This window comes from Ictalurus punctatus, chromosome 29, assembly GCF_001660625.3.
Source record: "Ictalurus punctatus breed USDA103 chromosome 29, Coco_2.0, whole genome shotgun sequence".
Lineage (NCBI taxonomy): Eukaryota > Metazoa > Chordata > Actinopteri > Siluriformes > Ictaluridae > Ictalurus > Ictalurus punctatus.
In genome coordinates, this window is record NC_030444.2 from 7,525,079 (window position 1) to 7,813,436 (window position 288,358).

A 288,358-nucleotide genomic window follows, 5' to 3' on the forward strand; every position below is an offset into this window, starting at 1 on the left:
GTAACTCAAATAACAATTCTTTGCATGTTTGGTGAGCAGTGGCGGTGTAATGGTGTGGAGCACTTTATTCCAATAAAGCATAGTTGTTATGTTGTTAATAAAGCATATTATAACGGCTACTTCCAGCAGGATAATGTCAAAAACCTGACTCAAACTGGCTCCATGAATACAGTTGCAATCAAAATTATTCTAACCTGTTTGTACTGTTGTGAGGGATCCTATTCAGGGGGTTGAATAAGTTTGAAACTGGAGAAGTCATTATAAGTTGCATTTTCAGTTGAATTTGGGGATACCACTTGAAGCATTTGTTGAACTATTTCAATCGCTTTCGTTTGATTTGTTCGTTGCAAACAGCTGAAAGTCTGTAAATTTTGACAATAAACCTGATTTGCAATGGGGGTTGAATAATTTTGATTGCAACTGTATCCCTCTACTGCATGAATGATTACATTTACATAAAAATGTTTTAGGAATATTTATTGCTTGAATTAGTTCAGGTAATTAAAAAAAATACAAACAAATTTGAAATGTGTTTTTGGGTGGGTCTGCATAGTCTGCATTTTCCAGTTGTTGTTTTTTTGCCACTTAGTAACATCTAAAAGTTCTATCGTCTAGAAATTAATTACAGTTTTAAACAGTATGTGGATGGATTTACTCACTTAAAATACATTTACTCACTTAAAATAATTTAGATCCAAACAGGTTTTGGTGACGTATCTTTTTAATTCTTTCTTCTGAAATATAAAATTTAGAACATATGGTGCAACTGCAAAATTTTATTACAAATTACAACAGTTTTTCTTACTTGGAATGTGAAAAAATGTAAATATACTATTAGAGAAGCCTAGCGTCTTTTTTGCTATGTAGGCCTGCTTCAATTCATGAATGCACATACCATAGTTCCATTATCGCATATTGTTGCCATATGGCAACAATTACATTTGACCATTTAACAAAATTCTCAAAATATATAACTTACTTAAATGACAAAAAAATTAATGTTAGCTTATCTCAGATAGTGTTTCAGTTTATTCCTTTAAGTAGTTTTGCCTAAATATTGAAAAATTAATCATATTTTGAGAGCCCTCTGAGGATGACCTTCACCATGTAATGTGATTGCAGAAAAGGAAGTGCAAACAGCATGTCCTGGTCATCCAACATGGAATTTATTTGTTATGTCAAATTTAAAGCCCCTCCTTTCCAAGTTACATACCATAGAAAAATAGTAGTTTTTGTCTTATTGCCTGTCAAAAAAAAAATCTAAATAACTTGATTGTTGCCATATGGCAACACTATGCAGTAAAGGGCTATAGCAGTGAGTTCAGTGTACTTCAAAGGCCTCCCAGTGACCAGATCTGAATCAAATAGAACACCTTTAGGATGTGGAAAATGAGAGATTCACAGCATGAATGTGCAACAGATTAATCTGCAGCAATGCGATGTGATGCAATCGGCTCAACATGGACCAAAATCTCAAAGGAATGTTTCTAACACCTTGTGGGATTCATGCCACAAAGAATTGAATCTGTTCTGGAAGAAAAAGGAGGTCCACCCCACCCTTTTTACATCTTTAAATATTTCTTCACAGCAAAGTGCGTCTGAGGCTGTAGGAGGTGAAACAGTGTGATATTTGAAATGGTTGATGATAGTTGTTGACATGACATTCAGTCCATGTAGTTCCAAAGTTCTGAACATTTTAAAGTATGTTGCCTAAATTCATTCCTGCCATAGCAACAGCTGGCAATGCAAAGATAGATGTCACTGATGTTATGTCTACCGCTGTTAAAGTGTCTTACCACTAGAAACGACAAATCCTTCATTTGTAGTCTAAAAAATGCTCAGCTAATCTTCTTATGGTTTCTCTGATGTAGAGCTGATTGTATCTGTTGCAGGAAAATAAACAACTCCTGCAGTGATGCATGAGGAGTGATGAGTGATAAAAGCTGATTCGTTAAGACCTGTGAGTTCAGTGTAAACTAGTTCTTCCACCCCCCTTTGGCTTGGCTTGATTCAAATGCCACTGGTGTAAGTGCCAGGCACTTAGTGTTCATTATCTGGCTCATTTTCATCTGCTATTTTATGTACAGTGTAACCAGTATGTCAAGCTAGCAAATTAATATGGTGTCAGTTCGCAAGGGAGTACAAACTGGCAACTGACACAACACGGTTTGATCAATGGTCCCTTTACCTCATTTAGAGTTGGCAGATTTCAGTGTGTGTGTGTGTGTGTATATGTGGTTGGTTGAGTGGGTTTCTCTGTGTGCCACTTGTGAACGCAGTCTCCGCCAAAAGCTAAGTGTGACCTCATCTAATTTTCTTTTCCGGTTTCTGATACCGTCCAATAAGGCTCCAGATTTTTACCTTTCTCCTGGGATTTGCTTGGCTAACTCTAGAAATATGTTCTGAGTTCATTCATAAGTTCACAAATATAATGTTTTGGGTTGTTTTATTTCAAATGCCAGTGTCCGAATATATGTACTTGATTATTTGTAGGCAGTAGGGAGATATGAATATGAGGTGCACTATTAAATCTCTTTCTATGAAAGGTTCACAGGGCATTGTGGCTGGAGGTGTGCACTGGGATTAGGTGGGATGCAACAAAAAAAGTCGCACAAGCATTTTAAATAACATTAGCGATCAGCATTTATTCATTCATCATTAGTAACTGCCTGGTCAGGGTTATGGTGGTTTAAATTAGGGTATTATTTTCTTTATATTTTGGAAAATAGAACTAACTAAATTTAAAAGTATTGCAGGAAGGTACAAAAAAAATGCAGCAGGGTTCATACAAAAGAAACACATGTATCTGTTAGTACTCCAAATATCCATCTCTGCATGTATATCCGGAATTAAATCCAAAGAGTGTTTGGTCTAAACCTTTTCTTTCTTTTGGAGATACTGTATAGATAGTGGTGGTGTGACTGTTACAACCCTAGTAAGCAATAGGTCAGATAAAATTTAAGCTTAAAATAGCTCAGAACTACAGATCTGTGATGTGAGTATTGGTTTGTAGATGCTTGATTAAATGGACACTGTTAATGTTATGTTTGTACCGTTTAAAAATGCTGTTACTGCTTTAGTAGAGCTGTAGTAAAGATGTGTTAATATATTGCTGTAGATGGTTACACTGGTAAAGTATAAATAATAGCTTCTTTTTCTCTTCTTTTTTTTAAACGTTGATCTGCAATTGAGCCAATGTGAGAAGCTGATCCAGTATTAAATGATTGCATATAAAATCAATAAAATTAAATGCTATATACTGTCTGCACAAAAAACTAATAATAATAATATTTTATTGATCACATACAATGAAATTCTTTTCTTTGCATACCTCAGCATGTCAGGAAGTTGGGGTCAGCCATGATATAGTGCTGCTGGAGCAAAGAGGGTTAAGGGCCTTGCTCAAGGGCCGAACAGTGGCAGCTTGAACCCCCGACCTTCCGATCAGTAACCCAAGAGCCTTAACCGCCAAGCCAATACTGCCCCACCACTGCAATGCCAATGCCAATAAATCATACCTTCCATACAAAGCTACATTTTACAAAAAAAGAAAAACTTAATTAAAGAAAGATTCAATCCAAATTAACATGGTAAAAGATCAAACTGTAACTTTGCTGCACTTATCTTAAGCTGATTATGCAAATAAATTGGAAAGGTTTCATATATTATTATTCCCTACTATTGTTCATTCCTTCTTAAACCATCTTTTCAAAAATTTTAAATGATTTCAAGAAAGGAATTATTTACTTAATTAATTGATTAATTTGTAGCATCTACTGTATATGAAAGAATGTGAGCAGCTGGCCTGCTGGCTCATCTTATCCCACTATTTTTGACAAATTTGCATTACACATCAGATAAGGCTAATTCTATGTTTTTCTTCAGCTCGCACATCATATCTTATGAGAGAACCAATTAAATCTGAAAATGCCTCTACTTCATCGTAATCCTGCACATCAACAGAATGTACTTGGAAAGAGAAAAGTCAAATTTTTGGATATAAATCACTTTCCACATTATCCTTGTGGTCTTCTCACCACAGACTGAATAAAACTTGTTATTTCTTCCTGGAGATACTTTCAAAAGATCTTTTTATGCTTGCTTAAATACTTTTGGTGATTCATCTTACCCCAACCTCTGTTAACTGGGTTTGATTTGTCACTCTAGGACATATGTAGGAACCGAGAACAGAAGAGGATCTACGTTTAACGTTTAACCATCTAAAGAACCCTTTGAAAAAACAGTCTTTTTTTAAACATATGTTTCATTTTTGTTTCATAAAACCTTAACCCTTGCTATGTATTTCTGTAAATCTGAAGACAATCATGTGATAATATCTATTTTCTCTTTTCAGGTTTCATGTAGTCCTTCAGAATGGATGTAGAAATGGAGGGTGAAATTTACCAAATACAATCCAGTTACAAATCAGTTGTTGGAGGTATGAGTTGACTTCATGATGTCCTTTGCCTGGATGGTGAAGTCTGCTTCCAGCCTATCACTAATTCCTTTGCTTAAACCAACCATTCACTCACACCCGTAATTTATGGTCATGAGAGTCTGACCTATGTTGGATAAATAAAGACAGGTAGGAGGTGATTCAGAAGAAGGAACTCTTCCTCTCTCCTGCAAACCCAGTGTAGCAGAAGGCAAGTCTCAGGAGAACCAGAGAACGCTTGGACAGCAGAACCAGAGAATAGAACTGAGATGACAGTGACTGATCACATCTCGAAAAACACAAGAGAGATGTCAACCATGGCCTGCATGACTGAGTGCAAGCTGGCTCAGTTTAACTGTGAAATGGTGTCCTTAGGAGATGCACCCAACTGAGATTGGCCCTTTCTGATATTCTTTTCTTTGCCATGACTATGAGTAAGATTGCATGGACCCAACAGATGTCCATGAGCTGAGATATTTATCATCCTGACATTGAACAGTGACATATTTATCATCAAAAACCTGACCAAAATCTGTTTCACATCAACAAACCATGTGTGTGTTAACTTGCACTTGGTGTCACACAAGTGGATAATGGTTACGGTGGTGCACTAGTTGAAGAACTCTTGCTTCAGTTCTATTAAAGATTAGGACGATATTGTGCTAATGTTTACCATGAACGATATATTAACAATTAGCTAACATTAGCTATCAACTATCAAATGCCACGTATTCCTAGTAAATGAAATGGTGATATGGGTGCCATGGGAATGCCATCAAGACGAAATAAAAGGAAGTTTCATCCTCTATATATATATTCCAGATTTTGCTCACTTATGGAAGAGACTAGTACTACTACTGTTATGTCTGAATCTAAGATTACATGCTGAAAGATTAGTTTGGTCAAAAAATAATGTTGAATAAACTTTCTAGTGTATAAAATTTAAATATCCACACCGATTTTATGACTTTTATTTTCTAAAGATTTTTTCTATTATATGGCATTAATAGCCACAGAGGTGGATAGAGGGAATTTTATTTGTTCTTCCACTTTTCTCATGGGGAACACGGTGCAAGCACAATGTGACCATAGGTGCAGGTGATAACCTGTTGGGGTTACAAATTATTTAAAATAATAATAATAATACATTATCAAGACGTGAGGTGACACAGTCTTTTTTTTCTCCAAACCATAAAAGTAGCAATTGAGTGCAAACAGACTATGGCTTGTGCCCACCAACATTGGCAACATGTCAGCATTGTAATCACAAATGATCCTTATGCCTGCATAAGAAAAGAGTTCCAAGTGTATGTGGTAAATTATTTTCCATGCAGAGTGTGAAGTCAGCTTAAGAGTGGGCTATGTCATACAATCCACTATCACTCAAGCTACACCTTTTATAATGAGTCAACATGAAATTAGATTTGTTCTGCAGCCAGTTCACAGATGGGAAATGGTGACTAACACTGCTAGCCTCCAACATCTAAACCCTAAGGATCAACAAAAAAGGCTGTTTATTACTTGAAGATGGTTGCCAGAATAATACATAGTGTAAATTTCCCAAAATCTTTCTTTGGTGATCCATCCATCCATCTCTATCCTGTATATCTCTATCTATATGGCTAAAAACTCTCCTGAAGTACCTTCATTTTTGCTTGTAGATGGAAAGTCATGCCAGTGCAATATCATGCCAAAACATGTTTTCAGGAGTCTTGTAAGGCATTAACGGTTCAAGCACGCTACTCTGTTATGACAAATCGTTTTTGATTATTTCACAAATCCTTCCAATGCTAAAAATAAGTAAGAAATAAAACATCTGGGGGTGTGTGTTGTTATAGGAAATTAATCACCAACAGGGTGGTGTGATGCGACTTGATCCGATGATGAGTTAATGTCACCATCACATTGTTGATTATTTTCCAATATCAGCATGCCATGAAGTGTTTTAATCCTCTCACACCACAGCAATCTACCAATTATTAAATTTTTAATGTATTAATCAATGACACATGGTACTTTTAAACCGTTATAAATACAGTACATATAAAGTTGTTAATAATACAAAAAAAAAAAATAATAAAAAACCCTGACCATTATAAAGCACTGACACTGGAGATTCCTCCCATAAAATTAAATAAAAGTGCACAGAACCATTAGATTCCATCATATCTTTATATGATTCATATATTTTTCTTAAATAACACCTTTTAAAACTACATTTATTGTTAGACTAATATTAGAGCCCTATCATACAGAGCTTCTGTTGTTTAATTCATCACCAAAATTCTGACCAATCCAATTTGAGAATTGTACAGTTCTTTGGTATAAATGAATATAGCAGACAATAAAAGCAATGATAGAATAAAAAACCCCAAAAAGAATACTCAGTATGAATCTTAAATATAACCTTTATTTCTTAAAACAATTATCTTCCTCTTCAGAGTACAAAAAAAAAAAAAAAACATTCATGATTATGTATGAAATCAGTTTTAAATAAAGATTCCCGACTGCATAGAGCTTTTTTTAAAGTGTGAATGGCACTGAATATACAAATATACTTGGCTATTGCAGTTATTACTGTATTCATATATAAGGCACTGCATGTTAGACTTTGGAGATTGAAGTACATCTTCTACAAGGGTTACAATTAAAGACAAAATACCTTAAGGCTTGACATACGTAACCTGAAGTAGGTTATTCCCACTTCATCAGTGCTGCATGTACAATGGGTGGTAACATGACTACAAGAAAACAACCTTCGTGCTTTTGCATGGATCATGACTACATACTGCATTCATCCATACAAATCTTCAAAGTACACACAATATTTGGCTGATTGATAGCTTGGACTGGGAACAGAGATTTTCTCCCCCAGGGTAACCTTACTGGAACTAATATAGATGGCCAAGTGCTTTCCACTGCATTAGTCCATTTAATCCCTTTGTGGGAAACACTCAAAAGCCCTGCCATACTGTGGCATTGCCATCATTTCCTGGCTATTTATTGTTCAAGGGCCATGTTGCCACTGAGACTAGCTACAAAGCAACACTCATAAATGAAAAGGAAATGAATCTAGATTTATTAAAGTGGCATCATCCAACCACATAAACAGTGCCTAACTCTCTCATCAACAGATGCTGCAAACACTCAAGTGCTGTTCAAAATACACTAGAACGTAATGTTTTGTCCCCAAAATTGAAAATGATTTCACATCATTAATTGTGTTGTCCGAGAACATTTTAGTCAATATTGGGACAGAGCCACTGGACAGGGTTCAAGAAAGAAAGAAAAAAATTGCTGAGTTTAATTTGTGTCCGACTCACATTGGATAGCAAGGTCACACACTCACCACTTGGTGCTTATATTTAAATAAGAATTAACTGGCGATCTGGGTCATGAACAAAATGGGCATCCACCCAATATGACATAAATTCTAATGATAAAGAAGACATTATACTGTTATACTGCGATACCTTTTATCACTAGCACCTAGCATCAATCCCTGTCTCACTGGAACTTCCTTTGTCTCAATGTCACAATATATCCTGTCAAACAAACACTTTCATTGTCAATACAAGTCTGTGGTTAGGTAAAGCCACATATGTCTTGGAAACTAACTGCTAGTGGACCCCTTTTATATCAATTCATTATTAATATCAGATGTTCCAAAAGAACAAATGTACAGAACATAAAGAATAAAAAGAAAGACTCAATTTGCACAATTCATAGATTCTTGGCACTGTGATGGTAGGGAGCTAGAATGTAGCATATTGGATATGTTTAAACATGTGAAGAGGCAGTACAGCAGCCATTAGAAGGAGAACGGTCCCACGATGATGGTAAGCCGTAATAAGGAGCTGGTGCGATAGTTTGTGACAGTGTGGTGGGTGATCATCTCTAGATCGACGATTACCTCAAGAGGGCCCTCTAGGGACTTGGTCAACACCAACATTGCACTGACATTGTTGGAACGCTGTGAACAGGGAAATGTGGTCAGTTGCTTTATGATATTACATATTACCCATGCACTGAAGGAAAATGTACAAACAGTTTTTTAGGGATATGACCAAATACAAATACCTTATTTGGATTGAACAGATAATGTGTTCTAAACTGATACAAATACAGATATGAATATTTGTTGTTTTCTATTAGAAATATATAATTGAGACTAGAGATAAACATGAGGATTGGGATCTCATAGGGTACAACAAAAAAGTAATGCATACAGGAGGGTTTTACTTTCAGGCGGGCGAGCGGGCAAATATGAAGCTTGCAGGACAAATAAAGACCAGACTCATTCATGTGAATGATGCACTTACAGTGATGCATTTACATCATACATCCTTAGTAACTGCCTGGTCAGGGTTGTATTGGTTTAAACTGTGCTGCTAGTTTGTTTATATTTTGGGAAACAGACAGAACTGAATTTGTTGTGCAGCAAGCAGGATTAAATCAAAAAACAAACATTTTTGTTAAAAAAAAAAGGTGTAGGTCACGCCTGTTTCAGGTTCAAAGCCGATTACAGATACAGATACAGATATGTGGATATTTAGAGTACTAAACAGATCCAGATAATGGCATTGTGTTACTCACCCTCAGGAAGAATTCTCCTCCCTCATTGCCAGCTCTGATCCTGAAGGTGTTGTGTGTATTACTATAGATGTTGGTGGCTTGGATCTGGAAAATGTCTGCTGGTACGGTACGGTCAGAGTGAATGTTCATGTACTTGTAAACAATGGACTGTGGCAGGCCCCGGCAGGCACTCGTGGATGAACATACACACCGACTGGAAAGAAAAAGAAAACTCTTTCACAGAGAGAAAATAGCTGTGCTATCCACCAAACGTCCAGAACTTTCCAAGGTATGATATAAGTAGAATCAGAGAATTGTATAGTACAGTGCTGTGCAAAGGTATTTGGATGGGGCATCCTGATGTCTTCTGGTTTTGTGTATATCTCATGCAAAATTGGTTCAGAAATTAAAACAAAATATAAGATAAAACAAAGACAACCTGAGTAAACACAAAATACAGTTTTTTTTAAATGATAATGCTATTTATTGAAGCAAAAATGTTATTCAATACCAACTCGTACCTTCTATTAAAAATATGATTTAAACTCCATAAGATGTTTTATCCGGTTACTTATACAACACTTATGTATTATAGAAATTGCCTTTATTTCCTCCTCTTGATATTTTCACAGAGCAGAGTTTGCAGTGTGGCTTGCTTTGATTGCATCAATAATGAGGAAAAAATCCAGTCATTTTGTGTTAGATTAGACTTGTGATAATTAGTATCATGTGGTATCAGATGATGGTATTGGAAAATTTTTATGAGTGTGAGTATGTATATATATATATATATATATATATATATATATATATATATATATATATATATATATACAATTTGCACAATATATAATAATTCACAGCAAACATACAATCATTTAGAGTAAACATCAACAGTTGGTATACGTAACTGCCGTGCAGTTGGCTGTTATATTCAAGTGTTAAATGTTAACTCATCCTACGAAGAATCTATATAGTACACTATATGGTCTAAAGTATGTGGACACCTGACCATAACACCCATATGTGGGTTTTCCGGAAGAGTTAGAAGCACATAATTGTATAGAATGTCTTTGTATGTTGAACAGATCTGTGGTGAATTGGAACAACAACTTCTCCCTAGACCATCTCACCACACATCAGTGCTTAACCTCAGCGGGCAAATCCTCACATAGCTACATTCCAAAATGTAGTGTAAAGCCTTCCTGGAAGAGTGGAGGCTGTTATAACAGCAAACGGGGAACAACTCAACTCATTAATGCCCATGATTTTGGTATGGGATGTTCAGAATTCAGATCTCCACATACTATTATATAATAATAATATAGTGTAATTCCAGTCTGTTAGAGCAGCTTGTCCACCACACAAAATCTTGGCCTTTACAAATGCATCTGGACGTAAGAATGTTGCCAGATGAACTTACTTTTCTGAAGTGCGCACATAAGGCTCTTGACAGGGGTTTTTCGGGTAACACCGGAAGCCTCCGTAGTAGTTCCAGCATATCTCATCCTCACTGCATTTGTGGTCTGTTTCACACTCATTAATGTCTGAGATGAAACGGAGAGGAAAAATATCCATATATCACAGAAATTACACAAACTCTTTTATTCCTCTAGTTAAAGCCTTTGCATAGCGGACTTACTGTTACTACCCAGAAGTTGACTATTTTCCAATAACAGCAATTTGCCAATAATTACAATTTTTAATGTATTAATTTATTAAACAGACATCTCTTTACAGAAAGCTCCACCATATCAATGATTATATGTTTTTCTTTAACAATTGGTTTTCATTCATATTTAGCCTTAGAGTGTTGGCCATAAAAGTAGCGGTGAATATTAGCTGTTGCTATAGAAACAATAAGGTATCAGAATGAACAAATGAATATAAACCTGTGATTTGTCTCGCATCCAGCACTATCGTCTGACTTATGCTGTTATAGAAAATAATCTTCTGAATAATCACATTTGAGAATTCACTTTGGTATAAATATAACTGTAGCACCAGCAGGTAAAAATCCCAAACTATTGTTTAATAAATTTGTGCGTTTCCCAGGGTTTTTACTTTTATTGTGTGTGTGTGTCTCCTTTAAATCAAGGCTCAGGCTTAATCTCTGCCTGGCACATCAGCCCATAGAGTCTTACTTACTAAACCCTTAGTCTCGCTTTACAGTAAAGAGGGATATTGGAAAACATGGGCTATCCCTAACCTTACAGCTCAGGCAAACATGGAGTTTATTCAGGTACACGCACACACACACACACACACACACACACACACACACACACACACACACACACACACACACACACACACACACACACTCACAGAGAGAGATCAAACAGCTCTGCTCCATCAAAGTACCCTCAGAACCGAAAGGAACTATTTCTGACACAGCAGCAGAGATTCATCAAGAGACTCTTACTCACTCTCCAACCTATTCACCTAACCCATGGGAGAGGAAAAAATAACACTGTTCCTCATTTGAAAAAAATACCCCACAGACATAAATCTCCCTTTTGGGGGCTGAAACACTAACGCCTTGTATGTGCGCACCCCAAGCTTTCGCATTCTTTCCATGACAGTCTGGTTGAGAATACCGAGCCCATATTCCGTTATATATCTCCTTCGGCACTGACATGTCCAATTTTGATATGGATCCGAAATGGGCATGGAGGTTGGAGAGATAATCATATTTCACTCCCAAAGAGAAGCAGGGGCCAAGTACCTTGACACGTTCTTGTTCCCTGGAGCTCATATCCATCAGGGCAAGTGCAGGAATATTCTCCAGGGCTGTTAACACAGGCATATTGGCACATGTAGCGGGAGAAGGCACACTCGTCAATGTCTGGAAACAAAACGAGAAAAGGAAGCCGTTTAGAACAGGCACAGCTACATAAAGTATAACCTTATTACATCACGCTGGATATATAAATATAAGGGCAGCAAAGATTCAAGCAGCAGCATCATTAAGATGTCAGGTAGACAGTATCCATCTACTGTACTACAACCCTAATTCCAGAAAAGTTGTGACAGTTTGGAAAATGCAAAAAAAATAAAATAAAAAATAATTTGAAAGTTCAGTTCACCCCGTACTATATCCAAAACACATTATTAACACATTATTTAATGTTTTACTTTGTGAATTAAATTTATTTTTGAAAATATACAGTCATTTCAAATCTGATGACTGCAACACACTCCAAAAAAGTTGGGACAGTCGACTGTTTACCATTGTGTAACATCACCTTTTCTTTTAATAACATTTATTAAGCATTTGGGTGCTGAAAACACCAGTTGGTTAAGTTTAGCAAACGGAATTTTCCCCCATTCATCTATTATGCATTTCTTCAGCTGCGCAACAGTACAAGGCCTTCGTTGCCTTAGTTTGCACTTCATAATGTGCCACACATTCTCAATCGGAGACAGGTCAGTACTCCAGGAAGGCCATGCTAGCACCCGCACTCTCTGTAATCAAAAAGTGGTTTGGTGTTGTCATGCTCTGGATGGCAGCATATGTTGCTCCAAAATGTGTACCTATCTTTCTGCATTAATGGTGCTCTCACAGATGTGCAAGTTACCCATGCCATGGGCCCTGACACACCCCCATACCATGACAGACGCTGGCTTTTGGAATTGACACTGATAACAGCTTGGATGGTCCATTTCCTCTTCGGCCCTGAGAACACGAAAACACGCAGGACCACAAAACACGATTCCACTGTGCTACTGTCCACTGCGCTTCTGGACAGTGTTGATATATAGCTTCTGCTTAGCAAGCCTTAACTTGCATCTGTGGATGCAGCGGCGAATGGTGTTGATAGACAAAGGTTTACCAAAGTATTCATATGGATATGAATCTCTGAAGTAGAATTTCCCTTAGCTATTGACTTGAGCTTCTGCAAAGCATTCATAAATGATCCTCTGGGATGGCAGGATGATTTCCATCACCCCACCAATGACTGTAGTCCATTTTTACCCATTATACAGTACTAGGCATCCTATCAACATGCATTTCAAGTTTTCCTAAACAATTAGTTAACTATACAGAGCCAACATGAATAAGACATTTTAATTCTTAAATAAATTAAAATCTGATTGCAAAGAAGATGTTTAACTATGGTGCCACTGAGCGTCCTGCCGTGGCTATATCTCTCAATTATATGCTCAGCAATCAGAAGGTTTTTTTTTATTCTTATTTGAATTTAATTATAATTGTTATAAAATGCAAAATACAAAGCAAGTATGATAGCAGCCCATCATACTTGCTTTGCACCCCCTATTACTTAGGTATGGCAGAAAAATTTATGAAGATCCATGTACATCAAATTCCTTACTTACAATCCTTACTTTCAATGTTTAATTATTAATTATTAGGTTATGGCAAAAAAAAAAGAGAGACAATTTGAGGTGTGTATGTTTTGTTTTATAGTGGTGCTTCACTTTACCATATGAAGTGACTAGTGCCATGTATTCTGAACAATTTTGATACAGTTCTGAACAGAATAATAAAGCATAATTCTTTGTCCTGTTGTATATAAATATTCAGTTTTCACTGTAAACAAACAAAGTCATCCGGTTGTTAATCAGATAAGGGCATAAATAGAAGATAAAATAAAATGTAAAAACACCATGCTTTTTGATCTAATATCTCTAGATCGTCCTGTAGCTTGTCTCTGGTCTGATTAGCTTCACTGAACTATGGCATGCTACTATACTGAAGTACAATATTATATGATAGGAGACATGATATTATATATTACAACAAAGGCGATATTATATGATAGATCGTCAGACTACTCTCCAAACATGGACCCAGTTTTCTGATTGATATATATATATATATATATATATATATATATATATATATATATATATATATATATATATATATATCAAACAGTTCTAACAACAGTGTGTGAAAACACTAGCAGCTAGGAGCTGATAGTATAACTAGTAGTTATTTAGTAGTATAACTAGTAGTTAGTATACATTATTGAAGATTGTCAAATAATAGATGCTAGCCAGGCAGTTTGTCCTGGCGGTTAGTCTGGCTTTGGTAGCATGAAGATGAAATACTAAGCATGGGATCGCGTTGAGCCAATGATATTGACAGCTAGAGGTCAGACCCACCTACACAGGAAACGGAGTCTGGTGCCAGCTCATAGCCCTGGCGACAGTGGCAGATAAAGGAGCCCATTAGGTTGTAGCACTGATGATCACACGGCTGACTCACTTGACACTCGTTCACATCTGAAACAAATATCATATCAGGTGGTCTTCAAACTGACATAATGCTGAGAGAAAGACAAATTAATATGAATATGAAAAATGCTGTGCAAACATGATGAGGCCCCAAAATCACAGTGTCTTTTTGCATGCACTGTATTGTATTCTAATATAATATTTTATTTTCAAGCATGAAACTGTCTTGTTTGCTTGAAATTATAAACAATGTCTAAAAATATTCTTCATGATACTTCCATGATAAGAAATATTTATAAACCAACCTAGAAATAAGCCCAGAACCAAAACACAACGTATTGTATGCCCCTTCCAAAGATACACCCATCGTGACTATCACTGTAATACAAAACATTGCTGGTGTAATATTACTACAAATAAATATAATTAGAATGGGTAGACTAATACCCTGATGCACAATATAATACAGTGATAAAGTATACAGTATTCTAGTATGAATTATTCCATGTAAAATTTGTTTTTTATGAAGATTTTTGAGTCACTTTGGTACATAAATGCATATATGCATCCATCCATCCATCCCTACCTATCTACCTACATACATACATACATACATACATACATACATACATACATACGTACATACATACATACATACATACATACATACATACATACATACATACATATTTAATTATCAAATTATCATGAATGTGGCATTTTTCAGCAATATTAAACCGACTATAATAAAGCACACATAGTGCGTGGAACCAAATGCAACAGCACAACAACAGCATGATTTTAAGAGAAAAAAAATGACAATGCTATGAAGAAGCAAGGCTGGGGCCGATTTCTTTCTAGTCCAGACTGTAGATACATGCACCCTATCAGTGACAGCTGTAACACATCATGAGCCATGATTAAGAAGGAGCATGTGAAATACAATTGCAGCGGTAATGAACACGAGCAATGTGGATTATTCACTCTATCATTCTTTTATTCAAAATGCCTTTGGAGCAGAAACTCAAACAGATACATTGTGTGGGATTTTCCATCAAAAGTATTGTGGTCACGGATTTAAAAACGATAAGCATTAATCAAACATTTAAAAACACATGTAAAAATATATTGTATAAAACTGAAAAATAAATGCAAAGTTATCAGAATAGCAAACAATGTGGACATGGATAAAAAAAAATCATAAGTATGAATAAAATTTTTTTAAACGCATTTACAATTATATTGCACAAAATTGAAAAATGAATTCACAGTTTTCTAAATCGCACACAAAATCATGTTTACTTGGTTATATTACATTGTTTTTGTGCTCTCTGACATTTTCTGCTCATGTTTTCTTTTTTTGAACTCATATGCTGTTTTTCCCTTCACGCTGGTTTCCACATTCTCTGCTTGCTTTTCCAAATGTTGCAGTTCGAGTTTCATGTAAATCAGGGTGGGCTTTAGCATCGTCATTGGTCCACTACAGCTCCTCCTCTAACCAGTCAATCGAAGAGGGGAGTTTATGTCACTCCACTGCAACTCATGGCTGTTGTGTTCATAGACATACATAGATGCAGCGTTAGCCGCTGGATCATAGGTCAGTGTAGGGGCCATACTGGTCTGGGCAACAGTAATAAGTCTCAGCTTATATTATAGTTTATATTACAAACTAAATTGCAGATAATCGAGATTTTCATCTATACTGCTGTTTTTCTGCAAACCGACTTTTATAACATGCTCTTCGTTTCGGCTGAGCGACTGACATATTGTGAATCTTACTGTAGTTAGTTGGCTGGCTAACTTTTCTGACCTGGAGCACAAGAAAAGCTAAATGATGGGGTTGAAGACAGAAAAAGACATTTCCACAAGGAAAAAATCTTTATGCACATTTCACGTACATTAAATTTGTCACGATTTCCTCTTGAGTCAGCGCTGCACTATTGCAGTGTGTTCGGAAAACCGAAGCGCATGCGTGTGCACGAGCCAGGTGTGCGAGCACTTAGCGAAAGCTTTTCGGTCTTTTATGACAGTGACTTTGTTTACATTGGATACTTGCTTTTGTTATGTTTATGTTCTGACTCCACCCCTGTTTTGTCATTGTTTGTTTCCCGAGTGTGTGGAATTATTGTTTTCAGCTGCCCGTGTTTAACCCATAATTATGTTTGTCATTTAAACCCCTCGAGTCTCTGTTCAAATTGCATAGTATTGAGTTGATCTCCTTACCAAGTGGTTCTTTGTTTCTAGTTTCTCGTTTCAATTCTTGTCATTGACCTTATTTCTCGTTTGGATTCTAGCCTCACCCCATGTATGCCTGTTTGTAGATCACCTGACCTTTTGCATGTTATTTGACTACGCTTTGGATTACTGTTTTGAATTTGTCTGCCCATCTCTCTAATAAAGTCTTTTACTGCAATTGCATCCTTCCTCAACTCCCTTACGTTCTGGAACGTGACATAATACTTACGCCTTAACATGGATGCAGCAGGAAGACTGAGGACACGTCACGCTAAGCAAACCATCTCCACCTTGGATTCAATCCAGTTTCCGCAATGGACTTTCGTAGATCTCCCAGGTTTGATGGGTTTTTGGGTTTTTGAATATTTTCTGGTTGACTGCCAGATTTATTTCTCGAGCCTAATGGACCCCAAGCCCAGCGTGAAGCAATGGATAAGGTTCACTGTGTCACGGTTTTTTGGCTCACCCCGCCAGTGGACACATCATCTAGCAGCCATGGGATCCAGGGGACTGGAGAATGTAACTCAGTTTGCAGAACTGTTCTTGAAGGAGTTTAGGCATCCAGGGCAGAGCAACAACCTGGATCAACTTTTGAGGGGAGTCAGTGTGACAAACAAGGCTGACCTGCTATTTCACACCTATTATGAGTGGATTGACAGGGCAGCCTCCACAGCTCAGCTTCAGGCCCCGGCTGATAGGGCAGTGGTGGAGGTGACACCGACCTGCAAGACTGAGGGCTGCAGTAATGAGGCCCAGCTACAGTGTCCCACATGCAGGAAACTTGGGATCCATGGATCATATTTCTGCTCTCGGGGATGTTTCAAGACCTGCTGGCGTCCTCACAAATGCCTCCATAAGAGAGCACCTGCTGAACTCCAGCCGGGGGTCAACATGGCGACCTCGGCTCCAGAGCTTCAACCTGAGTCCCACGAGGAGGTCTCATCTGCCGAGTTCCTGTCAGAGGTCAACGTGGAGACCTCTACTTCAGAGCTCCAGCTCGAGACCTATGAGATGGTCTCACCTGCCGAGCTCCAGCCGGAAGTCAGCGTGGCAACCTCGGTCCTTGAACTCCAGTTCGTGACATATGAGGTGGTCTCACCTGCAGAGCTCCAACCAGAGGTTAATGTAATGGCCTCATCTCCAGAGCTCCAAACTTAGACCCACAAAGTGGTCTCACCTGCAGAGCTCCAGCCGGAGGTCAACATGGCGACCTCACCTCCAGAGCTCCAACCTGAGACCCAGGAGGTAGGCTCACCTGCAGAAGTGCAGCATGAGATCCACGAGGCAGTCTCATCTTGAGAGCTCCAGCAGAAAGTCAGGTTCCAGTCTGAGGTCAAAGACCCGACCTTCCAAGCCATTTTCCTGTCTGAGGTCAATGAGGTGACCGCCCAAGCCATGTTCCTGTCTGACGTCGAAGAGGCGACCTCTCAAGCCAAGTTCCTGTCAGAGGTCGAAGAGACGACTTCTCAACCCAAGTTCATGTCAGAGGTCGAAGAGGCGACCTCTCAAGCTCAGTTCCTGTCTGAGGTCAAAGAGTCGATCTCTCAAGCCAAGTTCATGTCAGAGGTCAAAGAGACGACCTCTCACGCCCAGTTCCTGTCAGAGGTCGAAGAAACGACCTTTCCATCCAAGTTCATGTCTGAGGTCGAAGAAGAGACCTCTCAAGCAAAGTTCCTGTCAGAGGTCAAAGAGATGACCTCTCAAGCCAAGTTCATGTCAGAGGTCAAAGAGACGACTTCTCATGCCCAGTTCCTGTCAGAGGTCAAAGAGGCGACCTCTCAAGCCCAGTTCCTGTCCGAGGTCGAAGAGGCGACCTCTGAAACCGAATCGTATGCGCGTGAACGAACCAGGTGCGTGAGCACTTAGCGAGCACATGCTTTTCGATCTTTTATGACAGTGACTTTGATGACATTGTACACATGCTTTTGTTATGGTTATGTTCTTACTCCACCCCATTTTGTCATTGGTTGTTTCCAAAGTGTGTGGCATTATTTTTATCAGCTGCCCGTTTTTAACCCATGATTACGTTTGTCATTTAAATCCCTTGTGTCTCTGTGCAAATTGCGTAGTATTGAATTTATCTCCTTACGAAGCGTTTCTTTGTTTCTCGTTTCTCGTTTCGATTCTTGTTATAGACCTTGTTTCTTGTTTCTCGTTTGGATTCTAGACTTGCCATATGTATGCCTGTTGATCACCTGACCTCTTGCATGTTATTCGACTATGCTTTGGATTACTGTTTTGAATTTGTCTGCCTATCTCTCTAATAAAGTATTTTACTAGAATTGCACCCATCCTCAACTCCCTTACATTTTGGAACGTGACAAAATTATATTACATTAGGGACGTCTCAGCTTTTATTAACCAGGAAAAATAAGTAAATCTAAGCTTGACAAGCATTTATGACAATTAATAATTTTCCAAGACTAACTTTCAAGATTCTAAGTAACTGGAGACAACTTTTTTTTGTACTCCACATAGATCATAAACCATTGAAATCATTTGGGAAATGTACACGTTATTGTTCTTTTTATCCAGAAAAACTGCAGCTCCCCTGTTTACTTCTATTTGTTAATAGGGCAGTCTTGCCTGGATCAATATGGCGGCAGCGTTGACCTATCGTAGCAACGGGCCAGTGTGGCGTCTATGTATGTCTACGAACACAACAGCCATGAGTCGCAGAGGAGATTGATTGGTTAGAGGAGGAGCTGTAGTGGACCAATGGTGATGCTAAAGCCCACCCTGATTTACATGAAACTCGAACTGCAACATTTGGAAAAGCAAGCAGAGAATGTGGAAACCAGCGTGAAGGGAAAAACAGCAGTCAAAGCATTCAAAAAAAGAAAACATTAGCAGAAAATGTCAGAGAGCACAAAAACAGAGTAATATAACCAAGTAAACATGATTTTGTCTTCGTTTCAGAAAACTGTGAATTCATGTTTCAGATTTGTGCAATATAATTGTAAATGCATTTTTAAAAAAAAATTATTTACGCATATGATTTTTCAATCCATGACCACATTGTTTGCTATTCTGATAACTTTGCATTTATTTTTCAGTTTTATACAATATATTTTTACATGTGTTTTTAAATGTTTGATTCACACTAATCATTTCTAAACCCGTGACCGCAATACTTTTGACGGAAAATTAATCCCATAACATTGAGCATGCATTGTACAACCAGAGTACAAAGTACAAAATCAAAATTCTTTTTTTTTTTCAAAATTTCTTTTTTTTTTTTTGAAGAGGTTACTTTTCTGTTTGCATTTATCAGCACTAATAATTTAATTGTAAGTCTCCTATCTAATATAATGACCAGCTGTCACTGTCACTAAGCAGTGTACTCTTTTTTTTCCTGTGTGGTCCAGCTGAGATGTTTAAAGTTGTTATTAGTGTGTTGGTGGAACCTGATTAGTAAAACCACTCTACAAAGTCTCTCTCTCTCTCTCTCTCTCTCTCTCTCTCTCTCTCTCTCTCTCCCTGAGCATAATCACTATTTAACACCTCTGTTTTGCTTCTTTCCATCTCTAGTGTGCTAGAGAAAAAGTTTTTTTGTTTGTTTGTTTGTTTTTTTAAAGTTGGCCAAAAGTTACTAACAGATGTCCTAAGAGTGTAAACAAATGGCATTTCACATTTGGCTGAAATTCTAAATATTAGAGAAGTGCTTTTTGTTCTTTATTTATATGTACATTTTATACCTAAATCGTTGTCTCTTCTTGGGGTCTTTGGATAATGAATAAAATTTTGAGACGTATCTCTACCTCTCTTTTTCCTCTCACACATTTTTACAAGGTGACCCTAGCTTAACACACAGTTTGTGTACAGAATCAGATTCACTGGATTGGATCACTCACCCACACAGCTGTGGTTGTTGCTGGCAAGCTGGTAGCCACTGTTACACTCGCAGTAGTAGGATCCTGGGACATTTACACATCTGTGCATGCAGTAGTGTGACATGAGGCACTCATCTCTATCTGTGGATACACACACAAACATGTTGTGTTGACAGTGTTCCCCACTGTCAACACAACTCTGCCTAGTTTTGCCTGTTTGCTCAGCACCTGATCCTGTGCCTGTTTTTTGATTACGTTTTTGCCTATTGATTTGGATTTGTCCACCTTTGTCTTTAATAAAAGCTTTAACTGCACTTGCATCCATCTCCAACCCACGTTACATGACAGAACACCTTGCGTACAACATGGATGCAGTAGGAGAAAAAGGAATGGCATGCCCTAGTGGCTGAACCTGCATGTTCCAGCTCCCGCTGAGGGCGTTGAAAGCCCACTGAAGAGATTTTTCCTCCAGTGGCAATTTTATTTTGAGAGCCTGGTGAACTCCAAGTCCAACGAGGGACAGTAGCTATTGTTCAAGTTATCCAAGTTATCAGTCTGGCTCACCAATGGCCTCATGAGTGTGATCTATGGGAAGGGAATATAATTTAGAAATTTTTTTGGGGAGGGCCAGCCTGACAGACAAACATGCGAGGCCGTTCACGACCTACTATAAGAAGGCCGACAGGGTGGCCTCCACATCTCCAGAGCTCCAACTTGAAACCCACGAGGTGGTTTCTCCTTCAGAGCTCCAGCCGGAGATCAATATGGTGACCTCATCTCCAGAGCTCCAGCCTGAGACCCACAAAGTGGTCTCCCCTGCAGAGCTCCAGGCAGAGGTCAATGCCACGACCTCATCTCTAGAGCTCCAGTGTGAGATCGATGAAGTGGTCTATCCAGCCATGATCCTGATAGAGGTCTATGAGGTGACCTCTCAGGTTCAGTTCCATTTAGAGGTTGACAGCACAGCCTGCGAAGTCCTGTTCATGCCAGAGACCAAGATGGACTAACAAGTCCTGTACTGTACCTGCTAGAGGCCAACAAGACAGCCCACCAAGCCATGCTCCAGTCAGAGGCCGACGAGTCAGCTCACCAAGCCATGTTTCAGTCAGAGGCAGACGAGAAGACCCACCAAGCTTTGCTCACGCCTGAGACCGATGAGATGGCCCGCCAAGCCAGGTTCCCACCTAAGAACTATGGCAATCATGTCTCAACCCAGCCATCTGACCCCGGTGAGCCTGTTGCCGACTCATTGCCTGCTTTCCATTTGTATGCCCCATTATTAAGACAGTGTCTGCCTCGGGACTATAAGTTCAGTGTGGACATTTTGCCCAGAGGGCCAGGACTGCCAGGAGAGAGAGGGGGGGACTCTGTTACGGATTTCCTGCCTGAGGTACAACAGCACGAGCTTCCAGGTTTGCACTGACTGTGTTTATTTCTGACACGTGTTTTGTTTTGGTTTCTGTCCTGTCTCCGCCCCTATTATGCCATTGGTTGTTGCTTTTGTCATCAGCTGTTCTAGTTTCCCTTATTAATTACGTTGCATATTAAAACCCCTCGTGTGTCTTTGTTCAAGGTGAAGTATCATGTTTTGCCATGAGGGCCATACCAAGCCTCTGTTCGTTGTCCTCGTTTCCCAGTGTTTTGATCCTGCTCTCGTCCTCATTTCCTTATTTCTCATCTCTGCCTAGTTTTGCACATTTGCTCATCGTTTGACCCTGTGAATGTTTTTTGATTAGGATTTTGCCTATCGATTTGGATTTGTCTTTAACTGCCTTGTATCCGTCTCCAGCCCACGTTACATGACAACCACAGCACTGTAGATGTTGATTAACTTTCCATAAGAGCATCTCTTACAATAGTGTTGGCTGTAATTCAAATGACAGGTTTATATTAATCCAACTGTTCACATACCTTATCATTTCTATAGTAATAGCTAACTCACTGGGATTTGCATAGTGGATGATCACATAATCTAATGCTAATCTGCTGTTATTTAAGCAATTATAAACCTATAATTGTTGATATGTTGAAGCTTTCTATAAAGAGACGTTTATTTCGCATTTATGAAAGGAGTCTCTAGAGTCAGACTTCGTAACAGTTTCCTACCATGGTAAAGTCTTTAAATTCTTTGAAATTCTGATCTAGCGTCTAATATTCATCTTTTGATCTCAAGCCCAAAATCTTCATTGTATAACAAAAATAAAAAAATGAGCCTTGGTTTTCCAATACTTTCATAGGGGACTGTACCTTTCCTAGTAATTTCACTGTAGTTACTGGTATAATTGATAGTATGTAGTATGCTATAGAACTACTAATAAGCCAAGAGTTAAAAGAAAAGGATTTGGAGAAATATGTTATTGCAAGCAACTCGAAGATGTACATTGCCTAATATTGTGGGCAAACATCCCTTGTGTAAATTAATTACGGTGCATTATTAATTATTATTGTTGTCTGACCAAGTGTTCATGACTCTGTTAGCATAATTATCTGCCACCATTACAAAAATCTCATAATGACTCTCACAGTTATCTAGAATTATGTAAAAGAGTTTACAGTGTCATATTTAACACAAACTTGCAAGCTAGGTTGCCCAAACAGCACAAAGCACTGACATTAGCAGTCTAGCAAGCTAACATATGCTCACTAGTTAAAACATTTGATCACTTTTACTGTGTGTATTTTTATTACCCTATCTGGTAATAGTTGGTGTAACATGTACTTAGCATTGAGTTTAGTAGGGCAATACCAAAACTCATTAACAAAGTCTATTGCAGGTGTCAAACAGGGCAAAACAAGCAAGAGTGTTTCATGTTTATGAAACACAAAATTAGAAATAACACTGGAAAACATAACTAGGGAATAAGGTTCAGAATTGATGCTAAATAACATTAAAATTTCAGAATCACATGGCAGGAATTACCAATCTATTCAAGGAGAAACAAAGAGCAGGTGAACACATCATGGAAACAGATCAGTGTCAGTAAGTGGGTGGAGAAAGAGCCAAAACAGAAACCATCTAAAGGCAATTTACAAAAGCAGGATTCTCACCCACACACTGGTCACCATTCTTCTGGTAACCTGGTGGACACTGGCACAGGAAAGATCCTCGGGTGTTATAACAGGTCTGACCCGCACTGCATGTGTGCCTTCCTGTATTACACTCATCTATGTCTGTGCATGCGCGCACACACACAGACACACACACACACAGACACACACACACACACACACAAAACAATATATGTTAAATAATATTTAGCCATTCACCATGGCTATTCATTCATGGTGTATTTACTAGGCATCACATTGGCGCCGGGGGAGGCATTGTCGGGAACAGCTCCGAGGCCCTGAGCTCAGGTGCAGATTTTTATATACAGTGTAATCTTAGACGGACTATGGTAAGAATTTCTTCAACTCATACTTTATGTTGTATGGTGTACCTCTTTTAAGTCCATACAAGATGGGAAATGCTAGCTTAATTCTTGGTTCTTAGATCTCAGTACATTCTATACAGATTCTGTAATATATTAACAACATATTGCAATAGATTCCATTTTCATATGGATAGCAGATAAACGTTTTCCAGCCCATAGAGGGGTGTGGTGGGACGTTCGATGAGGCTGATCATATTTCTCCCTAGTGGTTGCTTGACTGTGTGCGGAGGCTTCTGAGGTTATCCGTCATGCTTCAATGAAGATTAATATCATTTTCTATGAAGCTGGCCAAGATACAAGTCCACGCACATGTTCTTACATGCATACAGTATAGATACATATACATTTTAAAAAAAGGGTTACACGCAAACACACAAATCAACTTTCAGTGTTTCATCAAAAAAATGGAAATGGAAACACCAGAAATTTCCAACTGAGGCAAAAACGTAAGATTATGTATGTAACCATTGTTCCGACCATAACCTTCCAAAATTATCAAAGGTCCCCCCATGTCAAGTTGTCAAAGTTTTTCCTCTGGCCCTTCTCATAGAGCCAAGTCACCAAAGTGTCTTGGTAGTCCTCTGCTTATTTGGAGAACCTTGTTCACATAAGGAACCTTCTGTTTTAGAACTGGTGGAGACGGCATATCACAATCATAGGCTGCTACCCCCTGAAAATACTAAAAAATGCTCAAAAATAGTACTAGTACAATCAAGAATTGAGATTGAGATAGGAATTGCTGATACTGCTCTCTATTGAGCATGAGAATTCCTCAACTCACCACAGAGCATACAAGTTGCAATACAGCAACATACAGTGTGTAAAATCTGGTCAAGGTGAGATGGTGAGACATGGTGACACTTCACTTACTGCCACCCAGGAGGTAGCCATAGTACACATCAAATAACATTTAATGGAAGAAGGTTCCTCTTTACCTCTGTTCAGGTAAGTATATGCAATCACATCCTTTACTCAGTAAGCTAACCTGTCTTTAGACTGCAGAGCGCCTTTATGGTGTTCTCTAAACACACAAATATCTGGTCAGTGGTAATCATCTGGTAATCATCCCGAAATACCTCTTGAGAGCTCTCATTGGAACTAGGGTTTGGGGACCTGGGCACATTTTTATCTATCACCAGATTGATACTATCATTTTATTCATGTGCTGAGATGTCAGTATCTTTGTCAGGAAAGGTGAGTGCAGCCTCTGTGTTTGAACTCTGGCCTCAAACGCTGACACTGTATAAGGGCGATGTGTGGCCACTTGGAATTTCATGACCTCATCCGTAATTGAGATGACTCTGTCTTCTTCCATGCAAAAGACATTTACATTTCTTAGCTGTAAGAATGAGGTTGATTCCACCTCCCTTTTTTTGGAATTTATATCTTAAAAAGAACCAGCCATTTTAACCATTTAACAGTTTAACCTAAAGCTAGATGGCATGGGTCTCACACCTTTGTGGGGTGGACCCCCATGTTTAGTGGTAAATTGTAGGCACTGGTCTGATGTTTTCAAGTTCCAGCATTTTAGTTGCAGAGGCTAGCCACTCATCAACCACATATTTTTGTATATGATTTTGGTGAATTGTGCCTTGCAAATGCATCCATGCTCTGATTTGGCAGAATCATTTTAGAGTTCTCGGCTGGCTCAGAGGTAACAATGTGACACCAATGTGGCCCTGCACAGTTTTATCCAATCACTGGTGCTGTTTCTGAAACCCAACTTTGAGAGAATAGTGTGATAAGAGTGCCTAAAGGTAACCTGCTGCCTCAAATGTCTGGTTCATGTTTTCAGCAGAAGAATGGTGATGAATTGGTTCCTCTTGAGCTTGTCCACAAAAACCTGTCCAGGTTGTAGTAGCAGGTGGGAGAGTGTGTCATCAGGCACCAGCAACTGTTTTTGAGCCAACCAAATTTGCCTTGTTACCTACAGTAACAAGCTACCATACTCTGCTGCTGTGGCTCCCATTGCATGGAGTGCTGACTTCAATGGTGGTGATTCTGTACCCATACCAGACACACAGTATACTCTTACTTTCATGTACAGAGCAGGACTAATTAAACATTCTGTGGGAGTGGGTGGGATTTATCAAGAGTGTCTGTGGGAATAGGAGGGATTGGTCAGAATTAATTTAGAAGTGGGTGGGAATGGAATTAAATATAGTCCCACATACACCTCTAGCTTCAAATGCACTAAAGTGTGCTGTAGCAAAATCAAGTTTAGTATACTTCAGTGAACAAGATTTTCACTTTCGGGAAAGAGTATGAGTATAAATAATAAGTCAAACACTACCATTACCATCACCCAAGTTGTGTATCAACACACTCACATTTGACAGTGCAGCTTTACAAACAACAAATAGACTTATTGGACAAAAACAAGGGATTAAGGTGTTTTGAACTGAATTAAATCAACTTCCTCAACAGGGAAGCAAACAGATGTTTCACATAAAAATGACGTACAACGTGTGTATCCTTGACAATCTGCATTTGTCGGAATGTCTTTTTATTAGTCTTTTTATTAGTCCATCAAAATACATTTTCACAGTCTGCAGAACATTTGAATAGAAACATAGCTGATGCATAGTGAGTGCATTTTCACTCGGCACAGGAAGTGGGATCTAATCCTGCAAAGCCTTTTCCATGTACACTTTGCAAAGGTCATCAGAAATCTGCAAACCTAGAAAGCTCAAGCCAGTAACTGTTTCCATTTAGACGTCACGTACTTTCTGAAGTCAACAATGAGACCCTTATTGTAATGAGATGTCAGTGAATGGAGCAAGTGCCATCATGTGATGATATGTTATATTTGCTTATGTAGTCAAAACAAGACCTGTAGGAGAAAAAAATGAACGAAGATGAAAAATGTTCTGCTTAAATACAAAATAACTGTGGTGTTGAAAATTATACGGCATTAGTATAAAAGAAGATGTAATTCCAAATGTATAAACATGCTATTTTAGACCTAGTTAGATTTATATTACCAGCATAACTAACATATAGAAACTGGAATATAAAATAGCCAGACTTCTACAAAAGTAAATATATGCTCTTCCTAAGTACAAATAATGATGAAAAGACTGTACAGCAAAAGTTCACACTTAATCGATATCACTAGGATGAATACCAGTATGTAAACTGAACTCGTGTTTTTTATTCCTGCACACTCACCTGCTTCATTCCTTGGCCTGAGTTCAAAGTGCAATGAAAACTGCTCATGTTACACTGGAGCTTCTAAAACTCTCAAGATCTCAGACCAAACACTCTGGATAAATTGCTGATATACTTGTTGAGACGAGTGAAAAAATGCATTCCAATGTCAACATAAAAAGTTACTTTGAGATTAAATAGAAAAAAAAGGGATTGCGGTGTTGGTAGCCTACATTAAGAAGGATGAACTGCAAAAGATTAAAGGTGACTTTGTCGTCTTCCATAATGTTAGTGTTCAGATATTACAGAATAGTAACCAAGATAACTTACGCAATGAACGTGCAAGATTAACCTGAAAAACCTCCTGAACATAATTTAAAACCTCATTTACCCTACCCTAACCTAACCTTACTTTACCTTGCCTAAGGCAACCTAAACTAATGTAGGCTATGGAAACCTAATATAGCATAATCTAGTACCACAACCCAGACTTTCATTAAGCAGTCTTGTACTTTTGATCTTCAAACATGGCTAAAAACCTACTGCCTTTACAGAAAGAGGTCATCTTACATTACACACAGTAAACACTCATATTTACTTTCCACTAACATTTTCAAACAAAATAGTACTAAGTTTTAAAGACATGATGAAACTGGTGTATGGATGTCTTTCTGTGTAATTGTAATGTAATTTGGTCATTTATTGGACAATGTGTATCTAGCCTATTTAATTTTAGTTTCTCCAAAGGCATGTTGGGTTGTTGATAGTACAATCAAATGAAACTATTGGATCCATAACACTGAAATCACTGGAGACTTTGGTTTAACCATGTTTCATTTACTTATATGGTCTTTCAATCTGGCTCTTGTTTCTCTGTCTTTCTTTTATGATGTGAGATGCTTCTATAAGTAACTGTATCAGGTCCTCAATCAAAGAAATTGTCACAGTGCTATCCATGCTCTCATATGTTCAACAAGATCTTGGGTGATCTACAGTTACCCACCCTTTGTAGCAAAGACCTAACAAATGGGCTAATTGTTTTCTAAACACTATACTAGCTGTACTTCATTAGACTGGAAATATATCAGACAAGATGGAGTCACTTCTACAGCAAACTACACATCATGTAAAACTATATTAGGAGAATATTTATTTTGTTTTAATAGAAGATTATCAATGTTATTTATTTTGTTTTAATAGAAGATTATCACTTATATGGTACAGTGTTCAGTGTTTCAAAGGGTCGGATCCTGCACAAATTAGCCTAAAATTAACAACGTAAAACTAATATATTTTTTTTTGTTTTAGCTACAGAAAAGATGACTAGTTGATTATCTTTTGAATGACCAGTTGACTAGTTAAAGTTAATATGTTAAAAGGTAATATCCCCTACATGGCACATGTTACAACATACACAGAAATTAAAATGGTTTATTAGAATGCATGTGGCTGTGTCTGAAATCAGCTATATCAGCTATATCATTAAACAGTGGCAAGGGGCACAGCAGCATGGCAAACACACACACACACACACACAGTGTGTGAGAGTGATGTCATATTTTTGGCCACTGGCCCCACCTGGAGTCTTAAGTCTGAGTAAACAGAACTCAAAGCCCCACTTGGTCCTCGTTCCATTTGCGCCTCCCAAAAGCTCCCAAACCTGGGCTGACCTCCCACTCGGCCACCAGGAGAGAGGAGGAAAAGAGAGGAGGGAAGTGCTCGGATAGCGTGAGCAAGCCCTGTGAATGTTTGTGGAAAAAGTGAAGAGTATTCTCTCTCCCCCAATTTGTTCCTTTCCCTTTTTTTCTAGACCTAATGTTTAATTTAATCAATTCAGTTGTTTAAATGACATGGATAAATTCTACTCTTTCTTACATTGTCTCAGCCATTAAGCTATTAATATAATGTCCTTTTTAAAAAGAATTGTTAAAACATATGCCACTTTATTAGGAACATCATACTAATACTAGGTTGCACCCCCCCTCCATTTGCTCTTAGTACAGCCTCAACTCTTCATGGCATGAATTCAACAACGTGTTGGAAACATTCCTTTAAGATTTTTGGTCCTTGTTGACATGATTGCATAACATTTGTCAGCTGCACATTCATGCTGTGAATCTTCCGTTCTACCACATCCCAAAGGCACTGTATTGCATTCTATTGCATTCAGTATGAAGTAGCCATTATAAGATGGGTAAATTGTGGCCATAAAGGGATGCACATGGCCAGCAACAAAACACAAATAAACTGTGGCATTCACTCCATGCTCGATTAGTATTGAGGGGCCCAGTGTTTGCCAAGAAAACAGTTAACACAAGGCAGGTTGGATCAATGTATTCATGCTGTTGACACCAAATTCTGACCCAAAAGTCTTCAATAAATATACAACTGTCTAGTTTCATTAAGCCTGTGTCCATTGTGTTCTCTGTTTCCTGTTCTTGGCTGACAGGAGTGGAACCTGATGTGTTTGTAGCCCAACCACCTCAAGATTCAATGTGCTTTGCATTCTGAAATGCTTTTCTGCTCACTATGGTTGTAACGAGTGGTTATTTGAGTTACCTCCTCGGACCACTCTCATCAAAAGGCATTTCCACCTGCAGAACTGCTGCTCACTGGATGTTTCTTGCACAATTCTAGACATTGTTTTGCATGAAAATCCCAGGCAATCAGCAGTTTCTAAAATACTCATTCTAGCCCTTCCGGCACCATCAACCTTGCCATGGTCAAAGTCACTGAGATTTTTTCCCCCATTCTGATGTTTGATGTGAACATTAACTGAAGCTCTTGACCTGTCTCTGAATGATTTTATGCATTGCATTCCTGCCACATAATGGGCTTATTAGATAGGAGCAGGTGTGTATGTGTTCCTATTAAAGTAGCCAGTGAGAATATAGTACTGTTCAGTTAAATGTATTGTCTGTAATGTAGTTGACAGCAACTAAGCAAAAAGAAGCCAACCTACGGCCAACAACCTGCATGCTACAATATTTAAAATAGTAAAATCAGTAGCTCTGATGAAGGTAGTTTAAATGTATTTACTGATGATCCTAGTGTGGTGAGTCATAAGTAACTTCCTCTGCAGTACAACTGTCAATCTGCACTTTGACACTCCCAGTTGCCCTATGGTTTTAAACACATCCGTTTACACTGTAATGGAATTCAGAGGATATCCAGCTGCCCTGTGTCCTTTTCTCCATGAAACCTCAAACCTCATGCCAATTGTTTTTTTGGCTACAACACCCATGTAATGTTCTTTTTTTCCCACCAGATATGCACTGACATGAAAGAACTAGCTGTATTCGCCGCACTGGGGGGCATTTGGTTTGTGTTTTCACTGAACTATTGCAATGGAAAAAGGGATATTGTCCAAAAAATGACTTGAGTCATCTTATTTACACAATTTCTTCAATAGCGCAACTATTCCCTGGAAAAATGAGCAGGGGCGAAATATCTGAAGTTAACAACATTTCACATCACTTTACATGCCGGTCATGTATTAGCCTTAAGGGGATACTTTTACGAGAACCTTAAACACCTTTAAAAGTGTTAGCACTCTACATGACAAAGCAGATACAACTCCTAAAGGGGTATTAACAGGATATTTTATGGCACGTGCTGAGCTGCTACACATGATTAGGGGAAACAAAACTTTTGTGTTGCATCATGAAACCATTTGCCTTCTTTCCTACTCCCAGAGATCTGATCTTCAGATTTTCAATTCTTTTATTTGGCTTTCAGTGACAGATAAGGCTTCCTCACTATGGCCTTTACTAAGCAACAGTGAAGATCAATTTCAAAGTGAAAACAGAAATCTTTCCCTGGCGCCACTACAGAAATGCTTCTTTCCAGTTCATGACCTAAAATAAAATCAGGTCCAGAGCATCTCAGATGGACAAGAAGAATTAACATTCCGAATGATCCACGGTCTGTTGACCTTTTCCTGGCCAGTGGAATTTTTGGGATGCTTTGATGCTTCACTGATCTACATGAGCAGTTCATATACAAATGCCTTCTATCAACCAGATGAAACTGACTTCAATTTGCGTCTTGGGAAAAACAGATAGCCATCATATTGGAGACCCATATGAGAACAATTAGCGAACACATTCATGTCAAGTGATTGGTGATGATTTTATTGGCACAATTTTCAAAAGATCTTCAAAGTCTTGTTTCTGTTATATCATATTTAGTAGAAAATATATTTATGTGACAAATCTGTTGCCATTTATATACAAGTGGAGACCAGAGTGTAACCTTCATACATAGATGGATGAATGTCATACCAAACCTTAAGTCATCACAGAGGTCAGCATCATCTTAACCACACCACAGGCTTGCATTAAGGCCCAGGTCACACTGAGAAACTCAAGGAGGAATCCAGACTCGACAGATATCAGAAACTGTCAAAACATTCAGAGAAAGGTTAGGAAAAGCACCAGGGACATCACTGCTGTTTTGAGTATAAAAGAAATGCTCTGTTCTTGACATAATTAATATTTAGGCTTGATTATGGCAGAACAGATATCCAATTAAATTGGATGTAGATTTAATGATAATGAGCCTTTATTAATCACATATACACTACAGCAAAATTCTTTTCTTTGCATACCCCAGTATATCAGGTAGCCAGAGTCAGTCATGATACAATGCCAATGGCACAGAGAGAGTTAAGGGCCTTGCTCAAGGGCACAACCGTAGCAGCTTGGCAGTGCTGGGGCTTGAACCCCTGACATTCCAATTAGTTACCCAGAGCCTTAATCACCAAGCCACCACTGCCCCTTTAGGGAGTTAGGGCCCTAATGAGCAAGGCAGTGGCCAACAGCGGCATGGAAAAACTCCCTGAAACAACATGACGTAGAAACCTTCAAAGGAACCAGACTCTAAAGGAAACCCATCTCCTGTGTGACACTGTGCTTGTGATTATAAAAGATATAAAAGATATATTTATAATGCTGTATTCACAAAGTGTTTCAGAACACAATTCAGCTGTTTATGGGATAGTGTGGTTTTTAACTTGTGACCTTAAGAAAAATGGGAGGACTAAACCATAGCATTTCTACTTAATGTAACACTAACATTTCATGTAATCACAGGTACTAATACTACTATCCATAATGGTGGTTCTTTCCTTCCATCCTCTTACAAATACTTGTGTTGCAATACCTTCAAAACTGAATTAGATCGTAACACAGGCCAACAGCCAGTAAACATGCTAACAGCAGGTGGGTGGTGGTGTCAAGAATGAACAATACATCCAGCACAGTTAACTATAAAGTTCTTGGACCCTTTGACTCCAAACCATGCAACATAGAAGCTCTTCTTGAAAGAGGAGGGCATAATGCACGGTTCTTTTGACCCAATGCCAGATTTGTTGGTTTGGTTGGCCAGATGACTCTGGCACAGCACTGAGGAAGAGAAAGATCAACAATTTCTCACATGCAGGGGCAGGAAACAGCTGGATTCCGGCAAACACAGCCCAATAATAACAACAACACTGAACACTTACACGCAGAATCCTATTCTACTCATAGGGAGTTTCTTTCCATCATTATTAGAAATCATTATTATTATCATGTCATGGAACATGAAAATATGCAATACAACATTGTAGTTAGCCAAAGAACACAGACAGAATAGAGACAATAGAGACAACTGTTTAAAGAGGATATTCAAGACATTCCGAATAAAAAAAATAAAATAAATAAAAACAGATACAGAGAGGGCTCACTTGAAAACTTGGTTTGTTTATTTCTGGAAATAGCTTTGATATAATATTGCTACATTTGGCCATTTGTTGCAATATGAATAATTATGCTTGTCACTATTGTTTGATATTTCATATTTGCTGATGGCTAACTATTAGGCTAAACTAACATCTGAGGTGAGCTGTCATGCTCCTTCAAAATCGTTAACTATTTTGATCATTTTGAAACCACAGTTGAACAGGTTAAGGAAAAATAGAAAATAGGGCGTAGTGTTTTGTCTTGCTACACTACTTGTCACTGGAAAAGCTACATTATTTTGAAAATAGCTGAGCTACTGACATACTTAATATATATAATAATTGCATGTGATCATTATATGATATTCATCTCTGCAGGGGAAGTGTTAAATTAGCTTTTTTTTCTATCATTATTTTCTTTTCAGTAAATAATTTTGTACCTTCAAAGCAAACATTTCTGAAAAATAAACAATGATGACACCTGATCTCATGGAATTTCTTCAGACAGTTAGCTTCCTCTTTTGGAAATTGAGTCACTCCACCACATGGTCTGAAAGTGCTAATGAATCAAAGTAGTAATTGTCTGCCAAGGGAAAAATTGCCTTTTTGTTTATCTAGAGCTGACCTAGTTAAATCATAACCATAAGCACTATAGGAGATACAGCAAAACCAATGCCAGAGCAGAGAGACACCAAATATTTACCCACCAAATCTGTTTCTGGTCATGACCTCAACATTCTTTGAGATTATAAATTGATGTGATAGTTATCTTTGTGATGACTCATTTCTTCCGTGCTTTTGTGCAAATGGGGAAAAAAAATTCCATAACCTGTTGCTCATAAGCCTCTCTTAAAAGCTCAGTGTGGTAGTCTGTGCTAAAAGAAAAAAGAGCTAATTTGCATTTGTCATGGCAGTAACACAACAGCAAATTCAAAGATCTTAAAGATCACTTGGCTTCAGAAGTGACAAATGTTAAACAAGTCACAAATATTATATCAATATTCTGCTACTGTACAATCTAGAACTCTTAAGGGTTCTTTATTTGTCTTGGTGGACAAAACCCCTACTGCAGTGTGTTTATTCATGCCAGACTTGTTTAAAAAGAAGGTTATCGGGTATTCATTGGGCAAATGCTTTTATCCAAGGGGCTTTCGGACTTAGTCCAAATTCAGGTATCGAGGGCTGGATAAGGGTCAAGGGTCCATAAGTGGTTATCAGTTCCCAGTCTTGGTTTTTGAATTCACAACCTTCCTGTCACTAGCACTGCACAAGACTAACTCATATTTCCACATGGTTACAGAACATAGATGGCACAAATAGTGTTTAGTTAATTTCCAGTACCTCTCGTCACAGAACAGATGACTATGTTGTGTTAATAGAAGAACTAAAAAAATAATAATGAAAAGTTTAATTGTTATTATTGGTGTTGACTGGTTTAAGTTGTTTTTTTTGTTTGTTTGTTTGTTTTTAATGTTTTTTGGACCAGACTGACATCACCCTGGAAGAAAAAAAGACACTGACCTCATAAGTAGTACAAGGCTTTGTTTTTTGGGTCTGCAGCACATGGAAGTGGATCCCAGTCCATTCACACCAAAACTTGTGGAATTACAGGCAGTATGAGGCAGTCTTTTTTCACGTCATTCATTGCTGACTGCATAAAAGGCAGTCCTCTTGTCCATCACATCAAACTTAGCGACACCAAGCCCTCCGGTTTTCTCCCCAATTTGGTTATTTGCTAATACATGACAGATAACAACTGGGAAGGGTGTGGGTTAGCAAGACAGGTGAAGCCTGCGAGCCACATATTATCAAGCTGCTGCATCAGAGGGCAGTGTAACACATTCAGAGTAAAGCTCTATCTGTCGTCTTCTGCATATGAGCTCACAGACTAATGTGATTAACTAATGTCACTGTGATTCACACAGGAGAGGAGAGAGTATACTATCTCTCTCACCTATAGAACATGGACAATTTTGCTCCTTTGGGATTTGAACATTCAACTTGAAAGTGCTTAATATAATAGGAAGGCAACTAGTGACTAAGCATCACCCCACATGCTAACCTGCAAGAAAAGTGGTAGCCTGGGCTGTGTGCAGTCCTGACAAAGCTAATGCTTTATATGATGTACAGTTGATTTAACAATGACGTTAACTACTATTGCAACGTAGAGGTTTATGAAGTAGGGAAGCTTTCAGGTGCTTAAAAAAAAGCACAGATTTACTAGATCCTTCTTGGTGTCCATAGATGCTTCCCGCAGTGGGCTTGGTGCTCTGCATCCTCAAGTGTCAGAAGGACATGATATTGCAATCACAGTAGCTTTTGATAGTAAATCATTAAACTATGCACTATCCAGGTACCCAGATCAGACTATTTTTTTAGGACCCAAATGGGCAACCTGCGTTAAGTTTAATCACTGGTTGGAGACAACAACATGTTGACTTACATTCTCAGCAAGCCTAATATTAATCCAATAGGTAATGGTGCCCCCCTTAACCCATTGGGTTAATATGGGGTTGGGTACAATTTATGACCTCCAGCAAGTTGAAGCTTCCAACTTAGCATTCAACTGAACACTGGGAAACATGATTTGTGCCCTGCCACCAAAAACCAAGCAGAGATTAACATAATTTTACAGTCTCTTACTTAAAGCCAAATCTCACAGGCTATGCCCCGTTTAAGCTGATGTTTGGCAGAACTCCCAAACAGGTGTGTCCTTCAGCATGTTGTGTATTATGATGTTTACAAACTGTTCCTAATGAGTGACCTGGCAGAGGCCATGAAGGTCACAAAAATAGCCATAAATCAGAAACAGAGACAAGCAAACCTCAATGATAAGAAGCTGAAAGGAGCAGCATGTGAATGTTTCAGATCAAGATGAAATATATGGTAGACAACTTTGATTGGTCTAACAAAAGACAAAATGTGCATCTCTCAATGGCTTTTGATGTCAGGACACACAAATTTACTATAACTCACAAGTCCGGGATCCCGGGTTCAATCCTGGCATCAGATGACTGTCTATGTGAAGGTTCACGTTCTTGCCGTTTTCACTCCAGTAGGTGGATTGGCTATGATAAATCGCTCCTAGTATAAAGAGGTTGCTGAAAGGGAGCGAGGGAGTGAGCTGTTTTATTCTCAACAGAGCTTTACTGTATAAACAAAACAGAATTCCAAAATTGACTTAATCGGTTCTTTAAGCTTTACTTAGTGGATTTAAGTATACATACCAAAGAATAAGTTAAGTACACTCATATCTTTATGTACGCTATACTAAAAGCAATTCATTTTTAAACTTAACTGGTTCAAGGTAGTCAGTTTCCTTAACTCATTTGAGTAAACTTAATGTTTCAGGTTTTACAGCGCATGGCTGATAATCATAAAACATAAGCAGGCTCCTATAACCTCAAGCAATCAGTCATGGGTGCATATTCATGTGTGTGTGATTAACGCTGACCTGAATCAGGTCCTGGCCTGGATTTCCACCCAAAAATGATGAGTAAGCATGGCATAAGCATTATTCGATATCCAGAGGTTTTCTTTATTAAGAAATTTATGAAGACAGACTAAGTGGGTGTCTGTTCCACAGACACACCAAGCACAATATAAAGCTTGTTGAGCACTAATAGCACACAAGAAAGCTTTCCAAAAGAAACACACCTCTGATTAAGACAAATTCTCTGAGAAATCAAAGACGAGGCTCTGTGATTCTGTAATGACTCACTAAGACACAAGCCATTTCAGCAAAAAGGTGGGTTTTTTTTATTCCAGATGTAATGGCTTTACAAAATACTGTTCACCAAAATATCACCAGAATATCAAATGCTCTGTAGATTCATGTAACGACACAGCCAAACAATGGTAATTTAGTACATTAATATAAACCCAATTACAATGGTTAACCTTATAGTAAAACTATGTTGACTGCCTACATTAAATGGAGAACAGAATTAAATGTGACAGGTAATGTTGGAAAACAAGTTCTCAACACAGCTGAAAGTGTAGTGACCTTATTAGCCAACTAACAATTTTTTTTATGTTCTTCTTTCCAAGGAGGCTCACATTGCTTGCCAAAGAGCACAAAAACATTTATTGATTTTCTCCTATAATTAGGTCATGTGGCCCCATGTAGTTGGTCTACCTACGATACATTCCTGTTTTACAATGTCTATAAACCAGAATGGGAGAAATAAACTGCACCTAACTCAGATTTTCTCCATGACTGTATACTCATCAAGCCATCACTCAAATGTGTATAAGTCATGGGTAAAGACTAATTTTAAAAGCAGTTTAATGCTTTGTAAAATCTTCTTAAATCTAATGACTTCTCATTAACTGTACAACACACTGTGCCACAATATGTGTTCTTCGTGTCAGATTATACAGTATGAGGAAGATCCTATAACGATAGACCTGTGATTCAGAAAATGAATACAGTCTGCTTACATCATCAATCAGCGCTATGCAGGCTTGTTCAGGTAATGTGCTCACATTAGCAGAAACATTATTCAGAGTGAACTTGAGTTCATATGGATATACCGTCCATTAGTATGTTTTGTTTATGTTTACCACTACCATATTTGTAGCTGTGAGTTTTGCGTAATCCCATGCCATCCCTCTATTGGTGGCTTTTAGAAGAGCGTCGTAGCAGCAGTCACACTCAGAGGTTTTAATCGGAAATTTGTGACACTGCCACAAGTGTCTCCATAATTCCACCGCCCACATTTCTTTTTTTACCTTTTTGACTAATAAACAGTCCTGATAACATTTTGATGGGCTTCCTTCATTGTAAGTCATTGTTTGAGTGATGAAGTGAGAGGCAGGAGCTGCCTTTATGCTGTCTTTTTGATGTGGTAAAATGGGGTATAATAAAGGTAGCAGACAAAGGGAGCTTGCTGACTGCTTCAATCATACCATTAGACCAACAGATGTGCTTGCCCACGTGCCTGGCTTTGCGGTTGGCACTCAAAAGCCGTTTGTTTACCTACCATGATGCCAGACTCTCCCTCAGAAGGACACAAATCACACATACACACAGCCTCTGCACCTTTTTAACCCCATTACCATGAGCAATGCTACCGAACCATTATGATCTAAAGCTTCTTCATCTGTATGTAATTAAAGTGAACCTTGATGCCCGGTGAGGTGCTGACTTATGACTAAAATAAACCGTTGAAGCATAAATGGGTGACCACAGACCACAGCAGGAAAAAGAGTATGCCAGCTGCATCATCCATCACAGCTCTCATTTGAGCTGCACTGCTATCGACTTTGTAATTTGCCATAGTTGTGGCGGAATTGTTCAGAGCAAATCAAGCGCTGTATGATTCAGCATCCGCAGGATGTTTGATGCCTTCATTATTTTCCAAGAACACACGGTAGATGTTGAACATGCATCATTCCCATCAAAGGATATTGAATGGAAGCCAAACATATTAGACCCGAGGCAGTCAATAGAAGAGATCCTTGGTGTCAAATGGGAAAATAGGGTAAATTGGCCTGCTTTTATCCCCAAATTCTTTTGTGTTTTTCTTTTCATTTAGATGTGCTATCTTCCATTTCATACTGCAAAAGCAAGCTGTTGAGCTTCAAAGGTGTTTCTCATGTTTTATTTGTTTTAAGGAAGACTGAATGGGGTTCTTTATGTGAAGCTGTAAAGTAATTACCTCACCCCGACTACCATTAATATGGCTATATTTTTCACAGGCCCAACGCATCCAGAGACATGGCCCAAAATAGTTACCTCATAGCTGAAGATCAAGCACATACAGCCTCTTCCTTTTAGATTACAATTCTATGTTACAGCAGATCCTGGAGATCTACCTTCCTGAAGACTTCAGGTCCAACCATAATTGTGCCCATCTGACCATCAAATCATTGCCTTAAGAAGTTCTTCATCAACTCAAACAGGTGTGACAGATTCTGGTTAGAGATGAAACCTGTAGGAAGGTAGATCTCAAGGAAGAGAGTTGGTGACCTTTGACCTACAATGTATCTACTCTAACTTGGCATTTTATCAGTACACCTACATGTTAGTGCACTCAATATTCATAATTACTGACTGTAGTCTATTTGCTGTTGGAAATTGTTAGTCCTCTCGTCCCTGTCCATTAGTGGAAAGAGACCACTATAGAACCACCGCTGGGCTTGGTATGAGTATATATGTGTGCATAGCATAATTATGTATTGCAAATGTGTCTAATGAAGTAGTCAGTAAGAGCACAGTGTTTTAAAAATAAATAAATAATAGGAACAATGTTGAACCTAATACATATCAGTGCCACAAACACTTGACAGTGTCACTGTTGTGCTGATGGTAATTTCCCACCTACTGTAAATAACATCTGGTCAGTAGTGGCCCTATGGGGGTTCCCGTATATAGAGGGATAAAGTAAAGAGGAGCTGACAAATTAACACATGGACTACATGTGTACCTACAAAAATCTATATCTATATTGTACACCACTTGCAATAATAAAGATTTCCAGCAAGAGCACACATAACAGATAATACTGTACTGCGTGAATACAGGTTACACTACTGACCATAGGTTATAGTACTGACATGCTGCAATACTGACCAAAGGTTTTAATACTAACTGTAAGTTCCAATACTCATTACAAGTTGTAGATGGTGTTTACTGGTTACATATTATACATACTAATAATAACTACAAATTACACCAGCCACTTTATTAGGTACACCATTCTAATACTGGAGCGGACTCCGTAATTGCTCTCAGAGCAGCCTCAAATTTTCATGTCATGGATTCCACAAGATTATGGAAACATTCCTTTGAGATTCTTGTCCATGGTGATATGATTGCATCACATAATTGTTGCATATTTGTCTGCTGCACATTTATGCTGTGACTCTCCAATTCTACCACATCCCAGAGGTGCAAAAATGAAGCTAGATCTGGTGACGGGAAAGCCACTGAAGTACTGGATTCATTGCCACATTGTACAGTTAGTATTATGGTGCGCAATTTGTGCCAACAAAGCATTCCCCATACCATTACACCACCACCTGCAGCCTGAACTATTGACACAAGGGAGGTTGGGTCCATGGATTCATGCTTTTGATGACAAATTCTGACCCTGGGATCTGCATGGTGCATCAGAAATCGAGATTCATTATACCAGTAGTCTGCTCTTATGCTTTTGTATAACCTTCAGTCATATGCAACACTTCAAAGCCTGATATGTTGTGCATTCTGAGGTACTTTTCAGTACACCCGAGTTGTAAAGAGTCTCTCATCAACAAGGCATATCTACCCACAGAACTGCAGTTTAATTCTAGAGACAGTTGCACATGAACATTAACTGAAGCTCATTAACTTGTATTTGCATGATTTTGTGCATTGTGCTACTGCCACGTGATTGGCTGATTGAATAATTGCAAGCATGAGCAGGTGTACATGTGTTCCTAATAAAGTGGCCAGTGATTGTATAGCACTCAGATAATCTAGGCTCAGATTTAGATGACAGGTTGTAACACTGACTACAGGTCATAGTAATGATTCTAATTTATATTACACATGTTTCAATGCTCACTGCAGACTATCAGTGACCCTGGATAGCATATCTCGAATGCAAATACAATTTTTATGGCTTTCATGGTTTTTTAGAGAAATTTAAAAATTTCATGTTGGATTATTTTTGGTTATTTCACATTTCAGATCCTAACATTCACTTAAGAGTGGCAGCTTGGATGCTGGAAAAGCAATCCTACCTCTGCAGTAATTTTGCTCATCCAAGGTGAAACCAGGTGTGCAGGGCCTGTATGGACCAGACGGTCGACGCTCGGGCAGGCTTACTGGTTGAGAGTTCACGTTTGGAGGGACCGGAGGGTTGGGGGGACTCGGTTCAGTCGGCTGCACCGTCTCATCCCCTCTGCTTACAAAGATTTGTGCATTCTGTGGCAGACAGAGGTATCCACCAAAGTGGTTATAACACTTCATACCCCCTTTGCAGGCATCGGGAACGATGGCACACTCATTGATGTCTGTTGAAAAAGGGAAGAGGCAGTATAGGGCTATGAGTGTTTGGAAATGTTGACGGTGTCTATGTAGGTACGATGGGTTTCGATCATTTCGAAATGTTTAATAGGAAGTCACAGTGACTGTTGTTGCCCATCTGGGTCACGTTATGCATATTGCCCATACACACACACACACACACACACACACACACACACACACACATACACAAAGACACACACAACCTGCAAAACGTAAGCAGCTGTAACCCATACTGAAACTGAATCTCAGTTTAATGCAATATTTAATATTGCTTAGACATTTAGGGAGTCTTTTTACGTTTCTTTTTTGTTCATGAACAAAATTCATATGAGAAAATGTCTGTAATTTGTCACAAAATTTTGCACTGGACATTTAAGCTTTTATTGTAAAAATGCAGCAGACCAAACTATATTACTAAACCTTTACTAAACTACACAACTAAATGATCCTGGACTGCTGATCTCATCTCCTCCAGGTATGGGGCATCCTCCCTGGTTGTCTGCCAGTGATGATGGGACCATCCTAGGCTGCTTTTTTCTTTTTTTCCTTTCTAGGCCTAGATTGCACTGCAAGTCATTAACATACTACTATTAAATAAATTGACTGCCCCAAATGTAAGAGCTCATACCTTTGCACACTTGTCTGACAGGATCATACTCATAGCCATCTGTGCACTGTAAGAGAAGAAGAAAATACTATTACTTGGCAAGTTGTAACCTGTTTTGAATCCCTTGTCCACAAATAAGGTGTAATAATAATTCTGAGGCAAATAACATGTTAATTTTTCCCTTGGAGTTTACTGCACTATGATTACAGTGCTCAAAACAGGAAAGCAGTGATTTCCGTAATAGGTCTAGTCAAGAAGTTTGACTTTATTAAAAAAAAAAAACTTGCTGTGTAAGTGACGGGTTCCTCTGGTTCTTGGGCGAAGATATGGGCCAACATGGCCATCATCATGTAGATTCCAGGCATCATCGTGGCTCTGTGGTGGTGGGGGGGGGGTGGGGGGGGGGGGGGGTAGGAAAGGCACATAAATAGGCATGCCGGTCTACGGGCCATGTAATAGCCGTTATTACACCTCTCTGAGAGATGGTGAACGAGTAGCGACATGTCCTAAATCTACTCAAGTTCAGTAGCTGCTGTAAACCTCCCTCATCTTTCCTCTATGAATCACACTTCCCGCTATATGTTTATCACAAAACTCTGCTCAATGACAGATAAATTTATATATATATATATATATATATATATATATATATATATATATATATATATATATATATATATATTAACATGTAACAAGTTCATTTACATGCACCCTTTATACCAGGACCTTCTACTTTCTATAGACTAAACTAAACAAGCCCACAGTATAGACATAATGTTATCATGTCTGAACATCACCTGCACTGGACCATGCGTTATTTTGGTACTGAAGTTGAAGCAGTCCTACCTGGGATTACCTGCAGCCGGTGCCTTAAGTGAGTGACTCCGATGTGCTGCACGATGCGGATGCTGCTTGTCCTAACAGCCCGGCGATTTGGAAACGTGTGAGTGTGAGGAGTTGGTGTAATCACAGCGCACACGCGGAATGCGGGGAGGTGGAGGGAGAGGGAGAGGGGGAGGGAGAGGGAGAGGGGGAGGTGGAGGTGGAGGTGGGGGGAGAGGGAGAGGAAGAGGGAGAGGGGGTGGCACGGACAGGTTCTACTGTAAGCTATCACTGGGCTTTATAGGAATTACTGTCGCGCACGTGCGTGTGTGTGTGTGTGTGTGTGTCTGTGTGTCTGTGTGTGTGTGTGGTTTTTAAAAAGCGAGATTGTGGCTCCCTCTACTGCTTATTTATAATCCTTGAATATATTCCTAGAACAGCTGGGTCTAACTCAGACACTGCAGAGATTTAGGCTGTTTTCCATTTCTAACAAAATCATATTGGTGGTGGGATGAATTAAAAGAGACAGAAGCTAATCTCAATATTGTGGCCCACCAGGAAGGATTTAAAGCTGCTGTAAGTAATTTTAAATAACTGAACTCTAGGGTTTATACAGTATTCTGACAGTTATCACACAAACACACCCTTCTGCCAAGACAGGGACTCCCATCCCCCCCCCCCCCCCCCCCCTCTTATCCGGAAAGGGCTGGAGTGGATGCAGGTTTTCATTCCAGTCAATCAGGAGTCACACCTGAGTCTGGCTTCTGCTTGGTTGGAAAGAAAACCTGCATCCACTCCGGCACTTTCTGGATAAGATTGGACACTCGTGTCTCGGGGGGGGGATCTATGTTATGGCAGAAGGTGGCATCCCCAAACCAACACCCCACACCCGACCCCCAAATTGAATCTGGCTATTCTTCACCCTTGCTTTTTCCAGTAAATTACAGTATGCTGCAAGTTGTAGAACTGACCCTATATGACTACCTGCATATTTGCACATATGAGGATATAATTCTAAAATTGCATACATTATGGTATTCAGAGATGAGGTGTAATTATGGACTTAAGTATTACTTAGAAGTTATGAACATTGGAAGAGTTGGTATAACAGAGGTATGTCTCAGTTGCACCCGATTCTGAACTTCTTGCACAATATTATCTCAATAAGTCTAAGAATGTGGCCACAATTTGTCCTGCTGAAATGTATTTTGGGCTGTAAATACACTCAAAACACCTGTGGAATGCCATTCAAGGCCAATATTAAATACAGAAATGCAACATTATTAATTAATTAGTAGTATCATATCTTTAAAGTCTACAAAAAAAATTTCCCCACAAGGCAGACATCATCTTAATAGAAGATATTGCATGTCCTGAGGACTGCTTTTATATAGATAAAATTATGAACAAAATTCATAGCTAAAAACTTCATAGAGCTCTAAGCATAGCAGAAAAACAACTTACTCTGGCACTTACACCTCTACTCTGCACACTTTGCTTCTTCTAGACCTCAAGTAATGGATCTTGTATGGTAGCACTACTTGTATTGTTCTCTGCTTGATATATCGCTTTGCTTGTATTCTCTCATTTGTAAGTCGCTTTGGATAAAAGCATCTGCTAAATGAATAAATGTAAATGTAGATGAGTGCTTGATCAGCTTATCCTTCAAACCCTGGGCATGGTTTGTTTATAGAAGCATGCAACCGATAAAAAAAAAGGGTTAATAGTTTTAAACTTTTACAACTATTAATTTATTAATTTTACATTGTTAACTTATTTGATTAATTTGACAATTCAAATTAAAAACATGAAAAAGTATCGTACATCCCACATACGATATGGCTTCCAATCCAGCAGCCTAAAAACTTGCACTTGATCCAGGAGATCATATTACTTTACATTTTATTTTCTTGCTATTGTCTGCAGACAGCTAATTTTGTGTACATATTAATGTTGCTCAATTGAATCAGCGTTGCAGTGCTTAAAGTAATCATTGCAAAGGACAATTCATTTCAAAATGTAGCCACAAAAAAATTGCTGCACAAAAATTGTCTAGGATGTGTTTGTATGCTGATGCATTACAGTTTCCCTTCACTGGAACTAAGAGGCCCAAACCTGTTCCAGAATGACAATGCCCTTGTGCACAATGCGCTGATTTATAAAGACATCGTTTTCCAATGTTGGTATGGAAGAACTTGAATGGCCTGCACAGAGGCCTGACCTCAATCCCCTTGCTGACTGCATGCCCGATTTCCCTAATGCTCATAGGGCTGAAAGGGCAAATCCCCACATGTTCCAAAGCCTTCCCAGAAGAGCGGAGGTTATTTTAACAGGAAAAGGGCACCAAACGTGATGTGATGGTCAGGTCTACAAACTTTTGGCAATATAGTTTAGGTGTTTAATCTATCTTCACCTTCTGGAGCACAGTTGGTTCAGCCCGTAGTGTTGATACTGTAGCAGAAGCTAATTATTGTCCAAACCTGACTACAGTGTGCTAGGACTTGTTTCTCCTAGCCTATGATGTCAGTTAACTGCTAAATATTTGATTTCTGATTAGATTAGAATTAGAGCCGTACTTCTCTTGGTTTATAGCCATTCCCATTCTGTATCCTCCACGGCCACCTACAGCAGAGCAGCTTATAGTGAGACACCAGTGATTTGCTTGTTTGTACTCTAACCACTAGACAGGCCATGGCAGACACATTAGAACCTGTGTTTGTCCTTGTCTTCTGTTTTGCCTCACATTCCTGGATATTATGTCTGATCTTTCTCACCTTCCCCACCCCCTGAATTTTTATGTCACTTATAGATGATATGTTGCATTTATTAGGGAAGGCATTTCACCAACACATATAACAGGCTGGGCATGGGAGTCAATCAGTATTCAGATGCACAAAGTCAGTGGGCTCTATTTGCCATGCTCATTCCCTATTGTGAGTGCTTCATTTATCTGAGCTGTATGCCTACATAGACCAAGCAGGTCCAATGAAGAATTGACTCCATTTAGGAGAATATGTACTGCATTTAGTAGTTAATCTGGTTATTTTGACATGGCTCTGATAGATATGTTTGCTAGTACAGAACTGCTGCCTTTCTGGTTTTCCTAAAGTCCTGGATGTATTGCATCCAAGTATGGCTGTACCACCATCATTTAAGCCTATCCAGAACACTATAGAATCAGTATGTCTTTCTGGTAGTCGCCTGATTGATTAGGATGGATCGCTGCATGCTTTCCATTGCTGATGTTTTTCTGAGAAGCTTACCAGTCCATTTGGATACTTCAAAAACAAGTGGACATTGTGACAGTCTGGAAAACTGTTATGAAGTCAATGTGATTGCCTTGTCTTTGGAAGATGATCTATTACATGATTAGTTAATTTGTTGATTAATGTGAGGACCCAGTATTGAGTACTTTGTGGTGCTATGCTTCCTACAGGGCCTGCTGGGAAAAGGATATTCCCTACTCGCCCTTAAAGTACACATGACTGCTATTTCAGTGTGTAAATGATTCAACCATAGCTTTTATATATTCTCATATTTCAGTGTCTTCTTCAAGACTGATAGAGTTCTTCCTTGGGATCTGTGCTTGGTCAGATTGGGAAAGCTACGCGCATTGTCTTTGCAACTCTGATTAGCTCTGTTGTCATTAAGGTTCAGTGTCTCCTCACTTTAAAGATACTCCCTATAAGTATATCTATATCGTGAAACTTGGTGTTCCCATTCCTACTGTGTCAATGTGGCCTCTCTGGACTGGCTTTGTTACAATTATGTCACTCCCAGATTTTTGTTAACATACAGTAATTTCTCAATTTGTAAGCAGGCACACAAGGGATAACAGTTGTTCTTCACATTGCTTCTGGTAGTCATGCAGAATTCTTTGAAGTCCATTCAAACGTGTTTTCTTCTCGTACATGTCTACGTGACTGAATGCAGCATGTGCTATTTAAGTTCTAACCAAGCATACAATTGTAAGCTAATCACTGAATCTGCGATCATGAAACATGTTTAATGCTCCAAAAGCCTATCATTATTCATAAAATAAATGATCCATTTTTACAACAAAATGCAGTTTGATATCTACTTTACTGAGGACGTACTGCTTGCCAGATGTTAAACCCTCTTAAACCTCATAGTGTTTACAAGATGGTTTTTATTTTATGAACATCTGCTGAACTTGGCTTAGTGCCTGGTTAAAGGAATGCATATGGCAGCAGTTTGTAGTCATGTGTGGGTACAGGAGTATGCTTGCCACATTACTTTGACTTCTTACCCTATGCATCTTCTTTGCAGCTGCAATTAAGCCCATAGAGGTATCTTTACCAAAAGTGAGTGCACCACTAATAATAGCTTAAGGTTGTAACTTTTCAATAATGCAAATGTATACAAGTACAATTGGGGAAAGTGCCCGTTAAAGAAACAAGACTAGACAAGCCTATTTTGGCTGGACTGCCACTGACTGCATAACATTTATCATGCAAATGTCAGCAGTGTGGGATCTCTGACAAGATGTTAGAATGTGATTGCTCTTCTGCATCTTACCGCTGAGAAAAATGCTGCACTGCTTAAACGCCTGCTAGCTTGCCAGATATTCTACTGCACTCATGTGAAAAATGTGAGTACACTTTTTTATGTAACTTAATATATCTCTTATGTATGTATGTATTTTAATCATGTAAGTCGTGAAAAGGTCATTACTGAAAGTCTGGTAACCATTCAATTTTTAGTCAGCATAAGTAATGGAACAGATAGTCTTATAGTAAATTAGCATAAATAACACATAATATTTGGTTGCTTATCCCTTGCTTGCAATAACTGCATAACGGTGACCCACTGACATCACCAAACTGTTGCATTTTTAGTTTGTGATACTTTCCCAAGCTTGTACTGCAGCTTCTTTCAGTTGTGGTTTGCTTTGGGGGTTTCTCCCTTAAGTTTCCTCTTCAGGAGGTGAAATGCTGCTGAACTGGGTTAAGGTCTGGTGATTGATTTGGCCAGTCTAAAACCTACCACTTTTCCCTTTGATTAAGTGTTTTGTTGAGTTGGCAGTGTGTTTTGGATCATTGCCTTGCTGCATAATGAAGTTCCTTCCAAATAGATGCATTTATCTGTAAATTGGAAGACAGATTCTGTAAACTTCTGAATTCATTGTGCTGCTACCATCATGAGATAAATGATCAATAAAGATTAGTGAGTCTGTTCCAGAAGCAGCCATGCAAGCCCAAGCCATGACACTTCCTCCACCATGCTTGATTGATGAACTTATATGTTTTAGAACATGAGCAGATCCTTTTTTTCTCCACACTTGGCCTTTCCATCACTTTGGTACTTGTTAATCTTGGTTCCAGAACTTTTGTTGCTAATCTCTGTATTTCTTTGCAAACTCCAATCTTTCTTATTCATACTGTTCATGAGTGGTTTGCATCTTGTGGTATGGTCTCTATATTTCTGCACTTCAACTCTTCTTCAAATAGTGGATTATGATACCGTCACCCCTGCACTGTGGAGATTGTTGGTTATGTTACTAACTGATGTTTTTGGGTTTTTCTTCACAGCTCTCACAATGTTTCCGTCATCAGCTGCTGTTGTTTTCCTTGGTCGACCTGATCCATGTCTGGTTGTTAGTACATCAGTGGTTTCTTTCTTTTTCAAGACATTCAAAATTGTTGTACTGGGTATGCTTGTGCAATGTCTCTGATAGGTCTTTCACTCTTTTTTCAGCTTTGAAATGGCTTGCTTTTCTCCAGTGGACAGCTCTGTGGTCTTCATGTTGGTTTATCCTTTTTAACAACAAATGCGGTAGACATTCAGAGCAATTAATACTTTAAACAATCAGTTTTAACAGGGCTCAGCTGGACAACAAGAAACACCTATCAGTCATTACTAAATGACTGACTAAAAGTAATTAATTTCACACAATTTTTTCAATCTTCCAGATTGTTTAAAGAGACAGTCAACTTGGTGTATGTAAACTTTTGACAAACTGGAATTTTGATATAGTGAATTAAACTGAAAAAAAAAATTGATTCTAATCGATTGTTTTAAAATGACCTTTGATGTGAACAAAGTAGATCCATCCATCCATCCATCTTCAACCGCTTACTCCTTTTCAGGGTCGCAGGGGAACCTGGAGCCTATCCCAGGAAGCATTGGGCACAAGGCGGAGTACACCCTGGACAGGGTGCCAGTCGAACAAAGTAGATGCCCTAATTGAATTCCCAAAGAAATATAATATGAAATGTGTGGATATATACACTTTGTACACAGTGTAGCGTTACCCATGCTATTTAAGTTACTCGCAATTGTCAATTAGACACCAGCACCAATGACAACATGATCAAAATCAACCTACTTTATTGGCTTAGTGTTAAAAAATGAGTGTGGTTATGATCTTGTAGGAGGTTAATCCATTCAAGTACACAGTAATGAGTGAAGAATAAAAGTCGTTATTAAGTCCCTACTTATATCTGTGTAAAAGTGTCATACCTCAGGTGAACATTTTAACAATATGCATATTTCACTACAGCGCTGTTGAATTCTCAAATTCGATTGGTCAGAAGTTATTAATTAATATTCAATAACAGCATCTTTGACTCTAGTCCTGACTGTAATTCAAGGTTTATATTAATGCACTTGTTCTAATTTATTATCACCTCTATAGTAACAATCATTCATTTTCATGGAAGGAGTCTGTAGTGTCAGCTTTTTCTAATGGTCAGTAGTGTTAAGTTAGGGTTATGGTTAGACAGCATTTTCTGTTTTCTCATCAAGCTCCAATTTTTCTGTCAACTAATAGGAACTAACTTAAACATAATATACAAACAGATAAAAAGTACAATGTCTTCCAACCATACATTTTCCATATTACTTATCCTACACAGGGTCATGGTGGAGCCTATCCTAGGGAAGTTGGGGCACAAGACTACTCTGGACAGGGTGTCAACCTGGACAGGGGACACTCTGGACAGGGTGTCAACCCATTACAGGGCACAATCGCACAATCATTCACACACTACAGACAATTTGGAAATGCCAATCAGCCAACAACACATATCTTTGGCCTGGTGGAGGAAACCAAAGTACCCAGCGGAAACCCCCAAACCACGGGGAGAACATGCAAACTCATGGGGGGGCATGGGGGGCAGTGGTGGCTCAAGGCTCTGTGTTACTGATTGGAAGGCCGGGGTTCAAGCCCCTGTGCTGCTAAGGTGCCGCTGTTGGGCCGTTGAACAAGGCTCTTAACCCTCTCTGCTCCAGGTGCACTGTATCATGGCTGACCCCAACTGCACTCTGCACTCTGACCCCAACTTCCTGACATGCTGAGGTATGTGAAGAAAAGAATTTCACTGTGCTGTAATGTATATGTCACCAATAAAGACTCATTACACACAGAGTGGGAGTTTTGAGGTGCAAGGCGTCCATGCTAACCACTAAGCCACCATGTCCCCTAGTACAATGTCTTCTTCGTCAATAAATAAAAATTTTAATTATTGACAATCGCGTATTTGATAAGATAAGAAGCAGAAACAATCAACTGGTCACAGTTTAACAACTCAAAGTTTTCTAAACATAAACCATATTGGCTTCTTTCACAGATCCTCTGTTGTGGCTTATCTGACATGAATTTATGTAAATGATTTAGTCGATGGCAAAAACAGAATGTTACGACATGAACAGAAAAATAAGTATGCATTTATTCTACATGTGTCTCATCTGTTCAGAGTTTAAGGTACTATACATCTCATTGGCTGACTTCCAGATACACACACCGATTGAAATGTTATAATTACTGATTGAAGTTCTGCTATTGACAAATTGTTGTGGTATAATGGGAATAAAGCACGTCTTGACATCAACTTCACGATAGTAACAGTAACTCCATTTCACATCAGGCCACATCACATCACCTCATCATTCCTTACTTGTATTATAACCTGTATTAGGGTTTAGGTTCAAATTGTTTTCAGAAGGTTCTGGAAAAAAATACAAAAGGGTTTCAAATTGTCTGAACTTATATAAAATATAAACTTATATAAATTATATCCTGTAATTTGGGTTAACCTATATTGTTTCCAAATGTATTCTTCATATTGTACATTAAACCACTCATTCAACTTCAATAAATGCTTTTTATCCTGGCCTGGTCAAGGTAGATCTGGAGGTTGTTCTTTTACACACTTCATTATTACTTAACGTGCTAATAATTAGTTAATGTATTGATTCATTATTATAAAAACATTACTTAAGTATTAATACTATATGCTTATTTGTGGATCATATAGAAAAGTCTAAGAAATAGACTAGAGTACTCCTTGTGTTGTTAGGGTTTGTTTGTTTTTTGTATTTTTTGCTTATCCCATTTTGGATGGCTGGTGTAACCCAGGGGTCGTCACCTGGATGTGCATATGGACCCAGCAAAGTAATTCAGTATTATTGTTGCAGAACAATCAACTTATGAAAAAAGAAACTGGTCTTACCTCAACAACTTTAGTTTTCTAAACATGAACCATCTTGGCTTTTGTAGCACATCTCCTATTAAGTCTTATCCAATCACATGCTTTTATGCAAATTAATTAGCTGAAATCTGCTGACTGGACCAGAGATTATTATAGGGCTATAGGTATTAAGAAAGGAGAAGGTATTCTTCATGTGTCTCATCTCATTATTCCATGTCCATGGCGCTAGTCAAAAGTGAACAGGAAACACTATTATGAAACAAAACATAACCTTCTTTTGTTTGATTTACAGTCATAAACTAATCATTAACAGATAAAGATTAAAAGAGCCACAAATTGTAATACAATACCCCTGGTCTAGCCATTCCACAGCCTCCATGGAGCACATGAACAGCTAATGAACGTGTTTTGAGTTATATTGAGGTTTGAGGTACCCCGAGATTTGAGGTATATGGTAATAAATTAATAATGTAGTTAATAATGCAATGACTAAAATTGTGCTAGCAACAGTGATTGCCTTCCATAACCACTCTAGAATCAGCAGTCAGGCCATGTGCCATGATTTATGTGCTGGTCTAAGCTACTGCTGTAAAAAAAAAAAAAAAAAAAAAAAGTAAAATCCTGAATGTTGAATTGCGTAGTGTTTGTTTTCATTCCGCCTTAAGTGCTATTTCAATGTTGTAGGCACAAATTAAGCATTAAGAACTTTATTCCATTGTTGCTGTTGAGATTCAACCAAGAGATATCAGGCAGTACATGTTAATTCATGTATGTGGTGGCTGTTCTTGTTTTGAAAAAAGAACCCACACAATTTCCATATCATTATTTTATTTTCAAGCCAGATCCTTATGAATAGCTTACAACCAGTCAAGGGTGTACAGAAAGGACTGCAGCCTAAATGTGCCCTTAAGGTCCGGATGGCGTCTCTTTCGATGCTGAAGGCAATGCATCAAGGACTGATGGTCTCTCTGCAACATCCAATCAGTTCCTGATGCAGTATCATCAGCATCTGAAAGCTCTTGTCTCTCTACTTTTTCAATCATAGATTCTTCCATGCTAACTTTAAAAAAAAATTTAAAAAAAAGTAGGAAAAATGGTAATTAAATGCTCTTTGAATGGGAAGACCCTTGAAACAGCATGTTTTTGTAGTCATAGTGACATCTACTTTAAATGGTTTGGCTTTACACCGCTGACAAGTGACCATGTTTAGCCCAATCCCAGTGCCCATTGTGAGAGATATTTAAAGAAAGACTCACAATTGCCGACTGAGATTTGGCAAGGGCACACTAATATTCATAGATCCCTCTGAGAGTAGTCAAGGTGCACGTAGCCTCTTCATGGAGTGCAAAAGGGCTTCAACATGAAACAGAGTTAGAATGATTGAAATAGAACCAGTCATTCAGAAAACTTGACACCATGAAGCATCACAAAGAAGAGTTGCTAGTCACAAGATGGTGCTAATACAATATATGGCCAAAATTATGTGGACACCTGACCATAACACCAATGTGGTTCTTCCCCAAATTGTTGCCACAAAGTTGGAAGCACACAATTTTCTAGAATGTCTTTGTATGCTGTAGCATTAATGTTTCATTTCACTGGAAGTAAGTCTAGACCTGTTCCAGCATGACAATGCCCCTGTGCACAAAGCAAGGTCCATTAAGACATGGTTTGCCAAGGTTGGTGTGGACGAACTCAAGTGGCCTGACTCAGGCCTCCTCACCCAACATCATGGCTGAATGATCCCACACAGACATTGCCACAATCTAGTTGAAACCCTTCCCAGAAGAGTGTAGATTATTTCAACAGCAAAGATGGACTAAACATGGAATGGGATGCTCAAAAAGCACATATGGGGATGATTGGTCAGGTGTCTGCATACTTTTGGAATTATATAGTGTAGCTTACCAACTATTAGGCTATTTTGTCTATATCAAGACAACTAAACCTGAAAGGGCAGAGAGATCCAGGGTCCCTTATGGACACAATAAAGATTTGCATTTCACAAAATCATTTTATACCCAAGACTCAACCTTCAGTGGAAAATCTCACCTGGATACTGTAGATTCGGTCCTAGAAACTGTCCTGTGATCATAAAGACTTTGCTTTTTCATCCCAGGACTCTTATTTACAATATGCTAATACTGAAAATCCATTCAAAACATTTAGCACTGATTGACTTTATTGTATACAGTATATGTGGATAAGTAATGATCTATAATCACACATCTGGACATCTGGTATTACCCAAAAGATTCCCTTTTGAGTCTGGTTTCTCACAGGGTTTCTTCCTTGTGTCCTCTCAGGGAGTTTTTTTCCACTGCCACCTCTGGCTTGCTCATTAGGGCTCTAAGTATACATCTGGATTTGTGCTATTTTGTGATAATATCTATTGCTAAAAGTGCTATACAAATAAAATTTAATTAAACAAATTTAACCGCTAGCTATAAGTAGCAGACAGTGTAGCTATCTTTAAAAAATAATTTTACAGATTCAGATTCAGCTAAATAGCTAACTGTATGCATGAACAAGGAAAACAGTAGGGTTCCAAGTGGTCCAAGGTGTTTAAGGGTTTGACCCTGCCATTGACAGATTGTGAATTTAAATTGCCATCTGTGGGTAGAAGTTTTCAAGATTGTGGGTGGCCTTTCTCTCTTCCCTGTCATTCAGATAAACTCTAGTTAATCACTCATTCAGAGTCCTTGTGAGGTTTCATGAGAAGATGTTGTGGCTGCGTGTTAACCCACACCCTCTCAGGCTAGTAACAGTGCACTAGGACAATGCAGACTGCACAATCTCTCCAGGTGAATGTGCGACACGACATCACGATCACAGTTGCCTGCAGAGATTATGCAGTCTGTCCCTAATGCAAATGCTAAACTAGGTGTTCTCTCTCTCTCTCTCTCTCTCTCTCTCTCTTTCTCTTTCTCTAATATGATCACATCTTGACCTCCAATCCTGAACTCACATGATGCCAATGGTTAATAATGGCACTCACTGTCCTACCAGCTAGTAATAGGTCATGTCAGAATTAGGGTAATAACAACATCAATGCCAAAATGGTTACAAGATGACTTTTATAGCTAGTACTTAGCAAAACCATGTTTTAGCATCTTCACATGTCTTGTTTTAAGTTTGTTTAAGTCACCTCAATTCTAAAAGCTTAAAGCTACAATACATTAGATGCTTTGTAAACAAGTGTAAGCTGAAGACATTTCCAAGGCTGCCAAGTAATCAGGAAATCTAAGGGAGCTCCAGTGAAACACAGTTTGTTGGGGTAGGAAGTATGTGGCATTAACCTATCAGGGGGCTTGATTACACTATGCTATTTAATAGTCATATAACAACAGAGAAATAGTTTACGTTTGTCTAGAAAATGCAACAACTGGGCTCAACAGCACTGACACCAACTCATCACGCTAGTCAGGGTGTTTCTTGGACAAATAGTGTGTTCTCAAAAAACACTCTTTGCAGAATACAGAACACAGAAGACATTGAATCTTGAGGTGGTGGGAGTGTCATGGTCTGGGGCTGCATGAGTGCTGCCGGCACTGCGGAGCTACAGTTGATTGAGGGAACCATGAATGTCAACATGTACTGTGACATACAGAAGCAGAGCATGATCCCAACATGTATTCCAGCATGATAACGACCCCAAACACACCTCCATGACAACCACTGCCTTGCTAAAGAAGCTGAGGGTGAAGGTGATGGACTAAACCCTATTGAGCAGCTGTGGGGCATCCTCAAATGGAAGGTGGAGGAACAGAAGGTCTCTAACATCCACCACCTCTGTGATGTCGTCATGGAGGAGTGGAAGAGGACTCCAGTGGCAGCCTGTGAAGCTCTGGTGAACTCCATGCCCAAGAGGGTTTAGGCAGTGCTGGAAAATAATGGTGGCCACACAAAATATTGACACTTTGGACACAATTTGGACATTTTCACTTAGGGGTGTACTCACTTTTGTTGCCAGAAGTTTAGACATTAATGGCTGTGTGTTGAGTTATTTTGAGGGGACAGCAAATTTGCACTGTTACACAAGCTGTACACTCACTACTTTACATCAATGTTTCTTTCCATAATAAAAGCTAGTCATAAAATTTCTTGGACACCCAGTGTATGTGTTTCTACACATTATAAAGTACTGTCTTCTTAGTTATTCATTTTTGTTGTGTAATTAAATATACCATAAGCGAAAAAGAAATAAACTAAAAATAAACACTGACAACAAATTATCTGGAGTTCATAATGAATCTAACAGGTGACAATCTACATAAAAACGTTCCTTTTTAAATTTTAAAAATAAAACAACATTAATTGTCCCTTGACTATACTATACTACTTATTTTAATGTTATTACTAATGACTGTATATATGTATACAGTGTTGTGAAAAAGTATTTGCCCCATCCTGATTTCTTCCGTTTCATCTCTTATTAAATTGTTTCACAAATGAAAACAAAATCTACGATAAAACAAAGGCTACCAGAGTAAACACAAAATATAGTTTTTAAATGATAATGTTATTTATTGAAGCAAAAATTTTATTTATAACCAACTGGGCCATGTGAAAATGTATTTTCCCCCATAGTTACTAATTTCCCAATGAAATCTATGAAACTGCATTCATAATGGGGTTCAGTTGGACCAGATGCAACCTGATTACTGCAAGCCCTGTTCAATCAAATCAACACTTTTTCAACAGCATGAAGTTGGTTAAAAGGTCTTAACCAGTAACACACTGTGTCAAAATTGAAATAAATTCCAGAAATTATGAGGAAAAAGGTGATTGACATACATCAGTCTGGGAAGGGTTACAAAGCTATTTCAAAGGCTCTGGAACTCCAAACAACCACAGTGAGAGCCATTATCTCCAAATGGAAAAACTCAGCACAGTAGTGAACCTTCCCAGAAGTGGCCGACCTTCCAAAATTCCTCCAACAGCACAGCAGCTACACATCCAGGAAGACACAAAAGAGCCAAGGACAACATCAAAGGACCTACAGGCCTGTCTTGCATTAATAAAGGTTACTGTTCATGACTGCACTATCAGAAAGACCACTGCCTGGGAAACTTGCAATAATTGAGGGAAACATGAATTCTGCTCTCTACCAGAAAATCCTAAAGCAGAATGTCTAGTCTTCAGTCTGTAAATTGAAACTCAAGTGCAGCTGGATTATGCAGCAAGACAATGATCCAAAGCATAGGAGTAAATCCTAGTCCTAGAAGTGAAAGACTGATCTCCAGTTATCAGAAGTGTTTGGTTGCAGTTATTGATGCTAAAGGTGGCACAAACAGGTTTTAAATTCAAGGGGGCAATTAGTTTTTCACATGGGTGATAGGTGTTAGATAACTTCTTTTTTTTTTGCTTCACTTAAAAGAAAACAACATTTTAAATAAAAACTGTAGTGTGTTTACTCAGATTGCCTTTGTTTCATGTTGTATTCTGTTTGAAGACCTAAAAGTGTTGACTACTGACTATATGATATACACAAAAACAGAAGAAATCAGAAATAAATCAAATAATTTTTCACAGCACTGTAATATGCAGCATGTCCCAAAAGTCTCCATACATAGGAGAAATTAACACTGTTTACCAAAATGTAACGTTATTTACAAAACATCCTCTACATGACTGCTATTTCTTTGTAAACATATGGAGTCATCTCACCCACTAAGGATGAACTCATGTTAACACATCTGGTGTTATGAATGTAAGTGCATGTCCATCACAACCTTGCGACAGCTTCCTGTTCCAGCCATGGGAATGATTTCAATATGTTCTTTTTTTGTCAAAGGCATTCTTTAAGGCTATCTATCTATCTATCTATCTATCTATCTATCTATCTATATATATATATATATATATATATATATATATATATATATATATATATATATATATATATATATATATATAAACTAAGTATGATAAATATTGGAAGACATTGTGCTGAAAAGTGTTTATTTCTCCTATGTATGGACTTTTGGGGACACCCTGTAGAATGTAACAAGTAATATATGAAAGAAGTGTAAACAGTTCTAGGGTTAGGTAAGTTCAGGGCTAATATCATACTCCTAACTGCATTTATCTGTGTAAACCACTGCCATTTGAAATAAAATATTTATAGCATAGCATCATAACTATCAAGTCTGAGTTTCACAACCTTCAGATTCCAAGTTTCAAGCTATTAATTAAGTTTGAAGAAGACATGACTGTTTCCTACAAAATCAGAAACTTATAATTACTGTAATTTCAACATGACATGAACGCCTACAGCAGAAGTGCCTCTCCAGGACAAATATATATTACATTATATTATCCAGCCCTACCATGAAAGACCTGCTCAGCATTATTGCCTAAAAATCATGAATACAAATGATATGCTTATAAGGTCTTCAGTTTGCAATGGAGGTATTGAGTGGTGACCAAGTGCCTCATTGTTGGAGCATGTCCTCAAGCTTGACCCAGGCACCAAAGGTCATGTTGCCTTTTCTTATGAGCTGTGACCTTCTCACCAAGCCAATCAATCTGCAATAGATTAAAGGAAAAAGCAGAAAGGGTTAAGAACCAAATGGGGGATTAAATGATATATGCACTATGCAGAACTCCTGTTTACACAGATCTGGTTTAATAACTGCAAGAATAGTCTAAATATTATGAAATATTGGCCTAAACCATGGCTCCCTCTTGTGGCTACTTTGGGAATAATGTCAGTAAAATGTATACAGTTGGTTGGTTCCACACTATTATAAGAGAAAAATTTATTTGCTGACCTAATAAATATAATAAAGCAAGAATTATAGAGTTCTGTAAAAATCGTGTCAATGTCAATGTCAAGAGACAACAATAAGGAACACTGTGTGCTAGACGCATATCTGTGATGCGTCTCATCTTCATCATCCTGGTGGATGGCAGCAGATTCTTCTCAAGCATCTCCTGGTAAAGGGCTCCATTCATCGTTCCTTCAATTATATGAAGTCTGCCAGTACCATGTGATGAAAAACAGCCCCACACCATGATGCTTCCACCTCCAAACTTCACTGCTGGTATAGTGTTTTAAGGGTGATGTGCAGTACCATTTCTTCTCTAAACATGGTGTGTAGTATGACAGCCAAAAAGTTCAACTTTGCTCTCATCTGACCATTACAGTCTTTTTGACTGACCAGCACAGTGTCCACTCTCCCAGTATTTCATAGGCTTGTCCAAATGAGTTGTAGCAAACTTTAAATTAACTTTGACATGCCTTTTCTTAAGTAATGGAGTCTTGCGGGGTGAGCATGAGCAGTGGAGTGCATTGCCTATTGTTTTCTCTGTGACCATGGCACCTGCTGCCTCCAAGTGTTTCTGGAGCTCTTTCTGAGTGGTCCTTGGCTCTTGATCTACTCTTCTGACTCCTCTTCTGACTCCCTGGTCAGAAATCTTGCGAGGAGCTCCAGTGTGTGGCTGGTTGATGACGGAGTGATGTTGCTTCTACTTGAGGATAATGACCCCAATGCTACTTACTGGAAGATTCAGAAGTTTTGAAATACGTCTGTATCCGATTACATCAATATGTTTTGACACCTTGGTAACGAAAAGCATTTTTATAGACCATCAATTTACTAACCCAGCTGATATTAATTTGCACAGGTAGGGGGTATAATTACTTATGGATTTAAGTTGGTTCTTTGCCTTACCTTGCCTCGGAGAACTGCTTTTTCTTAGTGTGTTCAATACTTTTTTCCTGTGTCATTCCACTTCATTACACATAACTTTATTTATATATTTATATTATATTTATAGTTTAATGTTGTGAATTCTTTATATTTCCGGATTTCTTGAGTTAATACTTATTTCTGGTGAAAATTTCATGTGAATAGCCTCATTGGAAATATATTTACTGAAAAAAAACGTTGACGCGTTCAATACTTATTTCCCCCACTGTAGATAGATAGATAATGTTTTTTGAAATTTGCCAATTGCTACATCAGAAACTCAGACCACTTGCCCACAGTACACCTACAGACATGCTTATATTAAAATGTAAACTGTATTTATTTAATTATTTTATTTTTTTAAATGAATTTATTTATTTATTTATTTAATGCTTTATATTTGACATGAGTTATATATAACTCTATCCACCAACCCAATGAATGACAAGAAGGATCATTTACATTAATTTTGCAGCTGTCCAAGCAAAATGGTTAAAAAAAATAATAATAAAAAAAACAAAAAAAACAAATACGTTGATGAAAAGGAGCAGCCTGGCAGTGTGCACTTTGTTATTCACTCTATGCGCAGAGTCTTTTTGACAGCTCTAACCTCTTAAGCTTCAGGTCCCGCTGAGCCCAGCATGGCACAAACGGTAAATGCCATCTGTCGAAATCATCAGATTCCTCTCAGACTGCTGGTCATTAGAAAAACACAACTCTGTCATTTATTAATAGTCATGTAACAACAGAGTGATTGGTTCTATTTAGGCTTAGCAACTCCAGCACTAGCTACTGGTCACGCCAGTCAGCACGTTTTTTGGACAGTTACACGTTTTCATGGACATGTGTATGTATATGGATACCAGATTCCACTCGAGCTGTGAACTGCTGGTCAACAGACCTAAACGTAGCAATATATTCTGGTCAAGCTGGAATTATAGAGAATGTGACCTTCAGTATTTCCTATAGTGATTCTGATTCATTATAGCGGACAAAAAAATTCAAGAAATTCCTTTTTCACAAGCAAAGATAGTCATAAGGTTCTTATCATAAGGACCTTACAAATCTATGTCAGTGGTTCGGTTCTTCTATTCAGTTTTTGTAAATTATTTGTAAATTATTTTGTTATAGCAGTGGAAATCGCAACCCATCATTAAGCGGTTAAATTATGACTGATTGATACATTATTATAGTTATCAGCTTGTTTGACTGGTCACTTGAATTGAAAGGGGTTAAGCGAAACCTCAATAAATCAAAAACAAGTAAATAATGTCAACTTGGACTTAATGTCTTCTGTCGGTGGGAAATTCAGTAATAAAAGCTCTATGGCTCTAATAAACAGCCAAAATATTTATTGTACACATTTATATAATGAGCTTAATGTTTGAATAGTTAGATAATGTTTATAAAATCATGTGATATAATAAAAGAATAATATAAACTAAATCTGTAATAAAAAGCTCTATTTAAATACAATGTAAACAGAAATGCAACCAAAAATGAAAAAAAATATTTGAAAATGGAATTAAATCAGTCCAGGAGAACACATTAGTTGCATTACTTGTATGAAATCTTAGACACTAACATAAACTATCTTAAAGCTAGTTCCTTTATGGTTTATGGTATAATTTGTTATTACATTTAATTTATTGTTAATACATTTTTAGTCATTCTGATAAAACCAGAAAATATAGATTTAATCTTAAGTGTTTAGCATTTTGTATAGGTTAGTTTTGTTATAGTGAGTCCAAATCAGTCTAAACACTTAAGACATGAACAAGTTTTTGGATAATGAGCAAGTGATAAGGAAGTCTTTATCTGCACCCTGTATATACTCTATACATTTCATTTTGCTTAATGATCTTGTCTTGTGTTTAAATACACATCACTGATAATGAACACAATTAGCAATTTATTCTAATCCTGACTGAAACCTGTTTCAGTGTTAACTACAGTACTGTGTAAAAGTCTTAGGCACATGCTAGGAAATGCTATAGAGCAAAGATGCCTTCAAAACTAATGAAATTAAATGTTTCTACATACTATACATACTATAAAGAGCAGTAAACAGTAATAAATGAAATAAAGTCGATATTTGGTGTGACGACCAGTTGCTTAAAAAAAATAGTCTCAGGTGGAATTTGTGCCATTTTGTAAGCTTTATTGAGCGTCTTGCAGAACCAGTCACGGTTCTTCTGGAGACTTTAACTGTCACACTTGCTTCTTATTTTTGTAGCAAAATCAAGACAATCAGGGTACCTAAAACTTTTGCATCGTATCTTATGCATTTGGACTTTATAATGGAGCTAAGTGGCAAAAATGATACTAGATATCATCTTTAGATTATAGATAGAAATACTCTCCTGGGGGGAAAAAATGGGCCAAGGCCAAAATAGCTAAATAGCTAAATATTACATTTTTAATGGTCTTAACAATAGATAATTTGTCAGGAAATTAGCAATAATTAAATAAATAGGTAAAGTAACGTAGAATGGGATAGCTTTTCACTTTGATTTCTTTAAATGTTTAAGCCTTGTGGGCAAACTTGCAGACAGCTTTTTATTTGTTTGTTTGTTTGTTTGTTTTACTTTATTTTAATTTTGTACACCCGGACATGTGTTAATTTGAATCTGAAATCAAACATTTTAATCATTATCATGATTTTATATTTGAGTTCAAGAAGAAATTATACAGTGGGGGAAATAAGTACTGAACGCATCAACATTTTTTCAATAAATATATTTCCAATGAGGTAATTTACATGAAATTTTCACCAGACATCAGTATTAACTCAAGAAATCTGGAAATATAAAGAATTCACAACATTAAAGTCCATAAATAAAGTTATATGTAATAAAGTGGAATGAGACTGGAAAAAAGTATTGAACATGCAAGGCAAGGTAAGGCAAGGAACCAACTGAAATCTGTAAGTAATTATACCCCCTATCTGTGCAAATTAATATCAGCTGGGTTAGTAAATTGAAGGTCAATAAAAAGGCTTTTCGTTTCCAAGGTGTCACAAGAAACATGATGGGTAAAAGCAAAGGGCTCTCCCAAGACCTTCACAACCTTATTGTTGCAAAACATATTGATGGAATCGGATACAGATGTATTTCAAAACTTCTGAATCCTCCAGTAAGCACCATTGGGGTCATTATCCGCAAGTGGAAGCAACATCACTCCGTCATCAACCGGATATTCCTCACAATATTTCTGACCAGGGAGTCAGAAGAGTAGTCAGAAGAGTAGCCCAAGAGTCAAGGACCACTCGGAAAGAGCTCCACTTGGAGGCAGCAGGTGCCATCGTCACAGAGAAAACAATAGGCAATGCACTCCACTGCTCACGCTCACTTAACAAGACTCCATTACTAAAGAAAAAGCATGTCGAAGCTCGTTTGAAGTTTACTACAACTCATTTGGACAAGCCTATGAAATACTGGGAGAGTGTAGTCCGGTCAGACGCGAGCAAAATTTTACTTTTTGGCCATCATACTACACACCATGTTTGGAGAAGAAATGGCACTGCCTATCACCCTTAAAACACTATACCAACAGTGAAGTGTGGAGGTGGAGTTTTTTCATCACATGGTACTGGCAGACTTCATATAATTGAAGGAGGGATGAATGGAGCCTTTACCAGGAGATTCTTGAGAAGAATCTGCGGCCATTCACCAGTATGATGAAGATGAGATGTGGGTGGAGCTTCCAGCAGGACAACGATCCAAAGCATAAAGCAAAGGAAACTCTCAGTTGGTTTCAGAGAAAAAAAATCAAGGTGTTAGAATGGCCCAGTCAATCACCTGACTTGAATCCAATTGAACAAGATTTAAAGACAATATGTTTAGAAGAATGAGCCAAAATCACATCTGAATACTGCGGCCGATTAATGTCTTCACACAGGAAGCATCTTGAAGCTGTCATTACAAACAAAAGTTTCTCCACTAAGTATTAAATAAATTTCAGTTAGCGTGTTCAATACTTTTTTCTGTGTCATTCCTCTTTATTACACATACACATACAAACTTCATTTATGGACTTTAATGTTTGGATTTCTTTATATGTGTCGAGTTCTTGAGTTAATACCGAAGTCTGGTTAAAATTTCATGTGAGTATCCTCATTGGAAATATGTTTACTGAAAAAAATATTGACATGTCCAATACTTATTTCCCCCACTGTAAGTGAATTTCCCTGTTTCTAGCTTTTCCCCAAACAGTTCACTGCAGCAAAAGTAAACATGCAAATGGTGGCACAGGAGGTCTCATTTGTTTAATTCTCGCTAATTTTCTGACCATTGATTTGTTGGTAACACCATCAAAAGCTTAATATTTTTGCCATTTTGGTCTTGGCCCATTTTTTTTACAGAGGAGTGTAGAAATTAAAGTTCTATTTTTACTGGATTATTTTTGAAGTTGTACTTTGTGCTTCTACAATAATGTCTACAATGACTATTTTATTAGCAGAAAATCAAAACCCAATTGAAGCCTTAGATGTTATTCTTTATGATTCACTTAATACTGAATATGACCGGACAAAAATATACAAAATTGTAAAAGCTAATATACATTTTTAAAGCTAACTTTCTAAAATGAATAGTGTAATGTATATGTTGCTCAGTAAGTAGCTCAGAGTGGTCGGTGTTGGTGTGTATGCGGAGCAAGTTCCAGCCATCAAGAGAGACCCGATTAATATACTGAGTCAGCGAGGAGAAAAGGGCCGTTGGAGCTGTGCAGATGTTCCAAAAGTCTGTTGCAAAAGAGCTATTGTTTACTGGACCAATAGATAAATCTCCCAAAATCCTCCCTAAATTCTATTGTGCCACATCAGCAGTGCTGTCACTTTGTGTAGTCCTTAAATGAACCACAGATTTTTTTCACACATGAGGTACATGAAAGACAATAATTATTTTTAAGGCTATGGTGCCCAACTATTTTAGAAAAAAAAAAAGATTGTTTTTCAGGCGACTGTGTCTAGGTCTCTCAAGTAAAAATAACATGATTTGTCAGTTGAACTGCATTTTTCAAAAAAGTACAGTGACAAAAGACCCGCCATCTTGAGTTATGAAATGGTCAGGACCTCGTGGGGTGGTGTATTGTACTTGTACTTGATTGGTATGAGATGGAAATTGGGAATAAAAGGAGATATGAAGGGTGCTGGACTGAAAAATAGTAGTTTAGTGGGTTTGGGAAAATAGCGAAGAAACTGAAATCTTGATAGATAGAGGGGGGGTAGAGGTGGAGTGTTTGCCTAGATTCTAAGCATTAATGGGAAAAAAAGGAATAAAACTTAATAGCTCAGTGACAATTTATATACATCTTCATATATTATTATTGTTGTTGTTGTTGTTATTATTATTTATTGTTGTTGTTATTATTATTATTATTATTATTATTATTATTATTATTATTATTTGAGCAGTTGCTGTAGATAAGTAGATAAATTCAGACCCACACCGTCACAAAATGAATTCCCTTTCCTTTTCCTTGTATCTTGTACTTATAAAAGATGTGAATAAAAGATGTCCAACTCTGATGACCTTGGGTCAGTATTTTAATTTCAAGAAAATGATCTGTTACCTTTAAGTAAGGTGTTCCTGATTAAGAAGTACTACTGTGTACTAATTTTCATTATTGACCAACTGTACAAGCCATATGTAAAAAAAATAATTAAAAAAAAACATATTCCTATGCAAACACTTTATTGCATGTTCATTGACATTTTTAAGCTGTTGAGATCTCAGTTTGTGTTAACATTTGCACTTAATCGACAACTGGAACTCATTCCACTTCCACGGTAGAACCCGGTATTAATCTCTATTCCACTTTACTGCACACAATTTAGAGAAATTATTTGGCAGAGCTAAAATATTTCACCCAGGCAATTTGCCATCAGTTAAATAGGAATTTATAGTCGGTACAAATGAAAGGCTAATTCTGAAATCCTGACCTTTTCCTCTGTTTGATGATCCATGCTTGTCATATAGTGGGTCATTGCTATGACATTGTAACCGGAGTCTCTAGATGTTTGGATTTATTAATAGTGAGAAATAGAATAATAATTATTAAAATTATTGATAGAGTGAGACAATTTTAGGTATATGTTGCATAAAGAAGAAGCTTCAAATCTCACCCAATTAAGTCATTAAAGCAGAGAGAACACAGGCTCGGATAGTTAAGCATATGTCTTAATCAACCAGCTGACCTTTAGCTGAACATTTCAACTGACAGGTTCATAACATCTTAGTTTCTCTGTCTGTATTTAATTCTGTTCTAGAATTAAATATAAAAGTACTCTGTAATATTCAGTTGCGCATGTTGACTTTTTACAAATAAGCAAATTGTATTTTAATCACACATTAGACAACTGATTATAATTACACAAGAATGTATTATAATATATTTAAAATCCACAAGCAAGGCAATCTCTAGATTAAATATTATTTGTCAGTGTTGCACATTTTGTTGTTTAAGAAATAACCAATATGATATTAAATGAATATTACTATGTTAAGATGATAATATGTGGTTTAGCATTTAATGTCTAGTGAAAGATCCACATTATTAAAATCTAGAGCAGAAATTTAGAGCTGATATTGATGCGCAAATACTGAATTACAGGATTAGCCTGTGTCACTTATTCTTATTTGCAAAATATTCAATACACTAAAGTGCAGTTAACACCAAACAGGAATAAAAATGAAGTACACTGTAAAACCGGATAGTTCATTTAACTCAAAAAATTTGAGGAAACTAATTACTTCAAAATATTTAAGCTGATAAATCAATTACTTTAAGCCAAATACACTTAAATAAAACAAAAAATTAACTAAAACTTAAAAAAAAAATTAAAATTGTAATTTTAAATACATTTTTGTTATATTTAAGTGTATTTGGCTTAAAGAAATTGATTTATCAACTTAAATTGTCTCACTCTATCAATAATTTTAATAATTATTATTCTATTTCTCACTAATAATAAATCCAAACATCTAGAGACTCTGAGGTAATTAGTTTCCTCAAATTTAAATGAGAGTAAATTTCCTCAGAGTTAAATGAACTATCCGTTTTTACAGTGTACTCGGTCTGATTTGCGAGCTATTTTGAGTGTTGTGTCACTGCCAAATTGTCCTTGGAGTATTTTTGGGTACTGTTTGGGCATTTTTTGTAACACTTTCCTAGGCCTGTTAATATAAATCTGATTATTATAGTCACTTCATATTTACTTAACTATATATAGCAAGAGATCATGGTTTATGAGATTGGACCAGTTTTGAATATTGTCCAATCAGCAATGCAAGAAAACTGCAAGAAAATATGGTTTTTAGTACTTTATATATAAATTAGCATTGTGACCTAGATTGTTGATTGTAGCTCCAAAATGATATGTAAGGAATAAAAGACTTGAGAGAGTGCTGTTATAGAAAAGTAATCAGTAATATCACAGCAATTTGCCAAGAGTTACAATTTTAGTTAGAACTCACATTATAAAGCAGATCTAAGCAGTTGCTCTCTTATCAGGCTCTCTCTTTTTTTTTCTTTATCTTGAAGTTAATATGCAAATTATTCTGTCCTGACTTTGCCATGGTGGAAAGCCTACTGACTATTAAAGACACTGACACCTGAGAATCCTTCCGTAAAAATTATATTGTCTCCTTACAAAAAAAGTAACTTCCTCATATTAAAGATGATACTTATTTCTTTGTTAAATAACGTTTTTCATCCGTTTCTTATTAGCCGTTGATTATGTGGAGCATGCGGCCGTACAAGTCCCTGTGCATGAGTTGTTACTATATAAACAATAACATATTAGAAAGAATGCTTTCACATAAACCTATCATTTGAATGACAGCCAGCCGTACTGTTAGAGCTGCTGTTATGAAATATAACATAATATTAGTTATATTATATACAACATAATATAATATTGCTTTATCATCGCCGGCTGTACCTTTCACTGTGCTTCACTCCCTGTGATGTGCCTCAAGCCAGGGTCTGCTACACCACATTTCACTCTCTCTCTCTCTCTCTCTCTCTCTCTCTCTCTCTCACACACACACACACACACACACACACACACACACACACACACACACACACACACACACACACACACACACAGGCTTTTCCCTTCACCTTTGTTCGGAAGCCAGAAAAAGATACACAAATGTTACACACTGAACAGACTTGCATGTTTTGTGTTTATACACTACCGGTCAAAAGTTTAGGGACACTTGACTGAAATGTTTTTCATGATTTTAAAAACCTTTTGATCTGAAGGTGTATGATTAAATGTCTGAAATCGTTGCTGTAGAAAAAAAATATAATTGTGCCAACATATTCATTTATTTCATTAGAAAATACAAAAAAGATCGATATATATATATATATATATATATATATATATATATATATATATATATATATATATATGTATGTATATATATATATATATATATATATATATATATATATATATATATATATATATATATATTCTTTTTTTTGTAAATATGGTCTGTTACACCATGTTATGCTCTGAAGTTGTACATGTACTAACTGAGAAAAAGATGTAAAATAAATAAATGTGTAAGAAAATCAGATGCGAAATGTAAACTACATTTACTTCATGCGATTTTTTTAATTAAACTAACAAAAATCAAACAAGCAAAAACATTTTAATGAATGACACCAACACACACACACACACGCACGCACGCACACACACGCACACACACACACACACACACACACACACACACACACACACTAATACACACAAAATATCATGGCTTATCAAGTCTAAACTAATTGTCTAAATTACTGCTAATTCATTTTTTGCTATTTAATTTAATATGTAATAAAGAATATATAGAAAATTATAAATATGCACATTACATCTATGTCTATCTTTATTCCAGCTTTTATTCATAGCCTACAGATTAATAGGCTATTCAGAAGCTCCACCATTTAGCAGTCAGTTCAGGTTTTAGATTAGATAGATTAGAATACATTATATTACTTTTTAAGCTAGGTTTAACTAGAGTCCTCGATAACTGTTTTGTCATGTCTAGTCTATATTATCTCACAAAGAGTCATTTTAACCTGATTTAATATTATCCTGAGAAATCTCTATCTATATCAAGCAAATGCCACACCCACCTCCAAATTCATAACCTAACCTATTTATGGAAAAATACCATTAGTGACACTGTATCACAGATTATAAATTTAGAATGTAAAATGAGTGCTTACGGTGATCATAAGCATTCGCATTATTGTCAGAAGTCTTCGCAGAAGTAGGACTTCAGGGAAATACTGTATCAGTCGCAACATTTGTCGAACATGAGCCTCATCACTCTCATGTCTGTTTGCTCTTAAATCAGTGCTGAAACAATGTCTGATTTACTGAGAGAATTTTGTCCTGTTGGCAACATTTTCCATTTTTTAAATTTGACTACATCCAGAACAGACAGTGAATGTAGTAAAAGTTCAGCTTTGTACACAAAGTTTCCAGAAAAACAGGACATTACGGACACATGTACATTATCAGCTGTGCATTGTTACTTTGCTTGCACAGTTTTAGAGAGGTCAGAGGAGATGGCCAGACTGGTTCAGGCTGACAGGAAGGCTACGGTAATTAAAATAACCACTCTTTAGAACCTCGGTGAGCAGAAAAGCATCTCAGAAATCACAACATGTCAAACCTTGAGGTAGATGGGCTACAACAGCAGAAGACCACATTCGAGTTCAAGTCCTGTCAGCCAAGAACACAAATCCGAGGCTACAGCTGGCACAGGCTCACCCAAACTAGACCAGATAACCTTTTTCAAATCCTACACTCATAATAATGCTGTGTTTGTGTTGCCATGTAATTAGAAATTTGCAAGTCATAATAACATCCTTTCCAACCTCAGCACATTCAACATGCAAACTGGGGAAAAAACATGGAAGCTTCCACAAAAGTGTGTAATTTGTTTGTTTTGTCAGAGCACATAAAGCTCATAAAAAGCTTCTTTAACCATACGTTTAAATTCACAGGCCTGAGTAACTATTGGTACATCAACATTTTGAGCTGAAATTGCAGCATAGCAACAATAGCGGGTAGTACTAGCAACTAACGTTAAGGATAAGTCTAATGTTGATGATTTCCTTTTCAAAATAGAGATGAGCATGGTCAATGTTATGAATTTAACCACATTCTGTGTATATATTATCTGATCTAAAGCCAATACTTTACATTTTGGCAGATGCCCGTATCCAGAGCGACCTACATTTATCTCATTCATACACCTGAGCAACTGAGGTTTAAGAGCCTTGCCCAAGGGCCCAGCAATGATAGCTTGGCAGGGATTTGAACTCATGTCCTTACAATTAGTAGTCCAATATCTTAACCACTGAGCTACCACTGCTATAAAATTATTTAAAAGTAGAAAAGAGGGACTTTACTCTGTTCACAGTGTGCACAACAGTGTTAGTTTGATGTCACTCTGTAAACAGGGAAGGAACCGGTAGTTGAGAAGACTACCCCAAGTTGACAAGTTGGAATTTCAAGCTGAGAGGGTGTTTTGGTGGTTTTTACTGGTTGTAGGTGGGGACTTACAAGTTGCGACTAAGCATACAAGTAACAAGTAGGTCACAAAAAGATGCTGGAAGATATAATGTATTTCTACTGTTATTCCTACTCATAGGACCCTTTTTAAAAATGCTTTACAAGCTCTGTGAATAGCAGCAACAGTAATTACATTTCACAGCATAACATGAATGCAATTTTTTTTTATATCATACAGAAAATGTAAGGCAGTCTGGGAAAACTTTATGTCACTGTGGTTAAATTCCAGCAAACAGTCTGCAACATTCTTTGATGTCTCAACTTTAAGAAACCCTAGATACAGCATATTTCACCAAGATGACAGGAAAATATATTTTTATGTTGACTTTTTAATCTTGCCTTGGCTCTCTTCCTGCAAAGATCATGCTGGGTAAGATGTCACTTTAACAAATGCAAATGTAAAAACAGTCCGTCTGCTTAAAGATTAGCCTTAAACCTTGCTAGTTAACTGTTCCTCCCACAGTGAATTTCATGCTTTTGATCAAATTGTTGGATTGACATTTACATTGGCATCTATGAGAGTAACAGATTTACTTGAGCTTTTATTGATTCATTCATCCTTAGTAACTGCCTGATCAGGGTTTATATTTTGGGAAATAGTACCAATTTGGGGGCATGGTGGCTTAGCGGTTAGCACATTTGCTTCGCACCTCCGAAGTTGGGGGTTTGATTCCTACATCTGCCCTGTGGACATGTAGGTTGCATGTTATCCCTGTGTTTCCGGGGTTTCCTCTGGGTATTCTTGTTTCCTCCCCCAGTCCAAACACATGCATTGGCATGACTGGCATTTCCGAATTGTGCCCTGCGATGCGTGTGTCCCCTGCCTTGTTCCCCGAGTTAGGCTGTGTGACCCTGTGTAGGATAAGCAGTCTGGAAAATGGATGGATGGAGAACCAATCCAGTGGGATTAAAAAAATCTTCAGTTGAGACTGATTACGAAATGGAATGATGGAGCTGTGGTCGAGGAACTGTCAAAACCAGGATTCACACAGCATGCTGACATCGCTTGCTTTTCTACCTGTGTTTTAGGCCATGCCACTTTGGGTTTCAATCCAAATACAGATAAGGATATTTGCAGCACTAAACAGATACAGACACAGATAGTGCCATTGCATTGCATCCCTAATGCACACATAATGAAGTGGCTTATTAATTTCTAAAATGTGTTCCTCACTAATAATATAATAATAGCACAACATAACAGCTTATATCTGAGTGATTTTCGTACACTGTGCGAATTTCTTTCGTTATGCCTTGGCACTGGAAGCCATGCAGCAGCCCGACTGCAAGCAAGGTGCTGTGTAATTCTGCCTCCTGGCCCAACCCGAGGGATTTGAGTAAGATGGGGAAAGAAGACAACAGAACAGAATGACCCTTTGTGATTGATGGTTTCTGCCCGTGTAATAGCTGACTGAGCAACATGTACATTTCTCACACCGTCATTACACACTGCTGCACCACAGCACAGTGCTTAGCCTTTCTTTGCCTGTCTGTTTTTCTCCCTGTCTGCTGTTTGTCTTCACTAAGGCCCTGCCAAAGTCCTTCTCCTTACTGCCACTCACAGTGTCCTGACTCTGCTGACACACACCACACCAGCAGCCACACCAGCAGTGAGAGGGCGGAGGCAGAGAAAACACTAGAACTGAGCACGGAAAACTGCAAGAGCCGAAATGTGTGAAATAGAGTTATTACTATTAGTATAATGGTTTCAGGTGAAATTTCAGAGAAGATATCATAATTGTGCATTTCTTCTGATTTTTAAATCATAACGTATTGTTCAACATTATTTACAACAACAATGCATCTTTTCAGACCCAATACCAATAAGCTATTTCAAGTAGTTGTTTGTAGCAAGTGCAATTTTAGCAGATGTTACTTAGTAGATAATTGTATACTTTAAATTGATCTTGGCTCTCTTTCATGTCTAAAATGGTCTGAGCTTTAGAAATGTCTTTATCTGAACCATGCTATGTCCAAGGCCCTAAAGTCTTTGCTTGGGTTTAAAACACATTTTCTCTCTAGACTATTTGTTTGTTTTTTTTTATCACTTTTATCGCAAAGCACTGATCCTGACCTCTGTTATAAATGACTCTAATTACAATGGCCAAGAGCAATTTTGTTCAATTTATGCAGTGTTTTAAGAAACACTGTTTTCTTTTTAAATCCAAATTGACTCATATAATTTTTAAGAATTATTGATAATAATATAATATAATATATTATATAATTATAATTATATAATAATAATGATCGGTCTACCACTGTCAGCGTGTTTCAAAAAGGAAATGCCCACTACCATAACAAGTTTCAGTTCCATCTGTTCGCGAGCAGCCGATAAAGACCAGAGTCGGGGCTTTTTGCTACAAACCTACGTAGGTTAGTACAGGAAGTAAAGTCTGGAATTACTAACGACTAGTTTCAGCTGTTCAGAATCGATTGCTTCTTTTGGGAGTCAGTAACTCAGTTTTGTCGTGCTCTTTGATTTTTACTTTTTTCATTCACAAACAGCTACATAAATAACTACACTACATGAAAGGTGATATTTGAAAAAACATAATAGGTGCACTTTAAAGGTACAAATATACAAATGATAAGTAATAACTAAAATTGAATATACTTTTCGTCTCAGTTTTATGAAGAGCTGTTTTTTTTTTTTATCTGGAACAAATATGGAGTAAGAAAACATTTGAGCACAATTTTATATTTCCCATTTAATGAAAAAAGCAAGCTATAGCAATAATGTACTCTCAGGAATTATAATAATTACATTTAGCTACGCATATGAAGGGGAACAGGAGTTAGCGTGCCCCTGTCACGCATGTAGACTTGTAGTGTTTAACTGATGTGAGATGTGCTCTCAGGTTAAAGTTATTAACCTCTGACCTTGTTGGCCTTTGGTGGGAGTGAATTTTAATTTAGCCACAAGACCTCATTGGTCTTTGACCACACAAGCTCTCTGTGAGTATACGTTTACTGGCCGGGACTGAGGCTTGTTTTCACGACACATTCTGTGGATAACACTGTGAGGTGGTCAATACACTGATGCAGAATCTGGAGGCAGTTAGACTTTGACAGATGACTTACTAGTACACGGTGTGTTATTGAGATGTGTGTGTACACACAGTAGATGAGCTACGTCCAGGAAATAAGCTCACTATAGTAGTGAGGACATCTTACACTGTCTTTGCCTCTAGGAAAGTCACACGATCATCACGATTAATGTGTAAGTTATTTGATTTCACACAAACAATTTCAATGCACGTTCACATGGGATTTTTTTTTTTCAGGATTTTAGAAAATCATTTCACATGCGATCATCAGGGTTTTTTGTTTTTTTTACATGTGATGATTTGAGTAATAAATGAATCAAATCACATGTGAAATGATTCGCTAAACTCTTCTTTTTCTGAAATGAAAGCAGTATTAAATAGGTTTAGTAGTACACCAAGGCAACAGGATCTGTGTTAATGCGGCTTTTGGAAGGATGAGTAATCTTTTCAAAATGACTGAAAATGTTCTTCGAGTTCCTTGAATATGTTACATTTAAGCACATGTCAGTTTAACACTTGTGTATGCAGTAAAATTGGACTCTTTCTTCTTTTGATTTGAATAATAAGTTATTCTCAGTATTCTCAGCTCAGTAGTACTAAACTTAATTTTATATTATATAGGTTATATCATTTTAGAGATACCATTTTGCACACTAATTTTCCTTTGAAAATAACATTTATTGGAACTTGACGAATTATTGAAAAATGTCTCGAGAGCTAAGATCGTGAATCAAATCGCGAATCAGATGAATCAGTAAATACTTTATAATGAATGACTAATCATTCCAAGCTGAATCACAATAGTAAGTATTAAATTTGCATAGCAAAACAAGGCGAGTAAACATGTAGATACCAGACTAGCATTAGTAGCACTGATAGATGATGTAAATAATATTAATGTTGGACATAAGACTTACAAACATGAAGGCCAGGCAAGCCGAAAGCATACTGTAGCTCTGCCTCTCAGCATTATCCATAAACACATCACAGAAAAATTTGAATTTACAGTTTCCGTCTACTCACTGCTCACTCACACCATAATTATTAAAATCTTCCAAGACTACATAAAACCTCACACCACATATCAACCATCTGCATCAAGCTCTAGATTTAACTGTATCACTCTACAGTCAAATAGCATGACTGTCCTTATCCAAGTAAGCAGAACAGGGGTGTAAACACAGCTGTGAATAAACTCAGAGCCTCGTCCTGCTGAAGGAAGGGACAGAGAGGAGAGAGAAGGAATGACAGAGAGAAATTGAGAATAGAGAAAAGTGAAATACCTTGTTGGAGCATCTTTCCTGGAACAGGCTGGGTGTGTAGGTGTGTGAGTGTGCGTGTGTGTGTGTGTGTGTGTGTGTGTGTGTGTGTGTGTGTGTGTGTGTGTGTGTGTGTGTGTGTGTGTGTGTGTGTGTCCTGTTGCTGCTGCTGTCCTGTCTGGACAGAGGATCAGTGAGAGAGACTGAAACGCCCCCTTCGGACAGGGCGGAGAGGTGGGGTATTTGAAAGAGAAAAAAAAAGAAAAAAGAAAAACTGCCTGGTTAATCCTCCAATCCATTGCTCTTACTTGCTCCATGCACACACACTGACTCCACCCACTTCTCCCCACTACTCTATGTTAATGTTAATACAGTGCCATTAATCTGCTGGAGAGACAGACATATGTTGGAGTGTCTCTGCTTTCAGGCTCCTAGTGTGTGTGTGTGTGTGTGTGTGTGTGTGTGTGTGTGTGTGTGTGTGTGTGTGTGTGTGTGTGTGTGTGTGTGTGTGTGTGTTTTGTGTGTTATTGGTCCATGCACTGTTTCTTCGCTGTTTTATGTCTCACAGGGCTTAAGTCACAAGTCACAGCAATGAACAGAGACAGAGAGAGAGAGACACAGAGAGAGAGAGACACAGAGAGAGAGAGCGCAGGAATAACAGCTGCATTTTCATCTCTCTGGTTCCATACCTGCAGTCCTTCCACCCTTTCAATCTGTAGAAAGAATCCCAGCTCGGACAGGGGCGTGTATAAATCAGCATGCTGTCATTGCGAGTATTGATTTTTTTTTTCTCGTTGTCTTTGCTGAGAAACTGTAGGATGATATAATGCACAGAAATGTAATGAGATTGGAAATGAATAAAAGTAAAATACTGAATTTGTGCTTGTTACTGAAACAGAATAGATGCTGAATGAACTCTCAGGGATTTTAGTCCTACTGCTTTTGTTTTTTATAAACCTTTTATTTAGTGAGACCAGTCATTAAAAACAAATTGTTGTTTACAGTGGCAGCCTGGCAAGAAGCAAAGGCACTTGAAGGGGATAAAAACATAAAGTAGAAGAGGAGAAGGGGGGAAACTACAGCAAGTTTTAATGAGCAATTCACTATACCTATAAATCTTTTTGATTTTTTAAAATTGTACAGACGTGTATAAAATTGTAATCATGCACATGGATATGTTCACATTACCAAGTTGAAGTGACACAAATCTGATCTTCTTTCATAATATGACATAGTCATGATGTTTTTAAGGATTGTGTGGACACAAAAATCAAATTAGGCCCAAGCCACTTTCGTATGTGGTGCTAGATCGAGAATACAGTCCCCTCCAAAACTATTTAAACAGCAAGGCCAAATCAATATTTTTGCTGTAGACTAAAGACATTTGGGTTTGAGATCAAAATATGGATATGAGAAAAGAATTTCAGCTTTTATTTCCTGGTATTTATATGTAGATGTGTTAAACAACATGGAGCATAGCACATTTTGTATCAGGCCAACCAATTTGTAGGTGAGCAAAAATATTGGAACATGTGACTGAAAGGTGTTTCTTGTTACCCAGGTGTGTACTGTTATATTGTTTGTTTAAACAATAAATAGCTCCGAACATCTACTCTTGGTTTAAGCCTTCAGTTTCACCTGTGAAGACTACATTTGTTGTTAAAAAAGATAAGCCAACATGAATACCAGAGAGCTGTCTATGGGAGAAAAGCAAGCCATTTTGAAGCTGCGAAAAGAGGGATAATCTATCAGCGCCATTGCACAAATATTCGCCATAGCCAATACAACAATTTTGAATGTCCTTAAAAGGAAAGAAAGCACTGATGTACTAACAACCAGACATGGATCAGGTCGGCCAAGGAAAACAACAACAGCTGATGACAGAACCGTTGTGAGAGCTGTGACGAAAAACCCCAAAACAATAGTCAAAGTCATCATCAACAACCTCCACAGAGCAGGGTTGAAGGTATCACAATCCACCATCAAGAGCAGAAATATAGCGGCCATACCACAAGATGTAAATCACTCATCAACAGTGAGAATCAGTAAGGCCAGATTGGAATTCACAAAGAAACACAGACAGGAGACACAAAAGTTCTGGAAACAAGATTAACCGCTACCAAAGTGATGAAAAGGAAAAAGTGTGGAGAAAGAAAGGATCTGCTCATGATCCAAAACATACGAGTTCATCTGTGAAACATGGTGGAGGTAGTGTCACTGCTTGGGTTGGCATGCTCACTAATCTTTATTGATGACGTAAGTCATGATGCAGCAGCAGAATGAATTCAGAAGTTGACAGGAACATTTTGTCTGCCAGTTTACAGAGAAATGCATCCAAAATAATCAGGAGGAACTTCATCATACAGCAAGATCACGATCCAAAACACACAGCCAACATGACAAAAGAGGAAAAAGTGGAAGATTTTAGACTGGCAAAGTCAAACATCAGACCCTAACCCAACTGAGCAGGTAAAAATTTCCTCATTTGTAAGTTGCTTTGGATAAAAGCATCTGCTAAATGAGTAAATGTAAAAGTAAAATAAATGAAACAAACAACAACTGAAAGAGTCTGTGGTAAAATCCTGGAAAATCATCACAAAATAAGACACCAACAGTTTGGTGATGTCACTGAGTCACAGGTTTGATGCAGTTACTGCAAAAATGGATGTGCAACCAAATATTAAGTGTTCTTTACTTTAATTTACTTCAAGACTTATGTGTTCCTATACTTTTGCTCACCTAATAATTGTGTGTTCTGATACAAAAGGTTCTATGTTTTATGTTGTTTAACACGTCTAGATGTAACTACCAGGAAATAAAAGCTGAAATCCTAAACTCTCGTCTCATTTCCATCTTTTGATCTCAAACCCAAATGTCTTTGGTGTATAATACAAACAAATAAGTTGCCTTGTTGTTCCAAAAGTTTCAGAGGGGGCTGTATATCTGATACATGGCCATGTGACTGTAGTCCTCATCATCCAGTGTCAGCAGCATGAACCTTGTCTCAAGCCATACAGCCATGACCTGTTACACTAACAAACAAACAAAAAACAATCACGCACAGACATATCTCTATTCCGGCACAAGCTAAACCATGTCCTCACTTTGGTAAACAGCACCAGCAGAAAGGGTGGGAGGCAGAGGGGACGGGGGGGACGGGGGGGGGTGTCAGGCATGTATACAGTAAGTGAGGGCAGGGAGTAAGACAAGCGGAAGATGGTGTGGCTTGTGACATTTGATGGAACACATTTTGGGTCTTGAGTAGAGCCATTAGGACACCTGACTGCACTCTGCTATGGCACAGGACAGAGACAGACACAGACAATCCAGCCATCTGTTGCCCGGATTAGAAATACAGACTGTGTGCAGTGAGTGATGAAAACGATATGACGTTTTTTTTTAAAGGCTAAATTAGCAAAGAGTGTTTTTTTATTCCACCAATGACATAAAAAATAAATGGCAAATGTGGCTGCTTTCTCTGAAATGCCAGTCAAAAGCAATTGAACCTTGGAGAATTTCTGTCAAATTTCCTCCTCTGAAAGCAAAAATTTATAAACATTCCAACACCTGGGCCATTGAATTTTAATTAAGGTGTTAGAATATTATAGAATAGAATGTACCTCAAATTGAACACATTCAGTATTGTGCAAATCCTATGGGTTACATTACAAACTTTCAACCGTTTCAAAATGCGACTATTTACTTTCTTTACATCTATGCTTTTATTTTTCTTCCCTAAATGACATTCTCATTTATCAAATTTAGATTAAGGTGGATAATACATAGATAATTAGAAATACATAAGTCATTTCATATTGAACATTGGAAGGAATGAGCATTAATATTAAACACATGGAGAACTAAACACCATCACACCTTTATTTCAAGAGCTTTTCCTTCAGTCCTGGTGTGAAATGAAGCAGGTGAAATTCCACTAATGTACGCAGTGGTCTAATCTCAACTAACCTTCATGTGGACATGTTTGTGTTACATGCTAGTCTGCAAACACAGTTTTTAACTCTGCAACTCTTTAGCATGTACAGGCTAATTTTAACTAGCTCAGACCGATATGTCCAAAACACCAGGTAAAATTCCCCAACGTGCTCTATTCAGTTACTTGACCCCTGTACTAAAGTTACATCCTTGATGGAACACCCCCACCCATTGAACAAGCGATGGTGCAGTTCTGTACCTTTTTCTGAGAGTGAAAAGCAGTATAGTACATTTAGCATCACCTAATAGTGTCCCATTCATGTGCAAGTGGAAGTCCCTTTTTAGGTTTTAAGGTTTCAGCAGGGTCAGATGACCAACTGGGCCTATTGGGCATATACCAGTCCTGGACTGGCCATCGGGACATTCAGAAGAACTGGTGGAATGGTTTGTCTTGAGACTGATTTGGGTTTTTTCTTTTGCTTGCAAGTCCTGGAGTTCTTAGAAATTATGTTATTACCTGCTATTCTTGCAACACTATTGGTCACTATTCACCTTATCTCATCTCCATCTGGCTTTTGTAAATAAAACCAAATTGAAACAGACAGTAATGTAGATGCCATGAGGAATGGACAAGAAGCAGTGAGTATTTTTCAAGATTGTCTGAGAAACATCATTATAAAAAAGAAGCTCTTTCACAACTGTAGGTGTTATGTCCCCTTTACAACCTAGGGCTATCCAGCCATCCATCCATTTTCCATTCTGCTTAACTTACACAGGGTAGTGGGGGAGCCTGGAGCCAATACCAGGGAACTTGGGGCACAAGATGGGGGACACCCTGGACAAGATGCCAAACCATTACAGGGCACAATCACACACACTATGGACAATCTGGAAATGCCAATCAGCATATTACGCATGTGTTTGAACTGGAGGAGGAACTCCCAAAATCAATGGATATGCATACTCCACACACACAGGGATTCAAACCCCCCAATCCCAGAGGTGCAAGGCAAACAGGGTAGCCACTAAGCCTCTGTGCCCCCCTGCTATAAGTAAATGTACCCTGAAAGTAGTATCCAACATTGATAGTCAGAAATTAGTTAGCAGTTAGCTAGCTGTGACAGCGGCTAGATCTATAGTTCACAATCAGCCAAGAACAATGAGTTAAATTACAGGTATAGGGCAGACAAAGTAAAAAATGCTTTAATATTTTTGCTACAGTCTTTCAATATTAACATAGTGATATTGCACTAATGCCATTATTTGATTTAGCATTGTAGCTGAAGACCATATTTGCGTGTTGTTGTGGCTTAGGTAAACAGCATTGCTGATGTTATAGGTTAGAAGAGGGGAGCTGATATTAATGTAAAGGTATGCAATAGTAGGTTCTACTAATACTGCAATCTAGGAATGCAACTCATGCTTTATGTTAGATGCACGCAACAACCAAATTATTAGGAACCTCATACTAAAACTAGGTAAACTGTGTGTTCTGAGATGCTTTTCTGCTCACAACGGTTGTAGATAGTGTTTATTTGAGTTACTCTGGCCTTCCGGTCAGCTTGAACCAGTCTGTCCATTCTCCACTGACTTTTCCTATCAACAAAGGGCAGTGGTAGCTCTGTGGTTAATACATTAGACTACTGCTCAAAAGGTTGGGAGTTCAAATCCCAGTGCTGCCATTGTGGGGCCCTTAACCCTACCATTGTATTAATAATAAGTATCAGTGTCAGTTGCATGGTTAAGGGTGTCTGCCAAATGGTACTGTCATGCATTAGGTGTTTTTCTTTTTATATACCTTTTACACAATTCTGTGTAAACTCTACAGACTGCTATTTGTGAAAATCAGTTTCTGAAACACTCAAACCAGCCCATCTGGCACCAACAATCATGCCATGGGCAAAGTCACTTGGATAACCTTTTTCTCCAATCTTATGTATGATCTTAACATTAACTGAAGCTCTTGACATGTGCTTATAGTTTTATGCATGGAGCTGCTGCCTAGGCTGATTACATGCCCAGGTGCTTTGGCCATTAGGAGGCCCTTTACAAGCATTGATTTGAAGTGAATTAGGCCATTATGCTATCATACACAATACATAAAGCACAAGATAATGACTGTAAAGTCACAGAATGTAGAGTGTTTTTGGCAGAGTGGTCAGTTACATTGAATATGAAAAGTCCAATGTGCTGAAGCCACGTATATAAAAGGTCTTATTAAGCATGTATAAATCTCACTATCAAATGTAGTGAACAGGAAAGGGGTACAAAAGAATTTCTAAAACATTAGCTATACTATGGGAGACTGTGAAGGCCATCAGCAACAAGTGGAGATAATAGGACACCATAGTGACTTTACCAAGGACAGGAAGAAAACTTATCAGGGAGGCTGCCAAGATTACAGCTATTACAACATGGCAGGAATATCTGGCCACAAAGTACTGGTCACTCACTGTATGTCACAACAGTCTCTCATATTCTTCACGTGTCTGGGTTGTGAGGTAGGATGGCTAGACAGCAGACCTTTCTCTCACACACAAAAAACATCCAAGCCTGCTAAATCACACCATGTGTTAAAGCCTGATGAGAACAAGGTATGGCATAATTCTAAAAGATACAGGATGTTTGGCGCAAAAACACCAAACATCCAAAGCACACTACACCGACAGTGAAGCACGATGGTGGCAGCATCATGCCATGTGTGTGCTTCTTTTTAGTTGGGACTGAGGCTCTTGTCAAGATAGAGTGAATAATGGATAGCTCCAAATACTAATCTACTGTATTTTGGCACAAAACCTGCATGTTTCTGTTAGACAGCAGAAGATGAAGAAAAACTTCATCAAAGTTTCAACAAAGAAAATTAATTACAAGCAAAAGGTGCTTTAACAAAGTATTAGTTAAAGAGTGTGTGCATATGTGCAACCAGGTTATTGTAAGTTGTTTCTTTTTTTCCCCTGCTAAAACATTTCTATTTGGTTTTCACCCCAATCTTGTTGGTTGCTCTATCAGATTAAAAATGGATAAACATCACACATGATTTACGTATAAGAATGTTCTGAAAATCTGAGAAACAAATACACGTTTCTAGTTTTGCTGTGTTTGGTTTTAACAAGGCTTCCTATAAGCAGGTTTGGCTGTCTTATGGAAAGAACAATATTAACAGTTCTTTTCATTTATTCTAACTAAGGAGCTGAGTATGGAGCTGGAATGAGAAAAAACTGAAATGAAAAATCATTTCGAATCCCTTGAAAAGAAGAAAGAAGAGTTTTGTATTACTTCCAAACGTCAAAATCAATACTTTGTCTTAACTTTACAGGTTACGTGTATTTTACAGATGTCTTCAACTGTCCATCATTTCAAAAACATGGCATTCTTTTCTTTACATCTATAGCAATATAATTGTGTTCTTTTATAAATTGAGGTTAAAGATAGCTATTACACAGTGGAAGGATTATCATTAGCATGAAACACATTCTGAACACTGAACACCTAAACACCTTCGCGTCTTTCCCCAGTATTTGAACAGGAAAATACACAAATTCAGCAATATTGACTATAAAAAGCATTAGAATGATTGGAATCATACAATAATTAAATTTCTATCACAGATCAGTGGACAATTATTTATTTATTTATTTATTTTTAATCATTATTGTTTTTTACATTTCATGATGACACAGGGGAGGCACTGCCTGCCCTGCCCCCCTGACCGCACTGTCAGTAGTCAGGACAGTGATCAGGGCTGACCTGTGTGTGTGCGGAGTTTGCATGTTCTCCCCGTCCTCCGGGTACTCCGGTTTCCTCCTCCAGTCCAAAGACATGCAGGGTAGGCTGATTGGCATGTCCAAAGTGTCCGTAGTGTATGAGCGGGTGTGTGAATGTGAATGTATATGTGATATATATACATTCACATTCACACACCTGTTCATACACTATGGACACTTTGGACATGCCAATCTCCACATATGGGTAGATATTATGCTGGAAAATCTGTCTTCCATTGACTCTAGAGATTCTATAGTTATATTAGGATCAAAACACAGTCTCTATTAAGTATAATTTAGCATTAGATAGATATGAAATGTAAGGAAAATCAGAAAGATAAGAAAAATCTGTACCATTTATTAATACAAAAAATTGGTTCACATTAGTCACATTCATAAGAGCTGGTTAATGCTGTATTCACATCATATGAGAAAAAACTGTAATTCCCAATTTCCTACTGAGAAACTTTAATGACAGCTGTTAATGTGAGTAGCAATTCCAAGCTTTGGGAGCTTTCCCAAACCAGTAGTGAGGCAATGGACTGTATAATCGTGCCACACATCCAATTAAATAAGGAATTACATTTTTAAATTTTAATTTAATGTCATTATGAATTACAGCCAGTAAATTGCACCACCCTCTTTTGGGCTATTAAAATATAGGAAGATTTTCACTTATTTAACATGAACACAATTGTATGCTAATGTTATCTAATGTTAGATAATAATAATAAGAAAAACTACATTGAGTAAACAAAATGGCAATACACGAATGCTCTCAAGTCAGAACAATGGGACATTTTACCATTCTCCCACATGATGTGAACGTGGCATGAGTACATACAGTAACAATAGCATTATCGCTTACAGTAAGAGAAAATTAAAAAATAAAAACTCAGTATAAATTTATATACAAGGATAAGTTTACAATTGGACTATTAATGCTGTCAGATTGCAATCTCCTTTAATTATTTATGATGTACAAAAACATTTTATTTTCTAAAAAAAAACACAACAGTAATAGTCTATTGGTGTGTATTTGTGTGTGTGTGTGTGTGTGTGTGTATGTATATATATATATATATATTTATATATATATATATATATATATATATATATATATATATATATATATATATGTGTGTGTGTGTGTGTGTGTGTGTGTGTGTGTGTGTGTGTGTGTGGGTGTGTGTGTGTGTGTGTGTGTGTATATCAGTGCCGTACGGTCAGGGGGGCAGGGGAGGCAGTGTCTTTTCAAAATAAAATGCGCTCCCCACTCAAGCTGTCTTAACAGGTGACTGATCGCTGCAGCAGCCTCAGGGCATCAACTTCAGCCTGAATAAATAAAATATATAGAAAACACCAACATTAATGTTTCACATTACACAAAACATACAGTAGGGTGCGTCTCAATCAGCTTCCTAGATCCCCAGGTGGTGAATCAGTATATGGTGTACATGAGCTCGGGCACTGGTAAAGACCCAGACTCACTACACATTAGGACACTGATGACTCAATTTCTGGTAACATGATTACGTACTCGCATTGTAAAACATCACCACTGGCACTTAACCACAACATGCAGGACGGACATCTTTCTAACATTATATGTCATATTAATTTGTCTGTCATGGTACTTCAAGTAGGATCGTAGACTAGTTAGTAGATTTTTAAAAAAATCAATAAAGTCAATAAAGTTAGACTCAATAAAGTTAGACTCAAATAAACTATATATAGAACGTCAAATAAAGTTAAAAATCGCTAACGTGAGTAATCATTTGAGAGCTACAACAACAGCGTTCGTCCGCCACATTTTTCAATCGGAGAGGTTTCTGAAAACATGGCGTCATTTTCAGTAAGTGAAAATAGTGAACATCTATGCTCCTTGGTTTTCGTGGTGCATTGTGGGATTTTTTAGGGAGCGAAAGTCCCAGTGCACACTGGTAGGATTTTGCAATTGAGACAGCCCTTCAAATGGTCCACTCCCTGATCACTGTCCTGACTACAGAACTATGGAGCTGACTGAGATGCACCCATAAACTGAAATCCATTACCTCACAAACAAGTCTATAAGCTTCTGATTGCAAATTCATGGCAAAAAAAAAGGTTTTGTTCAGTCATGTGCTGATTATTTTAAAACAGGTGCAAGAACAGAAATAAGGAATGAATATAATGAATAATATGGATTAACAATGGTGGCTATACACTGATTTACACTGCAAACATTTTATGGTTACACTATGGTGTCAGTGTTTTTCCGTACCTAATTCAGTTTTCCTGAAAGTCAAATCAAAATTGCATAAATTATGGTAATAAACAGGTTAAGAAATGAAAAAATCCTGATTAACTGGCCAAAGATTTTGGTGCATCACTACAGTTGAGTATTAAAAAACAACAAGACAGTGTGTGGTCCATCCATCCATCCATCCATCTTCAACCGCTTACTCCTTTTCAGGGTCACGGGGAACCAGGAGCTTATCCCAGGAAGCATCGGGCACAAGGCGGGGTACACCCTGGACAGGGTGCCAATCCATTGCAGGGCACACAAACACATACACACATTCACACACCCATTCATACACTACGGACACTTTAGACACGCCAATCAGCCTACCATGCATGTCTTTGGACTGGGGGAGGAAACCGGAGTACCCGGAGGAAACCCCCGCAGCACGGGGAGAACATGCAAACTCACAGTGTGTGGTATAAATGCTAAATGTTAGCATTTATAAATGGTAAAATGGTAAATGGTGCACTTATAGCGCTTTTATCCAAAGCGCTTTACACTGTGTCCCATTCACCCGTTCACACACACACAACAATGGTAGAAGACCTGCCATGCAAGGTGCTAACTTGTCATCAGGAGCAACTTGGGGTTCAGTGTCTTGCCCAAGGACACTTCGGCATGTGGAGTCACGTGGGCCGGGAATTGAACGCTACGATTAGTGTACAACCCGCTCTACCACCTGAGCCACAGCCGCCACATGGTATGATTTGGTATGATTTCTGATGAGTTTGATATGAGAACGTGAGATTTAAACCACATACAGTGCCCTCCACTAATATTGGCACCCATGGTAAACATAAGCAAAGAAGGCTGAACAAAATATCAAAAGGCTCAACAATAAAGATAAATTTTCACAGCATCCTTTACTCATATTTACCAAGGGTGCCAATATTAGTGGAGGGCACTGTATGTTCTTGAACCCTGTAAACAGTTCTTGGTCCTGGATTCCGATTATTGGACCTTATGGTACTATGGCAGCACTGACTACACTGTAAGCACAGATACACTCTCGGGGCTGTTCTTGATGCGAAATCATCTAATCTGACCTGCATGTCCAACGCCAGATTTAATATAGCGTCCAGTTCCTCTTTCTCTTTCTCCTGGTTACTCATCCTGGACTCTGGAACATCACCTGCTTCCAAGTATGGATCCTGATCATTCGGATGAGTGTATCCAACTGAGTAGTCCTGAGGAATGAGTCGGAAAATTCATATTAATATTATTTACACATCAAGGATTTACTTTTAACTGTTTGACCTCCCAGCATTCCCTTCATACTGCAAAATGTACCATCAAACCTTAACATGCCTACACTGGCTAAAATAACGACACAAGCCATTTTTAGTAATCAGAACAGTAGATAAACTTAAAAAGGTTTCTCAGTTCTTGCAGGGTAATAGCCACAAGTATAGTAGGAAGCAGCTGGTTGTTGAAAGTATGGCACTATTGAATCCAAGAAGTCTGGGCTACAGCGCTGATACACTGGGGGTGAGAAACATTGAAAGTTAATAAAAGATTCATTTCTTGGTAAGACATAAACAACACATCACTAAGATAGATTATTCAGGAATGATACAGCTCCTGCAGCCCCTCTGCACCCAGTTTATGTTCATTCTTTGCTAACTGTATTAAATAACCTGTTGAAATGTCAATATTTAAAGGTGAAAAAGTCCATTTTTTGTTGAGTTGTACAAATAACCTGGAAGATATGTAAAATGATAAACCCGTGGTTAGATAGATAGACAGGGAGACAGACAGACAGACAGACAGATAGATAGATAGACAGATAGATAGACAGACAGACAGACAGACAGATAGATAGATAGATAGATAGATAGATAGATAGATAGATAGATAGATAGATAGGTAGAAACACCAACACTGAAATTGCGAAATAATGGACTGAGCTCCATCCGAAATTGCATACAATTAAACTACATGTCAGAATAATGCACTATACTACTGTATTTACTAAAGTAGCGTGAAAATCGAATGCTTATACTAATTAAGGCTGAGCTCACAACTATTATAAAGGGGACAAAATGTAATAAATCATCACCTGGTGTGTAAAACCCGTACTGTGAGTGATGAGGTGTGTTGCTCCACTTCTCCTGCTGAGGGCCATTACAGGGATGGTGGTAAAGGGTTCCCTGACGTCCAAGCAAGGTTGAACCTGAACAGACAGAGACAAGTCAAGTATTAATAAACTAAAACTACAGATGATGACCGAGGCCACAAAGTTATCTAGCTGGCACTGTACTAGCAAAATGACATACCCTTTCTCATTATATTCGTCTATTTTCTCTTTTTTTCTACACATTCCTATATATGCATAATCTTTTATTTTTTTAAGACTGATGGATTTCTCTATCCAGTCTTTCAAAGGACATGGGCTAAAATTTTTCCAGATTTAAAAAATTCGCACAGTGGCGGAGAAACCTGTGGACTAGGGTTGAGGTAGGTTTCTTCCAGGTTCCAGGTTATAAGTGGAGTGTTTATGGTAAATTGGCACTATGTGTGAACGAGTGTGTGAATGTGTGTGTGCGCACGGTGCTTTGCGATGAACTGGCGTCCCATTCAGGGTGCCCAGTTTTCTCGGGATAGGCCCTGGATCAGTCATGAACTGGACTAGGTTAAAGTTGTTACTGAAATGAATGAATGAATATATTTTGTCTATTCTTTTTATCTGCTTGTTGAAACACTACCAACCTGTGTTCATTAAGGCAGAGGATTCCTGTGTCGAATTCAGCATCCCATGATGGAAAAGTTTTTGCTTCCGGTTGGTGACCTTTATCCCGGCGAGCTTGGCCTTGTTGAGAGGCGTGCGTCGCTGTATATTGAGCAGAAGCTCAGGCTTATCCCGTTTGAAATACACGTTGTAAAAGCGGTGCGGTTGGGCCTTAATGGGAGAGATGTTGATTTGCTTCTCTGAGACGTCTGTACGTTCTTTCCTGAAGCCGTACAGGTTCAGCTGGCGAACGAAACTGATGAAGTCCATCGTTCTGAAGTACTCGGTCACCTGTCTGGTTTGGGACGATAGCACTTCAGCTTCAAAGGGCTGCTGATGGACAAGTATCCCTTCCCCGCTGGCGTCCCAACAGATTGAGCGAACCTGTGGATCGGTCACCAAACGCCACAACTTGCCAGGGAAGTAGGTGGGGTTGATCAAGGTGACAGAAGTTGCATCAACGATTTCCATTCCAGCTAAAAAGATTTGTACAAAGATAGGAGAAAACAAAGGAGACAATGTAACAATTACTCTCTAGCACTAACTAGATAGTAGGTGGCTAGCTAACACATAACACATTCATCTTCAGTAACAGCTGAAAATCACTAACAATAACAAGCTATAGCATTAATGTTATCAAAATTGACCGTTAGAGTTGTCAAGCAACCTGGCTGTAGCCTAAATAATCAAACAAAAACAGACCCAAAGTAATTTCTAAGAGCTACATGATCACGTGTGAAATATTTCCTACATATGAGCACATACACCTGCTATGTGGTTCCTTTTGATAGTTCTCTGATCCCTTATCGCTTCTCAGAGCCGTTAAAACTGGTCAGGAACCGTTACGCGCACGCACCGGCCTCGAAGCGTTTACATTCAGGAGACTGGGCAGGTGGGGGCGCCGGACAAATTCATGAATATTCAATGAGCTCACGTGGACTTATCCAATCAGAGTAACCCGTGCCTGTGACGTCGTTCAATCCCAAAGTAAAGTCTTGGTGCGTATTAAAGTGTATCGGAAAATAGTGACGACGCTATTCGGCATATTTTGTAGGAGAAACGGTGAACGTTTAGGTCAGCAGTGGCAAACATACCGCCTGCGGGGTCACTGTTATTCCTCTAGCAGGACAAAAAACTTTAGGCCATCAATTATGACAAAATGTGCTAATATATAACTCTTCATGAGCAAACTAAAAATGTGAAGCTGTGGCCTTGTGTCTCTCCAACGAACTTCGTGCTTTCACAGCAACGGGGATGAATACTTATGAAATAACAACTGTAATGTTTTTGTTTTTGTTGTTGTTTTGTAAATAATTTTAACAAATTGTGTTTTTATTGTATTATGTATTATTTTAGTGTGTATTGATCCCCCACTTTAATATAAAAGTCAGTTCCAGATTCCAGGTTGTAACACTACAATATGGTAAACCCATAACCTGGAACATTTTGATTGAACTGCAGTCTGTTTTTCTTTTGATGGTTATGTATGTACGCTCATCATTCAGGTATCATTATATCAACCTATGACAAAACAATGCTGTGCCGTACACTTTTAACTTTTCAGTGGATATTACAGAAATTCCCAAGTTCATAACAGACTGTAATGATTGATTGAGAAATATAAAATGTATATCCATCCATTTTCTATATCACTTATACTACTGGGTGTTGGGAAACCTGGAGCATCGGGCACAAGGCGGGGTACACCTGTGAGGGAAATTATTCAGTTTTACTTTGTAATAGTTTTATTCTTGTTCTGTTTCATTCTCATCTGAGGATAACACCTAAGAAGGCCATATCATGTCACTTAGATCAGTACAGAATGTTTATCTGCTATACAGAGACACAAACATGTGCTTCTGTTCAAGGTTCATCTTCTAAGACCCTGAAACGAAGCCTGTTTGAACATCTTCAAACCACTTTTTATCGGTACACAAAAGTGTGTCATGCTCTGCGTTTCATATCTATAGTAGTGGTTCAGCACAAGCGCTTCGGAGCGCAATCATTAATCTATCCTGATTTATTCTATCCTATATTAACCATCTTTCTGTAATAAACCTTTTTTTTTACCTTCAGAGGAACTTCAGAGGTCTGTGAGTGTTTACTCGCTAATTTCCACGACAATTTGGTCTCCTGGTTGGGCTGTGTGTGTCTTCTCAGGTGTTCTGGACAACAATGGCCTCCCCACTGAATCATCACAAATTCATCACAAGTTTGAATCATCACAAATTTAGAATTTTATGTCATAGGTTATTGCTGTCATTGTATAGGGCTGCACGATTATGGCCAAAATGATAATCCCGATTATTTTGATCAATATTGAGATCTCAATTATTTATCACGATTATTAATTGATTTTACTGACAACATATTTTTATTGCACTTTCACATTTATTAAATTTTCTCATGCCACAATATAACACACAAGTAGGCATGAGAAAACTTGAGCTGGTGAATTATGACAGAATTTAGGAACATAGTGTGAGCCATGACACATTATTTTACCTTCTGATAAACTAAATGTAATATTTTCAGTTAATTTTACAGACTGTATGCAAAAAACAACCGTTAACCTGTTCCACCTTGTAAATAAATACAATAAACATCAATGTTCAGTCTTTGAAGTCTGCTCCTCTTAAATATATTTAAAGCTACACTATTAGACATTTTCCACTGTCATGGCTCTGGGCTACAGTCAGTTCTCAAACCGCTCTGTGTATATTGTGTAGATGTCTGAATAATCTCATATAGGATGTGATTGGGTGAGTTCATTTACCCGTCAGATGCAAAGCGCTTTAGTTTAATGGTGTTCATTACTGACGCTCCGATCAGGATTTTTACAACCGATATGATCCAGATACCAATCTTTTTTTGTTTAAGCTTTAATCAGGAGGTCTGTCATAAACAGTTAAATGTAAGCCCTCTGCTCATAGTCACTGTTAATTGAGTTAAAATAATAGCAATGAGATACTGTTGGTTAATTGATAAATAAACAAGCGTAAAATAATTATTTGTAAATGTCTTAAAAACAATAAAGAGTCCTAATTAAGAGTAGACTAACACAAATATGATCCATATTAGGAAAAAGGCTAATAGCCTTCTAAGGAAATAGTGAACTAAGCTTAATGTCAAACTGATATTAAATACAAGCCATAGTAATTAAACATTATTACACTTCTCATTTTATTGATATTTTATGAAATTATATATATTATTTTAATATTAAGTGATTTATTTATAACTAAGCACATTTTCTGTCTTTACATTTTAGTCGTTTTATTTTTGTTTGTTTATCAGTTTTAGATGGGTTCCCCAGTACAGTGTTCCATGTCTGCTGGTAATAGTGTTTTTTGGGAATAAGGGGGTAAATCAAAACATGGCAACTGATGTTGACTTTTCTAGTGATATCTGGCCACCGTGAGTTTAAATGAAGTGAATTAGAGTTAGTGAAGGAGAGCGGCAGTGTACTGTATGTTTACAGACCGAACAGTTGCTACTCTTGATTATGATTGGTGAGGATTTTTTAAATAAAGAAGTTTGTATTAAAACCCACCTTGTAGCGTTAGCAATATTATTAATTTACTCCGCGCGAAGCCGCTGTTTCTACACGAGCAGCTCACAGTAGCGGCTTCAGGTCATTTTGCGGGATCAATAAAAGATGGCGGTTGTGAGATCGGGAAGTTGAAGCAGATGATGTACAGAGTTACCTGTCATCATAATGGCTTCTCTGCAGTATTTAAACACTTGTTCGGTTGACTGAGGAGATTAAAAACAGTGTGAAAGTAACTGTAGATGCATTTTGGACTTCCTGTAGTTTTTATTCCGATTGTATACTACAACTCCGAACAGGTCATTCACACCGGTGCCAATAAATATTTATTCACAGTCGCACAAAATACTTTTCAGTCACAAATACGAGTGAAATGGTCGCACTGTAGAGCCCTGAGTTTATCTGCAACGTTTTTCCCGTTCGGAATGATGACGTTTAATGTCCCCGACAACCTCTGTAGTGTTATTTAGCATCATGTTAATGTCATGATTTCTCCTCGCGTAAAGCGCTGGAGCTCGAAGCGAAGCTGTCCGCTAGAGGGCTAAAATCCTAACTCCGTTTCCGGGTTTTGGCACTACAAAATGACGTTATCCCTGCGCCGCTCTATGTGATTGGCTGTAAGTTTAGGAAGCGCTTGATTCGATCTGCATCGGAGTTTTCTATAAGCGGAGGACAAATTTTAAACGTTAATGTCCCAGTCGATCACGTTCATTTAATCGAGGGCAGTCAGAATCGTAATCGCGATCGATATTCGATTAATTGTGCAGCCCTACTGAACACCATCATGCTTTTATTTCAAGACCTTTTCCTTCAGTCCTGGTGTGAAATAAAGCAGGTGAAAAGTCTGATGATGCAGTGGTCTAATCTCAACTAACCTTCATGTGGACATGTTTGTGTTGTTAGTCTACAGCTGCAGTGATTAACTCTGCAACTCTTTACCATGCACAGGCTAATTTTTAACTAGCTCTGACTGATATGTCCAAAACACCAGGTAAAATTCCCAAAAGTGTTCCATGAATGAGAGAAAGTGACGAAGTATAAATATTTTACAGGACACTCATTGGTGGTGAAGGTAAACTAAGCTTAATTTAACTTGGTTCATTCTCTTTCTGCTCTTCTATTCGTTTTCACTTCTGTCTTTCTTTCTTTTGAACCTTTTTGCTCCTTTATTTCTCTTTTTATTTTTCTTGTTATTCACCTTTTCATATTACTCTCTTTCTTACTCCTCATCATCATTCCTACCTTTCCTGTACTCACAAATTCTACCTTTAATTTTTATGTTTCCCTCTTCCCTTCAACTGTTCTTCCTTCCTTTCTCCCATTCTCACTCAATCTCCTCCTCTCCCACCATCTTTCCCCTTTCCTTCGTTCTTAATGACATCCCTCATATTTTTTCGAGACACCTCTCTAGGAGTAAATTGTCTAAAATATATCACAATGTTCCTGGCGTGTGAAAAATGCAAACTTCCGCCCTGTAACCTGAGTCATATGTTTGCACTCTGTCCCAAACTGCAGAACTTTTGGAACTCTTTCTTTGAAACTATGTCCGACGTTCTTAAAATCAAATTGGATGTCTGTCCTTTAATTGCCATCTTTGGTGTTTCATCTCAACATCAGCCTCTGAACCATAAACAAACCAGTGTTGTGGCCTTTACATCATTACTTGCTCGGTGCAGAATATTGTTGTCTTGGACCTCTCCACAACCCCCTTCTATATCAGTCTGGCTTAAAGACTTAATGTTCTTTTTAAAATGTGAAAAAATCAAGTACAACATCAGAGGCAGGGGTGACTCATTTTTGGGAAAATGGCTACAATTTATTACTTACTTCAATGATGTACGCACCCTGGAGGTGGATTGAGGAGAGGTAGACAGTAAACACTAATCATCTTAGCTTTTTTTTGTGTGTGTTTTTCTTTGAATGTTTGTTTGTTATTGTCTTTTGTTTCCCCCTTTCTTTTGGTTTTGGCTGTGGTTGTTTTGTTGGGGTTGTTGGGTGTGGTGTTATAATGTGAAATGCAAAATGCAAATTTCCAATAAAAATTCTATGATCAAAAGATTTGTCGAGACACAAGAGAACAAACTTGTTCATGCATATATACAACTGTATATATGCATGCCTACATGAGCCTTGTCTATAAACTCCTACGTACAGCAAGACCTTTTGTGGATAAAGCTGTGTGTGTTGATCAAAGAAGATTCATAAAAATTTCTACAAGTTATTTTGTTCCATTTATAATAAATAAATTCACAGACTCATTTATTCATACATTGTGCAAGTACTACAACACTGACACATGATAGACTAAATATTTTTTATTGTGTTCATGGTTTTCAGAGTACAAAGCGATCAATTTATTACATGAAAATCAAAAAATGGCCGAGTCCTCTGGGACACAGAGGCAGCTTTTCAACCTCTGGGCCACAAGATGTTATTGTTGTGAACTGTGTTGCATAGCTTTGAGTAAAGAACCATTTCATGATACAGTTAAGGGGGAAAGCCTTGGTGCTTCACAAAGCTTCATTTCACCATCTCTACCAACATCCATGCCACGATTAAAGCCACAGAGATCGCACTGTTTCTTCATTTGATGCAGGATTCTGTTGCATTGTGGTGCTGCTGCCAGATGATTGGCTGATTAGAAAAGTGCAGTTGTGTACAAGTGTTCCTAATAAAGTGGACAGTGAGTGTATATTCACTGTCCACTTTATTACTAACACTTGTACATGTGTGATACATAACGTGTATTGTATAAATGCCTCAGAGGATCGCGAGTAGCCTAGCCGCTACTCAAGTGTGTTGTATATAAAAGAACTGTATCATGTGATCTCAAAGCTCAGCTAATGTTATAAGTGTGTAAGGTGAAGCATTAAGTAAAGTAAAACATTCAGAATCTGCACTACACTTAGTGGACTTTCAAATCTACATTTATTAAGAACATCAAAATAGAAACAAACACTTTTTACATACCGTCTCCTGTACATAATTCACTGAAATTAGTGTTTCACTAAAGTTGTTTTAAAAAAGCATTGACTAAGTGAACGAACATGATGGAATGTAGCTCTTGAAATGTCCATGTCATCAGTTTATATTGGAGAGAACACTGAATATCTGCTTTACGATCCTTTGTGAAAGGATTTGTCATCATTTCCTCTTTTTTTCCCCCGACATCCCTTCAAATCTCCCTTTAACTCGCATGTGATTCAACATAAAATAATAATCTAATTTAAAAAAACACCCAGCTTGTTAGGCAGGATGTAATAAGGTGTTCGTTTATTTAAAAAAAAAAAAAAAAAAAAAAAAAACAGCCTAATGATCATGTTCAGGTGAAAAGAGCGAGATCAATCCAGCATTCTCGCTGTCAGTCACAACGTCTTTGCTAGGCTTCACCTTCTTAAAGAGCGAGGGAAGGTTTCGGATGTGGACCTCCTTCTTAAACTGCTGACCAAGAGGTTTCTGTAGAGAGGAAGAGAGTCGAGCATCAGTATGCGGGGAGGAGGGGGGGCAGGGAAGGAAAGTCTGAGTCTTGATCATAACGACTAATAAGAAAACCTGACTCAAAAGTTAAGGGGAGGAAAGAATAAATAAATAAAAAAAAATGAAAGATATTGCAAAAATGTGATTGGATACTCAGAGATGAAAGAGGAAATAAGTTACTCTCCATGACTGGGCGTTTAGCTAGCACTCTTTTCATTACACAACTGAGGCGGTCGTTCTTTAGAAGCCTTCACACGCGTCGGCTGAAACAAAACGGTCATTTCCATATACGCAATAGAAATCAGTGGAGCCTGGACGTCAATCAATAGAGAATATAAAGGAAGTGGCTCCCCTTTGTGGGTGGTGTGTGTCTTACCCCTACAGCTCCTGCAATGAGCTTCTTAAACTGGTCTTTTCTCTTCTTTTCGCCAACTTTCTGCGATGCAGGGTTGATGGTTTTCTGGTCGAACTGCTCTAGCAGGTCAGGTTGGACGTTGGGGATCTGGTTCATGATGGAACGCAGCTCCGCATATTGAGGCCGCTGTGGAGAGAGAAACAGTGTTCAAGATCATTTAGTGGAAAAGGTTCCGTAATGCTCTTACACTTCTTGTGACTGAAGTTACAGTTTTCCTTTATTTTATAGGATGTCCTGGTTACATGCGACTTGCGAATCTGGTACATTTAACACCAATTAAAACACCATCATCAACTACACTACACTACACTACACTACACAACACAACACAACAGGTGAAAAGTTTTTGGACACTTGACTGAAATGTATCTCATGATCTTAAAACCCTTTTGATCTGAAGGTGTATGATTAAATGTTTGAAATCAGTGTTGAAGACAAAAATATAATCGTGCCAACATTCATTTCTTTCACTCATTTTTTTTTTTAAATGGATGACTCAGAGCGAAATATTCCGAAAAGCAGCCAATAAGTGTCCAGCGTAGGTGGGAACTCCTTTAATACTGTTCAAAAAGCATCTCAGGGAAATACATTTCTGCCCAGAATACATTTCTGGAAATTCTAGGCACAAAGCATGTCTACTTTGAAGATGCTAAAATATTAAATTATTTTTGATTTATTTAGGTTTTTTTTTTAATCACAACATAATTCCCATAGTTCCATTTGTGTTACTCCAGAGTTTTGATGACTATTATTATTCTAAAATGTGGGGTAAAAATAAAAATAGAGTGTGTCTAAACTTTTGACCGGTAGTGATCTGATCATTATCTGATCACTTATGTAATGAATGCATTTCCCACTAGCTTTCATTATATCAGAAAACATTCCTCCATGAAATTGCTCAAATCTGCAGGACTGGCTTTTCTTGATTTTTTTCCCTACAACGTAAATACAAATAAGAAAACCTTTTAACAGGGGGTTTCCCAAAACATATCTATCTGTGTTAGCATTTAATTTCAAAAGAGGCTAATTATCTGTAGCCCTATGTTCCAAAAGTGAAACATACCAGGGCATCATAGATGAGCAGGGCGAGCTGCGTCAGTACTGCGTTGCAGCCGTCATGCTGGCCATGCATCTGCAGACCGCTCAGCACTCTGGTGAACAGCCACGTCACCGCATCTGGCAGCAAATTTGCACCCACCACCTGTGAAAAGCACCAACAAAATCACATGTATTTTCTTAAATCGGGTGTGCGAGGTAAAGTTATGGCCTTTTTTGGTACCTGTCTTAGCAAAGTCCAGCAGATCAGGGTAGCGGCACGCTGACAGTTACCGGTGTCCCTCCATGACAGAGAGTTAAACGAGAGAGCCAGCAGATTCATGTAGATGTCCTGACGGTGGAATTAAGAAGACAGAACAGAGAAGAAGTTGAACTGTACAAAACAGGATAAACTTAAAGGGAACATGCAGGTGCTTGCTGGCACCACAAAACTCAACTCAAATATCACCACGTTTCACCAGTTTTTCTAGCTTATAGGTCTCCCTTACAGTCACAGAACCCAGAGGCCATGCAAAATATATTGATTACTTGATTAATTGTTCAAACAAATGAAAGTTTAACTTGAAATCAAAGTAAAACAAGTTAGAATATAATTGAACATAAAAGTAAAACTGTTAGATGAAATTTACCTCATGTTTAAGGAGACACTTGCCCAGTTCGGTGAGCTCATCTGAAGTCTGCGATGCATTTAGCTGAGAAGAATCGGTTGCCATCATTTCCTCATCCCCTATAAAAATAAATAAATAAATAAATAAATAAAAAATTGGGTTGTGACCTCAAGCATCCTATTAATTTTTTCCTCTAGCCCCAATGGATGCAGCTCTACAGTTCTGAATCAGCTGCAGTATATTTCAAATAAATACAGCTACTACAATACTCATGCCTGTAACACAACTCAGAAAACATTACACTTATTCTTCATCAGTTTCCTGATACTACTCTAATGCTAGCAAGGAACTTAAGACTAGTTACAGTAAGCGATCTAATAATGGCAGGTAACAACGTCGACCTAAATGTATATCCAGCTAGTTATGTGCTTTAATACAGAGTGGTAACATTTAATTTAATGTAACAAAGCTAGTACATACTAATGGCCGTAATGGAGAAGTATTTGTAGAAACCTACTCTGTTAGGAATATAATGTTGTAGCAAAATAATCAATAACATGGTGGTGTAATTAATCAAACATTCTAGAGCTGCAGCAACTAATCCTTAAAATCGATAACAATTGATTAGGAAAATCATTGTCAAGGAATCTCATTATCGAGGTACGGGGCACGTTTACTCATTGCATTACTTCTGTTCCGAAAACACAGACACAGACCAAAGTTGAGTCCCAAATGATGTACTACACACTTACACTATACACTTACACTGTGTACTCTACAGTCTAGTGTGTGAATTTTAGACGTTTAGTGTCCTCTCAAATGGAACACTAGCGGGTTCTCACTAATCGGAAGTACAAGCTGCTCCATAGTCGATGGCACATGATGTCAAACGCACGTAATGCAATGCCGCTAGGTTTAGCTGTAAGGATGGGCGATACTGCAAAATTTAAAAGCATGCCCTTGAACTTGCGTGTACTTTCTTGTAGGGGAGAGCAGGGTGTCATGATTTATGAGGTAAATGCATCATTAATAAGCTAAATCTGAATACCACTTAAAGATTGTGTGATTTGTGCTCGACACACCTGCAATTAGTCATGTGTATGTTAAAAAACCAGGACAGACTTTAAGCACTTTTAAGCAAAAAATAAAATAAAATGAATAATTATATACATGTATATTACTGTAATGAACTGAATTAGCAAACGTGAAATTTGCACAAAATTACTACTGGGGAACAATGAATGTTTAAAACTTTTTCTTTTCTTCAATCTGAGGTTTTTGTTCAGAAACAATAATATAAAAGTGCCAATAATTAAACAAAAGCACAGAATACTACTGGCTTGAATTCTGACTCTTTGGCTTTTTTACCCCAGGGTCCTGTTAGGACTCTGCTAGTGACTTTTGTCTTGGTGCTGGCACTGAAGGGAGTCAGTCTGAAAGATTTCCCTCCTCCCCTCTTTGTTTCTTTTGCAGCTTGGCATTCTCTTTTTCATGTGTTTTTATAATATAATATAATATAATATAATATAATATAATATAATATAATATAATATAATATAATATAAAAAATGTGTGTCAGACATTTTGATACAACATGATAAGTCTATAAAAGATTCTTTAAATTTACTTGTGATAAAAATTGGAATAGTTTTCCTGGGTGCATTTTACCTAACAAATCTTTCAAAGTTTGTCCTGATAAAAGGCTTTGTCTCGTGACGTTAATGTTTTACCGTCAAGCGAGTGTTACAATATTGGTATTTTGGTTGTTCTTCGCACTTCAATAAACCCCCATGAGTCAGTCTGATGTGGCCTGCGAGACACCTTGCTGTTGTGGTGTGATGAGACATGATGAAGTGAATTTACTGATACGCCACAGAAATCTTTTACAATTCTACATTACATTTTTAAAAATTATTAATAAACACAATGAAATGTTCTGAGAAAACCTCACGCTGCAGCTTTACCCATTACAAAGCAGTAACACTGGAGACTCCTGTTAAAAGATTACACATTTTTAAATATCTGTTTGTGGTGCGCATCCGCCATGCAAGTCCCTGTGTAAATATTAACTATAGAAACGATTATCTATTCGAACGAGCGCATAATTACAAACCTCTGAATTGCCTTGCAGCCAGAACTACTGTCTGAGCTGACGTTACAGAAAATTAATCAAGACCTTCTGACCAATCAGGTTCATGAATTCAACAGCGTTGTGGAATGAAATAGCATCAAGACCCACAACGTAGCTTAGTGACCAGACAATTCAGTACATCTATAATGAAATGTGTATAGTATAAGGGGTAGGGCACTGTTTCAGACACACACACAAAAAAATGGATAGCCTCTACTCATAACACGTGTCCATGAGCTTGTGATTTGTACATCTGTGCTTTAATTACTTTTCATCATCATACCTTGCCAAGCATCATTGTATTTTAGAACAGCATTATGCAAGTGCTTATCTATAATCTAAATGAAGACTATATGATAGCTTCGAGGAAGCAGACCATACTGCCATTCTTCCTAATTAACTACTTTACTATTAAATATAGAAACTGTCACTTATAATAATTACAACTGTTTCAAACTCATTCCTGGGTTTTTAAAATAAACTTACCATCTGCATCCTCTCTGTTTGCTGCTGATTCAGGCAACTTTCTTGATATGTATGATGCACCTGCCAAAACAAAAGTGTAAAACAAAAGACAAAAACCCTACATTTTTTGTACAGGTGTGCTGTGGTGTATAAACACAGAGGCGTTTATTGAAATATGGCACTCACAGAGGAGATCCATGACCTCTCGTGTGGCCAAGCGCACTAGCCGATCTTCCAGCATCTCTTGCGATACCTGATTCTCCTCATACGCCTCGTCATCATCCGGCCCACTGATAAAAAAAAAAAAAATAAATAAAAAGTATTATAATACTAGAATGGAAATATACATACATGGAAAATACCTAAGAAAAGACCCAAGATACAGACCTGCCATGCTTGAGAGGGATAATGTGTAGCTGAGGGGGGGTTAAAACACAGTACATTTTTGATATAGTTTTTTCACAATATAAGCACTTGTAAGTTGGGTGGAGTGTGTATATATGTTGACAGAAAGAGAGAACTCAATCAGTGCATCGGGAAAATCAAATTGAGATGAGAGCACCAGCTAAAACATTACTAGTTTGAGATTGGGTGGGGGGTTTGGGCGGGGCTTGCAGGGTGTGTTAAAAAAAATAAAAATAAATAAAAAAAATAAAATAAAATAAAAAAACCCACCTACACAGCTGTGAGTTACTCCTGATTTAAGTGCTGATTGACTCGTCTGTCATTATATATATACAAAATTTAAAAACGGGGAAGAAGAAAAAAAAGCAGACTTTTTGTATGCTAACTCATAGCAGCATACTCTGATGTTAACACGTGAAGGTCCTACACAAAAACGCGTAAAAGTTGGCAGATCTGCATGATGGATATCACTCACCACATGCTAGTCCTCTGGTTGATGATCTGCCACCGATTGTTCAGTCTCTGTGAAGGATCACAGAGGATCACATAAATAGTGGCTTTTTAACAGGATTACAAACATTTCTGTATGAACTTCAGTGAGCTCCATTTACAGCACTTCCATAGTATTTCCTTCATAGTATATATTCACAGCCTTTGGGGGGGGACCTTAAAGTTTTACCTGCAGCAGATGAGAAAACAGAAGGCCGAGCAGCGGACAGAGAAGACTCTCGTAATATTCTGGAGGACAGGACGTGACCAGCGGTTTCATGAACACCCGTGATCACTCATTCCATTAAGGCAAATGAGACTGAAAAACAACTCAACGCATGTAAATCATTCATTTTCACTAGGGTTTTTTTTTTTGTTTAAATATCATTATACTCAGGACAAAAACACAAATCTTATATTGGGTATAAATATTTTACATTAGTTGGTTTTAGTCAAGTTTAAGGTTCATTAGAGGTGGGGTTCTAAAACCTTAACTAAAAATACAGTAATCATTCAATCAATCAATAATCATATTAAAAATAATAATTAACTGTAAAATAAATATTAAGGACCTTCTCAACAGAGGTATTTTAATGAACATAATGCAACTATTCAAATATTTAGTCAAGTCAATTTAGTCAAGTCAATTTAAACATTTTAAATGTGTACAGCTATATTTATTGAAGCCATATAGTTTTTTTATTCCCGAACTTTCCACTGACATATACATACATATACATACATATACATATATATATATATATATATATATATACATACATACATACATACATACATATATATATATATATATATATATATATATATATATATATATATATATATATATATACACACACATATACAGTGGGGGAAAAAAGTATTTGATCCCCTGCTGATTTTGTATGTTTGCCCACTGACAAAGAAATGATCAGTCTATAATTTTAATGGTAGATTTATTTGAACAGTGAGAGACAGAATAACAACAAAAAAATCCAGAAAAACGCACGTCAAAAATGTTATAAATTGATTTGCATTTTAATAAGGGAAATAAGTATTTGACCCCTCTGCAAAACATGACTTAGTACTTGGTTTAAAAACCCTTGTTGGCAATCACAGAGGTCAGACGTTTCTTGTAGTTGGCCACCAGGTTTGCACACATCTCAGGAGGGATTTTGTCCCACTCCTCTTTGCAGATCTTCTCCAAATCATTAAGGTTTCGAGGCTGACGTTTGGCAACTCGAACCTTCAGCTCTCTCCACAGATTTTCTATGGGATTTAGGTCTGGAGACTGCCTAGGTCACTCCAGGACCTTAATGTGCTTCTTCTTGAGCCACTCCTTTGTTGCCTTGGCCGTGTGTTTTGGGTCATTGTCATGCTGGAATATCCATCCACGACCCATTTTCAATGCCCTGTCTGAGGGAAGGAGGTTTTCACCCAAGATTTGACGGTACATAACCCCGTCCATCGTCCCTTTGATGCGGTGAAGTTGTCCTGTCCCCTTAGCAGAAAAAAACCCCCAAAGCATAATGTTTCCACCTCCATGTTTGAAGGTGGGGATGGTGTTCTTGGGGTCATAGGCAGCATTCCTCCTCCTCCAAACACGGCGAGTTGAGTTGATGCCAAAGAGCTCCATTTTGGTCTCATCTGACCTCAACACTTTCACCCAGTTGTCCTCTGAATCATTCAAATGTTCATTGGCAAACTTCAGACGGACATGTATATGTGCTTTCTTGAGCAGCGGACCTTGCGCGCGCTGCAGGATTTCAGTCCTTCACGGCGTAGTGTGTTACCAATTGTTTTCTTGGTGACTATGGTCCCAGCTGCCTTGAGATCATTCACAAGATCCTCCCGTGTAGTTCTGGGCTGATTCCTCACTGTTCTCATGATCAATGCAACTCCACGAGGTGAGATCTTGCATGGAGCCCCAGGCCGAGGGAGATTGACAGTTCTTTTGTGCTTCTTCCATTTGCGAATAATCGCACCAACTGTTGTCCCCTTCTCACCAAGCTGCTTGGCAATGGTCCAAGCCCATTCCAGACTTGTGTAGGTCTACAGTCTTGTCCCTGACATCCTTGGAGAGCTCTTTGGTCTTGGCCATGGTGGAGAGTTTGGAATCTGATTGATTGATTGCTTCTGTGGACAGGTGTCTTTTATACAGGTAACAAACTGATATTAGGAGCACTGCCTTTAAGAGTGTGCGCCTAATCTCAGCTCGTTACCTGTATAAAAGACACCTGGGAGCCAGAAATCTTTCTGATTGAGAGGGGGTCAAATACTTTTTTCCCTCATTAAAATGCAAATTAATTTATAACATTTTTGACATGCGTTTTTCTGGATTTTTTTGTTGTTATTCTGTCTCTCACTGTTCAAATACAACTACCATTAAAATTATAGACTGATCATTTCTTTGTCCGTGGGCAAACGTACAAAATCAGCAGGGGATCAAATACTTTTTTCCCTCACTGTATGTATATATATATATATATATATATATATATATATATATATATATATATATATATATATATATATATATATATATATATATATATACACACATACATACATACATACATACATACACACACACACACACACACACACACAGGTGCATCTAAAAAAAAAAGTTCATTTTCACAGTGATACTGGATTTTTGATTTCCGTGAGCTGTAGGCTGTAATCATCAAGATTAAAACAAAAAAAAAAGGTTTGAAATATCTCACTTTATGTGTGATTAATCTAGAATACGTGAAAGTTCCACTTTTTGAATTCAATTACAGAAAAAATTAACGTTCCAGAATTTTTTGAGATCCATCCATCTTCTATACCGCTTATCCTTCCTTCAGGCTCATAGGGAACCTGGAGCCTATCCCAGGGAGCATCGGGCACAAGGCGGGGTACACCCTCCAACGCAGGGCACAATCACACACACATTCACACACTACAGACACTTTGGACATGCCAATCAGCCTACCATGCATGTCTTTGGACTGGGGAGGAAACCGGAGTACCTGGAGGAAACCCCCGCAGCACAGGGAGAACATGCAAACTCCCCACACAGAGGGCCACGGTGGGAATCGAACCCCCGACCCTGGAGGTGTGAGGCGAACGTGCTAACTACTAAGCCGATTTTTTGAGATGCACCTGTATATATATTTGCTTACAGTATACAGTAGATGAATTATATCTGTTTGACGTTAATGAAACGCTAGGGTTAAGATGTTGATTTTGATATGTAGTTCTAGTACAAGCGCAAAATAATGCAGCAACATGACTTCCACTATAGTTCAGTAGATCACTTAAATGACATTTAAGATTTCATAAAGGATATGAAGCAAAGGGCGAAGCCTATGGTCAGGAACATGCTCCAGGTGGATGAGGGCAGAGCCCACTAACTGTTCTTCCAACCCCTCTATCGTATAAAAGTCCTGCAGCAAGGCTGGGCCAGCATGTCCTAGCACGTGGTAACTGCAAGAGAGCGAGAGAAAAAATTAAATAATGAGACTTAAGAACTAACGAGAAGCTGTGATGGTTTTCTGAAATTCCCCTTCTACTTCCTCTATGATTTTATCTCAAGGGAATCTTAAAAAGTTGTAGTCAGCATTTTTGGACAAAGTCTGCTGCAGCTACCTTTTTTGAAACCATTCAGTGCTCACATACAGAATAAAGATCCTGCTCAGATTTAAAGAAAAATTTTCCCAGAAGGCACTTTGTGCTTTATTTTGAAGAAAAAAAAAAGGGGAAAAATACAATAGCATCAAACAATGAAAACCAGGCAGATGGTGCTATTCAAAAATGGCACTTGAATAGTTTTATGTAGCAAACTACTCCATCTTTTTAATGGATGATGTAATGCCATTACAACGACCGATTACAACTACACCGTGTTTGCAGTGTAGTGAGAGTGTGTTCAGATTTTCTCACCAGTTGTCGTAGAGTGTGCAGAAGAAGCCTTGCATCCGCTCTAGTGCGCTTTTATACACCGGAGAGTCATACACGTCCGACAACGGCTGGGAGATTCCTTTATGAAGATACGTTTTAAGATATTTTATCCACATCTACATCTATAAATACATCACCACATTGCCAAAGACATTCACCATGTACCTAAAATGAGATTCTTCTCCACGTCCATGACATCATACGTCCGGGTGAAGGTCTCGCTGAGTAGAGATAGATTCTCTGGTAGAAATAGGCTGTTGTGGGTCCTGAAATGAAAATGAACAGAAAACAGAACATGCTTTAGGCTATAAAATGCAGACACTACAAATGCAGAGGTGCTTCCTACATGTATAACTATCATTGTAGCATTTGATTAAAGCCTATGCCATAAGTTATCCAAACATCCTAAAAATAAATTTAAAAAAAAATATTTTTAAAAAAAAGTTTAAAAAAAAAAAAAGTTAAAAAACAAAACAAACAAAAAAAAAACCACACACTTCTATCAAAGTCAACTACATGAGACATCAAAGTCAAAGAAAGAATATTGTATCAAATTAATAGCATGTAATGTATATATGCAATATTTTAAATGGTAATAAGGAAGCAATAACAGAGAGGACATGCTGTGAAAGGAAATAATCAGTGATGGGGTGATGTGATCTGATGCAAAGTGACATAATTAGTACCCGGATACCTATAAAGGGTTGTAATCAGGACTCACTGTTATCAGCAGGGTCATTTCTGACCAACTGCCCAAAGTAGCTTTATGTCAGATAGACAGCGTACCTGATGAGGGTGAGCAGATTTGGAAGCAGGGCCAGTACAGGCTCTGTGCAGGGGTTTCTGTAGATCGGCGCTCCAGCAGGAGAGTAGCCCACTATGAAACCCCCGGCTTTGGCTTCCTCCACATCAGCAGGCCAGCGTGCTCGCTTCACCATGCCCAGAATGGTGTACACACAAAAACTAATCTGAGAGTGGACATGAAATGATCAGTTATTCACTTAGGAGTAAACTAGCTAATTGAAATCTGAAAATAAAATGTACAGTGGTTAGTAGTGATGTGTGACTGTCTTTTCCAAATATGTTTATATGAATTTTCAGAAACTTATACATCATGATACATATCGTATAAGTATTGCGAGATGATTTGTGTCATATTGCCCTCCCCTACAAGCTAGAATACATTATAATTCTGATATAATGTGGACAGCTCAAATTTACCCTTGACCTGTTGATTCCCATCTGATCCTCAGCACCGTGTTCATTGATGACCTGATCAGCACCAATAAACGTAATAAAGCTTGCTGGATCGGACAATACGCTGCACAGAGGAGCAGTTATGAGCCATTGAAATGAGAAAGAAAAACAAAAACAGAATTAGTCATTTTCTTTGCCACTAGAATGAACAGATCTAGAAATAGCTCTCTCAATTGATTACATTTCCTGACTAATAAAGTTATCCTTATGAATGATATTATTTAAATAATATTTAAAAGATGGGTCAGTTCAGGGAAAATACTGGTTACTGTTGGCCTTCAAAATACTCAGAATGCAGTGCCTTGCTCAAGTATTCATTCCCTTTGTAGCATTATAACCTGAAACTAAATTTGGATTATAGGTCAATTTAGATTATCAAGTTGTCACTAGATAAGTATAATCGCTTTTCTGACTAACCCCCTCTTTAACTGGTCTCTGACTTTTGGTGGACAGCCTCCTCTACAGAGTAGAGGTTGTGCCATATTCTTCAAAATTTTTAATAATGGATTTTAAGTAGAGATCAACCGTTTGATAATTTTTGCTGATTAACTGGCACTGTAAACTGATTACTGGAACTATCGGTTATCTACAAAAATCCACACGGATAGTCTCTCCCAGTTGCATCTGTTGCGGGAGCAACTGGAGAAGCGTCCACCATCATTATAGAGCACGAGAGCGGCCTCTGGAGGCAAGATAAAAACTGACAAATTTTGTTGTGTTATTTGAAGTATTGTTTTGATCAATTCATTCTCTTTTTTATTTGTTATTTGGACTGTTACTTTTTGGTTCAGATTGGATGTACACATCTTTTATCATAGGGAGGTGTAATCAAATGACAGCATAAAATGTTTCGATCTCCAAGTCATGGGAGCATTTTACATTAAATGTCCCGAAGAAGATTGTAACTTGTAAACTTTACAAAGCAGAGCACGTGTAACACGGAAGCTCGACATTGAGGCAGGAGCACAAACTAATGTTTGTATCCAAAATTGCAGTGTCAATTCTGTCATTTATAATAATGGGAGCGATCTATTTGTAACAAGGACACGGTGATGTACAGTGGGTAGCAGAAGAAGGAACTAATGCCAAATTAAAATGAATTTTCAATCATTTATTCAACAGAAATATCAATAGATGTGATATTCTTCTGTGAAAAAGGTAAGTACACCCTTGGCCTCAGAAACTAGTATTGCCACCTTCAGCAGAAATAACATCTTGTAGGTGTTTTGCATAATTGTCCACCAGTCTCTGACATCGGCTTGCTCGAATTTTTGACCCCTCTTCCATGCAATATTCTTTCAATTTATTCTTTTTGAGCCGTTCCTTGATGGATTTGCTAGTGTGATTAGGATCATTATCCTGTTAAAAGGTCCACTTTTGGTTCAACTTCAACTTTTAGTCAGATGGCCTCAAATTATCTTCAAGCACTTTGATATTACACAGAATTCATAGCTGAATCAATGAGTGCAAGCTGTCCAGTCCCTGAGGCAGTGACGCAACCCCAAACCATAAGATTTCCACCACCGTGCTTCACAGTTGGTATGAGGTCCTTCTTCACCTGCACTCCCTAAGCAGGTTCTAATCACTGGCACCCAATCTTGAACACCTGATTCTAATTTAATGGATTTGAAGGTGTGATAAATGTAGGGGGTGTACTTACTTTTTCCATGTGACTGGTCTGTTTTTTGTTAACTTAAATTGTGACAATTACTACAAAATGTCAATTTTGTGTGTCATTTGATAGAGTATCAACATTAATAGGTGCTGTTTCAAGGAGGATCATATGTTTGCTTGTACAAATATGTCAAAGAAAACAACCATTTCCATGGGCTGTACTTATTTTTTCACACTTTCTTATTTCTACAAGTTGTAGTCCGAAGATTATATTTGTAACATTCCGTTTGTGGATTTTGTTTTAAATAAATAGAAAAACGGTATTGAAGTTCACCCTCATCCGATTAATCGATAAAATAATCGGCCACGTAATCAATTATGAAAATATTCGTTAGTTGCATCCCTGCTTATTACAATAAATCCACGTAGCATAATCCTGTAATTAATATTACACTATAGTCCAAGCCCACTGCCTATCTGAATTAAAGTACACTCAAACCCTTTAATAATTATTATCTCCAATATGACCTGTACCTGCGCATCTCCTCTGAGAGCCAGCGTGCCGTTACAGGAGCCATGAGCTCCTCTAAGAAGGCCTTCTGCTTGTTGTAGTCTTTAAACTGGTTGCTGATCAGCACGAGCGCCTCCATGAGTGCACACTTCTCCATCTGAGTCAGCAGCAGCTCATTGGTGAACAGCTCTTTCACTCGAGTGTAGAGCATGTCAAAGCATGGCTAGATGAAAAAATATGCTGTGACATCATACATTTTCTATTTATTGGTGTTTTTATGGTTTCATATTGATTTAGAACACATTTGTCTGTGATCAGTGATGGTGGAATATTAAAGAATATGAAGCTAGCACTTTTCCTTGGAGAGCCATTGCTTACCAGTATAAACTCTGGATAATCGCGACACATCTTGATGATGGAGGAACAAGCATGTCTTCTGACGTTCTTCACCGCTCGGGTTCGAGGAGCCTGAAAATTTGGCACGTCATTAACCTCAAATCCTACACACACCCCTAGCGACGATACAGCGCTTCCCAAAATCTGTGTTATGAACAAGTATGTGCTCAAATACAAGATATCATGATATTCAACATACATCATGTTCACTTCAGAATCCCATCACTAGTCTTGTGTTCTGTTTAGGTGAGCAACTGTCTTCGAAGTGATTACATTATGAAATATACTTTCTGTATCGGTTTTAAATACAATATCATGATATTATGAACCATGATAAAATGTTAAGCAAATACTGTGATACGAATTTAGATATTGGCCAGTAAGTAATACATATGTACTGCTTTGACTAAAAAAAAAAAAAAAAAAAACAATTAACTGAAGCAAACTCAACATGAAAGAGAAAGGGGAAAGAAAAAAACAAAGGAAAAAAAAAAATCCTTTCCACATTTACATGAACTCATACCTTGCTTTCTTCAACCACTTCAAATGTGATCGCAGGAAATAGCTTTAAGAAACACAAAAAAGAAAAATACATTCAATTAAAGCTGCAAACTTTAACGGGATGAAATATACTTTGACGGTCATCGATATACCCATGTGCAGTGCTAATGAGTATATGTTACAGTAGAAGTAGTGCAGTATAGGGAATATATCTTACCTTAAAGAACACTTGAGGTAGAACTTCTGGGCGATGCAGGACAAAGGGGAAGAGGGTGGTGAGATTGGTGAGGATGCAGGACAGGATGACGGGATCCCGTGTCTCATAGTTCACTACAGCATGCAGCAGCTCCATGCCTTGGTCAACAGGCAGCTTCTAATCAGTAGGATAAGCAGGAAAAAGAACAAGAGCATGGCGTTAACATGTGCTTCACTTCACAAACCACCACAGAATAAACGTCAATTATTCCATAATACAAATTACATTCACAACAGTACAGTCCTGTTCAATCTGCTTCAATGATGGCAAGTAGAAAATTGTATGATGGTGTGTTCATTAATGGGAGATTGATGGGTTATACCTCTTTCTCCAAGATTTTAAAAATCTGTCCCAACACACTTTCTGTTAAAAACGTCATGGCTTCCCACTGCACAGCTGCGGGCGAGAACGTTGAGCACATCCCTTCTCCTGTTTTAGCTTTAGAAAAGACCAGATCAGGGATTATTGTCTCTGTATATTTTCTCAGTTCAAACCATTTGTGCAATGCACGATTTCTTCCTAAATATGTAATGGACTAAAATAAGCTTGCTGAAAAACAACAACATTTGCTGGTTAAAATCATTTAAGAGAAGACTTTAATAAAAACCTGACCCCAAGAACAGCAAACTTGTCTTCCAGATTTAGTTGATTTCTCAGAAATGTGCTAGCATGCTCAGTGCGGAAACTTTCCAAATTACTGCGACACATTTCATGTGGTCAATTTAAGGTGGTAAACTTTCATTTCGGAAAAAAAAGCTGACCTCACCTAATTGCGTTTCAATGGCCTTTTGACTCAAATGGAGACCAAAAAGTTTCTATCTTATTCCCATCTGACTTACATTCAGCTGAATTTTCACAAAAGCCCCTCCCCTAAACACAGCTTGACCAATCATTTAGTAACTGGAACTACACATGGCTGACATTTATAAGGTTTTAGAACCTAAAACCTGCATTTTATCCATATAATTCATAATATAATCACACTATTTTTTTATTTTTTTTATTCCCATGTCATCTGCACTGACTGACACTGGATTTTCGCCTCTTTCGTGACCAGTCTTTATGCGTTTCACATTACTACACTGACAGGTTGTGATGTTATAGATGAAACCTTTAAATGCCTATTAGCGACCATCTTGTCTCTACTTCTCTGAAATGCATATCGAAACAGATTATGACTTTCACATGACAAATATACCTTCATAGAGGTTACTGAAAAACATCAAAAGCTCAATGGACATAGTAGTTACAAAGTAACATAAAATGTCCACAATGGTCAAAGTTTAAACTCACATAGAGCATTTCCAGCGTTGACGGGCGAGTTGATCTGATATTGTAACCATTCCCCAGCAATCTGGAAGGCTTCAAGAGGAGCAATCTTACAAGAATGACGAATAACGTCACCCTGCTGGGCCCGAAAAGCTGTCAAAGAAAAACTATTAACATCATGAAAAGGGCAAAGAACAATCCCGACAGCGAACGAGCAATCTGCTTACAATGAAAGAAAGCATTGAAGTCCTCGTCGCTGTCGAAGTCCACGCGGGCATACTCACAAGCCGGGCTGTCGTTCTTCGATGGGAATCCTGACTGGAAAGGGGAAAAAAAATAAATAATCGGTACAGCAGCAGAAACCTCTTGGAAATGGCAGGTCAATGAATGATTTTTCACTCACCTTCACAAGGTTGGTCATGGCTGCTTTTAAATATTTAACAGCCATCTGGATAATAACAGGCTCCTTAGATAAAACCTCATGTCTGAACATGCTTCCCCAGGTGGTCTGAGTGCAAGATCTAAGAAACTGCACAACATCATTAGATTGAGTCATTTCATTTCGCAGCTGAAAAGCATATTCTTTTACAGCAGCCATCTTAACATTTTACCTGACTGGGGTGAGTAGTGAAGGCGAGAAACGCTTCCATGTATTTACTCAAGTTAGCAGGAACCTCCACTTCCGCAGGCGAACCCTAACACAAACACATGACCATCAGTTCCCATGGAATCTTTATATTTTATATTATATATATATATATATATATATATATATATATATATATATATACACACATATACATACACATACACACACACATACGCGAAGATATAAAATGCCATACGAAGAACACCCTTACCAATAAGGCACAGAGCTGACTGCCTAGAGCACACAGCACCTGACATAACCTCTTCAGGAAAGTGTAGCTCATCTCGCTGAGCCCCACTTCTACTGATCTTCAGTGAAAATGACAAAAGACCATTTTATTTTAGATCTCCCATGCCTTCTGTCATGATTAAAGGCTTAACTTAAAAGCACATTACAAAAAGCAGATAAGACTTACTGTGCAGCTGACAGAATGTAGTGCATGGCCACGTCATCAAAGAGCACCATGAGTGGCTTCCTGTCTTCCAGTTTCCCCTGTACAGGGGGGCAAGAAGGACACAACATACATTAAACGTGTAATAATGTGCAATACTTTACCCATGCTTTTGATTTGTTTATTTCTTACATTTAGAATTCCATATATCAATACACATACAGTTCTGTGCAATAGTCTTAAGCACATGCAAATAAATGCCGTACAGCAAAGATGCCTTCAAACTAAACTAAATTAAATTAAATAAAAAATACTATAAAGAGCAGTAAACAGTAATAAATGAAACAAAGTCGATATTTGGTGTGACGACCATTTGCTTTGATGACCATTTGCTTTAAAAAAAAAAAATGTATTAGTAGTCTCAGGTAGAATTAGTTCAGTTTTATAAGGAAATGAGCTGTATGTTTTATTGAGTATTTTGCAGAACCAGACACGGTTCTTCTGGAGACTTTGACTGTCGCACTTCCAAAATCCAGCAGCCTTCATTGTGTTTTTGTCTGAAAAGTGTCTCTTACATAATACGCTGCTTTCTTTAATGATATACAAACATTTTTCTGTAACATTTTTTCTGTGCTGGAAAACTAATATGTTTTTTTGTACTGACTCGATAATGCAGAAGTCATGAAATAAAAATCTGTAACAAATTTTGTACTAAAAAATGAAATAAAAAATAGGGTGCCTAAAACAAGATTTTTGCACAGCACTGTATATATACTATAAATAATATAATGCTTACAATTGTCTCGTGTAGATCAAAAAAAGACAAATTTAAAAAAAAAATGTAAAAAAAAATACATACAAGCAAATAAAATTCTGTTGATATTAAATGACTTTGAAAGCAATATACCATCTTAAGCAACATGAACTGCAAGAAAATATCTGTACTTGCAGGCAGAGAAAGAGAAAACCAAAACCACTAGATCTGTACTCAAGCCCCAATCAGATCTAAAACATGTTGACTGTAATGTATATTGTAATCAATATCTTATTTAGGAACACCTGTACTTTCACGAACTTATATAAATCAGCCAAAAAGCCGAGGCTACAGTGGGAAAGCCTCTCCCACTTTAGGCAGTTAAAGACTGGGGGAAAATAACAGCCAGTGTTTATTCCAGTTTTCATCTGTCCAGTTTCGCTGAGTCCGTGCCCACTGTAGCCTCAGATTCCTGTTCTTGGCTGAAAGGAGTGAACCACACTGATTGTCTTCTGCTGTTTTAGCCCATCCACCTCCTTATCTACAGGTATCAGCACTTCAAATTTAATACCTTTTAATACCATATTCAAGATATTTCCAAAAATGTTTAACACCTGCACGTCACTTCAATCATGCTACACGATACAGCAGCTATAATGGATTATGTTCTTATAGAGATTCTGTTTTCAGCAATCAAAGGAGAAAAAGATGTCGAATTTACCATCACTCGTCACAGGTGTATTAGAAACCCCCTCACAGCAGTGTTCACTAGTCTTTTGTTATTTAATTCCAAGGTAATGTAACAAGTAGTGTTATACAGTGAGGGAAAAAAGTATTTGATCCCCTGCTGATTTTGTACGTTTGCCCACTGACAAAGAAATGATCAGTCTATAATTTTAATGGTAGGTTTATTTGAACAGTGAGAGACAGAATAACAACAAGAAAAACAAGAAAAACGCATGTCAAAAATGTTATAAATTAATTTGCATTTTAATGAGGGAAAAAAGTATTTGACCCCCTCTCAATCAGAAAGATTTCTGGCTCCCAGGTGTCTTTTATACAGGTAACGAGCTGAGATTAGGAGCACACTCTTAAAGGGAGTGCTCCTAATATCAGTTTGTTACCTGTATAAAAGACATCTGTCCACAGAAGCAATCAATCAATCAGATTCCAAACTCTCCACCATGGCCAAGACCAAAGAGCTCTCCAAGGATGTCAGGGACAAGATGTAGACCTACACAAGTCTGGAATGGGCTACAAGACCATTGCCAAGCAGCTTGCTGAGAAGGGGACAACAGTTGGTGCGATTATTCGCAAATGGAAGAAGCACAAAAGAACTGTCAATCTCCCTCGGCCTGGGGCTCCATGCAAGATCTCACCTCGTGAAGTTGCAGTGATCATGAGAACAGTGAGGAATCAGCCCAGAACTAAACGGGAGGATCTTGTCAATGATCTCAAGGCAGCTGGGACCATAGTCACCAAGAAAACAATTGGTAACACACTACGCCGTGAAGGACTGAAATCCTGCAGCGCGCGCAAGGTCCGCTGCTCAAGAAAGCACATATACATGCCCGTCTGAAGTTTGCCAATGAACATCTGAATGATTCAGAGGACAACTGGGTGAAAGTGTTGTGGTCAGATGAGACCAAAATGGAGCTCTTTGGCATCAACTCAACTCGCCGTGTTTGGAGGAGGAGGAATGCTGCCTATGACCCCTGGAACACCATCCCCACCGTCAAACATGGAGGTGGAAACATTATGCTTTGGGGGTGTTTCTCTGCTAAGGGGACAGGACAACTTCACCGCATCAAAGGGACGATGGACGGGGCCATGTACCGTCAAATCTTGGGTGAAAACCTCCTTCCCTCAGACAGGGCATTGAAAATGGGTCGTGGATGGGTATTCCAGCATGACAATGACCCAAAACACACGGCCAAGGCAACAAAGGAGTGGCTCAAGAAGAAGCACATTAAGGTCCTGGAGTGACCTAGGCAGTCTCCAGACCTAAATCCCATAGAAAATCTGTGGAGAGAGCTGAAGGTTCGAGTTGCCAAACGTCAGCCTCGAAACCTTAATGATTTGGAGAAGATCTGCAAAGAGGAGTGGGACAAAATCCCTCCTGAGATGTGTGCAAACCTGGTGGCCAACTACAAGAAACGTCTGACCTCTGTGATTGCCAACAAGGGTTTTTAAACCAAGTACTAAGTCATGTTTTGCAGAGGGGTCAAATACATATTTCCCTCATTAAAATGCAAATCAATTTATAACATTTTTGACGTGCGTTTTTCTGGATTTTTTTGTTGTTATTCTGTCTCTCACTGTTCAAATAAATCTACCATTAAAATTATAGACTGATCATTTCTTTGTCAGTGGGCAAACATACAAAATCAGCAGGGGATCAAATACTTTTTTCCCTCACTGTAAATGTCCAGAAATTTTTGTAAAATATATATTAAAAAACCTTTGCTGTTTTGTGATATTACTACTGCACTGAAGAATAGTTAATAATATTTTTTTACTTTGGGTACAAATAGTAATATAACAATAGTAATATATTTCTGATATATTTCACTTTAATGCATTAGACCTTGTGGCTTTTATTTTGGAGGAAAACCGCAGGAAGACCTCCTTATAGTATTTTTAAAATTCACTGTCAAAATTCATTGTCAGTCAGGTGAAATGCTGTAAACCTCTGTCCACAGAAATGTTTGAGATAACGCTAACATAAAACCAAAGTGAATCTGGCGTGTGTTGTGTCTAATGCAGGTTATAAGTCACTCAAACTCACAGCACAGAGAGATGAAGTTGGTGTGGAGTGGCGTTTACTGTGAACCAAGCCGCTCTAAAACACCGGAGTGTGTGAGTGACCGCATACACACTCCGAGTGCAACACGGTCCCACGGCTTTACCATCTCAAACAGCACCCAGCCAAAATAACATCGAAATCTTCTTTATGGTGTCGGTTCGGTTACATTTTTAAGACCTTTCAAACATGAATTTAAGACATTTTAATGCTAATTGAAGGCTTATTTTTACATTAAGGAATTTAAGACATTTTAAGACTTTTAAGGACCCGCGGACATGCTGTTAGGATTGAAAGTTTGTGCATGCTGAGATCATTCGTTTTCTGCGCACTGTGGTTGTAAAGAGTGCTTATTTAAGTTACTGTAGCCTTCCTGTCAGCTCGAAACCGTCTGGCTGATCTCCTCTGACCTCACTGTTTGAACATTAACTGAAGCTCTTGACCTGTTTTATGCATCGTGCTGATGAAAGATAAGCAGATGTACAGGTGCTCCTAATAAACATTGGTCTGCGAGTGTATGCTAAAATGTATGGTATTTCTGCATGAAATATTTACAGGCTAAATCATACAAACAGTGGCACTGAGGAAAGGAAAGAGCCACTCACTTTCCTGCTGATTGCAATGAGCAGACACTCAGCAGCCTCCAGCTGAAGCTCTGGCTCGCTCAGGAGTAAGCACAGGATCTCCAGTAAATGGCAGCTGTTGTTGGTGATGTGAACCAGCGCGACCCAGTCTATGTAGCCGGCCAGAGTGTTTAAGGTGGTCATGCCAACTCGACAATGTGCTTTGGCCTAATAAAAGTAAAGGAACGCATTATTAAATAGTTTGATGCCATGCCAAAGTGCATTATTCGTCTGTAATTCAAAAACAAAAATCAGTGACCTCACAGTCTGAGCCTCACCTTTAACTCTTGTCCTGGGATTATTTTCTGGAAAACAAAAGCGCAAAAAAGAGAGACAATTCAAATATGATGAACAAAAAACTAGTGGAGTCTAACTTCTACTAGACGTAGCACAGAAGTCTAAAACATTTTATGAAATCCATTAACGACGAGATCAGGTGTGTTGTGGAACGTTTAAGAGACAAGTTCGTTCCTGCGCATGTATTATGCCTAGCAACTCGAGACTGACCGATTGATGAGTTTTGCAGATTAATCACTCGTTTGTCCCGGTTGAGGGAGCTATCGCTGACAAACTTTGTTCTGTTATCTGAAGTGGTTTTTTAATTCATTTTGGAGGCATCAATTTTATTTGTTATTTGGAGTGTTACATTTTGAATGTATATCTTTTACTTTAATATTTATTAATATATTAATATGCACTACCAGTCAAACATTTAGACACACTCATTCTTTATTTTATTTCTTTTAGAATAATAATAAAGTCATCAAAACTCTGGAGTAACAAGCGGAACTATGGGAATTATGTTGTGATAAAAAAAATCCAAAATAAATTAAAATAATTGAATATTTTAGCATTTTCAAAGTAGACACACTTTTTCACTAGAATTTTCAGAAATGTATTCTTGGCATTTTCTCAACCGATTTCTTGAGGAATTTACCTGAGATAATTTTTAAACAGTATTAAGGGAGTTCACACCTACGCTGGACACTTACTGGATGCTTTTCAGAATATTTCGCTCCGAGTCGCCCGTTTAAAAAATAATGTTTGTTAATAAAATGTAAATTTTCTAATGAAAGAAATGAATACGTCGGCATGATTACATTTTTGTCTACAACAGCGATTTAAAACATTAAATCACACACCTTCAGATCAAAAGGCTTTTAAGATCATGAGAAACAATTTAAGTCAAGTGTCCACAAACTTTTGACCGGTAATGTATATGAATATTTCTAAATTTATTTCATTTTTTTTAAAAAAAGGAAAAATAAGTACATTTTCATGATACAGTTTATTTTTGTAATAAAGTTCAGTATTGTTTTACTTTGAGTGTTATGTTTTCATTCCGTATCATTTTTAAAAACTATCGGTTGATTAATCGGTTATGGACAGATACCGGCCCAACTTCACAAAAACCCATTATAGACCTCTCCTAGCAACCGGAAATTCTGCCTAGAAACACAAACTGCTGTGTTACACATGGACACACACAATCGAAGCGACAGTGTCCTTTAAAAAAATAAATAAATAAATAAAAATTGGTTCTGAACTTCAACCTATACATCTAGAACACCTTTTTGGTGATCCCTTTAGCGCAACAATATCAAACCTACTAGAACATCCTACCAGTTTCCTGTACTCATCGACATGCTGCTGCAGGATGGTCAGGAGGAAGTTGAAGATGCTGTCCATGTTCTGCGTTAGTGTGTGTTGGATGTCTCTCCGGCGCTGCTGGGGAAGAGTCTGGAACGTAATCACGTCCTCGGCCAGACGCAGCAGAATCAGCATCACCAGCTCCGTCTGCGTGTCCTGAACAAGACAAGGTAAAGAGCAGGAAAGGTACGTGTTGTAAAAGAGCAGGAAAGCTATGCGTTGTAAAAGAGCAGGTAAGATGCTCCATCGACTTTACATGTTTACAAGGAAATGGAAATGCCAACATTTTGAAGAACGCCTGAAGTTAGAGCGGTGCAGTGAGCATTCAGGCAATACCCAAGCATAAATCACAATACCCCAAATGTAGTGAGCGTTTCCATCTCTTTCAGCATATCTGGCCACTGTTGAGGCCACTCCCTCTTGATCATCTCCACAACGATGCGTGACAGAGCGTCTTTAATATGACTCTCCTCCTCCAAGATGGGATATGTTCCCTAATGAAATACATAAAGACATCATGTATGTATCACACACTTTTACTAGCGACGGGAACTCAAAGAGCCGTCTCACGTCAAGGTTGCCAGATTGTTCTAGTTTTTATTTTCCTCAGGTCTTTTTGTGCATTTGTTTTAGTTGGGTTGGAAAATTTTGCTGAGACCTGTAAACTCTGTTCAGTACTCACATTGGTCAACATCTCCATGGTGCAGTCTTTCAAATGGACTTTCTCATGCTGCGGCATGTTGTTCCACTGAAACCTGGTTACACAACATACGGCCCATCGGTGTATATCCTATACAGAAACATTCCCTTCTACGGCTTATATTTAAAGTCGTACTTACTTTATAACATGCTCCAGTATTTGTAGACCAAAATGTCTCACCACCGCTGTCTGGGATTTATCTGCTAACTGAAGGCCACACTGAATACAATACGGGCATTTTTCTTTGAATTCCTCACAAAACTGAAACAGAAGATTAATTATTAGTATCTGAAATAAAATAAGAATAGCTATAACTCAGCTACAAATCTGAACATGTAGTTAGGGCTGTTACGGCATCACATGTAGCCACGTTGTGTGTGTGCTTTTTTTTTTTTTTATCCCATTCAAGTACTGGTTCTCATCCCTTTAATAATATCAACATGACAAACACTGACAATGAGATTTTACCAAAAAGCCACTCAACATAGCTTCCTAAGAAAGAAGAATAATTAATGATAATGAGTCTTTATTGATCACATATACATATGCACAGTGAAATTCTTTTCTTCGCATACCCCAGCATGTCAGGAAGTTGGGGTCAGAGCGCAGGGTCACCCATGATACAGCTCCCCTGGAGCAGAGAGGGTTAAGGGCCTTGCTCAAGGGCCCAACAGTGGCAATTTGGCAGTGCTGGGGCTTGAACCCCCGACCTTCCGATCAGTAACTCAGAGCCTTAACCGTCAAGCCACCACTGCCCTAATTATGGGATTTTATCGCTTTTCCTCCAGCGTGGTCTGTTCTACAAACAAGTTTTGCACAAATATTTCCTAATAAAAATGCGTTTTACTTTTCACCACCGACTTATGTTTTGAAAATGGTCGATTAATACCGTGAAACCGTGATATTTTCACACTAGGTTATCATACCGTGGAAATTTCAAACCGTAACACCTGTACATTAGCAACATGAACGGTTCGGGTCAATGAGCAGGCGAGATACTGACTGCATCCCAAATGGCTTCGTATTATACACAAGGTGCACTATATAGGGTGCATACATTAGCTTTCACACTCACTAGTTAGTGCACTGGATGAGGGGAAAACAAGCCATTTATGACGCAGCCACAGGCAGATGTGTCTTTAGCTTCCAAAATACACATAACCGATTAATTAGCTATACAAATGATAATAGCTAGGTCGGCTAACACTGTAATACACTTAGCTAAAAATCTAACTATAAAAAGTTTATTTCTTTTATTAAGAAAACTGTGTTTTAATGCGCACTCTGGAGCGCGTAAAGGTTTCTATAAAAACGTTAGCTTTAGCCGGGCAGCAGCTCAGCAGCCCTCCGCTCGCCGGTTAGCTAGACCCTGCTAGCCGTGTAGCTAATCGCTTCTCCTCCAGCCCCGGTACCTTCAGAGCCTCCAGGCGGTACCGATGATTGGATTCCGCGTCCATTATAACGGTCACAGCCTTAATGAGCTGCTCACACATCGCGGCCACCGGCTCTGCCATGGTACTGCTCACGTAGCAAACACAGCTAACTGCACACGCTTACGAGGTGCTTTAACGGAGGAGCTGTGCAACAGCGTGCATGCAGCTTGCAGCGCTGGACAGCCCCGCAGAATCATGGGAAATGGAGTTCTCTATGGGACGCCATTATCACGAGCTCCGAGCTGAATGTAATTATGCATGGAGAAGAGTATGTGTAGTTTGTGATGATTACCGCATGGTGGCGCGCGCGCAACACGACACTAAATTGACCCTTTAATACATTTAACAGTTTTACTCAGTTCGGACTGTTATTTGAAAAGAACAACCAAGTTTGAATTATTTACTTACAAATGTATTAAAATCTTTATTGTTCATAGTAATATATTAATATATATTTTTTTTAAATATGAAAAATGGTTGCTTGTTTGTTGTTTAAACAAATATCCATTGTCCTTGTAATGTATTCATATTTTTAAAGCATATATTATTTATTTATTTATCTAGTCATTAAATTCAAAGTTTTTTTCCTTTTAATTCATCACAGTGCATAACTAATTCATATTTCATTCAAAAGTTAATCAACATTTATTTATCTATTTATTTATTTATTTATTAGACAGTTTTAAAATATTCATTGTCATTATAATACATTTTGTTCTGTTAGTTAATTTGTTTATTCATTTATTCCTTGATAATACTCAATAACCTTTTCTTTAAATGTATTAAAGGCCATAGGTATTTAATTAAATATTGAGTTAACATTTTATTTGTTTTGTTTGTTTAAATTCTTCCTAAAAATCAATTTACATTTTGAAATGCAATATATAATATGTTTATATTATTAATCCATTCATTTATTTATTCAACACAGTTTATACTTTATCTTTTTAATTAATTATCATATATTCACATTTAACATGTTATTTTAATTTATCGTATATTTGTGTCATTACTTATTTGTTTGTTTGTTTAAATGATCTCTATAATAAAAGAAATAATAATAGTCCTTGCACAGCACTGGCTGCAGACTGCAGACTGGAGTGTGGATGCTGGAGTGTGTTTCATATGTAGCATATTGATGGAACAGATACATGTACCATGACATATATTTAAATACTAAATATAAAAAGGATTGAAAGCCAGGGTTATCTCATGCACAGTGTGATTGTGATATTCTCTCTTCTGTAATTATCCAACAGCCCTTCAGCTCATTTATTTAGCTTCAACTTGCAGATCTGGGAAGCTGTACATTACCGTAACTCTCCAAGAGCCAAAGCTTAGCAAGCTTGCAGAAACATAAACCCTAAAACTATCAGACAGCAGCATGAAGAAGTGAGACAGCAGTAATGCAGCCAGGACAACTCATCTTAACTCTTCCTCTGTGGGCTCTGTGCTTAATGTGATACCTAATCAAACTCTTCCGCTGGTTACTAAACCTAATGCTGCTTAAATATAGTGTTTATATATCTGTCTGTGTGTCTATCTGTCTGACCATCCATCTATCCATCTATCTATCTATCTATCTATCTATCTATCTATCTATCTGTCTGTCTGTTTGTCTGACCATCCATCTATCTATCTATCGATCTATCTGTCTGTCTGTCTGTGTGTCTGTCTGTCTGACCATCTATCTATGTATCTATGTATCTATGTATCTATGTATCTATCTATCTATCTATCTATCTATCTGTCTGTCTGTCTGTCTGTCTGTCCGTGTGTCTGCCTGTCTGACCATCTATCTATCTATCTATCTATCTATCTATCTATCTATCTATCTAACTGTATGATCATCTATCTATCTGTCTATCTAACTGTCTGACCATCTATCTATCAATCTATCTATCAGTCAGTCTAACCATCTATCTATCTATCTATCTATCTATCTATCTATCTATCTATCTATCTATCTATCTGTCAGTCAGTCTGACCATCTATCTATCTATCTATCTATCTATCTATCTATCTATCTATCTATCTGTCAGTCAGTCTGACCATCTATCTATCTGTCTATCTATCTATCTATCTATCTGTCAGTTAGTCTGACCATCTATCTATCTATCTATCTATCTATCTATCTATCTGACCATCTATCTATCTGTCAGTCAGTCTGACCATCTATCTATCTATCTATCTATCTATCTATCTATCTATCTATCTGTCAGTCAGTCTGACCATCTATCTATCTATCTATCTATCTATCTATCTATCTATCTGTCAGTCAGTCTGACCATCTATCTATCTATCTATCTATCTATCTATCTATCTATCTATCTATCTATCTATCTGTCAGTCAGTCTGACATCTATCTATCTGTCTATCTATCTATCTATCTGTCAGTTAGTCTGACCATCTATCTATCTATCTATCTATCTATCTATCGATCTATCTATCTATCTATCTATCTGACCATCTATCTATCTATCTATCTATCTATCTATCTATCTATCTGTCAGTCAGTCTGACCATCTATCTATCTATCTATCTATCTGTCAGTTAGTCTGACCATCTATCTATCTATCTATCTATCTATCTATCTATCTATCTGTCAGTTAGTCTGACCATCTATCTATCTATCTATCTATCTATCTATCTATCTATCTGACCATCTATCTATCTATCTATCTGTCAGTCAGTCTGACCATCTATCTATCTATCTATCTATCTATCTATCTATCTATCTATCTATCTATCTATCTGTCAGTCAGTCTGACCATCTATCTATCTATCTATCTATCTATCTATCTATCTATCTATCTGTCAGTTAGTCTGACCATCTATCTATCTATCTATCTATCTATCTATCTATCTATCTATCTATCTATCTATTTATCTATCTATCTGTCAGTCAGTCTGACCATCTATCTATCTATCTATCTATCTATCTATCTATCTATCTATCTATCTATCTATCTATCTGTCTATCTGTCAGTCAGTCTGACCATCTATCTATCTATCTATCTATCTATCTATCTATCTATCTATCTATCTATCTATCTATCTATCTATCTATCTGTCAGTTAGTCTGACCATCTATCTATCTATCTATCTATCTATCTATCTGTCAGTCAGTCTGACCATCTATCTATCTGTCTATCTATCTATCTATCTGTCAGTTAGTCTGACCATCTATCTATCTATCTATCTATCTATCTATCTATCTATATATCTATCTATCTATCTGACCATCTATCTATCTATCTATCTATCTATCTGTCAGTCAGTCTGACCATCTATCTATCTATCTATCTATCTATCTATCTATCTGTCTATCTGTCAGTCAGTCTGACCATCTATCTATCTATCTATCTATCTATCTATCTATCTATCTATCTGTCTATCTATCTATCTATCTATCTATCTGTCAGTTAGTCTGACCATCTATCTATCTATCTATCTATCTATCTATCTATCTATCTATCTATCTATCTATCTATCTGACCATCTATCTATCTATCTATCTATCTATCTATCTATCTATCTATCTATCTATCTATCTATCTGTCTATCTGTCAGTCAGTCTGACCATCTATCTATCTGTCTATCTATCTATCTATCTGTCAGTTAGTCTGACCATCTATCTATCTATCTATCTATCTATCTATCTATCTATCTATCTATCTATCTGACCATCTATCTATCTATCTATCTATCTATCTATCTGTCAGTCAGTCTGACCATCTATCTATCTATCTATCTATCTGTCTATCTGTCAGTCAGTCTGACCATCTATCTGTCTATCTATCTATCTATCTATCTATCTATCTGTCAGTTAGTCTGACCATCTATCTATCTATCTATCTATCTATCTATCTATCTATCTATCTATCTGTCTGTGTCAGTCTGTCTTACCATCTATCTATCTATCTATCTATCTATCTATCTATCTATCTATCTGTCCATCCATCTATCTCACAGCTCCATATTTATCTACCTATCTGTTCATCCGTCCATATTTCAGTCTGTTTGTGGGTAGAAAGGTTTTACATACGCGGCATAAGAGTTACTTATTCAGGCATGTTACTGAGGAACGGGTCGCGGTCCAAAGAGCAGTACTAAAACGCACGTCAAAATGAGTGCTCAAAGCGCGCTACTAAACTGATTCACTTTTTAGTGCTGCATGATGTGGTTTGGAGCACAGCCCGGGATCACTGAGGGGGCGGGGCTTAAATTCCAATGGGATAAGCACGTCAGTGTGGGCGTGGCTCCGCCTCTGCACTGGGAGTCAGTGTGATACGTGAAAGTGACGTGCTTCTTCTATTCTTCTTATCGCTGGGAAAATGTCCTGAAAACACTGAAACTATCACAACAAGCGGAAAGTGGAGACTAAACCGGGATATTTACAGCTGGATGTTTCGTCTGCGTCGTTTTTTGAGAGAGTATTCGCTCTCAAGAGGAAACGAAGTAAAGGCGAGTCTGTTGGTAAACTTTCGTTAGCTGTAGCTGGTGAGCTAAAGAACACTGCTGGAACGGAGTGAAGTTTACACTGACGCAGGCCTGAGACCTCTCACTCTTGCCCCCTCAGCCGCTCACCCTCACTCGCGGGCAACAGGTTCCCTCTCAGCTGTGAAGCAGAAACCGGACACTGGGGATTTCCTATCGCATTTTTCCAGCTAATATATTTATATATTTCTTTTACAAAGTTCGGACTAATTTATTTCCCGGAGAAGTGAATTTGTCCTCTGTGTACACTTGACTAGCTAAAGCTAGTTTGGGAAGACGCTTTCGGCCAAAAGGAAAATTCTGGAATTAAACTCGGTTAAATGCGTTACGAAGCCAGAATGATGCCGGTGAGTCGAACATGTAGTGTTTATCTTTCTGTTCAAAATGGTAGGAAATGTTGTACTTTCTATAAAAAGAGAGACATTTTACTCTCTTACTAATGTTTCTGTAACACTGTTTCCAAAAGTCTTTTACTTTCTCCCAGGTAATTCGACCCTTTATTTCTCCACCTGTGTTTAAAGGTGCAATAGTCAAGTTTTTAAATGACTTGGCTTGTACAAATAACCTGGAAAATACATCGACCATGATGATAGTCATGTTTAAAGCTGTAGCTTCAGCGCTAGTGTATGAAGTGGCTGAGTAAAACCCGTCTGGAAAACTGACTTCCGGCCCGTAAACATATTTATCTTTGGATGAACTTCCTGTCAGTCATTTTGTAGTCTCTATACTCCGTGGGCTCCTGGAGATCTAGTTTTCCTTACTTGATACGCTTTTACATCAGTCAGGACTCAGTTGTTTGACCGAAACCTGCTGTACAGGGCTGTGTAATGACTCACTGACTGGGCAGGTCTCTCTCATACTCTCACATACATACAAACACATCATAATGGATCATCATGTTCTGAATTATTTTTGCCTGTCTCTATATAATCTTAATGTGAGCTGGGTTATAAACTGAATAATAGACTTGAGAGAAAATTCCATCCACGAAATATATTTCTGCTGAAATATTTGTGGTTTTGTGGTTTGTTTGCTATCAGTTACTGTATAATAGAATTTAATAAGAGATCAAATTCAACGATTTCACCGTAAAGCTTTGCTGAAAGCTCCTAGAAGCAAAACTGGAAGAGCTTTTTTTTTTTTTTTTTTTTCCCCCCCTCACTCATCATTTTCCTGTGACGTTCAATGTCATATCATGGAAGTAAGTGAGACAGTGCACACTGGACTCTGAGTCCCAGAGGTGAGGGAGACGGGCAGATTAAAGCGCCGCTGCACCACCACCTTCAGGTAGGGATGAAGCAAGGGATCGTTCCCACTGCACCACTAACCAGACTGCTGTAGATTTTAGAAAACATTCAGATTTCACCATATGAAGGGTTTTCCTGGGCCACCACACACAGCTTAAAGACAAAACTCTAAATGAGTTTGGTGTTGTAAAGTTTACTCGCCAGTGAAAAGTGGAAATCTTCTTAACTTGTGTGTTGTAAGCATACTAACCAGTGGTTGGACTCCTCGCTGCTGCTGCACTGTAAGACCATCTATAATCACATGGATCATGGTCATTTGAATGATTTTTTTTTTTGGCTCCTTGACAGTACACCCCCCCCCCCCTCCCCAACACACACACACCCATTCATTCGTGCCCCTCCCCCGGTCACCCCATAATCTACAGTGGCCCGTAGAGTGTCTATAAAATGACTGACAGGAGACTCATCCAAACACAAGCATTCTGGACCAGAAATCAGATTTCTCAGCCACTTTGTATACTTGTGCTGTGCTCATGACTCAAACCATTATTTTTTTTTATTGTGTTCTAAATATCTTCCAGGTTCATATTTTTTTTTGCACCTTTTTAAGGATTTTCTTACAACAATAAGACCTCTCATACCATTCAGTCAATCAGAGAAAGCTGTTTGTAAGCTCAGTGTTTTGTAAAGATTTTGTCTTCTGAATAATCAGCATATGTTCTCTTATTATGCTCCCTTTTAAACAGAGACGCTAGATAAATGCTGATGGCTTGTCGTGTGAGGTAGATAAATAAGGGACAGTCGATATTATGAGAGGAGCTGGTGATGAGCTTGAAGCAATGCCAGTCTTTTTTTCTTTTCCACTAGGATGCATTACTTCCTCTCGCTGCCGCACTTCTCTTACTGAGCGGCTCGTGTAGTTCCTCTTTGGGTGTGGTTTGATATCAGATGTGTGTTGTATTCGTTTTTATCGGTTTTAGAGGTTAGGCATCAAACTAACACTTTCGTGTTCCATGAATAGATTGACTCTTGTTCATGTTTGGCACAACGGTTTAATGGTGAGCACGTTTGCCTTGCACCATCAGGGTTGGTCGTTGCATGTTCTCCCTGTGATCCCTTTGAGGGTTTCCTCCCCCAGTCCAAAGACGTGTTGGAGGCTGATTGGCATTTCTAAATTGCCCATGATGTGTGAATGTGTGTGGGATTGTGTCCTGAGATGGGTTGGCACCCCATCCAGGGTGTCCCTTGCCTCGTGCCTCAAGTTCCCTGGGATAAGCTCCAGCCTTCCCCGTGACCCTGTGTAGGATAAGCGGTACAGATGGATGTAAGTATATAGGAGAGATTTATGTCAGAAGTCTTGAAACTGTATTCTGGACCAAACAGTATTTGGCCCCATGTCAAATCTAATTCACGGCCCCGCTTTAAAGGATAAGCGTCACAAAAGATGGTGGACTATTGTCATCTACCCCAGGGGCAATTAAGCTGCCATTCCAAGATTCAGTACCCAGTAGGTCCCGCTTCATATAAATCCCGCCCACTTAATACTTTGTAATTTTTTTTTAAGCCTAGCGCAAACTACATTATTTTATCCCTGATTTCTGAGGCACCTACTAATTTTTCGTAACTTGGTGACCGCATCTCTCCCCCAGCTTGGCGCCTACTCTCTGAGCTTCCTCAGAGACCGTGAGAACAGTTCAGCCAATGAGAATCCAGGAAGAAATCAAATTCCTCTGCTGTCCCACGCATCAGATCCCTGAATCCAGTTTCTTATCCATCTATTTGTGTGGGAGAGTGATTGCAAAGTGTAAGAACCATGATGATGCTTTTATAAGAAGTGATGTGGCGTTATGATGTCATTCAGGAACATTTATTAGGAACAGCAGAAATAATAACAAACAGGGCGTGATTTCTACCAGCACACAGGATCACCAAAAAAAGTTCTTTTTTTGCATTATACCTCCACTTGTCTTTGTAGATCAGATCTCACTGGCCGCGTCTCCCCAACCTACATGCTTCCTTCTTTTTCTGTTGTTGTTTCTGTACAAAGTAGCGATCAGCCATGCTTTGGTGAAAGATGGTGTAGATCGTGTGTGACTCGTCTGCAAGGCGATCGTCACTCCTGCGTCCACAAAACAACAGATCGCCAGCGGTTAACGTCGTGTAGTGTGAGCGGGTTGGCCATACTGAGGTTTTGGGAGTTGTGTAAATGTGCACTCTGCCTCAAAGAAAAACCCAGCAGGCTGAACATGAACAAAGGCATCTCTTTATTTTGATGCAAGACTCGCATTTTGCTTTAGTTTCATTTTGAAACAAAAAAGCACACGCAGCGAATTTAGCTTGGGGTCAGGGGGAGAGTCGAGGTGAGGGATGAAATAATAAAACAGAAAATTTTAGACCTGTTTGCATGCAACGTTGCATTTCTAGTCCACAATTTTCTTCTTTGCCGCAAGTATTGGAAGGTAAATTTGACCATGACATTTAGCTTTATTAGAGCTAATAAACGCTTCACTTAGCGGCTCGTACTGTACGTCACTGCAGATGTGTGTGGTACGAGTTGTAAGTGTGTGTTCTTGTTCCCAGGGGACCAGATGGCTCTTTGTTCACCTGCACTCATAATGCATTAGAAAAGAGTGTGGCTGAGCTCACGTGGTTGTGTACATCACCAGTTTGGTGACGTGTTTCGGTGTAACACAAAGCGCTTGACGATTGCAGTGAAACTCTCCTGCGATTGTTTTCACCAAGCTGCTTTTCATTGTGTGGGAGATGTGTGTGCACTTCTGCTGAACTCTGATAAGAAACGCTCTCATTTTACGAGACGTCTTCTCCCGGTACAGACTGACCGAGGTCGTTAGTCCTTGTAATCATTAGCCTGTTGAAATGGTGTGGTGTCTCATGATTAGACAGACGCAGTGTTTTTACACTGAAGCTCAGCTTGTTCTGGGAAGAAAAGAAAAATCAGTCATACAGTGACTTTGCCTTGATAACAGCTCTGAGTCTTCTATAAGGTTGGAGAATATATGGCGGGGGATCTGAGTCCATTTCTCCATACAGGATGTCTCCAGATCCTTCACATTTCGAGGTCCACACTAGTGGACTCCTCTTCAGTTCACCCCACAGGTTTTCTATGGGTTTCACATCAGGGGACTTGGATGGTCATGGCAGGATCTTGATTTTGTGGTCAGTAAACCATTTTTGTGTTGATTTTGATGTATGTTTTGGATCTTTGTCCTGCTGGAAGATCCAACCACGGCCCATTTTAAGCTTTCTTAATTTACATTTAATATCTGTGTTGATATTTTATAGTCCTTGATGCCATGTATCCTAATAAAATGTCCAGGACCTCTGGCAGAAAAACCGCCCTAAAACATTAAAGAGCCACCACCATATTTAACCGTGAGCATAAGATACTTTTCCATATGGCTACCTCCATATTTATGGAAGTCTTGGTTGAACAATTTCCTGTTCCTAGTTACCCAGGTGTTACTAAATTTAAAATATCAATGGGAATATACTTCAAATATATTTTTCTCATATGAATTCACAGGGTGCCAATAATTGTTGTACAACAGATATAATTTTTTTTGATAAACCTGTTTTATTTGCAATTGTTGATTTATTTTTGTGAATGTTCTGAACAAAAGCTCAAAAGGTTAAACAATAAAGACAGTTTTTCCACAGCCGCCTTTGCTCTTATTTACCAAGGGTGCCAATATTATTGGAGGGCACTGTAAGTTAAACATGATTTATTTTTATAATCACATTAAATCAGTATCCTACACATGGATGGTGCCTTTCCATCAGCCTCAAAACAGGCTGAACTTAACAGGCCTCATTAAACTATTAAGTTAGTATTTCACATATTTTGCTACTTTATTTTCTTTTCTTTAACAGAACTACTGCAAGTTTATACAGTCCCCTCCAAAACTATTGGAACGGCAAGGCTAATTCATTTGTTTGTGTTATACACCAAAGACATTTGGGTTTGAGATCAAAAGATGGAAATGAGACGAGAGTTTAGAATTTCAGCTTTTATTTCCTGGTAGTTACATCTAGACGTGTTAAATAACATGAAACACAGAACATTTTGTATCAGAACACACAATTATTAGGTGAGCAAAAGTATAGGAACAGATGAATCTTGAAGTAAATTAAAGAGCACTTAATATTTGGTTGCACATCCCTTTCTTGCAGTAACTGCATCAAACCTGTGATTCAGTGACATCACCAAACTGTTGGTTTCTTATTTTGTGATGATTTTCCAGGATTTTACCACAGACTCTTTCAGTTGTTTGTTTCGGGGCATGTCTCCTCTTCAGGAGGTGAAATACTGCTCAGTTGGGTTAAGGTCTAGTGATTGGCTTGGTCAGTCTAAAACTTTCCACTTTTCCCCCTGGTGAAGTCTTTTGTTGAGTTAGTAGTGTGTTTTGGATCGTGGTCTTGCTGTATGATGAAGTTCCTCCTTATTAACTTGGATGCATTTCTCTGTAAACTGGCAGACAAAATGTTCCTGTAAACTTCTGAATTCATTCTGCTGCTGCATCATGACATACATCATCAATAAAGATTAGTGAGCATGCCAACCCAAGCCGTGACACTACCTCCACCATGTTTCACAGATGAACTCGTATGTTTTGGATCATGAGCAGATCCTTTCTTTCTCCACACTTTGGTCTTTCCATCACTTTGGTAGCGGTTAATCTTGGTTCGAGAGCTTTTGTGTCTCCTGTCTGTGTTTCTTTGTGAATTCCAATCTGGCCTTACTGATTCTCACTGCTGATGAGTTGTTTATCTTGTGCTATGGCCGCTATATTTCTGCTCTTCAAGTTGTCCTCGAAAGCTGGACCTTCACCACGTGCTCTGTGGAGGTTGGTGATGTCACTAACTTGTTTTGGGCTTTTTCTTCACAGCTCTGTGTTTGTCATCAGCTGCTGCTGTTTTCATTGGCCGAGCTGCTCTATGTCTGGTCGTTTCAGTAGTGTATTACATTCGATCCAAATCTATCAAGACTGTCGCCTGCTTGCGTCAACACGTTCATTTACTGCTGTTGGTTAAATAACGGACAATAAAACAAGTAAACAAATAAAACAAAAATCCTTATCTTTTGATTTTCATAATGTTGACTATTCATCGCAGCCCTAATGCATAGCTCATGTTTGTACAATAAATAATATAATAAAACGTCAGGCGTTTGTCGTGTTTTGATAAGACACTCCCAGAAACTTGCAAAACAAAACCTGTCATAAACACTAGGCACTTTAAAAAGCTTAAACACTAGAAAATCTACAATCCAGTTAGACAAGTTTTCCTAATACTCATTTAAAAAAAAAACAAAAAGAATTAATATGCAAGTTTTTTTGTTGTTGAGATTTTCAGACACAGGTACAGTCTAGAAGAGAGGTGTGTGTGTGTGTGTGTGTGTGTGTGTGTGTGTGTGTGTGTGACCTCTACAGAGAGAAAAGAGCTTTAAAAGCAGCGAGAATGTGATTTTATTTCACTCTGATCACTTTCATATATCCACTGAGCGCACTTGGAAATTTCCATTCGCAAGAGTTAACCATTCTCTTAGGACACATGCGCGCACTGTGTGTGTGTGTCTCTCTCTCTCTCACACACACAAGCGCTCGCTCACACACACTCACTCTCTCTCTCACACACACACACACACACTCACACACACACGCTCATACACACACACAGCCTCCATAGGAGCAGAGGTTAGAGGGACTGCGATGAAGCACAGCCTTGAGAGAATCATCCCAGGTGTTCTCACACATCAATAGCACTGTGTTATTGATTCACCTGTTTTTATTAACATCATGTTTTGGTTAGAGTTCAGTCAGCGGTGAAGTGTGGATGTAAATATGTCTAAATTCTCTCGCTGCCAGGATTCAAACATTAACACTTGTGACGTATGTAAGAGCGCTCGCTCTGACCGATATTTACACACGTTTTCACCAATCATTTGCATCTCAGAAATTTGCATCTCTGCCCGTGTCACGAGCTTCAGTCCAGTAAGTAGGAGTACTTGATATGTCACATGACAGATCTGTACAGAAACATCATTTACAAGCAGAATGTGTATCCAAAGTGTTACTGTGTGTGTGTATGGTGGTTTATTATTATAATTTATTTTATTTTTTGTGGTTTTATTTTTGATTAATTGGAAGTTTAATACACAAACCAGTGGATTATTTGTTTGTAACTGTAGCTGGAGTCTGGAGATTAAACACTACTCAGGTCCTATGAGGATCTGAATAGTTTTAAGGTGCGCTTCAGAAAAGTTTTTCCAAGTACCGTGATTAGTCATGTCAGCTAATTATTCTCTTCACTGCACTATTGACACATCATCTGGCCTCGCCTGTTTAGTAACTCAACATTATTGTGCATCATCATCATCACCCCCCCACCAACATGGCTACAGGCGTACTCGCTCGGTCAGCTTTCAGAGCTGATGCGATCAGAAACAGATGAAGTTGATACTGAGAGCTGTAGAGAGAGATTGAGCGTGACCGGGAAATCAGATATACAATAACTGTTAAATATGCTGACTGTTGACTTATAGACATGAAATATAGATTATTTATTTTCCCACTCAAGGGAATTTTCTTTTGTTTATTTACCGCAATTGAGTCTTTTATGAAAATGCTGCTTTTGTTGTGGAAGCGGGGAAAAAATCTCAAAACTGCCTTTGATTAAGGCAAAACGGTTTTTGTTTGAGGTAAACTGATTTAAAAAAAGAAGAAAAAAGGCCATTACATTCAGCTAAATTCAGCTAAAGTGCCTGTTTCCAGGAAACGGTGACCTTAATTTTGGCCGGGGTCCTGTTGCCCGAGGCTACGTCCTCTCTCTCTCTCTCTCGCTCTGTGTGTGTGTGTGAGACACAAGGCTCCCAGTTCTCTTGATCTCTTGTTGTCTGTTTAATCTATGGGAGTGACTCAAACATTCTGTCTTCCGGCAATCGACCCGGTTGTGTTTATACGTCTCTAAACCCATGCCTGATGCACTGCACAAGACCTGATAAAGTAATGACTGATGTAGTAGCAGCAGTACACTATGGGCCCAAAAGTATGTGGACACCTGACCATCACACCCAACAATGTGAACATCCCATTTCAGATCTAATCTTCCTATGCTGTTAGAATAGCGTCCAGTCTTCTGGGAAGGCCTTGCTGTAGATTTTGGAGCGTGGCTGTGGGGATTTCTGATCATTCAGCCACAGGTGTATTAGTGAGGTCAGTCTGATGTTAGGTGAGGAGTCCTGGGGTGCAGCCAGCTTTCCAGTTCTGTGCAGGACCCTCGAGGTCTACCACTCCAAGTTTAGGCCCCTTAAGGCTGATTTATACTTCTTGTTATCTATGCAAATACGCACGCAAGATGGCCGCCATGTGCATGCTGTGGTTGATCGGTTTGTCACTTCAGAAAGTACTGTGACTCATCCGCATGGTTCAGTAATAAAGTACATAGTAGAGGCAGTATAGCACCATGTGATGCTGTGTGAACAACTGAATAAACAAACGAACGTTGTCTCAGAATGCGTACGTGTACTATTCTAGACATACAACCCCCTACCCCTGCCTCACAGAGATGGGTCGATGTGAGTGGAAGTTTTTTTTTCACTCAGTTTTCACTATTCCACGTACACGGATATCCAAAAATCCACCAGTGGGTTCTGTGTGCACGTGTACAGAGATCTTTTAAAAAAAAAAAAAAAAGTTTTCCTGCTACCTGCCTGCTACTGCTTTGGCCTACAACCGGTTAAGAAACGCTGTTCTAGGTCTTTACTGGGTACTACCACTAGCTTCTTGTTAGTGGTTTTCCTATTCCAGGTAGCGTCTGAAGTTTAAAAACCTCTCCAACCTGCTGAAAGCTCTATTTTGAGAGAAACCGAGCTCGTCAGTGTGTTTAACATCCCTGTGCACGAACTCGACAAACATACAGTTGGAATTGGAAACCTAAAAGACAGGGATGTTTAGGTTCTGATGTGCCATCTCACGGACATGGCTTACATTGGAGAAACCCTGCTCTGTGTACATCCTCTATAAAATGCATTAGTGGAAAGAAATGAAGCTCTACGAAGGCTCTTGAAACAAAACCTGCGTAATAGCACATGATATCACGCGTGGAAGCTTTGTACAGCTGTGGCTGTTTGAACCTCCTGCTGAGGATCCTACTTCTAGCTTTCATCTGTGCAACAGTGTACGCACAACAGGATATTGAATGCACCTGTGGATGTTGCCTTTTACCTGCGTGCCTCGAAGAAAAGGCACGAGTGGCTCGAGGATTTCTTGTTCCATCACATACGTATTTTGCTTAGAATTGAGAAACTCTCTTGCTCTTGTGAACGTAACATTAGTGAGCGACTTTGTTGTGAGTGAAATCACTCGCTTTGGTTCTTATGCTCATTTAAAAAGGGGGAAAAAAAACCCAGGCTTAAGAGTTTAAATGATTTGTATGTTTTTACTTGTGTATTTTAACGTCAAATAAAACACAAGTTGTTGTCAGTGAAGGTTTATTTTTTTTGTTTAGTGGGTGAGGCAAGTCTATGTTGTCTGTAGGGCCTGTGGAAAAATAAATAAATGACGTGCTTGAGTGTACTGCAAATGAATCCGCTGTTTCATCTTTAAACAGTAATGCACTAAAATGAACGATTGTCTCCTCCTATTTCCATTTCAAACCAAAAGAATCCACAGAAGGTCTCCTCCTGATTTCCATGGTTTCCTCCCACCTCCCGAAAAGCATTCTAGTAGGAAGACTGGCTACTCTAAATGTCCCTAGGTGTGAATGAGTGAGTGTGTGCTAGGTTATAGACTGGCGTCGCACCCATGGTGAATTTCCCGCCTCATGCCCAGTGTTCCCAGTGGATCCAACTTAACCCTTACCAAAAAGTCTTTGAAATAGGAAAAGGTCATTTTCAGAACACTTCCTATGTCTTAAATCAACGATGTAATATTGTGCATAGATAAAAATGTCATCAGTCTTTCACCTTCAGCCGTTCTTGCGTCTCTGTCCTTGCCTGTGGGCTGTACAGGTGATATTTCACATAGTTGGCGTCGAATGAAGGTCACATCCATCCACATGCCAACTTTTTTTTTTTCTTTCTTTTTTTTTTCCTTCTCTCCAGTGCTGAGTCGAGCACACTCGCTCTGTGGATCATTAAGTTAGTGCTGAGTGATTGGAGCAGCACAGTCTGCATCTGCTGTAATTAAACGCTCACTCCCTCTCTACCTCCTCTCTTAAAGCCTCGTCCCTTACAAACATAATCTGCCCGTTTTACATAATCTCAATTACAGGACCCTGGGTTCCTGCGAGTACTGTTTGTTTACAGAGCAAGCGAAGTAAACTCCAGGACTTGGTTTGTTTTCGTATGTGAGGAGCTAATTAGCTTAAGCTCATGCCAAGACGAAGCCGTGAGGAAGAAAGCTCCGACGCTGGTGCTCAATCTCAGTGCAGTGCACTCCACTCACTGACATTTGCTTTGGGTTTTAAATCACCAGATGTTTGTGTAATGAATGGTTTAAAGAGCAGGATGGGAGAGATTTTTATATTATTGACAGTCTTTTTTTATGGTTTTAGTGGTTCTGTAAAGCATAGCAAGGGAATCTGTTTTTATATATTTATTATGGAGTTCTTATAGTTAATAGCTTGTTTGACTGATTTGTTGAATTAAATGGGTTTAATCCAAACCTCAGTAACGGAAAAACAAGCAGGACTATGAATGTCAACTTTGAATACAGTTGCTGTTGTTTTTCTTTGGCCATTTGGTGTCTGTTGCTCAGTACATGAGTGGTTTCTTTCTTTTCAAGACATTACAAATTGTTGTATTGTCTATGCCTGCTTTTTACACAGTGCCTCTGATTGATTTTCCCCATCCTCTCAGCTTCAAAATGGTTTGCTTTTCTCCCATAGACAGCTCTCTGATCATGTTGGTTTATACTTTTTAATTATGAATGCCGACTTCTCAAGTGAAACTGAAGGCTCAAACCCAGGGTAGATGTTCAGAGCTATTTATTGTTTAAACAATCAATCTAACAGGACACACCTGCGTAACAAGAAATGCCCGTCAGTTGCGTGTTCCAATATTTTTTGCTCACCTACAAATCAGGTGGCCTGACGCAAAACGCGATATGTTCTTTGTCGTTTAACACGTCTACATATAAATAACAGGAAATAAAAGCTGAAATTTGTCTCCACCTCTGAATTCAGGACCAGCATCTGGAGCAGAACTAAGGTTCCATAAGTTCTTGACCACCTTCTCGATCTCTTGGCAGATGTTCTTGACCGTGTACCTCAGCAACAACGACCAGCATTTCACAGAGGTGCCCATAACTCCGGAGACGGTGTGCCATGATGTGGTGGAGCTCTGCAAGGAGCCAGGAGAGATGGACTGCCACTTATCTGAGATGTGGAGGGGATCTGGTAAGAGAGACACACACACACACACACACACACACACACACACACACACACACACATTTATTTCCCTTGAAGAACAATCAGTGCACACAAGGCAGCTTTAAACAAATTTGAAAAACATTTTATTATTAGATATCGTTGTGTGTATGTATATATATATATATATATGTGTGTGTGTGTATGTATGTATGTGTGTATATATATGTGTGTGTATATATATATATAATGTATGTGTGTATATATATATGTGTGTGTATGTGTATATATATATATATATATATATATATATATATGTGTGTGTGTATGTATGTGTATATACAGTATCTCACAAAAGTGAGTATGTGTGTGTGTGTGTGTGTGTGTGTGTGTATATATGTATGTGTGTGTATATATAAACTGCATTCATTACGAAATCTAAACAAAGGCCATGTCCATGTTCTGTAAGTTCATTCTTCTATGTGTGTGACATTAGTTTGAATAACAAACTACTTAAACCAAATTGCTCCTAGAAGTCCCATGAGCTCTTATGTAAAGGAGAGAAAGCTCCAGGTGTCTGAGTGAAAGCAGTGCAGGGATTTGCACAGGGATTATTGGGTACAATGTATTGTGTTCAGACTCTTGTTCAGCTCTCAAGCACTTGAGGGCTTGCTGTGGCCTGTTGCCATGGTTACATGTCTTCGAGCACGTTCCGTGTCTCTGAACGTTTCAGCTCGAGTACCTGGAAAGGCCTTGACACCTCGGCGTGTTTATCAGTGCAGCTGACGTCACGGACAGGAAGTTTTTCTTCAAGTGTTACTAAATGATTGTGTATGTAGGGAGCTGAGTGTTCCTGCGCTCGAAGTAGTTTAGATTTTGAACAATAACATCCTTCCTGTTTGGCATCGAAACCGCCTCGAGTTAATGACTAACCGGTATGTGGATAAGTAGAAAGTGGAATGGCGGTCAGTCGAGCTGAAGCAGTTCTGCAGCATTCATGTGGATATTCATCAGGTGTTTTTGTCGAAGAGAAAGCATTTCTCCGCTACTGAGTGTACAGTTATAGTAATGAATTTACAGCAGAAACAAAACTCACTTTTAACTTAAACGCAGCCTAGGATTGTTCACTGATCCCAAATCCTTACACCTTTTAAACCGAATATACTTCCCTACATCCACACAGTCAGTCTATACGTGTTCACTCTCAGGTGTTCTAGCTTAAGGAAATTTGTTAAGACCCTTCAGTATTACAGGTTGATTGAGAGTGGATTTTAGAGATACCCGATATCTAAGTTGGACCGGTACCTGCCCATAACAGATTTAAACCCATTACTATCGGTTGATTAAATTGATACTGAAGGAAAACATAACACTCAAAGTAAAATATTGCTGAACTTTATTACAAAAATAAACTGTACTGACTGTACCATGCAAATTTAATGTATTTTTTGTTAAATTAAATAAATAGATAAATATTAATAAAAAAAGCTGTTTCTGAGGTGTGCCTCTCATGCTGTGAAGGCCACCTGCCCATCTGCCAGAGCGTCGGACTTCTCCAAGCCTGAGTTTGTGTCATGGATCTCAGTGAGCCTGGACAGGTACTGTGATACGATCTCTGAATCTTGCTGCTTGCACTTTGGTTTTTTTGTCATGTCCATTCACACAGGAAAGGTGTTCGTCAGCCTTTGCTGGAGCACCGTGATTTGTGCTCTGTACCTTGCGTTGACTTCATCTTCCCACTGTGGGCTGATCAGGCGGATATCATCCCCTGGGAATTCACGTGAAACCTTGACCCAGTCCGTGCCAAGTTTCGCCATGAGCAGTCGTCGTAGTTCATGAGTGGTGGGTCTGAATTCTCTGCAGAATATCTGAAGTTCATCAACAAACTTTCATCCTCCTACTTCGTGGAGCGCCGGCAGATGAGTCATGCTGCTCCTGATGTCTTCCAATGTCTAGGGTTCCTGAACTAGCATAGGGCCTCCTTCTCTGGCCACTTCTTGTATTGGGGCATTTTCCACAGAGTGCACTGTCCCTTCTCTGTCTGATTTTGTTGGTCTGAAGCCCTCAGGCAGCAATGTTGTTGGTCCCTTCACTTGGGATCTCGTGTGTAACGCCACCGGTGAAGGTAGGACAGCTAGAGCATAGTTCGGTGGGGGTTGGTGGTTCAATTCTGATAGAGTGGTGTAGGCTGGGCTGTTTCATCATGAGGAGGTGCCTCTGAAACTGCAGGTTCCTCCCTCCTTACTGGCTGTGGGCATCGTGGTGGGGCGGAGTCCAGGTCGGGATCGGCTTTCTGCAATTTAGCACACTGAGAAACAGATGAAAGCCCTGCCTGACATTTTTTCTCTCTCTTATGTGCCTCGCTCTTCCATTCAGCAAATGCCTTCCAGTCAGCCAAAAACTGAGCTTCGTTCTTTGTTTTAGGGGTCTCTCTCTCTCTCTCTCTCTCTCTCTCTCTCTCTCTCTCTCTCTCTCTCCTTTGTCTCTAAATTAAGTTTCAGTTGTCTGAGAACTGTTTCAACTGTCTGAGAATAAAACTACCTTTTTCAGGAAAAGCACATTCTTTAACCCATACATCATATTGGTTCAAACATGCTTCCCTTAATTCATATGCATAAATGTGATATTAGGATCAACATATGTGCACCCTGTACATACCATAGCATGTGTCACAGGATGTGCTTTGCTACATGTTTTCCCCATATTTTTTTTTTCTTTTTACACCTTCTATAACTTTCAAAGTTTTAATCAGTTTAACATGCTGTGAAAATCAAGTGAATATGCATTCTTGTGCACAGACAGAAAAGGTTCAAAATGTGTGCCAAATCTCTAGATATTCAATTAATCATATAACTTATAGGTTCAATAGAGCAAACCTTAAGAATGCAGAAGAGTTTACCTGTGAGGGCGAGTCCACATACAGCAATTTGGTAGGACTTAGTTGTCTCTTCCCTTCTTTTTTTTAAATAAAAATAATTATAATTTTATTTTTTTATCTCAGTAAAATTTACTTGTGTGTTAAATTCGCCAAATGTATCATGTACCACTGATATGTTGGGATGAGTCAAAGGGACATGCCAATTGATAATACCCTGCCGCAAAAATACTGCGCCTCTTGCGCTTCTTAATAAGTACTCTTTTTACTTATTTATTGCTCGAACCGGACTCTTTCCGTAAGCAAATATTTTGACCGTTATTATCTCTCTCTCTATATACACCCATCAGTATACATCTTAGTTTTGAAGCTATAATCTAAGAAACACCAATATCTCTGCCGTCGCAGAGGCAAAGTTCCTGGAATTTCTTATAAGAAATCGCTCCATGTAATACGTCTTTCAATGTAATTCACGCATTTCTTATATCATTTACTCCCTTCCATACAGACAGCAATACCCCATGACAGCAGTCCACTGTGACTTCATAAAATTCTAATTCTATATCATTGACCCTTCCACACAGACAGCAATACACAATGACCTCATAAAATTCTAATTCTAAATTCTTGGTGATTCCTACCAGTCAGTGGTAAGGCTGCATCGGTCTTTCTCCCTGTTAACTGCCTGCCTATCTGTCTGTCTCTCTATCCATCGATCTGTATACGAGTTGCCTACCGCTCTACGAGAGGTTACACATACGAGAGGTGTGTTTTCAAAGTAAGCATGAGTTCTGCTCTGCTGTTAGCTGCATTGAAAAAGCAAAGGACCATCTTTAGATGGAAATAAAGTTAATTACACACTTAAGCCGGAGTGTAAAATTAGTCCTAAACCATATATTGAGATTCGTTAGTTTAAAATTAACACTGTGTACTATTTCTGTTCCACCACACACAGTTAAGACACATAGTAATAGTAGCCAAGCAGAAACATATTCTGATATAAACGGGAAATGCAGCATCCACGGACGAGATTACTGTAGAGTGATCATAGACCACATGAAAAACCGTCCTACATCATGGGACACGTCATTATCCTTATTATTCTGATCAAACTGGGCAATGAAAATGCTCTGCACTGTGGGGAAAAACCACAAGAAAATTCATGTCACACTACGAGATAAACATGTAATGCTGCAAACAATATGAAGGAATCTGGGATCCTACAAATTTACTACAGTAAACAGATTCACCCAACTGTGTTTGATATTCTACGCTGTCAGTTCTAGGCTTTTTGTTTAATACATTTAGTACAATCCTCCAGAATCCTCAAGTGAGTCAGAATATTGTGAAGGAGTGTCTCATCAGCAGTTCAGACCTTGCACCAGCAGTGTGTCAGCACTCGGTCACTGCTGTCCTTGCACGGCGAGGTTATTGGCGTGGGCTGACCCGTGTGTGTGTGTGTGTGTGTGTGTGTGTGCGCGCAGAGCGAGCTGTGGGCGAGGGCGAAAGGATGCTGGAGCTACTGCAGCGCTGGGGCTCACGCAGATCAGAGGTCCGCTTCTTCCTGCGCCACGAGAGAGTTCCCGGCCGCGAGCCAGGTGAGTTCAGCTCGATAAGTAGCAATGGAGCAAGGCATGCGAGTTTAGTACGATGATTAGTCAAGCACAAGACTGGTGAATTTAGCATATTGTGATTAAGGTACTTGAGCATGGTGAGATCAGAGTGATTTGTTTATCACGGCGTGTTTCAAGTGAGTGTAACGTGATTATTTTGTCACACTGTCATGTCAGGTGAGTTTAGTGTGCTTAGGTTATTGTATTGTGAGACCAGGTGAGTTTAGCGTGATTAATTTATTGTAGTGTGAGACCAGGTGAGTTTAGTGTGGTTAGTTTATTGTGGTGTGATGTCAGGTGAGATTAGCATGATTAGTTTCATAATGTGATTCAGGTGAGTTTAACTTTGATCACTGTATGGTAACAGAGGTGTATCATAATAAGGATACTGTGATCCCAGCCAGGTGAATTTAGCACAGCTTTCTGATCTCAGCTGAAGTGGATGAACGTGAGTGACTTGAAAGAAAGCTTCTAATAACTTTCCCCATCAAGGAAACGGATCAGTACCCAAATACCCTGAGAAGCTACAGCACTGCTTCTCATCCCAGGTCATTACGGAGAGGATTTCACTTGATTATGTGAAAAATTAAATGTGTGTTTTAAGTGTAGTTTTGGAGAACCAGGAGCTTCAACCAGAGACTTGGCTTAGCTTAGCTTACCTTATCTTAGCTTAATTTCCCTGAGAAATTATTGATTATTTTGTATAAATTGCATAAGTCCTGTTTTTTGGCAACACTCATTTGGCATAAAGTAGGTTGCATAATCTTTTCTCAGTCCCGCTCTAACCCCTTTTACCCTTCAATCTAAACGTGTGTGAAAGTAGCCTGTAAGCATTATATAAATGCCAATCTTGAACCCCGGCCAGAGGATGATTGGACTTATTGGTCCTGTGACATTATTTCCCTCCATGACCTGTGACTTCTTGTTCAGAGAACCATGCTAAATGTGTGGCTCATCGCCAGTCACAGGAACACACAGTGTCCTTTGTTCTAGTGAGGCCTGGTGCTAATTTTGAGTTGACTGTTTTTCTTACCTGCAGGTGACCCCTGCTTCAATCCATCCACCGAAAGTGGGTCTTTTTTTTTTTTTTTCCCCTCTCCATTTCTTCACAGCCCATTGATCACATTTTTTTTTGTCCTCGGTTTTTAACAGATGTGAGTGCGTTGTGTCAAATGACAGATAATTCACGTATTAACGATGTTTTACAGGAAACGCCAGAGGCATGGAACAGAGGAGGAACGGTGTTAAAGGTCCCCCAGATAGAAGGATGGAGAACGGGGTGAGTCAGTGAGCAAAATGTCTGTTTTTCTTCTAGCGAAATAATGAACTAGGTGACTTTTTTTTTTTTCTTTCTTTCTCCTCTAAGAAAGCTAGTATTTGTTGATGAAAGGAAAAAACTTAAGCTGCATTCGTGAATTGCATTCCTGAAACTCGAGCTTGGTGAGAAGTGTTTGGTATGTGATGTGGGACGGATGTTGAGTTTTTTTGCTGTTTTGTAGGTGGCTGCTCCACGCATGGACATGACTGTGGCTGAGCTGCAAGAGATGGCGACACGACAGCAGCAACAAATCGATGCTCAGCAGCAGCTGCTGGCCTCTAAGGTAGATGAAGCTTGGAGGTGTGGGATAAGGTAGTGAGAGATAAAAAACCTCTAATGACATTTGGAAGTAATGGAAAAATGGTATGCACGTAAAGTGTTTTCTTGATCTGATTCCAGCATTCTTGTTTTTTATATAAGAAGCAGATATTTTCTGTCCAGTAAGTGTATTTATAACGCTCGACCGTTGACCCTTTCTTGTCTTGGCATACAGGAGCAGCGCCTGCGCTACCTGAAGCAGCAAGATCAGATGAAGCACCAGCAGGCTTCTGAACAGGAGAAGTTACAGCGCCTCAGGGAGAATGTGGAGAAGCAGGAGGCTCGGCTCAAGAAAGTGCGCGCTCTCAAGGGTCAGGTGGAGCAGAAGCGCCTCAGCAACGGAAAACTGGGTGAGCGTTGCACGATATTGTATTGTATTATACTGTAAAATGCTCCACGTTTTTAGTCCAGGGATGTCTGACATGTGTTTGCCTGTTTGTAGTGGAGGAGATCGAGCAGATGAACAATCTCTTCCAGCAGAAGCAGCGCGAGCTTGTAGTGGCAGTGTCGAAAGTTGAGGAGCTCAGCAGGCAGCTGGAGATGCTGAAGAACGGCAAGATGGACGCTCTACACGATAATCAAAGTGCCGTGGCTGAGCTCGATCGTCTCTACAGAGAGCTACAGGTGTGGAACTTAAACGTCAGTCAGTGTCAGTCTCCAGTTTAACCATCTCTAATAGTACAACTTGGATGCAGCAGGTTCTTGCAGTACTTGAGCAACAAAAGCTTATGTTCTCAGTTAAAGGTTTTATAAACTGTCAGTGACGATCACCGTCAGTGATTTCTGTGGTTTTAAAATAGATGTATTTCCTCCTCCCAATCAGCTAAGGAATAACATGAACCAGGAGCAGAACTCGAAGCTGCAGCAGCAGAGGGAGAACTTGAACAAGAAGAACCAGGAGGTGGTCGCCATGGACAAGCGGGTCAACGAGCTCCGTGATCGCCTGTGGAAGAAGAAAGCAGCGCTGCAGCAGAAAGAGAATCTTCCGGTGAGTACTAACATGATCACGCTCCTCTTACACAGACAAAATAATAATTGGGCTAAAATCAAGGTCACGATTATATCAGCAGTGAGGCTGAGGGCACTCTCGGTGACTCATACAGCCACAAATTGTAGCAGATAGTTTTGTACAGGGACTCCACTGCACTACAACGTAACTAAATGTGCTGCTCTTCTTGTTCTGTTTTGTAATTCGGCCATAACACATTAAGCCAGCAGTCTGAGGTGATGTTTGATTGGCTGTGTCATAATCTCTGTCGAGAGATTAGTTATATTACCTCATGAGGGACCAGTACATCTCTCCTCTCCTATTATTATTATTATTATTATTATTATTATTATTATTATTATTATTATGATTGAGAGATAAAAACTCCATGTTGTCAGTGAGGCTGTATCACTAGACGTTGTCTAGATTGTAATATTAAAAATGTGTAGCTTTTTATTTTTTTGCCAATACTGCAGCCATGGCAAACACACGGTATCATACAAGATGACTTGTTTTACAGTGAGGGGAAAAAAGTATTTGATCCCCTGCTGATTTTGTACGTTTGCCCACTGACAAAGAAATGATCAGTCTATAATTTTAATGGTAGATTTATTTGAACAGTGAGAGACAGAATAACAACAAGAAAAACACGTCAAAAATGTTATAAATTGATTTTCATTTTAATGAGGGAAATAAGTATTTGACCCCCTCTCACTCAGAAAGATTTCTGGCTCCCAGGTGTCCTTTATACAGGTAACCCCCTTTAAGAGTGTGCTCCTAATCTCAGCTCGTTACCTGTATAAAAGACACCTGTCCACAGAAGCAATCAATCAATCAGATTCCAAACTCTCCATCATGGCCAAGACAAAAGAGCTCTCCAAGGATGTCAGGGACAAGATTGTAGACCTACACAAGTCTGGAATGGGCTACAAGACCATTGCCAAGCAGCTTGGTGAGAAGGTGACAACAGTTGGTGTGATTATTCGCAAATGGAAGAAACACAAAAGAACTGTCAGTCTCCCTTGGCCTGGGGCTCCATGCAAGATCTCATCTCGTGAGATCTTGCGAACAGTCATGAGAACAGTGATCATGAGAACAGTGAGGAATCAGCCCAGAACTACACGGGAGGATCTTGTCAATGATCTCGAAGCAGCTGGGACCATAGTCAACAAGAAAACAATTGGTAACACACTACGCCGTGAAGGACTGAAATCCTTCACACAAAGGAGTGGCTCAAGAAGAAGCACATTAAGGTCCTGGAGTGGCCTAGCCAGTCTCCAGACCTTAATCCCATAGAAAATCTGTGGAGGGAGCTGAAGGTTCGAGTTGCCAAACTTCAGCCTCGAAACCTTAATGACTTGGAGAAAATCTGCAAACAGGAGTGGGACAAAATGCCTCCTGAGATGTGTGCAAACCTGGTGGCCAACTACAAGAAACGTCTGACCTCTGTGATTGCCAACAAGGGTTTTGCCACCAAGTACTAAGTCATGTTTTGCAGAGGGGTCAAATACATATTTCCCTCATTAAAATGCAAATCAATTTATAACATTTTTGACATGTGTTTTTCTGGATTTTTTTGTTGTTGTTATTCTGTCTCTCACTGTTCAAATAAATCTACCATTAAAATCGTAGAATGATCATTTCTTTGGCAGTGGGCAAACGTACAAAATCAGCAGGGGATCAAATACTTTTTTCCCCTCACTGTAGCTATCTACAAGGAACAATGGGATGTTTCATTTTGTTATTAGTGATGTGAATACCAGGTGAACTGTTTGAGATGGCAGCATGTGTAATGTCCGCTTGAGTCTCGGGAACGAGTGGAAGTGGTTGGCCGGAACATTCAGGGGACCAAAGAGTGATGATACATTTCCAACATTAGGTACTTGAGCTTTGCAGATGAAGCCAGCTTTACACCAGCAGCGCACTGACACTGCCCGAGTGACACATCGGACCCACTCCTATTTTCATTTGAAGCTGCAGTCTGTTCTCATGCGGTGCATCTATTTCTGTGTTCATTCCCTGTCGGCTCTTAAGCGCGCAAGGCCATCCTCTGTGGAGATATGATATGATGCGATACGATAGGATGAGGAGATTGAAGAGTTGACAGGAGGCGAGACACGTGGGCCGATTAGCTGACCGTCTGCGTCATCTCATGACACGTCAGATGTCAGCCTAGGACATGTTTAGTAAATACAGTGTGCATATATCTGCACTGTCAGTCAGATTATTATAAACATGCACTGTGTGGCTGGTATACATCTCGAGTTTGAGTTTTAACCCAGGTCAGAGCGCGCGCACACACGCAGCTTCAGCAGGGCTACAGGCTGAAATATCATGCTGGCATTGAGTAAAACTATTTCTGTTAACTGAATATCTGTTCGTGAACTTGTACGGGTGTTCAAATATTACAATTATCATCTAGATCTGATTAATTTTTTTCCCCCCTCCTATACCTACCAGTTTATTGATGGAGGGGATAATGTTATTCCAAAACTTGCAGTACAGTTCAGCTCAAACCCTCAGGTTATCAACGTGCTTCACAAAGTGCCCTCTGGTGGATAAAAAAAAATAGCATGAAGACATTTTCTCCCATATTTTAAATGTTATCCTGATGTTCTTGACTCTGTTTTCAACACGATGATTTGACCTTTTTATTTCCTGTGGTGTTTTGGTGGTGTTTGTGGTGCCATGTGCAATTCTGCAACAAGGACTTTTACTAATCCACCCATTTCCTGCCTCTGATTCCTAAAGGCTCGAAATGGAGAGCTTGCACACCATCCCTCAAGATTCTTCCAAGCACTGAAACTCTGTCCTTTTGTGAAAGTCGTTCTTCTTTTCTACAAAAACACAAAGAAGGTCTAGGTCAGTGGTCACCGACCCTCTTCCTTGAGAGCTACCTTTCCTGCAGGTTTCAGCTCCAGCTGAAATCTGACACACCTGTTTTAGATGATCCAGAACTTCTTACTATAATGATTAGATGCTCAGATGGACACCATTATGGTTGGAGCTGAAGTCTTCAGGAAGGTAGATCTCCAGGAACAGGGCTGGTGACCACTTGTCTAAGTGGATTTTTATTTATTTTTTCAACAAACCCATGCTTGGTGTTAGCACCGCTCTGCACAGAATATTAACGAAACTAACACAAAGAGATGACGTTTGAGTCTTTCCTCACTGCCAAGAAATGTCGGTGACGCTACCAGGCACGCATGCTGCCCCAGGATTCAGTGGGCTTTTTGAGTGGGATTTTTTTTTTCTTTCATTTAATTCTCAATCCTGGCAGACTAAAACATTTTTCACTCTCATCCTGGTGCTTTGATGAACGGGATCGTCTTCCTCTAACAAGACAACAGTGTACTCCTCTTTTGAATGTGCTGAAGTTGTTTTGTTCTTGTTTCCCTTAAGAATGGCTTCCCCGTTAAGGAAAAGGCTTCAAAAGATACCCAACCCAAGGTAAAACTACTATTTTGGACATTGTTAGTCGGTTCATCCATGCAAGTCATCTTCATTTGGTAGCGGATTTATGGGATCCTTTAATTTAGACTTTTTTTTTTTTTTTTTTTTTTTTTTTTTTTTTTTTTTAAGTCACTGCTTGACTTAAGTGCCATTCCTTTTCAGTTTGGGGAACACTTGCATTTTGTTTTGTCAAAGGATGAAACATGCAGTACTTAAGACGTCCGAAGTATTTGTCGGTATTTCCCTTAAAGCACTTCTTTGCATTAATAATCAGTTCATCTATTAAATGTAAAGCTATTAATGGTATTTTCCTGCAGCTGTAATGCCAAAGACAGTACATCAAGATGATGATGATGATGTTGATAATTTATTAATAAGATCTAGTGATGTGAATAAAAAGGAGCTATTATGGAAGTGAAAAGTGAATATCAATTATTTTTACCATTTATGCTTGTACAGTTGGGGTCATAAGTTTACATGCACCTTGCAGAATCTGCAGAATGTTAATAATTTAAATAATAATAATTTTTAATTATTAACATTTTGCCGATTCTGCAGGGTTGTATGTAAACTTATGACCTCAACTTTTAAAATGTCTCCTTTGAATTCATAACACATTTGCACTGAATTATGTCCTTTCTGTTTGTAATTTTTCACAAATTTTCTTAATTATCATTCTGTTTATTTTTTGTATTTTATTTTGTCATGGTGTTGTTGATGTTATTGTGGCTTTCAGTTTCACTTAATTTAATGTGTATAATTATTTTGTCATGAGTGCTTGGTTTGTAATGTGTGTGAGTGTTAAGTGAGGATAAAATGGGATTAAAAAGTCTTGAATAATTGTTGCCCTTCTCTCTCTCTCTCTCTCTCTCTCTCTCTCTCTCTCTCTCTCTCTCTGTGTCCAGGTGTCTTCTGACGGCCAGCCCCCCCAGTCAGGGGGTCAGTCTCGCGTGGCTGCAGTGGGGCCGTACATCCAGTCATCCACCATGCCACGCGGCCCAGCCAGACACGACCTGCTGAAGCCCACCTACCCCGACGGCACAGCCACACTGCCACCTCAGGACAGGAGCATGGTGTCCGCGCCAGCCAAACCTGGCACAGGTACAGCACACACAGTCCACATTGCACTCGCAGGCACCGAAAGCATTTCACCAGCTCGTGTCCTTTACCTTACAAAGGGCAATAGCTGTGTGAAAATGAGGATCGCTCTGAGCAATGCCACCTCTGTTTGCTTATAGTTTAACAACACTTAATCAGAAACATGGAAATCTGTGTCTGTCTCCTGTGACTTTGAGGTTTAGTTTGCATTTGCCACAGGAGAGGGGAGTTCTGGGACGGTTTCTGTAACACAGCTGCAGTGCGCCTCTGATGTCACTCTCAGCTCAGAAGGTAGCCACCATTGGTCATTAGTGTGCTGTGATGCAGTGAGCCGTCTCTGATTGACTCCTCCCTCTTGTACTGTCGAGCACGTTAGATCACCTCGAGCAACCTGGAGGGGTGAAGACTAGCGTGCGTTAATAACGAGCACCATTTGGATTTCTATTTTCTTTTACTACGAATCCAAACGTCTGGCCCCAGTGATTTGATTGAGCTAGTTCTGTGGGACCTGATATCCTAACTCAATCACCCTACACTTTATAAAACATTATTGTGTTTTGTGTTTAGTATATGACGTCGTTAAGGTTAAATATCGTTGGGGTAATAATTTTTCTGCTAGAGAATTGTCAAAGTGTGATTTTTATTTTTATTGCAGAAGTTTTGCTGCTTTCTTTTAGGAGATGAAAATCCATGTTGGTAAAGTTTTAAAAAAAAAAAAAAAAAAAAAAAAAAAGGAGGAAAAAAAAAAAAAAAGAACTGAAGACTGCAGTACTTTTAGTATCCGTATATGAAGAGAATATTAAGAGAATCTGTCCTTCCTGTCATGTTGTTCTGTCCTGCATTAGCAGGAGTTAAAGTTTATCTCGAGTCTGCTTTGTGAATATACAGTGTGGTGGAAAGTTGAACGTACTCGGTTCCCTGCCAGGCCGATTTGTCTCCTAAAGCCAGCGCTGTGCTCGTGTCTGTGGTTTATTAGTGTGACCTTTTTTTTTCCTTCTTTTTTTTTTTTTCTAGTGGATCCAATTCCTGCTGTTTTCAATTCTGTTTGTATTGTTTGCAAATTTTTTTTTTTTTTAATTATTATTATTTTTTTTTTTAGAAGAAACATTCTTGCTTAAACCGCCGAAAGAACTGCGGGCCAAGAGATAAGTTACACAGATGTTTTGCACTGTTGGCTGTTCATGTGCATGAAGAAAGAGAGTTTGTGAGAGTTTAGGTGTGATGAAACTCAAGACTCTCTGAATAATGTTCCTTTATTGTTTTTAAGGTTTGAAACCACACAGCTATATAATAGACTCTCTGAGAACAGCATGTCCGCTTTTCTTTTCTGTACACTCGCCGTCCGGTCTGAATCTGCGAACACATTATCAGCAGCTGCTTAATTAAAGCTGACTCTGGGGCGGCCTTTGATTAATTCTTGGCTTATCTGGGAAATTGTTGCAGGAAGTGAATCCTGTGCACTGCTGAGAACCCACTGCTGGTTGTTCCATAATATCAAATCATTTAAAGTATTATTAATTGTATAATAAATGTAGTGACTTGTCGCTCTTCAGGACTGCAGTCACCAAAGGTGCTTAAAGTGTCTGACTGGAGCTCACCTACCACAGACTCCAACACCAGCCATGTCCAGTCCACTTCACCCCAGCTGCCAAGCCAAGTACCCGCAGAGCAAGGTGACCACACTCACTATATAATAACACTGAATAAAATGCAGCTATTATTGTTTCTCTTGGTGGAAGAGCAGACTGCATTACTCTGCGTTAAGGCGCCGATGCCAGCTTATAATTTCAGAGTTTATTTTGTTGTTGAAATGAGCACCGGCGTCGGTGGTTTAGACATAAATCGTTCACCTCATTCAAATAAATCTAAACAAAACAAATCTGAAAAAAAAGTATTATTTTAAGGTTTATATTTGTCTAGTTCAGACAAGACATTTCAAGTCAGACATGACCGAGCAGCTCCACCGATTCTAGCCGTGACCCGAATGCTAAGAAGTGTTCTTTTCTCCTGCCCCTTTCTCCCTACAGCTCCGGGTGACACAGACGTGTTGAAAAGAGGACAGCAGGACCGGAAGGCGCGTCCCATCTCCATGTTCGAATCCACCGAGCCGCCCACGGCCTCCTTGCGCAAGAACCAGAGCAGCGAGGACCTTGCGAGAGAGGTTAGCAGAGTGTGGAAAGTTCAACGCAAGCTCAGTAGACAACCGGTTTGCAGAACAGACTTTGTTATTAACATTCTTTTTATATGTTAATATATTTAACTAAAACTGTTTCTGTCTAATAAACTTCATCAAATAAACAGTCGTGCCCTAATGGGTAAAAACGTTATGAAAATCTCGAGTAGGAATGTAAGAGCCTCTATAATAATCATATTTATTTATAAATATGAAATAACTGCGTGTTTTTCCCCTTGTGCGCAGAATGCTGCAAAAAACCCAGTTAAAGTTCCGCCTCCTGTGCCAAGCAAACCCCGACAGGTCAATCTGCCTTTCCCAGGCGCGGGCACCTTCCCAGGAAAGGGAAAAGCGAGCAGCCAGCAGCAGCGTACGCCTCTTCCACCGGCTCAGAGTAACACACTTCCCCTACCTTCCAAGCAGGAAACTCCACCAGCTGCCACTGTACGACCTTTCACCCCAGAGCCTAAGGAGCCACCTATGCAGAAACCTCAGACAGTGGCAGCCAGCTCCATCTACTCCATGTATACAAAGCAGTCAATAACAGGCAAAGGTTTACAGCAGGGGGTGCAGGGAGTACTGAACCGTTCCCAGAACCGCTCCAACTTTGTTAGCAGTGAGTGAGACTTTAAGTGCAATACTGTTTGAGTTGTTTTAAAGGATACAGTTTAAAAGGAATTTTTTTTTATTCTTTCTCTGTAGTGTATGGTAAGCCTGTGATCACCGCAGGCCAGCAATCCCCGTCACCACAGATGGACAACCCCTACATGGAGCGTCCTAACGTCTCTGAAACAGACGCCGACCAAGGCACCAACAGTACTCCAGCACCCGAGAACCAAGAGACAGAACGTATCCCGCGGCCACTGAGCCCCACCAAGCTGCTGCCCTTCATCTCCAACCCCTACCGCAACCAGAGCGACATGGACCTGGAGGCGCTACGCAAGAAGCTCGTCAATGCCCCGAGGCCCCTTAAGAAGCGCAGCTCCATCACTGAACCCGAGGGTCCTGCTGGTCCCAACATCCAGAAACTCCTCTACCAGAAAACCACATTGGCTGCGATGGAAACCACAATCAATCCTCCTAGACCTGCAGAGGACGAGAAAGCACCGCCTGATCCCATCAGCACCGAACAGTGGGAATCTGAATCTCCCGAACAGCCACTTGCTGACCCGCTGCCACCGATACACGTTCTGAAAATCGATGGCGAGGACTTCATCCCTCCACCACCACCACCTCACCCTGCTCCTCGCCCTGAAGATGCGCTTTTAATCCCACCACCTCCTCCTCCTGTGCCTGAGGTCGAAGAGCCGCTCCCGTTACCTGCAGAGAGCTATGTGGAGGAGTTCCCTCCATATCCTCCTCCTCCTTATCCAAGCGGTGCCGAGCAGGAAGCTCTGGGGGATGACACATTAAACATGAAGCCGCCAGAAGTCATGGGACAGGTGCCTCTACCACCAGTGAGTATCAGAATGCTTATTGTGTGTGTGTGTGTATGTGTGTGTGTGCGCGCGCGCGTGCGCGTGCGTGCGTGCTTTAATCAGCAGTGGGTGTTGGTTCTGGGTTTTGCTTTCAACTGAGGTGAGCGGTACATCAAATCCAATCCATGTTAAAAATAAATAATAATAATAAGAAGAAGATGATGCCTTGATGAAACAGAGGCTGTATATGCCACCTTGGAATCTGAATCAGATTTTTTTTTTAAATATTATTTTCTAAACTAACATCCCTGCTAATTGTGTCTTACTTTTTACCATGATATAATATCCCCTCATGTGCATCAGTAGTGAGTCATTCAGTGTGTTTTTATGGTGTCATCGGCTATGATTGAACTGACACTCATTCATTAGTGAAATGATTAAAAGAAAAATTTATCCATCGTTTCCAGCAAGAATTGATGGATGAGTTTAGCAACCAAGTCTTAAAACAAGTCCTGATTCATTTATTACAGCAAATATATGGCTATGACACGGTTATTTAAAGATTTAACATTTACTACACGCCACATGATTTCCCTTTTGGCCTCCTTGTTAGTGAAGGTGACCAGCCTTACCCTGAGCTACTGAACTAATCCCAATAACAATATACAGTCCGTTTTGTTCAAAAATAGAGAGCGTTCTATTTATTGCCCTTTAATCAGATACACTTGTGCTGAATTTACGTCAGCGGCCCTATTCATTCAAATAAAGCACTTTATCCATGCGCAAACACATGAACTCTTAAGAGGTCCATTCTGCCATAAAAGCTCCTTTAATACTCTTAAATTTAAGATGAGGCTTTGTGTAGCTGAAATAAATCAAACGACCTTTTTCTTCCTAACGAGCCGTACTCGAGAAAATCCTGAAAGAGTTCTTTATTTGAGGAGGAAAAGCACTATAAATCGGCTTGTGTAATCTTATTAAAGTGAGATTTCGGCCTCCGTGGATTTTGTCCTCGGGATGCAGGAGCAAAAAAAAAAAAAAAAAAAAAAGAGGTTAACCTCACCGAGCACAAAGTAAACATTTTCTTCCAGTGTGTCAGGCAGTGTGGAGCGCTGAATATAGTTAAACCACGCATCTGCTTTTCTCAGGGGAAAAGGACGAATTTGCGCAAGGTTGGATCGGAGCGCATCAGCCACAGCATGAGGGTGAAATTCAACCCCTTGGCTTTGCTTCTAGACTCTTCTCTGGAGGGAGAGTATGATCTGGTGCAGAGAATCATCTATGAGGTTCGTTATTGTCTTTTTTTTTTTTTCTTGCTATATTTGTATACTTTAATGTCATTTAAATTAGGGCTGGGTATTGCAACCAATTTGGCCTTTCGATTATTATGTATATGATTTCAATTCGATTTCGATTCAATATCGATTAGTTATCAATATTTCATTAAAAATGTTAGTTTTGCAGACATGGAATCCATGTTTTAATATAAATGCTGGTAATTAAAACCCTCCTACTTGGCTATATTACTGAAATCGACATTTGAATTAACAGTAGGACCCACACAATTGTTTAATTATGTTCTTATTTTTATTTTGAGTAACAAACGTAACAAGAAATCATAAATATGTGCATGTGATGCCCACAAGGTAAGCACTAACTGAAAGATTCAAAACATAAAAGATGGCGACATCTTCAGGACGAGAGGCAAACTACAGATAATACTCACGTCCTCTAAAAGTAAAGTAAGCCGTGCATTAAGAATGGATTCGGGAATTTCCAGAATCGATATTGTTCTGTTAAACTGAAAATCGATTAAAATCTGAGAATCTATATATTTTTATTTCCCTTGGCCTAATTTAAATAACCTTGTGCACTTGTTTATTACTCCTAAAGATGCATCACAGCATACTAGTGTGCAAAATTCTGCAGAGTTTTTACATCTTAGTGAGTTAGATTTTAGTCTTTTGTTGTTGTTTTTGCTATTTTTAGTTGCTGAATAGTTTCATATATGAGGCTATTTTGTTATTCTGTAGAAGTTAATATAAGTTGTTGTTGTTTTTGAATCATGAAGGTTGAGGACCCCAGTCAGCCTAATGATGAAGGGATCACGGCTCTACACAACGCCGTCTGTGCCGGACACACAGAGATCGTCAAATTCCTCGTACAGTTCGGAGTCAACGTCAACGCTGCCGACAGCGATGGCTGGTGAGTTAGAAATCCCAGATCAGGACGTCTGTGCATCTGTAACGTTTTAGCTCTACAACGTAGTTACGATGGAGATCTGTATAAATGAATGCTCCCTCTATGAATGTTTGTGCAACAGGACTCCGCTGCACTGTGCTGCCTCCTGTAATAACGTGCAGGTGTGTAAGTTCCTCGTGGAGTCTGGCGCAGCCGTGTTTGCCGCCACGTACAGCGACATGCAGACGGCTGCAGATAAGTGTGAGGAGATGGAGGAGGGCTACACCCAGTGCTCGCAGTTCCTCTATGGTGTGTATGCTCATCTCACTGCATAACCAGTCAGATCTTTATTCCTGTCAGTTTGTTAGTCTTGGTATTGACTGTTGCTGCTACTATGGCAGTACAGCTATGTTTAGGATACACACCGTAATGATTTGTGAATCCGTTTCCGACCCTGTGCTGTGTCCATTTCCACAGGAGTGCAGGAGAAAATGGGCATCATGAACCGGGGCGTGGTATACGCACTGTGGGACTACATGAGCGAAGAAGATGACGAGCTGCAGTTCAGAGAGGGAGACTGCATGACTGTGGTGAGGAGAGAGGACGAGGACGAGATCGAGTGGTGGTGGGCACGCATGGGCGACAAGGAGGGCTACATTCCCAGGAACCTACTCGGGGTAAATATCCAAACAGAACAGTGTTTATGGTATAAAATACACAGAAACCCTTCTGCTGATCGCAGGCGTGTGTGCGCAAGATCCCAGACACTCATAACAACGTTATGTTCATTTTAATGAAGACAATAAAATATTCAGGTTATTCAAAGCTGCGAGTAACAAAGCGAAAGAACATCACTGTCACTCTTAGGTTAGGATGACCTGAACATTTTGGTAATGTAAATGAGATTACTTTAATTGCATTTCTCTTAGTAATTGTTCTTACCTCGCCCGTGTCCGGCGTCACTAATAACAATAGCTCTGTTCTGTTCTTTGTGCTCTGGAATGACCAAAAAGCACAAACATGGCCATTCAAATATCAATGGATAATGTGTGGAAATACATTTGTGCCGTAAGTATTGAACAAACGAACAGAAGTATACAATGAGAGAAGAAGAAAAACACTCTGAAACTGAAAACATAAACAGCATTCGGTTTTCTAAGCTTTGTTTTCGCTGATCATGATTTATGATTGTCTCGCTAGTGTTTTTGTTTACGCTTTCAAACTTTTTCATTTACACGCCGCATGTTTTCGTTCACCATTCTGGCACCAGCCTCGAGTGTGGGCGGGGCTTAACAGCGATTTACTCTCATTGGCTAGTGAGATTTGTATGGACAGCTTCCTGACCTGTAAGTAGAGACTTCAGTGGTGTGGATTTTAGAGAGCGTTCAGAGCTTCATCGTCATCATCTTGTCATCATCCTCCTCCTCAACTGGACACTCGAGCTGTCAATCCAAATCATACAGAAAACTGTTCACAAAGGATGATGTTTATTTGAAGAACATGTTAGGTTTTTGCCACAGAGTTCCCTGTTTTCAGTTCCAGAGAGTTTTTCTTCTATATGTTGGTTTGTTTCTTGAAAAGTTACATTTAATACTTTTGGTACAAATGTAATTCCATAAACGTGGTTAAATATGGAACATGTTTATGGTCCCCTCCGAAACTACTGGCACAACAAGGCCAATTCCTTTGTTTGTGCTGTACACCAAGTCTGTTGTGTCTGATACATGTGCTGTGTTCTATGTTGTTTAACACGTCTACGTATAAATACCAGGAAATAAAAGCTGAAATTCTAAACTCTCTTCTCATGTTCATCTTTTGATCTCAAACCCAAATATCTTCAGTCTACAGCAAAAAAAACAAATGAATTGACCTTGTTGTTCCAGTAGTTTTGGATGGGACCGTGAATGTTGGTTAGAGAATATTTCTGCTGTTTCTCAGTAACCGAGGTTTTCTGTTCGTTTTTCTCAACAGTTGTATCCAAGAATAAAGCCACGACAGAGGAGCTTGGCTTAAAACGCCCAGAAATAGAGGAGACAAGAATCTGTAGGACATCTGTGGGAAATGTACTAACACACACACACACACACACACACACACATACACCACAGACACTGGTCCAAGACTCTAAATCAAATGAAGAGACGAAAACATGAAGGATTTTTTTTTTTTAAGAACAAATGGAGAACTGGACCTTTCCCAGCAGATGCTGCATTTTTCTATTCTATGGTTTCATGTTTTCTTCATGCTGTCGCGAGTAGATAAACATCTTTTGTGTTCTTGTGAAATTCGCCTCTGGAATACAACTGAATCGTACTCTTTCATTTCACTACAACATCGCAGCGCAGATATCTGCTGGAGCCTCGTCTGTTACGTGTCATTTTTATATACAGAGAGCTCATGTAGTCCTGTTCATTTACCAAATCATGGGTCAACTTGGTAAATGCAGTAGACCGTGGATAAGCTTTGTGTTTTTGTTTTTTGAAATTTACAGTATAGTTACTGAAAAAGATCTCCAAATCATTTTAGATTTGAGCTCACACTATTTTCTGCATTAAAGACTCCACTGAAGCTCTTAAACTTTTGCTAATTAGAGCTTTGAGGCGAGTACTATTACCACAAGTCAGTATTTGTTTTGGCCTTTTTTTATACAACATTAAATGACTTGACTGTTTAAGTTTAAGTAAATGTGTCCTATTTGTTCTTATGACAAAATAATGAATTGTCCATTCTGCAAAAATCCTCTTTAGTAACATGTAATCACGTATTTTTGTTCTTTGGGTTAAGAAAACATTGGCGTTCGATTACTTGTTTGATGGTGATGCAACAGTTGTTTTTTTTCTTCTTCTTTTTTTCTTATTGTCTAAAGTGTTTAGTATATCCATTTTGCATATCTTTTTTTTTTTTTTATTCCCAGCCTTCTACATTGTCAAAGCAACTGTATTTATTGTGTTTAATTTCTCATCTCCACGTCATGATCTGTAACCTCAGTCAATTATAGTACTTTTGAATATGACACCTTTGTGTTCTCTTGATTATCTAGAAATCATTTTAAAGACACTGATTTTTTTTCTTCTGTTTTTGTGTGTATCTTGTACTAAATTGTTTCGGAAATTAAAACATAATCTACGATAAAAGGAAGGCAGCCTGAGTAAACACACACTACAGTTTTTAAATTATAATGTGTATTTATTGAAGTAAAAAGGTTATCTAATACCCATCTGGGCCTGTGTGAAAATGTATTTGCCCCCATAGTTACTAATTGGGGGTTCAGCTGGACTAGACACAACCAGGCCTGATTACTGCAAACTCTGTTCAATCACAACACTTAAATAGAACTTTTTCAACAGCATGAAGTTGGTTAAAAGATCTTACCCAGTAACACACTATGCCAAAGTTGAAGGAAATTCCAGAAATGATGAAGGTGATTGAAATATGGGAAGGGTTTCAAAGCTATTTCAAAGGCTATGGGACTCCAGAGAATCACAGTGAGTCATTATCTCCAAATGGAAAAACTCAGCACAGTAGTGAACCTTATCAGAAGTGGCCGACCTTCCAAAATTCCTCCAAGAGCACGGTGACTACTCATCCAGGAAGACACAAAAGACCCAAGGACACCATCATTGTCCCAAAGCAGCACAGAAATATATCAATTCTGATATATATTTACAGAGATATTTAAACTCAGGATATAGATTTTAAACTCAAAAGGAAAAACTCCCTTAAAAATCAGTAAAGGTCACTATTCATGACTCCACTATCACAAAGACACCGGGCAAAAATGGCTTTTATGGAAGAGTGGCAAGGCGAAAACCACTGCTAACCCAGAAGAACATTAAGGCTCATCTGAATTTTGCCAAAACACACCCTTGATGATCCTCAATCCTTTTGGGAGAATGTTCTGTGGACTGACGAGTCAGAAGTGAAACTGTTTGGAAGACAGGGGTGCCTTTGCATCTGTACAGTAATTGAGGGAAACATGAATTCTGCTCTACCAGAAAATCCTAAAGGAGAATGTCTGGTCTTCAGTCTGTAAATTGAAACTCAAGTGCAACCGGATTATGCAGCAAGACAATGATCCAAAGCATAGGAGTAAATCCACCTCTGACTGAGTAAAAAAAAAAGAAGCTACATTTATATTTTGGAGAGGCCTAGTCAAAGTCCTGTCTTGAACCAGTTGAGATGCTGTGGCAGGACCTTAAACAGGCAGTTCATTCTTGAAAATCCTCCAGTGTGGCTGAACTAAAGCAGTTCTGCAAAGAAGAGTGGGCAAAAATTCCACCACAGCACTGTGAAAGACTGATCTCCAGTTATCAGAAGCGTTTGGTTGCAGTTATTGCTGATAAAGGTGGCACAAACAGATTTTAAGTTTAAGGGGCAATTACTTTTTCACATGGGTGATAGGTGTTTGATAACTTTTTTGCTTAAAAAAAAAAATACAAAAAAAAAAAAAGCAACAACTGTAGTGTGTTTTATGCTGCATTTTGTTTGAAGATCTAAAATTATTTAGTATGTTATACACAAAAACAGAATAAATCATAATGTTTGGACAACATATTGATTTGTGTTTGTGTTATCACATTAAAGTACAAGTGCATAAGGTACTTGAAACCAGTTTGACGTACAGTACAGAGCTGCACAAGTAGTTCACTTTTCAGCCAGAAGATGGCGGTGTTTCACTACTCTACCCTTAATGACCGAGTACCCAGTAGGTGAATTCATAAATATGTTACCTTATAACGCAAAATCTTATATTTCACTTCTAGTTTTCAATAGAGAGATATTTATTGCCTGCTATTTATTTAGGTGAAACTAAATGCAGGTATACATCTTCCATCGTATGTAAATGTAACAGCTTTGCCGAGTCATCAGAGTTATTCCTACAGGAGCTACTGGGTCACTAATAACACTTTAACCATTTTAAATTTAAACAATATCACACAAGCAGTTATACTGAATATCGGCTCGGCTGTAGCTAACCGCACAACTGTAAGTGTGATATTGCTGTTTTACAACAGTTCTATATACAAGAAATTAATATGTGACAAACAGTGCCCTCTACTAATATTGGCACCCTTGGTAAATATAAGCAAAGAAGTCTGTGAAAAATTGTCTTTATTGTTTAACCTTTTGATCTTTTGTTTAAAAAAAAATCACAAAAATACTCTTCTCTCATAGATATCAAACAATTGCAAACACAACACGGGTCTATAAAAATAGCTTTGTTAAATATCAGTGTGCAACAATTATTGGCACCCCTATGAATTCATATGAGAAAAATATATTTGAAGTATATTCCCATTGATGTATTGCAATTTCTAGTACAACTGGGTGACTAGGAACAGGAAATTGTTCAACCATGACTTCCTGTTTCACAGGGGTATAATGAGTTAAAACATAGACCAAATTCCCTTAGTCATTCATAACAATGGGTAACACCAAGGAATATAGCTGTGATGTGGGCAAAAGGTTGTTGAGCGTCACAAAATAGGAAGTGACTTTAAGAAAATAGCACAAGCATTGAAAATGCCCATTTCCACCATCAGGGCAATAATTAGTTCCAGTTAATTAGTGCTAATAAGTTCCAGTCAATTCCCGCAGCTCTGTGTGAGCGGAGTTTGCGTGTTCTCCCCGTGCTGCGGGGGTTTCCTCCGGGTACTCCGGTTTCCTCCCCCAGTCCAAAGACATGCATGGTAGGCTGACTGGCATGTCTAAAGTGTCTGTAGTGTATGAATGGGTGTGTGAATGTGTGTGTGATTGTGTGCCCTGCGATGGACTGGAATCTTGTCCAGGGTGTACCCCGCCTTGTGCCCGATGCTCCCTTGGATCGGCTGAAAAGGAGTAAGCGGTTGAAGATGGATGGATGGAAGTTCCGGTCAACTGGAAATGTTACGAATCAACCTGGAATTTGACGTGTGTCTATATCGTCTCAATGCACTGTGAAGAGAATGGTTTGAGTGGCCAAAAAATCTCCACGGATCACAGCTGGAGAACTGCAGAAGTTAGTTGCGTCTTGGGGTCAGAAAGTCTCCAAAACTACAATCCGAAGTCACCTACATCACCAAGCTGTTTGGAAGGATTTCAAGAAAAAATCCTCTACTCTCTTCCAAAAACAAACTCAAGCGTCTTCAGTGTGCTAGACACTACTGGAACTTCAAATGGGATCAGGTTCTATGGTCAGATGAAACCAAAATAGAGCTTTTTGGCATGGACATTTTGTTAGGATACATGGCATCATGGACTCAACAGATATTAAATGAAAACCTGACTGACCTCCGCCAGAAAGCTTAAAATGGGCCGTGGTTGGATCGTCCAGCAGGACAATGATCCAAAACATACATCAAAATCAACACAAAAATGGTTTACTGACCACAAAATCAAGATCCTGCCATGGCCATCCCAGTCCCCTGACCTGAACCCCATAGAAAACCTGTGGGGTGAACTGAAGAGGAGAGTCCACCAGCATGGACCTCGAAATTTGAAGGATCTGGAGAGATTCTGTATGGAGGAATGGTCTCAGACCCCTTGTCATGTATTCTCCAACTTCATCAGCATTATAGGAGAAGACTCAGCTGTTATCTTGGCAAAGGGAGGTAGCACAAAGCATTGACTAAAAGGGTGACAATAATTGTTGCACACTTATATTTAACTTTATATATATATATATAAACTTATGTTTTGTTTGCAATTTTTTGATATCCATGAGAGCAGAGTATTTTTGTGATTTTTTTTTTAATTTTTTATTATTTTTTTTAAAAAGATTAAATAATAAAGACAAATTTTCACAGCCTTCTTTGCTCATATTTACCAAGGGTGCCAATATTAGTGGAGGGCGCTTTATATTAATATAGTGTCAGACACTATATGGCCAAATATTCTGTTTATTTTTGCTCAGCTAGCTGTCTAGCAAGCGCCCATTGATTTGTACATCCATGTTAAATTCCAGTGAAATTGGTGTACCTTCTTCCTTTTCATCTTCATCTGACAAGCTTTCATGTTTTAAGTCAGAAGTTATATTCTTGAAAAGGATCATTTGCCATGTCCTCTGATGATGTCACTAACACTGCTGTAGTAACTGTTTCGAACTAGGAGGTGGAATTTCATGAACACAGATGAGTGGTGTCACAGTTTCCTGATGTCTCCAACTCCTTCACTAGTTCCTTTGTTGTTATCTTGGGCTTCAGTTGAACCTTTAATTTGTGCCTCTTTCCTGAACAATGCGGTGAGCTAATACACTTTTTATATTTGCATACAAAAAAATCTGACTGTCCTAAGTAGTAAACCAGTGCAATCCAATATATTGTGCACTGAAGTGCTCAGGCAGTACTGAGGGAAGACTATAGATTATATTTACAGGTCAGGTGACTGTTGGGGGGACAATTGGATAGTGCTGAGCTGCCTCAGGGCAGAAGCTGCCTGGGGGTACCATATGGCAGAAACAGACTGCCATGCTATATTATGCCAGATGGCAGGAAAGTTAAGAGTTCTCCATAATGCTGATGGCCTTGCAGATTCAGTAAATATCCTTGATGGAGATTCGATCTTGCTGAGATACAATCTTAGAGATTATTATTTAACATCTGTAAACTTAGTGCTGAGCACATTGCCTCGCACCTCCACGGTTGGGGGTTCATTTCCGGCCTGCGCCGTGAGTGCGTGGAGTCAGCATGTTCTCCCCATGCTTTGGGGATTTCATCCCCAAGTTCAAAGACATACATTGTAGGCTAATTGGCATTTCCAAATTGTCTGTAGTGTGTTCGATTGTGCCCTGTGATAGGTTGGCACTCAGTCCAGGGTGTCCACCACCTTGTGCCCCGAGTTCCCTGGGATAGGCTCCCCTGTGACCCTATGTAGGATAAGAGAAATCCTACAGGTTAAGAGAAATAGGTACAGAAAATGGATAAGGGGATTAACATATACAAAATCTGTACACCTGCTCATTCAATCAACCAATCATGTGGCAGCAGCACAATGCATAAAATCAGGCAGAAACAAGTCAAGTGCTTCGGTTAATGTTCAAATAATGGAACAAAAATGTAATCTTTGATCGTGGCATGGTTGTTGGTGCCAGATGGGCCGGTTTGAATATTGAGTTTACACAGAATGGCGTGTAAAACAAAAAATATCCAGTGAGCAATAGGAGGAAACACCTGGAGATCAGTCTTGTTTGGTAACTCAAATAAGCACTTTTTATAATCGTGGTGAGCAGAAAAGCATCTCCAAACACACAATATTGAAGCATGCGGATTACAACAACAGACAGTTACATCGGGTTCCACTCCTGTCAGCCAAAAACAGGAAGCCGAGGCTACATGGGCACAGGCTTACCTAAAGTTCTTCTTCTATTTATTAATATTATTATTATTATAATAAAATAGCTAAATGTACTTTTATGTATTATTCTAACATGTTTGTTTAGACTTTTTTTTTTTTTTACATGTAAGAAATCCGCAGTAGATTAAATCTACACTCTGTCTGTAAGCTGCCTCTTAAATTAATGATTGGGTTGAAATGTGATGTTCATTTTTTTAATATTTGCACTAATGGGTTACACCTCGGTTGTTTACGTGCATTAATTTAGGTGGATGATGCACCCTGTCACGGGAAAGCTCATCACCTCATCTGCTATGAAATGTATTTAGCTTTAACTCGATTTCATTTTCATCTCTTTCAGGCTTCATCTGTGTTGATTTATGTGCTTTCTTGCAAAACTGATTACACAATGTTCTCTCTTCTTTGTGACTCGAGATGCATATCTCAAATGCTCTTCTAAATCTTCTCATACCCTGGTGCTGCTTACATCTCAATTCTGATTGGTCCGCAGGTGTTGATTTAATAATTTGCTATTACAGCTCTGTCAGTAGTTCAGGCTACAAGACAAATTATAGGTTAATGTTGGATAATGTCGGACACTCCTCATAAACAGATCAAATCTGAGACATAATCATTGACATGGTGAAGTTTTCTGTAAGAAGATGTTTATTTAGCATTTATGGAAGGAGTCTCTAGTGACATATATGGGAAAGACTACCAGCTGTTTCATGGTAACTCAACAAGCTGCATTATTTTTATTATTATCTTTAAGAGAGAGAAAAATGAAATGGTGAGGGAACAACTGTTTACATTGTACAATATATTCTTTCTTTTTTTTTACTCTTTCTCACAGTACACTCGCATTCCGTTTCACTGGCAGAATGAAAATCAACTTAACGGACATTTTCAATCAATATAAGCAAGCAAATTATTTTATCAGCACAAGCCTGTTATAAGATTAGTCAGGACACTGTTGGGCTTCTGTATGTATTGTGACTGCTGGTGAGCAGGGCGATGGGAAAGGGGAGGAGTGTGAGCCCTCTGCTGGGCAAGCAATTCACACCTTTCCACAATAACACTGGTTCAAAGATAAAATCGACAGCACACTTAAAGCTTTTTTGATAGTAAAACACCGTATACAAACTGCTCAGCCTTAAAGCCCTGAGTGTCTACTTTCATAAGAGCCATTAACCACTATTGGAGTGTGACATCACAAATAAATTCTATATCGAACACGGGCACCTCCAAAAACTGGCGCAAATCCCATTTTTGGCCTCAACAAAAAATTTAGCTTTGGCAAATTGTTATGGTATAAGAGAAATAAAACACTTCGGGATGTTCTTTTATTGGAAAATAATCAACATCAGCATCACAGCACACTGTCATTCACTATGTGCCCACCTTGTGATATTTAATTCTTCACTTAACAGCTATTAGTGGTTAATATAAATTCTCATGAAAACACAAAACTTATGTAGTTATTTTATGCAGTTATTTTATCCTCTAGTAGGTGCCAATAATTATGGAATTGAGTCTGTAGAATGTAATTTTCAGTAAATAGTCTGACTTTTAAAAAAACAAATCAGAACAGTTAAATATGGTGTGTGTTTAAGTAATAATGACTTGTCAAACTTCTCCCATTCCTGTAGCTTTAGAGGAAACACTGATGCAGTTTGTTTGAATTTCAAATTAAAAGCATTACTCTTCTGCGAAGGTTCACCGCGATTGCTGTACATTTAATAAGATGAGAATGAGAAAGTACTGTGTGTTTAAATGGCGAGAGAATTGCAATGTCAATTATTTCTTGCTTTTAGAAAACAAGTTTAATACTTCTCCTCAAAATCATCAAAGTTCTGCTCTAACCATTTACTTAATATTTCGTTCAGTAAGCTATTTCTACCAATCATTTATTTCAGTAATGACTTTTTGATGTGTATACTAAGCGGATTTTTAAATCGTGGTATTAACTAAATTCATTGCCTTTTGACACTATTTTTTAAAGGCTTTTTGATGGGTTATGTGAAAGAAATGCATTACTGGTTAGATCCACAAGTAGGCAGTGTGGTAATATTTCACACACAATATAGTAAATAGCACAGAAAATAAATTAAGGGTTGCTAAACCTTTGTCACTTGTTCACAAAAATATAACGTCAGCTAATACAGTCATGTTAAAAATATAAGTACACCCCATGGAATTTGTTGGCTTTTTTGACATATTTGGACAAGCAAACATTTGATCATCTTTGACACAGTGTCTATTAATGAAGTTGTTATACTTCAACAAAACCACAAGGGGCAAAAAAAGGTTGGAAAAGTAAGTGTAACAACAACAACAAAAAAAAACAGCTGGAGGTTAATTGGCAACAGGTCAGTAACAGAACATGCCTCTCTAAGATACTCTTTTTTTATACCCAATCATGTTACTAACCTGTTGCCAATTAACCGAATTAGTTGCAGAATGTTCCTCCAGCTGTTTCGTTTTAGTAACACTTACTTTTCCAGCCTTTTGTTGCCCTGTCCCAACTTTTCTGAGACGTGTTGCGGCCATGAAATTCAAAATTACCTTATTTTTTTCTTAAAATGGTACATTTACTCACTTCAGAAAACATTTCATATGTTTTCTACGTTCTGTTGGGAATAACATATGGGTTTATGAGATTTGCAAATCATTGCATTTTGTTTTTATTTACATTTATTTACATTTTACACAGTGTCCCAACATTTTTGGAATTGTAGTTCTACATCCGGTTAAGTTTATGTAGCGTGTCCATCAATCAAGTACCTGTGAATGATAGAAATGATAACATCAGAAAGAGAGAATGAGTGTGTTGTAATATAAGCGTGATTTGAATTATAGATGCACTACTGTCTGAGCTGCTGTTATAGAAAATTCATCAACACCTTCTGACCAATCAGAATAGAGAATTCCACAACATTCTTTTGTGGCTCAACAAGGGAAAGTAGTTGATTTCTTGGTCTTCTCCTGATTTACCTTCTTTCCAATGCAAAGATCACAACTCAAAAAATGCTCATAAGTATCTCACCAATGAGAAACCAGACATAAACAATTCATTGCGACTCAATAAATTGCTGTATCTCTCATCACTGCCCTCAGGAGCTAATGAAAACATGGCACTGGACTACTTTTCTGAGGCTTTCCTCCTATCCGTTTGATTGTTCTCTTTAATGAGTACTGTGCAAGCAAATTAATGAGCTGTTGTGTTGTTTTCTGCAGCTAGCTAACTGTTGTGTAGGTGTAGTGGCAGCTTATTAACAACCAGAGACGGCGAAGCACCAGTTGCTACTTAAAGAGAGGAATCCTGTTAAATATTCAAATGTTGTGCATTTTTAGCCATTACATCAAAAAATAATTTGCTGTAACTTGTTAGTCTTGTGCACAAATGTTAATTAGCCAACGACCAACCATGCAAATGCTGCAAGGCTGTAGATCTGCAATATGAAAGATCTGATGCAAGTTTAAGTTGGTTTTCAAGAATAAACCAAATGTTTAATGGTCGTTCAGAAGTCCTTAAGATAAAATCACATCTACACAAATCTACAAAGAATCTTCATCTGGAAAGTACTTGTACATTGAAAGTGCTAAGGATTTGAATTTACCTGAGTATAACTGAAAATTGATACTCAATTATATTTCCATATATTCCATATTTAAGTACTCATTACAAATTTCAAAGATCATGACTCAACTTTTGCCCCACTACAAAGCCAATTAGTCAAGCCCCAGTGTGTATTAACATTTATCTATTTGTTCAATCGTTTATTTATTTATCAGTTTAAAACATCCAGTAAATTCCATATCAATTAATAGTCTTGGCGCAATGATTGCCAATTAGTCTCACATTCTCAATATCTATTAAATTTACTTTAATGAAACAAATAAATGGGATCTCTTTAAATTTGTATGAATCAAACAAACAAGGGTGAAACAAATGTATGTTTCAATTTTTTATGGACACTAGTGCCACCCTTAGCTCTAGCGTTAATTCTCGTAACTTTTTATACAAGATTACAGCATTACAGCACAGTAAAATTCTGTTCTCGATATACCAGGTTGTTAGGAAGTTGGGGTCAGAGCAGAGGGTCAGCAATGATATAGCACCCCTGGAGCAGAGAGGGTTAAGGGCCTTGCTCAAGGGCCCAACAGTTGCAGTTTGGCAGTGCTGGGGCTTGAACCCTGACCTTCTGATCAGTAACACTGAGGCTTAACTAATTTTAAAATTAAGTTGCATGAATTATTCATGACATATGGAATTCCCCTGTCCCCAAAGCTAACCCAGGGCCATCACAAAGGTGAATGAAAGCAGCAGCACCCAGAGCCATGCGTCAGCTAAAGGTTTAGAAATAGAGATTAGCATACGAAATGGATAATGAGATAAGGTTCTGTTTTGGATTCAGTACTTGGTTCTAAATAAGTTCCAGACGTTTTCACAGCTGCACTAACATTTTGATTGTCGGCATTTTGACCTCATGAACAATTTGAGAGTAAAACGCAGACAGATCAAAATTACATAAGTGCACGTGTGTTTGACTTTTCCTAGGGAAATGTACAGACAATAAAACCAAAAGAAGACTTGAAAAATGTCATCTGAGGTTTTTTTTTTCCAAATGTCAGCTGTCCAGTTTAGTTGAGCCTGTGCCCAGTTTAACCTCAGATTCCTGTTCTTGGCTGACAGGAATGGAACCCAATGTGGTCTTCCGCTGTTGTAACCCATCCACCTCACAGTTTGATGTGCTTTGCATTCTGATATGCTTTTCTGCTCAGCACGATTGTAAAGAGTGCTTATTTGAGTTACTGTCAGCTCCAATCAGTCTGGCCATTCTCCTCTGGTCTCTTTCATGAACAAGGTGTTTCTGCCTGCAGAACTGCCACTCACTGTATGTTTTTTGTTTTTTCCCACCATTCTGTGTAAACTCTAGAGACTATTGACTGTGTGAGAAAAGCCCAGATCAGCAGTTTCTGAAATACTAAAAAATCCTGTCTGTCACTGAGATCACATTTTTCCCCTGTTCTGATGCTGGATGTGAACATCAGCTGAAGATCTTCACCTGTATCTGCACGATTTTATGTATTGTACTGCTGCCACATGATTGTATTATTGCCACATGTAATTGTCATTAGACAACTACATAAATGTCCAGGCGCACAGGTGTTCCTATTAAAATTGATGGTAAGTGTACATTTGTAAAGGTGGCATTGTGAGAGAGAGAGAGAGAGAGATAGAGAGATCTCTCTCTCTCTTGCCCACCTGTCTGCCACAATCCTAAATATATATAATAATACTTGGACTTTTTTTCTGGAGTATTATGTTGGTTAGGTTAGAGATCCACGTGTCCTTCACTTTGGAAGGAAGAAATTAAAAAGATCTTTCCCTGTGGGACACAGCAAAAATAAATGTTGGGAAATAGCATGCATTTCTATAAATATTTGATGCTACTGAGTGAGGGTAAGTGGTGGTAGTAGGAATAGTCCGAGTCTACTGAAGCACTCTATGCAAAGCTTTTTGTTTAGTCATGCCAGGTTCCTATATTGGCCTGATTATGTCATTTAAGTTTGTATTGTTATACAATTCAGTAAAGGAGATCTGTACAAAGAATAAAGTGTAAGATCTAAAGTATAACTAGTCTGACAAATGAAAGACAATAGCAACATGACAAGTGTGGCACAACACAATCTATACACAGCACGTTTGTGAGAGCGGAGCAAACTGGCCAGGTAAATAGCTTGTGAATTTACATTTACGGCATTTGACAGATGCTCTTATCCAGAGCGATTTACATTTTATCTCATTTTATACAACTGAGCAGTTGAGGGTTAAGGGCCTTGCTCAAGGGCCCAACAGTGGCAGGTTGCTAGTGCTGGGAATTGAACTCACAACCTTCTGATTAGGAGCTACTGTCCACTGAGCTACTGTTTTATCTGTCATAATAAGTAACAGTTTATGAGAATATAAAGCAGGGGCAGCTGGTATAAATGAGCTAGCAGGGGTAACAGGGATAACTGTGTGTAATAGTTTGCTCCACATCATCCTGATTATGAGGCCATCGATTAGACCTGGTGATATTATGCATTGCTTAGCATCCCATCTGATATCATGACCAGCTGTGACTGCTGTAAAGAAATACAAGTAACTAATGAGTGAAGGTAGGACATGAAAACTGTTGCCTATCTTTGCAGGATAAAGCTGCACAGGAGTGTGGTTTCTCTACTTTCTGATGTCAGGGCAACTCTCAGAGCAGAGGTTAATCCTCAAGCAGGTTCCTGGACTTCACTGATTGAGGGATAAGATACATTCCAGGAATCCTCAGGAATCAGGTCTATTAGTGTTTACAGTCTTGCTTGTCCTGATTAATGATAGTTTTAGTCGTGGGAAGAACTGGAGACATTACCTATTTCTTAACTTTGTTAATGTGGACAGCGCTATTCTTTAATCATATAGTAAAATAATAAAAGCCAAACATTTTTGATATCTTACCATAGAAGCTGACACAAGTTTAAAGTCCCATTAATATTATAATTAATTTTCCTATGAAAGCCCACAGTAAGCCCCATAGCAATATTTTTTAAAGGATAAACTAAGTTTGCTTTAATGAAGTTATACTAGAAAGGGTGCAATGCACTTCTGTGGCAAATTAAACACCCAACTGCTTCTATCAACATGAAAAAAAAAAAATAAATAAATAAAAACTCTTCCCCTACAGTGCACAAAGCAAAATTACTCTGGCGAGGCAACATGAAATATTCACATCATATTTAAAAAAATAAATAAATAAAATAAGATTAATTATGCATGCCCTCAAGGCCTACAGATGGCTGGCCACTTGTACAACCTCATGTCATAATGTGTTTGTATGAACAAAACACTAATTTCCACACACACTACTCACTATACGCTGCTGAATTATGCGAAAAACATCAAAACAAGAGCTGCAGCCCAAAATTTCCCTTCACAAAGAAACGTTCTTATAATGACATGCATTGCTTTTTTCTGAGGAGTAGACAGCAAACCATCAAATCTGAATTTGGGATTAGTGGATTAGGAATCTGTCATATCAGCAACGTGGGAAAGTGCTAGTGTGTCACGATCCGGAATTAGAGGCAGATGCAAATGCAGACTCTCAGTGAAACATTTAATAAAGTGTCAAACAAAACTCCACACAAGACTTGCATGAAAACAAGAACGAGCAGAACATGACAGATGAGGACAGAACAAACAACACAAGACAACCGTGCAGTGCTGAATGTGGCAATATATCCACACCAGTGCTAATGACTTAAAGCTGAAACAGGTGAATTGAGACATGTGACAAGGTGCAGTGGCTGATGGGAAATGTAATTTGTTGACTTTCTCCGATATTACATGACACAGTGATTTATGATGCAAGTTTATTATTCTGTAGCAGTGTTTTGTGTGCACATGATTTTCTCTAAAATATCGCAGAGTGTCTATACTTTTGAAGTTCTAATATTTCTATATGACAAATAGTAGGTTAGAGCAAATAATTTGTCACTTAAAGTATCTAGATCGTCAATCAGGGGCTCTTTTTAAAAGGTATGTTACACTGTGTCTAACACTTCAATACATTATCTAGTATATGATCAGGCTTGGGGAGTAACGGAATACATGTAACGGTGTTACGTAATCAGGACACAAAAAACAGGTCATCCGTTACAGTTATGTCAAAAACAGAGTAATCAGATTACTGGTACATTTTGTAAAAAATGGGAATACTATCAGAATTAAATTATTTTCATTTAAAATCAAAGAAATTCAATGTTTTGTTTTAAAAATGAGTATGTAATGTGTTTTTAATTGCATGTTCTGTGAGGAGTAGCCGATCACATAATTTGTTGTGCTGACGTAATAAAATGGGACGCTGCGGATGAATGTTTCAGTGGGAAATGAAGAAGTACCACTGAGTTCAAATTCATCCAGAGTGCCAAAATACGCACGGGGAAAGTGAGGCTCAGCTTTCCGCCTCAGAAAGACATGTCAAAATGAAAAATATCAGACTTTTTCTAACAATTGTCATCTCTGTCGAGCACCAACACTGATGGCACACCTGCTAATAAAAAAGCAGGCTCCAGTTGTGCCAGCATGAGAGAGAGAGAGAGAGAGAGAAAACGATGGAGACTCAGAGGATCATGTCAATCAGTGAACACCCAAGTAAATGTGCAGAAAGGCATTTAAAGACTTCTTGGATTCAAGAGTTTGCATGGCTCAGGTATGATCATCCTACACAGAAAATGTTTTGTGACTTTTGTTCCAAAAGCTTGTGAACTACAAGACGTTCAGTTCTGACTTTAAGTGAACTTGGATGAAAATGCTAACACTGTGAAAGAGGCCAGATGTACACACATGACAGGATGACTGAGAGTAAGTGTTTTTAAAAAAAATTAATGTAAATTCATCCTTATGAGGCACTTTAAAAAATCATTTGGTGCTTGTTTATTTTTTGTCTTCTAGGAGCCTAATAGGCTCTTTAAAAATCTTTTTTGTCTGGAGCCTGCTTTTGAAATAACACAATATAAAAAGCTGCATGATTATAGTTCTGGTTCTCTATTGCCAGTTGTGACTTACATGAGCAATTTAAAAAAATGTATTTTAAATTTATATATTTTATTAAAACAAATCCAAACACTGAACATGTTTAAGCTCTAAAATAAGCTCTAAATAAAAGCATATTGCTTTCCTCTTAACTTTATTTACATATGTGACCTTGAAGTAATCCAAAAATAATCAGATTACATTACTTTCATGTTGTGATACTGGGATTACATTACAGATGACAGTTTTTATGAAGTAATTTGTAACTGTAATGGAATACATTTTTAAAGTAACCCTCTCAACCCTGTATATGATAGAAGATTCAGGCCCTATGTTAAATACTCATCCTCACACATTTACATTTGCTTGTTTCTTTACATTTGAGTGTTTTTCTTATCAACACAAATGTTACATACAGTTGGGGAATAATAGCAATGCAATGTGTATTAGGAACACAAGTAGTCTTGCTCATTCATGCAATTATGAAAATGGGGAAAATGTAATGATTGACCATGGCACAGTTGTTGGTGCCTGATCTCCTGGGATTTTCACCCAGAATAGTCTACAGAATTTATACAGAATGGCAAAAATAAAATCCAGTTAGTAGCAGTTTTGCAAGCGGGAATGCCAGACAGGTTTGATAACAATTCTTTACAACCTTGGTAAGCGGAAAAGCATCTCAGAATGCACAACACATTAAACCTTGAGCCATGGCTACAACAGCAGAAGACCACATCAGGTTCCACTCCTGTCAATGAAGAACAGGAATGTGAGGCTACAGTGGGCACAGGCTCACTGAAAGTGGACAATTGAAGATCAGAAAAGTGTCACCTAGTCTCAATTTCTGCTGCAACACACAGATGGTAAGGTGTCAAACAGCATGAATTCTTGGAGCCGACCTCTCTTGTGTTAACAGTTCAGGCTGGTGGTGGTGGTATATAGGTGTGGGGAATATTTTTGTGGCACACTTTGGGCCCAATAATACTAACAGAGCACTATTTGAATGCCGCAGCCTGGGAGCTTCACATCATGAGTGTGCAGCTGAGAAATCTGCAGTAATTTTGTGACGCAATCATATCAGCATGGACAAGAATCTCAAATGAAATTTGTGGAATCTTTTTGGAATCCATTCGATGAAGAATTGCGTCGGTTCTGAGAGCAAAGAGGGGTCATGTGATTGATCAAAGATATGGGTATATTTGGGTCTACTCTCGACCATGCATATGCAGAAACCCCTAGTGGTATAAAAGTATAAATTATTACAGATCAGTTTATATTATATCAGTCTCTCCAGGATTTCGCGACTTTTATGATCGCAGAAATTAATGCAAAATCAAGCAAACTCCACAATTTTTGGAGGAGCTTGCAATTCTTCTAAATTACCACAGATTTTCCACAGATTTGGGCCAAGACATGTCATGTGATGTCATCACAAAGCGAGATCAAATTCTCCTGGTTTTGGTTTAAGAAAAGTGTTAGAGAACCATTTTGTAGTTACTTTCTTTTTGTTTATGTCTACAGAAGGTCGTTTTTTTTCAGGGAGTTAGTGTTGCGTTTATAAACTAAAGTCCTTGGTAACCTCTGGAGAAAAGGCTTCCTGTTTGTCGGATGTATTTTTATTTTTCAAGTGTTGTGGAAAAAAATACACCCAACCAGTGGATGAAAAGAAAAAGTTATGACTCAGTTAATGTACAGATCCAGCCTCTTCTGTGGTTGCTGGAGTTGCACTCTTGTTTTCACCATTATGGATAAATCCTTTCAGGGTACTCTCAACAAAATTAGCCACAATTATTTCCTCTAGTGATGACACTGAAGTGGTACATGACTCTCTCCTGTAGTACTTATGCCCCTTATTGTGGGCTGCAGTTTTTTTTTTTTTATTTAGGCATCACTTTCGAAAGAAACCACTTTTTCTTCACCTCTGCTACAGTTCTAACTACAGGCGACACAGCTTTGATAACATTTGTCACCTGCTCCCATTTCAGTGTCAAATAAACTACTTTTGTTCTACTCTACTTACTGCAAATGGTATCTCTACCTCATTGTCGAAGCTCATCTTCTTAGCCTTTCGACATGCTCCATGTAGTTCACAACAAGCAGTACCACAGGCAAGCGACTGGAATTTTTTAAAGGGAAGATGTTTAACATTTATGGCAAATTGTTTTTTTTTTAATGTAAATGAATGTGGCAGTGCACAAGCAGAATAATTTAAAATGTATAGGATTTATCATCTTCCTCTGTATATAGCTGTATTCATGTACGTGTGATAAATAAAAATTTTCTAGTGCGTATTGGTGGTTCTTATGCATGCAATTAGAACTTGTTCTACACATGTTTTGATAAGTGAGACCTGACACACATTTACATGTATAAGAAATGCCCCCAAATCACCATCTATGATAAACATCTTCATTTTAAAAGATTAAAAGAGATGGCTATCTGTTGTCCCAGTTCCATTTGGAATTGGAGTCATTTTACTGTTGTTTTGTAATGTATTTCTGTGTGGGTGATATGAATGCATGAAAGATATGTCATTATTTGGTTCATAGCTGTTTGGGAAATGCCAGACCTGTCTCCTATTTCTTGTTGAAATGTGCCCGTGGCTAAAAACCCTAGAGTACAGCAGAGTACAGATTGATAGAGTCAGCAATTACTCTATCAACTGTACAGACGTGATTGACAATAAGTGGGATGGGAGCTCCTCTCCTCATAATAGTTTTCGCATGATTACACTTTTCTACCACTAGTGGTTTAAGCATAAGCATGGTCAGGATTAGGTCTAAATATAGTCATACCATCATGCAAAAAACTAACTCTGTATATGTACAGGTGATAAATTAGACCCAGGATTGTATGGGGGTCAAATGGCAGATGGCATGCAATTGAGGGATCTCCACTGATCAGGGTTGTAGTGAATCCAGAGACTGTTCCAGTTACACTGGTTTTTGGGAGGAAACTGGAGTACGCAGAGGAATCTCATGAGAAATTCCTTTCAGAGCCCTGGAGCTGAAAGTTGGCAACACTATGTTCTGTGTGCTGTACAGCCCAAAATAAAAATAGTCAGTGACCATCATGAAGCCAGTTTCATGATGCATTCATCATGCATTCCAATGTTTTTCATCAGCTTTTCATCATCCATTCTCAGGTCCAGTAGCTGTTTACCATGCATCCCCCTGCAGTCAAAATATTCCCTCATACCATGCTGACACTCTGCACTGTCTTATTAACACAGTCGTTCATCAATACTGACAAGTCTTGTGAGTGCTGCAATGAGTTGTGTCATTGTCACAATCAGTCAGGTTAGGAGGGAGGCTGAAAAGACTTCATCAGCATAAGGCTGCAGGATTGTGATGGCATCAGTCCCAGAACTATAAGGTTTTACTGTCCAGTTTGTGCTTTAGCATAAAGCTGCATCTGGCAAAAGTCCCTGCGCTTTGGACAACACTGTCCCTGATTCCAATACCAAGAAGGCACAAACCTCAATTGCTGTAAACTTCTAACACAAAAATACCCACATTGCTTAATCAGGTTCATCCATCATTGGACACCTGTAGTTTGGATTTCAAACAACAGATAATTTCAGACTATTTTTGGCCAATCAAGAATAATTGCTAGTAGAAGTCTAGAAACAACCAACCACTCTAAGTAATGTATGCTGGATAATCAGGGTTAGTTTCTTTCATGCAGCAACCTTGTCTTAAACAATAAAATTCTATTTGATTTGGATAGTGCTTTAACTCTAGACATTGCCACAAAGCAGCTTTACTAGATCCCTAGATCCCTAACAAACAAGCCAATGACAAGGATAAACTTCCTGAGATGACATGAGGAAGAAACATTGAAAGAAACCAGACTCAAATGGTAACCCAGTCTTTTCTGGATGTCACCAAATAGTAAGATGGTAAATCATAGTGCACAGGTGTGGAAGAGAAAAGTGTGTAAGTCCATGGATGAGAAGAGAAAAGTGTTTGAGTCATTGTATGAACGCGGGACAGTATTTATAATGAGTGAGATCTGGGCATAAACTGTTTTTTTAATTATTATTTATTTATTTATTTATTTTATTTTAATTTTTTAGGTTTTTTTTTAAAGTGCAAATCTTTAGAGTATCTGCAGAACAGATATCCAGAGGTGCATCCAGACAATGCTTATTTTGTAAAACCTGAACTGAGACACCAATACAGAAGTGATCCAACATGTGGACAGGCATGAGAAAGTCCCGGAATGTATACACACAAGCACATCACATAATACAGTAGAGTTCTCTGCTGTCATATAGACCTTCGACCTTTAACCTTACTCTGATGACTGTGGTACAATGAGGGATTGTAGCCATAATATTTCAGTGATGGTGTAGGAGTACTGGAGACACTGAAACTCACAATAAATCCTTTACTTTGAACAAGAGGACATATAAGACAGATTAAAAGAAGACTTTTAGTAATACGTTAATTATCCAAATTACTCCACAAAGTAATCAGGAGTCTATACAAACAACCATGTCAAGACATGGGTAGTGGGTTTGCTTTATCTTGCTGAGGCACAATTCAAATTTCTGAAGTTTCCATTGATGTATTGTTAGTGTTTCTGCTGGAAGAATGCGCTCCAACTTCCTCCTCACATGTTGCCAGCTAGAAATAGCAGTGTCACTGCTAGTGCTGGATTTGCTGCTGACCTGCAGATCCTCTTTTTTTGTATCTTATTCTGCCACATTGCTTACTTCTTTAAGAAAAGTCAAAAATGTCAGCCATTTTTACACTATCTGCCCAAAGGTTTGTGGACACAAGACCATCACACCCATGTGTGTTTTGTGAACATCCACTTTTCTGGGAAAGCTTTCCACTAGATTTTGGAGTGTGGCAGTGGGGATGTACAGATTCTACCACAAGAGCATTAGTAAGGTTGGGTAAGGAGGCCTGGGGTGCAGTCAGCATTCCAGTTAATCCCAAAGCTGTTCAGTGGGTTTGAGGTCAGGGCTCTGTGCAAAACACTCACTTTCTGCACAAGGGTATTGTTATGCTGGAACAGGTTTGGGTCCCTTAGTTACAGTGAAGGGAAATTGTAATGCTACAGCATACAAAGACATTCTAGACAATTGTGTGCTGCAAATTTTGTGGCAAAAGTCTGGGGAAGAACCACATATGGCTGTGATGGTAAACTGTCCACAAACCTTATCCATATAGTGTACAAAACTCTTCATTGGCATGAGCATGTGTGACTGATCGCCTGAGTATGTTATGATAAATAGTTGGTCATCATGGAAATGAGTCAGTTGTATTTTTGGAAGGGATGTAACACGTTTTATTTATTTATTTATTTATTTTTTCAAAAGCTGCAGCGTTTCCAGCAGAATCTGCCCCAAATTACTTAATTTGGTACTATATCTGGAGGGTGGACCTAGCCTTGTTTACCAGCCTTTGTTTCTTTCTTCTAAAAACAAAAATTAAATTTCTATAACACACTGTTTCTCTGCTGCTCCCAAAACACAGGGCTTCAAGTATGCGTAGGCAAGTCAAAGCAAGGGCCAAGGAAGAAAATCTGTATAAAGCACAGGATTAGCAATCCACAGCAGAGCCTGGTTTTCTAATTGGATGTTGTGTGGTGGAAGACCCAGGGGATTCACACTGTTCTATCTCTTTGAGGTGCCATGTTGGGGTGAAGGCTAGGAAAGGATTTCATGGTCGGCTGCAGAAGGCAATCCAACCTCTGTCATCCATGTCTCCTTCACTGGGATTGCCAGGCTCACAGTAGAATGTCATGCAGTGAAGAAAATAAATGAGAGATGTACTCATCGAGCGCTTTATTCAGAACACCTGTACAAATGCATATTCATGTAATTATCTAATCAGCCAATGCATGTAGCAGCAGCACTGCATAAAATTGTGCAGATACAGGTCAAGAGACTCAGTTCATGTTCGCATCAAACATTAGAATGTGGGAGAAATGTGAGCTCAGTGATTTAGACCATGGTATGGTTGTTGGTCACAGACAGGCTGGTTTCAGTAGTTTAGAAACTGCTGATCTTTTGAAATTTTCACACACAACAGTCTCTAGAGTTTACACAGAATAATAGAAGGAAATATATCCAGTGAGTGGCAGCTGTGTGGGTGGAACTGCCTTTTGATGAGAGTGATCAGAGGAGAATGGCCAGACTGGTTTAAGCTGACTAGAAGGCTATACCAACCCAAATAACACGTCTGTACATCCATAATGAGTAGAAAAGCATCTCAGAATGCAGAACACACTGAAGATGAGGTGAATGGGCTACAACAGCAGAAGGCATCATCAGGATCCACTCCTATCAACCAAGAGCAGGAATCTGAGGCTAGAGTGGGGTACAGTGGGCTACAGTGGGGTACAGTGGGCACAGGCTCACTGAAATTGGACAGATGAATACTGAAAAAACATTGTCTGATTTTTCTAATCTTATTAAGAAGAAACACGCATAAACCCAGTAACGCATTATAGACCTGAATCCTTTAATAATAATAAAGCATGAACACAGCTGCCTATCTGCCTTTCCGTGTGTGTGTGTGTGTGTGTGTGTGTGTGTGTGTGTGTGTGTGTGTGTGTGTGTGTAATAGTTTGCCTCACATCATTCTTAGTACATTCTTATCAATCAGGTTTGTTATATAATGCATTGCTCATCCCTAATAGTTTCATTATTGAGCTATTGATAGATATTAGATTTTAGCTGTTCCATGTAATATTATGACTATCAATCACTGTATGTGTGAATCAGTTTATTATTTCTGCTCATATGTTCTTTGAAACAGCTTGTCTATCTACATGATCTGTGAGGACCCAGATGCTTACTTATGCCTCAACAGCCTCAAGTCAAACGCACACCAGCCAAGAGCTAGATGAATATAAATCCCTGGGGGAATAGAAAGTGCTGGATGGCTTGCTGTTTTTTTTGTTTTGTTTTGTTTTTTTTTTTATCATAGTTCACAGCTTTCATATGAGTATTTTTCTTTTGTTTCCTGAGATTACTTATTTTTTTCTTACTCTATTCTTTCCACACCTCTTTTGTCTTTATCATGGCCTCCAAGGCTTCCTCTTGAGATCAATGCGCATGGCTCATGTTGCTAAGCCGGCATAAAAATGATAAACAGGTTGAAAACAAATCCCAATGGCTGCCTTAAAGCTGCCATTATTTACTGGCTATCCATAATTTCCCCACAGTGGTGAAATGGCTCATAGGCTTGTTTCCTTTCCATTTACTTTTCTTGAATGAAATGTTTTGTTCGATTTTAAACAAACATTCACAACTTGATCTGCTAGCAAAGCCACGGTACTAATTACAGTCATGTGAAAAAATTAGTACACCCCATGGAAATTTTTTTCTTTTTTCTTTTTACATATTTGGACAAGCAAATATCTGATCCTCGTTGAAGCAGTGCATTTTAATAATGTTGATACTCTCTATCAAATGACATAAAATCGACATTTTGTAGTAATTTTCAGTTTAAATTACCCAAAAAAACAGACCAGTCACATGGAAAAATAAGTACACCCCTAAATTTATCACACCTTCAAATCCATAAAATTAGACTCAGGTGTTCAAGATTGGGTGCCAGGGATTAGAACATGCTTAGGAAGTGCAGGTGGAACCTGTTATTTATACCCTCTCATATCTATTGTCTGATGTTCCCTGTGCTATTGAGGTGTGTGGTGCCAAGATCTAAAGAGTTCTGTAAGGCCTTAAGAAAAAAGGTTGTGGATGCCTATGAGTCTGGCAAGGGATTTGAAAAGATCTCCAAATTATTTGAAATACATAATTTTAGCTGTATTTAAAATACATATGTGTGTCAGCTACATTGCTTTCTTAGTTAGGTTAGATCTTTTAGGTAGGTAGATGTTAGGTAAAATATTACACTGTTAATTTAGCTTGTCTCTCACTAGTCAGTGAAATATACCTTCATACTAAATTATTGATCCCTCATAATCTCTTCTGTTTTGCCTTCTAGAAAATTGACAGATCAGGGTGGGTCTTCACAGGTGAGTATCATATCATGAGTATGCACTTAACATAAGACTGATGGTGTTTTCTAAGTGAGTGAAGGTTAGGTCATATTTATCAGTGTTTCACTGGTGCTGTACCGTGACTCGCCGTAATAAACAGAAATCCGTTATTTTATGTTCATTTCAGGTTGTTTTATGCAAAACAGATAAATTATTAAATCAGGGTGCCATGGGCTTCGATGTATTGGTGCTTGTTTACTATTGCTGGCTTTGTTTTTATAGGCAAATGAGTTTTTGGGATGCTGTTCGTTAGAATTGTTTATTGCCATGGTTTGGATGCATGATTTAGGCAGCCTACATAAGGGAGATATCTGGAAGGATTTGTTTTGGATTGATTTTGTAACAGAATGTTTTTTAGCCTCTGCTAGGAAATGCTGCTCATTTTTAGATCTGTCATCACAAACCAGTCCTCGAACTGAATCTGTGGAACGATAAGTTTGTGCGTCAACATCTTGAACCTGTATGTCCGAAGAGTACGGTTCAGATGGCCACATACGGTAAAATTGGCCACATACTCCCATACTTTTTTGCAAACCAGGAATTAATGGCTGTAAAAACCTCCTCCTTCAGGGAACAGGGTACATGTTCTATGGCCCCTTTGTCCAAGAGGGATCTTACTTCCTGCGCTAATACAAGGCTCTGCTCTGTGCTGACTACTGTGATGAGCACACCTCTGAACCAGGGAGGGGGGATCGAGCTCTGAACTGGAGCCAGTAACCATTTTCTATGGTGGACAGAACCCATGGAGACACATTTTGAAGTAGTATCCACACTGCCAGATGGTCTTTTACTGACGTTAACTCTTCCACATACTGTTGGAGGGAAAGCATCAGATTTGTATTGCCTGTGACAGCTTGCTGACCAGAGAAGACTGAAAATTTGGGACAACATTTGCTGGGGGAGGCCCTACAGTAATACTGAGGGCTAACTGCCCTAACAACGTCACGTCCCCTGTACTTCCCTCCGTGGCCCATGAGGACTCCTTCTTTGTCTGCTTGGCATTTATGATCATTCTCAGATCAGGCCTACTAGCAGAGCTGCTGTGGCATGCTCCATCCCCAGACACTTCGCACAGAAAGTGTGTCCCCCCACTGTCACAATTGTCAACAAGGGAAAAGCAGGTGCTCATGCACCTGCTCATGCACGCGCGCTCACATGCTCCACAGCGCGCTGCTTAAAGGGGAACTCGTGACACCCACGTGATGAAACGGGAGTACGGCGTAACACACTTCACACTTTCTGACTCAGACTTTTCATTTTTTAAAGGTACAGTAAAGATATATATGAAGAGTCTTTTTTTGCGAGCGTTCACACAAATGACTGACTTTCACTGCAGATTTTCACTGCAGATATTATCTGCAGTCTTTCACTGCAGATAATATGGCTGATGACGTCATTCACAGGCTGATGACGTGCATGCTACATGCAAAATGGCCACATCACCTGACCTAGGCGTGATTTCACACAGACTCTAATTCAATTCAATTAAATTCAATTTTATTTGTATAGCGCTTTTAACAATGGACATTGTCTCAAAGCAGCTTTACAGAAATATATAAACACAGGATACAGATTTATCCTGTGTGAATTTATCCTTAATGAGCAAGCCGGTGATTATGGCGGCAAGGAAAAACTCGCTAAGATGAAATGAGGAAGAAACCTTGAGGAACCAGACCCAGAAGGGAACCCGTCCTCATCTGGGTAACAATGGATAGTGTGAAAGTAAAAGAAAGTGCATTATGGTTTTAATATGAAGTCTGTTTTTTTAACTAGTCCACTGTTCACTAAAGGAGACCTGAGTGCAAAACCGCATGTGGTGATTGCAGTCCAAGCGGTACCATCCTAAGCAATCTCCAGCCTGTGGACTCCAGTTGATAAGTGATGAATGGTTCATGAATGGTTCATCATGGTTCAGAATGGGTCAGGATCACTGGCATCTCCATAAAATCATGTGTGGCTCGACAGAATTAGAGAGGGAGAGGGAGGTAAAGAGAGATAGAGATTGTTAGGTAAGATTAAGCTTTGCGTAAAAGAAAGTCTATTCATTCTAAGTTTGGGTAAACAAATATGTTTTAAGCCTAGACTTAAACACTGAGACTGTGTCTGAGTCCCGAATACTAATTGCAAGGCTGTTCCATAACTGTGGGGCTTTGTAAGAGAAAGCTCTTCCCCTTGCTGTAGCCTTCACTATTTGAGGTACCAACAAATAGCCTGCACCTTTTGATCTAAGTAGGCGGGGCGGATCACAGAAGACCAAAATTTCACGTAGGTACTGTGGCACGAGACTGTTTTGTGCTTTATAGGTCAATAGTAGTATTTTGTAATCAATGCGAAATTTTACTGGGAGCCAGTGCAGTGTGGATAAGATCGGGGTGATATGGTCATACTTTCTGGTTCTAGTAAGGACTCTTGCAACTTTAGATAGCGGTCATGCACAAGGGTGCTTCCCACAGTGTGAAGCTAACGCAACGCTGAGTTCCCTTTGAAAGGGAACATGCAGTTAGGTGGACTGACCACTCTAAATTGCCTGAAGGTGTGAATGAGTGTGTGAGTGAGAATGTTTCTGCTGTTCATGCCTTACTGAAGATGAATAAATATAGAAGTGATATAGAAACATCAAGAGGGAAATAGGGAGATATGGGTTGAAAGAGTGCAGAAGATGGAGTGGTGGGTGTGATTCCTTAAATTTCACAAGCACTGTTTTCTTAAAGCAAGGGATTTCATCTGCTTTAGAACCATTTCACACTTCAGGAGTCACCGTGGCCTTTGACATGCCTAGTGGAGCATTCAAGGCTATAGACACATGCCAGCTCTGAAGTCACTTTTCACAAATACGGGGAAAACTAATCTCCAAGCATAGTCTCTAGAGCATCAAATGTGCTAAAATAAATGACCTTTAGTAGAATAAAGTTTTTGTATTTTGACGCTTTGTGACAGCTGTAATAATCGGTGTAAAGTCTATGATGGGTATAATAATGAATTATAATTAATAATAATTTAAAAAAGCAAGAACAAACAGAAATGCACAAACAGTTCACCCCACAGTTACTGAGTACTATAGTGAAAAATGGTTTACTGTATTGTCTTTTTTTTTTTTTTTTAAACCAGTGCTTTTGACTGACTTCAGGAACTCAGTGAAAGTGTAAACAGAAACATAGTAACAAATGAAATAAAAGGAAGTTCATCTGCTTTGAAATTTGACTGAGAGCACTGTGGTCTGATTCCTGACATCCTGCTGTTACTGATTATGCAACATGCTCCTCTATTTCTGCATAGGAGTAACAAGTCCAAATACAATTCAATAGTCACTAGATAATTAAGTTGTATTTAAATTCACCAAAGAAACATTGCTTCCTGGAAAACATTGAGTTCACATTTTGTTGTCCCTCTGAGAGAACCCTTAAGGAGGACCTATTATGCCTCTTTTTACAAGATGTAATATAAGTCTCAGGTGTCCCCAGAATGTGTCTGTGAAGTTTCAGCTCAAAACACCCCACAGATCATTTATTATACCGTGCTGTAAAGGCTCTTTTTGGGTGGAAGCAAAAACACGTTTTTGTGTGTCTCTTTAAATGCAAATGAGCTGCTGCTCCTTGCCCCCTGTCTAGAAGAGGGCTGTGCCTTTACAGCTTGTGCTTCGGATACTACAGCAACAACAAATTAGGAGAACCAGTATGACTGACACCATAAATGCTGGTGTTCAGCCCTATATGTATGAATTCTACAAACAGTAAGCGTTTTCAGGTTAAAAATAAAAAATGATGACATAGCTCTGGTCTCTCTCAATACAATCAGAGACAATGGTAACTTTAGCCTCATTAGCCATGGAATTTGCTAACGAGCACATTCGGAAAGGCGATTTGCAAACATTCTCAAAATATAAAGGGTGATACTTATGCATCAACATTTTTTTCAGTAAATATATTTCCAATGAGGCTATTCACATGAAACTGACTTTTTTCCTGTGTCATTCCACTTTATTACATATAACTTTATTTATGGACTTTAATGATGTTAATTCTTTATATTTCCGGATTTCTTCAGTTAATACGGATATCTGGTGAAAATTTCATGTGAATAGCCTCATTGGAAAGATAATTACTGAAAACAATGTTGACACATCCAGTACTTTTCCCCCACTGTATGTCTTCTGGATATGAAGCTGGATCATGAACAGTTGATATTGATCCATGCTTGAGAATAAACTTTTCAGCAAATCCTGCTTTGTACTGACCCTCATTCACAAAGCAGTCTAGTGTAAAATGATTTGAACAAACATATACGAATGTAGCTATTTTTTGGGGCACATTTCCTTCAAAAATAAAATTTCTCCATTGCATCTTCAGTGACTCTGATGCCGGGAGTATATGAAGACTCTCATGTTCATTTTTACAGCCAACAACCGAACACTTACAAAGCTGAGACATTCTTCTTATCACTATAGCTGCTCCAGCATGGAGAACATGGCGGACTGTGAGCAGCTCACTCAGGGGAGGATCTATGCTAATAGGGCAGAGTCCATCACCAGTCATGGGTGGGGCCTGATCTAATGTGACATCACATTAGAGAGAAAACACAAACGACTCATTTTGAAACACTGTTTATGATTTATGGGGAGTATTAAAAAAAGGAGTTATAATACCGCTGTCCACACTGTTAAAATAAAAAAAAATTAAAACCTATTTGTAGTTCTGTCTCTGTAATGCCTCTCTGGATCAGCTTTATTATAGGCATAGATGATGTGGCATGTTACATAACTACAGAGATACGCCATGTTATGCAAATCAGTCAAGCAGTGTTAACGTTAAACATTAGCTTCCACTGGATTCACAAAACATTTGGAAAGGCTGATTTTCTTCATACCCTTCTTCATATTCTTAAAAAGTATGTTAATCACTCGTAATGTACAAAGCGTGTTCCTGACACAGCTTATTTGAATTTAGCGATGCCCACAAAACTCCATAAAAGGTCAAGTGCACAGAGGGGTGGAAAAATTAAGTGACTAAGAAAAAGCAGGAAGGAAGAAGTGGAAGTTATTTTGACCCACTTCCAAGCCAATAAAAAAATATTTAGCAGTGTAACAGCGCCTGAAAAGATCAAAATCTAGAGCCAGAAAAGGTGAATAAGGTGTGAATTAAGTGAGGTGAAAAGAAAATGTTATGACATTAAAATGGAAGAGGAAAAAAAAAACATCTATCACTGCACCCAGGTGATCATGCACACCACATTGTGCGTGACATGCTACATCGATAAACTGCTATTTCTAAATTGCTTTACGTGTCTCAGCTGATCTGCTGGAAATGTGGCACAGGGCTTAAAAAAATGTCATGGCAAAAGGAATTGAATTAACCTCCAAAAAATCATACCAGTCTTTAACCATCCTTTCCCTCATAAATGTGGCATGCCTAAACCTTCCATCAGATGAGACATACAGACCAGGCCATCCTCCTTTTGTACGGTGACAATTCTTTTTTGCATAATTGAATGATTATTTTTTATTTGTCTTTTGCCATTTCTTGATTTGTTTTTCTTCACTTTCTTTATTTTTTACAACTAGCATGAGGATGTGTTTTTGATATTATATATTCCACACATAAAAGCACAATAATGCATGCAAATGATAGTATTTGAATTCTTAATAAATAATTTGTAAATGTTTACATTATTTAGTTTTCTTAGGTGTGAGTTTACACACACTCAGGAGCACGAGTAGGATACGAACATTTTTCTTGTATGAACGGTTTACGAATAAATCTGTTTATATCCAGCTTCATAAATGAATTTATGTGGTTGTTCAGTACTCTTAGGAAATTAATTTTATCCCTCTGGGAGAACCCTTAAAGGGATGTTTCTCTATCAGAAAGACTTTCAAGTAGAACATTTTATGATCCAGTTGAAAGTGTTTGAAAGTGTTTGAATGTCTGAGTTCTGAAGAGCCCTTCTGTGTACATCATCATTATTTATCTACACCCTTAGTGAAAAAAAGGGTTCTTCAAGTGTCAAATGTTTTGCTCTCTTATACCAGCATATTACAATTACAAATCAAAAGAGCCTACTTCAGTAGCAATGGGAAGTTTCTGATGCACTTTATATGTTTATCGCTAATTTAAGCAGACTATTAAAATTTTTTTAATGTAATTTCTGAAAAATCACTCTGACCTTCAACATGTTCTACTAAACAAAAAACCCCTTTGTACCAGCCATCATAACCTTTTGTACTGCTCTATTCTGTCAGACTGTGGAAGTGAATTTGGGAGGTTAAGGGCCTGTATCGTGTGTCTGGGTCTTAAATTACAGTGGTTAAGCAACATGCATGAAAAGTTGAAAAAAGCCCAGAAGCAACCCATTTTATCAGCCCAAAAACCCCCACCTAATTATACTCTTACCTGCCAGCACGGTGCTTCATGGTCATTCCTTGCTGCGTTGTTAGTCACAGAGCAGCATCGTCAACCCCCCTCCAGCTGTCTATTAGTGTCATCTGAGGACAAACTGTGGACAGCTCACTATGGCTAATGAGGACTGAAGTAGAATGATCTTCAGTTGTACGACAGTAGCCTTTCTCTCTCTCTCTCTTGCACTCTCTCTCACTCTCTCTGAGGAATTCAATTTAGACTTGCAGAATTGTTTCCTTAGTTCCTTTCACTTTCCTCAGCTTGACCCTCAACACACGTGCAAACCATGAGATGTCCTAGTTGAATAATATTCAAAGAACCACTCCACCTTTCAATGCTAAACTTCACCCTTAAAGGAATACTCCAGTGTATACTTTTTTTTTTAAAAAGTTAAACCTAATCTGCTGTAACTGCACTGTATGTGCACTTAAGAATTTCAAAATATTTCCTTGTTGTGAGAAAGAAATGTAAAACGTGTTTACTTAAAACACACTTACAATAGAAGTCTAAGGACAAGTATTGGGGCAATCAATAAGTAAGGACTAAAACTCTTGCGGGTGTAATCCCCAATGGGGTGGCACAATGTGAAGTTACCACCCTGAATTGGATTATTTTCCAGTAAAAACATGGCCTGGAGTGTTTTATTCCTCTTGTCACGTACCGTGGGTAGAGATGGAAGCAGTTGCGGGTGAAAGAATCAAAGCAGAATAATCCAATGGGAAAGGCAAAGTCCGTGGTCGTGAAAACAAGCAGGGGTCAGGCGATCAGGCAAACAAACAAAACGAGGCTAGGTAGAAATGGAGGTCGGGGACGGAAACACTGGTCAAAGTCACTTAAGCAAAACTCACAAATGAATGGCTTGGATAACGACAGAGAGCAAGCCTATTGAACATTTACTTTGTGAAGTCTGTTTGCCTCCAAAGTCTCTTAAGTGCTGTGGTGAGAGTGTGTGTTTGATTGGATGCAGGTATGTGTGATTAAAACTCCAGGGAGGGTGAGCACATGCGTGTGTGGGAAGTGTAGTTCTCAGCGGCCATGTTTGTAGTCCGCGGTGCCTCCTGAGAAACTGGGTCCTGGCTTGGCTGTGATTTTACACCTCTTATATCACAGCAATTTGCCAACAATTACACTATTGAATTTATTAGTGAATGATACAACATACTTTTTAACCGTTTGAGTTTTATATGTTTAATGCTGTGTAACATTCACAAGACAAGTTACTTTCAGTTCTCACTTACATTATAGTAATATACATTCATAAAAAAAAAAAAGCAACTTTTGATGTTACTGTCAAACCAGAAAGTACAACCTCCTCTGTCCTACAGTATCATGACAGAAAACTTACTTACTGTTACAAAGCACTAACACTGGAGCCTCCTTCCATCCATCCCTAGGCCTGGGGCCTATTCCAGGGAACTGGGGGCACAAGGAAAGGGACACCCTGGAGGTCATCGCACACACATTCACACACTATGGACAATTTGGAAATGCCAATCAGCCTACAGTGCATGTCTTTACACTGGGGAGAAAACTAAAGCTGAAACCACGGAGAGAACATGTAAACTCCAAACACACAGCGTGGAGGGAGGATTTGATGCCCCAACCCCAGAGGTGCGAGGCAAATGTGCTAACCACTAAGCCACTGTGCCCCCGAGACGCCTGTAATAAATGTTAAATATCTTCTTATAGAAAGCTTCACCACATACACAGTATATATTTTTCTTTGGTGAATAGCAACACATTTTATAAAATACATTAATCATTAGCCTTAGATTATGTATATCTTCCGACATAAAAGTCTCTGAATGAGCTGTTACTATAGAAACAATAACTTATTATATCTAGAACCTGATCATCTGAATTACGTCAGAACTGCTGTTATAGAAAAGTTACGCCTTCTGACCAATCAAATTTGAGAATTCAGCAGCACCGAGGTATACATTTTTATGCAAAATATAGAACATTTCAGACGAAGCTTTAAATCTGTAGAATCATCTTTCAGAGATGATACTAGTTTTTTTCATAGTGAGGTTTTCAATTGGGTTTATTTGTGTTTATACTGTATGTACAGTATATACAATGAACAGGGTTGTGTCTGATTATAGACAGATACCAACAAAACCTTAGAATAAAATGTAAGTAAAATATTTTTGCTCCATTCATATTGTCCAGTTTTTGAAAGTCGGATAAATCTTTCTCAGCACAGAATTCTCTTTTCTCATATGTGTATGTATGCTATACCATTGTTAAATTCTCAAATCTGTTCAGAATGTATTGATTCATTTTCCATAACAGCTGCTCTGGTTATAGTCCTAGTTGTAATTCAAATCACAGTTTCATATAAATGCTCTCATTCTAATATGTTATCGCTTCTGTAGTAGCAACTCACACAGGGACTAATATGACGGACGCTCCACATAAACGGATTTTAAAAAGTGAACTTTTTAAAAGTGATAACAGTGACTATCTTGTCCAGCGGACATGTCACAACATTAAATGAAACTATGGCTGTGGTATAAGAGGAAAAAAAAACTTTGAGATGTGCTGTTATTGAAAAATAATAAACTTCAGAGTGGTCATACTCCATTATTAATTATTGTAACAGCATGCCTGCTTGTGTTTTATTCCATATATCAGTCCCACCCAGATTTCACGATTTTTCACTCACAGAAATTAACACAAAATCAAGCAAACAGCAATATTTTGAGGAGCTTTCAATTTTTCAAAATTACAGCAGGTTCTTTGCAGATTTGGGGCAGGACGCATCGTGTTACGTCATCACCATGCCCATTCAGCCAAAGCCTTCTTCAATTCACGTGCGCCATTTGGATTTAAGAAATTGAACTTTGGTTTTCACATATCCTTCAGTTATCATTTCTGAGTTAATGCATCGTTTGCACTGTGTGAAGATGATGCATAGTTTGCATAATCTGATGCATTGGTTGCATTTTGTTATGATGATGCACCGGGGGCATCCTTTTAATATTGTTAATATTGTTCGCATGCTGTAAAATTGATGAATATCTTGGCTGTGTCCGAAATCGCGTAGTACTTTACTACACAGTAGGCGAAAAGCAGTATGCCAGAGGGGCATTATTTCTGAACTCTCAGTAGGTGAAAAACCGTAGGCAAGATATACCTGGATGGCATACTGCTTCCGGCAAGATTTTGCAGTATACAACTGATAGACACTACTCGAGTGAAAAATCCCAGAATGCAATGGGATTGATGCGGACAAACTCAAAAAAAAATAAAAAATTGCGGAAGACAGCGCGTCGGCTCTTTTTAAGTATTAAACTTCGCTATACGGGACTTGTTTAACTATACCCGAATATATTGTTAACTTGTTGAAGGTTTAAACAAGAAAACAGCTGTCACAACTTTTGAAACCATTTTCGTGATCTCCATCATGCCTTAGCCGGCCAAGCTAATGCTAACGAGTTTACCTCAGCCTATTAACCCCACCCACATTACATTACTAATTCAGTTAACTGTCCTAATGTGCATTTTGTGCATTTTCTGATTTTGTGTGTGTGTGTGTGTGTGTGTGTGTGTGTGTGTGTATGTGTGTGTGTGTGTGCGTGTGTGTCTGCGCGTGCGTGTGTGAGTTGTAGACTGACCTGTACTGACACTAATTGGTGAATATGAACTGCAGGAGCTTGAATGTCCTAGAGATACACATAGCCTTGCTGAAAACAATACATTTCAGGTACACACACACACACACACACACACACACACACACACACACACACACACACACACACACACACACACACACGCAGTTTGAACTTCCTATGGAAAGTATTGACATGTTAGCATCCCTGTGAAATGCACTATATAGAAGTTATGTTTAAACACATCAGGATCTAAGATGTTTCTAGAGTTCAGTGATTATGCCACATTACACCACAACGCTCTTGACTTGATAGGTCAAAGAGTCTTATACATTATTTATTAAATAACAGCTCATTCACAGAGACTTGCATGGCGGATACCTAATAATGAACAGATCTAAGGTGTTGTTATTTGGATATGGATATTGTTTTCTGTAAGAAGATATTTATCTACATTTATGGAAGCAATCACTGGTGTCAGTAATTTATAACTGTCAATAAGTTTCTCACGAACATGACATGAGCTGTGCATTTCTTTTCGTCTTATTAGCTACAAGAGAGAGGGAAAAAAGAGAGACTGGTGAGGGAACGACTATTTATAGGTGCTATAACATTAGTATAGCAGGACGTATAAGAGGAACTAACTTATCTTTATTATATTAAATCTATGTTAATCTTATATTAACATACATAATGATAAACTAATAACATTATTGACAAATTGCTGTGCTGTTAGAGGAATACAACCGTTCAGGATATGCTATTGCATCAAAATAAACAATTCAGGATAGTAGAAGTAACTCTGCTTCACACCTGGCTGCATCACCCCACCCAAATGTTGATTATTTTCCTATAAAAGCATGCTGGGTTATTTTTATCCCTTACATAATGCTAAATTTACTCTTGTGTCTTTCTAATTGTAACTGTTGTCAAGAGACCTTATTCCTGTTTTCCCCCAATGATGTTCTGCACTTATTTTTGTCCTACATTTTTTTTTTCTCTGTTTGCCTTTTAAATTCATCTGATTTACTATGTTTTTCAGCTCACCTCCTCTTCACTTATTGGTCTCACTGGGATCCCTGAGGTTAGCTGCAGCTTTTAACCGAATGCTCATGCTGTTTTATTCACATACAAAACTCTCCATGGCTCTCCAGAGGCTCTTTGCCTTTTGCCTCTGCAGTCTGGTGCCAATAGGTGATATTAATATGATGATAGTGGACTACAATGAGCTGGAGAAACCTTGTTCTGGTAACTGATAGACGTTGTGTTCAAAGGGAGGTCTGAAATCTTTGTAATGGTATACTGTCCTCTATATACATCCTCTGTATACTTTGACAGCAAGCTAAACTACACCCTCATCAAAAGTTCACAGATACTGAAAGTCTCGTTCCACTTTTAATAAGGATAAGGTAATACTATGAAATAGAAAGGAAAACGATAAAACAATATGAATTTACATTCACAATATCCATCCACCCATCTTCTATACCACACTCACATACCCATCCATACACTACAGACACTTTGGACATGCCAATCAGCCTCCCATGCATGTATTTAGTCTGGGGGAGGAAACCGGAGTACCTGGAGGAAACCCCTGCAGCACAGGGAGAACATGCAAACTCCACACACACACAGGGCCACGGTGAGAATCAAACCCCAGACCCTGGAGGTGTGAGACGAACATGCTAACCACTAAGCCACATTCACAACATGTACGTGTACATCAAATAGATCCTGCTTACATCTGTCTATGTAATCTACCAAATGATAGATTTAACTCTTAAATACACTGCTTTGCTTGCCTATTAAAAACATGAAATTAAACACGCAAACAAATGAGGGTAATAATGAAGCACAAGTACATAAAATGTGAATACTTAAAAGATGATCAAATACAATTCAAAATGTATGAACAATAGTAATGAAACATACTGACGAAGCCACCAAAGGCCCAAGATGAATGCAGATGGATGCTGATTCACTGCCACATGTGGGGGGGGGGGGGGTGTTACATAGAGCAGTTAATCAGAAAGCGTACACATAAATATAACTGAAATATGTGAGCAGCTTCTTTCCCCCAAAGTAAGTGTAAGTTACCATTCAACCCTGTTGTATAGTAAACACTATAGTTTCTACCGTCTCATCTGTGATGACTGGCATAGGACAGAAAATAGTGTTTATATCACTTACTAATTATCATTACCATTCAAATTATCAAATTACTTGGAAACTCTTAAATTTTGTTGTTGGTCTATTTAATATTTTTTGTTTGTTTGTTACTTTGGTTTGTTTTTTCTATTTTGGCTGGACAAAATGACCCTTTCAGCTGAAAAATGAGCTGTTTTCAACCATATTTATCCTTAAAAATGTAGTGAAAGGATGTTAACTATTTCAGTTAACAATAAGTCTTAGTTATTTTATTCATGTTAATTATGATTACTAATTCTGAAGTTCAAGGCTTGTTCATGTTAAGTAATTATTAAATAATGTCAGTAAAGGGAACCATAATGTAAAGCTTTACCTTAAGTATTAACCTATATAAACAGGAAAGGAAGGTCATATTAAGAGGTAAAAAAAAAACAAACAAAAAAAACCTTATTCTCACCCATCCAGCAAAACTCGTTGAAAAGATGCTAAAGATACAACCTTGCCAGATATCTCAACAACGATGAGATTTGGTAGAAAAGTAAAAAGTCATCCCTCTAAGTCTAAATTTGGTTGCAAAGTGAACGTTGAAAAGATGCCTTTTACAGGCTGTTTCAACAACTATTTTAATCATGAATTCATGATTATGTATTATATTCATTATATTATTATATCATATTATATTCATAATTACTCTCAAAATAAGACAACTGACAAAAAAAGTACCGATAAACCATTTGACACCAGATGTATTGCGAGATACATCCGCCAGACCTTCCAGTGGCATGTTATTGTATATACAACAAAAGACACTTAAAAATTTTCTCTGAGCAGTAGTAAAAGTCAATCTAATGTACGTACTTCTGCCAGCCTTTTTTCACTACCCCGCCCTTTTCCTCCTCCATGCCCAAGTGCAAATAATTTGACTTTTGAACTCTGAGTGACCAATCAATCAAAACAAGCCACTCTGTCGTTCTGTCCTGCTATCATCTGAAATTCATATCCTGTGTTTGTGTGTGTGCGTCATGAAGCAGCGGGGAAAATGCATTCTTATAGATAAATGTTATATTAAAGAGCAGTAACATTAAGTTTTTTGTATGGCATATATTAAGCATATGAACAGCAATGATTATATAAAAAATCTTCAGAAAGACTCATTTGGGTATAGTGTACACAACACACATTTTCCTCGAGATATAATTCCCCACGTGCTGCAATGTGATCTTATTTTCATGGCTGTATTAGGGCTATATGTGGTCCCAAACAAACGTTCATCTTGGGATAAATTTAGACCATATCAGATGGACTAAACAAAGCCCAATTTTCTACTGACTCTTTTTGAGCTAAATAAAGGCCATGGTGGGCCGACCAGATTTAGCCCAAAAAACAATATCCATAGATGTCTTGTGGGATTATCCTTATATTATTGTGTGAATTACCACTATTGTGTGAGTTTGATGCTCACACAGAGCAACAGAGCTTTACAAATAAATTCTGTTTATGTAAATTCTATTTTTATTTGTCACAGACAGTCGTAAAAAGCATTTTACTGCATGTCATCCTGTGTATGGTTGTGTGTGAGCCCAATAAATTTCAATCTGAATGAACATTCAGCTGAAAGTTTAATGAGGAGGTTGCTCTCAGGGCTTCAAGAGGACTTTAAATTATTTGAGCTTCCATTAATCTTAGGGGTGTCTCTCAGGTCCAACCACAGGACTATAAGTCTCAGTGAAGGAATGGACAGGCAGGTCTTTCCTTTTTTTTTTCTATTTGATTGACTCATTGCTCCACATCAACATCTCAGTTGAGAGGAATCCAGACTAGAATTGCTTTACTGAATATACCTCAAAATGTCAAAATGACCTTTTGTACAAAGTAGTTAACATGCTCAATACCACACATTTATTTACATTTAAATGGGGACCTAGAAATAGTGCAGAATCTTGAGTGATTAAATATTGAAGATATTGAACGATTACATTCATATTTTGAATATTTAAAAATTCTAAAACCTTTTGTTTATTTCCCATTTTAAATTAAAATTTAGAGTTTCAATGTGGTCTAAGACTTTTGGACACTGCTGTAGTTTATTAGTAGCAACTTGAAAAGACTGGACTGACTGAATTATAAGACCAGTGTGAGTCAAGGAAAGGAATTTGAAATAATGTGTCTGACACCATGCTCTTATTTTTGTTCTCTACTAATATAGACTCACTGATAGTCTACTGCACGAAACGCCAAATGCTAAATGAGTGTAACTTTTGATAGACAGAAGCTGTATGTGTGCAAGAATGGATGTTAGGAGCAAAGTACACTTTTAGATTGATCATGGGATTTAATTCAACAACTCAGTGATGATGCACTGCAAGGCCATCTTAAATCTGGCTCAAATATATATATATATATATATATATATATATATATATATATATATATATATATATATATATATATATTTAGCTACTGTACCAATCTAAGTAGAGTGCATTTTTCGAATGACTATTTTATGGTGGTAGACCTCATCTTTAATGCAGGGGTTGGAAATGGGCACACATAAGAAAAAGTAATGGGGTCTATTGAAGAGAACAATTACAGCATATGCAGCAGCAAACATTAGTTTATGGCACATAATCTTTCATACATTAAGGGCAAAAAAAAATCCATGAAATGAAATGTTCATATGACCTAACTTAATGGGCATGCTGCATTTGTACTTTTGGATTTTAACTTAATCGGGCTTTTGCATCAAGTTTTTGAACTTGAAGATAATGAATGAAAGTTATTTTTATTAGCTTTATGTTGCCAATTATTAATTAGATTTTAGTAAAAGCACATTAATAGCTAGTTGGAGAAGATATAGATATTGCTCCGTACCATAGTTGCTACGACACAGGACTCAAGACAGCGCAGGAGTACAGTCGTTATTTGCCACTTAAGTCAGCACATGAGGAGGTGGGAAACAAGGTCTGGCACCATTATTCATTCCGTCTTCTTCTCTGTTCGTCCTTCTCCATTAGTCCTTTCTCTACTTTACTTTAATGCCACGCGGCATGCGCAGCAACATGAGGGGTTTAAATAACCAGTCAGCATTCTCTTAATTGCTGACAGCTGGCAACACTTGACACAGTTTTAGCGTCCATGCGCACTTAATGCACGTGCAGGTGCAGGTCGCCACAGGGTCATCTGCCAGCAAGATCGTGACAGAACCCCCTCCAACGGGGGTCCTGGGCCCCTGTGTAATCTGTCTCTTGATGCATCGGAAAACAGGACGGCCTCCGCCGGGAAGCAGACAGGTGGAGCATCACCCCCAGTTGGACTGAAGCTCGGGGTGATGTCCTCAGCGGGACTGGAATGCTGGGCGACGTCCTCAGCGGGACTGGAATGCAGAGCAACGTCCTCAGCGGGACTGGAACGCTGGGCGATGTCCTCAGCAGGACTGGAACTGGGAGCAACATCCGCTGTGGGGCTGGAGCTCGGAGGGACGTCCTCTGCAGGGCTGGAGCTCGGAGGAACGTCCTCTGCGGGTCTGGACAGTGGGACAGCCTCCTCAGCAGGACTGGACAACGGGACAGCTGCCTTGGCAGGACCGGACAGTAGGACAGCCTCCTTGGCATGACAGGACAGCGGGGCAGCTACCTCGGCAGGACAGGACAGCGGGACAGCTTCCTCGTCAGGACAGGACAGCGGGATAGCCTCCTCGGCAGGACACGACAGCGGGACGGCCTCCTCGGCAGTACAGGACAGCGGGACAGCCTCTTCGTCTGGACAGGGGGACAGCCTCCTCGGCAGGACAGGACAGCGGGACAGCCTCCTCGGCAGGACAGGACAGCAGGACAGCGTCCTCGTCAGGACAGGACAGCGGGACAGCTTCCTTGAGGGGACAGGACAGCAGGGCAGCTTTCTCAGCAGGACAGGACAGCGGGACAGCTTCCTCACTGGGTCAGGACAGCAGGGCAGCTTTCTCGGTGGTAGAGACCTCCCCGCGGGTCTCTGGCTGGAGCTCCAAGGTCGCCAAGTTGACCTCGGGCTGGAGCTCTGGAGCTGAGACCTCCCCGCAGGTCTCTAGCTGGGGCCCAGAGGTCGCCAGGTTGACCTCAGGCTGGAGTTCTGTAGCTGAGACCTCCCCGTAGGTCTCGGGCTGGAGCTCTGAGGCCGCCAGGTTGACCTCAGACGGGGGCCCAGAGGTCGCCAAGTTGACCTCGAGCTGGAGCTCCGCACGAGCTTTCCAGTGTAGGCGTTTATGCTCCCGACAGCTGCTCTTGAAGCATTCCTTCGAACAGTAGATCTTGGAGTCTCCAGTCTTCTTGGAGACGCAGTTTCTTTCAGGTGGGGAATTGTAACTGAGTCTCCCTCCCACAGCCCTCAGACATATCTCGGTGTCCTCTCCACCATGTCGACTGGAACCTGATGTGAAGCTGCGGATTCAGGCATGTTCACCCACTTGGGAGCTGTAGAGTCTAGCGTGTCCACCCACTTGTAGAAAAGGTGGAAGGGCAGGTCAGGCTGGGGCTTTCCATTGACCAAAAACGTCAGCAGATCCAGACCACGAAGATGTCCTGGCCGGTAGAACTCTTCGACAAACAGTTCCGTGAACTGGGTAACATCCAGGAGAGCGGGGGACCGAGCACTCACCAGTTCCTCCACCCAGTCCCTGGCTGGGCCGCAAAACCGGGACACCAAGAACCCGATCCATTGGCTCTTGGTAGGCTTGGGATACACCAGGCTGCAGAAATAAACCTGGCAACTGCAGAGGAATTCTAGCGGCTAGCTCCCCAATCCCGCTGACACTGGTGGGAGCTCAGCAGCGAACCTCTGCGGGAACTTCACAGACTGGAAATGCGGCCAGTAGTCCGAGCGCCTCCCAATAAGGTGCTCTCCTGCTACTTCCATGATTGGGCGCAGCATTCTGTTACGACACAGGACTCAAGACAGGAAGTAAGCGCAGGAGTACAGTTTTTTTTTTGCCATATAAGTCAGTACACGAGCTGGTGGGAAACAACGTCTGGCACCATTATTCATTCCGTCTTCTTCTCTGTTAGTCCTTTCTCCATTAGTCCTTTCTCTACTTTACTTTAATGCCGTGCGACGTGCGCAACAACACGAAGGGTTTAAATAACCAGTCAGCATTTTCTTAATTGCTAACAGCTGGCAACACTTGACACAGTTTTAGAGTCCATGCGCACTTCAAGCAATGAGTGGCTTCAGAGCGCGCACGTGCACGTTGTCGCCACAGCGCCATCTGCCAGCGAGATCGTGACAATAGTTATGGAAATTTGATCACACTTTAGGTTGAGGGCATTAAAATCAAATATTTGGATGGCATATGGGTTTTGTTAGAAAAAAAGAAGATTTAATAGTGACTAGATTTGAATGAAAAAGGACCACAAGCACACACTAAAAATATATAAGAAGTATAAAACAGTAAATCATTGGTGGATACATAGATACGTAATAGAAGATTATCCCTATATCATTTTCATTTTTACAGATGCAAATACATTCTCAGTAAAACCATAAGGGTAATTAAAGACTGACTCTCTCTCTGTCTCTCTCTCTCTGTCTCTCTCTCTCTCTCTCTGTCTCTCTCTCTCTCTCTCTCTCTCTCTCTCTCTCTCTCTCTCTCTCTCTCTCTCTCTCTCTCTCTCTGTTCTCCAAAGACAATATTTACTGCATTAAAATGTCTATCACCTCTCAAATATATATATATATATATATATATATATATATATATATAATATTATATTATATTTGTATATACATATATATGTGCAACAATACTTTGCAGTACCTCCCTTTGCCAAGATAACCCCCTCCCCCTCACACACACACACACACACACACACCCCACCCCCGCCCGCCCATGTTTCACTTACTTAGTTGGTAGGATATTTCAGTCGAATGTTTATTGTTTGTTTGGGCAATGATGAAATGCCACCATTTGAATGGCCTTTATAATCAGTGGTTTTAGTGATTTTCAGTAACAACTAACACACAGTGCAGTTTGTCAACTGGGAACACATTAAGCCAATAAGAGCAGATAAAAAAGAAATTGGTTGCCTGAGATTATAAGGGATGGACACATTAATTCACAGTCAGTTCGACTGAGGGCCAGAAATCAAATGTAAACTCAGTCAAACCGCATTCAATCGTACTTCTTCTTTTGCATGTGTTTGTCTAGCCTACACTCTATTAATGAGTCAATAAGTCAATCCTCTGATCCATGTTAATAAAGAAATCATTTCAGTCATTTCTGGTCATTTGAAAGTGCATTTAATATATTGGGGGGTGTCAGACTGAAGTAACTGAAGATTTGAGGTAAAAAGAAAATATTGCTGAGTCAATGGAAAAGTGTAGGAGTAATGATGCCATCTGTGTTACAACACAACACATGCTTTATTGTCTAATTGTCCGATTACACTTTTTAGATCTTAATAAGGCATGGTAGTATTGACAAATATGCCAATAAGGTTTATGTGGTGTCTAAACTACAAATCAGACTTCATGTGAAAACTATAACGAATTTCCTGGTTACACGACTTCACTATTTGACCATGTAGTACATAGTTATAGAAAGGATTTATTTATAATTATATATAAATAAGTGTGTGTCACCCAGATGAGGATAGATCCAGATGAGGATCCCTTCTGATCTCAAGGTTTCTTCCTCATATTATCTCAGGAAGTTTTTCCTTGCCACCGTTGCCTCTGGCTTGCTCATTAGGGATAAATTCATACATTTAAAATCTATATCCTGAATTGATATATTTCTGTAAAGCTGCTTTGGGACAATGTCCATTGTTAAAAGTGCTATACAAGTAAAATTGTAATTGAATTGAATTAAATATACAGGAAGCACAATGCCACACCATGAGACTGCAGAGAAGGGGAAGTTATGGGATGTGATGAGGATATAGTGTATTTAAGGACACGCATAAAGGGAGTCTGCATAAAGATACAAATAGCATGTATTATTGATCACATAACCAGATGAATGACCAGACCTCAGCGGGCAAAAGGAAATTGCTTTTCCATCCAGCTGCCCATTTAAGAACAACCTATTAACTGGCCTAGAATCTTTAAAGCAGGCTAGGTGTAAACAACCCGTTTTGTTCATCTCTAACAAAAATACAAGTTATCAGGCTTGCTGTGTAATTGGAAAGCAAGGAGTGTAACATAAATCAAAGAGACCAGACACCAGATTTGTTGTTTTGATGTCAAAGGTATATAAAAAAAATAAAATAAAACGTAGCTTGCTACTCGGTGAGCAGTGCCAAAATAGAAACATTTTTGCTAACTGGAGATTTTTAAAGTAGTTTGCCTATTCCAAACCAAATAAAACGTCAATATCGTCCCCTTCTCCCTATCTAAAACAAAAACAGGAGAAAAACAAACACTCACCCAGACAATTTCCAGGCAGCTATAAAAGTCATAATCATCCAGTAATAACAGTGTGCAACTATAATATCTAATATCCATAATTATAGGTATAAAGATGCTGATAAAAATATTTACAAATGTAAAGTATAGGTGAGTATAGAGCTTATGTACACAACTCACAAAGCTAACATAAAGCTGGAGTGTCCAAAGTGCAAGAAATCAACTACAAAATCTAGCAACATGGTGAATTTTACAGAATTCAAAATGAGCATAGAGCAGTGAATTGACAAAGAAGCTAGCATAAAGCTGGGATCTACAAAAGGCTGTTTGTAGGATCTACAAAACTGGGACTGACACGGTGTACCTCAACATTCCACCACTGGCAAAGATAGTCTCCCAGATGAATGAAGATCTGGAATGATCTTCAGTCCAAATCTGCCAATCCTTGCATCGGATCTGGTTATATTGTGGGATATCCTAAACACATGGTAGAGAGAGAGTGACACACACACACACACACACATACACACACACACACACACACACACACACACACACACACACACACACAGAAAGCCAAACTACATCCAGGGACATCCTTGAGACTGTCACTTTTGGTTTGCTCACTGGGGCTCAAGGCACTCATTTTTGTAAAGCTGCTTGAAATCAATGTATATAGAAATGTATTGTAAAAGGACTATAAAAATAAAATTATATTTTGTTTATAGATACTGTCTTAAAATAAATGCTGTAATCGGTCTCATCAAATTCATTTCAAATCTGTGTTCTAAATAAAAAACATCCTGTGGACTATAATTGAATTGAAGGATTAAAAAAATAAAATAAAATAGAGCTAGTCTCTGTTATTCCACTAGGGAGGTGAATATTTATGCAATCACAACTTTTAAAAAAATGTTTTATAGGTTTGGCCTGTTACCTAAAATGAGTTTGACACCACTGGTTTAGGAGTTATGACAATTTCATTGTCTACAGGTGCATGACGGCTTAGTGGTTAGCACATTCACCTCACGGTTGGGGGCTCGATTCCCGCTGCTGCCCTGTGTGTGCGGAGTTTGCATGTTCTCCGTGTGCTGCAGGGGTTTTCTCCAGGTACTCTGGTTTCCTCCCCCAGTCTAAAGACATGCATGGCAGGCTGATTGGCATGTCCAAAGTGTCCATGCTATGTGAATGTGAATGTTTATGTGATCCTGTGATGGATTGGCACCCCATCCAGGGTGTACCCCACCTTGTGCCTGATGCTCCCTGGGATAGGAGTGTGAGAGTATGTATGTGAGAGTGTGGGATAGTCACCTATCCTGGGATAGGCTCCATGTTCCCCGTGACCCTGTAGGATAAGCGGTATAGAAAATGGATGGATGTATTATGAATCTATGTTTACTTTGATTGTGTGGATTATAATGATAATTCTTTGAAACAAACTAAAGTACTGTCTGCAATAACATTTAACCATCTGTATCTGAAATGTAACCAAATACATTATGCACCCTTGTTTTAAAATAATTTGCATCTCCATTAAAGAATATATCGTCTTGTTTGATCTTCGTCTATTAAGAATGATCATGGATTATAAAATTATAACCTGTCAACCCATTTTACCCACACCCAACATCCCGTGTATTTGAAACATTTCATACTGTCAGACTTGTCACTTTAATTAATTCATACTGCATTTATCAAAATCCCATACTCCACTGTTGCCCAGAAGAACATGGGTTCTCTCGAGGTTTCTTCCTCAATCCCTCTCACTAGCCACTGTCTCCTCTGGCTTCCTCATTAGGGATCTAGATTTAGATCTCAATTTCTGTAAAGCTGTTTGTGACAATGCTTATTACAAATAAAACTGAATATAATCTAATTCAAATAGACGCCAAATTAAATACAACCAGACACACGTAAATTTCATCTAATTTTCAATAAGCACTAGTAATAGACTGTAAAAAATTGTGGAAAATAAATGTTTGTATTAATATAATATTTTTTAGGGGTTTACATTATTGCTGCCAGGTATTACATACATGTTTGGTTCCAGCTTGCTAATTTGTGTCAATCCTTTGAGATTCCTGCTTGGTGGCCTACTTGAGAAGCTTTCCTAATTACTTAAAGTGTAAAAGTTGCCATGGATACACACCTACAGTCAGGTCTTTATTCCCAAGCCTTGTGTAGGTTGGGTTAAAAAAAAAAAAAAACCCTGTCTCAAGAGCCATTTTGTTTTTAGAAAGTGAAGCGATAGGAACAGTTATTAACACTTAAGCACATTTGATATATTTAATGTTGATAGAGGATTTTGAGAGTGCAGCTTTCTTTTCATCTCAAAGCCAAAAGGAAATGTGGTCATGCCTGGGAGAGTCATTTAAGACTTTAAGACCCGGTTGCTTCTGTTGAATGTGGGTGGTGTAAAGGTTGGAAGAGAGCAGCATGTGGGCGAAGGTTCAATCCTGATTTATACATCTGTTGGTATAAAAGAGACTATTTACTTCAGGGTCAGGGTGCATTTGTTATTGAGGATTTTTAGGATTTAGAATTTGAATTCAGGCTTCCTAAAACAATCAATTGATTATTTTTATTCTTCCAACGAACTGTACAAGTTCAGTTACAAGTTACAAGCCTCAAAAATGATAGAAGTTGATAACTTTCTGACTGCAGTTTGACCTCATTCTCACACCAAATGGATAGAAATTCTACCAATTTCGAGCAATTTTCTTCTATTTCTTGGGTACGAACAAAGCTATAATCATTAACCCCAACTACATTTCCTATCCTTATTCTAGGGATGGACAAATCAGGAACCCGGGCACTCAGGACATGCATGTTTCATGTCACGGAGATTAGTTTTTTTTAGTCATAATCATAGCCCAGAAAAGGAAATAAACCCTACTTCCTATTGACTTTTGATAAACAGGTTTATAATTGTTTCCTTTTGTTTGTATGTTTAAATGTAATGTACCTACACATTGGCCCTAGTTGCTGTAACTATAGTATTTGATGCTGAATCTCACCACCTGCTGCACTAAACACAGCATGATCTTGCTATGCAATGTTTACTTGGCTGAATAATTAGTGTCCTGTAACTATCCTGCCGGCACATTATATACATACAATACAGAGAGAAATCCAAGACGCTAGCCAGAATCAAATAAAAATAGCATTTTAAAAAAACTACAACTCATGGTTGAAATGCTGGCCAATATCTTTGAGTTGGTTTTGGTCAAAATTGCAAACACAATGTGCGTCAAAACCTTTATCTGGCTCAAATGACAGTCTTTTACCTGTGCTTAATGGTTGTATAGTCTATTATATACAGTGAGGGAAAAAAGTATTTGATCCCCTGCTGATTTTGTACGTTTGCCCACTGACAAAGAAATGATCAGTCTATAATTTTAATGGTAGATTTATTTGAACAGTGAGAGACAGAATAACAACAAGAAAATCCAGAAAAACGCATGTCAAAAATGTTATAAATTGATTTGCATTTTAATGAGGGAAATAAGTATTTGACCCCCTCTCAATCAGAAAAATTTCTGGCTCCCAGGTGTCTTTTATACAGGTAACGAGCTGAGATTAGGAGCACACTCTTAAAGGGAGTGCTCCTAATCTCAGTTTGTTACCTGTATAAAAGACACCTGTCCACAGAAGCAATCAATCAATCAGATTCCAAACTCTCCACCATGGCCAAGACCAAAGAGCTCTCCAAGGATGTCAGGGACAAGATTGTAGACCTACACAAGTCTGGAATGGGCTTGGACCATTGCCAAGCAGCTTGGTGAGAAGGTGACAACAGTTGGTGCGATTATTCGCAAATGGAAGAAACACAAAAGAACTGTCAATCTCCCTCGGCCTGGGGATCCTTGCAAGATCTCACCTCGCAGAGTTGCAACGATCATGAGAACAGTGAGGAATCAGCCCAGAACTACACAGGAGGATCTTGTCAATGATCTCAAGACAGCTGGGACCATGGTCACCAAGAAAACAATTGGTAACACACTACGCCGTGAAGGACTGAAATCCTGCAGCGCCCGCAAGGTCTGCTGCTCAAGAAAGCACATATACATGCCCGTCTGAAGTTTGCCAATGAACATCTGAATGAGTCAGAGGACAACTGGGTGAAAGTGTTGTGGTCAGATGAGACCAAAATGGAGCTCTTTGACATCAACTCAACTCGCCATGTTTGGAGGAGGAGGAATGCTGCCTATGACCCCAAGAACACCATCCCCACCGTCAAACACGGAGGTGGAAACATTATGCTTTGGGGGTGTTTCTCTGCTAAGGGGACAGGACAACTTCACCGCATCAAAGGGACGATGGACGGGGCCATGTACCGTCAAATCTTGGGTGAGAACCTCATTCCCTCAGCCAGGGCATTGAAAATGGGTCGTGGATGGGTATTCCAGCATGACAATGACCCAAAACACACGGCCAAGGCAACAAAGGAGTGGCTCAAGAAGAAGCACATTAAGGTCCTGGAGTGGCCTAGCCAGTCTCCAGACCTTAATCCCATAGAAAATCTCTGGAGGGAGCTGAAGGTTTGAGTTGCCAAACGTCAGCCTCGAAACCTTAATGACTTGGAGAAGTTCTGCAAAGAGGAGTGGGACAAAACCCCTCCTGAGATGTGTGCAAACATGGTGGCCAACTACAAGAAACGTCTGACCTCTGTGATTGCCAACAAGGGTTTTGCCACCAAGTACTAAGTCATGTTTTGCAGAGGGATCAAATACTTATTTCCCTCATTAAAATGCAAATCAATTTATAACATTTTTGACATGCGTTTTTCTGGATTTTCTTGTTGTTATTCTGTCTCTCACTGTTCAAATAAATCTACCATTAAAATTATAGACTAATCATTTCTTTGTCAGTGGGCAAACGTACAAAATCAGCAGGGGATCAAATACTTTTTTCCCTCACTGTAGTGTGGTTTATAGTCTGTTGTCTGACTGTTTGCACTGTTGTCGGCTGCTGTTTCATGCCTTGGAGACACAGAAACTTTTTGAAAAAGTTTGAATTTGAACGTAATGAAGAAACTGCCATTAAAATAATTCAGTAACACTAGAATGAAGGGGGGCATGGTGGCTAAATGGTTAGCACATTTTCCTCACACCTCAATCCAAACTCTGCCTTGTGTGCATGGAGGTTGCATGTTCTCTCTGTAATTTTGGGGGGTTTCCTCTGGGTACTCGGGTTTCCTCCCCAATTCCAAAGAAATGCATTGTAGGCTGATTGGCGTTTCCAAATTGTGTGAATGTGTGTGTGATTGTGCCCTGCTTGTCCAGGGTGTCCCCTGCCTTGTTCTCCAAGTTCCCTGTGTAGAATAAGCAGTACAGAAAATGGGATGGATGGAATGAAGGAGCTGATGCAAGTGACCATAACACGATTTCCAGTTTAATACCTCCAGCTGAGGATAAAAAGCTACTTGGTGGGTGGAAGGGTCACGAGTCTCAGTATCAGGAGTGCTAAAATCTCCAAAAGTATATCTTTTAGTATCTTCACACTGTCTAAGACAAAGAGGCGCTGATAGTTTTATAAGTGTAGTACTGAAAATGTACAGTATGTGTTTAAATGGATGGGTCAGAATGTGTGTGGGTGTGGGTGTGGGTGTGTGTGTTTGCCATCTGTCTTTCTCTTTCTCTATCTCATTAATTGCTTTACAAAGATTCGAGTAGCGGGGATTGGCTGCTGCCAGGTCCTTGTTTGTAATCGTAATTACCCAAAGTTAATTTGCTGATGGATTCTAATGCAGGACATTCATTAAAAATTTAGAAATTAGGTGTTTAATAGGTAATATGTTCTCTTATGCTGTCTCATCTTCACTTCCACCACAGCATTTAACTAACATTTGGAGATATGTCTATTCATAGAATGCTTTTCACTATTCAACTATTCATAGAATATTTTCATCTTTAATAGTTTCTGAGAAAACATATTCAACTTGTTACTTACCATAAAAAAACCCCAACACTTTTAATACTGGCATCCAAGCAGATTCCTTAGCGCTCTTCAAGTCAGACTTCTCTTTTCTTCAGAAAGTCTGATACGAAACCAATGTAGCAATTTTTCCTCAGCTCTGCGATAACTATAGCATGCCAGCACTGCTGAATCCAACCTACACAGGTGTCAGGAGCAGAGATCATGCTCTGTTAAATCTCAAAACCTTAAATACCACGTTCCCTACACTGAACCCTTGACAGCTTAACTAGCTTTGTCTCTCCATGTTGCACAATACGTTCCTTTGTACCCGACGTCAGCCTATTTGTCTTTTTAAAGGTACATTTTTAAATGTTCTTACCCCCTGCTTCCTTTCAGCCTGCTGCATACATTTCCCTGCAAATAGAAATAAGTATACGTTCTTTGCTGTTACATAAGGTAATGTAGATGAATTGCAGAGTTGTTTTTTTCATGTGTCACTTTACAGGTATTTTCCTTATCTTTTTGTTTCTTTTATTAAATCTAAGGGTTTTACGGTTGGCAGGATCAGTCATTTTGGTGCTGTTCTATATATTGTTATGGATAACTATGGATAAATTTACTAGGCACTTTAATAGGAACACCTGTACACCTGCTTATTCATGCAATTATATATGCAATTAGCCAATCATGACATAGAACCACAATGCATAAACCCATGCAGATACAGATCAAGAGCTCAGACTAGAACTAACAGGTCTTTTTTACAGTCTTCAACTGTTGAGCCTTTGCCCATTGTAGCCTCAGATTCCTGTTCTTGGCTGACAAGAGTGGAACCCGATGTGGTCTTCTGCTGTTGTAGCCCAAGGTTTGATGTGTTGTACATTCTGAGATGCTTTTATGCTCACCACGTGTGTAAAGAGTTACTGTAGCCTTCGTGTCAGTCTAAACCAGTCTGACCATTCTTCTCTGACTTCTCTTATTAACAAGTTATTTAGGGGCAAACTGGTAGATTCTTGTGCAGCCCGTCTCTGCACATGTATAAGTGTCTGACAGCATACGATTTTAAAATGATTAAGATGGTATACTATTAAAATACCATTATATAAATCTAAAATAATACAGTTGATATTATGCTATATGTATGATATCATATTTCCAGTGCAGCATGTTCCTTAATCCATGTAACAAGGTGATATTTTTAAAGAACAAACATCACAATATTTCTACAATATTTTAAGATTAAGGTTGATCCATGTACTAAGTTTATTTAGTTTCCCTTACTAACTTATTACCAAAACTAATCATAGTCTTATATGAAATTCCACATAATGCTGTTTAAAAACACTATGCTTAATTTATTTTTTTTATTTTTTTTGCAGAAAATAATTATATTAGGTTGCATAATTACGATACTTTGAATATTTCATTCAGTGTAAAAAAAATATCACATATGTAAAATCCATATACAGTGCCCTCCACTAAAAAAGGATATGAAAAATTATCTATATTGTTTAACCTTTTGATCTTTTGTTTAAAAAATTCACAAAAATACTCTGCGCTCATGGATATCAAACAAAACCACTTAGCATTTTGTGAAGCTCAAAAACGTCTTGCCGCACATCACAGCTATATTCTTCTTACCCATTGTTATGAATGACAGGGAATTTGGCCTATGTGCTACCTCATATTTATACCCCTGTGAAGCAGGAAGTCATTGTTGAACAACTTCCTGTTCCTAGTCGCCCAGGTGTACTAAATATATATATATATATATATATATATATATATATATATATATATATATATATATATATATATATATATATATATATATATATATATATATATATATATATATACATACACACACACACACACACACACACATATATTTATCTATCTGTCTATATATATATATATATATATATATATATATATATATATATATATATATATATATATATATATATATATATATAAACCTGTGTTTTGTTTGAAATTGTATACATGAGAGCAGAGTATTTTTGTGAATTTCTTGAACAAAAGATCAGAAGGTTAAACAATAAAGACAATTTTTCACCGCCTTCTTTGCTCATATTTACCAAGAGTGCCAATATTAGTGGAGGGCACTGTATATAGACATTTAGTTAATTTGTCCTTCATTAGGCATTAATGACCAGGTTTTAGGCTTAACTGACACAACGACACAATTCCTAATGTCAAAAATCTATTTCAATAAATCAGTATGTCAGTTAGATAATTATGTGAAGTGTAGCTTGATTGTGATTGTCCTTTGATGATGATGATGATGATAATGATGATGATGATTATTTATTTATTTATTTATTTATTTATTTATTTATTGCAATATGATGTCTATCTGTAGAAAAGTGGTTTATTAATTATACACAATGTTATTATTTATTATGTAAAACATTCGTTCTTTTACCCAAGGGGTAAAATACAAGTTGCTATAAACGTGATTAATGTGAGTATTATTGCCACTGTCATTAGATAGAGGACATGTTTTAGATAAAGGAGTTTTTAAATTGCTGTGTCTCTAACATCTGTTACCTTCTGCAATCATAGTGCTGCAATGCTGAAATCTACTCACATCTATCATGCTATCGTGGTTATATGAAGTAAATTCCCTTCCATCATTTCTGTGTTTTTCTTTCACACATACCTGGGAGTGCAGACTTATCTGAAAGAAAAAAAAAAACCACACGACCAATGACTCATGCATGCTATTAGACTTTCGACATGTTCCTTGTTTGCTACTTGGCTGTAATAACATGCTGTCAAAATTTGTGAGTATCCCTTTTATACTTCTTCTCTCACTAGCTCTACTTTCACCCTATTCTGAAAAGTTTCTCTTTTTTCATTTCGGAAAGAATTTGTCTGCCTCCCCTGATCATTCCAATGTCGTAGCATGCAAAGCCAAGAGAAGGGGGGAAAAAAACTAAATTTCAGAGTCTTACTTTCAGGTTTCTGTCTTATCATAATTCTCTCTTACTTCTAGCTCTCTTTACAGCTGCTGAACTTTCGACTCAGTGTTAATGAGCTGAGAAAATATGTTTTCCCTAAGCCTGATTCTGCCCCTTTTCTTCTTCCTTTTCCTTCTTCCACAGATTCATGCCCACAGATGGATGGCAAATTGAGTCTTACTGCTTCATCACACTTGAAAAGGAAAAATCCTTAATGGTTCTGCTATTCAAGGTGCTGTGCTAGTGATTAAATATCTAAGGGCTATCAAAAAAACATGGCCCAAATCTGTTTTATTTATTGGAACCATTCATTCTCTCTCTCTCTCTCTCTCTCTCTCTCGCTCTCTCTCTCTCTCTCTCTGTGTGTGTGTGTGTGTGTGCTCAAGTCTCTATGATGAATATTTCATATTTCAGAATTTTCAGCATTTTCTGTCACCTTAACAAGTGAAAAATAGTAAAAAAATTTTTTTTTTTTTAAATAATAAAGGATGCTATATACAATCTCTTTATTAAGAACACCTGTACCACTGCTCAATTTTTTAAATTAACAGTTAATCCTGTAGCAGCAGTGCAATGCATGAAATGATACAGATACAGGTCAAGAGCTTCTACTAATATTCACATCAAACAGAATGGTGGAAAAATGTGATAGCTGTGACTTTACCCATAGCATGGTTATTGGTGCCAGAATAAGGGCTGGTTTGAGTATTTCAGAAACTGCTGATCTCCTGGGATCTTCAAACACTACAGTCTATAGAGTTTACACAGAATTGTGGTGGTGGTGGGGGGGCATCCATTGAGTGACAGTTCTGCAGGTGGAAACTCCTTGTTGATGAGAGAGGTCAGAGGAGAATGGTCAGACTGGTTCAGGCTGACAGAAAGGTTCTGGTAACTCAAATAAACATTTTTTACAACCACATTGTGTTGGAAAGGGCTGAATCAAGGCTTCAGGCAGATGGGCTAGAACAGCAGAAGATCCCATTCAGTATAAGGAATCTGATGCTATAGTGGGCAAAGACTCACCAAATCCGGACAGGTGAAGATTGGAAAAAGACCTGCCAACATATCTCTAAGCTTCACCTTGAGTGTATATTCCTGTTAGAAGATGACTGACTGGAATTTTTTTAAATTTACTTTGCATTTGCTTTACACATAAGTACACATTACACATAATGAAAATAAAACAAATGCATTTGTAAAATAATAATAATAATAATAATAATAACAGCAATTAATTAAGTAATTAATTAATTAATTAATTAATTAATTAATTAATTGCTTAATTAACAAACAAACAAACAAATAAACACTGCAACAGAAATAGTAAACTCAACAAGGAACATAAACTGGATGTTAGGAAACATATATAATAATATATATTATATATATTATTATTCTATTCTATTATAAATATAACAATATATTTATAATAGATAGATAGATAGATAGATAGATAGATAGATAGATAGATAGATAGATAGATAGATAGATAGATAATATGCAAAAAGTGAAAATAAAATCTGTAGGAGGATGAGCTGGATGTGGACCAACAGTGCTATTACTCTTGTGCTTCCTAAAGGTGTTTTTTTATTGCTTACTTGTACAAATAACCTGGAAAATATGTAGAACGTGATCAAATAAATGGTTTAATCAAAAGCCTCAACACACATGTATTAAGTGGCTGAAAAAATCTGCTTAAAAAACTGACTTCCGGTCCATAAACAGCTTTGTGTTTGGATGGGCTTCCTGTCAGTCATTTATAGACACCATACTCTATAATGGTCGAATGGTCAGGTGGGCTCAAGGGGGAAAAAATAATGATGTAAACATCAAATCCAGTTACTTAACTGTTAATCTTATCTAATGCACTTTTAAATGATTTGTGTTGAAGCACTTCAAATAATCAAATAATAATCAAACTTCAGTGTGATCTACAGTCTTGTATATGCCAGTAAACCAGATGGACTTAATGTGGCTATGTGGGTCACGTTGACTGGGACTGCCCTGCATCTCACAGGATGATTTTCCCCTCTAGCTGCTATTAGAGAAGAGGAGGAAAATGCCACTGCCACAGAGTCTTTTTTTTTCCTCTGCTAGGTAAAAGTAATTGTCTCTAATCTGAATAATTATTTCCCTCATGTGTGACCATAGATTTAAGATAAAAAGAGAAGGTGTCAGTGGGCAAAAAATAGTCAATCTCTTTATTGAGAATCCTTTTTTAAAAACCTAATTACAGCTATAAGAGCATATCATTAACAGTATTCTCTCTGGAGGTATTGTTGGAGATAGTATGATGTTAAATCCCTTTTTTTTAAAAAATATTTAACAGAAAAGCAAACTCTTATATAGACCTTAATAGCTGGCAAATCCTGGAATATTAAAACTATTTGAAATGATAACAGAGTGAAATAATATGACACACACGGAGCTGTATTCAATCGTGTATTAGCTGTGTACTGTTAAAGATCAGAACTGTTCAGATAAATAAATAAATAAATATATATATATATATATATATATATATATATATATATATATATATATATATATATTTTTTTTTTTTCAACCTAACCTTAAAGATTGAGGCTGTGTCTGAACCTATTTCATTTACTGCATCTCCTACTGTAATTAGCAAATCAATATTAAAAGCCTCAAATTGTCTTGAACTTTATTCATTCAGCCATTTAATCATTCACTAATCACTTTATCCTGGACAGGGTCCATGGGTCTCCCAGGAGCACTGAGTGCAACCAAACCAAAGGCCCTGGAGCTGTGGGACAACACTCTCACTGTGCCTCCCACCATTTTTTTTTTACTAGATCATTTTTTTGAAATGGTGAAACAGTGGTGAATTTGCATTCTGCATCTTCTTAAAAATGCAGGTTTGACGCCCATCTTACAACTCCTATAACCTTGCAATTATTTATAAGTTCTTTAAAATGGTACATGGATTTTATTTTAATTGTACTATGCTCCACTGAGCTCTGCCCTTTAGTATGCTAAATTGTATTGTTGCTAACAGCGCTTACATTTGGCCCACATCCGCTGCCAGCTTGATTGCACCACAGAAGAGCTTGCCTTCCATTGCCTAGTGGGCCTTGCCATCACACCGGGTGTACACTTCACTTCCCTCTCTAGGAAGTCCTGGTAGCAGGGTTTCCATAGCCTGCGAGACAAATAGAACACAATAATTATGATTATGCTGCAGTTAGGGCAGGGCTGTGTAAGTGCTTGTCGAAAATGTTCTGGTCCCAAACTATTTAGGCATTGCTTATGACTATTGCCAAGCTCCGTCAGAGCTTGGCTGCACAAAGAATTCACCATTGTGCCCTAAATTGTGGGAGATTAAGAAATTGGAAAAGGTTGAATAAATGTCAACATGTCTCTGAATGAGTTGCGAATATTGATAAAGGAGTAGTAAAGTTATCATCAACCAAGTTGTACATCAATGCACTCTCCTAGATGGTGTAGACTTTACCATTAGATTTTATGCAGTCTTTTACTGCAGGATAAGTAAGTACAGCAAGGATTTTTGAGCACTTCTTATCATCTTGAATCTACTTCATCTGCTCCTTGGCAAGGAACACAGGAACACAGGAAAACTCCACTAGTTCCAGAAGGGGAAAAGCCCTGGCAGTCCATAATGTAAGAAAGTAGAATAACTTCCATGTCATACTATTTTGTGTCCATCCATACATCCATCTTCTACCGCTTACTCCTTTTCAGGGTCAGGGGGAACCTGGAGCCTATCCCAGGGAGCATCGGGCACAAGGCGGGGTACACCCTGGACAGGGTGCCAATCCATCGCAGAGCACACAATCACATACACACATTCACACACCCATTCATACACTACGGACACTTTAGACACGCCAATCAGCCTACCATGCATGTCTTTGGACTGGGGGAGGAAACCGGAGTACCCGGAGGAAACCCCCGTAGCACGGGGAGAATATGCAAACTCCGCACACGGCCCCTGTGGGGCTCGAACTCCGACCCTGGAGGGGAATGTGCTAACCACTAAGCCACCGTGCGCCCCACTCTTCTGTGTTTCACTATTAATTTTACCTTATCTGACTGTGTACTAAATATGAATATCATGAAATGTCCATCATTACAAGCTCAATGTCTCAAAATGATGAAACCAAGCAATTTGTTAATTTGTTGTAATAGTACTTGAGAGTCATTCTTCTATTTAGCACCAAATGCTGGTGATATGACTATGTTAAGGTTGTCAGGATGTTTCCTCAAAACAAAAAGTTCTGTCCTTCAGGATACTCATTATTACCCAGTACCACTTCACTGTTAGCCAAAAGACAAAACTTAGTACGTGGACAGTGAATTTTGGCTGCTGGTTAAGTTATTACACTGTGTATTTATGGCCAGCACATCCACGCAAGACATCTATGCCAATGGAGGTGCCCCTCTGCTGAATACTGTCTCCCTCATCATCTATCACACAATTTATTTTTACATACTTTGCTGTACAGTATACAGCCAGTTTAAACATCTAGTCATTGCCAACTTTAATGTTCATGTGCATTCTGAGCCTTGTATTCTCATTAGTGATTGCTATTTCCATGTTTTGAACCTTGCCTTGTTGTTTGCCCCTTGTCTGGTCTGTTTGGGAAATTCTGTGTTTGACCATTGTCTTCTTTTTGGATTGTGTCTTGGATTTTGCAAATAAACCTCCTCCACATGGATAATAACACATCTCCTGAATCAGGTCCATTACAATGACCTTTTATAAATCATTCTTTTATTGATGAGTTTTTACACTAGGCAGTTCATACGAAATGATGTGAATAATAAAGTCTAGGGCAAGACTTAGGTCGGGATGTTGGGAGGTTGGGAGTCATGACTTCTGCTACAATTTTGTTTATTTGGAATCCAACAAAATTGCTCTGGCTATTTAGAATTCCTAAGAATTTCCAAGGAAATCTGCTTGCCCATTATACAGAATCTGAATCCTGGGGATAAGCTTCCTATTAATTGTAGCTTTAGGATGACAGTGTGAAAAAGTGTTCAAAGAGTGTCTTATGCCCTTTTCATTTCATATGCAGAAAAGACACTAACAAAAGGACAGAGCTTTCAATTAATGAGACAGGACACTGCCTATGACCTGACATGATGCAGCCAAACATACAGAATGTGATGTTTTTTTTTCTTTGCCAAAAAGTGACTAGTCCATTCAGTTGTCTAAATGATAACAAAGTAACTAAAGGTATACAGGTAAATCATATATAGACTTCATATAAATCCATAATGAACTTTTTCACACTATCTGTTGTTACCCAGATGAGGATGGGTTCCCTTCTGAGTCTGGTTCCTCTCAAGGTTTCTTCCTCTTAAAACATCTTAGGGAGTTTTTCCTCGCCACCGTCGCCACTCAGTGGCTTGCTCAGTTGGGATAGATTTGCACCTTTAATATCTGTATACCGTGTTGATATTTCTGTAAAGCTGCTTTGAGACAATGTCTATTGTAAAAAGCGCTATACAAATAAAATTGAATTGAATTGAATTGAATTGAATATATACAGATCCCAAGATCCCCCCAGTCCAAAAACATGCATGGTTTGGCATGTTGATTGGCACCCTGTCCAGGATGTACTCTGCCTTGTGCTCCATGCTCCCTGGGATAGGCTCCAGGATCCCTGTAACCCTGTATGATAAGTGGTACAGAAAATGGATTTTTTTCATTTGTAACTTTTGGAATCTTTTAGGCTTGTTCTCTTTGGGCAAACTACTGCCCATCAATGCGCTCTTAAAGAGAGGAAGGTGGGTTTCTCTTCTGCCCTCAAGGCTGAGATCATGCCTTATGAACTCTCCTCATAGAAGTCATTTATCAGCTAGACAGCTTTGCCTGTAGCTGGAGCACACGTTGGTTTAATGGGCTTTAAAGCAGACACATTGTTTAATGAGTTCAGTTTGTGTAGGTGGGTTTTTGTGGAAATGGAACTTCACCTCCAAGCAAGTGCTGCACACAGTTGAGAAGAAATTGAAGAGAGTAATTTGCTAAACCTTCTATAGGTCTTACTTCTGATTACTGGTCCTAGCTGGAAATCAGTATACAGGTAAACCTGTGGTATTTCTGGGGCTTGTGTTGATTTTGAAAAATAAGTAGAGTATTTATGAAATTATGTATTATTTAACTTAGTTATAGGCTGGGTTTTTGACTCAATATGACCTCATGACCACAAATTCATAACAATATGCACATGTTCAAATATAGATCATAAGGTTATAATATATAAGGTGAGACTGATGTACAGGTTTGACTGAAGGCATTTCTTACAAACAAACTAATCTCGTATGTTAGAATATGTTTAATATTTGTGTGAGATTGGGTTGGTATAGGTATGTAACTTGGTCACTTGTGTACACCCTTAAAAATAGTATTATAAGTTATTTCGTTGAACAGAAGACAGAAAGTGATGAATACACAGCAGGGGGAGATTAAGGTAATCAATTGTCCCTAGGTGCCTGACAAGTGCTAAACGTTCTTTCTGTTTACGGATGTGACATAACCACCCAAAAATGACATATTTCTTAATTCTCTCCTGCATTTTTGATGCATGTTTCAATTAACACCAGCTGCATTAGAAGTGTTAGATGTGTGTGAAACATCTAATTTTTTTTGTTTATTTTACGAGCATGCATAAGTGGAGCATAAACTACACAGAAATCGCTTGAAATTATACAGTCGCACTTTCTATGCGCTGAACATTATTTAAAACAATCTCACATTTTGATTGAACTAACTATAGCTGTCCCCATCTGATTGTGTTATTGCCATGGCTGTACATTTATGCTTTGGTTTTCTTAATAAATATGAAGCGTGATGTTGTGCAGTGACCTGTATATAAATTTAGTCACTACAATAATTTTGTGACAGTAAAGTATAATCCAAAAAAAAAATTAATCCACTCTAACCAATTATGAACTCCTAAATTATTTCACATGTTTATAGATCCATTGGGATTGTAGCCAGTAAAACTTTCTGACCAGCCAGGGGGGCATGGTCCTAGTGAGGTGTGCATTAATATCTTTATTGCTTAATAACTTATTTAGAAAATTATTGGGTTTTTTTGGTCTGCCTGTGAATTGGCATTTGATTCATGAACTGAAACTCTGAATCTGATTCTCCTTCTGCAGAGTACCATCTACTTTTCATAAATGTGTATACATTATCTTAAAGGCATTTTGCTCACACTCTAGAGAGAAACATGACACCCACATAAGTCCATCATGACAAATAGCATAAAGCATTTGACCGTCATAAAAGCTTATAAGGTTTTTGATATTTTTTGAAATGTTGATCAATATTTATTGCACACATGCCACCGGAGTTATGTATATTTTTTCTGGCCAATAAAAGTCATGACACAATAATGACACATTTATACATATTTTTTAAAAGTTTCTCTGACCTTAGAGTGAAATTGGTTTTGATATTTTACATGTCCCATCTTGTCACAATAAGTCAATTGTCGTGAAGTTCTAATGTAAGTCTGCCTAGAAACGGTCATAAGGAGTCACAACCTTAATGCATATCATGTGGTATGTCAACTTGTCAAAAGAGACAAATTAGGCCTGTTAGAAAAAGCATTTAGAAAATGTTTATATAGCGTTATATCAGTTATTATGATATGTTGTGATGTGTATGTAGGTGCTATGTATCACTATGAACAACTCTCTTAAATAAAGTGATCTAATTGCATAGGCTTGACCTCTGATACATATAAATAGTGAAGATGATGTCTACGTATGAATTACGAAATGAACTCATAAAAGAAGAGAAATATCTGGACACCATTGTTTTAGCATAATGATCATGAAAAAATATCATTTAGCTCTTAGTTGGCCTAACATCAGCATGCATTTCATTGCAAAAAGAATGCCATATAAGTGGATTTTTTTAAAAATCTCTCTAAAAACCTAAAATGCATTGTTTGTATGTGTGTGTGTCTGTGTGTGTGTGTGTGTGTGTGTGTGTGTGTGTGTGTGTGTGTTTTGTTTTGTTTTGACAAAAAGCTCATTTTGGATACATTGTTTACAGTTCAGCTGGTCCCATTGAGCCAGTATTTACAATACCTTCAACAACATGCATGCCATTTTTTTGTGTTTAAAGTGATGTCACAGAGCCAAAGCTTTCCACCTGCTCAGCCAAGCGTGAAAGCACATGGTCGCTCTGGGATCAGGCACTATTAATAGAATCCATGCAGTCCAGTCAGTCATCATTATTGGCTTATTATGTTCCGCTGGTAGATGCAGGCACTAAATCACTTTCTGTAATAAGCTGGAGAGTGCCAGTGGCACATTTACATTCCAGACACTGTCACAGTGCTGCCTCTGGTGTGTGTAGAGCCTGGATTTGTATGACTTATGTGATTGACACTTCTGCTTTCTGGGTGTAATTATCACTTTAAAAAAAAACTTGCCAAAGATGGAAATTCTGTTGGACACATTATAATGTGTGAGGTCAAGCATCTAAGAAAGTGCTTCAAATTAGTTACTGCACATTTTTCTCTGATGACATATGGAAATGTCACATTTTTCTAGTCAAGACTGAAAAACCATACCAAAAAACAAAAGAAAACTATTCATTCGATTAGCCCAAAATATACTGTATCTAATGAGCCAGCTCATTATAATGAACTGAATCATTTTCTTTAATTAATTAGTTAATTTATTTATATAATATTCTATTAAATACAATTCTTTACACCAAACTGTTACACTGTTATAAATAAAACTATAACAGCTATAACAGGTCAGAGATTTAATGTACCTCGTCTGAAAGAGACTTGGAATAGACCAGCTATGTAGCTTTAAATAAGGTTAGCCATCCCAGAAATAGTTATATACACCAACCTCCTCTAACTGGTCAAGGAGCTCTTTACAGCATACTACTCTAATTGGTCAAGGAGGAGGCATCACAGATATCAGTGATACTCTAGGCATTACCCAGAAATCTGAACTACTCATTTAACTCATAAGTAAAAATTTAATTTTTATTTTGCTTTACTTTATAACATCCACAAAAACTACTAACTAATTTTCCTTCTCACTAGTTAGCATGTACAGGGGTTTATTCTGGATTTCTACATGCATTTGATGACTCAGTATATAATGGCAGCTTGTGTATTGGTCCAATATAATAAAATTGTGTATTGGTGCAATATATACAAACCAACACTTGGTTTATTTATTATATATATATATATATATATATTTGAACAACAGTTAAAAATAATAAACTCCTTCCTTATCATTGGCTGTGTACCTAAATCTTTCAAACAAGCAGGTATCAAACAAATGATTACAAACCTTGACCTTTACCAATGTCAGTTTCAAATCATAGGCCAACATCAAATCTCCCCTTTATCTTGAAGATTCTAGAAAAGTTTGCAGATCAGGAATCTCATACCTTTCAGTCAGCATTTCGATCTCATCACAGGACTGAAAAGTAGTAAATCACCTACTATGAGCCCCTGATCAGAGTTGCATCTCTTTGCTTGTATTATTTGATCTCAGAGCAGCTTTCACAATATCACAATATCACAATATTGTAACTAGATAGAATTGAAAGGGTTTTTTTTTAAAGGTAATGTCTCTGTTCTAGTTAGATCATACCTGTCTGACTGTTAACACTTTGTCAATGTTAATGGTGACTTCTACCTGCATACAAAAGCAAAGTTTGGTGTTCCACAAGGCTCTTTTCTAGGGACACAGTTTTCCTATACAGTGGGGGAAATAAGTATTGAACATGTCAACATTTTTTTCAGTGAGGTTATTCAAATGAAACTTTCACCAGACAACAGTATTATCTCAAGAAATCTGCAAATATAAAGAATTCACAACATTAAACTCCAAAAATAAAGTTAAACGTAATAATGACAGAAATTACACAGGAAAAAAGTATTGAACACACTAAGAAAAAGCAGTTCTCCAAGGCAAGGTAAGGGTTAGTAAATTGATGGTCTATAAAATGGCTTTTCATTACCAAGGTGTCACAAGAAACATCTGATCATGGGTAAAAGCAAAGAGCTCACCCAAGACCTTCGCAACCTTATTGTTGCAAAACATATTGATGGAATCGGATACAGATGTATTTCAAAACTCCTGAATCCTCCAGTAAGCACCACTGGGGCCATTTTCCGCAAGTGGAAGCAACATCACTCCGTCATCAACCGGCCACGCACAGGAGCTGTTCGCAAGTTTTCTGACCAGGGAGTCAGAAGAGTAGTCAGAAGAGTAGTCCAAGAGCCAAGGACCACTCGGAAAGAGCTCCAGAAACACTTGGAGGCAGCAGGTGCCATCGTCACAGAGAAAACAATAGGCAATGCACTTCACTGCTCATGCTCACCCCGCAAGACTCCATTACTAAAGAAAAGGCATGTCGAAGCTCGTTTAAAGTTTGCTACAACTCATTTGGACAAGCCTATGAAATACTGGGAGAGTGGACACTGTGATGGTCAGTCAAAAAGACTGTGATGGTCAGATGAGAGCAAAGTTGAACTTTTTGGCTGTAATACTACACAACCATGTTTGGAGAAGAAATGGCACTGCACATCACCCTTAAAACACTATACCAGCAGTGAAGTTTGGAGGTGGAAGCATCATGGTGTGTGGCTGTTTTTCATCACATGGTAAGGGCAGTCTTCATATAATTGAAGGAACGATGAATGGAGCCCTTTACTGGGAGATTCTTGAGAAGAATCTGCTGCCATCCACCAGTTTGATGAAGTTGAGACGTGGGTGGACCTTCCAGCAGGACAATGATCCAAAGCATACAGCAAAGGAAATTCTCAATTGGTTTTAGAGAAAACAAATCAAGGTGTTAGAATTGCCCAGTCAATCACCTGACTTGAATCTAATTGCACATTTGTGGAAAGAGTCAAAGATCACAAGAGGTTCACAAGAGGGCCCCATGGAATCTTCAAGATTTAAAGACAACATGTTTAGAAGAATGGTCCAAAACCACACCTGAATACTGCGACCAATTAAAGCTTGAAGCAGTCATTATAAACATAGGCTAAGTATTAAATAAATTTCAGTTAGGGTGTTCAATACTTTTTTTCCGGTGTCATGCCACTTTATTACACATAACTTTATTTATGGACTTTAATGTGTGGATTTCTTGAGTTGGTCTGGTGAACATTTCATGTGAATAGCCTCATTAGACATATATTTACTGAAAAAAATGTTGATGTGTTCAATACTTAATTCCCCCACCGTATACTGTATACTACCTCTGAGCATAATTAGTCTTAAACATGGCATCAGGATAACTTCTGTTGAACTTCTACTTCTTGCTGATGGCACACAGCTGTATGTTCAGCCAACCTGCCTGATATATGACACATAAACATGTTTATATGTAAATAATTATCAGCTTCTGCTATGCTGATGACACACACCTACATCCGCATAGTACAAATTGCTACCATATTTACATTATTTGTCATCTGTCATGTTGTTTCACTGAAACGTACAGCTGTGTGTCATACCAGATGACAGACCAGTGTAATAATGAAGAATGTGTAAAATACATTTGACACTAGATGTTGAGTATCGTTCAACTTAACTCCAAGAAGGCAGAAGTTCTAAGCTTTCTGATCATGTAGTAACTTGTGATTTACTTTCAGTTACATCATGTGCAGCAGTGAAAGACCCTTGGTGTAATTATTGAGGTTGAGTAATGCCTCGCTGTCTGGATGTTCCAGCAGTTGTATAAACAAGCTACAATTTGTCCAGAATGCAGCAGCCAGAGCCCTTAATAGAATCAGAAAGTTTGACCATACTTCCATATCCTATCCAGACTACACTGATTATAAAATATTATTAATGACCTGTAAACCACTGAATGGTCCTGCCCCACAGGTCTGCAGGAAACTTTTCATCTATTGTCTTTTGATGTACCTGTGACAAATGGTAGAATTATGTATGGTGCCAGAGGTTTCCAGCTCTGAAATTTCTGAATTCTGGAAATATTTGTGTGTAAACGGCATTTATTTTCAGAATTTTCAGTATTTTTGGAAGATCCAATACTTCAAGCCCATGGCAGTGCAGCAAGTATCATCAGTGTTGTGTTCATAATAATTGTGACTACTATTATGAAGTTATGTTCTGAAAGTGATGTGAATTGCGATCAGTGTTGGGTAAGTTACTCAAAAAAAAAGTAATCCACTACAGATTACTAATTACTACTTTAAAATTGCAATCTGATCACGTTGCTGATTACTGCATGTAAAAAGTAAGCAGATTACTAATTACTTTCACATCAAACCTACAAAAATACACTACAAAGTGAAACTCAGTTTTTTCAGTAGTTTTAGCATGCGTCAATGTATGACATGATCAGAAAAAGTTGTATTTATCATAAAACTTGCCTTGAGTGTTGTCACTGTTTGTAGGACTACCAGACCGATAAAATATAAAACTTTTCTAACTAGGCTAGTTTGGTGTCACTAGCCAAGGGGAGGCATAGCTAAGCTATCACTGTATGGGTTTGGCTGCTACAGTGCCATGAAAAGTACATTATTTTTCCTTCTGCTCTGCTCATATCATGTTCACGTAAACTGGAACTCATACAGACATTTACACAGCAGAATTTCTGCTCAGCATCAGAAGATGTTAGTGTTTCAGTTTCCCCTTTATTGGTTTAAAAAAACAATCGGCATGTATCCATTTTAGCGCTAGCGTTTGGCAGAATTGAGAGCTGTCAGCCAATAAGACACGAGTGTTTCCACGTATTTTCCTGTAATCTTGTCTGATTGGTCCCGCCTCCGATAACTGAAGATATAAAATTACAGGCCGTCTTCTTTTACTGACGTTCAGTTATGTAGTGACAAACCGCTCCAAGTGGAGAATTTTTCGTGGCTAAAGAAAAAATCTGGTGGGTAAAAACGTGATTTATTTTAAAAATGCATTTTACGTAATATTGTTTTCTTAACAATAAATTTGTAACGCAAATAACTTAATTTTATTGCCATTAGCAACTATAATCAGATGACAAATTTTAAATATAATGTGTTACATTACTGCGTTATCAGAAAAAGTAATTTGATTACATTAACGCTTTACTTTGTAATCTGTTACACCCAACGCGATACGATTGGATACACAGTTGAGCGGTTATTAATTATTCTAAATTATGCGGTTACATTAAACATAGCTGCATATGGCTACCAGGTCTCATGTCTCTTTCTGCTATTAATCTGACTCGACAACAAATTGGCAATGAGGATTACGGATTATCTTTTTGAAATTGCCGTACACGAAGATGGCTCTGCAAATGTGCCTTTTCCAAGTTTTTTCTGCCCTGCCCAGGTGAGCACGCTGTACCGTTCGTTACATGGCTGCGGATCTTTCACAATTGCCTATGAGTCATCGATGCTACTGGGGATGACTGGCCTAATGAAAGGCGAAAAGCTGTACTTCTTCACTGCCTCGGTACTGAGGGACAAAGAATTTTCTACTCTAATTGGCTAACACAGGTACAATGTACAAAGTTGCAGAGGATGCCTATTTGGTTCATAAAGCTAATATAACAGCTGAACGCCATACTTCCTGTAAATGTAGTCAGGCGCCACACGAGACAGTTATACAATATGTGGCTGCTTTGTGAGAACTTGTTTCATTTGAATTCAGTGCCAGTGCTAATGAAATGATTCATGATCAGTTAGTGGAGAATGTACTTAGCCCACGAACACGATAAAGACTTACTAGAAACTGATCTTACACTGGACAGAGCTGTTATGATAGCAAGCCAGATTGAATCTGCTGCTGATCAGTCAAAATTCATTTCGAATTCTCATACTACTGCCCCAGTACAAGCTGTGCTACAATCAGCAAAAAGGGAAGCAACCAAATTCTAATAATAATTCGATTCAGACGGGAGAAAAGAAATCATGCTTTCGCTGTGGATCGGAGGCCCACCTAACAAATGGTGTGAACTGTCCTGCTTCAACTGCAACATGCAGGACGTGCAAAAAGACAGAAGATTACGCTAAACTGTGCCGTTCTACACAATCCAGCACCAGTGAGGTCCGCGAAATTGCACTGCCTGAAATTACTGCACTATACACGGATTATTCAGCCCATACTCCTAGCATTACAAGCACTGTTACTAATTCTACTCCTGACTCACAGGCTTGTGTGGTGGATTTGATAGTTGACACGGGGTCTTCCGTCATCCTGCCCCATACCAATTATGCAAGCTATTTCAATAACATTGCGCTGACACAGCCCACATCCAGGCTTGTGACATATTCCAACATTCCTGCTTTGGGGTGTTTGTCTGCGAATGATTCCTTACATGACCACACAGCCCCTGCTACATTCTTCATTGTGGAAAAAGGGACACCATGTATGGGGAGAGATCTAATGTCTGCACTGCATGTGAGGATCAAAGACAATAGAGTTCTACCCCCTAATGCTTGTTCTGTATGTCCTGTATCTGCTTTCTCTGAGCTAGTATTACAGTGCACTATTTCAGAAGTTTGAATGCGTTAAGAACTTTGTACGTTGTGTAAAAATAGATGAGACTGTTACACCTGTGCGTCATTAAATTCCTCCCATTTTCTGTTCGCAGTGCTGTGTCTGAGGAGTTAGCTCACTTGCAATCAGATGGTGTGGTAGAACGCATTGACACCCCTGCATGGATGTCACCAATCATGGATCACGCAGAAAAAAAACAGGGAAAATTAGGATGTGCATTGATCTAAAAGAACCTAATAAAGCTGTGATTGTGGACTCTTTTCCCTTGCCACACATGGACAAACTACTTTCTGCTCTAAAAGGCTCTATTATATTTACTACAGTTGACCTGACTAACACTTACTACCAGGTGCTGCTGCACAAGGATAATCGTGACCTCACGGCTTTCATAAACCATGATGGCCTGTTCTGTTTCTACCGTGTTCCTTGTGGGCTGGCCTCCATGTCAGTTGCATTCCAGAAAATGATGATCATCTTAGAAGGTGTGCCAGGGGTTGGAATTTACCTGGACGATATCATCATTCATGGACATGGCATGCCATGATACACATGATAAAGCACTACAAACTGTCTTACAGTGACTGGAAGCCGCCGACCTGCAGCTAAATAAAGAAACATGTTGTTTCCACCAAACCACCCTGATGTTCTTAGGTCCCACTTTGTCAGCTGAGGGTCTCCTTCCTGATGAGTCACGTATAGAGGTGATCATCAGTGCCCCTACACCCTCTGATGAACGTACTCTGTGCTCCCTTCTTGGACTCCTGTCCTGGTACAATAAATTTATTCCTGATTTTGCAACTGTCTCTGCTCCAGTGTGTGCATGCTTACAAGACGAGAGTGGATTCAGCTGGTCAAAAGAGGCCAAGCAACGTTTGACTAAAATAAAACAACCATTAGCAAATAGTCCTGCTCTCATGTTATTCGACCTAACACTTTGCACCATTGTCTCAACAGATGCTTCTGTCTACGGGCTAGGTGCCATACTTTCTAAAGTCGGCCTGGACGATATGGAATGAACTGTAGCTTTCGCATCCCTGGCATGTGTGTAGGCAGCCGAGAAGTGGCACACTTACTTGTGGGGCTTCATTTCACTCCACGAATGGATCGCCAAGCTATGACAACCCTGCTTACCACAAAGGGCATTGGCCGTGTGGACTGCGTTTGACAAGGTGGTCTGCGCGCCTTATGTCATTTAATTATGATGTGGGATACCATCCTGGTTCTCAAAATGCCCCTGCTGACTGTCTGTCTTGCTTGCCCTTAACTGTTTCTCCACCAGGTGATACTGTGATCCCAGCCCCTCTTGGTGATGCTGAGGAAGAGTTTGTTGCAGCCTGTAAAAGTCTGTCAGTTGCTGATGTTACTGATGCATGTGCTTCTTGCTCTGAACTGACTAAACTTCGTACGCAAATTACAAAGGGCTGGCCTCCTTCACCTAAGGGACTGGAAACAGATTTGCTTCCATACCACAGACTGCCTCTGGAAATGTCCGTCAGAGACAACTCCAATTTTCGGGGTGACCTACTGATTGCGCCTGCTACACTTCGACCGGTGCTGGTCTCAGGTTCACAACGTAGTCCGCTCCTGTCACGTGTGTCAGCTTAATGACAAGACAGCTGGTTCCTCTTCCAGATGGGCCATGGCAGAAGGTTACTGTGGATATAGTCCGACCATGAGACACTGCTGCTTCTGAATGCAGGCTTGCAATAACTCTGATTGATTATTACAGTAAGTGACCAGAGGTCTCCTTTACCCACACAGTTACCGCCGATGCTGTAGTTTCTTCACTCTTCAGTCGCCATGGGAACCCATTGGGTATAGTTACCAATAATGGTGTTCAGTTCACATGTGCTGTTTTTGCTGCTTTTCTAAAAGAGAGGAATATTTTTCATCACCGCTCATCTCTATACTCCCCTGCTGCCAACGGTGCTGTAGAGAGGTTTAATCTTGTACTCAAACATACTATTCTGATGGCCATTCAGCAACATCAGCCACGGAAATCAGCTGTAACAGACTTTCTACAAGTGTACCGTGCCACCCCACATGCTGCGACTGGTACCTCAACTTTTCAGCTACTCTATGGAAGGCAAATGCGTACAAAGCTGTCTGTTCTACCATCTGCTTCTTTTCCATCTACACCTGATATGACTGTTCCCTGTAGGGTTATGTGGCTGCAACACAAAATGAAACAGTACACAGACACTAAGAGGGGCGCTCACACTCCTTGTTTCCAGGAAGGGGATAAAGTGCTTGTACGGAACCCCTTGCATATTCCTAAAGGACACAGGAAGTTTACAGATCCCCTCACAGTGACCAAAAGACTGGAAGTGGATACATACATTCTTAGTGATGGTAAAACTTTTACATTTACATTACATTTATTCACTTAGCAGACGCTTTTATCCAAAGTGACTTACAAATGAGAAAGATACAAGCAAAGCGATAAATCAAGCAGAGAACAATACAAGAAGTGCTACCATACAAGATCTATTAATTGAATTCCAGAAGAAGCAAAGTGCAGAGTAGAGGTGTAAGTGGAATTTTTTATTTTTTTTTTATTACGAGTTGGTTAGGTGTTCATGGGAGAGGTGGGTCTTTAGCTGTTTTTTGAAGATGGTGAGAGATTCTGCGGTCCAGATTGAGATTGGAAGTGCATTCCACCACTGAGGAACAGTTAATGTGAAGGTTCTGGAAAGGGACCTTGTGGAAACATGGAATGCATCTAACCTCACTGCATTTCAACCAAATGCTCCAGCTGAGGACACTACCCAATACACGCACACTAATCCCATGAGGTTTATCTTTCTAAACTTGAGGTTAAAATGCCTAACTGTTTGAATGACTGTCACTTATACTGGTATTGCTTAAAATGTTTTCATTACATATGTACTGGTAACGTATACTGTTATGCACTTAATTTGTGACTGACTTAAAAGGCTACAAGGTTACTCTCTTGTTAAAGACTGGACTATTGTGGTTATCAAAAACATTACTTAGAGTTAAACTAAAAGGTTATATGTGTTGTGATGGACAAGAACGTTTCACTTCTGCAATTATTATAAATGGTACTTAATTACCTCAAGTAGCCTTTCCTTAAAAAGGTAAAAATGTTGCATTCATTATAATTGTGACTACTATTATGAAGTCCTACTGCTTAGAGGTTATGTTCCAGAAGTGGTGCAAATGGTGATATGATTGGAGTTGAACACATGTAATGGAATGATATGGTTGCATTAAACATAGCTGTATGTGGCTACCTGATCTCACCTCTCTTTCTGCTATTAATCTGACTCCACTACAATCAGCATGGGGAGGACATTTAAGCAATCCACTGTCTCTCACTATCAACACGTTACTTCCTCCTGTTATTAACCGTTTACTTTCCCTTAATAGTTATTAGTGAAAACTAAGTCAATCATTTTCACTGAGATCAGGGCAGGTATGTGAAATAGCAAGAAGGAGAGCAGAGAAAGAAACATTAATATGCATGAGATGATAATGGAGACAGATTATTAAAAAAAAAAAAAAAGGAAAAAAGGTGAATGATAGACCTGTCATGGAGTTGGAAACACATTAAGGGAGCCAAGAAGAAGGATGAAATTTGTGTACATGCAAAATGAAGTGGGGGAGGGGGGGGTGTTAAGTGTTAGTGGGATGGGCTTCAGATTCACCGTGCCCTTAACCACTTAATTTAAAAAAAAAAAAAAAAAAAAGCTACTGAAGATGAATGAATGAATATAGTTAATGTGTCTAAGCGATCTCAGTGGGTATAGCCTACTGCTATATTTTACATTTGCTTGAATTTCATTGCTCTTTCATTGTTTGCCTTAATATTCATGACACTTTTATTTAGCAAATTATAAACGATACTGTAACGTTTCAAGGTTGAGGCGGAAGCAATCGCAGATTATCAAACAGTTGAATGAACAAACAAATGACAAAACAATTCACTAAGACAACTTAGCATAATACTGTGGCAAAAACTAAACATAATCTAACAAGAACAAAACATGATAACATGGAAAATCTCCGCGAGGCCAAAGGTAGGAACGATGCTCTCTGCGGAGCAAGAGGGGGGAACGATGTCCTCCACAGAAGGGGGAGCAGGAAGGGGGAGTGACATACGGCTCGCAGCAAAAAAGAGGAACGATGTCTTCAGCGGAACATGGAGGGAGAGCAACATCCTCAGCGAAGCAGGATGGCAGAGCGACGACCTCGGCCGAGCAGGAAGGCAGAGCGACGACCTCGGCTGAGCAGGAAGGCAGAGCGACGGCCTCAGCAGAGCCGGCAAGCACAGTGGCGTTGTGTGCGGGGTTGGCAAACAGAGAGGAGCACTTGGGTATGTCAGAACACGGAGCAACGTCTTCAGCCAACCTGGGTGACTGAGCAGCATCCTCAGCTGACCCGAAAAGCTGAGCAGCGTCCTCAGACAAGCAGGGAGGCTGACTTTCGTTTTCCACTGACTCTGTTTGCTGAACTAGATCCATTATAGGGGAGGGAGGGTGGGAGATGGTATTAGCCCCGACCACAGACTCCCACTTGTACCCGGACTCCTCCGGCTGTTGGTGTGGCGTGACGTAGTCCTCCGCGAACATAGGTGGTAGATTGAAGCCCAGGCACTTCCTGATGACCTGCTGCTTACGTGTCTCAGCTTGATACTCCTCCTCCTGTTGTGGCATGGCATGGTTCTCCGTGAACATAGGTGGCATAGTGACGCCCAGGTACTTCATCGTGATCTGCTGCTTTCATTGAAGGTCTTACGTTCTTTCACGTTTCAAGATTGAGGCGGAAGCAATCGCAGATTTTCAAACAGTTTAATGAGCGAGCGAGCGAGCGAGCAAGCGAGCGAGCGAGCGAGCGAGCAAGCAAGCAAGCAAGCAAGCAAGCAAGCAAACAAACAAACAAACAAACAAACAAAACATGGTAACATGGAACACGGTAGTCTAAGACAAACGTAAGACAGAGAAGCAGTGCAAACAGTGGCTATATATAAGTGTGCTCATTAACAGAAACGTGATTCAGGTGCAGGTGGTCATGTGACATGTTGTAGTACAGTGCAGTGGCTGATGGGAACTGAAGTCCAGAGTTTACCTCCTTGATATATGACAGATACAAGTCTCCTTTTGTCTTTTTGGTTATTTATATGTTCTCTCTAAATATTTACAACCAGCCATTCACAATGAGATTTACAAGGTTATTTCTGGTTTAATAAGAAGCTCTTGATGGAATTACATTGTAATAAGATTATAAAATGCTAGCTTGCTGACTTTGGAGACACAGCAATATATATTAGCAAATACTGTTCTCTTTAAATGACATATATTTGGACTGTTGAATACAAATGACTCAAATAATATCAGCAAAGCAGAGCTCCAAATCCTGAGCAGAATGTCTCTGAAATATTTGAAGTAGTTAGCAGTTCTTGAGGCCTATGTCATGGGCAGGTGTGTGGTTGGCTTGGGTAGTGATACTGGGCCAAAGCCTTGTGATTCATAGCCATGCTGATGATTTGTGGCAGAGTTGTTAACTTGTCGTGACTCCTTTGCTAACTGAAGCTGTTTATGGCATAATCCATGCTTGGAGAGAGACTGTGATGAGTTTTTTCCACACACACACTCCTAAAGACTGTGTACAGGACTTGGAGAATTCTGCCCTTCCATCCCAATCAATCAAATTTTCTGATATGGTATGGTGACACTGAGATAACAACAATAACACAATAATGCAACATGAGTGGCACGAAACTGAGATGGATTATATGACATTTCTTTCAGTTTGACTGTCAAAACAAGTTTCTCTCTCTCTCTCTCTCTCTCTCTCTCTCTCTCTCTCTCTATATATATATATATATATATATATATATATATATATATATATATATATATATATATATATAGTATCTCACAAAAGTGAGTACACCCCTCACATTTTTGTAAATATTTGATTATATCTTTTCATGTGACAACACTGAAGAAATGACACTTTGCTACAATGTAAAGTAGTGAGTGTACAGCTTGTGTAACAGTGTAAATTTACTGTCCTCTCAAAATAACTCAACACACAGCCATTAATGTCTAAACCGCTGGCAACAGAAGTGAGTACACCCCTAAGTGAAAATGTCCAAATTGGGCCCCAAGTGTCAATATTTTGTGTGGCCACCATTATTTTCTAGTACTGCCTTAACCCTCTTGGGCATGGAGTTCATCAGAGCTTCACAGCTTGCCACTGGAGTCCTTTTCCACTCCTCCATGATGATATCACAGAGCTGATGGATGTTAGAGACCTTGTGCTCCTTCACCTTCCATTTGAGGATGCCTCACAGATGCTCAATAGGGTTTAGGTTTGGAGACATGCTTGGCCAGTCCATCACCTTCACCCTCAGCTTCTTTAGCAAGGCAGTGGTCATCTTGGAGGTGTGTTTGGGGTCGTTATCATGCTGGAATACTGCATACTGATCATGCTCTGCTTCAGTATGTCACAGTACATGTTGGCATTCATGGTTCCCTCAATGAACTGTAGCTCCCCAGTGCCGGCAGCACTCATGCAGCCCCAGACCATGACACTCCCACCACCATGCTTGACTGTAGGCAAGACACACTTGTCTTTGTACTCCTCATCCGGTTGCCGCCACACACGCTTGACACCATCTGAACCAAATACGTTTATCTTGGTCTCATCAGACCACAGAACATGGTTCCGGTAATCCATGTCCTTAGTCTGCTTGTCTTCAGCAAACTGTTTGCAGGCTTTCTTGTGCATCATCTTTAGAAGAGGCTTCCTTCTGGGATGATAGCCATGCAGACCAATTTGATGCAGTGTGAGGCATATGGGCTGAGCACTGCCAGGTCGATCCCCCACCCCTTCAACCTCTGCAGCAATGCTGGCAGCACTCATACGTCTATTTCCCAAAGACAACCTCTGGATATGACACTGAGCACGTGCACTCAACTTCTTTTGTTGACCATGGCGAGGCCTGTTCTGAGTGGAACCTGTCCTGTTAAACCACTCTATGGTGTTGGCCACCGTGCTGCAGCTCAGTGTCAGGGTCTTGGCAATCTTCTTATAGCCTAGGCCATCTTTATGTAGAACAACAATTCTTTTTTTCAGATCCTCAGAGAGTTCTTTGCCATGAGGTGCCATGTTGAACTTCCAGTGACCAGTATGAGGAAGTGTGAGAGCGATGACACCAAATTTAACACACCTGCTCCCCATTCACACCTGAGACCTTGTAACGCTAACAAGTCACATGACACCGGGGACGGAAAATGGCTAATTGGGCCCAATTTGGACATTTTCACTTAGGGGTGTACTCACCTTTTTCGCCAGTGGTTTAGACATTAATGGCTGTGTATTGAGTTATTTTGAGGGGACAGCAAATTTACACTGTTACACAAGCTGTGCACTCACTACTTTACATTGTAGCAAAGTGTCATTTCTTCAGTGTTGTCACATGAAAAGAGATAATCAAATATTTACAAAAATGTGAGGGGTGTACTCACTTTTGTGAGATATATATATATGTACAAGGTCAGGTCAGAGAGTTTGGGTGTTCCATGTCAAGTTCACTATGTTCCCCACCCTGTCCTGCATATTTTATTGTTTTCCTTGCTTCCAATAAACCCGATTCAGCTATTCAGCTATTTAATAATCCTTCCTAAATTGCAGTGGATATGTAAGAGCTGGGAAAACAGTCAAATGTGCAGGACTGGATGTTCTCCAGGAACAGAGTTGGGAACTTGTGTTCTAATCAATTACATTTTGTGTGCTTATATAGCACATTTACTGTTACTGACTTGAATTAAGTGCACGTAATGAGGTGTTAATACATACTTCATGCATACCATGTGCACACAATATTGGCACATGATATAAATAAAAAAATAACCAAGCTTTTTGTGGACATGTGGCCAGTTAGTGTGGGTAAAACCCATAATGTAAAATGAAAACATTTTATCTGTAAAATAATATTATAACCTTGACTAGGACTATTAGTAATAATCCAGACCCTTCAGGATTTTTTGAGCGCAGAAATTAAAACAAGCAAAAACTCTGCAATATTTGGAGGAGCTTCTACTTTTTTAAATTTTCCACAGATATGACGTCATCACAATGCGCATTCAGCCAAAGCCTCTTTGATTCACATGCGTTGAACATGAGAACAGCTAAAAGGTCTCTTTTACCAACAAACATCATTTCGAAAGACAAAACTATTTCGTGCAATTGTGATTTCACCAATTCAAGTAGTTTTTCGCAAAATAAGCACAAAAAACTTCACAAGTTGCATCGTAAATTTTGAAAAAAAGTCACAGCAAAATCAAGCAACAATCAAAAAGCAAAAAACTTCTGTGAAATCCTGTACAGATCAGTCTCAATGCATTCATATTGTATTTAGCTACTATTAGATGATTAATCATAATTCTTATAATTCAATTCAAGCCCACTTTAATAGGAATATCTGTAAACATGTAAGTATTCCATCAGCCAATCATGTGGCAGCAGCGCAATGCATGAACTCAAGTAGAGACAGGTCAAGAGCTTCAGTTCATGTTCACATCAAACATCAGACTGGAGAAACAATATGATCTCACTGACTGTCCACTTCTCTTTTAACTTCTTTTAACTAAATTGTTCCCAGGAGAACTGAACAGCTAACTCAGTCCTCTATTCTTCCATTTAAAGATTTGAGATGTAACCATGGCAGCCTGAAGCAAGCAGGTGTGAAGCCACTTGGCTTTCCATGGAGACTACACACTAATCCCATTTTTAACATGTGCTATTGTATCTACTTCTAAATTAGTCTGTAATTTCTTGTTGAGGTAGTGACATGGTCATCCTACAACTAGTTTGTTTAACCAAATAATTACTATCTCTCATCCTTCACTGCTGCATAGCCGACTTGCTTTTCTAATCCATAACACCAGCTGGTTAATTTTCTTTTATCTCTACATCTATAGACACAGACTGCTTCATCACAGCTTGACCTCTTGTTCAGTGCAGCATAACACCCTTGTAGACTTTCATCAGTCTCCATGGGGATTCCAATCGTTCTTTTTCCGTATATATTATTATGGCTTGTGCTACCTGTTTTTTGGGGGGTTTTTTCTAAATGGATTTTCTGCATGTGTGAGACCTGAGAGGCCAGCCTGAACTAGGCAGGTGTGAGACATATTATTTGTAATTTTTCCCCCTTCCTATATAGAAAACATTAACTGACTAAAAGAATCCAAAATGACTCCCCCATACATAATGATTGCTATGGTTTAAAGAAAAAAAAAGAAAAAGTAAAAAAAAGTAAGTCCAAACAAGCTCTTGTATCAACACCAGAATGGTAACAGGCTATTGATAGCACAAAGAGGAAATTGAAATCGACCGAATCTTCATTAGCAGCAATGAGCAAGTGACATATAGCTTTTTTGTTAATTAAAATTGCTGTTCTTTCCTGAGGAAGTGCAATCAGGAGCAATATACCACATGCAGGGATGGCCAGTGGAGCATATTAAAAGCATTACATAATACATGTCTTCTGCATGTGGTTGACAGCTTTGTGTGACAGGAGGGTTTGGGTGAGGGGGGAAAAACTGTCTAGTGCATCTATACACAGTTTGAATAAGAATAGCCCCAGGGTCATATATAGAGAAGATGCTACACTATAATTTTCCTGTTTCACACTGAGATGGCACTTTTGTAGTTACTAGATTGATACAACTAATAAACTAGTGCTCAGTGTACAAAAGCATAGAGCTAGACATAACTTAAGTCATAAAGATCTTTTCAAAAGATGATGGATTCTTAAATCCCACCTTATAAAAAGTCAATGACAGGTCTCTTGCCATGCTCTTAGAACCACAGAAGGTGTCTGGATCAGACAGAAAGCACATATTATATTGATCTGAATCTAATCTTCATACAGACAACTAAAGAACTATAATATATATACTAAAATAATATCAATTACAAGAATTTGAAGTTTTATACTTAAACAGAGGAAGCATGTTTGCATCACACCTCCATTAAATGAAATTGTGTGAACGTGGTCAGATGACATGGAATATCAAAATCAACAGGTTTCATTAAAAAAAATGGACTATGTACAAGGAAAAGTGAAATATCAATGATGATTTGGCATTAATTTGTGAAGATTGATGGCATCGTGAATTCTACCAAGGGCCATGAAATTTAAACCTGGTTTATATTAGGCTTCAAATAATAATAATAATAATAATAATAATAATAATAATAATAATAATAATAATCCCATATCTTTTTTCAAATCTTTCATATATGAAGGAGCTTTGATTGTCTTGCAGTGAGTGGTGGTCCAGTATCAATCTACTGCTGTTAGATGTTACAGAAAGAGCAATAAGTGTCTATAGTGCTGTTAATCTTTCGAGGGGAGGCTTTATCAAATGGCTTAATTGTTGTCCAGTATTAATTGGTGTCCTTTTAAAAGGTAAAACCTTGAAACCAGTTTTGAAGCCATTGTTTTGAGAAAATATAAAGTAAAAGGAGCCTCTGAACTATTTCTAGCATGATAAATGAATCTAAGACATTTTTTTTACTTGTCCAAATGACATTATGGAGCTTGTCTCACAAAGAAAATGCCATTGTACATACCTTGTGAAGAAATGTCATGATATCCTTTATGTACTGTCAATGGTCTATTACCTTTTCAGATTCTGTGGCCTTCCCTTTCAAGATACTGTGGCAGCCCCACACTGAGTGACATTTTTAACTCATGCCATTTTATCTACTCAGACTCTAAATTGGTCTCTGATTTCTTGACTTACTTTGAGTGATGGGGCGGTTTAATGGCCGTTTAAGCCCTATGTTTCACTGAGCTGCATTGCTGAAGAAAAATGGATGGTCCTAAAGGAAAAGTGCCGGGTTTTAACCAAACAATTATAATTTCTCATCTTTTTATAGCCTGCTGGCCAGCTCATCCATAACACCAGCTGTTTCATCTCTTCATCCGTAGACACAGACTGCCTCATCACAGTTCAGCCTCTTGTTTGGTGCAGCACAATAACCTTGTACACTCTCATCAATCTCCATGGGGAATACAATCATTCTTTTCCCATATACAGTTCATTTAAATCACATTATGTAGGCTTCCTCCACCTGTGCTAGAGGAGGATGCTGTAGAGATGTACAGCCCTTACAAAAAATTTTTAGCCCCAGGATTTTTTTTTTCTGGAGACTTTTCTGGAGAGGCCATTGTAAAACATTGATTTTATACTCCGGGGGGCACAGAGGTTTAGCACATGGCACGTTTGCCTTGCACATCCAGGGTGGGGGTTTGTATGTGGAGTTTGTATGTTCTCCCTGTGCTTCGGGGTTTCCTTCAGGTACTCTGGTTCCCTCCCCCAGTCTAAAGACAGGCTAATGTGCGTCGCTCTCTCTCTCCCTCACTGGCACTTCCAGCCACTCCTTTATATCTCTCTTGCCGACTGATTAGCCAAATCAGTGCCATTGTCTGTAGTGTGAGACTGTGTGTATGATTTTGCCCTGCAATGGGTTGGCACCCCATCCAGGGTGTCCAGTGCCCTGATAAATGCTATGCAGAATGGATGGACAGATTTAATTTATGCTTCTGCAGACATTTCTGGGTTGATTTTTGATGTAGATTAGGATCAATATCTTTTGAAGGATCCATCAGTGGCCAAAAGTAATATTTTACAAATGTAAAATATTACTACAACACTAATATCGAGATGGAATTTTGATCCATTCATAGGGTTTACAACACAAACCTTTTTTTTTTAAATGACACAATTTCTGATGGGTATAGGAAATGAATAACACAAATTTATGATTGCTCAAATGGTCTTGTATGCAAGCTGTGGGTCTAAAGTGCAGCTAACATCCAGTTTGGAAACTGAACAGTGAAAATATAACTATGTGATGCTTTGAGGTTCCCCCCAGAAATCATGGGTCTCTGCACAAGACAATTTAAAGTAACTCTCTACATCAAATAATTTCCTCAGTTTAAACCTACATCAATTTAAACCTCAGTGATAATCATCTGTACATAAAGAAATAAAATTCATAATAAATTCTCAGGTACATACAAAGGCTAAATTACTCCTGGAGTTTCAGTACTTTGACAGTTTTATGTTCACTGTCTGGTTTAACAAATCACAATGATTTTCATTCTTCTTGCCAGGGGTACCATCAGATCTATCCTCATATACGATATTTCAAAGGAGTAATATCTGACCCCATAAAAAAAATCCAGGTTTATTTCCTAAGCACATGCTGCCTTCAGCCCAGTAATTAAATGCATGCCCATTTCTCAAACATACCAATAACTACGTGGTGCAAAAGGAAAATATAGTTTGGACAGAGACAGCCCTGCAAATCAATGCTCACATCACCTCAAGGCTATTATCACACCAAGTGTTTGTTCAGCAGAAGAAGCAAATCCAGTAACATGGATGGAAATTATAGTAAATTTAAATCACTTTATAGAACAGTCATTTCAAAAACTGAAATAAGCATGTTTTAGTATATTGTATATCGCACAATACATCAAAATCATACAACTTCCAGATTTAGCTCTCCTCCAGAGAGATTCTTCAGCAGAAAAGTTTACTGCATGGAAATTGATTTAAAGTAAACATAGTTAGACTGGGTACATTAACTTTAATACTCATAATCATTCAGTAATGAAGTCCTACCATTTCCCATATGGAGGCATATTGTATCATTAAGCAGAGCTAACAACTTCTAGTAGCTGCAGAACTGGGATATACTGTACAGCAACATTTCTTTTACACACACACACACACACACACACACACACACACACACACTCACTTGTCTTAGTATCCTTTTGAGTTTCTACTGACATAATTATTAATACAGTTAATTAATGTTAAGACTTATGAATTATAATACTAATTCTACTACTACTAATAATAAAGTTGTTGTGGGTACTCTTCATGCGTACCCAACAAACTTCCTAACCAAACATCCCGCATTTGGTCAGACACACACTTTCAGCTTGCTGTTGGGAGTTGGATGTTTTGTCTTTTATCAGGGTTAAAATGTAGTAGATTTATAAGTAATGATGTCTGAGCAGAAATGTAAAAAAAAAAAATAATAATTATAGACTACTTTATTTAAATGTGCTTGTTGTGTGTCAATTATGCATACAGCTGCAGAGCCTCACCATTTACATCAAATGTTCAACAAATGTTTATCTTCATTCACAAATCCATATATTTTAAATTTTATTGAAATAAATGATCTCTTTTGAGTGATCGACTGATTGATTTTTGATTGATTGATTTGCTCGCCTATCTAGATGTTGCACAATTGTGGGGGCAGTATGCTTATTGCCCCTATTTAACGCTAGAGTTATTATATTGGGTGAGATCTTTTTTTATAGCAAATAATAGGAATTAATGTCATAATGCATGTCCACAAAAAAGGCAAAGCGTAAGTGCAGATGTGTGTCTATGATGCACAGAACTATTTCTATTGTCCAATATATAGTATTGCAAAGATTGGGAGAGGGAAAGGAGAATTATGGAGTGGCTGTTGTCTGTACATCAGAAATGCATGTGCATGGCAGTGACTATTAGCCTTTAAGAAAACTGCAAGGTTTTAGTATTCCTACAGTAATGTATGATAATTGGTTATCATCATGATAATGATATAGTAATTTGGAAATTTAACAATAGATTCGGCAGGTTTTTGGAATTCAAATACAGGGTTTAAGATGATAAGATTTAGAGTTTTGGAATTTGATTTTGCTCTCATTTTAGGTTATTGTTAAATGGCAAATGCTTTGATTTTGTCACACAGACCTGGCAACATTGAACATGGATCAATAGGAACACAAGTTCAAATAAGGACCTAGTTCTCTAAAAACAGCATACTGATTTGTATATAAGAGAATTGTGCAAAAGGCAATGTTTTCCAGTCCCTTAAATAATTAGGTTTGAATAAATTTGGTGCGTCACATTCTGGGGGCATGATGATTTAGTAGGTAGCACATTTGGCTCGCACCTCCAGGGTTGAGTGATCAAATCCTGCCTCCACCCTGTGTGCAATTAGTTTGAATGTTCTCCCTGTGCTTCAGGGGATTCCTCCGGGTACTCTGGTTTCCTCTCCCGGTCCAAAGACATGCGTTGAAGGCTGATTATCAAAATTGTCCATAGTGTGTGAATGGGTGTGTGTGCGACTGTGCCCTGTTGGCACCCCGTCCAGAGTGTCCCCTGCCTTGAGCCCCAAGTTCCCTGAGAAAGGCTTCAGGCTGGATATTCTCACATTCTTTCTCTTTTTTTCATAATAGACATTTTCTGTCACAAGTATAGTGACAGTGGTGGCATAGTGACCAAAGTTGATAGAAAACAAATCTAAATTTGACAAAAACTATACATAATTCACAGTCCAAAAGTGTAGATCTGTAGGGGTGGATTTGATTTGCAAAACCAATAACTCACTCAAGTTCAAGTGATCTGTTCACCCAGACAAATGAAATTTGGCAGCTCATTTCTTTTCACAGACCAAGAGCAGTTCTGTGAAAACAGCTAAAAAAAATCCCTTTAATCTCCAGTGCGATTAAAGTTCTTTCTTGCTTGGAAAATGATATCAGTGTCAATAAATGAGGAGATGAAAAGGAAGAAATGCAATAATTTGTTCTGAAAGATTTCATTTCCTATAAGAGGGGAGAGAATTGTACCCTATTTGTCAAAGGTTTATGGAGTATTCTACCTTGTGAATATTACTGCTACAAAATAAAATATTTTTCAGGCATGGAAAAATAATTATTACATGTAATATTAAAATGCAATTGAAAAAAAATATTAAAAAATAAAAAACAGAGGCTTCAAAATCACTATAAAATGTCTAAAATATACATTTATAGGGCTAATGCACTTTTTTCTGTATTTTTTTTGTATTGATCTGAATGTAACCTGAATTAATGTACATAAGAGACTGATACCATGTTACCTAACTAATAATATAATTAGTTCAATAAATTCTTATGTCATTCTTTGGGTTCCACTGCAATCAGCCAGTAAGGGGAATCTGAGGTTACAGAGAGCACAGCCTTACTGAAAGTGGACAGTTGGCAAATTGGCAAAACATCTCCTGGTCTTTTTCCAGTCTTCAACTATCCAACTGTGATGTGGTCTTCTGCTCTTGTAGCTCATCTGCCTCAATGCTTGATGCATTGTGCATTCTGAGATGCTTTTCTGCTCACCACAGTAGTAAAGAGTGATTAGTTAACTGACCATAGTCTTTCTCTCAACTGGAACTAGGCCATTCACCTCTGACCAATCTCTCAAACTGGGTTTTTCTGAAATACTCAACAAACCCATCTGACCACTAACATCCATGCCAAGGTCAAAGTCAGTGAAATAAATTTTTTTGCCATTCTGATGTGTGATGTGAATTAACTGAAGCTCTTAACCTGCATCTGCATGATTTTCTGTATTGCTCTGCTGTCACATGATTGCCTGATTGAATACTTTCAAGAATAAGCATGTTTAAAGGTGTTCCTAATAAAGTGGTCAGTAAATGTACCATAAAGACATTTCATATATTATCCATGGAAATAAAATTTTTCAGTGTCTACAAACGACAATATGTTATGATGTATTTAAGGTTTGACATAAATTTCTTTAATTACAGCCACTAGGGAAAAAAAGAAAAAAATCCATCAATTTTCTTTACCCCTTATCCTACACAGGTTCGCAGGGACCCTGGAGCGTATCCCAGGGGACTCAGGGCACAAGGCAGGTGACACCCTGGACAGAGTGACTAGAAGACATGCCAGAATGACAAACTTTGTACCAAATGCAAAACTCTGCAGAAGATGTCATTAATATTATGGGTAGAATAACATAAAACAGAGCACTGAAAAGGATGAAAGAACCAACATCTGAAAACATTCCGGTTAGGGAAAGATTTATTCTGCATAGCTATTCCAAAAGTCATTCCCAAAGTCTCCATAGATGGGGGACTATGCAGAAGAACAGAACAGAACAGAATCCCAAAATTCTGTGGCTTATTTATAATTGATTTTGAGCGACTTTTCTTGTGCTTTTGGGTCAGTAGTGGTATACATCTTGGAGATCTGGCATGGAAACCTTCTGCGTTTAGTATGCACCTGTTACAAAAGGGGACTCAGATTCAAGTCTTTATTCAAAAACAAAAGTCAATAAACAAGAAACGCGGTCTAGACTGGAAGATATAATCGAGGTCTAAATATGAAACTAGGCATGGACCAAGAACAGGGCACGAAAACACGACCGCTTAGCATCAAGGTAGCTAACACATACATAGGATACGTAAACGGATTCACCTATATATTTACATCTATACACTCAGACTTCGTTAGCTGGTTAAACGTGGATAATACTATGCGTAGTACGCAGCAACACGAGGGGTTTAAATAACTCACGTAATCAAACTTGAACTCAGGCAGCTGGACAATAAAGACACACCCTCGCACATCCACCAATAACTTAACAGGATGGAGACAGAACAGAAACCAAAACAAAGGCACGTGTTCATAGGAAATAGTCCTCGTTACGTAATCTCGTGCACGCGCGCACCCTCGGGCTCTCCGTGCATGTCGCAGCCGCAGCGCCATCTGCAGGGGAGATCGTGACAGCGCCTTACTGTGCTCACTGAAACCTCAGTGCCTGCTACCACCAAGTCTTGCTGCAGGTCTTTTGCAGTCACTTGAGGCTTTTTCACAGCCTGCCTTCTCAGAAATCTGGTTGCAGCCGTTGATAGCTTCCTTTTTCTGCCCCATCCAGGTATTTTATGTGTTTTCAACCCCTAGCCAGTTCAGGTATTTCATGTGTTCCAGCTCAACCACACCTGCTGCAACTAATGAAGCCCCTTGATTAGTTGCATCAGGTGTGCTTGGGACAACACCTCTTTTACATATTTGTGATGTTATGAGGGATTCTATTCAGGGGGTTTAATAATTTTGTGACTGGAGAAGTCATAATACGGTAAGTTGCATTTTCAGTTGAATTTGGGGAAACCACTTGAAGCATTCGTTGTGTTGAACTCTTTCAGTTGCTTTGTTTGATTTATTCATTGCAAACAGCTAAAAGTCTGTAAATTTTGACAAGAAACCTGAATTGCAATGGGGGTTTAATAATTTTTATTGCAACTGTAGTAGATGGATGCCTGAGGATCCGAGGAGCAGACATGAGGATGGGGCAGGCTTCCCAAGATTGTGAGGGGGAAACCAGGCTTGTGATGCTGCGCTATCAGCCTTAGGCTTTAGCTGGTTGTGGGAGGCCCTGTTGTTGGCCTCAGGCAGAAGCATGGCTTGGGAGGCCGTCTTGTCAGCTTCTGGCATGAACAGGACTTGGGAGGCTGCACCATCAGTCTCTGACATGAGCAGGAGGCCTTGTCCTTGGTGTCAGGCAGGAGCATGGCATGGGAGGCCATCTTATCATCAACCTCTGGCTTGAGCATGTCATGGAAAGCCATGACGTTAGTCTCTGATGTGAGCATGGCTTGGTAGGATGCATCGTCTGCTTCAGACTGGAGCATGGCATGTGAGGCCATTTTGTAGGCATCAGGTGTGAGCAGGGCTTGGTAGGGCGTCTTGTCCTCCTGTGCCGTGAGCATGGTGTGGGAGGCTGTGCCGTCGGCCTCTGAAGGAACAAAACTTGGGAGGCCACACCATCAGCCTCTAGTAGGAGCACGGCCTGGGAGGCTGCATCGTTGGCCTCTTGCAGGAATATGGCTTGGGGGACTGCTCCATTGGCCTCTGGCAGGAACATGGCTTGGGAGGCTGTCTCTTTAACCTCTGGCAGAAATACATCAGGAGAGGCCTCTGGAGGTGAGGTTGCCATGTTGACCTCAGGCTGGATCTATGCAAGGGAGACCACCTCATTGGTCTCAGGCTGGAGCTCTGGAAGTGAGGTTATATCTCAGGATAACCAAAAAATCTATCATACAGGTCATGGCAGTCCACTGAGGAAACTGGACCGAGTTAAACGCTGGCATGGTTATCCTGGCGTGACACTTATTATACGGGTCTGGGGAGTTCATGCCAGCACACTAAGAAATCCGGCTCAGTGTGAGCACTGAAAAGGTTTCCTAATGTGACGCCTCCTCCACTTTCCTGCTGCAACCTGCTGCATGGTATAGGCAAAGTATTCTGTCAGGTAATGCAGACGGGTTGAGATGCAGTAAAAAGCCTTATTAAAGAGACAGGCAGACAAGAAAAAATAAAAAAAAGTTCAGAGTCAAAAACAGGCAATGGTCAGGCGAGTGGCAAACAGACTTAACAAGGTGAGGGAAAACATGTGAACTTGAAAAACGGGCTGTGAGTCAAAAATTGGAACAAAGGAACGAGGCTTTCAACAACAGAGACAATAAGGCAAGTGAGCGTATATTTTGCGATGATATGAAGAATCCCAGATGTATAAATATACAAAGTAATCAAGGGGTCAAGGAACAACTGAGAATGATTATGACATGTGAAGGAAACAACCAATAACATGACAAGGGCAGAGACAGAACAAAAACTAAAACAAAACACACATGGCAAAGAAAACAAAGACATAGACAACCTGAAAGCGCACGCTGTTGCACTTTGGGCAGTTCACACACGCTGAAAGCTTCAGCATTCCGGCAGGGGTGGGGTGATATCAGTGACAACACCTCAATATATCAGCCAGAAAGTTCACACTTGGTAGGAACTGGGTCTTCCAGCTGGACAATGATCCTAAGCAAAGTGTTGTGAGAAGTTTGAGGAAAGCTGCCATAAGCTTCAAGCAATTAAAAACAATTAAAGCAATTAAAAAAAACAAATAATACAGTATGCAAACATTTGACGTACTGAAAATCTGATATCGGAAATAAAAGCTGATATAAATCTGTCTTAACTATTGTCTTGAAATGACCTCTTATGGAAATAAAGTGGACACTGAGTTTGAATATCATTAGTTTAGGTGTAACTTCTGGCCTTAACCATATGCTGTTAAACTATGTAAACATATATATATATATATATATATATATATATATATATATATATATATATATATATATATATATATATATATATATATAATTTTTTAATTAAATTGTTGACAAAATGAAGAAGTTAAAGTTAAAGCAGCCAGGTCTGTTCAGCTCTAATTCTCAATAAAAAATAAAGCACAAAACACAGCATTACACCATTAAACCAAACTAGAACATAGCCCTAAAACTTTTAAGCCTTTCATAACCTCCTACCAGTTTATTGCAACACACCTAATTTATTGACCTTTACTCTAAAAGTCTTTGTGAACACCCAGTTGTGTCAGATTCTGAGCAAAACTCAGGGCCTGGTGAAGCATTCAAAGGACAGATGGAACCCTGCGGGTGAGGAGCCTGCTTGAGTTCACAAAATAGATTAGCAATTCATTCCCCAGCCCAGTGCTGATTTGGGACATGTCTCACATGAATGAAAGCAATGACACATCATTAACGTATAACTGTATCGATCACAGAATCTAAGTGTCAGTTTGATCATCCGGTGCAACAGTCACCTCTCTTTCTCTTTCTCTTTCTCTTTCTCTTTCTCTCTCTCTCTCTCTCTCTCGCTCTTATGGACACACCTACTGATTTGAATTATAGAGCTTTTTATCGACATTTCTCTAAAAGCATTAATGTTAATGAATGGAGAACTATGGGTGATTGAGATGATTTTTTGCTAGGTGTTCAACTTCCATGTTGATATTTAATTGCTTATAATAAAGGAAGAGTGCCAGATTGCTGTGTCTGGCATTTTATCAGCACAAAGGTTTGCCAGACCTTTGAGTGGTTCCTAAATTGCTGAAAAGTATATGCATAAAAGGGAAATGGGAAATGCTTAGACCATTTAATTGCAACTCTACAGCACATCAACATATACAGTGAGGGAAAAAAGAATTTGATCCCCTTCTGATTTTGTCCGTTTGCCCACTGACAAAGAAATTATCATTCTATAATTTTAATGGTAGATTTATTTGAACAGTGAGAGACAGAATAACACCAAAAAAAATCCAGAAAAACACGTGAAAAAATTTTATAAATTGATTTGCATTTTAATGAGGGAAATATGTATTTGACCCCTCTGCAAAACATGACTTAGTACTTGGTGGCAAAACCCTTGCTGGAAATCACAGAGGTCAGACGTTTCTTGTAGTTGGCCACCAGGTTTGCGCACATCTCAGGAGGGATTTTGTCCCACTCCTCTTTGCAGATCTTCTCCAAGTCATTAAGGTTTCAAGGCTGACATTTGGAAATTCGAACCTTCAGCTCCCTCCACAGATTTTCTATGGGATTAAGGTCTGGAGACTGGCTAGGCCACTCAGGATCTTAATGTGCTTCTTCTTGAGCCACTCCTTTGTTGCCTTGGCCATGTGTTTTAGGTCATTGTCATGCTGGAATACCCATCCACGACCCATTTTCAATGCCCTGGCTGAGGGAAGGAGGTTCTCACCCAAGATTTGACGGTACATGGCCCCGTCCATCGTCCCTTTGATGTGGTGACGTTGTCCTGTCCCCTTAGCAGAAAAACACCCCCAAAGCATAATGTTTCCACCTCCATGTTTGACGGTGGGGATGGTGTTCTTGGGGTCATAGGCAGCATTCCTCCTCCTCCAAACACGGCGAGTTGAGTTGATGCCAAAGAGCTCCATTTTGGTCTCATCTGACCTCAACACTTTCACCCAGTTGTCCTCTGAATCATTCAGATGTTCATTGGCAAACTTCAGACAGGCATGTATATGTGCTTTCTTGAGCAGGGGGACCTTGCGGGCGCTGCAGGATTTCAGTCCTTCACGGCGTAGTGTGTTACCGATTGTTTTCTTGGTGACTATGGTCCCAGCTGCCTTGAGATCATTGACAAGATCCTCCCGTGTAGTTCTGGGCTGATTCCTCACTGTTCTCATGATCATTGCAACTCCACGAGGTGAGATCTTGCATGGAGCCCCAGGCCGAGGGAGACTGACAGTTCTTTTGTGTTTCTTCCATTTGCGAATAATCGCACCAACTGTTGTCATCTTCTCACCAAGCTGCTTGGCAATGGTCTTGTAGCCCATTCCAGACTTGTGTAGGTCTATAATCTTGTCCTTGACATCCTTGGAGAGCTCTTTGGTCTTGGCCGTGGTGGAGAGTTTGGAATCTGATTGATTGATTGCTTCTGTGGACAGGTGTCTTTTATACAGGTAACGAGCTGAGATTAGAAGCACTCCCTTTAACAGTGTGCTCCTAATCTCAGCTCATCACCTGTATAAAAGACACCTGGGAGCCAGAAATCTTTCTGATTGAGAGGGGGTCAAATACTTATTTCCCTCATTAAAATGCAAATCAATTTATAACATTTTTGACGTGTTTTTCTGGATTTTTATGTTGTTATTCTGTCTCTGTTCAAATAAACCTACCATTAAAATTATAGACTGATCATTTCTTTGTCAGTGGGCAAACGTACAAAATCAGCAGGGGATCAAATACTTTTTTCCCTCACTGTACACAGACTTTGTTGCAACAAGAAGATGAAAAGCGCTTGGAGCATGGCATAATAATATAATTAAATAGTACATGCTCAGCTCTGGTGGTGAAAAAGGATGGCATACACACAGATTTTCCATGGACTTCTGCTGCCTCAGTGCAGTTATAATCAAAAACTCAAAACTCTGATTACACTCTAGGCAGGTGAACAGGTGTTCAGCACCATTGATCTTACTGCCAGATACTGGCAGATTCCACTTCATCCCAGAGACGAGGGGAAAATGGAAAGTTTTACTTGCGCTATTCCAGTTACAGATGATGCTCATGGGCATTTACAATGCCCATGTTTTCAGAGTTTAATGAAACTAATCCTTTGTGCCTTCCACTGGGATGTTTAATCTTCCTTGATGGCTGTCTGGTTTCTCTCAACATCTTCAGCAGTTACTTTCAATGTTTTCTTGTAGCCACATCGAGAGGCCTGTTTCATGAAGCCAGTTTAGGTGGCTACCCAGGTAAATTTGAGTTTAGTTTGAGCAAACTCTGTTTTTTCGATCTCGACAACGTGGATTGGTTTTTAGCGGTTTCATCGCCATGTTAACTTGCGCGAAACGGATAACCTGCTCCGGAGAAGGTTTTATTCTGAGTAAGAAAACGCTAACCCAACTTGGACCAGTCAGTTGCGAGCAAAGTGATATAGATCTGATACATCAAAGTTAACCCATTAGTGGTTGTAGAGGTGGTTTCACCATGTGTATAGTTCGGAGTGCAAGTAATAAAGACACCTCGAAGAGAAAGAACTTTTACGGACAGACACAATCCCCTGGTTTTCCTGATCACCATCTGTATGAAAGATATGGATTTTCAGCAGATGGTATAATTTATCTACACTGGGGGAAATAAGTATTGGATGCGTCAACGATTTTTTCAGTAAATATTTCCAATGAGTTTATTCACATGAAATTTTCACCAGACATCAGTATTAACTCAAGAAATCTGGAAATATGAACAATTCACAACATTAAAGTCCATAAATGATAATGATAAAGTGTAATAAAGAGGCACGACACTGGATAAAAAGTATTGAACACGCTAACTGAAATCTATTTAAAACTTAGTGGAGAAGCCTTTGTTTGTGATGACAGCTTCAAGACGCTTGTTGTATGAAGAAATTAATTGGCTGGCCCCAACTGTATGCTGGCTTCTTGAGCCGCACATTAAAAATCTGACACGTTGGAGCCGCTCTTACTGGACCACAAACTTTATGTATTGCTTTTATTGCTTTGCGGTTGTTTGGGATATTTTCATGCGGTCACATTATTCCTATCCTAATATACCTTTGCAAATTGATATTTATTTTATTAATATTTAATTAAAATAATATACATTTATATTAAATAAAATGACATAAACTATGTTGGGGTGATAAATTTCCAATCCGTTTATTCTCATTGTGAGCCTATAAAAGTAAACTTACACATTTACACAATCAGCAATTTTCCCGAGCTCTGACAGCCACAACGGTGTGATTTTTACAGTTAGTGGTTAGCACGTTCGCCTCACACCGCCAAGGTCAGAGTTTGATTCCCGCAGCTCTGTGTGTGCGGAGTTTGCATGTTCTCCCCGTGCTTCGGGGGTTTCCTCCGGATACTCCGGTTTCCTCCCCCAGTCCAAAGACATGCATGGTAGGCTGATTGGCGTGTCTAAAGTGTCCGTAGTGTATGAATGGGTGTGTGAATGTGTATGTGAGTGTATGCTCTGCGATGGACTGGCACCCTGTCCAGGGTGTACCCCACCTTGTGCCCGATGCTCCTTGGGAGAGGCTCCAGGTTCCCCCGCGACCCTGAAAAGGAGTAAGCGGTTGAAGATGGATGGAATTTCTTGCTCTTCATCCAGAAGTATACACACCTGCTTTTTTCCATGTTGAAACCTGTTAACCTTAATTAACCTGGGTTAGATTTGTTTGGTTTTGTCAACTCAAAACTTACTCTGCAACTCTGAGTTTGTACAACTCGCTTCGTGAAACAGGCCTCAGACAGTGAGACCTGTTCATAAAAGAGTGTAACAACTCATATATTTGACTCTTTATCCAAGTTTTATTCCTTAATACCCCTGGAAATATGTATCAGCATGTTGTTTAGACATATACATCATGCCTCTTCCTGCCGTGACCTTGAACAGGTGGTTATTCCCTAATCACTGGTCCCATAAGTGCTGTATTATTTACATGGATGGCCTACATCAGGACATTATGGCTTTGCTAACATTTGTTGACACCCACCTGTCTTTTTATCATGGGAGAAGGCACCTCTATTTGTAATTTGCTTCTGTACTTTGAGCTGTAGTCATTATGGTGCACTATGGAGTGGCTGGATGATCAGTAGATATCTTCTGTGGGTGCTATGCAGTTTCATTTGCAGTCAGTAGTCCCTGTCAAAGTCAAATCTCACCTTGTCTCCGAAATCCAATAGTGCTGTGTAATTGCTATTTCTCAGACAACAATTAAGGGTATTGGTGCAGGCAAGCTCCAATCATTTTACATTTATTGAAACTAACTAATTCTGACTTGTATTAACTACTGACATTTCCACCATCATTTAAGTGCTATTACAGACGAAGTCTCTTTCACCCACAGGAATGCTTTGAGGCTAATAGTGTGGCTGATTGTTGTTGTTTGGTTGACAATTCATTCTGCTACATCATTAGTGATGTCTGAGGTAGTCATGGAAAAGATCTTATAAAAATTAAAAATATGATTGTTAAGATTGTTATTTATCAGTTGATTTAGTTAATCCAATTACAATGCAATAGTGAATATTCCTAACGAAACATTTACATATGATTGCTTGAAGTGCATGGGTGGCAATAATAATACCAGTACCACAATTGGTACAATAATAATAATAATAATACCACATAACTGATATTATTATTAATATTAACTGATATTAATTTTATTATATATTATTTTTATAAATGGTAATAAAAAAAATAAAAAATAACATACATACTTAGTTGTGTATCTATACTGTATATTCATTAAAATTCTTTTGTAATTTGATGTGACAGGATTGCCATGGAATATATTAGAGCCACCCTTCATTTTTGCCATTAGATTTAAAGAGTCATGACATAAAGCTGTAAATAATCTAGCTAGCATACACTAGCGTAGCTGCATAGCTAGCTTGCTTGCTGTATTATTTCCCATCATCTCACTGACATAAATATGATATATGATATGATATTGTTGTTGTAAACATGTTGTTCATACAGATATATGAAAGTCTTAAAAATGCTTCTTTTTTTGTTCATCTTTTTATTGCACATTAAAAACTAACAGCTCAGTCACGGACAGTTCTCTTAAATGTAGTATGGGCCTAATTTTGAAGAAATGGTTGTAAAGTACTTGTGTTTTATCCATCCATCTTCTATACCGCTTATCTTTCCTTCAGGGTCACGGGGAACCTGGAGCCTATCCCAGGGAGCATCGGGCACAAGGCTGGGTACACCCTGGACAGGGTGCCAGTCCATCGCAGGGCACAATCACATCCAAATTCACACACCCATTCATACATTACGGACACTTTGGACATGCCAATCAGCCTACCCTGCATGTCTTTTGCCTTACCTTGCCAGTGTGACAGCTAGTGACTAGTTAAACGTAGAGATCCATAATAACTGGATTACTGGATGCAGACATTAACTATGGTATTTTTCCATCTCAACAGCTGTAACTGAAAGGCAGAATCCTGGCTTGCATATTTTGGGGACCAGTTTTTTATCATGTTTTGCCATGGCCTTTACTTGACCTTCCTATGACTGCCATGTAATTCCCTGCTGATAGTGTTCCCTTTCCTTTCTGATTAGCTGGTTCTGTGGTCCTCTGTAGTTATTAGAGGGTACTGGAAGCAAACTCATACCAGATAATTGAAAAGCCAGGTTTGAGATGCCAGACTGGTATCCAAGTGACAACTTTATTGACTGTGCTACTGCTAGACATTTTTTTTAGATAAATTGAGAAGAGCAGATTCAGACCATTTTGTAGCACAAAATATTTCATGCAGTGAAAGTACTCTATTTTGGAGAAATCCTTTTTTGATCTTTCATGCTATGGAATAGCACTGTTAGTTCAGAGAATTTCCTTTGTGCATGAGTTAATTCATAATGAGTCACCAGGTTGTACCAAAGCACACCTACTCTTTTTTGTAATCTGTCAAAGCGATAGCTTTGACAGATCATTCAATGAGAAGTTATCTTTGGTAAAGCTGGTGCTTGGGGTGAATTAAATGCTCACTACAAAATAGTGACCCATAAGTGCTAGCTGTTTAGGTTGATTATCGGAAATAAAATATAGTCTCAGTCATTACATTCATTACATTAAGCTCCTATAAATGCATATACTTACATTTATGGCATTCTGGCAGACACTCTTATCCAGAGCAACTTACATTTATCTTATTTATACCTCTGAGCAGTTAAGGGCTTTGCTAAAAGGCCCAACAGTGGCAGCACTGGGGTTTGAACTCATGATCTTCTGAGGGGTAGACCCAACTCTTCAGTTCCTTAGTGGGAGAAAAAGACCTCACTCTTTAGATGGAGTAATAATAATGGAGTGATAATAATAATGTTCAATAATACCCATCAATGTCTGTTTATACTGTTGCCCACTATTCATCAGTCTTCCCTCTTTCAACCAGCTCAAATCATACACTCAAATCAGTCATCCATAGGGGTAGGCCCTGGACTATACTTGTCACAATGACAACACATAGTAATACTGTAGCACAGAGCTGAGGCATCATTTGTCATCATTGCAACATTACTTCACATGCATCCATAAAGCTGCCGCAGCATTTTCTTGTTTTCCAACATATACCCCAACATATACTTTTTTTTCTTTTTTCAGTCTTGGTATCCACTCAGACACCAATTCTTTTAGCCTTTATAAAGAATCAATAAAATGAGCTGACTAAAGGACAACTGTCTGAAAGTTTTAGAGTTACCAGATGTAGTGCTAGATTAAGCTTGCTAATTAGATAAGCCGGGTTTGGGACGACAACGATGACACATAATGTTAGCCTTCAGGGGGTCGCATTAAAACTTCAAGATATTGTTAGCTTTGCCTGTCCTATAGTCACACCTGTAGTCACACTCCCCTTAAATATATATACAAAATGAATATGTTTCTATCCCCTTATCCCCACTGAAAATGAAATGAATATTGGAGAATGACAATAATGTAGTTTAGGATTTCATTCAGTTCTATTTGTTTAAATACATTTGATTAGTCCCCCTAATCTTTTTCCCCTAAAATTTTGTTGTAATTGCTTATTCATTCATTGAGAGTCTCCAAATGATATTCATAGGAAGGTATGCTTGAGAGAGCCAAAAGTCAAAAGTAAATATAACTTCTTCTAATAAAATGTATTAAAACAAATAGAACTGAATGAAATCCTAAACTACATTATTGTCATTCTCCAATATTCATTTCATTTTCACAAGGTTCTTAAAATGCAGAAGATTATTTTGGTCTGTTGTTACAGTCAACTAAGAATGGATTTTTTCTCCCCAGTTAACTGAAATCTAAATGGTTTTCCATGACTAATAATGTTTAATAGTATTGTGCAAATTTCATCAGATAGAAAAAAGCTTTAGGATGAGCACATAATTGAGTTTTTATACAGCAAATTGAATATGCTAAGCAGTTTACATAAATAATACAAATGACAGAAAGTGTAACACAAGTATGTTGAGAGATTAAGCAGTCTTATAATACTAGTTTTGAAAGAGCATGTTGAACGTGGTATGATGCATGCATATCTGGCTGAAGATCCATCCACAACTGTATGGTAGACAATGCGTAGTGATGAGGGTGGTTGGCATCTCCCCTCAAATTTGAAAACTGCTAAAAACCATGGCAACCTGTTTTGCACATCATTCTTCACCTTCAATGGTGGTGAACAATGGTTTTATATATAACCTTAAGTTCTCTTACACGCAGCACTTACTGCTCAGTACAAACAAAAGGAAACTGTTTTTTCAATAAATCAGAACAATCAGCTCTAATAAGAGTGGCCTCTTTCAACTGCAAAATGGATCCTTGAAATTAATTTTTTTTCCAAAACCACCCAATGTTGTTTATCTTGGCCTATTTATCCCTTAACATGTTGAAGGAAATCTTACTAGAGCTTCTGATGAACAAAATATTGATGTGTTGCATTGTTTTTGTTCAAATAAACTACATTTATATGTAAAACCAGACCAGCAGAGTGCTACATACTCATCAGTACAGTGCTGTCATACCCTTCTGCTGTTTCAGTCATACACAGAAAAGTTAAAAACATGTTTTTACACTGTCACTCCAACCATTTTGTTATTCTGTGTCTAGAAACTCAAAAACAGTATTGATATGGTTCTTGATGCATTTTGGTCACAGTTCCACTGTATGTGATTGACAGCATTGGAGATCCATGAATACTGATGAGGAAAAAAAGTTGACTTATTTTTTGGGGAAAAAAAAGGTCACTCAAAGTCTTCTGGAAAGCTAGGATGCCTCAATGACCACAAGCATGAAGGCAGATTAACCATCAGCTAGCCTTGTTTACTTTATCATACAGCCAATTGCCATGATTGTGTTTGGAGTAAGAGACATATAGAGGACATAAAATGTCTACACATCCCTGTTAAATTTCATGTTTTTGTGATGTAAAACAAAAAATGAAACCAAGATAAACCATTTCTGAGCTTTTTCTACCTTTAATGTGATATAGCAACAAACAACATTTAAGTGAAAAACAAACAGAAATGTTTTAAAGGGGGAAAAACATCCTTTTATAATGGGCCATATGAATATAATTATCTAGAGTTGGGGTACTCGATCCCGGACTCAGGTGTGGACTCGAGTCCAATTATGAGCAAACTCGGACTTGTCATGCACTCAGTTAAATTTGTACTCGAACTTGACGCGGACTTCCACACTATGGAGCCTGCGTCATGTGTAACATGAAAAATCAATAACAGCATAAAATTAAGATAACAAGAAATGAACGAATGTCTCCCTGCCTGACGAGGGGGCTTTTTGTGTGCACACACTTGAAACACGCACAGAAAGCCCCCTCATCATGCGAGATGGTCAAATAAATACACACACATCATGTCAAAATGCAGGTCTGGCCAAGTATTCATGCAAACACAGTCAGTTATACCTTAAGTGAATGTAAACAGTTGGTGGTGAAAATCAGAGGTATGTCAATACAGTATATTGGATCCATGCATTTGGTCTTAAAGTGAGAGCAGTCTACTAATCCTGCTGATGTCAGTGTCATTAATGTTAATCAAACAACAAAAGACAAAGAGAAAAATCACTCACTCACTCATTTGACTGAATAACTTCAGTAAATTTAATAAGAATTACTGTATATATCATACAGTGAAGCCCACACCTAAACTTTAGCATTTGGTGATTCCAGTCTTGAATTTCACGCAAAATGTGAAATGTACTTCTTAATGTAGTAAATATCAGAACCCTGCTGATAGGATTTTTTTTTTTTTTTTCATTTTAGGAATTAAAATTTTAAAAGTTACAACATCACAGCTGTGTTCAGAAAAGAGTTTGTTGTCATTCATAGACAGATTAAAAGCAGTAATAAAGCATGAAGCTTGTTGTTATGACATGCTACTAAATGTAACTCTACTCTGTACTCACTCTCTCTCTCTCTCTCTCTCTCTCTCTCTCTCTCTCTCTCTCTCTCAGTCTATATAACTGTAGGGGAGACGCTTCAAATAAATGAAATGTCAACTCGAACTGGAGGACACAATATAGTGTGATACAATAACAAAACAGGCTAATTTGTATTTTCATACACTTGTAATATAATACAAGTTCTACATATACCTCTATATCCCTTTTTTTTATTTTAAACCATTTTTTGATAGGAAACTAGTTGAGGTGCTGATGACATGAAATAAAAATATTAAATGGCAATGGCAAGGTGTAATAGTGGTATATTTTGTTACATTTATGTTGCCATTGGTTTGTGAATGTTAAAATATTTATTTAACAGCTAGTGTTGAGTTTATAATCGCAATATCAAAACTTTTTTCAGTGAATTACTTTTTGGACTCAGCCGGACTCGGCCATTAAAGACTTGGACTTCAGTCCAACTCGGCCCTTTTTGGACTTGGACTCAGACTTGTTTGGTTAAGGACTTGGTCTAGGCTCGAACTAGACAAAGGTGGGCTCGGGCCCAACATTATAATTGTCATATACCTGTCCTCATTGAAGTGTTTCTGATAAAACAAAGATCAGATGTGTCTGTAGGATTTTCTTGACATCTTTTTTGTCTTGTGTTTTTTTTGTGTCCGGAAAGAGCTTACAAAGCATGTAACAGATCTCTGTGTTGAAAGTTATCGATCAGAAGAGCGGTGAAAAAGAATTTCCAAAACATTAGATGCAGCACTGAACACCATGAAGGCCATCATCAACATGTGGAGAAAATGGAGCACCACAGTGACATTACTTCACGTGTCTGGGCTATGAGGTAGGTTGGCTAGACAGACCTTTAAAAAAAAAAAAATGCTTTTGCTAAACCATGTGCTGAAATGTGTTATATTCTGATGAGACCAAGGTAGAACTTTTTGGACATAATTCTCCTCAATATGTTTGGCACAAGCACGAGACAGCTTATCGTCCAAAGACCACCATACCCACGATGAAGCATGGGGCTGCTTCTGTTCAGCTGAGACTGGGGCTCTAGTCAAGATAGAAGGAATCATGGACAGCTCCAAATACCAATATATTTTGGCACAAAACCTGCAGTCCTCTGTTAGACAGCTGAGGATGAAGAAAAAATTTCCAAGTCAACAAATAATGGCTCCAGAATCAACATTTTGGAATGGCCCAGATTTAAATCCTATTGAAAATCTGTGGGATGACTTGAAAAGGGATGTGCACAGGAGATCCACTTGCAGTCTGATAGATCTGAAGCATTTTTGCAAAGAGGAGAGGAATAAAATTGCCAAATAACCAAATTGCCTAATACTTTGTTAAGTAAAAGGTGCTTAACAAAGTATTAGTTAAAGGATGTGCACACTTGTACAAGCAGGTTATTGTAAGTTTTTACTTTTTTTTTTTTTTTGCCCTAAATATTTTTATTTGCTTTTGACTTGAATTGTTCTTGATTTCTTTGCTTGCTTTCTTTTTACATCAAAAACTATTTTAACAGGTGTGTGTCCACTTGTTATATCCACTGTACCAAGAGGGATTATTTCTCTTTTTATTTAAATAGCAGGTACCCATATAAAATGTCCACATGAAAATGAGATACGTAAATTTGCTTCTTGAAATACTGTGGAAAGTTACACAAGTGAAAATAGGTTTCTGTATCTGTTCCCTTTGTATCATCGATGAAAGTTTTGATATTTATTTAGAATATATTTTTTGACCGTGCACGGTGGCTTAGTGGTTAGGGGTCCGGGGTTCGATTCCCGCCGGGGCCATGTGTGTGAGGAGTTTGCATGTTCTCCCCGTGCTGCGGGGGTTTCCTCCGGGTACTCTGGTTTCCTCCCCCAGTCCAAAGACATGCATGGTAGGCTGATTGGCGTGTCTAAAGTGTCCGTAGTGTATGAATGGGTGTGTGAATGTGTATGTGAGTGTGTGCCCTGCAATGGATTGGCACCCTGTCCAGGGTGTACCCCACCTTGTGCCCGATGCTGCCTGGGATAGGCTCCAGGTTCCCCGTGACCCTGAAAAGGAGTAAGCGGTTGAAGATGGATGGATGGATGTTTTTTGACCTTAGGACTTGTGTCAGATTTTGCTTATGACTATTGTTTCAGGTATTGTTTGCTTGATTGCAGTAACTACAGTCACTAAATTAGCCATGTTTGCTAACTGCTCATCTCTCTCGTATACAAAATCCCAGCTCAGCTAACCTCACAGATTTTTGGCTTTGTCCAGTTACAGTGCTGCATACCTTAGCTTACATTTTAGCTGACTTCAGCAATACTGCTTATAAGATAACAAGCTGACTCTGGGGAGGAAAAAAGCGAGCAAAAAACAATCTGGAGGCAACATCCAGGATCAGACCTCCTTAATATTCCACCCTAATGGCAAATCTGTACATTTAAAACCATGCTATTAAAAATCTCTGCACATGGATCTTTACAACCCGTGCAAATGCAACCGTATTGTATTATAATTTAACATTTAAATATTATAGAAATGATGCAAAGTGAATTAAAATTACTGAGCAACATTGACTACGTTTACATGGACAACAATAATGTAATTATGGACCTTATTCTGAATAAGACAATATTGTGATTAAGGTGTTTGCATGAGTTACTTTTAGAATATTCCTTTCATGTTCCTGTTTTACATGTTATAGAACATAGATCGATTAACGTCACACGTCATTATGTCCCTGCGCCACGCCGTCCGACGTCCCTCCAGAATTTCAGGTATCAACATACAGTTGGTCTTCGTTATGGGACCGTATACAGTTTTGGGTGTTTCATTTTTAATTTTACGAAAGCTTCAAGTACAGTTAATTATTTATCATGCTATAGGTGCAAATAGATGACTGCTTGAAAGCCGTGGGCTGTGTCCCAAACCGCGTACTTACCGTCTATATAGTAAATGAAATACGTGTATTTATCCTACCATATAGCAGGTACGTACACGGTTTCGGATGCAGCCATGCTCTCTTGTTTGCCGTAAAAAGGGTTGAGCACGGCCGTGTGTGTACGTGTCCTGTCACAAAATGAAGTGAAAACTCCCACACGATGTTAATAGTGAGATTAAGGTGTGTACATGTCTGTAATACATGTCGATAATGTGACTAAAACAGGAATACTCCACACGTCTTAATTCGATTTGTGTTTACTTCGAGTATGACTTCAGTCGGATTAAGGTAATCAATAATCGCTGTTTACATGGTAATTTCTTAATCAGAGTATCGTCTTAATCGGGTTAATATCGGATTATTGTGGTCCATGTAAACGTACTGACCGAGTGGCTTGACCCAAATGGAGAAATTTAAAAATTGTACTCAAAATAAAGAAACAAACCAGGTTTGATTCACTACTTTTTTTCATGTAACATTTATAACTTACCAAGAGGTTTAAAGTTAAATATACGTAGCAAATTATTGCAAAATCTAATTTCACCTAATTTTCCAGTACATTTTGCAGCAATTAACTACATATTACACACAATATGAGGTGGCATTATCAAGTGAGCCACTGTCAAAAGACACTAAGAAAAAACTATAGGGAAAACATCCTACAGATATGTATTTAGGTGTGCATAGGGATTAAGATAGGAATTCTACATCTGCACAAAGGCGACAGCTTTTTTATTAATCAAATGAATCAAAGTTGTCTTGTGAGTGTAATTTGATTTCATATTTTCATATAAATGATAATGAATGAAATGCTACAACTTCTATCACTGTTCATAACATCCATACATACCTAGATTCTCATGCAAGTTCAGAATTCTAGTTGTTGCTTGCAGTCAGATACTAAATTAGCCATGGTTTCTTACTGCTCAAGGTCATGCTCATATGCAATGTCTCTTTCACAGATTTTTGGCATTAGCTATCTATGGCACTGCATACCTTACATTCTGGCTGACTTCAGCAATACTGCCTATAATATAACATACTGACTCTGGGGAGGAAAAAGTCAGGAAATGACAGACACCATCCCGGATCATACAGTTCTACCTCTAGCAACATTTTATTGAACAATGTTAATTTGTTCTATTCCAGTGTAACTGCAGAAATTAGTAATATACACTGGTGCTTGAAAGTTTGTGAACTCTAAAGAATTTTTCACACAAGTCCTAAAATTAGACAAAGAGAACCCAATTAAACAAATCAGACAAAAATATTAAATTTGATCATTTATGTATTGAGGAAAAGGACCCTATATTACATATCTGTGAGTGGCAAAAGTTTGTGAACCTCTAGGATTAGCAACACTGAACAACAATGGTGTGCATGACAGGGTTTCAAGGAGAAAACCAATGCTCTCTAAAAAGAATATTGCTGCCCATCTGAAGTTTGTTAAGATCACGTGGGCAAGCAAGAAGGCTATTGGAAATATGTTTTGTGCGTGGATGGGACCAAAATACACCTTTTTTGTTTAAAAGAGAAGCATTACATTTGGAGAAAGGAAAAATACTGCATTCCAACATAAGAACCTTATCCCATCTGTGAAACATGGTGGTGGTGGTATCATGGTTTGGGCCTGTTTTGCTGCATCTGCACCAGGACGACTTGCCAACATTGATGAATTCTGATTTATAGCATTAAGTTAATGTTTTGGAATGGCCAAGTCAAAGTCCTGACCTTAATTCAATAGAAATGTTGTGGAAGGACCTGAATCAAGCAGTTCATGTGAGGAAAACCACCAACATCCCAGAGTTGAAGCTGTTCTGTACTGAGGAAAGGGCTAAAAATCCCCCAAGCCGATGTGCAGAACGATCAACACTTACCAGAAACGTTTATTTGCAATGATTGCTGCACAAGGGGGTCACACCAGATACTGGTTCACATACTCTTGCCACTCACAGATATGTAATATTGGATCATTTTCATCAATAAATAAATGGCCAAGTATATTATTTTTGTCTCATTTGTTTAATTGGATTGTTCTTGTCTACTTTTTATGAATTCTGATGTTTTAGGTCATATTTATGCAGAAATGTAAAACATTCCAAAGGGTTCACAAAATTTGAGCACCACTGTGAAAGCATGCCCTAATTATTGGAGGATGCCCACCCTACAAGCACACTATTAAAGGGAAGTGATATATACTGTACGTTCACCTCACACCTCCAGAGTCGGGGGTTCGATTCCCACCGTGGCCCTGTGTGTGCGGAGTTTGCATGTTCTCCCCGTGCTGCGGGGGTTTCCTCCGGGTACTCCAGTTTCCTCCCCCCATCCAAAAACATGCATGGTAGGCTGATTGGCATGTCCAAAGTGTCCGTAGTGTATGAATGGGTGTGTGTGTGTGTGTGAGTGTGCCCTGTGATGGATTGGCACCCTATCCAGGGTGTACCCCGCCTTGTGCCCGATGCTCCCTGGGATAGGCTCCAGGTTCCCCACGACCCTGAAAAGGATAAAGCGGTATAGAACATGGATGGATGGATGGATGGATGGATATATATTGTACTACATTTAAGCTGTAGTAAGTCTAAGGACTGAACGACATACAAAAAAAAAAAGGTTATTATTTAGCTGTAAGAAAAAAAAAACAGCAGTGTAAAGTTAGTTTACTGTCTATAATCCTGCTCATGTCAAATATTTGTATGTCTCTGAATCCTTCTGGGACTGCAATATTCTCCATTAAACGTTCCACTGAATGAGGTGAAATTAAAGTTATATGAAATGAACCCTTCAATCTCATCTATTTTTATTCATGGCTGCCATAAAGGTGAATATCCAAATTATGTAGACAGACCAATGAGCAGAATAGGTTCAATTATAAAAAGCTTAGGTATGAGAATTGTATGGCACTTAATGACCTGTCTTTTTCATTCAGAGCTTTTCATTCAGTATCCTAATGAACCGTGAGTCCTCACACTTGCCTCTTCTGCTCCTGAACCTTTTGAACCCATTCACGTTATTGTATGACATTGTCCATTAGAGTTTTTTTGGTTTCTTAAGTAACTTATTTTCCTAGACTTCTCATATTATGAAGTATAAAAAGTAATCTTGGACAATCACCTTGTCATTTTGCACAACATGACACAATATTTTACAGCTTTCAACTACACTTTTAATTTATCTTTAACGTGCATGAACATTTCCAATGAGCTATTCTTGTATATTTGTAATAATAGCTGGGATCTATAATGTATGGCTGCTTTAACTTAAATGCCATTAATATTGCATTGACATAGAGTCTTGAATCTTCAAGAAGCTGCAAAAATTACAGTAAACCAATTATAAGTTTACCATTAAAACCATTATATTACCATTATTGGTCCATAATTATATCCACTAGAGAAAACATGCCACCAAACGAAGGCAAAAAATTACCACTAGAGATCCACAAGGACCATTACATTTTGCATTAAAAACAAAACAATCCCTATGACAACCATTAAAATTAATACACTTTTTATGTGGGTTTCTATAGTTTTTTTTTTTAGCAGGGAGATTATTTAGCTAATTTTAATAAATTATTTCTAGAAAGAATTATCTGCCAATACAGTATTAATAAGTAAAGTTTGAGATTAGTAAAAATATGTACAAATTGGCTCAATAATTTTATATTTGGTATATTGTCATTTTATAATAGCCAGATAAAATTGACTATATTCAAGATATTTTACTTGCTAAGATTGTTTAAAAACATTTTTTGCAGTGTGATTGGTCCGTTTTGTTTGCTTTTCTGAGCCAGACAAAGCAAGTTGTCTAGTTTGAGTCACCTTCAGCTGTCTGTAGACATAACAATGACACAGACAGTTTGGAAGACAGAGAGTAGAAGAAAAAGATAGAGGGAGATGGAATGTGCCTCCTCTTTGTTCTCATGGGTTATTCATGTGCATTTATATTCTCACCGTGTCTCACTCCAGTGAGGAAATCATCTTAAAGAGATGCATCATTAATTCAGCTCTCCTCCTGACTGAGAGGCTAATTCATTTCACATTGCTTGACTCATATCCTGGATAGATGCCCTTTACTGCTGCTCTTGGGGTTCCCTCAGTGTCAGAGGAAAGATACGCTCTGGTCCAGAGTTTCCCTCTCCTCCAAGTTATGAAAAAGGGTCTCATCATATTTAAATGTATAAGATCAGCCTTGCATATTGAACTACTTTAAAAGCAGATATACTAATGACTACTTTGAGCTTATGCATTAGTTATGTTTTCCTCTCATAATAGTTATATACTACCAGGGACCTGATTAATGTGAGCATTATTTTCCAACCCAAGAGCAACAAGATAGCGAAGGCAATCAGTATTTTGAATGAACTGAGGAAATGAAGGTGAGGATTCTAAAGCTCTGGTAAGAGTGTGCTTATATGATGTTAAGGCCCAAATTACCCATTCTCTCCTACATACTTTTAGTTCTCTTGTGAGCAGGTTGTTCAGGCATTGATTGCCCATGTAGGCATCCGATTTTATGATTATACACGCTTAGTGGTGAAAGATAATGTGCATCTTCATATGCATAATGTAGTGAGTGTACATCCACACCAACAAAATAACAGGTTGCAAGAAAAAGTATAGGCTTCAGATTTTTATTAATTTTTTTAACTTTTGTAAATCATCCCAATTTAGTCTTACATTTATTTAGTCTGAAATTATGGACCTGGGATGATTTGGTGTAACAAATACTTCCTCTTGAACTTCTTTTGAACTGCTGGTCATGCCATGTTATATGTGATTGTAGAAGAGTAAACGTCCTATATCATATACACACTGTACGCAAACTGATACCTGTGAATCACTGGCACCACTATGACAGGAGTGACAAATGCCATCTTTGCAGCAGGATCAGTTATAACCTTTTGAACTTGCAGAAACTGATGGCTGTGACATTGTCAGCATTCATACTAATGGTCCCCTTATGATACCAGAAACACTTATAGGCAGTTAATGCCACTTGGGAGATCCAATTCTGGGATGTCATGTCCACCATTCATTCATTCATCTGTTCATTCATATTCAGTAACTGAATTAGGGCTGCAACTGATGATTATTTTCATAATTGATTAGTTGGTCGATTATTTTTTCGATTAATTGATTAATCGGATGGGAGGGGAGCCTTTCAGTACCATTTTTTCGTATATTTAAAATAAAATCCACAAACTGAGTGTTACAAGTATAAACTTCAGACTAAAACTGTACAGAAAAGAACCAATGCACACACCAGAATACATATTATTCATTTAGGATTGTAGTTTAATTCTGTGTTTTTTGTGCATCCATAAAACTAATGCACAATTAGTGCAATATAATGTATGCACAAAAAGCACCATACAATCCTAAATTAAATATAAAAACTCACTTTCACTGCCCCTTATGGTTTCTGTTACTCACTGCCTTTAGACATATTGTTTTACTTGTGTTTACTTTTGATCATAGTGTTTTAATTGGACATTACATTTCTTATTCATGCTCCCACTGTGAATCAGAGTGTCTACACCGCACGCGATGAGCAACGTGTCCACATTATTAACACATCACTTCCGTTATAATAAACAGCAGAAGTTACACTGCAAGTGCGCAAATACACCATATAATGACAATAAACTTAAATTAAACTAAACCTCTTATGCAACTTGCAGCAGTTTCCCCTGCCCCTTACACACAGTAGAGCATTTTGGATATAAACATAACTTTTTGCTCATGCAGCAGTGTTTGATCTCCGCGGTGTTTAATATAAAATGCTCCCTGCCTTAGAGGACTGTCTTCCTCAGTCATGTGACTATTTCGCCTCCGTCTGATGGAGACTGAGGTCATGTTGGGAATAAAAGGTAACGCTGACAAACAGTAAACTGAAGAAATTCATTGTCGGTTACTCTGGGTGTCTATTAAAGCTAGCGGTGTCGCATTACGTGCGTATGACGTCAGGCGCCGCCACCTAGGAAGCGGCTTATACTTCCGGTTAGTAAAGACCGCTAGTGTTACATTTGAGATGGTATTACCTTTCTAAAATCCAAACGCTAGACGGTAGAGTATATAATGCATAGTGTAAGTGTTCAGTACTTCATTTGGGACACAACTTTAGTATTTACTCTCCGAAGCGTGTTTTTGGAACAGAAGTAACGTAATGAGTAAATCTCCCCCGTGCCGCGTGCATACCAACTAATCGATAATGAGATTCGTTGACAACGATTTTCATAATCGATTATTATCGATTTTATGGTTTAGTTGTTGCAGCTCTAAACTGATTTATCCTGATATGTAGCAGGAAAACTGGGGGTGAGGCAGGAATACGCCCTAGATGGGATGGCAGTCCAACGCGGGGCACCATGCACAAACACATTCATACCTAGGGGAAATTGTTTTGAAATTTGCATGTTTTGAGGAGGTGGGAGGAAACCTGAGAACCTGGAGAAAACCCATGTAGACACAGAGAAAATACCAGCAATGCTACCCACTGTACCACAGTGCCATTCTTAATGTCCAATAGCCATTACTGAGCCAGAGATGTTTATATGATGAAGGCAGGCAAGGCATCATCATATCTAACACAACATAATTATGCAATTATTGGCTCAATCTAGCAACATTTTGATCAACAACATAGTGGATGGGTGAGAATAATAAAATTTTAACTTTTTATTGAGAAGGCTATGGTTATGTCTGCAATTTATTTGTGGAATGGCATTAATTCTGATCTCTGCCTAATCTGATGACCTACAAGCCAAGAACAACCCTTTAGTGTATAATGAATGCCCGTGTCTGGAATACAACCTAAATGCCTAAAAGTCCTGTTTTGTGTAATCATGTGGCTTTCTGGAGATGTAGAAATCCATCCAGAATCATTGCCCGGCTGTGATTCTCTCATTTTGCAATATCTTGTCACAATGTTTATTCATTCAGTCACTCATTTCCACTAACCACTTTATCTTGAGCAGGATCATGGAGGATCTGGAGCCTATCCCTGGTGCACTGGTTGCAATGGAAGGAATACACCTTGGATGAGATGCCAGTCCATCATAGTATACCATGCACACACATTCACACACATTCATCACTATATAATTTTTCTAATTTTACTATCAACAATTATACTAATAAATGAATTGGTTCCATTTTAACTTACCAGATTAAAACAGTAACTGAGATATTTTGAATATTGTACATATATTCATGTTAGGTATTTTTCATTTACACGGAGAAAAGTACAGTATTGTCTTTAGCCCCACATATTCTTCTATGACAGAAGTTAACACTTTCACATTTGTAATCCCTTTCTGAAACTCTGAAAGTCCTTCTTTATGTTCTTTTTGCTCACTGCACTGGTTAAGAGGTAAACAGGTGGCATGCATGGGGTTTATGCTAACGGGCTTCACTCAAGGCTAACTCCTTTAGGGAGCATTTATCTGAGTTTGAAATGAAATTTGCAGTATGGCCAATTGCTTAATGTGGCACCAAAAGGACCATTTTCATTTCGTTTTAATGAGATGGGTTTCAAAATTCTCAGAAGGCCTGTAAACTTCATTGCATAATCATCAGCTGAGGTTTATTCCAAAATAGTTTTACAAATTAGTGTCCCATTTTGCTATTGCCACACAACATGAGGTCTCTGCTGTGCCACTTGGATATGAAGAAAATCTCATCTTCAATGTGTGACAATGAAAAAATGTGTATGTCTCTTTATATATATATATATATATATATATATATATATATATATATATATATATATATATATATATATATATATATATATATATATACACACACACACACACCCATTTATTGTTTTGTCACACATTGAAAATGAGATTTTCTTTATATCAAAGTGGCACATCAGAGACCTCAGGTTGTATATATAAAAACACACACTGAGCCCTTTATTAGGAACACCTGTACACCTACTCATTCATGCAGTTATCTAGTCAGCAGTGCAGTGCACAGAACCATGCAGATACAGGCCAGCAGCTTTGGGTAATGTTCAAACCAACCATTGGAAAAAATGTGATCTCAGTTATTTTGACCATGGCACAATTGTTGGTGACTGGTTAGAGACTGGTTTGAGTATTTCTATAACTGCTGATCTCCCTGGATTTTCACACACAACTGTCTCTGGAATTCAATCAGAATGGTGCTATAAAAAAAAATTTAAAAAACATACAGTGAGTGGCAGTTCTGTGTATGGAAATGCCTTGTTGATGAAAGAGGTTAATGGAGAATGACCAGACTGGTTTGAGCTGACAGAAAGGCTACAATAATTCAGATAACCATTCTGTACAACTGTGGCAGATGGGTTACAACAGCAGAAGACCACATTGGGTTCCACTTCTGTCAGCCAAGGACAGAAAGCTGAGGCTGCAGTGGACACATGTTCACCAAAACTGGACAGTTGATGATGGGAAAAACACCTGGACGTATGAATATAAATTTCTGCCGAGGCACACAGATGGTAGGGTCAGAATTTGGCACCATCATAATTAATTCATGGACCCCAACCTGCCTTGTGTCATCAGTCAAGGCTGGTGGAGGTGGTGTAATAGTGTGGGGAATGTTTTCTTGGCACACTTTGGGCCAATCAATCATCGCTTGAATGCCACAGCCTATTTGATTATTGTTGCTGGTCATATGCATCCCTTCATGGCCATAATTTACCCATCTTCTAATGGCTACTTCTAGAATGATAATGCTCCATGTCACAATGCAAAAGTCATTTCAAACTGGTTTCATGAACATGACAATGAGTTCAAAGTTCTTCAGTGGCCTTCCCAGTCTGAATCCAGCAGAACACCTTTGGGATGTGGTAGAATGGAAGATTCACCACATGAAAGTGCACCTAAAAATTCTGCAGGAATTGTATGATGCAATCATGTCAACATGCTCCTGAATCAACATCTTGTGGAATCCATGCCGTGAAGAATTGTGGCTGTTGTGAGAGCAAAGGAAGACCCAACCCAGTATTAGTATAGTGTTCAATATAAAGTGCTCCGTGAGTGTATATAGAGTACACACACAAACACCAAGTATACTGTATAATACTAGATGTTGATAAAAGTTAATATACCAAGATTTCTTTTGCTTTGAAATAAATAATGCAAATGTCCATCACAGATTTACTGAGTATATACAATAGCTTGATATTATTCTTAGGTGGACAGTAAAACTATGGAATGAGAACATGAGTACATTTTAATATGTGTAAGTGAATGGTATTGACAATATGCCAGTAGTGGCATTTCCAATTAGATCTGCATTTATATAAATATGGACTGTAGGCTTTTTTTTTTTTTTTTTAAATTTCATTGAAAGAGTTTATCTAACATTGTATTTTGTACCCGGATAAAAACTTTTAATACTAAACTCTGTGGTCCAGTGCAGTTAAACATCTTGTATAGCACAATCCTTTTTTCCCTATTTATTTTCTTTCTCTTTTTTTTTGTATATATGAAAGAGCAAGAAAGAGAGAGAGAGAGAGATGCTGGCAGATGAGATCACTCAGACAGAGCCCACTAAGATAGAATCCTCATTAACCCTCTTGTCCTTGGCCATTGTGTGTGTCTAGAATCATTCAGCTTGGGAACAAGATGTGATCAGTGATGAAATGGGCATGCAGCATGGATTATGGAATGGTGACTGAGATTTTCAAAGATGCAAAGTATTAACCCGAGAAACTGAAAGTCTATAAATCATGGGGGATCTTTATTCTAAAAGGTACAGGTGTACAAAAGAAGACAATGCTAGTATCAAATTTAATGATCTAATATTAATGCATTACAGCAAATATATACAGAGCCCTCCACTAATATTGGCATCCTTGGTAAATATGAGCAAAGAAGGCTGTGAAAAATTGTTCTTATTGTTGAACCTTTGTGTTTGAAAAAGATTGCTTAAATCTTTAAGAGCTTTTGCAGAGTAGGCAAGAAGCCTCTATTTCTGGATCTACCAAAAAGTTTACTTGGTGGTATTGTTTGTACAATTTAAGCTGGTTAATGATTTGCTTCAAGAGATACATAGTCAATAGGTATTGCAGTGTGGAAAAGAAAAGGAAGTTGTTGAAGGCACTGGAGGAAGCAGATATAATGTGGCTTGCACCAAAGCTTTTTTGCTCACAATCACCATAGGCAGATACACTAGTAAAGTCCATGCATTACTCTGTGTGTCAGCATGCAGTGTCTGTCAGAGTTCCAACATATCACTTTATTAATTAATCCATTTTGGAAGTGAGTGTGCTAAGATAAATACTCCTTCCAGAGGGCTGTCGAGCTCTGCTAGGAATAACAACAATTGGCATTGGTGAAAGGGTCCACTTGCTCTTTGCCAAACTTCACCACTTCTGTTTAAAGGTGTTACCTTTCCATGCTGTTCACTGCACCACTGTATTGGCTATGGGTATGCCCACTTGAGGAGCTACTGTACAAGGCTAAAATAGCTGTCTGAACTTGGGTCGCCTTGATGATTGGTGTATCTGATGCACATTGGTGTATCACAATGTTGTCCATGCAGTCTCTCGGAATCAACATAAAGAAGGTCTTGCATCACCAGCAAGCTACAGTCTGTGTTCCTATCTCTGAGATGACTGTGTCTCTGCCTATGACATTTCTGACAGTCTCTAGTTCCAGCAACCCCAGAAGAACTACGGCTGTGGCTGCTGTCAGCAGTATTATCACACTCAGCAGGAGTAGTTACTGCCACAGCGGCCTGGCTGAATCCACCTGGTGAGGTAGATATCATTCTTACTGAATCTAGCTTACAAAGTATCACAGTAACAATATTTTGATGGTAAAACCTGGTATACTGTATGTATCTGTCAAATGTTTCAGATTTAAAATGAAATATGTATAAAAGAGTCATGATGTCCATTTTAAGTGTAGAATAAACTTATCAGCTTATGTAATTTAACAGCTTAACTGCTAGGAGTGTTAAAACCCTCTTACATGGCAGAATTGAATTCTCTGGGTACTGTGAGCTGCTTGTAGCAAGAATCCAACTGTAGATCATTTGGTATATGAAATCGACTAAGCTGTCAAATGTGAGGCTCATGGGGCCACAGGTTAAAGTATTCTGAACAATATATTTCTTCCTGAATAGCATTTTTATGGACCCCTATCTTATATTATCATCATTAATATGTATACTCAACTTTTACTCAATCAATTTACGCCATCAGCATGAGATCATTCAGCACATTTTGATGGATGTTAATAAATAACTGAATATGCACAGTAAAGCGAAATAATTTACTCCCATCTTCCATGGCTTCTGGGTGAGTAAAACAAAAAGGAAAATGTAACTATATTTTAAAATCTATTTACACAAATATAACTCCAGAAAATGTCAAAGCAAATGTGGATGTATCCTGCAATAAGACAACATTGTCGTGTTGTTGCTATACAATAAATTACTTTTTCCATCTTTTGCACTTGACTGTATAATGTATTATTGTAGTATTATGTGACCTTAGAGCAGGGGTCAGGAACCTTTTTTCACCAAAGCGCCATTGGTCCTTTTTGGTTAATGCATTTTCTCGAAAGAGCCATTGGACATTTTTTCACTATTATAAAAAATGGAACACTTTTAGATCCATAGACAACTCTAAAACAAACAAATATGCAACAAACAGTAGGTAACGTTGCAATAAGGAATTAATTGTGCAGGCTTTTCACTTTGAGGTTGAGTTTCCACATGAGCAGCATAAAACCTCCTCTCTCTCTCTCTCTCTCTCTCTCTCTCTCTCTCTCTCTCTCTCTCTCTCTCTCTGTGTGTGTGTGTGTGTGTGTGTGTGTGTGTGTGTGTGTGTGTGTGTGTGTGTAGACTCTTCTAGCGCAAGAGAAAAAAATATCCGTGCTCTTTTCCCTCTCTATCTCACGTGCCATCATGACAGGGCGGTCATGCACTGTTCGGGCTGACAGAGGCACATCTGTTATTTTCGGAATGATTTTCTCCTTGTTCGGGAAATCCGCAAACAGTTCATTTGCCATACTCAACATGCATGACTTTATATATTCACCATAGTAAAAGGTTTCCTTGTCTTACAATCTCCAATGAGTTAGCAAAGCATGGCAGCATTCAAGCTTCCAGTTGCCCCTGTCCACGCTTGCAACTGCTGCTGTCCAGCTTGCAGTTTACGCTGGACCCCCCTACACGCTTTCCTTCAGCTTTCGCCCACGGGGGGCGAAAGCTGCAAAAGCTGCATGGTGGGTTTCGAAATATCTCTTAACAGTTGATTTTTTTAAATTAGGCAATGCGTTCTGTGCAAATCAGACACAGCAGAGAACCAGAGCTTTCAATAAAAGCATGTTTCAGTCCAGTCACTTTGAAATTTTCGATGCTCCTCTGAATTCTTTCTTTTCACCATCTCCACAAACTAGCTAACTAGCTGCCTGAGTCTGAGTGTGAGAGGTTACCATGGAAACGTAAGTGGTTTGCCATTAAATGGTGTCGTGACACGTGAGCACAGATCTGCATACGTGCACTGGCCGGAACAACTTGAAATATATTATTATTAACTGACTTTTCATTAACTTTGGTAGGCTGTACAGCTTTTACAACTGAATTGCATTGTAATGACGGTATTTTCAGCAGGAAACTGACCTCTAGAAATGTGGCAAAGTTTTTAATGATCATATATTGGTGAAGGGTGAGACACAGTGGTACTGGAGTTTTATACATGGGGTGACCAGGGGCTGGCCACTGCTACTTTCAGGGGTCCCCCCACACACACTGTTGGTTTTCCATGTTTTATGGGGAATTTCCATAATGATTTTTATACTGTACAAACGGTATTTTCTATCCCCTAAAGCTATCCATCACAAAAATGCATTTTTACATTTTAAACATTTAGTATGTATGATTTAGTATGATTTAACAGCTGTTTTTCTCATGGGGACCAAAAATGTCTGGTATTGATAGTAATAACACACACACACACACACACACACACACACACACACACACACACACACATACACACACACACACTGTATGCACATAGTGGAAAGAATTTGGGCACCTTGTTTGTGTCTATAAGTGTAGAACATCCAAAATATTTTCAGAAAATAGAGCTTAAGCATCAATGAGATAAGATACAGTAGCATGTTCTGTTACATTTACTGCTGAGTTTATCCACAAAAAAAACCCCTCACATTTACAACAACAACAAAAAACCCCACACACACTGCAATTAGATATAGCAGGCATCGAGCAGACAGGGCTGTTTGCACCTGATCTGCCTGTTTGTGCTTCTTTAAAAAGAACTCTGATATCTCTCCCTTTTGTTTCATGTTTAATGGATCCTGTGCAAAAATATGACAGTCTATGGTTATGTCTAATCATTCAATTACCAACATTTTAATCTTAATTACCAATCCTCATTTTCATAACTGTATATTAAAATCACCTACAGTCTAAGTTGGCAGTTTGATCATTGCTAGTCCTCTGAACTGAAGTAACTGAGCTAGCTAATCGAGTTCAAACTGCTAAATGTTAACTCACTGAACACTGACAGTTGTAGCCTACTTCCCCACATTAACTAAACATCTGTATACTGTAACTTACACACTGCATGGTATATGCGTATAACCGATCTCTCTAATCTGATGAACTGGTAGTGTAATGGTAGCATAGGGATATGTATGGTGTATTTGGTAATACAGTAGCACAGTAGTAGTGTATACAGTTAGTGAGCTGTGGATCTAATAGGGACAGTGCTTTGGTGAATGGGAGCAGATACAGAGATGAAGCTGTGGGAGCACAGATGTTCATAAAGGCTGTTGGATGTTGTTTAATAAAAGGAACTAAACAGAGCCATGCTTGTATTGCCTCATTGATATGTATTACAGGTAGCCTGTTGGAGCCTTGTTATCTCACACAGCGTCCCATAAAAGTTATTCAGCAAACAAACCTGATGCTCAACCTTAAAAACTTACTTCAAATATGATGTTTTCTTATTCTACAGTATCATGCAAGCATATTCTCTCGTCCTCGGCTCGTCTTTGATTTCAAAACTGCACGTGCTGCCGGTGAACGTCAAAAACAAACAAACTCTTCTTTGGACAAGAGGTAAAATGATGTGTCACTCAGCATCAGCAACTGCCAGTAGCGAGTAAAATGTTGGGGTGGCACCCAGGTGGCCAATCAGATGTCAGGGGTGTTAAGTGCCACCCTGGACAGCCCTCTGGCTTTGCCAGTGAGTGAGACACCAGGTGAGCCATATGATTTTTGTCAAAGAGCCTCATGTGGTTCGCGAGCCATAGGTTCCTGATCACTGTCCTAAGAGGGCAGCACGGTGGTGCAGCAGGTAGCTTTGCTGTCTCATAGTCTGATCGAGCTTTGATTACTGTCTGTATGGAGTTTCTCCTTTTTCATTTGATCTGGGTTCTGTTGTTTCCTCCCATCTCCCACATGGCAGTAGGTGGATTAATGACTCTAAATTGCTTATCAGTGTGTGTGTGTGTGTGTGTGTGTGTGTGTGTGTGTGTGTACTGATGTTTCAACCAGGTACACTCCCAGCTTGTGTTCAGGGTTTCTGAGATTCACCATAGTTAATGACGATGAATGCTACATAAATTTCCCCTTTTTCTTTTTGGATTTGACTGTATGATACATAGGGCGCATAGTGGTTGGCACGTTCGTCTCACACCGCCAAGGTTGGGGTTCGATTCCCACTGTGGCCCTGTGTGTGCGGAATTTGCATGTTCTCCCCGTGCTGCGGGGGTTTTCTCCGGGTACTCCGGTTGCCTCCCCCAGTCCAAATACATGCATGGTAGGCTGATTGTCTGTAGTGTATGAATGGGTGTGTGAATGTGTATGTGAGTGTGCCCTGCGATGGATTGGCACCCTGTCCAGGGTGTACCCCGCCTTGTGCCTGATGCTCCCTGGGATAGGCTCCAGGTTCCCCATGACCCTGAAAAGGATAAAGTGGTATAGAAGATGGATGAGACATTTTTTAAAACATGATCTGACCATTCTGTAGAAATGACTGCATTTACATGAACATAAAATGATTCAGCTAATATACGTGCACAAGACAGATAAAACATAAGACTACACATACACGTAGGCCTAAATAAATATTATTTTCACACAGAGTATATACTATACCCACACAATCTGACAGAAATATTACGTTAAAAAAATGCACACTTGGATGTTAAAACATATGTAAGTAGGTCTATATGGCTTAAAAAATATATCCGCGCTTGTATTTACACTATAGGTATTTCCAGGCGCGCGAGCCACATGCCGAGCACAAGCAGCGCGCGCAGCTCCCAGAACTGTGCTCGCGGTGCTTGGAGACAAGGCACGAGCTGTTTTTATAACAGGCGTTTCTGTGCTGTACCTTGGCGCGAGAAATATGTGGCCACGGCCTGAACTGGAGGATTATATTCGGCGGTTCTACTAGGTTTCGCGCTAAAAGAGCCTGGGAGAAGGAGAGAGAGAGGGAGAGAGAGAGCGAGCGAGCGAGCGAGCGAGAGAGAGAGAGCGGGAAAGAGAGAGCGGGAAAGAGAGAGAGGGAAAGAGAGAGTGAGGTGGAGAGCTCGCGGCCATTCTGCGCTTCACACACAACCAAGTCGCGAGACCAACCTGGAGAGCGCGCGAGAGAAATTAACTCACGCTTCAGTTTTTGGGAAGCCTGTAAAGTTTTTTAAACGCATTAATTGGACCGAGTGATCGATTTAGTTCTTTTGAGTTTGAGTAGAAATTAGAATGAAGACAAAAAACAGGGAGCAAAGCTTGTCCGACTCCAGAGAACTCGATGGATCCTACGACCAGCTCACTGGTAAGTTTGAAACTTTGTTTTGCAAAACAATAAAACATGCAGTTTGCCAAAGAAGAGGACCACATTTATTTGTCCAAATCTTTCGCAAAACATTTTGCACAATGAACTGCATGTTTTGTTGTTCGTGCGCATTTGGCACGCCAGCATGCTCAGTCCTATGTGGATGTGTTTTTATTGAATGGCTTTCCTCTTTGCTGACCTGGCTTCATACCCCAGAGTGATGGTTCTTACACCTGGTAAAATGTTTGTCGCGCAGGAACCTCGGCATACACCATGGAAGATTCGGGTTACTTCTATATGAAGTGGATCATCATTTAAGCATTAACTGAGATTGATCACTCCACACCAGAATATATGGGTGGCATTCCAGAGGATGGAGTGAATGGAGGGATTTTTAAGTGATCTAGTCTGGGAAACATGAATGCAAGAACAGCATACCCTGGGTAATTTAAAAAAAAAAAAAAAAAAAAAAAGGGAGGTGAATAAAATCAAGTGCAAAACACTGTAGTCTAGAGTAATTGAAGGATGTTGTACTCTTGCTACTTCAAAACCAGGAACGAATTGAGAGGGTGGAGTGAATGGAAAGATTTTGTAACCTTGCAGAATTTTGCAAAGCATTATTGGGAGTCTTTTGGAGATTATATTGTAACAAATCAGGGGATAGGGAACTTAATGTCCCCTTCTAACAACTGATGTCCACGTGTCTGATTTAGGGTGACTAGATAATGTTACAGGTACATTTATGAATGTTACAGACAAGCTGTTTTGTTTTGAAATGGTGCTTGAGATGATGTGCAACAGTGTACACGTTTGGTCCTGTGTTTTTCATACATCTTGTAAATGGTTCTATAATAGCAGGAATATGGTCTTGAAATGTTCTCCAGATGAGGATATTCAGAAGGCGTCTTGACCATGTAATCATGATGCAACTTCTATAAAACGATGCGAAATTGTCCAGATTGTTGATACATCAGGATTATTAAGGAAACTTTATGCAGTCTGTTGAATCTGTAACTATCTACATTACGGTGTTCCTCAGAGCCTGGTTTAAGTGTGCCAGAATTGTCATTTCCAGCAGATCACTTGATTGTTTTCTATGTTTGTTCTATTTCATTATATAATATTCTTGTTACTGGTGTGAACAGAATGGTGTGAGCTCACCATTTTATCTACTACCATTTATTTATCTATGAAGAACTTAACGATTGACACCATGACAGTTCCACGGTAACAAAAGCATTCATGGCATGAGATTGTCAGCCTATAACATGCTGCACATGTCCTTATCATCTTTATTTGCCTGAAGCAATCCACCATTCTGCCACGTTTTACTTGAGAATGGGTGTTTGTGTGACTGCATCTGATTTACTATCTATAATTAGATTGGGCATAGTTATTCATCAGTTCTTCAGACACTTTCTCTTGTCATCACATTCACAGTGGTTTCCCTGATATATTATTACATTACATTTTTATATGTAGACTTTTTTAAATTCAGTTTTACAGGTAAAGAAGTTGTGTCAGGACATTATGATTTTATTTATTTTTATAATTTTTTAATAACTTCAACCATAGCAATAATAGATACTGAAAGTAGTATCGAAGCTCTGCGGTAGAAAAATGAAAACTCTGGAGTACACCTTCAGACGGGGCCATTGTGTTTGGACAATTGTGCATACATTCACACTACCTGGACAGTTACAGTACATGCTGAGAACAGGTTAATAATCCGATTAAAATGGAACCACATTAGCAGAGACAGTAAAATTTTCTGGAAAAAAAACCAGTTACATATTGAGATGGACTATAAAGGCTAGGTTATGAAAGAGTTGCATGGAATAATTTGCGGTTTATTTCAGACAAGGCGACAACACAGAGAACAGAAGGGACAATAAAAACAAGTGACTGGATAAAGACTAACAAGACAAAAAGGATGAGAACCACATTAACACCTACAAGACTTTGCAGAGAGTGGTGACATAAAGGAGTATATCACTGGCTTGGATTACATTCCAAGACACAGGTGAAACTCATGAACCATAGCAACAGATTCCTTGGAGACAAGAACCGCTGGTGTTGAGTGGATGGCTATAAGGGTCAAAATGTCTGAGTCGGAGTGAACTTGCCCTCACTAGAGGCATGAGATGTACAATCAACAAATTGTGAATGTAACCGGGCTGACCCTGTGGTGCATGTCAGCACATCAGGGCCATCAGGAACATAGGCTGAGACTGCAGGGTCATAAGGGTGGTTGTAAAAGGAATACACCACAAGAGCACCCCACTTAGTCAAGTGAACAATGAGCCAATAATGTCTTACTTGCCTCTAAGACAAGGCCATGGGAGTCCACAATGCATTCCTCAAACAGACTGTGTTCATTTGCTGAGATAGTTATTTGCATCTCAACAAGTGGATAGGGTCTTTGGAGGACAGAGCAGTGTTACCTGGGTTAATGATAAAGGGTGTTAAGGAGAAAAATCAGTAACAAGCTGCTGTGAGAGATGCAGGTCAATTAGTAGGCAGTGCCAGAGCAGAGTGGCCAGGACCACAGACTGAGGCTCCACATGAATATGCTGGGGCAGTAGTTTGCAGCACCTGGGACTAACTTGGTCTTTAGTATAGGGGTCATGACAAAATGTAGCACATAAGGGAAAAATCCAATCCAAAGTAATCCACTGGTTGGAGTCTACAAGGTAAACCCTCCTTATTGGTTCTGGCCCGGACTGTGCACACCAAAGAACCGTGTTACATTCCACCATCTGGCATTTGGGTTTTTCATATTTATACATAAAATTATGTTCTCTTTTGGAGGAAAGATAAAAAAGAAAACAAGACAGACAAGATGAAAGAGAGCGAACAAAGAGGGGATGGCAATTTCACACATCTGAACTGAGCTGAAGGCTGAGACTCGCAGCAAAAAATGTTGACATTCCTCTGGGAGATAGTTGCTGCTGTAGTAGGTTTCAGAACAGGGTCATCTGGGGTTAATGACAAAGCAGGTATTATGTGCAGTGGTGATTGATAAGCTGTTGTGGAGGATGCTGGCACTGGTAGGCAGGGGAAGTAGGTTGAGGCAGCAGGCACTAACATGCTGTTGAATCTGGGGGTCATTATAGGAGTATGCCTTCATGGTGCTGGTTCAAACTGAGCATGTAGAAGAGCCATCTTCCCCTTCCACTGTCTGACACTTTTGTTCATAGTTCATCCATAGTAAGAGTCCTTACCTTGGTGTCCAAGTGGCACAATGATAAAGTGATAATCCTGTTGTTACAAAATTGTCCCTGCACTCTGGGTGGCAAGGATGGCATTTCATCTCTGTGCATCAGAATGATACTAGCCAATCATGGGTGTCTGTGAGGTAATGTATCCAGCAGAATACAGGTAATACTGTCTTTCATACTTGTTCAACTGTCCATTGATGTCATATGAGCAACAGTTCATTAAGATGGCTTCACATGGCTCATGATGCAGGTTTCATAGTTTAACTTCCCAGAATGCAAGCTGTCTTGTGAAAGGAGATAACTAGCAGTGACTAAATTGGGAGACAAATGGGGTCTCTGACACTTCACCAGCTCTCTTGGTTAGCCCTCAGAGCATAATAAAGGACTTAGCTTTTCCTGAAAGGGTTCATCTTATCATAACAAGTGCTGTATTCTCTGAGCATCCCTTGTTGGCGATTACTCTTTCTTTGCTCATCAGTATTGGATCCTCTGTGTGTAACAGTGTCTTTGTTTACGATGAGGACTGATACATTTTTTTTAAACATTGTAAAGTTTTACTGCACTCTTCTAAGAGCTCGTTTGAATGGGAGAACTCAGCATATAAGGAGGCCGTCCCAGCTTTGTTAGCTATCATTAAAGGAAGACTCCACTCCACTCCTCACAGACTTCCACTGGGCATAGTTCCCAAATTGCTAAAGGGCTTTTAAAAGCTTGACCACTATTACCAGTATTATGTTATGCAGCCGCATCGTATTTGCCAATAACAGGGTTAATCATTCGATGTTATGTTGGGACCTGATAAAACATAAAGCACTTGTGAATCCTCTAACTTGCGTTGGATTATTTTACAGCACTTCAGTTGATTCATTTTTTGTGCTGTAGTAATTTTAGACCTGATATTATTTCGTGACTTGTATACCTGTTTATATGTCAAACTACGTTATACTGTCAAAAGTCTGTGGACACCAGGCCAATCACACCCATATGTGTTTCTTGAACATCCCATTATACTATACATTTAGAGCCCCCTTTACTGTTCTAGACAATTCTAGACAATTGTGTTCATTAAACTTTTTGGCAATAGTTTGGGGAATAGTTTTAGCACAAATATGGGTGTGATGACCACATACTTTTGATCATATAGTGTGTGTGTTTGTGTGTGTGTGTGTGTGTGTGTGTGAAGGAAAAATGCACAGTTGCATTTTTTATGGACACAGGCTATTTGCCCCAAGAATTCCATACATTCATCAGAGTTTGAAAGCTGTTTTTGAGCCTCGGAGCAGTCCAGAGAACTAATCCCTGGTCCTCTTGAAAATAGTGGTCTGGGACTTGCTTCCACCAAACTCTGTTGCCATCTGCATTGCTTGTGAAAGCGATCTGCTCTCAGTTCTGCGTGCCGTGTAGCATGATTGGTTCAACCTGTCATGTTACTTCCTTTTTCACATTTCATGATGGTGGAGAACAGGTTATTATGGTCACCAGAGGAGATGGAATGCCCTATCGAAATATTAAAACCAGGCGTTCATAGGACTGGAGAATTATGATTAGCTTATCGGTTCTTCACGGCTTCAATGTTGGCAAAAAAAAAAGCAATAATAAAAAACAGGAAACTTTTTTCTGCTAATTTCCAAACCTGTCGTATAGAATTGTGCAATCAAGCCACGGTTTGGAACCTGTGATTACTAGTTCTTCTCATAAAAAAACAAACAAACCTGAATCAATTCTAGTTAGGGCTCAAGTATCCTAACAAAATGTGAACGTGAAAGAAAAAAAAAATGGTGTGAAAGAGCTTTGTTTGCCTGTTCTGTATTCGCCAGTCTATAATATTTTCTGTTAATCAGCCTCAGGCACCAAAGCTTCAACGAGATGACATGTTTTCATGTGGATGTCGTGATCAAGGCCTATCTTGTCAGCAGCCAAAGGGGAGACATTACTGTCAAACACACAGTTCAATGCAAATTAATATGGTCTTAAATATAATGTAATCGATCGAGTAATCAAGGATGTCCTAGATCATATATTCATCATATATATCAATCAAATTATGGTCTCTTTTGGAGGAAAAACGATGAAGAAACAACAGAGGGACAAGGAGGGGGTGTCCGGTTCATACATCTGCCTTGAGTATTGTGCTGAGGAACAACGGGGTGAGACTCTGCAGAGCTGCTGACATTCCTTTGGAGGACAGTGAGGGGAAAGAGCAAGCAAATAGTCCTCTGACAAGACTTGGATAAATATTTTATCATTTTTATTTTTGTCTTTTTCATTCAATTTACTCTGTCCTCTTCATTTCTTTGTTCATTTTTTTTTCTCCAGGAATAATCTATGCATCATAAAATCTGTTTATAAACTTGGATAATTTTGGCCTGGTTGTACTGGGTTATTTTACAGGTAGTAATCACTGCTTGTGTTTTTGTTGTGCCTAGCATTCATATTGTCAGTGGGGAAAAAAAAAACTGTGGAAAAGAAAAGCTATGCCTTGCTGTATTTTGATGGAGAGAGCGGCCTGTTATGGTGTGCAAGTTACACTGAGGTATATAACCACTCAGACACCACTCGGATTAATCCTGTTTTCCTCCGGAAGCGAAAACGCACACAGTACCGCTCTTCTTCGTTTTTCACTGCTCTTGAGCATAAAACGTTTTATTGACTGGTTTACTAAATATAACCTGCAAATATTTGTACTGACAACATTGTCTCTGTGATGGCCTATAGTTCATTAATCCAATGAGATACTCCTACGCTGTCTGGAAGTTAGAAGTTTAATTTGAACAGACGTCAGATCGTGTGCTTCTACAGCAGGATTACAGACTGAAATATTGAGCTGACATTAAGTAAAGCTGTCATTCTAAGTGAATACTTAGAAAAAAACGCATAAATAATGATTGACAGATAAATATGTGGACAAGTATATTGAAGTCACTTGCAAACTAACCTTATGGTACACAGAGTTGGGTATAACTGTATTCTAATGACTTTTTCTGATAATGCAGTAATGTAAGGCATTACATTTAAAACTTGTCATTTCATTACAGTTACTGTTGTCAATAAAATTGTTACTCGCATTATAAATTTACTGTTAAGAAAACAATATTAAGTAAAATGCATTTTTTAAAATAGATCACGTTTTTGCGCAGCTGCCAGTGGTGTAACCTGACCTGGGCATTGGGAGCTGTAGCCCTGAAGATTTTTTCTTTAGCCCCGAATAATTCTCCACTTGGAGCAGTTTGTCACTACGTAACTGAGCGTCGATAAAAGAAGATGGCGGTGTTGTAATTTTATATCTTCAGTGAACTGAGGCGAGACCAATCAGACAGAGTATACAAGAAAATACATGGAAACACTCCTGTCTTGTTGACTGACAGTCTCTCAATTATGCCAAATGCTAGCTCACAGTCAGTGTGAGGATAAATGGGTTGAAACTGAAACACTAACATCCTCTGACACTGAGCAGGAAAACAAGGTGTATAAATGTGTACATGAGTTCCAGTTTATGTGAACATGATATGAGCAGAGCATAAGGAAAGATAATGTACTTTGCATGGCACTGTAGCTGCTAAACCCATACAGTGATAGGCTTAGTTGTGCCTCCCCTTGGCTAGTGACACCAAACTAGCTTAGTTAGAAAAGTTTTACATTTTATCAGTTTGGTAGTCCTGCAAACAGTGACAACACCCGAGGCAAGTTTTATGATAAATCCAATTTTTTCTAATCATGTCATACATTGACGCAAGCTAAAATTACTGAAAGAACTATGAGTTTCACTTTGTAGTGTATTTTTGTAGGTTTGATAGGTTTTGAAAGTAACTTGAAAGTAAAGTAATTAGTAATCTGATTACTTTTTACATGCAGCAATCAGCAAAGTAATCAGATATACATTTTAAAGTAGTAAGTAGTAATCTGAAGTGGATTACTTTTATTGAGTAACTTACCCATCACTGATGATGTATCACTAATGGTTTTTATACTTGCACCTGATCCAAGCATGCTTGTCTCCATTTCACAATTCTTAGACAGGTTAGTCAAGACTGGCATCTAGCAGATGCTCGAATGATGAATGATGTAGTGAAATGGAGTTGAAGATGAAGTCAGTCATCTTCTAATGAGCCATTAGAAATGTCTGCCTGCTCCTCAGAGCTCGAATCATCTGAGTAACTTCTTATTCTTTTCAACAAGTTCTGAAAATAGCAGCGATTAGATAAGTAACATTTTATGCACTGAAGGTGCTTGTGAAACCCACTCATGATGATAGGGGCTCATTTGGAGTTCTGGCATAGAAACTTTTTTTTTTTATATCAGATTTGAGTTTCTCGTTCTCTGCGCAGTACAGTGTCTCAGCGATGTGGGCTGACAGTGTGAAAGTGTGTGTGTGTGTGGGAGAGGCTAGCATGACTCAGATCTACCTCTTCAGAGACTTCGGGTGCAAGCTGTGCACATGTGACAGGACTGACCTGTGTTGCTTTAAGGTAGCGTGGGTGATTGCTGCCTTGAAAATCCCCGCTCTTTGATTTGAACAGCACTCTAGAAATAGCTTGTTCACGGTCAGTTTATCTCCTCCTTCTCATGTTGGTGTTTAGAACACTTAGCGCCACAAGATCAAGATTACAAAGCGAAGTTAAGACCCTGGACCAGTCTTTCAGCACATAATTTATATAGTTTCTTATTTTTGCACACAATTAGAGAGAAAAGGTTTACTGAGCCATATAGAAAAGCTTAGAAGTTTTACATGTCGGATTTTCCTTATTTTTTTTTTTGTTTACACCAGCCGACCCACAGAAACACTTTTGGTGGTGTTTGCGCTTGCATGTCCTCCCTGTTCAAGGCGTCGGGTCAATTTAATTTCATCCACAAAATGAATTCAGTGCATGATGTCACGGTGCATTCAGCCATGAAAATATGTGCAGGAAAAAAGTTCCTTTGAAAGTTCTTTTGAACAAGCCAAACTGAGGAGAAGTTGTCTCTTTGCTCTTCCCATGCAAATTTTAGCTTTCTGCCTTTCATAATTCATGTCACTGCTAATATTTCATGGAAGAGACTGGAGAAAAGAAGCCAGGGTAGAGTGAAAGCCTTCCTTCTTGCCTGAAATCTAATAGTTGCCTTTACACATCAGAAATACTGTGATAAACTGAAATATTCTATAAAATGTAATTACAAATGTACATTATGTTAATATGTACATTTTGCTAATGTATTTTAAAGCTGTGTGATGTAGGAAAACTTTTATTCTTGCCTGAGGTTTCTTCAAAGATTTTATCAAACTCGGCTGAAAAACGGTCAGCCTGCATAAAAATGTTTCCTTGCTAACTAATAGAGGCAGAAGTAATAGTAACAGCAATAATAATTAAAGCTGCAAGCGGCATTTCGGGGACCGAGCACCCAGTGAGCCACGCATTCATAGATGCGCTGCATAAGCAATCACAGGAAACAGAGATACAACTGTAGGCAAAATGGAATCATGAATGATTTGTAGTTTCCTGCATTTGCCAGTCCGTTACGGGAGAATGGTTTTGAATATCAGAGGCACAAAATGTGTTGCATAGCCTCAGGTCATGGTCCTGAAGATATCTACCAAGTTTTGTGTCCGTGCGCAAAGTCGTTCCAGACTCACTTCCTGTTTGGATTTGTTGGCCCGTTACGGGCAAAGCGTTTGGAGTATTCAAAATTCTTTTCATAACTTTTGTGAGGCATATTTTGAAGATGATGTGTGCCAAATTTGATGATGATTGGACAAAATGTGTAGGACGAGTAGCAAAAAAAATGTTATTGAGAAAACACAAGATGACAGAAAATCTAATTCTGGACACGTGGTTCAAAAGCTATGACCGTAGATGCACATCCATATGAGGCCCAAATTTGAGCCAATGGTGGTACTAGAGCATTGACACACTCCCCAATCAGTGTGCCAAATTTCACAACTTTTTACTAGATCATTGCCATAGACACCCTAGCCTGAAGAAGAAGAAAAGGTAGAATAACAATAGGGTGCTTATGCACCTTTGGTGCTTGGCCCCCTAATAATAGTAGTAGAAGTAGTAATAATAATAATAATAATAATAATAATAATGTCAGTTACAGGAACACACAGGTAGTTGTCATATAACCTTCCTGCTAGCATAACACATTCATCTCACAGCATCATTTCTTTTATGTAAACACAATACGCTACCTCAGACGTCAGACTTGTTTGTGTCTGTATCAGTGCACTTATCTAGCCAACTGACTCGCCATACTTCACATCGTGTTAGCTCCTATTTTTAGTCAGTTAGTCTCCAAGTTATAATTTGTCCACCCATGAGAATGATATCCTTGTCTATCACTGATCATGAGGTTAGACGTTGGTGCTGCCCAGTTGCATCATCCTGTCTCCCAGTCATACTAAGTGCACTCTCATTGACTGACATTTTATCCCACCACTCTCATCATTTGCAATTCCCTACAGGCATGTTTAATGGTGCAATCCCACAGCAGCGCTTTGGGAAAAACTGGCGATCATCGTAGCACTTTGTTTCGAGAGCCTGCTGGGAATTTCATCTTGTAACAGTTGAGAAATCAGGTACTGCTGAGATTCAGAAGACACTTCAAATGAAGGCGTAAACATTCATTTCACCAGCGTGATGGGAACGGATTGAATGGCTGCTGATTATTGCTGACATGGGAACCCGAACCACTGGCTTGGTGCATCACAACAACGCTTTTACTTGCATTTGCATCTGTGATTCTTTGCATTACATTGTATGGTATGGTCCTTAAAGTAAACAAATCCTATGTTAAAAATGTAAGAAATGACATACGATCTACAGTGGATATAAATCCATGGTCAAATCCTGGTTGCCTGGTTGCCTAAGTGTGCCATATAACCCCTATCACGCGTATAACTAATATTTTGCTGAACCACTTTTTGCTTGTAATACAGCATGCAGTGGTTTTGGGTAAGAGTCGAACAACTTAGCACATCTCAATTTGGAATTTTTTTTCCCACTCCTGTCTTAAAAATAAATAAATAAAAATCTATTAGAGTAACGATACAGAGTATTGCATCATGTCAAACTTTCTGAATCGTTACACCCCTAAAAATAATATCAAAACAGTATGTACATGTATTTACCTATGCAAAGAAATTATATAAATAGATCAGACACTTTCTTCTGGTTTGCTGTGTCTGTTGAACAATTTATCATGTGAAATGGTTTCCTGTTCCTTTTACACGCTGTGCTTTAACAGCTGTGACTCTACACGTGGCAAATTCGGAAGTTAACTTTGACAGATTATTAAAGCAAAGTCATTTCTAAGCATTGTAAATAAATAAATGATGGAAACTAATGTTTTAAAGGTTATGCCGAGCATTTATAATTGGATTAATTGCGGGCAATTTGTCAAGCAGTGACAATTGTGACAATGCTAATGATGCATTTAATATTACATTATGTATGTTTCCTGAGTTATGAAAAGAAGAAGAATGGATGTGAATATACCCATAAAAATAGTTTCTTGCAAATTTCATGTCTACACTGGGTCAAATAATGATCTGTATTAAGAAAAAATAGGATCTGTCTTTCAAAGTAGCATGACATTTATAATTGATGTTTTTTGTATAGCATTTCTAAAGAAAATAGCAGCACTGGGTTGGTGTGATTTGGTGGCACTTTAGGATCAGTTGGGTCTTTGGTCTCTGCCTTTCCAGTGTTTGGAATTTAGTAAAATATCAGCTGTACAATCTTATGGAGCACAAAACAATGTTTTTATGTTTTTTTTTTTTCTGGAACATGTGTACACACTATTCACGTTTGTCTATATCTGTCCACTAGTACTGTTTTTCCATGAACCGAACACAAAGAGCTTCTTGACGTTGGTACTAATACCCACAAGCCACTAATGTTTCAAGTGTATTTTTCACACAATGTTAATATAATATCATAGTAGCGTTCCCTAGGGAACACCACAACAGTATATTAACATTCAATATACAGTACATGATGGTGTAATACATTGTGTAATAAGATATATTTTACAATAAACAGATGTGCATGTGAACAATAAAGACCATTTTTCATAGATGTCACATAATATATTTTTTGTTTTATAAAGATAAATATGTTGACTATATATTTTGTTATCTTGGCAGTATGATTTTATTTCTATAGGGGGATATGCATTGCAAAATATTAACAATAACAGTGCTTCCAACACATAAATTTTACTTGGGAGGTCCACCCAGGTATATTAACGACCGCCGAAGTATATCTGGCAACCCATTTTTGCATTTTTATTTATTATTATTTTTTTTATCCATCTGAGATAAAGACAGCATTTGTGATCGATTAACTAGTGGATAATCTCCCATCGCTCTACCCCTTCCGTGCCTGTTCACTCTGCTATGTTGAGAATGGTCTCCTCTTCTGACAATCGCACATGCGCTGCAGAAAAACACAGAGAGACGTTCTTCGGTTTTACGTCAGAATCCGTGGAAAAGCTGGACACTATGAGCAAAGACCAGGTAAAGCAACTCATTATTTTCTTCTTACTGTGTAATTGTTGGTAGTATAGAGACCCACACATGACATGCGGGGGATAAAAAATATCGTGCCAATGAATTAAGAATTTGTTCCCTCGTTTTGGTAAATTGTGGCTATGTTGTACTAATTGGTACGAATTCTTAATTCGTGGCCACGATATATGCAGTATATTTGTCTGGATGTCACGTGTGGCTACATAACAGAATTCTATGAAAGAAAGTGGCAACTTTGCTATTTTGGGGCTATGGCAGTTAGAAAGACAGACTACTAACTCTAACTAAGGTTTACTTTGTCTTACTCTTCCCATGTGGCTAGGAGGAGAGGAGGGTTGGGGGTGGTTGGATCTGTGAAATATATTATGTGAAATCAATAGAAATATTCAATAAATCAAAATATTGTGTTAAGTCAGGCATTATTTGTTGTTTGTGACATACAGTAGACCATTGGCGAGTAATGGCAGCCTTTTCCACCGGCTACCACCGCAAGTATATTTCAGGCCTGTGGGACGCACTGAATAAATAGTATATTTATTTGGGGAAGTATATTGACATACAGTAAAGTAGTAAATATATGGCATGGTGTTTTTTAATAAACCAAAATATATTTGTTCCATAAGAGTGAATCTGTTTTAGTCACTGTGAGTAGTGTGTGTGTGTGTGTGTGTGTGTGTGTGTGTGTGTGTACGTGTACGTGTGTGATTGAGTTATTGAGTGATACACCTTAAGGAAAAATACCACACTAGTGTAAAGTGACTGATGGCACCAGTGGAGGTGTCACTGCTTGACAGTTTGGTCTATTTTTGCAAATCTGAGGAATCACACTGTACTATTTCTTTGCCAGTTCCACAAAGACAGTGGTTCAGATCTTTTTGTGTATCTTTTATTCCAGGCTTGTGCTCAGATGCATTTTTATATAAATAGCCTAAAGCATGTGACTCTTTCCTGTAGGATTTTTGCACTAATAACAAGCCAGTGGATAGCTAGCTACTAATAGCAGTTGTTATTTGTTATTCATTTTTAAGTGATGTATTCCTCTAAAATCATACATAGTTAATTAGTTCTGTAGTCCATTAAGTAAGCAGCTATGGACAAATGTTAAGTATATTAGCAACTATACAAGCTCCAGTGTGTTTCTGAGTCCCATGTTGTGGTTTCCTGGAATCTTGAACCTTGCTAAAAAGTGTTGGCGAACAAAATGGAATACCCTATAGCCAGCTAGTTAGCTAGCACTAAAGGAAATTAATGAGTATGTAGATTCCTGGAGGAAGGACAGCTGAAGACTGGGAGAAATGTCACATGGTCTTTTGTTAATCTTCAGCTGTCTAGTTTTGGTGAACCTGTGCCTGATGGAGCCTAAGATTTCCAGTAAACCCAGTGTGGTCTTCTGCTGTTGTATCTCATACGCCTCAAGGTTTGACATGTTGTGCATTCTGAGATGCTTTCAGACTACACAGGAAGTAAAATTAAAAAATTAAATGTTTACCAAAGTGTCTATATTATTCAGCAATCTTGGTGGAATTTGATAGTTTAGCAAATCAAATGATCGAATGTCTCACTGTAATAATGAACTATCCATTTTTTCATTGTTCATTTATTATTGAATTATTTCTTTAAAGTGCATTTAAGTAAGTAAGTATAGTCATCCCTGAGTACATCCGTACAGCCTGAGCTTAGTTTGCGCTTTAACAGAAACAGGAAATGAAAAGAAGAGTGAAACATATGGATGTGCAGAAATGCAGTCTTTTCACAGACTGTTTATAGTCGCTCTGGCAAACAAATCACATTCGTTGGCAGACGATTACTCATTAGCAGAGTCAGTTTTCATTAGTGTGACAGGATTTTCTTTGACTGATAGAGTCCAAACTGGTGAACTACTAAGAAAAAGGTTGTGATGACTTCTGCTTTGGCATGAAGTTAATTGCAGCTCTGTTGCTGTATCTGAAAGTTCTCAAGAAAAGCTGCTATAATCACTGACAGGTAACTGATATTACAGGGTGTTTCTAGACAGACAGCAACAGGATGTACTGTTCAAGGTGTACGTATCTGTTCTCTGCACTCCTGAATCGGTGGGCTACATGTGAAAACGGGGCCCACGCACAATTAAAAAACAGCATTTTGGGGACAGATGGTGGCTGAGTATTTTTGAATAACTACATCCAAGTTTTATATCATTAAAATGGGTTTCACGTTTTAAGCCCATGCTTGATATATAGCAGTGATCAGTTATATTATGTTTTATGATGTTCTGCATGTAGGCTATTGTTGTTGTGGATATTGTTGTCTCAGGAAAATGTGAACTCCTCTGTCATGAAGACTTTCCTATGCTGGGAAACTTTGAAAAGTGCCATGACTATTAAAAAAAAAATGCTGACACTTAAGACTCCTTCCATAAATGTTAAATAAATATCTCTACGGCTGTCACTGTATAAAGATTTAATAAAGTTATTTCCTTTTTTTCCCCATTTCTGTATAGGTTACAGGAAAGTCTATTTATATAGCACTTATACATATGTAGCATTTATCTAAGAAAACAAATGTCAACAAATTAATAAGGAAAAGGTCAACCAATCGATTATCAAAATAAAATGATCAAAGCTCTATTATTTTGATCATCGATTAGTTGACCTTTTCCTTATTAATTTGATTGATTTGTTATAGCTAAGTAAAGTCAAAACCATCTCCAGGGTTGGTGGTTCGAATCCTGCCTGTGTGCGGAGTTTGCGTGTTCTCTGCGTGCTTCGGTGGTTTCCTTCGGGTACTCCAGTTTCTTCCCCCAGTCCAAAGACATGCCTTGTAGGCTGATTGGCATTTCCAAATTAGTGTGTGAATGGGTGTGCGAGTGTGTGTGTGTGTGCACGATTGTGTCCTGTGATGGGTTGGCACCCCGTCCAGGGTGTTTCTCGCCTCGTGCCTTTCGTTGTCTGGGATAGGCTCCAGGCTAAATCTGGTTAATTTATTGGTCTCAGATTATGTGACGTGGCCACTGTACAAGTCCGTGTGAATGATAAAGTATTATAACAGAAGCATTAAAATGAACAGATCATTTGTTTTACAGCTGGAACTACATAAAAAATACACCCTTTCTAACCAGTCAGTTTGGAGAATTCACCCATGCAGTGGTATAAAAACCATTTTGTCATGTGCCCAATTGAACCCTAGAATGTTTTCCCTCTTGGTATAGGCTATTTAGGCAGGTAAGAATACAGTAATCACATTAGTGACTTTTCCCCCATTGGCCCTTTATCATGTCCACCTAATAATCTCCATTTATTGGAGGCTACATCACTCTGTCCTCTCCACTAATGGCTGGTTTGTGGTGGGCGTTCTGGTGCACTATGGCTGCCGTCGCAACATCCAGGTGGATGCTACACACTGGTGGTGGTTAAGGAGATTTCCGCCATAAAATGTAAACCATTTTGCATGTCTAGAAGAGCGCTATATAAATATAACTGTAGTGTGTGGACCAATACAGCCTGACTTTGTGAAGTGGTTTCAGTCTGCTTCTGAGTGAAGTCTACTGCAGTGAGTAAGCAGTTGGACACAATTGCAGGAAGTGAAACAAACAGGCTGTATATTATTTGTTGTGCTGTTTTTGTAGATGTGATCTACTAAATAAAGTGAGGCAAAGGACAGTGCGGTATGTCCAGAGAACTTTGTTGTTATGGATTTAGGGTGGCACGCAACCTTCATTCTGGCTGCAGAAGCTTAACTGGATAGAGTCTGAATGACTGTGTTCAAGGGTGGGATACAGCCTGATAATTAGCTGTGTTCTTGGGGCGGCATGTAGCCATGCAACTCCTTATGATATTCACGGCACCTTTTGCCTTTTTGCATTACAAGTCAAGGAAGACTAACTTGCAGTGGGGTGCCCTTAAACGTGGGTCATTGATTACTTCAACAGGTAACAGCACAGCAAAGCAGAGCACACTTCGGAGAGGGGACACACATGTACACACACAAAGGAAAGGTCCCAGGAGCACCTTTCTATTCTCACTTGATTTAGCACAAAACTGTACAATGGTTTTGCAGTACTTTACAAGTATTAGTAACCAGGCTAGTTGGACTGTAAAGCATTGATTGTCATAATGATCTAAGTTCAAATGATTCTTCTGAGAAAAGCCCACAGATTTCCTTTTAAGTGTTTAGTCCAAAAAACATTATTTTTTTTTACCATCTAATGCAGATTTATAGCTCAACAACTACTTCTGTAACAAAATGCACATGTGCTGTATGACAGCTGGCTCCTCGGTTGGCTCCTTAACCAGGTTTTAGATTGAGTTATTTTTCAACGCAGCTGTGTACCATATCATTGCACTGCAATCTGGCAGGAAGTGCCTGTACTAAAATTCTAGCGATGTGTTAGGTGAAAGATAAACTATTCCCAAATGAAGCTTGCCCATAAATTTGTGTTAATTTTATGAAGTAGTATTAATTACATACTTTGATGAACAGATTAATTAATGGGATGGATTGGCATCCCATCAAAGGTGTATTCCCACCTCATCCACAGTGTTCTGGGGATAGGCTCTAGACCTTGACCAGGATAAAGTGGTTATCCAAAATGAATGAATTAGGAGTTGTACCAGTGTACTGCTGTTTAATGCTCGATTCTGACTGGACAGGAGGTGGTGATGAATTTTCTATAAGAGCACGGCTCAGACAATAGTTCTGGCTGTAAAGTGTATGTTAATACATTCATTCTACTATGATATGGTTTCTATATCTTCTGAATAGAAAGTGAGTGTAGAAAGGTGCTCCTGGGACCTTTCCTTTGTTTGTATGTGTGTGTGTCCTCTCCGAAGTGTGCTCTGCTTTGCTGTGCTGTTACCTGTTGAAGTAATCAATGACCACTGTTTAAGGGCACCCCACTGCAAGTTAGTCTTCCTTGACTTGTAATGCAAAAAGGCAAAAGGTGCTGTGAATATCGATAGGAGCTGCATGGCTACATGCTGCCCCGAGAACACAGCTAATTATCAGGCTGTATCCCACCCTTGAACACAGCCCTTCAGACTCTATTCAGTTAAGTTTCTGCAGCCAGAATGAAGGTTGCGTGCCACCCTAAATCCATAACAACAAAGTTCTCTGGACATACTGCACTGTCCTTTGCCTCACTTTATTTAGTAGATCACATCTACAAAAGCAGCACAACAAATAATATACAGCCTGTTTAGGGTTACATATGAGGGGGTTGTAATAATGACTATTTTGACCTTTTATGAATGTACACATAGTGCAAAACAAGTATCTGTGTAAGTTGTTAGAACTTGCACAGATGCTTGTTTTGCACTATGTGTATGTTCATAAAAGGTCAAAACAGTCATTATTACAACCTCCTCATATGTAACCCTAAACGCTGAATGAAAGCATACATTATCACATTTTACTGGCTACAAGCTTCTTGGTGAGAAGCAGGACTAACCAGTTGGAATCATGCATTATTCCTGCTTCTGTTCCAAAGCCAGCTAGAGATATGGAGCTGAGGGCTGATGAACTGGATGTTTCCTGGAGGAGAAATATTATTGATCTGGTTTTATAATGCAAGATGTCATTTTCTGTTTATTGCTAGCATGTTATATAAAGTTTGGTTGGCAGTAGATAATACTTTAAATATTTAAATGACAAATTCCACCATTCCTTTCTGTCATCCAGCCAAAAATTAGTTAAGCACATTTCACTTATCAATTAAATTGTACACATCCCACTGTGATATTATTTAGCATATTGTCCTAATCCCTTCCTATAAAATAATATATGAAATTAATTCCTGCCTTCGCTGCTGTTCCTGATGTAGCTTTTCTTTTATGAACTAATTTGTCCTGTTTGAGGAGTCAGCCTACTGTCTTAGCACTCTTACATCACAATAGTCATATCATCTTTAAGGTTATACTCGTATTAATTCAGTCCAGTTTAATTATATAGTGTTTTTAACAATGGATATTGTCACAAAGCATTTTATAGTATTAGATTACAGATTATAGGACTATGTTTAGATTGTTACCTAATGAGTAAGCCAGAGATGACAATGGCAAGCAAAAACTCCCTGAATTGACATGATGAAGAAACCGTGAGAGGAACCAGACTCTAAAGGGGAACCCATAATCTTCTGGGTGACACCAGATAGTGAGAGTATAAATCGTTACGTTTCTAAAAACTGTATACTACACTGCTAAGTGTGTTGGAAAGATCTTCAGAATAAGCATAAGCATTTCAGATTTTTTCAGATTATTATAACTTTATGAAATACATTTGAAGTTATCCACGGTATAATGAATGAGACAGGAGCATTGTTTTTAGCAAGTGCAATCATTTTTAGGGTTTCTGTGTGGTACCCTACACAACAACCTTATGGCAAAATTTAGGCTATCCATTTGGGGCCATCCTCAGCAGCAGTGAGTGATTCTCAAGTGAAGCAGGGTGGGACCGGAATGCAGGCGTCTCCTGAGGTAGTAGGAGTAATACGTGTAGCTTGACAGACAGACAGACCGACACATACTGAGAGAGAGTGAGAGATCTTCCTGCAGTTCTCACCTGGTTTCCCACTGAACCTAAGCAGGGTTGAGCCTGGCCAGTACCTGCATGTGAGACCTCCTGGGGAAAACGTTGCTGCTGGAAGTGGTATTGGTCCAGCAGAGGGTCCTCACCCTGTGGTCTGTGTGGGGCCGTATGCCCTAGTATAGTGATGGGGACACTATAATGTAAAAACAGCATGTTCCTTTGGATGAGACGTTAAACCGAGGTCCTGACTCTCTTTGGTCATTAAAATCCCAGGACTCTTCTCAATGTCCTAGTAGGGGTATACCCCAGTGTCCTTGTTGAAATTCCCCCACTGGCCCTTCTCTAGCATGGCCCCCCTAATAATCCCCGTCTCTGAATTGGCTACATCACTCTCTCCTCTCCATTAATAGCTGGAGTGTGGTGGGCATTCTAGCGCACTATGGCTGCTGTCCAGATGGATGCTACACACTAGTGACAGTGCTTTGAGTAAAGTGCTATGTAAAGTGCTTTGAGTGTTTATAAAAGCACTATATAAATGTAACTGTAACTAACTAAGAGAGGGAAAATACAGATCATTAGGCATGCTCTTAGTCTGTGGTGCTTTAAGAGGATGTGCAAAGTGCAAGCAGGGACTCCTGCAAGACTAACTATAACAGCATAACTAAAAGGTCGAGCCAGAAGGTAACACAGGGTGCATAAAGTGACCAGCCACTCCACCGTCGACAAACCTGAGTGAACGTGTGAGAGTGGGGGGACCACAGCATCCAAACATACCAGTTTTCCAAAACCTTATATGGCCATGAACCCTACAGATCTCCTTCCTTATCTAAGAGAAAAATAATAACAAAAGGCTTGACTAAACAAATAGGGTTTCAGCCTAGTCTTAAACCTTGAGACTGACTCTGAGTTCTGAACACTAATAGGAAGGATCTTCCATAACTGTGGGGCTTTGTAAGAAAAAGCTCCACCCCCTGCTGTAGTCTTCGTTATTCTAGGTAACAATAAAGAGCCTGCACAGTTTGATTGAAGCAGGTGTATTTTAGGCTACTTGTAACATTTAGATGAAACATATCGCTGTATAAGCATTGTCTTTAATCATATTGCTAATGCCATTTTGCATGCTGATAAGTTTATTCAGAGAAATGCTGCATTGTAGGATGTAGCATGGAGATAGCTCTGAAACTTTGCACATCCTCATGGCGCCTTTGCCATACATGGAATATCAATGTACTTCATGATCTGCAGTGTGCTACATACTGCTTTTCCATACGCTTATTAAATGGATTAGATTAAATATTGTTATGCAATGAGTTTTTAATACAGATTGACTTACATAACCATCTTTTGCAGGCCTGACTGAGTGATTAGCATAAGGACCATAGTGAAGACTTTAGCTCTGAAAATAATGCAGTATTGAACTAATTGACCTGGACCAAAACTAGACTAGTCTAGATTAGTAGACATAGATAAAGTGACATTTTGGAAGTAGTGTGACCATTATGTAAAATAAAATGGCTGACATTTATTCTATGAATACATTAAAGTGACACATAATCATGTATTTTAACCAGACAGAACGTACGGACTGCTTAGATAAGTAGTGCAGTTGGTGGGTGAGGGACTGAGGTTATATTTTGGAACATATCTGTCTATTCCTTTTATTTCTAAAATCACCCCTTTGCTTATACTTTCGAGCTCCATCCAGCAGAATGAGTCATCTTTAACCATGCTAAACTGGGGATGACTTTGAATCATGTCACGTCTCATCACGTTAAGCTCTTTTACATGGCAGCTTTAGAGGGAGTATGTTTGAGGAGCCCCTCCATCATAAATCTGAATAACGTGCAGGATTTGGGCTCTTGGTTTTAGAAGCTCTGTTGGATTCTCTCTCTCATACTGTTGTGGATAGAGAATAGCTAGAAAGTGCTAATGAGTCCGGCGGGTATTACATTAATGCTGGCTGTCAGGTGGTGACTTTACCACAAGCAAGAGGAAACGCTCAATACTCTTAATTCTGCCATAGAGATGACTTTATTCACCAGGGGATAGCTTTCTCTCTTTCTCACACTCCCAAAATATAACATTGTAAAGCAGGGATTGCTAACTGCTGGTCTGAGGTCCCGTTGCAGACACAGCAGTGTATTTCACCAGCAGAGTTGATAGTGTATGCTATAAACAATTGGCTGTAATTTAATGACTCCAGTATGTTAAACTTTGGCATTTATGTCAGTTCCAGTGGTGCTTGAAAGTTTGTGAACCCTTAAGAATTTATCGTATATCTGCATAAATATGACCCAAGACATCATCAGATTTTCACACTAGTCCTAAAAGTAGACAAAAATGACCAAATTAATCAAATGAGACAAAAATATTATACTTGGTAATTTATTGTGGGAAATTATCCAATATTACATATCTGTGAGTGTATTACATATGTTTCAAGTATGTGAAACTCTAGGATTAGAAGTTTAATTTGAAGGTGAAATTAGTGTCAGGTGTTTTCAATCAGTGGGATGACAGGTGTGGTGTGAGTGAGCACCCTGTTTTATTTGAAGAACATGGATCTTTTAAGGTCTGATCTTCACAACACACATTTGTGGCAGTGTATCATGGTACGAGAAAAGTCTGCAAGGTCACAAAACAGCCAGGGTAACTTCTAAGCAACCAAAGGTCTCTCTCACACTGGCTAATGTTAATGTTCATGAGTCCACCATCAGGAGAACACTGAACAACAATGGTGTGCATGGCAGGGTTGCAAGGAGAAAACAATGCTCTCCAAAAAGAACATTGCTGCCCTTCTGCAGTTTGCTAAAGATCACATGGACAAGCCAGAAGGCTATTGGAACAATATTTTGTGAACAGATGAGACCAAAATAGAATTGTTTGTTTAAATGATAAGGGTTATGTTTGGAGAAATGTTTAGTTGCAGTTACTGCTGCACAAGGGGATCACACCAGATACTGAAAGCAAAGGTTCACATACTTTTGCCACTTACAGATATGTAATATTGGCTCATTTTCCTCAATAAATAAATGACCAAGTATATTTTTGTATCATTTGCTTAACTGGGTTCTCTTTATCTACTTTTAGGACGTGAAAATTTTCTACATATTTATGCAGAAAAGAAATTGCTAAGGGGTTCACAAACTTTTAAGCACCACTGTATAGAGCTAGAGAGGTCAGAAAGAGAAGTTTTGATGAGCTGTAAACAGAATGGACAGGAATGTACGTGTGGTAGAGGTGTGTATTGGGCGTGGGTGGTTTTAATTTAATACAGGCGGTCACATAGGAAACTTGTTAGACAAAGAGAGGCCATGTTCATTAAAATGGGAATGTATAGGTTGTCACACTGGTTTTAAGTAACTCCTTTGTATATATTTTGTTAAATATAACCAACTAAGTTTGTTAGAAAATATCACGGGTATGTAAACCAAAAAATAATAGCTGTGAATGGGATTGGTCAAACTTGCTGTGGGAGTGGGGTTGAGTGGGACACATGCACACCTCTATTTCAGTCCATGGTGCTAGACAAAAGTGGTATTATGAAGTACTTGTGCAAAACATAACCAGTTTGAATTGTCTTATTTTTATAGTCATGAACTAATCATTAATGGTTAAGCATTAAAAGGTAACTGTTACTATCCATT

At 38.7% G+C, this 288,358-nt stretch overlaps 4 protein-coding genes and 1 long non-coding RNA gene across 11 annotated transcripts in view; 2 read left to right on the forward strand and 3 right to left on the reverse strand.

The window, feature by feature from the left end:
* Nucleotides 1-6,825: 6,825 nt before the first annotated feature.
* On the reverse strand, nucleotides 6,826-42,239 carry efemp1 (EGF containing fibulin extracellular matrix protein 1). 5 transcript variants are annotated; one of them, XM_053677634.1, is made up of 11 exons: nucleotides 42,073-42,238; nucleotides 41,504-41,591; nucleotides 41,238-41,283; nucleotides 40,321-40,593; nucleotides 23,332-23,454; nucleotides 20,305-20,424; nucleotides 14,144-14,263; nucleotides 11,739-11,858; nucleotides 10,434-10,557; nucleotides 9,032-9,224; nucleotides 6,826-8,408 (listed from the first exon to the last, which is right to left on the reverse strand). In XM_053677634.1, the coding sequence occupies exons 2-11, from the start codon at nucleotides 41,582-41,584 to the stop codon at nucleotides 8,247-8,249; spliced, it is 1,362 nt and encodes a 453-aa protein (XP_053533609.1). In that variant the 5' UTR covers nucleotides 41,585-41,591; nucleotides 42,073-42,238; the 3' UTR covers nucleotides 6,826-8,246. The 5 variants fall into 5 exon arrangements, with proteins under 5 accessions (XP_053533609.1, XP_053533608.1, XP_053533610.1 ...); XM_053677633.1 differs by having other exon boundaries at nucleotides 42,063-42,237; XM_053677635.1 differs by lacking the exon at nucleotides 20,305-20,424 and having other exon boundaries at nucleotides 42,063-42,239.
* Nucleotides 42,240-91,665: 49,426 nt separating this feature from the next.
* LOC108260983 (exportin-5) lies at nucleotides 91,666-117,344 on the reverse strand. The gene is made up of 32 exons (XM_017461765.3): nucleotides 117,143-117,344; nucleotides 115,870-115,991; nucleotides 115,713-115,785; nucleotides 115,387-115,524; nucleotides 115,004-115,186; nucleotides 113,659-113,685; nucleotides 113,363-113,548; nucleotides 109,225-109,301; nucleotides 109,021-109,117; nucleotides 108,772-108,855; nucleotides 108,564-108,689; nucleotides 108,388-108,478; nucleotides 108,185-108,313; nucleotides 107,214-107,329; nucleotides 106,853-107,008; nucleotides 106,658-106,699; nucleotides 106,117-106,206; nucleotides 105,762-105,961; nucleotides 103,578-103,677; nucleotides 103,143-103,324; nucleotides 102,522-102,622; nucleotides 102,339-102,435; nucleotides 101,746-101,882; nucleotides 98,602-98,699; nucleotides 98,398-98,444; nucleotides 97,704-97,807; nucleotides 97,539-97,598; nucleotides 94,943-95,040; nucleotides 94,537-94,644; nucleotides 94,321-94,458; nucleotides 93,219-93,383; nucleotides 91,666-92,821 (listed from the first exon to the last, which is right to left on the reverse strand). The coding sequence occupies exons 1-32, from the start codon at nucleotides 117,242-117,244 to the stop codon at nucleotides 92,675-92,677; spliced, it is 3,621 nt and encodes a 1,206-aa protein (XP_017317254.1). The 5' UTR covers nucleotides 117,245-117,344; the 3' UTR covers nucleotides 91,666-92,674.
* Nucleotides 117,345-121,427: 4,083 nt separating this feature from the next.
* On the forward strand, nucleotides 121,428-153,747 carry tp53bp2a (tumor protein p53 binding protein, 2a). Of its 3 annotated transcripts, none has more exons than XM_047152186.2 (19): nucleotides 121,428-122,010; nucleotides 133,179-133,326; nucleotides 137,659-137,772; nucleotides 138,996-139,066; nucleotides 139,287-139,388; nucleotides 139,599-139,773; nucleotides 139,866-140,047; nucleotides 140,247-140,411; nucleotides 143,814-143,861; nucleotides 144,770-144,965; nucleotides 146,516-146,635; nucleotides 146,990-147,168; nucleotides 147,382-147,751; nucleotides 147,838-148,592; nucleotides 149,702-149,839; nucleotides 150,625-150,758; nucleotides 150,877-151,043; nucleotides 151,212-151,411; nucleotides 152,706-153,747. In XM_047152186.2, exons 1-19 carry the CDS (start codon nucleotides 121,984-121,986, stop codon nucleotides 152,745-152,747), a joined length of 3,333 nt encoding a protein of 1,110 aa, XP_047008142.1. In that variant the 5' UTR covers nucleotides 121,428-121,983; the 3' UTR covers nucleotides 152,748-153,747. The 3 variants fall into 3 exon arrangements, with proteins under 3 accessions (XP_047008142.1, XP_017317067.2, XP_047008143.1); XM_017461578.2 differs by having other exon boundaries at nucleotides 146,990-147,123; XM_047152187.2 differs by lacking the exon at nucleotides 143,814-143,861.
* Nucleotides 151,651-190,830, reverse strand: LOC128629430 (uncharacterized). Its single transcript, XR_008393783.1, has 3 exons — nucleotides 190,670-190,830; nucleotides 152,079-152,176; nucleotides 151,651-151,730 (listed from the first exon to the last, which is right to left on the reverse strand). It is a non-coding gene; the product is annotated as an uncharacterized LOC128629430 (long non-coding RNA).
* Nucleotides 190,831-265,967: 75,137 nt separating this feature from the next.
* Nucleotides 265,968-288,358, forward strand: part of LOC108260876 (Kv channel-interacting protein 2) — a 249,109-nt gene continuing 226,718 nt past the window's right edge. The window contains exon 1 of the mRNA XM_017461539.3: nucleotides 265,968-266,483. Coding sequence (XP_017317028.1) covers nucleotides 266,411-266,483 — 73 coding nt within the window. The 5' untranslated portion in view covers nucleotides 265,968-266,410. The remainder of the gene's footprint in view (nucleotides 266,484-288,358) is intronic.

Coding starts and splice junctions, on each gene's coding strand:
- efemp1 (XM_053677634.1), bottom strand. CDS start 41,584: ATGATGCCTGGAATCTACATGATGATGGCCATGTTGGCCCATATCTTC. Junction 11,859..14,143: donor AGACTCCGTTTCCTGTGTAG/GTGGGTCTGACC, acceptor TTTTGTTTCCAG/ACATTGACGAGTGTGCCTTC. Junction 10,558..11,738: donor GGGAACAAGAACGTGTCAAG/GTACTTGGCCCC, acceptor GTTTCATCTCAG/ACATTAATGAGTGTGAAACA.
- LOC108260983 (XM_017461765.3), bottom strand. CDS start 117,244: ATGGCAGAGCCGGTGGCCGCGATGTGTGAGCAGCTCATTAAGGCTGTG. Junction 107,330..108,184: donor CAACGCTGGAAATGCTCTAT/GTGAGTTTAAAC, acceptor TCTTTTCTAAAG/CTAAAACAGGAGAAGGGATG. Junction 106,207..106,657: donor AAGTGGTTGAAGAAAGCAAG/GTATGAGTTCAT, acceptor CCAAATTTTCAG/GCTCCTCGAACCCGAGCGGT.
- tp53bp2a (XM_047152186.2), top strand. CDS start 121,984: ATGCGTTACGAAGCCAGAATGATGCCG. Junction 150,759..150,876: donor GCTGCCGACAGCGATGGCTG/GTGAGTTAGAAA, acceptor TTTGTGCAACAG/GACTCCGCTGCACTGTGCTG. Junction 151,412..152,705: donor TTCCCAGGAACCTACTCGGG/GTAAATATCCAA, acceptor TTTTCTCAACAG/TTGTATCCAAGAATAAAGCC.